Source organism: Henckelia pumila, chromosome 3 (assembly GCF_033568475.1).
Source record: "Henckelia pumila isolate YLH828 chromosome 3, ASM3356847v2, whole genome shotgun sequence".
Lineage (NCBI taxonomy): Eukaryota > Viridiplantae > Streptophyta > Magnoliopsida > Lamiales > Gesneriaceae > Henckelia > Henckelia pumila.
Window position 1 is genome coordinate 43,383,967 of NC_133122.1, and position 285,960 is coordinate 43,669,926.

The following is a 285,960-nucleotide window of genomic DNA, read 5'->3' on the forward strand; positions in this document are numbered from 1 at the left end:
ATACCAATTCAAATATCATCTTCTTATGTCATGCATTCCAAATAATGCATTCAATAACGAGTCTCGAATTTATTTTTTTAAAAAAAAATTGAATGTGAGTATTGTTGAGGCCAAATAAATTACTATTTGATAATATTAGGTACTCTTTATATCAATTCATATATACCTTCTTATTTCATTAATATCAAATAAATTCATTCAATATTGAGTCCCGGATTTTAATTTTTGACAAAAAAATATTCAAATATGAGTATTTCGGGAGCCAAATCTAGTACTATTTGAATAATATTAAGAACTCTTTATACCATTTCAAGTACCTTCTTCTTATTTCATGACTGCTAAATAAATTCATTCAATATTGAGTCTAGAATTTATTTTTTGACAAAAAAATAATCGAATGTGAGTATTTTGGGAGTCAAATAAAGTATTATTTGAATAATATTATGTATTTTTTGTACCAATTCAAACATCCTCTTCTTATTTCATGAATTTCAAATAAATTCATTTATTAATCATGAGTCCCGATTTTATTTTTTGACCAAAAAAACGAATGTGTGTTTTGGGAGCCCAATCAAGTACTATTTGCATAATATTATGTAATCTTTGGTATCAATTCAATTATCATCTTCTCATTTCATGAATTCTAAATAAATTCATTCAATATTAAGTCCCGATTTTCAAAAAAATAAATCGAATGTGAGTATTTTGGAGGCCAAATACTTATTGATAATCATCCGTTGTAGTTAAAAAAACAAAAAACAAAAACAAAAGAATAGGTTTCCAACGAATTTCTTGGAATGTTTCGGCGAATCACTTGAGCCCTGATAAATTTTTGTTTTTTAAGTACTTAGTGTTAGCTTCAAACTACCTAATTTGTGTTTTCAATACTTGATTTAGTCTCTTAGATACTTATCATATATAATAAAATACTAGCCCAAGGCTTGTTAGCCTAGTGGCACCAATCTCCCACAATTGGGAGAGGTCTTTTGTTCAAGACCTTGTAAACCCCCAACCCACATTATCAAAAAAAATAAAAAATACTAGATCTTTGAATGGACACCTTAAATTTATCAAGTGTCGGAGTTTTTATATAAGATGCATTTGGATGACTTATTCATGTCATTTATTTTTCTTTAAGAAAAATAATAAGTTCCCAGCTAATCATGAAACCTTCAAAGTATTTGAGTTTTTAAATTCTTGCTTTTGTCTTTTAGATACTCAACGTAATATAATATTAGCTTTTCGAGTTGTTTCAATGAAACAATAAGATGATACGTAATTTGATATCATGCATACTTAATTGTGTTCATTTATAATATTTATTGGTAATCATTCATTAGTTAATAATATTCATTCACAATATTTATTGTTATTAAAGAAACAACAACTGTTTCCAAAAGGATTTCATTAGAAGAATTTGATATTTTACACTACATCTTGTACAAATTCGATCCGATCAACCCTTGAATGTAACTCCTAGTAACAACTTCTTCAAATCAGATCAATATTTGAATGAGTTATATTACAACTTGAATTCTATAAGTGATATGCTTCAAGAAGATAATCTAAATATCACATAATGATCCCAATCAATCGATCTGATAAAGCAAAAAGCTTAAATTTTGAGTCTGATATTTGATCTGCTTTCTTGTATGATCTCGGATTTTTCTTATGAAGGCTAGATGATCTTTTGATTCTAAATTATGAAAGCAAGAGTTATGAGTCTCTGAATGTCAACATAAAACAACCAATATTCCAATAGAAATCTATCTTCAATCGATGAGAGCCGCAAACTGGAAAAAAGAACGGAGCAATGTATATTTATTTCAAAATGTGAGAAATGCGCAGGTAAATTTGTTATCCTAAAAAATTTAGTTGCTTCTTTCTCAAACCAACCCTAAACAAAGATCGGTTTCATGTTAAGGTTTAATTTGGATGCCGAGAGATTGGCGTCAAAAGAAGAGTTGTCAAGGTTTAATTTGGATGCACAATAACAAGAACACTAGTCTTGCCAAGAAATACAATCATCCCATATATGTCCAATTCTTACCCAAAACCATGCTTATAGAACACACGTACAAATCCCAAAAATTTAAAAATGTTTTTAAATCCTTAACTACATTAATATATATTTGGGATATATCATATATATTTGTCTTAGATTTGAGATGCATGTTGTATCATTCGATTTACATGTACGTTTGAGTTTTTCTTTTACAAAAATTGAAAATACTGTGAATGAAAAACTCAAAAAATGCTTCCTAAGGAGCAGACATTAGGTTAATTTTGGTTGAGTGGGGGTGATCGCTAGAGGTCATGAACGTTTGATGGATTTTATTTTACGAGAACATGTTGTGGATATTATTTTATCATGTATTATATGATTACGTGAGTAATATTGTTACTAGTCTTATATCATTACAAGAATTTTTCAATTTTAGCCACGGCCAAAACCGTGGCTAATATAATAAACTGTAGAGAGTTTCATTTTCGATTATAATATTTCTCTAATTATTTCATACTTGTATAAGTGACATATATTTATTTAAATTTAAATTGTCTTGCATGATAAGCTACGAGAAGTATATATTTGTTGTGAGTTTGCGGTCATCAATTTAGTTTAATATTTGCTCATAAATGCCGAGGCCAAGTGTGGTAATATTATTGAATAATGCTAAAGGTTTCATAAATATGTTTCGTACATCGATATTTACAATAATTATATTATGATATTTTGCTATTATATCGTAAAATTATATATTGAATTTATCATGAGATTTTTTATTAATATATTTTTTTATTAGATTTTTTTGAGTTGTAATAACTGTTGTACCAATATCAATATTATTTGAAGGCTTTCTTCCTTAATGCTAAAACCTGAAGTGCCGGTGTTTCAATCGGGCACTTGAGGTTCTGACCCAACCCATTTGGTCTAGGCAATTTGGGTTGGGTTTTTATATCGGATACGGAAATCCAAGGATTTGAATCGGGTCCAAGGTTACGTTGCGAAGATTTCATACCAGTTGGGCCTATTTTCACTTTACATGGTATGGTATGATGATATATAAATTGATGGAATAATAATGTGTTTCAACTTCCAAAAAACATTTCAAAGAAATTATAAAAATAAAAACAAAAGTCGAGATCTTTGTAAATAAATGATTTAGATATTGAAATATAAAATTCAATTAGGTTGTTATATTAATAAATTATTGTTATAACATTTAAGTATATTAAATATAAATATTATCTAAATTCATAATTTTCAAATTATTTGTACGTCCAATTAAATATATACTCTCATAAATCAGATCACTTACCCAAAAGATACGGGAAGTGTCACAATTATCTTCTTGTTGGAATTATTATGCAAAATCCCAATTGATGCAAGAAAATAAAATAATGGAAGATGCATGGTCGCGACCCTGTTCAAATCGAAGGATATTGTTCTATTTAGAATTAAAAATAAAATTAAATGTAGAAAGTATGAACACATGCATGATTACTACCATTTTGATGTAAGAAGTTGTGTTTAGGTCACAATTTTATCAAAACTAATCGGTATTGATTACATAATTTAAATAAGGAAACTTGAATCGCTACCCTGTTCAAATCGAAGGATATGGTTCTATTTAGAATTAAAAATAAAATTAAATGTAGAAATTAAGTATGAATACATGCATGATTACTATCATTTTGATGTAAGTTGGTGTGTTTAGGTAATGTAGAAATTAAGTATGAATACATGCATGATTACTATCATTTTGATGTAAGTTGGTGTGTTTGGGTCACAATTTTATCAAAACTAATCGGTATTGATTACATAATCTATACTAGGGTGGGTCGGTAAATCGGATACCGTATACCGTACCGTATATCGAATATACCGAATTTTCGATATACCGAACTTTCGATATGGCGAAAATCTATACCGTGTACCAATACCGAATTCAAAAAAAATTCGGTATACCGAAAAATTGTCGGCATATCGAAAAAAATTCGGTATACCGAAAATTTTCACATATATATTTTTAAAAAAAAATTATTTTTCGGTATTTCGGTATATACCGGTATAATGGGAAAAAAAATTTACCATACCGATACCGAAAATTATTTTTTTTCTTTAGTGAAAAAGTGTTTTAATTTGTTCCGCCACAATTATAAATAATTCAACATTATATAATCAAATTTTTTTATTAAAAAAATCGTTCATCTTTTATATTTTGTGTACACGCATCGCATGTGTCATAGTTGCTAGTTTAAATAATGAAACTCGACTGGTAAAATTATTGGAGTTGCCAAATATGTATTTATCTATTTAAAATTAAAATAAAATTAAATGTAGAAAGTATGAACACATGCATGATTAATATATGTCATGTGTAATAAAAAAAATAAAAGAAATAATTAATTTATTAAATTATCAATTTTCTTTATAAATTACTAATATTCCTACTTGATCGATATATACCACGAAGATTACCGTCTGTCGAATCAATAGACTCCTTAATTAGTCAGGATATCTTAGTAACTTAGTTATTAATCCGCTGTTTTTTTAAAAAAATGTTAATTTTTATATCGGAAATCAAAAGGTTTCTCACGTTTTAATTGTTATGCAAGTTATTATATAAATTAATAAATTATAAATATATAGCTATGGGCGGGGATATTGAATTGAGGTAGCAGTTATGCTTGCCGAACAAATTATTAAAAGATATTATAAAAATGGAAAATACAAAAATCATAAAATATATACAACTTTCAACTTCTATTTTTTATCTTTAAAATATTTTAATTTAAAAAATAATTCAGCCCAGATATCCGGAAAGTGTCCCAATCTATTTGGAGATTTCATCCCAAAAAAGAATACTAGTATAATTATAATACTCGACAAATTAAGTACATGACCTATAAATAGCACATCCCCCGAACCATAAAGCCACATTTTCCCATATATAATATAATTAACCCCAACAAATTAATTTCACACTCGCACATTCGAAGATGATGTATTTTCAGCAAGGAGACCGTGTGGAAGTCGCAAGCAAAGAGGATGGGTTCGTGGGTTCCTACTACAAGGCCACCGTCGTCGCGCCGATTTCGAGACACAACCAATACGTGGTGGAGTACAAAACCCTCGTTGAAGATCATGATATGTCCACGCCATTTCGAGAGGTTGCCGACGCCACCGAAGTCCGGCCACGGCCCTCCGTGTTGTACAAGGCCAAATTCAGGCTCGGCGACCGTGTCGACGCTTTCGATAACGACGGATGGTGGGTCGGGACCGTGAGCAGAGCGGATCTCAATGAAGAAAAGTATTATGTTTACTTTGAGATTTTCGGGGTGGAGATTGGCTACGATGCGAAGAAATTGAGAGTTCATCAAGATTGGAACAATGGAAGATGAAAGAATATGTCTGCCCTTTCAACTTGAAGCTGAATTCCACTTTTTTACTTCTAAATTTGTTTAAACTTTTTTTCTTTATAATGTCAATCGGTGTGTTTAGTATGTACTTTTATGTTACATATCTTTTGTTATTAATAATAATAATTTCATTGTTGTTATGAATTTAATTTGTCGTATATATATAATATTGATCATTCCATTAAAAATAGTATATTCAGTACTCCAATATGGGTTCCTCAAAATTTTCTCTCGACGAATGTATTTAATTAGATTTGACCAATTATTTTGTTAAGGAATGATGACGAATTTTTTCCTAGCTTATTCTAAAACTATTGTTCTTATATCATGAATTTTCATTAATCATAATCACAGGAAAAGTATAATTTGTATCGCTTAAATATTATTACGATATAAAGATTGCTATATTTTCCAAAACTTCCATAAATACTCAAACAAAAACCGTAAAAAGTTCCCATAAACCCAAACAATTATATCCTCCCACAATCGAGGGAAAAAAGAAAAAAGAAAGAAAGAAAATTCAAATCCAAAAAAGTCGTCATGTATTTTCAACAAGGAGACCGAGTAGAAATCGCAAGCAAAGAGGAGGGATTCTTGGGTTCCTACTACGAAGCAACAGTACGTTGTGGAGTACAAATCCCTAGTGGAAGATCACGATTATTTTGGATTTTGTACTTGCATGTTCTTGGAGGTTTGTTTAAACTTTTTCTCGTACGTGCAGATTGTTGCATGGGTTAAGAATTTTATTCAAATTACTGATATTCCTGCCAATTATCTTTCCGTTATTTGATCATTGTTTGTGGATTTTTTTCATACAATTTTGTTGCGTCGAAATAATATGTTCTTGAAGCCATATCCATGATTTAATTGTGTTGGTATAATCTATGGCGTTTCGAAGTTCGTCGAACAATCTCGATTTTTTTGCAGGAGATTAGCGTGAAAATAAGAGTGCGAACTCAAGATCTTGACAAGAAATATAATATAAGTACATCATGCCCAATTTATTTGAAGAAAAAACAAGTTTAGGGAATTAATATAAATTTTTTTTAAAAATAATATTGTTTTTTTCCCCATTAATTAGCATATATATTTGGGATCTATTAGATAATTTGAAATATTATTGTATGATTAATGGATCTACCTTTTGAACTAGGTTTTTAATTAGAAGCTGATGTTAGATTTCGGTTGAGGGACGTGGAATGAGTTGGGTTTGTATCATTCAGTGAATATTAATAATTATGAGAGTAAAACATAATATAATGGTTGCATAAATAATTATAAACCAGTGACCGTAAATGAATATAATTCCTTGTTGTGAATTAATTCATGGGGTCAATCAAAGACAGTTGATGTACATGGAAGAAATTGTGTTGAACATATATTTAGCAATTGATCAATTGGATATATATATATATATATATAGAGCAATTGAGAGATAAAAATTAAATATTGAATTTGTGGAAAGGAATATTTAGTAGAAACGTGAATCAATTTGTTGAGAATTAGATAGCAACATTACATTATAGTTTTAAATTGTATTTCTCCGTTTTATTTATATATACGGGTTATATATAATATTTGGATCGAAGCTCACATCAAAATACAACATTCAGTTTCTCTAGCACCTTCTTGCATCATTAATCAATTAAGTAAATAAATATATAAATAGTAATACATATATACATAAAACTCTCTCTCTCTATATATATATATATAGACATATATACACACATATATAACTATATTTATCCTTTGTCACACGATATTGTTTGTATAAAACAAAATTTTCTTGTGCACAATATTTAAAAGTTATATGGATTATCTTATATGATCTTGGTGTTTACCAAGTGGTGCTCTCTTTAATATAGCTAGTTATAAGATATATATAGCTTTTCAAATTGTATTTTCATTATATTTGAAAAATATTTTTAAAAGTTAGTTTATCCACATATCCAATAGATCCGGGAAGTGTGAGTCCGTGTGCCAATAGATATGTTGTTGGGGGGGGGGGGTGGTTGAAGAATGACAATAGAATACAAACTTTCCATAATATATCAAACACTCACCAAAACCTATAAAAAGCACAACCTTTAAGCCACATCCCATTAACCACGACAATTTTTTTTTTACTCTCCCATATTCAAGAACAAATCAAGAAACTCGAAGATGATGTACTTTCAACAAGGAGACCGTGTAGAAGTCGCAAGCAAAGAGGTTGGCTTCGTGGGTTCCTACTACGAAGCCACCGTCGTCGGCACGATCCCGAGACGCAACAAGTACGTCGTGGAGCACAAAATTACCTTCGTGAAAGATGAATATATGTCGTCCACGGCGCCATTGCGAGAGGTTGTCCACGCCATCGAAGTCAGGCCACGGCCCCCCGAGATGTACATGACCGAATTCAGGCTCGGCGACCGTGTTGACGTTTTCGATGACGACGGATGGTGGGTCGGGACCGTGAAGGGAGCAGATTTCGACGAGGGCAAGTATTATGTGTACTTGAAGATTTTGGGGTTCGAGATTTGCTATCATGTGGAGAGACTCAGAGTTCATCAAGATTGGAAGAATGGAACATGGAGTATGCCTCCCTATTCAAATTAATTGAAAGATTAATTATACTTTTAGAATTTTTTTTTTTCGTTTCAACTTGTTATTTATTTATTTATGCTATATATGTTAAATTGGTGTGTTTAGTTTTATGTTACAAACTTTTAGCTAGTTATTAATTTGATGCTGTTATGGATTTTGTCTTATATTGATGATCATTGCATCGAAAGGAGGTGAAATTCATTTTAATTAATATGAAAATTTATGTAAGATGTGAATTTAAACTTTGAAACTCATCATAAGTGCACATGAAATACTATATATATTAGCCTGTAAAAAGTGAATGTAGGAAGTGAATTTGAAGTTTATAGTCTTATTTCTCGTAAAAAGTAACAAATTTAAAATCTATCAATCTAAACACAACACCAATTTTTAAATTATGTTACATTAATCACCTTGATTTCATGGAATGTTGAGTTTATGTTTTGTTGGTTAAACTTGTATTAATTGAAAGTTTTTCAGTAAAGTTACAAGTTTTTACCTAAAAAAAATTTAAACGAAAATTATGGACAAAATTATAGGATATTTGGTAAATTTTTATTTCCCAAAATTCATTCGATTTAATTTTAGTTATTATAATTAATTAATATGTGAATAATAAATAAATCTGAAAATAATTGCATTGAAACTAATGTTTCAGCAGTAAAATACAAGAATTCAAAGTGAAGCATAAAATATAAGCAGTGGAGTATAAAATTCTAGAGAGAGAAATTCCAAAGTATTGTCGGCTTCGACCAGGCAAAGACCATCGTCTCGCTCTCTCTCTAGCTTTCCCACTTCTCCTTTTCGCCATATTTTTATGCTTAAAATTACTGCAAAGTTCATTCATTTCAGCTGAAAAAGCTTCTGATTCGGAGCTGAGATTCGGTTTGGAGCTCACAAGTTATGTGGAAGGGAAGCTTGTGGTGATGGTCGGGGGGATGATTGTGGAAACCGCGTAATTTTTTTTAGGTTTGCGGGCTGCGCATCGAAAGCTTGGTAGAAACGCATAGCTCCAATACTGGCACGTGTTTCAGTTTTTCATTTGTTTGGTTTTGTTTTTGCTTAGATATTTAATTTTGTCCATGCTGTAGTTTCGGTCATAGATAGAGCATTCAGAGATTTATGTGAATTTGTTGAGAATATTATGTGGATGTAAGTTTGGGTTGTATCGATACTCAGGGACATGAAGGTCTGGACAGTTTGTTTATTGTATGGGTGTGTGTATCATGTTTTTTTGTGTTTGATATAAGAATCTTTTGAATTGTAGGTTGTATCGTTGTAATATTTGTCTTCTTCAAGCTCGATTCATGAAATTGCGGCTGAGATTGCGTTGTTTTTGTCTCGAAATGTTTTTTATTTTGTGGCTTAATAAACTCCAATTGTCTATTCATCTCTAAACTCTCCATTCCGTCATGGTGGCAAATATTTTTAATAATTGTCTTACATCTTTAAGCTCTGCACTCTTGTCTATGTTGACAAAATTGATATTAATTCGCTTAATTTGGAGGAAAAGTTTTTCCTGTAGCATTACAAACTCAATCTGCCCCCGTCCTTTGTTCTTTTCATGCATATGCAGTTTCTGGTTGTGGAGTTTCTTCTCCTCGATATGTGATAGTTATGATTAAGTTTATTGGTTTTATGATAGAATGAGTGGCTAATTGGCTAATTGAGTCATGAACTCAATATAGAGCAGTTCCTCGACGTTCGACCTATTTAACTTGGGAATTTGACTTAAAGGTTATTCCAGAACATATATAGGTCATAAAGATAATATCTTTATAACAAACTCGAAGGGTTCATACCCTTTTTGTGATTTGCGTGTGAGAACTTGAGGATAAAGGCAAACTTTTTACTGATTTTCAGGTAAAAAAAAGCAGAGCTTGAGCGCGATTAAGGGATTTGTCGTTCTGGCATATGGATTACTCGTAAATTTAGCTAGTATTTATTACAATCGGATATAATGGTGGGATTTGTTCAGATCAAAATTTGAGGTTATTCGTTGAAGCGAGTTGTGCATCAATTTTTCGGGCTAATCGCCAATCAAAAAAATAATCGGAGTTCTTGAGCTGGTTTTCTCATGGAAAATCTCTCTGCAAATCATTTTGCTGGGGGCCCTCCACCAGGTTTGTGTTATTCCACTTTGTGCACGTTTGGAAATGTATTATTTTGTGAGGTGCTTGGTCATTTCTTTACCTGCTGACCCTCAATGTCTCTCTATGTTTGTTGTGGTTCAGATGGCATAACTATTATCTGTGCCATGTAAATTTATTTGGTGCATTTTTTTTTATTATTTCTTTCTGAAAATTATCTGGTGAATCATGATCCTTTGGGTCGATAGATATGATGTGAATCTGATTGGAGAATCTTGGTGATTTTCAGTTGTCTTCCTGCATTGTTTGAGCACTCTCTGACAATATTTGCTTTTCCAATTGTCGACAAGCAATAAGTGATTGCTCTTAGTAAAGATCTGTTGCTTGTCCAAGGTCATTAAAACCAATAAGGTGTGCTCTGGGCGCCTAGGCTCAGACTCAGTACGCATTGCCCTTGTGTGTTGATACATCTCTTTTCTTCCATTAAGCATGCGGTTTAACCATGATCCCCCAACTTTGGTGCATTTTAAAGGCACGAGACTCTTTAAAAGTGTCTAAAGTATGGGGAAATTAATATTTTAAGGTCAAAAGCAAGATGTTGATGATTCATTTTCGCTAGTAAATAATCATATATCTGTTCTATTGTCATTTCAATAGTTTGTAAATATATTTGATTATATTTATGAAATGTTCTTTGGATAGGATGCCTTGCTGTAATGAGGCTCGTGCCTTGCCGTGTGTTTTGCACTTAGCTTGTAGTAGAGATGCTAAAATAGGCTAGGCCTGACCATCATATAAAATATGTGGGTTGAGTTGATAATTTCCCAATTTGGTGGTGCAGCATGTCAATTCCCCAAATTACACGTAAAATTGGCTAGGCCCGCGGGACTGCCCGCCCACCACCGAAAATTGGTGGGTTGGTAATTTCCCACCCAGCAGAAAGATGGATGGCCCCTCCCCAGCAGCACGTTTTGACATTTCTAGCTCTAGACGTGCTTGTAATAACCAATGTTCTGAATGGCGGCTGTCGAGTGCATCGCCTTTGCTTTAGGCGGTACAAAATGAGCAGGGGAAGGCGGGGCCGTCAAAGTTAACTAGAATTTATTATAGCTTCTTCTTAGATTCCACATGTTATTTGTGTAAATGCAGGTTTTCCTGGTATTATGATCGAATTTTCCTTAGTTCTCCTTGAAAATAAAATATATCCTATACATGTCTCCTATACGGGGATGTTGTTTAATGCGTTACTTTTTGCTTTTTCAATTTTTTCCCGTAATTTTATTATGACCTTGTGTTCTATTGCAGGAAGCCCAACTGATGCTTTATACAAAGAATTATGGCATGCCTGTGCCGGACCCCTTGTTACCCTTCCATGTAAAGGGGAACGAGTTTATTACTTTCCTCAAGGTCACATGGAACAGGTTGGACTGTTTCTGTTTATCCATCGCCAGATCTGTTCTTTAAATTGTTAATGTAGTTTCCTGCTATGTTGTAATGGTCAAGATTCCAATTGATCCTTTCCTTTCTTGACAGTATTGTTTCATACCTTTTTTAGCTTAGATGCGGTATGACTTCTCAGATCCTGTTTGATATTTCTTTTTCTCGCTTGTCAAGTTTCTTAAAGAGCTGACACATGTTTCTTTCTTTCACTTCTCTCTCAATCGATAGAAATTTCACTCTAGTTTTGGTATTTACCATGTATTCCTGGAGTTTTTGCTCGGCCATTTACTGATACTGCTTTATCATCTAGCTTGAAGCATCAACACATCAGGGTTTGGACCAGCAACTTCCTATATTCAACTTACCCAGTAAAATCCTTTGCAAAGTGATGAATGTCACACTGCAGGTAAGTTCATGACATCTTTTGTATGAGACTATGGAGTTTGTTTCACAAAGTGGCTTCTGGTGCTAAATATTTCAGAATAATCTCCCTCGTTGAATTTTTGGTGTTAACTTGTTCATCTTGAATTTGTAGGCTGAACAAGAGACGGACGAGGTGTATGCACAAATAACGCTGATGCCCGAGCAAGATGTATATTCTGTCTCTCTTACTTAATATTCTTTCGATCTTAAGAGTTATGAAGTTTTATAAGTGGAGCTAGTTACTGGTAACTCTAGTTTTAGATTGAGTTGAATCATTTGGAGTTGGCACCAATGGGAATTTTCTCTTTTCAAAAAATAATAAATTAATATTAGTTCGCCCCTGTTCAGTGTTCACACCTATTTTAATTTTCTGGTGTGATTTTATGTAAGGTTCCTGTTTTCTTAAGAGGCCAACAGAAACATATCAGAGTCTGTTTCACAATTTTAGTTTGGTTTTATTATGATTAAGGCAAATTAAATCCTTCCAACACTACCATGTCTCTTTCAATTTAGGCATGCCAAGCAGGGCTTCCTGCACAACCCAACCTCGCGCTTTAGCTTTTATACACGTATCTTATGCTTATTATTTTGTTCTGTAAATGGATCAGGAAAATGAGATAACAAGTCCTGATCCTCCTCTGCCAGAACCTCAACGGTGCACTGTCCATTCATTTTGCAAGACTCTCACTGCTTCTGATACCAGTACTCATGGAGGATTTTCAGTTTTGCGTAGGCATGCAGACGATTGCTTACCTCCATTGGTAATAATCTGTCATCTATAGCTTCAACCGGCCTTTGGTACACTGTTTTCTCTCCTGGAAAGGTTTTGAAGTTGCACTTTCTAATTGTAGGATATGTCTCAGCAACCACCCTGGCAGGAGTTGGTCGCTTCTGACCTTCATGGAAATGAGTGGCATTTTCGTCACATTTTCAGAGGTTAGAAATTTACTGGTTTAAAGCTGAATGTAATCTTAGTCTCGCTAATTTGTTGCAAAAGTCACCCTGTTACATCATATTTCATGTGTGCAACCAACATGTTGACCAGGCGTCCGTGCATGCTGCCCAAGGAGTATTCGGTGTACTCATCTATTGTTTATTTCTTGGAGAGTGAATGTTAAGTGAAGTACTGCAACTTAAACCTACTTCTGAAAATCAGCCTGTTCAGTATTAGTTCCCTTACCATCGTTCTGTTACATTGTGCGGCCTTGGTGATCTGTGGTATAAGAAACATGGACAGCTCGTATTTTATTCCCTGGCATCTAGAATCAAACCGTAGCTTATTTTGGAGCTTTAGATAAATGTTAAATACAGGGCTGCTTATTGTGTTGTCTTCTAAATATACAGTTATTAAGAAGTGGGAACAAAATATTGATCTAAAATGAGGGAGAGTATGGAAGTTAAATCTGATAATCTAGGAAATGTTGCATTGTTCGAGAGCATTAGAAGGGAAATAAAGGCGATTCAATTCTTGATGATATAGTTTCAAATTTGATCTTTCTTTTGGATTGGCATTTTTCTCAGGTCAACCTAGGCGTCACTTACTGACCACTGGGTGGAGTGTCTTTGTTAGTGCAAAAAAGTTGGTTGCTGGAGATGCTTTCATTTTCCTAAGGTATGATATGAAAACTAATTGATCTATAGAACAGAATTGTGTCGCTTAAATTACAATTGTTCCTTAAACTTTGCAGAGGAGAAAATGGGGAGCTTCGAGTTGGAGTTCGTAGGCTCATGAGACAGCTAAATAAGATGCCATCGTCCGTTATATCAAGTCATAGTATGCATCTGGGGGTTCTTGCTACTGCATCACATGCCATCTCCACAGGGACACGTTTTTCAGTTTTTTATAAACCAAGGTTCTTTTCCTACTCTTTTCTGTTCGGATCTTGATTCTTGCATCAATCAATATCAATTAGATTTTCCCTCTATAGCCATTATAGTTGCATAAAGTGTTATGTTGTATCAACCATTCTTGTGAACTATCAAGTTCAGTTATAAAATCTGTGACAGCATTGTGATAATTTCTGTCAAACCATTCTTTTACCGGGCATGAATTGGGGTGTTTAGCATGCATTACACTTTCTATATAATTGTATGTTTCAGGCTTTTAAACCTTATTCAGGAGAAGATTTTGGTTATTCATACCTCATTTTGCGCATCCTTGCAAAATTTCAAATGCGATCTGTTTTCTTTTGATGAGCCATTTTTTCCCAGGTCTATTTTCTAGTTTCTATGTAGTTCTTAGGTTTCTAGTTTTCATCCTTGTGAACTCTCAAGTCTAATTTAGTTATAAATCTATGAACTTGGTCTATTCTCCTGTTGAGCCATTCTTTCCCTGGGCATGTGTTTATCATGCTTTGCACTTTTTACGTATTTCAAGCCTATAAACCTTATCCTTGTGAGTTAGTTATGCGGAGATTTTGTTGTATTTGTAACTAATGATGTTGTGCTTTTTGATCATCAGTTGTTATAAATTATCTAGGCAACTCCTTGTTATGGCTGTCTGGTTTGTTTTATAGCATCCAATGTCTCATTGTTCCGATGATGGTTTGGAAGAATTAACTGTATTGAATTCAACCATTTGTGTCCAGAACTAGTCGATCGGAATTCATTGTAAGTTTAAACAAGTATCTTGAAGCTCGAAGTCACAAGCTGCCTGTGGGGATGAGGTTTAAGATGAAATTTGAGGGCGAAGAGGTTCCAGAAAGAAGGTAGATATATTTTGTTATAAATTGTGTTTTGGTTGTGGATCAGTTCTAAACTAGACTCTTTCTTCATTATCATTTTAGAATAATCTCTATAAATGCATGTTCATACAGGTTCAGTGGGACGATTGTTGGTGTTGGGGATTATCCTTCATCCAGGTGGCCTGATTCAGAATGGAGATCATTAAAGGTAAACTATATTCATGTGGTATACCTTTTTTTGAGGGGGCGGATCTTTTCCACTCAGGTTGTTGTCCTCCCATGCAGAGAAAGCTACAGCTTTTTTATATTTCATCTTTTCTGTAACAATTTTTTTCCCCTTTACATATAAATTGATCCTCTTACTAAAAGAAAGTTGAGAATTTGGATTATAATCACTATGTTAGTTACACAATGATTTGTTTCATACATCCAGGTACAGTGGGATGAACCCTCCCCAATCTTGCGTCCAGACAGAGTTTCACCGTGGGAAATAGAGCCACTTGTTGCAGCGACTCTTCCAAACTCACCTGCTCAGCAAAGAAACAAGCGTGCCCGACCACCTGCCCTACCTTCACCTATGCAAGATCTTTCTTCACTTGGTATTGTTTATTTCTATGATGATGCTAATAGTTCTTTTCTCTTTCCTTTTTTTTTTGGGCCGCGTGTCTTAAAACAATATATTTCTGATAGGTATGTGGAAATCACCATCGGACTCTCCTTCAGCATTTACTTTCCATGATCCATTGCGTGGACCAGATCTCTATCAATCACCTAAACTTAGCTCTGTCACCAAAACCAGCACTTCAAGCTACAATGGAAATATGCTGCCCCTTTCAAGCAATTCAATGTACCAATCCAATGTAGAAACTGCAGCCGAGTCAGTCACTCCTGCGAGTGACAGAAGACATGGTAATGGCTACAGGCTGTTTGGAATTGAATTGGTCGACCATTCAACAGTTCAAGCCAATCCATTAGCAGTCCTGAATGGAGCAGCTGTTGAGGATTCTCATGTTCCCTTGGATACTGAATCTGAACAACACTCAGAGCCATTAGATCATAATCATTCCAATTTTCCCTCATTGATTTATGATCCTGACAAGTCATTTCTGTTATCTCCCCTTGAGCCCCAGAACAGGCAAATTAGAAGCTGCACCAAGGTACCTCCATTTGGAGTGCATGTTGCTTTCTTTGAAATAACACTTAAATCAGAAAATTGGAAATGAAACTTGACCAACTAATGGGAATATTCCCTCCTATCCTGTGTATTATAGAACTGAATTGGGATATTTTGGGCGTTTAACATTCCATATTACCACTGATTTCTTGTTATATTTCTCATCCTATTGCACTATTCTTCTGATTGACATTTTATTGCTACCACATCTAATCTGATATCTGTCAATCTACTAACGTGGAACGTATGCAATGTCATGTTGGATTTCCTTCTGGTTATTGAAAAGTTTGTTGTTTTTATTTTTTCCTTTTAAATGTTCATATATGGACAAAAGGTAATTAATTTGCATTTATGATTCATGTAGGTTCACATGCAAGGCATTGCAGTTGGACGGGCTGTGGATTTGACCAGATTTGATAGCTACGAGGATCTACTTGAAAAGTTTGAAGAGATGTTTGAAATCGTAGGGGAACTCACTGGTGCAGAAAAAAAATGGCAAGTGGTATATACAGATGATGAGGATGACATGATGATGGTTGGAGACGATCCATGGCAGTTGAGTAAAATTTACTGTTCCCATCACATTTAACTGCATATTAGAGATCATTATTCCTGATTGTACAGTCTCCACTTTATGAGTTAGCCACCCATGATTAATGTGTTGGTATTGTTGGGATAGTCTTTAACATTCTAGGAGGTCAGCAGTCAATACACAGCTTCACTGATATTCACCATTGCATTTCAAGCGTATTTTATTATTATACTGGGGATGCTAGGAGCGTCCGAATGAACATATTAGAAGTATGCTTCTTGAAATGCTAATATCACACTTACTTTTTGCATTGGCCCAGTGAATTCTGCACCATGGTGAAGAAAATATATATATATACAGCCGAGGAAGCCAAAAGGCTATCGCCCAAGATAAAACATCCTCTCACTGAGGTTAAATCTTCCAAGCTCCTTTCAGATGTGTCTGTCGGTGCTGAAGCACAGTCATCAACGATGGGGTCGGCATACTGATGAATTCCTTGCTAACTTTAAGCTTCAAGAATGTTGAAAAATGCACTAGTGAAGATGAAGTCATCAAATGACTTTCAAAGACTTGTATTCCATCTGCCGAATGAAGCTATACATGATAGATGGACAATTCTCATGTGGTTGGCGATGGCAGGATATGCTAGTGAGGCAAAATTTTCTGTTATTAAGTTAAGGGTTCAGATCTTGTATTATTGTATTATTATTGTGTTTGTTTTGGGGAATCTTGTGGTTCATGCTTGTTTGGGGATCCCGTTAAGGTTCATCTTTGGACAGGATTAGTTCTTGACTTTCGTAATTTTTTTTTTTTGTTTTTTGGCAATGAGATTATTTTTATGTCAAACGACTTCTTTTGTATATAAATAAATACAGGATCAGTTATTGTCTTCTCCCTTTTTTTTCAGTCTTTAACCTCGTGGGATTTGTTGATCTTCACAGATTTTGATGAAAATTTCGTCTTGCATTTTCTGGGCTTATGGAAATTATTACAAAATTTAAACTGCCTTCGGTTTTCTTTAAATCGAGTTTATGGCATTGATTATTATATATTGGAAAATTTGAGAGCTTGAGATTTTGTGAATAATGGTGACTGAAGCTTGTAGTTCCAAAATCTTCATGTGGTATTGATCTTTTTCAAAAAAAGAAACACTTAAAAAAAACGTGAGAAATTATGCATCAATTTTTAAACATTTTCATCTGAAAGAATGCGTATCGTTGCTTGCTTCTAGCTCGGCAAATGTGGCTCCCTATTTCAAGCAAGAAGATTCCATATTCTTTGTATTGGTGCCATGGTTAACTCATAAATCTATTTTGGGCTTATTAATTTTTAAGTTATTTATGTAAAATAAATTAGTGTTTATAGGAAAAAAAATTCTCTCACCCTTTTAGGCAAACTAGAAAATTGCTATCAATTTCAAACTTTGGTTATAATGATTTGATCTCTAATTAGTTATTGAAGTGAGAACATTATGTTTTTAATTTTTTCTCTTTACGATCGATTTGTGGTATCTAATCGATGCTTTTATGTTTTACACCTTGGATTTAATTTATTTTTTTAATTAATGACTTTAAAACAATAACATATGTTATATATTTGTCGAGAAATGTAAAAAAATACATTGATTTTTTATAAACCGTAAGACTGAGCGTTTGCATTTTATTAAAAGCTATATATAGTTGATATATAATTGTGCAATTCAAATATTTTAATATGTGTAACAGTTCAAACACTACATTTTGATTGTTTTACATAGCAAAGAGATAATTATTGTACCCAATAATCTCCTTCCCAATAATTATGCTTGCAATCAATGTGAATCGAAGTCATGACCTTCACTTTGATACATATTGTATGGTCGAATGCTTATTGCATTTTCAATAATTATAGTCATTGGTAACAATACTAATCCAATATTTTAAACTATGTTGTATCTCAAACATCATGTTTCGATTGTTCTTCTCAGTATGAATAGTTATTGTACTTCAACAAAAGTAATATCTGTTAAATAATAATTTTATTTCTATTGATTTGTAAGTTAAAACAGTAATTTATTTGAAAGTTAAAACAATAATTTATTTGAAAGAAAATAATTTTTTTAGTTTCATTAACACATCACATTTTACTTTTTAGTCAATTGATTTGTCAAATTTAAGTTTTAATACACTAACTTTTAATTTTGAATATTTTTAATCCAATTGTTGACGTGACATCTAATAAGTCAATTTTTTTTTAAGTTGCATCATTATTATAATGCCCATGTCAGTATTTTTCGATGTAAAATAAAGCATTTTCCCGTGTCACCACAACAATTAGGTATAAATAGATTAAAATAAAATTTAGTATACAAAAAACAAATTTTGAAAACTTAGTGACCAAAACCTAAAATTTAAGAAGTTAGTGAAAAATAATAATAATTTTTTAATTTAAAAGTTTTAGTTGAAGATAAAATTTGATCTTCTATGAATAAAGTGTATATAAATCATATATATTTTTTACGTCTGATAAAACATGATGTCTATATGACTTGCTTTGATTTTCAAGTTTTTTGCTCATGCATAATACATTCACAAGTTTGTGTATATTTTCTAGCGTATTGAATAACTTTGTTTCGTTAGCTTTGAAAATCAAATTTAATATACATTGAATAATATTTAGCATATAAAATAATTAATGTCCTAACAAAAATACAATACAAAATAAATTTTTCTAACATAAACTCTTATGTTAAAGTATTAACAAATTTATGCCAAAAAATTAATTTAGTCGTACAATTATTTATTTAATTAATGATAAACATAATTGTTTCATAATTTTGTCATAATCTTATTTTAAAATAAAAAATATTAATATGTAAATGTCTCTTTTTTTTACCTTTTTCTGAAAAATCATATACATATAATATGCAATAATCAAGGTAAACTTTTTTTATTTCTTCAAATTTTGTAATATTTTTTTTCAGTTAACTATCATAGTTAGATTACATAGTCATCACCATTAGTTTTATAACATTAGTCCTACAATCTAGAATAACAAAATTTTAGTTAGATTACTAAATTAAAAAAAAAATAAACGAATTAAAACAAATTGATTGAATAAAATATGATAATATCTTTCATTTATATGTGAAATATAGTCTCAATTATTTATGATCTGATTTACTTGTCTTGAACCAGATGACTAAATTAATGATTCTATTCATTTTTTTCGCGAAACTATAATGACCGAAATATTATGTTAAAAAGTTTAGAAGACTAAAATATAGCGATGGTGATAAAGGTTGAAAGTAAGTTTTAAAATTAATATATATTTTTTAGATTAAAATAGCTTTCAATTAATAAAACTTTAACTTTAGAACATGATTTAAATATTAATAATTAATTCACATAAATAAATAAATAGACATAAATTAAATACTCATTTAAAAAGCTACAAAATAACATAAAATAACCTTGAAAATGACAAAAAGTTAGTCATTAAATGAAATAAAATAAATACAAAACTGTAAATTCATAACTAAATAACCACTTTTATATAAATAAATATTATATTATAATGTAGTTCAAACATCAACAAGAAAGTTGGTTATAATTATATATTTTTTAATTTGGACAAAAAAATATCAGTGTTGATTACACTTTTAGTTCAACACTAAAATATTTTTAATCCCAAATTTTTTTTAAAGGATTACATAGTTAGTTATCACCATTATTTTTGTAGTCCCCCTTCTTAAAAAAATGGAATTCCAAATATTTTTGTTAGCTTATCAAATGCAAAAAATAAACTAATTAATTGAATAAAAGAGGATAATACATTTTTAATACAAGTGAAATAAAATCTCGATTTATGATATGATTTTATTTATTTTTAACAAGTCGATAAAAGTTAATAACTCGATTGAAATTTTTTGTTTTCTAAAAGTTTAATACTAAATTATGTTAAAAATTTAAAAGACTAAAAACATAGCAATGAAGATAAAACTTGAAAGTTATGGTAAAAAAATTAATAAATTTTTTAGATTTATAGACAAATTAAAAATATTGCTTTCAATTGATAAATTTTTTTTTTCGAACATGAATTAAATATTAGAAATTAATTTTATCTACAATAAATATATAGATATATACAAATTAAATACTCATTGAACAAAACTATACAATGAATAAAAAACTTCAAAAACCTTAAAAATGACAAAACTAATTATTAAATTCATAAATAAAGTGCTACTTTTACCTTCGATTCGATAAAAAGTATAAATGTTGTTGATTACACTTTTAGTTTATCACTGAAATATTTTTGGTACTTAAAGTTTTCTAAGATATTACTTAGTTAGGCATCATTGTTAATTTTATAGTTATTCTTCCTAAAAACAGGAATACAAGAAATTTTAGTTAAATTATCAAATTCCAAAAAAATAAACGAATTGATTGAATAAAATATGAGATATGTTTTCTATATAAGTAGAATACAATATCGATTTATGATTATGATATGATTCTACTTGTTTTGAATCAGATGATTAAAATTAATAATTTGATTTAATTTGTTATTTGTTTAAAAGTTTAATAATCAAAATATTATGTTAGAAGAATGAAGACTAAAAGCATAGCGTTGAAGATAAATGTTGAAAATAATTTCACAAAATAAATAAATTTCTTTGATGTAGAGAAAAAAAAAATTAATATAGTTTTCAAGTAATAAAACTTTAATTTTAGGACATAGTTTTTAGGACATGAATTAGAATAAATAAATAGTGACATGCAAATTAAATACGCATTGAATAAATTTATAAAATGACCTCAAAAACCTCAAAAAGATTTGGAAATGACAAAAAAATTAACTATTAAATGAATTAAAATGATGATAAAAATGTAAATTAACAACTAAACTTTAATTTTAGGACATGAATTAAATATTAACAATTAATTTTACCTAGAATAAATAAATAGTGACAAATTAAATATGCATTGAATAAATCTATAGAATGACATAAAAAACCTCAAAAAGTCTTGGAAATAACAAAAAATTAATCATTAAATGAATTGTAATGAGGATAAAAATTTAAATTCACAACTAAAGTGACACTTATATATATATAATAGATAGATTAAAATGATGATAAAAATGTAAATTAACAACTAAACTTTAATTTTAGGACATGAATTAAATATTAACAATCAATTTTACCTAGAATAAATAAATTGTGACAAATTAAATATGCATTGAATAAATCTATAGAATGACATAAAAAACCTCAAAAAGTCTTGGAAATAAAAAAAAATTAATCATTAAATGAATTGTAATGAAGATAAAAATGTAAATTCACAACTAAAGTGACACTTTTATATATATATAATATAATAGAGTAGATAATAGATATATAATAGATTAAAATGATGATAAAAATGTAAATTAACAACTAAACTTTAATTTTAGGACATGAATTAAATATTAACAATTAATTTTATCTAGAATAAATAAATAGTGACAAATTAAATATGCATTGAATAAATTTATAAAATGACATAAAAAACCACAAAAAGTCTTGGAAATAACAAAAAATTAATCATTAAATGAATTATAATGAGGATAAAAATGTAAATTCATAACTAAAGTGACATTTTTATATAGATAATACGAGTGAATGCTCGCATCTGTTTTTTGTATGTTACTGTTATACTGTATGACTCAGTAAGGGCACTACTATTAATTAAGCTATAAAAATTAAAATCCTAATCATCTGTAAAAAAAAAAAAATATTAAATCATTTTCGATTTTTTTTAAAAAATAAAATTTAAATCTTAATTATTAAAAAAAAAAATTAATGTGACTGCGTAATTTCTCTGCTTAAAAGTTCCGCTGTAATAATATGGCTCACAAAAACTAAGACAGAAGAAAAGAAAAGCCTCATCTAGCAATGGCAGTTGCAGTGGCAGCTCCTTCTCCATTCCTAGGAGGCCACGCCCAACAACGCGCTGTAAGCAGCTCCGATTTCTCCTTTTTAATTTTTCTTGGATTATCAATTGTGTTAGCGTTAATTAATTTATTTCAATCCTGAAGTTTTGAGGGATATGATTGTGTGATTATGGGTCTCAAGAATCTTGATTTTGTCAGCGTAGAGCTAAAAAGTACTTCAAAATGATTATTAATATGCATAATTCTTCTTTTCTTGTCATCTTGATGTGCTCTTACTGAAGGTCTGTCTAGTGGGAAAAAAAAGTTTTTATCTTTACTTCTTCTTCTTCTTCTTCTTCTTCTTCTTCTTCCTTTTTTTTTTTCATGTGTATTTTCATGTTATGTAATGATTATGTTAAATTGTTGATTGTTGGAGATAAATATCGCTATATTTGGATGCTTATCTACAAATACTCATTTTTTTATAAACTGTTTTGCAATAAAAATATATGTTTAGCATTGAGTAATGTGTGTATTCACACATTCATTGGAGCACCTGATTCGATGAACGTAATGTGTTTTTCATCAATCCGTATTGCACTACTATGTTTGGAACCGTACCACTTAATTATTTAGATGTATAGAAAGAAGAGACCCTGCCATTTGTTTCATTATGAGAGAGATTGAATTTCCCAGCGTGGTATCTCTGCCATGTACAAATCACATTTTACAGAGAAAATCATTGTCTAAAAGATACACCCAGAACTCAGTTACTGGGTTTGGCATCAAAGCACTATTTTGGGGACAAAGAAAGGCTTCCGAGACCGCCAAATCAGAGCTGTCTCTTGGAGACTTCGATTTGATAGAGTTGGAGTCAGAGGTGGTTACTTGTATTACTCTAATTTTTTTGGTTCTTATGACCTTATGTCGTTAAATAATCACAGTGTTGATGTTAGTCCGTTCTACTCTTATATGCTCAAGGGTCAGGCAACAAATATCGACAAAGACAAAAAGGTAACAGTTTCGGTGGTTTCGTCTATCTCAGAGATTTCATCAGATGATTGGGATGCTTGCAGTCTTGATGCATCAGGTCCTGAGAACTTTAATCCATTTCTCAGCCATGGTTTTCTTTCAGCCCTGGAGGAGACCGGCTGTGCTGTTAAGGTTAGGAATATCAACTTGTTTGCCTGGCTCTTGTATGGGGTTTTTTCTTCATATGTACTTAGGGAAACAATATGTACGTGCCATCCATGCTCTGTATGCTACATAAAAAGGATCCTCCAACTAGTCTTTTTCATTTAGCTTGTATACGTAAGTATAGGTCTTTAATCTTGCACTTGCAGGTCCTTTTTTTTCTTCGAGATTTTTTTTTTTTTTGAAAAAGTGTAATATGTAGAATCAGAAACATAAATATGCTGCAATCTAATAAGATTCTGAAGCTATTAACTCGTCCTTTTGAGAGCCAAGAAAGTTAAAGCAACCAGATTTCAGTTGTGTTTGATAGCATCATTGGCTGATGAAAGCTCACGTCCATTGATTTATTCCACTATCATCATTAGTGTTTGCCCGGATGATTGGCATAGTAATTTTCTCTCCAAAACTTCAGGAAACAGGATGGGTTCCACAGCATATCATTGCTAGGGATGCCGGCAAAAACATTTTGGGAGTGATTCCTCTCTACCTGAAAAGGTTTTATTTATTCTCAAAGACTGTTTTGCAATCGATTACTACAAAGTAGCACTTGTTTTATTTGATATATTTGCAAATTTTGATACATACTGCAAGCACCCTTTCATTACATGGATTTGTAATTGGATAAGACTGCCTCCGTCATGTTTTTACCTAGCCCTCTTTGAATTGAATTTTGCAGCCATTCTTATGGTGAATATGTATTCGATCATTCATGGGCGGACGCCTATTACAGTTATGGGGCAAGATATTATCCAAAATTGCAATGCTGTGTGCCTTTCACTCCAGTTACCGGCCCAAGGATATTAGTTCGTAATACAATGTTCCGAGATCAAGTGTTTGATAGTTTAGTCTCTGCATTGTTGGAACTGACAGCTAAGGTAGTTACCTGCCCTAACCATCTCTTTCCAAATTTTTTAGTTGCTTCATAATAAACGTTTCAGCTTTCGTTGTTTCTAGATTTTTTTATCCCTTTCCTGTGGCATCTATTTTTCTTGTTTTCTCTGTACAGAATACACGTTATTCGAATATAGTTTTGTATAGGTTTCTGCTGTTTTGGGAACAAAAAATCGTACTTATTGAAATTTAATTTTACCCAAGTGTTTTCTTGTGTTTACTTTAGTACTCATCATTTTGTTAGAGCTCAATGACCACTATAATTCGATACTGGTAAACTGTTAACTTTTGTAGATGAAATTTTGACTATGATCAGATCTAAGTGAAGGGAAAAACCATTACTCTCATTTTTTGAAAGTTTTTGGTTTAACCTCAAGCTATGTCACAGTTTTGCTCTAGATATTTAGGTTTCATAATTTTTATCTTGTTTGTATACTTCTCTTTCCAATGAGTGAAATCAAATCATTTCTTATTTCTCAGTGTTGAATGTAACAAGATTCATGTCCTTCCAGTTTCAAGTTTCATCGCTGCACATTACTTTTCCCTCTTCAAGTGATTGTGGGAAATTAAAAGAGAGAGGTTTTCTGCAGAGGATCGGAATGCAGTATCACTGGAAAAATCGTAACTACCGAAGGTAGGGTGCAACATGCATGTAGCTGCTTTGCTAATTGCAATTGATGTGCTTATTATGCTTTTAAAAAAAAATTTGCTGTGCTTATTGGAAATCAACAGGAAAAGGACATTTTAAGGTTTCATTCACTTGAAAATATCTATTTGTATTAGATGGAGTAGCAGTGTCGTTCTCTTTTTCTTGTGAATGGGCAAAACTTAGAGAGAGATTAATTTGCTTATTGGACATTTTTTCTCGAAAAAGAAAAAAATAGTATTGTCAAAACCAAAAGGTCTTCTTCATCTTCCAGTCCGACCATGAGATCTTGAAAGTATAAATCATATTAACCACAAATATATGAGGCGAAGTGATGTCAACTCACCACAAAACTATTGGTCCTGTTGTGGTAAATAATTCTTACAAATTAGGTTCATCGGCACCGAAGGAAATGTGTTTCTTATCTCTTTCATATGACCCATATGAGTGTTGCCAATTTCCTTATCACGGTGAAATGGTGAATCAAAAATTAACATGCATAAATTCCTGATTTTTTAAAGATCTATGCATTGCATAAAAATAGGCGATTTAAAGATGTTTGTGGGTGAAAAGTTATATGATTTTCAAATGCTACAACATCTATAAATGTTTAGAAGCTAAACCATCAAACCATTTATTTCTCAAGACAAATATCGAAAGTTGATTTATGCTACTTTTGAGATGATCCCTTGTTCTAGGCATTGAATCACAGGGATGTCATCCTGATCTCAGCACCTCTTTCTCGTAGCATAGCACTTATATCAACAGAATAATTTTGTGAAAATGGATATTATGTTATGATTTTGTGATGTACTTCACAGTTTTGATGATTTCTTAATGGACATGAAGCAAAGTAAGAGGAAAAATATTCGTCAAGAGCGAAAGAAGGTGTGCTTAGGCTTAATTTTTAGTATCTTCCTATAAATTTTTAATCCTGTCTTCAGTTCTTGACCATAACAATTCAATTTTCAGTTGTTGATCTAAAAATTGACGTCTTGAAATGTAGTCAGTTGCCGCATATGCATTTATGATGCTGGTATATATGGCAAGGTAAAATGGCATTTAGATGGGTGCCAGACACGGTTGGGACTTGTAAACATTTATGGCAGCTGAATGATAAATTCATTGCAGGTTAACGCAACTAAAAGACTTATTCAGGGAGAAAAAGAATAAAAGTATAATCTGATTTGACCCTGAACTCATTTTAAGAGCCTTAGCAACTGTCATTTTGCTTCATAAACTCTTAATGCAATAAAACAAGATACTTCCAAGGCATTTATTGACATCGCTTTATTGTGATTCCCTATTATAACCTTTTTCCTTGATCTTCAGTTCTTCCATCTGATTTAAGCTACTTCAATTTGAGGCATTAAAAAGATTACCTGTACATGCCTACACGATGCATTTAAATTTCAGTAACCTATCTAGAAATCAAAACTTTAAATGAAATATCAAAAAATATTACCAGAGGATTTGAATAATGAACGATTACTTTCGCAGAATCTAAAATGCTGTTTGCTAAACTGCTACTTTAGAAGCTAGGTACCATTTGTGTAAAAAAATTTCTGAAGTAAGGTGTTAATAACTCATGGTCCCATGAATTGCTAATTTCACCAGCAAAGTTGCTAGTAATGTGCATGTTTTCCGTCTTGCAGATTTCTGCCCAAAATTTGAGTATGAAACGACTAAGAGGATATGAAATTAAGGTATGAAGTCAATTGGCTCCTTTCAAATTCAGTACTGAAGATATCTGTACGGACTTGGAGGATTCTATTTTCCATAAATTGAAATTCTGTGAATCCTGCTAGAATATAATGTAGAAGAATTGCTATAAACATTCATTCAATAAACTAATAACCAAATTTTCCATGTAAATATCTTGTTTAGATTCTCACTTGTGTTTGTTGTTTATATTTACAGGCTAAGCACTGGGATACCTTCTATAAGTTCTACAGGAATACCACAGATAATAAGTTGATTTTTTCAGCCATCTTTGCATAAAGTATTATAGTTTCTGGTTCAAGATGTTGATTACGCTTGAAATTCTATTTGCAATAAAAAAAACCTTATGCCTTCAGGTGGGGTAGTGCTTATCTGACAAGAGATTTCTTCCACAATATGGCTTCAAAGATGGGTGATCATGTGCTGCTTGTTACTGCGGAAGAAGGAGATGAACTTATAGCAGGAGCCCTCAATCTCATCGGAGGAGATACCTTATACGGACGCTTGTGGGGATGTCTTCCTCGTGCATACTATCCAAATTTGCATTTTGAAGCATGTTACTATCAGGTTTTCCTTTTTCTCCTCCTTTCTTGTTATCATGCTACTTTGTGGCATTGTTTCACTTTTTCGATTTTTATCTTTTAATGTTTAATTAGGATAATAGAAATTTATTTTTTCTTCTAGAAATATAGTAATGTCATTGAAAAACCATGGAACAAACAGTGTTTTGTGGAAGACTGCTGTATTTTTGAGATGACAGATGGCTTCAGATTTTATACTGAACACGATCAGTTTTCTTTTTGGCGGAAGTAGGGGGAGAGAAGGGGTTTCAAATTTAAATATGCATCAGAGGATGAATTATAGAAACCTTTCACTCGTGTTCGTTCGCGCAGGCTATAGATGCAGCTATCGAACTTAATCTTAACAAGGTAGAGGCTGGAGCACAAGGTGAGCATAAAATTCAGAGGGGTTATCTGCCAGTGAAAACCTACAGCTTGCACTATATTCTGGATGAGGACTTTAGGAAAGTCATTTCGAATTTCTTGGTACGAGAAAGTGCTCAGGTAATTGCACACATTATCTAGAAACTCAAGGAGCAATATTCGTTACTTGTTACTGGATCCTACATAAACTTGGCTGTCCTCCATATTTTTGTTTGCACCCGCATATAAATCTTTTGTGTAAATATGGCGAAAAATATTTTGTTGTGTCCTTTTTCTATATCTTTCGTTCTTCATATTTCAAAGAAGGAATTGAGATCACATATACACAGAGAACATTGATACCACTAGGTCACATGGTGGACCCTTTCATAGAAAGTGATTGAGTGGTCGATGACACATAATAAGTGTAGTTTAAAGTGAATTTCGACTTGTGAGCATCAAGTTTAATCTTGTTATGGATTTTTACGAATTTGTTTCCCCCGGTAACAACTCTTGTCGATTAATTTTTACGCAGATGGAAAATGTTATGAAGTTGTTATGCGATTCCGGTCCATTCAAGGAGGATAATGTTTCTTGAAAAGATGGAATATCAAGCCGAAGGAATGACAATGTTTTTTTCGGGGTATGAAACATCTTTTTCCTACCAGATTGATCAAAACTTTCAGAAATGGAATGGAAAGTTGATCAAGAAAAGGTACTTTGTGCATATAAACTAGGAAGTGCAATCCATTCAAGAATTTGTATATATTATTTTATTGGGGATATGCATATCCAATAAGCATATCATGAATAAGATTATTCAACACATTTAGCTTGTAAAAGATGCTAAAATTATAACGAACCTTGCACAAGAAATTCCTACCTTGGCTCTCTTGATCTACTACTTGAGTTTCAAGACAACCATTCTAAGTGGGGTCTTTTCTAAACACTGTTACTTTCCCCCTCCGTTTTTTAAAAAAAATAAAAAAATAAAAATTAAGTGAGGAATATGGTACAATTGAGTCTATGAATTAAAGTCAATGATTAAGGTATACATTATTCAATATATTACAAAATATATAAATAGAATACTTAAAATATATACATATAAATATATACTAGTCACCATTGTACATGTGATGTGTGTGTATAAAATGCAGAAGATGAACTATTTTTATTAACAAAGAAAGACGATTATATAAAATTGAATGATTTATGTATTGTGGTACATTGGAATGAATTTACACGTTCTTGCATTGACAAAAAAAAAAGTAAATTAAAGTTAAGAAAAAATAAAAGTAAATCAAAGTTTTTTAAAACGATCAATTAATGAGTATTAAAAAAAATCTCAACAAAAGCAGTTATTATTAATCTCTTTTTTCATTTCACTTGGTTCATGCATTGGATGATAATGGATGAATAACGTAAGGATGATAAATCAATATATTTTGATTAGATAATAGTACATGATATTAATCTTTAAAAAAACTTGAGTCGAACATGAAACAAAATAAAAATAATGAATCAATCAAAGTGTTATTGTGCTAATAGTGAGATGAGTATGAAAAAAATTTATTAAATACCAAGACTTGCTTCAGACTCGGGAACCCACTCAAATGGGACCGGACTTCAACTTGGCCTATTGTCACCCTTTCAACTTGGCATGTTGTCATCCTACTCCGCTGTGGCATATGACGTGTGAGAGTTCAATTTTTTTTAAATAATATTGTGTTGAATTGTTCGTATGGGCTAGATTAATAATTCTATGAATAAATAGATAACATAAATAATTGGGTAAATTCACTTTAAATCCCTAAATTCAAACTCAAATTTATGTCCAGTCTCTGTTATAAAAAATTTGTGTTTAAATTCCCTGACACAAATTTTTTTTCTGCACTTCCTGAGCTCACGTGTCTTTTTACGGGTGAAAGTTAATATAAAACATTGAAAATATGGTACTAACTATTAATATATGATATTCGCGCACTTAATGATGCAGATCTGGTACAAAAAATAACATTCTGAGGATAAAATATGAACAGTTTTACTAATATCAACACTTGCAGCATTTGTTTGAGTATTCAAAAATCATATATTGTACTAAAACTAACACATTTGGTACTCAAATATCATATATTAGTACCATATTTTTAATATTTTGTACTCATTTTCATCCAAAAAATACAAATGTGTCATTATATCAATACTTGCATACATGTTTGAGTACTCAAAAATAATTTATTAGTACCAGATTTGAAACCGTTGATACTCAAATATCATATATTTGTACCATATTTTCAATGTTTTGTATCGACTTTCATCCGAGAAAAATATGTGGGTCCAGGGAGTACAAAAAAAGTTTTATGTGGATCAGAGAGTTTAAACACCTATTTTTTTCAGAGACTGAACACAAATTTAATTTTGGGTTTAGGAATTTAAAGTAAATTTACCATAAATAATTTGGGTTGCAAATTTTTATTACAAAAAAGGTAAAATAAAATGTCCTTATCTTGTTATAGTGATTCCATATGATGTAAGAATAAATTTGATTTTTTCAAGCACAAAAACTATTATGAAATAGTTTATGAGTTAATTTTGTGACATAAATATCTTATTAGAACAATCCAAAAAAAAAAATATTAAGGTTAAAAATATTATTTTTTATTATAAATATATAATAAAAAACGGCGCAATAGACCTGCGTAGTCTTTTTTAAGAATAAAGTCACCATGATGCTTTGAGATTGTCGCCCCTCTCACAATTCACAAAGGTAATTTGGCTGCCGCTTTCCTCATACCTTTAACAATGTCAACAAATGCATCCAATCTCTTACGACAAATTCAAAATCTCTGCGTGGGGCTCTTTCTACAGCGCACACCCAGTTCCGACCCATTCAAGATATTCGCATACCCACGTTCCTTCTCCTTTCTCTTGCGCTCTCTTGCCTTCCATATTTATATTCATCGTTTTTTTTATCCCTCTTTCCAATCAATTTTATGTTTTCTTTTCTTCTGAATTCTCTCTTGTGGGTATTTTGATGATCCACTTTTTCGGCTAGTCGAGGTTGGTTGCTGAAGATCCGATTCGAATTTGGAGTGGTGGCACGATTAAAGATTTGATTTTTTTTTTTTTGGGTGGGATCCTCTTTTGTACAATTTTGAGTCTCTCTTTGATCATAGTCTGATTTTGCCTTGCCCACTTTTGAGCTGGGATGTATTACTGAAGCGGGTTTTGAATTTTGTTTATTGGGTTTTGAAAATTCAATATAAAGATTCAATCTTGGGTTTGTTGGTTGGCAAAAAGTTTGCATAAACAAGTGGGGCGATTTGAAATAGAAGCGAAAGGTAGTAAAACTCATCGGTGATGGCGAAAAGCAGGGAGAAAGATGACCCGGAGAAAGGTTTCAATTCATCGGTGATGACTGCGGTGGACTCATCAATCAGTTTGTTGAAGCTCATTTCGACTTTGATAGTTTTTGTAGTGGGAGTAGTTATAGGTCTAGTTTCTAGTTCTCACATTAATCGTTATTTAACCATCCAGGATGATCGGTTTACTTTTAGCCATAGTTACATAGATTCCATGCAATTTAGTGTTGAGACTCCGCAGATAGAGGCTCAATACGAAAGGGAGGATTGCCTTAGCATAGATAGTTTCATCAGACCGAGGAATTTGAGCCATGGGATGACGGATAGGGAGTTGTTTTGGAGGGCATCGATGGTGCCTCAAAAGGAAGAGTTTCCTTTCAAGAAAGTTCCGAGGGTGGCATTCATGTTCTTGACTAGAGGCCCGTTACCGATGTTACCACTGTGGGAGAGGTTCTTTAAGGGCCAAGATGTGGAAAAGTATTCGATTTATATGCACACACATCCGAGGTTTGATCTGAATGTTAGCGAGGACTCTGTCTTCTACAATCGACATATCCCTAGTCAGGTACAATTTATTGAGAAATGATGCATTCTTTAGTAGATTGATGTGGCATGAAATCATTTTGGTTTGATACCAGTGGAGAATGCTTAACTGTTTTGTTTGTTTAGTATTTGTGATTATTCCATTTTAGTCATGTGTAAGATATCATGTTCATATAGGAAACTAGCTTGCACTGAGATTGGAAGTATGCAGTGGCTTTACTTTTTCGTTGAGCGCTAGAAAGATAGACGAAGGGCTTTTATAGTTACATGCAGTCATAAACATATAATCTAGAAGTCACACCATATCTTGCAGAGTTTTCTTATATTGGTAACGACATGCGAACATTTGATGAATTTTGGAGGTAACTGGATGAATTTTTGTGCTGATACATGTTGACGTCAACATATTTCCAAATTTAGATTATCATTTTGTGGTTTTGCCATTTTAAGATACTATCTATTATGCTGGTGCGGGGAGGACAACTCCTAAAGTTTACCACACTCTTTTCTTGGTATTAACCTCATCGAATTCATCTATTTGCAGGGTGTCGAATGGGGATCAGTATCCCTAGTTGATGCAGAGAAACGACTTTTAGCAAATGCCCTTCTCGACTTCTCGAACGAGCGGTTCATCCTCCTGTCAGAGAGTTGTATTCCAGTTTACAACTTCCCAGTTATCTACAGTTATCTCATTGAATCAACCCATAGTTTTGTGGAGTCCTACGACGACCCTTCTCGTTATGGCCGTGGCCGGTACAGCCGCAGCATGAGACCGGACGTTAAGCTTGCCGACTGGAGAAAAGGGTCTCAATGGTTCGAACTTCATCGAACTCTAGCAATCAAGGTTATTTCTGACACCAAATATTACAGAATCTTCAAGAAGTATTGTACACCTTCTTGCTATCCTGATGAGCATTACATTCCAACCTTTTTACACATGTTCCATGGTTCCCTTACCGCGAACCGAACCATTACCTATGTTGATTGGTCGCAGATTGCCCCCCATCCTGCGTCTTTCTCAGCCGTTAACATAACAGAGAGCTTCTTACAGTCGATCAGGAACAACGGCACATTGTGTTCATACAACTCCGAGAAGACGCGTATTTGTTACCTCTTTGCAAGAAAATTTGATGACAGTGCTTTGGAACCTTTATTGAATCTAACATCAAAGGTTATGGGATTTTAGATATTCTTATGTTACAGGGATTAGGGTCCTATTTTTTCACCCTTTTTCTTACAATCTTTTGTAGACCTCTTGAATTGCGATATTTTTTAATGTAAATGCACAGAGCCGATATTTTTATACTCATGCCTGGACTGCAACACAATGGCTGAAAAAAGAGACCTTTGCCTGTTTTATTAGCTGTATGTAAATGTCTATAACATGTTAATGATTGTTCAAACAAATCCAATCGAACCTAATGTTAGCATTTTTCTTGTTTTCATATTTTTCGGTTTGGATCTGGGTTTGAGTTTGGCTCGATCGATTCAAAGTTCGAATTGTGGCATAATTATATTTAGATAGTATTTGAGAGAGCTTTTAGGAAGCACTTCTCGGTTTTTCCTTCACAAAATTTTAAAATTTTGAAAAAGAAAAGCTGAGAAGTATTTTTTAAAAATTCTACCATACACTGTTTTGGTTCGACTTAGTCGAATATCGGCGCTCGCGACGGCTTGCGAACTTTGGAATCAAAAAAACAATTGAGGATTCAAATAATATATATTTCAATATAATGGAACATGCTATTACTGGAAAATGTGTTTGAAGATATTGCGCATATTCGAAAACAAGTAAATTCTGCAGTTCAAGCTCTAGCCGAGTTTGCTTGCTCCAGCGTTAATTGTGTGAATTGGAGTGATGCGTGTTTTGTGCCTTTGTGGGTTCATAAAATTGTATCTAAGAATATTAAAGATTAATGTTATGGTTGTTTTACTTTTATATATATATATATATATATATATTTTCAATATAATGGAGTTTCATAACTTGAAAGAGATGTTTTAATTTGTTTATGGGAGGGTCTAGACAAATTGGGAGGTGTGATTTAAATAGGAGTTCCGAGTTTGTCATATTATAATTAGGTATGAACTTGTGACATACTTACCAAGAAATGTCAATTATATCATGCAAGTTCTTCCAGCTTTTTCGGGGCCCTACATTCGATTACATCATTAACAACTGTATTATTTAATTTTTAGCCAATAACAATGAGTTGGACCACAGCCGAATTACATCTCAATTTTATGAGACAAATCTTTTATTTAAGTACTCATTTTTATTTCAAAAATATTAATTGTCATTATAAATATGAATCGGTTCAACCCATCTCATAAATAAGCCTATTTTTTTTATTAAAAAAAGTTCATGCAAATTTAAACCCAATATAATTTAACTAACGATATTGGTAGGATTGAAGTAAAAGCAAAAGCATTTGCTCATTGACCTAAATACAAAATCAGTTTGGTAAGAAATATTAACAATATTTTTTTTAATTTAAATATTGCATTCCGTTGTTTTTGGGTTTTAATTTAACAGTCTTTTGCATAGCACGATCCGATACTTTTAGGAACAATCTTACAAAATAATCCAAATTTTATTGGCATTTTCACCTTCTTCTTTTTTACATTTATTTTTTTTAAAAAAAAAAAACAAATCAAGCAGACCCAATTGGCATTTAAGTGGTTAAATGCGAGTCTCGGGGTCGGTTACCTTGTACAATTATGAATTCTTAATTAGCTATGATGACTCATTGTTTATAGACATTTATAAGATTACCCATTTATTAAGATAAGATTTTTGAGTATAATTTTTTTTAAAAATAAGGTTGTGTTTACTTTAAGAGATGAGATTGTGAAAAGATATATTAAAATGTGATTATTATGATAAGGATATGAAATGGCTATGAAAAAAAAATATATGTTTAGTTTGATGGATTAATTTGAAATTGATTTTTTTTTCATCTTTTCACCATGTACAAATTTATAATTCATTCTAAAATTTAGGATTAAGAATCATTTCTAAATTCTATTATTAACGGGCTTAAGGATTTATAATGATTTTTAATTTTGCAACTAAACATAAGATTAGCCCGTATTAATAATGTTATCCCTCGTTTATCAAGTCAAGTAAACGCAGCCTAAAAAAAGATATTATTTTATCCATTTACTTATTATGATATGATAATGACCAAAAAAAAAAAAACACCCCATGGTAATATTATTTTATCCATTTACTTATTATGATATGATAATGACCAAAAAAAAAAAAAAACACCCCATGGTATTGATTAATTATTAAGGCTGCGTTTACTTGGCTTGATAAACGAGGGATAACATTATTAATACGGACTAATCCTATGTTTAGTTGCAAAATTAAAAATCATTATAAATCCTTAAGCCCGTTAATAATAGGATTTAGAAATGATTCTTAATCCTAAATTTTAGAATGAATTATAAATTTGTACATGGTGAAAAGATGAAAAAAAATCAATCCCAAATTAATCCATCAAACTAAACATATTATTTTTTTTTCGTAACCATTTCATATCCTATCAAATTATAATAATAATCACATTTTAATCTATCCTTTCACAATCTCATCTCTTAAAGTAAACGCAGCCTAATATAATATAGGTAGAATGGTTAATGATGATTGATAGAATTCCTTAATTACTATACGGTGTGGTAAGCATTAATCGTGCAACGTTTCAACGATTGATTTAAGTCTTAACAGCGTTGAGGAGCAGGTAATTTATTTATTTACTATTATAAATGTCTAAACATTATCATAAGAGACACGAAAATAAATAAGAATGCAAATATATTATATTACATCATAAGAAAATAAAAATATGAAAGTTCATAGACTAGTTCCAGATAGGGGTGGTTGGGTATGATATGTACCGAAATTTTTGGTATATACGATTTTTTTTTTTTTTGGTATGATAAAGACAATATGACGATATTTCGATATTTTTCGTCAGCCCTAATCTTAGATGATCGAATTAGATGGCCTCTAATGAACTTAAACAATCAACGATACAATTAGTTACGACGACTTTTTTTTTATCAATGAATGACAACCATCTAAAATCGAAGTTCACAAAAACTCTTTGAAACTATATCAAAACTCTCTTTACTCTACAATTTGTGTATGTTGACCACGATACACATGTAAAAAGATCCATATGACTATAGAATATACCAATCTCTAGCATATATTCGATTGACCTTTCAATCCTCGAAGCTTTGAAATATGTCTCAAAAATATATTTCATGAAATTTTTTGACATGGTTCGTTTTTTCTGTAATGATATGCATAAAGCCTCGTTAAAAACTTAGTCATTCATAAAAAAAATAATATTTCTTGGATTTTAAAACATTAGAAATACCAAGATTAGTTTTGATGACCCAAACAATTATTATTGCTATTTTAAATTATATTATAATAATACAAAGTAACATGACAAATATATATGCTGAAAAAGAAATATATAATAAGATATATAAGCAGATAAAATATTAAATTCACCAGCTAACAAAAATCCAGCTGGAATGGCATGAGTGGCATGCTTTCTTTAATTCAAGAAATCAAAGTTCATTTATATATGTATCTCTATATATATACATTTATCTATTTATTATTATTTCCCACTTTTTGTATTTATCTCCCTGTACGCAAGGCAAAAAGTAGTCCAACTTTCAGCGCCAACGATGTAAAATATTGCTTAAATCTGCCTTTTTAGATTAACTATTTCATATTAACCTACCTTTTAACGGCCATTTTCAACCACAAATTTTGACGAGTTCAAGAAAAATATATTCCAGTTCTTTCATGGCAAATGCAGCTACCAAATCTCACTGCCCTTTACTTTCTTTGACAGAGTTGATAATGATTTTTTTAGTAAAAAAACAGTGCAAGTCATATATATACGTTTCTAGTAAAAAAAACAGTAATTTTCAGAAGGTAATGTTATTTATTTTTATTGTTATAGTGGAAGGATGATGCTTTATCTTCCGTTCTACTGCCGTTTGTGTAATTGTTATAAGCCATTTTCTAATGGCCTACCACTGACAACTCCACTCTTTATCTTCCATATAATATAATGTATACATATACATATACATTCATTCCTCACCACTAACAACAATTATCAAATCATTAATGGCACATTTAATTTATCTGTGACATTTAGCATTCTATGCACCTGTACATTCTTTGCAAACGCAGCGGTTTTGTTTTTGTCAACTGGGTCAGGGGCTTTAGGGAGTGGTGATGTTGTAAAGCTGTAATCTTTGGTGATTCTTTGTTACTTACAAGCAGAATGTGTGTATGTTTTCCATTTGAGAGGTCTTGAGCAAAGATTTGATTTTTGGGGAATTCTTGAATGTGGGCTTTGTCACTGTGGATTTTTGAGCTTTCTTGGATATAGATCTGTTCTGAAGCCATTTTTTCTCTTGTTCGTGGTGATGATATAGAGATGGGTTTTTCCAGATCTGGGATTTGAAAGTTTCTCTTGTGCATCCTGTTCTAAGGTAGGTAACATCATGAAAAGATTTTCGAGATGGGATATTTTCTCCAAGTTCAAGTTCTTTTTTTTTTTTGTTTTTTTTTTTTCCGTTTGAGTTGGGTAAATTCGATTAATGGGAACATCTTTCTCATCTTAATTCTGTGTTGGTACGATGTTGCAATTGGCAAGCAGTGATATAGGACATGATATATAATCTTGGGTCTTGTTTACATAGCGCTGGTAGTGTACTTACTTGTTTTTGACTGTTTCTGTATGGTTATGTTTACCTTTTCTCCCCATCAATACTGTTTAATTCTTTATTTTTTTTTATCGGTCTGTTAAATTCTTTAGTAGTTTGTTATGTGTTGGATTTAGCTGGTTAATAACTACCTTTGGTATAATAGTTCTTCAAAGAACTCAGAGAGAGTAAAATTGTTCAAGACGGGATTGAGTATTGTTACAGTCTTATGTTATGGTCTCAATTTAATACTCGTTTGTGCTTACCAAATTTGAACTAAATTCTGGTGTCCTTTGTGCCGATTCTACAGGTGGTTTGTGCATCCTAAAGAATGTCTAATCTTGATACACAACTCTCTAAGAGTTCCGGCATCTTCGGTCTCAAGGTCTGGGAAATTATAGGAATTATTGTTGGGTTCTTGATTGTGGTAATCCTGTTTGCGTTAACATTTTATCTTACCTCACGTAAGAAATCAAGAAAAGCTCAAGAAAAGCTTCCCCTCAGCCAAATACCCGCTGTTTCAAAGGAAATTAAAGAAGTGAGAGTAGAGCAAATATCAAGCGATGGATTTGTTCCACATGATGGAATTCTTCTCACAATTCATGACAAATCAAGCGACAAAGAATCAGACAAGGTTTTGGTCCATTTAGGAATTCCTAAAGTAAAGAATTCAGATAACAGTAGTCAAACAGGTTCTTTCCACAATGTTGATAAAGACTATTGTGGATCACAATCCGGAGATGAAGGGAGTTCTGGGACTTTTACAGTATATAAGCCTTCTTCGTCACATCCAATAACTGCACCATCTCCTCTAAGCGGCCTCCCTGAATTTTCTCATCTGGGCTGGGGTCATTGGTTTACTTTACGAGATCTCGAGCTTGCAACAAATAGATTTTCAAAGGAAAATGTTATAGGAGAGGGTGGATATGGAATTGTTTACCGAGGACAGCTCGCTAATGGTGCTCCCGTGGCCATTAAAAAGCTCCTCAACAACCTGTAAGTTTAGAATTTTTTTGTGATATTTTATCTTCTTTATATATGTTTACTTTCTACAAAGATAACTTTCTAATCTCTCTCTGTATATATGTGTGTGTTTATATCTATCAAATCCAGAGGTCAAGCGGAAAAAGAATTTGGGGTGGAAGTTGAAGCTATTGGCCATGTGCGTCACAAAAACTTAGTTCGGCTTCTGGGATATTGTATCGAAGGAACTCTTAGGTATTTCGCTTAACTCATAGCTATTGGCCATGTATCGAAGGAACCCATACACATGCATAAAATCATGTCTAGTTTTTGTAGTTGTAAGTTGGCTTGTTAATCCACGATAGAGTTTCTTTATTTGCTGTTTCGCGTAACTCTTTTGAATTTGTTCGTCGCCCTTCAATTCACACAGATAGATTATATAATGTTTTTTTTTTTTTTGCCTTTAGCAGGTTACATTGTGATTGCATTTAGAAGATTGTTTAAAATGAAAATTCCATCGTAGTCTAACGAACCTATGATGTAGAGCCGGAGCAGACATCAAAACGAAATATTAGTTTCTATATTTGTTGCTTGTGATAATCACTCTTTCTTAACATCTTAAATTGCTCTTGCTGAACTTAATTTTATTGTTTTAGGATGCTAGTTTACGAGTATGTAAACAATGGCAATTTAGAACAGTGGCTACATGGAGCTATGCGGCACCATGGATTTCTTACTTGGGAGGCTAGGATAAAGGTTCTCCTTGGCACAGCTAAAGCGTAAGTTGGGTGAACTTCGTTGTTACTTTTTTTGGTTTATTTTTTTTCTTCACTCATAACATGAGTATGCATCTTGCAGTCTTGCCTACTTGCATGAGGCAATTGAACCCAAAGTGGTTCACCGAGATATAAAGTCGAGCAACATTCTGATAGATGAAGAATTCAATGCCAAGGTCTCCGATTTTGGTCTGGCTAAGCTGCTTGGTGCAGGGAAAAGTTACATTGCCACCCGAGTGATGGGTACCTTTGGGTTAGTTCTTTTATAACTTTAATTAATGTTTTTCTCCGTGGCGATTGAGCTATCGATCTGTTACAATTTGTCAAGCATTGTATCAAAATTGTTGGAGTGCAATGACTACCTTCTTTTATTATGTCACTGTTTGCGTGGCATTATAATCTAAGATAGCGTTTGGGTTGCTATACGATATAGAGGATTTGAGTTGTATTATTACTATTGGTCACGATGTTTAGGTAGTGTTTGGGTGAGCTTTTGGAAAGCACTTCTCAACTTTTTGTTCACAAAATTTTGAATTTGTGAAACTTTGTGAAAGAAAAATTGAGAAGTGTTTCCTAAAAGCTATCCCAAACACTACCTTAGTACTATAGCATGTCCTGGGTCCTGTAGGTCGTTTAGATGAATCAAGAAACCAGATAAGGCAAGCAGGTAGTCCCACAAGTGGGAAAAAAATTCAAATATCACATTTAGTTTATTCTAAAATCGAAATTAATCTCTTATAATTAATAAATTTGTCTTCCCTGCTAAATTCTTGAGTCAATCTCCATTTATCAAACATTCTTCATGCCCAATGTTAACTGTGTTTATATTCAAATATTTCTCAGGTACGTGGCTCCAGAATATGCAAATACCGGACTTTTAAATGAAAAGAGTGATGTGTATAGTTTTGGGGTTGTGCTGTTGGAAGCGATTACTGGAAGGGATCCGGTAGACTATGGACGGCCTTCATCAGAGGTATCAATCAGTTGTTTGCTCTTGCGTATTATTTATTGCCTAGGGGTCTAGTTGCATTTTATGTAAAGCTTTCAACTGCAGGTTAATCTGGTTGACTGGTTGAAAATGATGGTTGGAAGTAGGCGTTCAGAGGAAGTGGTAGATCCAAACATAGAGACAAGGCCATCGACCCGCGCCCTTAAAAAGGCCCTTTTGACTGCTTTGAGATGCGTTGACCCGGATTCTGACAAGAGACCCAAGATGAGCCAGGTTGTCCGAATGCTTGAATCAGAAGAATATCCCATACCAAGAGAGGTCAGTTCTCCAATTCTTTAAGCAAAAATTTCAAGTGATCTTTTTGCCATCTCAGCTTAAACTTTTGTGTTTCTATTTGGACAAAGCTTATATTCCTTCGAAAGATGCTTCTTTCATGTTTTTCAAGTGATCTCGTTTTATCAAACTTGCCATATATAGTTATGAAATTGTCACTGCTTCTAGCTTTCGAAAAACATGTGTCAAGGTCTCAAAAGTCAAAATAGTCTTTGCTGCGTCGTTCCCCGTGTTTGTGCAGATAAATAGTTAATGAATTGGATTAATTTCATTGTTCACTTATTTAAGGCATTGTGTTAATGTATCTTGTTATTCTTCTGTGTGTTTGTGTTCATATCTCACAATAAATAAACTCTCAACGGGATGTTTTATCCCTTGTGCTATATCACTTTGAAGTTATGGTTGTTCTTGGATTCTATAGGATCGAAGGCACAAAAGAAATCGAGCAACAAGTAGCCAAGAGAGTGAGCATCAGCAAGATAATTACGACACAGATAAAAGTGACAACCAAGACCTGAGGACAGAGAGCTCAAGGATTTCTTGAACATAACCAAAGACTCACTTGCATTCCACCAACATCAATCTTTCGAACCGAAGAGGACTCGTTCTGACAAAACAATTTCGATCTGGGACGCATTGTCTGCTCAAGAAGATGCTGTGTAAAGGCACTGGTCGGTGAAATCAGTGAACTATATGTATGTATAGGTGAGAAGAGGATTTCGTATCCCGTTCTTTCTTCGTTTTTATTTTCCATTTTTAAATGTGTTTCCTCTTCTCCCAGCATTCATGTTCTTGTATTTAAATAGTCAGTGATGAGGATTGACTTCCAATGGCTATCAGGATGTGAGGAACATGAGAAAAACAGAGGTTTTGTATACATCTATGCTGATTCTTTCTTTAGCTATTTAACATTGTAATCCTGTATGTTTTGTTTCATTGCCAATCAAATTTATTTGGATTTTTTAATGATGAATATTATTAACTTCTTCGCTAATGCTAACATGAACTCAACCATCAAAACACTCGGTGTTCTAAAATTACAATGCAAAAACCTGTTTTCTACAGTATGTATATCCAGTAAAGGTTAATTTTTTTTAAAAAAATAAAAATAAAAATTAGATGTTCTCTCATGATGCTAAAAACCAATATGCATAGGATTCGAAATGGCTCAACATATTCAACAAATCTGCTCAACATATTCAACAAATCTGATATGTACAATAACAGTAGAATTCGGGTTGACACTGAAGCAGTTACACAACACTACCTCCCCGTGATAGTAATCCAAGTTCTCACATCTATAGAAAGTTAGACACTTGAATCCATTTGCTACACAACTTGAACGACAATGAAAGATAGCATGTAGTAGTAACCACACAGGTATCCTGCCGTGACTTAAAAGAGCAGCGCTGGATGAACAAGAAGTTTCTTGAAAATTTGGACACATCCCGGAAAGAAGAAAGAATACTTTGTTACACGTGCCGAGTCACCTAGGCAATTCGAGGTCCGGTCTTTGGTCAAGGGCATCCATTGCTGAATCATCAGGAAATGCATCTGGATAGGCAGCTAATAACTTCGTCTTCAGGCTCCTAAGAATTGAAAACAAATTACAAGGGTAAACTATTTTGACAAGCATGTAGGCTTTACTTGTTTCTGGAAAAGATGAGTCATGCAGTTCAACATAGCTAAGCAAAATAACATTAGGCAATGGGCAGTGATAATAATTAATTAACGTAGGAGGAGGGTACCACTCCTTTGCATACATGTTTACCCAATTAAAATATTTTGACAGAAACTAATACATAAATTTCAAATTTTGTTTATTAGTTACAAAAACTAGAAGATTCACTATTTTCCAATAAACCGTCATATATAAACTTCATATCACCATTTATTTTGGTCCAGTAATCATTTAATTGTATAACGAAATTAATTTTTAGTCATTCTTACCTTACATTGAAAATTTTTGGTGGAAACATCGGAACATTATGTGGAAAGGACTGGGATTGATTGTTGGAAATTAATTCAATGACTAAAATGAAGGTTGCAGACAAAAAACTAAAAATGCCACACACCATACAACAGTTTCACCCCATTTCAGAAACAAACAAGTCCTTTGATCGAATTATAGATTTCCTTCCATATATTCTAACCATTAGCAACACCGAAACTAGATGCGTCGAGCTGCCGAAGGTAGGTTGCACATAACAAGATAAAATATTAATAAGAATATGCTGAGATTATCATAAAAGAATTACTCAGAAAATTGTTTTGAGAAAATTACTTACAATAAATTACACAGAACCACTTACAATGGTGTTAAAATTTCTCAAATAAAAAACAAGGATTTAAGTCTTATGTTAGATTTTAGAATGGGATTCAGATGGATGATTGCCATATATTTGCTGCAGTTTTCTTTATCAAACGTAGCATAATTTCTTTCTCAAAGCAAATCTTCAGAAAATCCATACATTAAGAACCATTTAGGTATATGCCCAAATGGATTGAAAATGCGTAAAGAATCTTGACGACACAAGTGACCAAAAGGGTAACAAGCAAAACATGAAGGCTAAAACGCGTATCCATCCCAACACAAACATGTAAAGAAGTCATTATATATGAATTCAAACAGAACAAGATGAAGAACAGATATCCAAGCAACCAATCGCAACCAATATGGACAGGGCCGAATGTGAAAAAAGGCAGTCCCACCCACAAATTTGCATCTACAAATATCATGCAAAAATTTTCGCAATAATACATATGTTGGCTCTATCAAAATTTCCGAGTCCGCCTGAATATGATCTGGTTGACTGTTGACATGATAACTGTGGAATTTCTAACAAGCTACTCACAAGTAAGAGATGATGTAGAAATTTCACATCCCAACAAGAAACCATCTTTCTTTCTTAATTCTAGAAAATGCCCATTCTGGAAACCATTGAATATAAAGAAAGATAATCATCGGGGATCACAAAACACATTAATAAATACAAAGAATCAGCTCAAATCACACATACCGCGTGAATTTCAAACAAATTTACCAGAAAAAATTACTGCAGGAAATGAAAGATTGCGCACCTAAGCTTTTGAAAGATGTAATCGAGATCAGATTTCATGGATCGTAAGAGGCGGGTGTTCCTGGAAAAATCGGCAGACACATCTGCAAAACAATTTTCGGAATATTCATTGAAGTGCGACAATACAGCGTTGCTGTCCTGCAATCTCCCCAATCTGCAACATTTTTTTCCCAAGGTTAAACCATGAATTAACTTCAAAATACAGAAACAAGAATGCAAAATGGTGCACGATCATAAACGTACATGAGGTGCTGGGATTGCTTCAGGGAATCCAAATCCCGGGAATCAATTAGGGTTTTGAACCGTCTCGAAATTTCTTCGGATGCGGTCCTAATCGATTCGCCTTCGGCATTCGCCATTTTCAATCTCACTGACCCAGCGGTGAGCTGAAGAACTTCCAGCAGAATTGAACAGGGTAAACTACAGTACCTTGGGCCAACTTTGGGCTTCTAAATATTGGGTCTGGGCTGTTTTATTGGGCCTGTGCATCTTTTACCAATTGTTTTACGATTTTACTGATTGGGTTAGAGTTGAGACAAAAATAATAAACAAAACAGTAATTACGAAACTTTTCTGTTATTTTTAAATAAACAAAACAGTACTTACAAAACAGTTGCATTTTCTCTATCAATATTTTTTCGATCCACTCTAACTCTATCATACAAGATTTATTGAGTGTAGTTTACATGGTACTCCGTTAAGCCGAGAGTTTATCAAATACATAAGTGATGGACAAAGATCGCGGTTTTCCGTTAAAAAACATACTATTGATCGTGACATAGATTAGATGAATTGTATGTTATAGTTTTGTATGGTATTATATATTTGTGTATATAATTAATTTTTTATTTTTGACCAATAATTTTAATTTGGTAAAAATATGATACATTTGAATTTTTTTTAAATTTTTTTTTAAAAAAATAAGTCTGAAAAACTTTTTAAAATGTTTATAATATTGTATTAATAGTATTAGTAACAGTTGTAACTTTTTATCATAGGTTATTGGGTATGAAATTTTACACACATAAATATCACTGGATGATGACTTTTTTTAATTATGGAAATCTTCGGAAGAAAATTATATATATTTGAAAATTTAAAAATAATTAAAAATAATCGTAAGAACTAATTACAGTAAAAGTTTAAAATTAGACCTTTCTGTCACACAGCACACAAACATGTGCCAAACGCTAGGTAATATATTTGGTTATGTTACAAAATTAATGTTGAATTTAGATTGGGTCATGAAATTTATAATTTATTATTTTAAATAATTTTCATTGTTCAATAAGTTAAATACCGGTAAATAACTTAATAAGAAACTCAAATCCATCAATTATTTTTTTACACTATAATCACAATGAATTTCAAACACCATTGATATTATAAGTAGAACTGTCAGACGGACCAACTTATGATGAAGTGGACCGACCCACCAAAACTCCATATTTTGGCGGGTCGAGGGTGGGCTGGCCCACCATCTTGGCGGGCTAGAAATCTTCAACCCAACCCAACTCAATGTGGGTTGTGGGTTGTGGGTTAGGCGGGCCGATCCACGGGCTGGCTTACTACAAATAAAAATAAATAAAAATTATTATAATTAATTATAAATTTCATTTCATAAATAAATATTAATAGAAACATATGAATAAAAATTTTAATTATTGATTTCATACGTGTAAATTTTATATAAAATAATTAATACAAAAAAATTCACAATTTTCATTAAAAAATACATATATTACAATAAAAATATAATTTTTCAGGCCCGCGGCGGGCCAACCCGCGCGGGTCGTGGTTATAGGCGGGTTGGCCCACCTAGGCCCAATTTTAGTTGGGTTGAAAAAATTTCAATCCAACCCACTTAAATTGTGTGGCAGGGCGGAACGACCCGGCGGACCTAACCCAAATTAACGACTCTAATTATAAGGATTTGAAATATATTGTGATTACTAGAGTTTCAATTGATTGATGAATCTTGATCTGAAATTATCACTATATCTTAATTTAATTTTTAATAAAACCAAAATTATTAGGCAAATTAGTCATTTTACATGGCTTCATATTTTTTTAGCAATTAGATGTTTTATTATTTATAAAAATGACACTCATTTTGTGTCCTTGGATGTTTTTTTATTTACGAAAATATCACTCGCTTTGTAATTGATATATTAATTGCATTTTTTTGACTATTTGTTTAGAAAAAAACGGTTCTTGTTTATTTTTTATTTTACACTTTTTTTTAATTTTTTCTATTCCGTTGCACGAGTTGTGTGTTCTGTCTTAAGGTCAATTTTTTTCGTTAAAAAATTAACCGTACGAGCGCACAACGCGTGCAACGAAATACTAGTATATATTTAAATATTAAGACACTACACCAAAAACGGCAAACGACAACGGATCCGTTGTACTTTTACGTGTTGTGAAAAGTATACCCAACGACAACAGATATCCGTTGTTGTTGCCTTGAAAAAACAACGGTTTTTATCTGTTGTCATATATCAAACTTTTCACAACACCGAAAATTACAACAGTTTTAAAATGACAAAGACAATGGATTTTATCCGTTGTCGTTGCTCAAATATAAAACAAAAAAAAAATTATATACAAATTTTCAATATTATAAATAAATCAAAATTTAAAATTTCTAAAATAAAATTTAATATACAATTTCAATATTACAAATCAATCAAAATTCTAATTCTAAATCAATCTACACTAGAAAATATATATATCGAGTTATGAACTAATATATATAAATTAACTTGGAACACTCCTTCCAGCATAGATTAAAATCTACCATTATCCCCTGCAACAATTCAAAACAAGATTACAGCAGCAAATGAAAATTATTGAGAAATGACACAAACATAGAATAAATGCGAATTTTAGTTTTCACTTGGTACACTGTAAATGAAAATCAAATTACATTGTAAATTGTATCAACGAGTTTCATAATACATAAGCCACGACATACAAAATCAACCCCTATTGATTTTTAATTTGTTTATTAAAAACTAAATTTAAAGAAAAAATACATTTTTAGTCCTCATACTTTCATATCAAAACTCTTTTGGTCCCTAAACATTTCAACACAACACTTTTAGTTCTTAAACTTTAAAAATTATAACAAAATTAGTCCTTGTCATTTATATTATAGTTAAATATATTTGTGAGGACTAATTTATGATGTTATTAAATTTTAGGGACTAAAAATGAATAAAGTTAATAATAAAATATTGTGAAAAGATAAAACATAAAAATAGTAAATGAAACTCTATTTTTTAAGAAATATTTTATGTTTTATCTTATATTCAAATTGAAAAAAAAGTAAAAACTAAAATTAAAATTATATTTTCAAGATTAATTTTTATACCATATGTATTTTTTATTTTTTGTAATTTATTATTAATGTTTAATATTTGCAAACATAATTATATATTACATATTTATATTTGATATTTTAAGAAAATTTATCTAGTTTGTATCTTATTATTAAATAAAATTAAATAATTAATCAGATTTGATGTCAAATCAATTATTTAGTATCAAAGATATTGAATAAATTTTATTTTAAAAAATTATTAGAAAACACATTAAGAAATGTGCTTATTAAAATATTTATAGGATATTATAATTTTAAAAATATATTCGATGATTTTTATGCAAAAACTCCATATTATAAAGTAAATATTTTTTGTTTAAATAAAAAAACCGTAATAAATTTTATTTACATAAAATAACATTAATATAAAAAAGAATAAAAATGTTACTAAAAAAATATTTATGTTGTAGATATGTGATTATTTATGATCTTTATTTTTCATGTTTATTTTATTTAGGAACCTATAATTTAAAAATATAATAAATTAGTCCCCAAAAATATATTTAATCATAAAAAATTATAAGGACTAATTGTGTTGCAATTTGTAAAGTTTAAGGACTAAAAGTGTTACTTTGAAATGTTTAAGGACAAAAAATCGTTTTGATGTGAAAGTATAAAGACTAAAAGTGTACTTTTCCCAAATTTAAATTAAATATTATCTTTCTATATTTATGCGTATGTACGTGTATAAATTTTGTGCACTGAATTAAAGATTTATGGTTACGCGCGTCCCTACACACGACTCTAAGTGAGACAACAAGTCAATCAAAATCTGTATAGGTGTTTAAGGGTTAGTCTATGCTACACCGAGAGTGTTTCACCCCCTAATTCAACACCATTAGATCATGTGAGTCCCTTGTATTTTTATGAAAATTGACATGTGTGTGGATGATCCAAGAACTAATATTTGACCACATTATGGAGAAGAAATACTCCAAATGTAGCATAGAATAATCGTGAATCTAATTCATAAACCTGACGTTTTTGAAGGGATTTTGAGCTTATCAAGAGATTATTTGACACTCTTTCTTGGGGTGCAAACGAAGACTTGTCATTAAAAAAGAGAGAGAACAATTTTTTTTTTTTTTTGATTTGCATTGCGTGGGGTACTTTAATAATCAGAAATCAACAGAGTTTGTGTTGGGAAACGAATTCACGAAGTTTCTGAACAATTACTCCTACAATTGCATTTACTGTACACATGGCATCATAAAAAAGTTAATTTAAAATTTTTTACAGTTTCAGTTTTCTATATTGTTAGATTTCAATTTCAATCTGTTGGTTTTATTTTTCGTTTTTTTTTTTGCAATTTAGTCATTTTTTCGATATGACGTTGACGTGACATCAAATATGACTAAAATTGAAATCTAAAAACTTAAAATATTTAAATCACAAAATAACAAAATTACCGGACCAACGTTACAATTTTAATGGCACAAAGATTTTGTGTTGTTGGTGTCATATTGTTTTTCAAGAGAAAAAAAAAAAGAAGAAGAAAAGTTATAATAGTTATAAGAATTATATTCTACACATTTTAAAATATTCTATTCCACTTATTTTAACAAAAATATCATATTCTAAATTAGCCTAAACTAGAAAAAAGAATATAAAAACTTTTTTTGAAGCAAGACATGCATTCGTCACAATTGAGTCTCGAATATTGAGTTATATGAATTAATTATTATCACTGAATATGTAATTTTTTTTTAATCCGAAGGCGCATGAACAATAAAGACCGTAAATCGTCCGCACTCCGATCCACATATCTCAAAAGTTAAATTTTCTATAAAAAAAATAGTCAAATCCCCCGATTATTTATTTAAAAGGCGTAAATTCCAAGAAGTCAACCCTTCTAATTTGATTCACCAAATTTCCTGTGATTTGAGGATTGTGGATCAAGCGAAAGGGTGCATCATGCATGATGTAAGCTCTTACATCATAATTTTAATCTAGACTATATAATTAATAAAACACCGTTCTGTTTATCATATTACTAATATATGTATAATTTATCTCATCTCATTCCACGTTCTTCTCATCATATTATTTTTCTATATATTAACAATTTATTTTACATCAATCAAATTATTAATTATTTATCTCACATCAATCAAATCATTGAATTCAAATTACTATATTACCCCTTATAAATTATATAATTTTTATTTTATTTATTGTTAAAAGGACAAAAAAGTCATTTAACATTTTTATATAAAATTTAATCAATCAAATCAAATAAATCATAATCTATCAATCAAATCCAATAATATTTTAACTATCATTTCTTATTTATTTTTATTACATTATACTACTTATCTATATATTACTTATACCATACATCAAACCAAACAGTGCCTAAGAGTATATTTGTTATGTTAGACTGATTTTTCAGATCAATATATAAAGTGAAATTAATATTTTTTTCATATAGATCAAGTCGAGAATGCAATCAATTTCACAAAATTAACTCTTAAGATTGTCTCATGTGAGTTTTTATGATATATATTAATAATAATGAATGCATTAACTGGAATTATCGCTTTGTATTTCAATGAAAATTATTTAAATCTAATGCTCATTTATTTTCAAGTAATTCAGTAGTTATTAATTTTTTTTTCCTAATATTGACTTTGTCTTGATGATCCTTTCTTCTACGCCAGTTTCAAATTCAATTTTTATTTTTAATTTTTTTTAGAATAACTCAATTTTTATTTTTATTTTTATTTTGTTAAATTCTCCAAAAGCAATTTAATGATGGTTGTAATTTCATGAGAAACCATTAATTATATTGGTCCTTGTGGCAAAGTCTTAAGCGTTGAAACAATGCAAGTGTAGCTTTCATTTTTGTGTAGAAGTACTCTTGTGCAATGTCATGTACAATGTTTAAAAATTCATTGTGCTGATGTATTTTTTTTATTAAAAAAACGAAGAAATCGATGACTGCTCTCTTTCGATATAAATATATATATATAGATAGATAAATAAATATTGGTATGACTAATTAAAAAGTTGTTTGCAAACTACACTAGTCAAATAACTCACGCTCGACAAATTATGTGTCATGCATGCTCATGCTCGCCCCAAAAAAGTTGCTTTTATATCTAATTAGATTATACAACCTTTGAACATTGACTGTGCTAGCTTATGTAATTAGACCAATTAAAACTCGGTAATATCAACAAGCTAGCTTAGCAGGAAAGTCAAATTTCCAATTTATCAACTCAGAACAACAATTAATGAAACCACATATAGGGGTAGGATGTTGATTTAGTGGGACAAGTTGAAATATTATATTGGCAGCCAACAATCACCTTTTACAACATCGTGAATCGAACATTGGCTAGCTAGTTACGTATATATCTATAGTTCTTTTTAAGCCAGCAGTCAACTCTAGGTTTTAAGGTCTATATTTTGAATATGATTAACTTCGATTTGAAGAATGGATCGATGTTATATAACGTTCAAGAAGGGACATGCAAAGCTAACGATGATGATATTTTAATTACATAAAATCACGTATATACTCCATCATTCTATCGATCAAAATATATATTATTAAATTTTTTAAAATGTACAAATATTCTGAACATATCTAGACACGAATACAAACATCAATTATCAGTTATGCAAAAAATGTAATATTATATGACAAAAAAATCATTACATTTATACTATTAAAAATGCTGGGATTTTTTTTTTTTTTTGTCTTATATGTCCGTCTCTTTGCAATTTTGATCATCTATATTGTCATATTTCAATTTTAGTCTGCTAGATTTTTTTTATTTTTTTTTATTTTTTTCAAATTTAGTCCTTTTCCGACTTTGCGATGACATGAAAACAATCTGGTGTTGTGTATAGTGTTACATCGGCATTTTTCATAAAAAAAAAAATAAAATTGCCAAAAATTAAAAAAAATGGAGGAAAAAGTGAAATTTGATAACATAAAGAACCGAAATCGTATGTGCGCTAGAATTAAGGAGATGCGCTAGACTTTGGGTGTGGAAATTAAATGGTGAGTTTTAGTGGATTTAGTAAATAAGATACACAATTAATAACAAAATTTTGGGGTGAGCTATGTAAATGAATCATAACTACGTGCAACAGAAATACATAATACATGCATTTTAATTTAAACCATATAGTATTTATTACTCGATCGATCGAGTTCGTAATCCAATAAATGATTCATTAAATCATATTTAATTTAAGTGTATTAAATTCAACTCTTCGATTTAATTAATTAACTTGTAAGTTTAATAATTTCGTTCTAGAAGGATGATAAATACTCTTCGAGATTTTAAAGTCCAACACGGTTTTTCCTCTGGGAACATGGCATTGTATGCATGTTCAAGTACACTCCTTCAACTAATTAAATAATTAAAAATAGTCGAAATTTCTTTATGATTACATTTATTGATCGCAAGGGTTGGCATTGCATTGTGGTTGTGGAGTCCTTAGACATAAATTTAATATTCTCTCCGTTCCGAGCCCATTCTCCGTCCCGAACCGATTACATAGATCTATTTTTTTCAAATTAAGAAAATTATTGAAAAACAAATTAAATTATATGCATATTTTCTACTTTATTTCTATTAATTCATTCAAAAATTAGTTGTACGTTTTTCAAGACGTGATTAAGAGGTATATATTAGTACGTAAATTATGAGTATAAAAATATATCTAAATATAATACGCTGTATATTTGGGATAAAAAATAATTAAATATTGTTTATATAATTGAGACGAAAATAATAGTTAATTATGTACGTGTAATTGATGCATCACACATGCTTAACTGAATGAGCTCTTTTTCCGTAACCATCTCATCAAGGAGGGAGTCAAAAATGATCAATCTAGGTGCAAAAATAAATGTTCAAAATATTAAATCATCAAAAATTATAAATACTATTATTCCTTGACATGCGATGTGTGAATACATAGTAAAATATAATTTTTGTGTTTAATAATTTGTGTGTAAAAATATATGTTATTTTATTAATTATTGATATTTATAGATTTGATACGATTATATTGGGATAGTTTGAATTTTGAGAGACATTAAAGAGAAATTTGAAAACAAAAAAAAAAAAAAAGAAAAAGATTGAGAGATGCACGAAAATGACTAGCTAATAAACTCACACTAGCAAAGTCAAATAACAAATATGAGTGATGCTACATGTACAACGAAATTTGAATATCAAATTTTGCCACACAGAAAATTCAATATAAAAATTTAATTTATCAAAATCTCACGATAAATTAATATAAAATTTCGCGATAAAATAACAAAATCTCATGATATTATTATTGTAAATATCGTTTTACATGATATTTGTTATACCTCTAGCATTTTCCAACAAATATTATGAAAAGTAAAATTATAAACAAACTTTGATATCACAATGATATATATACCAAAATTAGTTTATATAAAGTGCTAAGTTTAACAAGTATAGATAGCAATTTCCCGAGCACATATTAATAACATTTATTATTATTATTATTATTATTATTATTATTATTATTATTATTATTATTTATGACATGGAAACCCGCAGCTCTACCTTTCGGTGCGCACTGAGTAAACTCTCGAACTAACGCAATAATCTAAAAACTACGCTAGATAGGTAAATCACACTAGGAAAACCCTATGTTGATAGGGGGAATTCAACTTCTGACTTCTGACCAAGAGTTTACCTACTCTACCAACTTGAACACAGAGCAATAACATTTATTATTTTGGCACATAAATTCATTCATCTATCATCAGACCATAACACAGAAGTCGAGTTCCTGAAAAATATCCTATATGAATTTTTTTGCTCTAATAACAACCAACCAATATAAATATTTATTATTAATAAGAAACGCAACAACAATTAAATATATTAAATTTTAAAAATATATATATATACAATATATTTGTATCAAAATCTAAAAAAAAATATTGTGCTTTGAATGAATGAACTCACCAAGATATCTATCTCGAGATTATTATAAATAAGAAACTTACATGGATCAAAGCAAAATTGAAAATTTTAGAATATAAGCAATATATATATAGATGGTAGACGAATTTTGAGATTGATTTAAGGGATAATAGCCAAAATAGTTATGTAAGTTTGCTTGTTTTGTGATTTGGTCCGGTAAGTTTGCTTGTTTTTGGGTTTTGGTCATGTAAGTTTAGTTATATTTTGATTTTTAGTTCTTTTTTATTTTAGCAATTTTTTTTAATTTATAACCGGACCGGTGATTAAACTGATCTAACTTAAAAAACGATCCAACTGGTTAGAATGTTTTAACCGGAAAGTCGGATTGGAAAATCGTTTATATAATATAATTAATAATATATTTTAAATTATAAAAACCTAAATTTTTTTATATAAATATAAAAAATATATATATTTATCGTAGTTTGAAAACTAATTAACTATATGAATATTCAAAAAATATTATAAACTCTAATTTTTCAAAAAAAATCGAAAAACCAATTTTTTGGTTCTTAATCAGTTCTGTCTATTCAACCGTTAAAACGATTTTTGGGAGTGTTTCGGATCAAATCAGTGACCGATTTCGGATCGAACCGGTTGAACCAGTCGGTACAGTCCGATTTTGAAAACATAACATTTAATTGTTGATGCCACAACAGACAAATCATCATTTCTCAATGTCACTTAAGCATTTTAGCTGTTACGCCAGCATTTTCTGATGTCACGTCAACACTTTATGAAGAAAGAACTAAAAACCAATTATAATTTAACTTATAGGATCAAAATCCAAAATTAAATACTTACAAGACCAAAACACAAAATGGACAAACTTACATGATCATTTTGACTATATTCCCTTGATTTAATGTTGTTATTGTCTTTCTTGTTTTAAGGATTTTTCACTTTTAACTATTCCTTTTTATTCTATTTATAATACCTTTTTTTAAAAAAATTACATTTAACAAAAAGAATAAATAATTTAAAAAAAAAACAAAAAGAATAAATTATTAATTGCCCCTATCCTATCCTATTTAACAATTAAAAAGAATAAATTATTAATTGCCCCTATCCTATATATTAATCATGCTTAGTTTTTCGTTTAGGGGCCTAGTTTTCTAACTTCAACTCAAACCTAAATATTATCGGGTATGATCCTGGTTAAACTTGGGTATATAATTTTTTTGTAAGACAGGTAATGACTTCTTGTAGGAAGTCTTGCGGCAAAAACATAGCAAAGTATTAGATCATATTTACACTATCTTGTATATTATTATTTAGTTGAATTATTCTAGGCAGTTTTGGTTGCAATATTATGTTAGTCACACGGACGTGAAGATTACTATGCTAAATTTATATAACGTTCTAACGCTTTTTTTTTTTTTCACGGTAGAGTTCATGAACCTAGAAAAGTCTATTCTAAGAATGAAAGACATGAAAATAGAAATATAATTATTAATTTCATCATTACATGATTCAAAGTGAAAATGTAATTAAAAGTTTCCTTTTGAATTAAGTTGGTGCATGTGCACTCAAATATCTAGCTACTATAAGAATGGATCGAAGGGACCGTCAAAAAAAAAAGGAATGGATCGAAGGGCGGAGCATGCACTTTTTATAGCATCCACACATGAAATTGCATAATTATCCAATATATTGTATTTGAAATTACATAATTAACCTACATGTATTTGTAAAAGAGTTTATCCAAATAAAATGCAGAGATAATTCTGTAATTTCAAAGTGAATGGGTAACCTAGTGCATAACACTCTGTGTACATATATCATTTTTGAAATATATGACCTTCTCAATTTTTATATTTTATTTAGCCTTTGTATTTTCTTTGTGTTTGAAGATCATTTTGCAAAATTTTTTGGAAGAAAGGTCATTAATCGAAAAAATTGTTCGACCAAAATCATTTTCAAACTATCTCGAATCTAAAGGTTTCAAATTTAATAATATAGAATAGGTATTATCTGGGAATGCTATCTTCCACCCCAAAATTCTTCAACCTTCCAATGATAGGGAGGAATAGTTGGGGGGGGGTGGACAAAATTTGTATCACATCATTTAGAACTTAAAAAAAAATTTGACTTCGAAAAATATAAAGATTTTATTCATATAATTTAGTTTGACACGTACACTTCTATAATATATAATATAGTTGTGGTTGTGTTGGTTTACGCAAATGTGTTCACATGCATTTCTCCAAAATAAGCTTTATATGTTAAAGATGGAAAGTCAATCAATGGTTTAGTCAACTGTTTCTTCCAAAATATTCCCACTTCACCCCCTCCCTGTGGGGAAGAGGAGCCCCACTCCTTATAAAACTTGCATGCTAATCAAGAATCATATCCTATATTTGTTTAAATTTTGCCTGTTTTCATTCTCTAGCTTTGTTCATTTGTTATTTTTCCCAAAAAAATGCATGTCAAAAGTTGATAGAAAATATAAAATTACATCGAAACATAATCAATGGCTGACTTGGTTGGCACAGATGAGATAGAGTCATTTAGGCATGAGTTATCAGAGATTGGAAGGAGCTTAAGATCATCGTTCCGGCGCCGCGTCTCGAGTTTTCGAAGCAACTCAGAGTTGAGTAATGCATCAGATGTTCATGACCTTGATGATGAGACTCTAGCACATTGGGCTGCCATAGACAGGCTGCCAACTTTTGACCGGTTGAGATCTTCTCTGTTCGATGAGATCGACGGTGGGAACGGACCCGAAAATGGCGGCGGCAAAAGGGTTGTTGATGTCACCAAGCTTGGTGCTCCTGAAAGGCATATGTTCATTGAGAAGCTCATTAAACATATTGAACATGACAACCTTAGGTTACTGCGTAAAATCAGGAAAAGGATAGATAAGTAAGAATATTTCGTCTTTTTTTGGATGCAAAGGATTTGTTTTCTATTTTGTTGTGTGACTTTGAGGATTGGTTCTTTTTTTTTTTATTTTTTGGAATGTAGAGTTGGTGTTAAACTGCCCACAATTGAGGTTAGATACAAGGACTTACGAGTCGAAGACGAATGCGAAGTTGTCTATGGAAAGCCACTTCCAACGCTTTGGAACACTGTGAAAAGTGCTCTTTCGGTAAGTTTTAAGGTTGTGTTTGGATCGAAGAATGTCGTTCATTTCTGGCATAATGGTCTTCCAATATAGGTAGTTGTTTGAGAGTACTTCCCTTGATTTTATTTGCATATTTCGAATAATAGCTCCATTTTGGTGACAGGGCATTACCAAGCTTCCTTGTTTACCATCACAAGAAGCCAACATAACCATCATCAATGGTGTTAGTGGCATCATTAAGCCTGGAAGGTACATTGAATATATACTTTAGCTGCTATTTTCTACTCTTTTTCGAAAAAACACAAGAGACTTGTAATTTGTTTGCTTCGGTTCATCGGCGTATGGTATATGATAAGGAGTTCTTTGTTGCAGAATGACTCTATTACTTGGTCCTCCAGGTTGTGGCAAGACAACATTCTTGAAAGCCCTTTCAGGCAACCTGAAAAAGTCACTTGAGGTGCCTCATTTTTTCGGCTTCAAGGCCAATTATTTTGGTTTTCAGTCACATAATTTTGCAATATGCCAAGAAAGTTCCACCTGAGAAGTGTTGGTGGTTATCCTTCGCAACAGGTTACAGGTGAGATTTCATACAACGGGTACAAACTAGACGAGTTTGTAGCACAGAAAACTTCAGCTTATATAAGCCAATATGATCAGCACATCCCTGAAATGACTGTCAGAGAAACATTAGATTTTTCGTCACGTTGTCAAGGAATAGGAAGTCGAGCAGGTAACTAGTTTAAAATCTTAAACTTAAATCGATTTACAGCGAAAACTTATTTTTTTCATGATGATGATTGATGACACCACCTCATCCTCAACAGAAATTATGACTCAACTTACTAAAAGGGAGAAAGAAGCAAAAATTGTTCCTGATCCTGATATAGATACTTATATGAAGGTACTTAAATGCCAAATACTTGTAGTTCTCATTCAAGCCAAACTTATGCATACTTTGTCTTATTTCGGGATAATTTTGTTCAGGCAATTGCTGTAGAAGGACAAAAGACAACACTTCAGACAGATTACATATTAAAAGTATTTTCTTTCTTGACTTATCTATTATTCCTCAGCTAGCACACTCTGTATACCCGTTACCGAGCACTTTACTATTGATATTTTTCAGATTCTTGGACTAGATATCTGCGCTGACACGCTCTATGGAGACGCTATGAGGAGAGGAGTCTCAGGTGGACAGAAGAAAAGACTCACAACAGGTAGTCTCATTGTTAACATATAGTTCGTTTTCTTGCAACATGGTAACTCCAAATAAAAACTTGTGATTTCAAGTATTTAATCTTTGATCGGCTTTATGAAGGTGAGATGATTGTTGGACCAACAAAAGCTTTATTCATGGACGAAATATCCAACGGCTTAGACAGCTCGACTACATATCAGATCGTCTGTTTTCTTCAACAACTAGCGCATATCACAGACGCAACTATACTTATTTCACTTCTCCAACCAGCACCAGAAACATTCGATTTATTTGATGATATTATCTTAATGGGAGAGGGAAAGATCATCTATCATGGACCTCGAACTGATGTTCTAGAATTTTTCAAGTCCTGTGGATTCAAATGCCCTGAAAGAAAAGGAGTTGCGGATTTTCTTCAGGAGGCAAGTTCATTAAACTTTTTGGCTATTTTTTTGTTCGTGTATTCCAATATCACATGACATTTTGATTGTCAGGTTATTTCAAGGAATGATCAAGAACAATACTGGTACGAAACGGACCGACCTTACAGTTATGTTTCTGTTGATGCATTCTCAAGAAAATACAATGAGTCGTCCCACATGAAGAAATATAGCAAAGATCTCTCCGTTCCTTTCGATAAGTCCAAAAGCCACGAAAATGCTATAAGTTTTAGCAAGTATTCTCTTTCTAAATGGACGTTGTTTCGAGCATGTTTGTCAAGGGAATACCTGCTCATGAAAAGAAACTCTTTCATATATGTATTCAAAGCTGTTCAGGTTTGCTTACTCCCTTATTTTTTCCATAAGTTACATTGAGTTTTATATGTATTTCGTCAAAACAATTAGATCTTTTGCAGCTTATCGTCATTGCATCAGTCACAATGACTGTATTCTTGAGGACACAAATGAGAGTTGATCTTGTACATGCTAACAGTTACTTGGGAGCTCTATTTTATTCACTCATTATTCTTCTTATCGATGGAATGCCCGAGCTTTCGATGACCATAGCGAGACTTGAAATTTTCTATAAACAGAGAGACTCCTACTTTTACCCTGCTTGGGCATATGCTATTCCGGCTTCCATTCTCAAGATTCCACTTTCGATTTTTGAAGCTGTTGTATGGACGTCCTTCACTTACTACGTCATCGGGTTTAGCCCCGAGGCCGGGAGGTTGCTACCATTCAACATTTTACCGTTTTCATATTCTGTGAATTAGCACTTAACTGACTCTTCTTTTCCCTAGGTTTTTTCGACAAATGTTGCTGTTGTTTGCGGTACATATAACCTCGATATCTATGTTCCGTTTCATGGCATCAGTCTTTAGGAGCATCGTAGCATCTACAACGGCTGGCAGCATGTGCATATTGTTTGTAATGCTATTCAGTGGATTCTTGATCCCAAGACGTGAGTCGTTTTAATTTACATTTGCTTGGGTTCGCCACATATGATAACTTCCGGCACTCAAGAGTTTACTGTTTCTTGCAGCATCCATGCCAGAGTGGCTAAAATGGGCATTTTGGGTTTCTCCACTATCATATGGAGAGATAGGCCTTGCAGTAAATGAATTTCTAGCTCCAAGATGGCAAAAGGTGAGTATGTATCTTAATTTTACTTCCATTTTTTTTTTTTGGAAATTTCGATACATGTTCATGCACCGACAACCAACAGAATCAACAAAATGATTGCCTTTGTTCTTTTTTTTGGCCAAATTTTGTGTAGGAGCTGCAAGGAAATACAACAATAGGACATGAAGCACTTCGAACCCGTGGTTTAAGCTTTGGAGGAAATCTTTATTGGGTATCTGTTGGTGCCCTCTTAGCATATACATTGCTCCTCAACGTTGGATTTACATTGGCCTTAAGTTTCTTGAAATGTAAGAGCATAATTAAATCATGGTCTAGATTCCAACTCAAGATGATTCAAGTAATGAAATACATATTTGAAACAATGCACCAGCTTCAAGTTCTCGCGCTATTATTTCAAGCGAAAAGCTTTCTCAACTAAAAGGAAATACAGAACCCGATATCCGAACCCATGCAGAAGAGCAATCCAAAGTTTCTCCACCAAGAAACACCGCAAAAGCTCGCAAAGGTCAGCTTCTTTCCATTCTTACAAAAATATGATGTATTTTCACTGCATGTGTACTTGAAATTTTCTGTCACATTCTTGCAGATAGGATGGTGTTACCTTTTGAACCCTTAAGTATAACATTTCAAGATGTGCAGTACTATGTTGAAACCCCTTTGGTAAGTACATTAGTCAAGTTACATTTTATTCATATATGTTGATATTTTATTGTATCATCAAGAAACATCAGAAATGAAATTAAACGGCATGTCTTGTTACATGATTTCCTTTTTTAGGCAATGAAAGAGCGTGGATTCGCCGAGAAAAGGCTTCAGCTTCTTAGTGACATCACTGGTGCATTTAGGCCAGGTGTTCTTACGGCACTGATGGGCGTGAGTGGAGCAGGGAAAACCACCCTTCTAGATGTTCTTGCTGGAAGAAAAACTAGTGGAACCATAGACGGAGAAATAAGAATAGGAGGGTATCTTAAAGTCCAATCGACGTTTGCTCGAGTTTCAGGCTATTGTGAACAAGTAGACATACACTCTCCTCAGATTACTGTCGAAGAATCGCTCATTTTTTCTGCTTGGCTTCGTCTCCAACCTAGTATCGACCCTAAAACGAAATACGTACTACACTATTTTCCTTATAGTTAGCATTTTTTTAATAGCTGCAGACTGCAGTACATGATTTCAAGGTGTTTTCGCAGGAGTTTGTGAATGAAGTTCTTGAAACCATCGAGCTTGATGGGATCAAGGATGCATTGGTTGGCATGCCTGGTGTTACTGGTCTTTCAACCGAGCAAAGAAAACGCTTGACAATTGCGGTGGAACTTGTTGCTAACCCTTCGATCATCTTTATGGACGAGCCTACAACTGGACTAGATGCAAGAGCAGCTGCAATAGTTATGCGGGCAGTAAAGAATGTGGCAAATACAGGCAGAACGATAGTTTGTACCATTCACCAACCGAGTATCGACATATTTGAGGCATTTGATGAGGTAATTTCTTACAGTTGGATCCATTCATGTATTCACTTACCAGAAAAGACACAGTAACATATCGTTTTTTTTCTGCAGTTGGTACTCTTGAAAACTGGAGGTCAAATGATATATTGTGGACCTTTAGGTCAGCACTCTTCGAAAGTTATCGAATATTTTGAGGTGAATCTTCATATTCCGAAATATACTGTGGTTTTTCTTGCTCAACTTGCTTGAAGATTATTCATGGATCTTTACTTTTGCGAACCATTAATAGGGTGTCTCTGGTGTACCAAAAATTAGAGACAACTACAATCCTGCAACATGGATGTTGGAGGTTACTTCAACTTCATCTGAAGCTGAACTCCGCGTAGACTTTGCTGACATTTACAAGAGTTCTTCTTTATATGAGTGAGTTTCTTTAGGCTACACTTTTAAGCGAGATTCCATGTGATAGATTTTGATGGCAGCGACTTCGCGTCTCTTCTCCTTGGGATGTATCAAGCTGTAAAAGTTCAATTCTACAAAAACAATTCCGCATCCGTGTTTCCTCTAGAAAATGATTAGTCTAAACTGCTATATATATAGTCCAATCTATTGACAACTAATTAATGTAACTTTTAACATGATATAGCATCTGGTTTTAGCTCATCATATTTCTTGGCTGTGTGTGATGGATGATTCTGTTTTCTGTTCCTTTATTTGTAGGACTAACAAAGAGCTCGTGGATCGCCTTGGTAAACCACCCGCTGGTTCGAAAGATCTTCATTTTCCCACTCTTTACTCACAAAATTGGTGGGGGCAATTCAAATCTTGCCTATGGAAGCAATACTGGTCTTATTGGAGAAGCCCTTCTTACAACGTGACGCGATCACTTCATATGCTTTTTGCTTCTTTTCTTTTTGGATTATTGTTCCATGATCGAGCCAAGGAAATGTAAGTCATACAGATTTGTGCATGTTTTTTATTTGCTCTCATGCTACAGCTTCCACATTGGTGTATGCTAACTCTGTTTTGTGGTTTTATATTTGATGCTATGTTCCATAGAAACGATCAGCAGAGCCTATTCACTTTACTTGGTTCAATGTATGGGTCAGCTCTCTTCTGTGGCATAAACAATTCCTCCTCGATTCTTCCGTATGTTAGCACGGAACGGATGGTTTTCTACAGAGAACGATTTGCTGGAATGTACACTTCGTGGGCATTTTCAGCAGCACAGGTATGCGTTCGCCTTAACTCGTCTGTCCCACGGATACCAAAAGGGCCATTGCGAGCCAAGATCGATAGAATGAGTTCTGCTAACAACTATATCTGTCATCTTTTTATACATGAAAATGATTTGCCAAATCAGTATAGCACTCTATTGCATACTCTTACAAAAACTCACAAGAGTCCTAAGAATGAGTTTCGTTTTCACGTTGGAATCAATCGCCTTTTTCTTCAATTTGGCAGGTGATAATAGAGATTCCATATCTCTTAGCACAAGCTGTTGCATACACAGTGATAACATATCCATTGATTGGATATCAATGGACAGCACATAAGGTGTTTTGGTACTTCTACTCCATGTTCACTACATTGCTCTACTTCACATATCTTGGGATGATGATGGTCTCAATAACACCAAGTTTCCCAGTGGCTGCCATTTTGCAGTCAACTTTCTACACCATGTTTAATCTGTTCGCCGGATTCTTGATTCCTCGCCCGGTAACCATTTCTTCCAAATATTCATCATTCCCACTTCAGTAGAAAGGTGTTTCTAAAATATATTGTGATTGGTGATGTTGAATTTTGTTATTGAATCTGCAGCAAATTCCCAAGTGGTGGCTCTGGCTTTATTATGTTATTCCAACTTCTTGGTCATTAAATGGGATGCTCACTTCACAATTTGGAGATATAGAAAAGCCAATCACAGTGTTTGGAGAAACCAAAACAGTTGCTGCTTTCTTGAGGGATTACTTTGGATTTCACCATAATCAATTACCTTTAGTGGGTGTTGTTTTATTCCTTTACCCTATATTTTTTGCTGCTTTATTTGCAATTTGTATAGGCAAACTCAACTTCCAGAGGAGGTAATCATTTGTAAGAAGGATGAATTTTTTTTTCCTTTACATGTATCATATAAATTTTGAAATTAATATTTTCTTATGCTACCCTTTGTATATCAGCAAATGTTGAAAGGGCTCCGGTGCCAAATTAAATACTATTTGAATAATTATGTACTCTTGGTAAAAATTTAAGTATTATCTTTTTATTTCAACAATGCAACATAAATTCATTCAATATCGAGTCTCGAATTTATTGTTTTTTGTAATTTTTTTTAAACTGTTAATTCGATTGAATTTACGTTTTTCAAACGAAATAAAATCGCCGAAAGAGCCCGATAAAATATGTAAAGACCCAATAAATAAATATCGAAAATAGACATGTACAAAATTTTATTTTAACATATATGTACCAAGTACTATCTTTACTATGCATTAAACTATAACAAAATCATGGGTGAACATTCGACTAAATCGAATTAACTAAACCCGATGTAACTAAATATTTTTTAGGATAATCGAATTGAACCGAATTTCTTTCCAAATCGAATTAACCGGATTACAATAAAATAAGTTATATTACTTTTTAGATCTCAGATCTCATGTACCTGGTAAGTAATCTATAACATAAATTTTTAGATCCTAAGTACTTGGTAAGTGATCTAAGATCTCAGTACCATAAATATTACTTTTCAGATTTCAGGTACCAGGTAAGTGAGAACTGTAATATAATTTAATTGAAGATAAAACTAATTTTAAAAACTAAGTGCATGATTGGTACGTTGGAAATGAATAAGGTAGAAATGGAATCGATTTTGGAATGGAATGAGATTGGGAATGGAATTGTTACTTTATTTCATTCCAACGATTGATACTATTGAAATGAAAAAGGAATGAAATGAAATAACTTTTAATAAATAAATCATATTTTTACTACATATATCAAAATAATAGTAATTCATAAAAATTTTATTATTAATATTGAAGATGTAGCAATTATTATAAAATTATCATTATATAGTTTCAATAATTAAAAATTTTATTTTATAATAATAATTTTTATTTTATTATAATAATAAGATAAAATTATAATATTATTTTTTAATTTTAATAATTATAGATAAATAATATTAATTATTATTTTCAAAATAATATTAAATAATAATATTTTTTTGTAATAAATAAATAAAAATATTTTTTATTAATACTTTCATAAATAATAGTAATAAATAAATCATAATACTAATAATTAATATTACAAAAATATCATTATTAATATAATAATAACATAATAACATAATTATTTTTATATATATTATAATATATTGTTATAATTATATAAGTAAATATTAATTTAAATAATTTAAATATGGAAAAGATTACACATAAATATAAAAATGAAAAGTGGGAATGGTCATTCCATCCAAAAAATGTTATGGAAATAGTCATTCCAAATTTTAAGCATATCCAGCCCATTACTAACGCCAATTGGGACAGATTCTTAATTGAGATGAGCTTGTAATTTGTTTTTTTTAACTGTTAATACGATTTGAATCTACGTTTCACAAACGAACCGAATGTCTCTCCAAAATCGAATTAACCCAATCGGATTACAATAAAATAAGTTATATTACTTTTTAGATCTCAGATATCATAAATATTACTTTTCAGATCTCAGGTATAAGGTAAGTGAACTATACCATAAATATTACTTTTCAGATCTTAGATACCATGTAAGTGAACTGTATTCTGTAATATAATTTAAATGAAGATGAAAAAACTAATTTTAAAAACTATATCCTTTGCGCGTGCATTATGTATAATTTTTTGTTAATTAATTTTCTTGTTAATTTCATAATGAAAGTGCCCAAGTAAATTCTGCAACAAATTTTATTCACGAAACACATATGCATATCAAATATAAAAAATACTTAAGGATAGATAAGCAAATATATATAATATAACTTTTGTTTGGACTCGTCCTTATAAAACGTTTTTATCAAAATGCTTTTTAAATGTTTTTTATAAAATGTTCTAAAAATTATTTTAAAAATAAATATTTATCTGAACAACTATTCCATTATAAATATTTTTTAACATTTACAAGTAATGTTCATATTTGTCTTGCATAATTCCATTTTAAAAATATATTTCCATCGTTATTCAAAAATTATACTTAGATAACATTTTTAAAAAAATATTTTTCAAAAATATTTTACAAAAGTTTTATCAAAATACTTTAAATTTTTCACGTATAAATCACTATAAAAATTTTTAAAACACATGTCCAAAAAAAACCTTAATTTTTATACCATAAAATTTAATTTAATGTTAATGTTGATAAAAACATGGATACATATAGGAATACATGTCTCAACGCTTCAGAATTTGTGATTTTTGAAAATCATATCAAAATTTTATACATAAAAAATAAATAAATAAAATAAAGAAATAGAACATCATTATACTGTATGAAATATCGGAAAAATATGCGAGGAACTCGAAATTATAACAAATCCAATAACTCGAAACAATTCATTCATATGTGATGCTTTCCCTGACTAGCATCACTATTCTTACATGCAACTGTTTACTACCTGACTCAAACTGTAATTTAAGTAGATACCACACACACACACATTTCCTTATACGGCATCGCACAAAGCAAACTGTGATGCAAGAACACAAACAAAATGCTAAGAAAAATATTAATAACGCAGGCTTACAAGAAAACCATGTAGCATATGTCTCGAGTTTAGACTTGGGATTTCTCCCATTTGAGGGGCTTAACCACCTCCCATGTGAAGTCGGGTTCGTCTCTTCCAAAGTGCCCATAGGCGGCGGTTTTCAAGAACCTTCCGCCACCGCCCCTCTTCAAATCCAAGTTAATCGAGATCATTCCAGGTCGGAAATCAAAATTTTCTTTCACAATTTGCAGGATTTCCTTGTCAGGTATCTTCCCCGTGCCATAAGTGTCAACAAAAACGGATAACGGTTCAGGCACACCAATAGCGTATGAGACTTGTACAATGCACCTGCGAGCAAGGCCATTAGCAACAATGCTCTTGGCAGCCTGCCTCACAATATATGCACCACTTCTGTCGACCTTAGTGGGGTCCTTTCCAGAGAAGGCACCACCCCCATGGGCACCCCAACCACCGTAGGTGTCGATGATGATTTTTCGGCCCGTGAGACCTGCGTCGCCATGAGGGCCACCGATAACGAACCGGCCAGATGGATTGAGGTGGAAAATCGTCTTCTCATCAAGGTACTTCTCCGGGATGACTGGCTTGATGACATGCTCCTTGAGATCCTTGGCAATCTCGTCATTAGTAACCGTCTCATCATGCTGAGTCGAGATGAGAACCGTGTGTACCCTTATTGGAACCATTGCACCATTTTCGTTGTAGTACTCCACGGTAACTTGAGTCTTGCCGTCAGGTCTCAACCAGGGACATGTACCATCCTTGCGAACTTCTGTCAGGCGAGCACCTAATTTAGTAGCAAGCACGTGGCTGAGAGGCATGTACTCGGGAGTCTCATCTGTGGCATAGCCGAACATGTGTCCCTGGTCACCAGCACCAATCTCTTCAGGGCGTTTGGTCAGGTGACCGTGAACTCCTTGAGCAATATCGGGGCTTTGCTGCTCAATGTTAACTAGGACCTTGCACTTGTCAGCATCGAGACCAACATCATCGGATATGAATCCAATATTGCGGCATGTGGTGCGCACGATCTTCTCATAGTCTATGTCACCCTTTGTTGTGATTTCACCGAAGACCATTACCATGTTGGTCTTGGTACAAGTCTCACAAGCCACTTTGCTGTCAGGATCTTGTTCCAGGCAGGCGTCGAGTACTGCATCAGATATCTGGTCGCAGAGCTTGTCGGGGTGGCCTTCGTTCACAGATTCAGAGGTAAACAGGAAGGTCTCCATTTCCATTTCTCAACCTGGGTGGAATAAATTCCAAATCCATCATTTTAGTCCACAAAACAAGAAAAGTGACAGTAAAAATCCAAATCGACACAAGAAAACCCGAGTCACTGACTCGCTAGAGCCATAAAACATTGGCTTAAGATACCGGAGTGAATATCTAAAGACTCCAAAAAGACAGATTCTACACTCCAACTGAGGTTTTCTTCATTTAGCACCAAAAAACCAAGATATGCTGCACAACAGTTCATCGAATAGAGGGTATAGCCTTATTTTGAAGTATTTAAAGCTATTTTAACATGTCTTTAAACCAGAAAGTCCCCGATAATCTTTTCTTTTTTCACTATCAGAAGCATGCTGAACAGTCAACTTACTGCAAGTTAGAATAGAATCCAGTGAAAAAAGCAAATGATAATGATAACAAGAACAATGAAAAATCCTTTAATGAAGGGCAATCAAAGCCTATTGCACGCTAACCAAGCATATCATGCATAGATCTGAGTTGAAGGGATGAAAATAGCCCCTTCTAAGTTCTAAGAATCATAATCAAATAATCAATAGCGATATGAAACCCATCAGTCACCATCACTGACCAAACCTGCCAACCTTAAAAGCAAAAACAAGTTCAGATCTTTCATATCTCGCACTACCTACTTCACATCTCGTTACAACTGCTAAACCTTAACCCAAAAGCTTGAGAAAACAACCCAAGATCCATGAGTAGATCCCCTTTTTAGCATCAAAAGTTGGGATAAAAAGATCTATTAAATCTACTCGGAAACAAACATGTTTGCTCAAATAATTAATTACACCGTGAACTTAATTATCATGCCAAAAAGAACATTTTTTTAGGACCAAAACCATCAACACAATCAAGAAATTCTTGACACAGAAGAAAACACTAAAATCGAAGCACATCAGCAAGAACAACACTAGCCCAGACAAAACCCACGAATAGAATCCTCCAAAGAGGCTAAAACTAGCACACAAAAAAAAACCAAAGATTCACCAAACTTCCGTACCTTGGAACCAAGGACCGACAGAAGGGCGTTGCTAACTTTATCGCAATTGGGTAGATTTTACTTAGGTACACCAAACGCCTGCAAGTCTCCGTAGAGGAAATGGGAAGCCTATTTATAGATAAGATCACAAGTCATTCCACTAGTGCGTTCGGGACAAAGGGTGGTGCGTTTCAGCCGTGTTTTGACCGTCGGATGTGGTTTGGGAATTTGGGATCTTACGGTCCAGATCAATGGGAGTCGGTAAATGGATGACGTTTTTGATTAATTATTATAATTATAATAATAAGGTGAGATTCGGATTTCGGTCTATATAAATGAGTATATTATTAAAACCTTTGCATATATAGATTTTTAAATCAAAGTCATAAAGTTTCAAAGTTTTCAAGATAATAAATTCAAGTTCATATGCATATATAAACCATAATATATACCGATACCATAAATAAAAAGGATAAAATTCATGAGAAAAGACGATAAAAAGATGTCAATATTTAATATGAATGGTAAAACATTTGATAGATATGACAAACTTATGAAGTGTACCTGCTAATGATCTTTGATGTGTTAATTAGTTCATTGATTGTTTCATAATTGGTATTATCTTATCGATTATGTCAAACTAATATAATTTTATTTTGACCATGAAAAAAATTATATACTATGATTCGAATGCGTAGACCACAACATCAAACAATTGGAGGTTGGAACAACCTTTTACCAACTCTATGTGATTCATGTTTCTTTTTATGTTTAATAAGTGATCCGAGGAATTCAATGGTAGGTGAGGTGTAATGTAGATTTGACCTTTGAATTGCGTGTATGCTACAAGAATTTTTTTTGAATAAATGTATACTGATTATAGAATAATATTTTCTCAAAATAATTATAGAATAATTTAAGTAATCGGATGGAAGTTGTGCAATAAATGTTTGGGAGTATATAGAATAATTTCAATAAATTGAGCCGTCGGTGTGTTTTTGTGTTTGGATCCCATGTTGATATTTATAATTTTATACCATTGGAGAGAGGATCTAAATTAAATGTTATGGCTCTATTTGATGGGATGGGTGTGACAAAAATTATAACAAAGAATATCGTTTCATTTTCAAAATCATCTTTATAATCAATATTTCCCAAAAAAAATTTATCTTTATAAAAAAATTTTCCATTTATAGTGTTTAAGAAATTGATATTGATACTCCTTATTTTTAATTATTTTTATTTTTTGAAATAACCATGACATTGACGACAAATATATATTATATAAAATAAAGCACAAAAGGCTGACCTAACTTCTCTAAATAAAATATATAATTTACGCCTGATGAATTAATACAATTTCAAGTTAATAACTTCAATTCTTACGTAGTGTGGAACGTAGTGGCATTTTTTAAATGCCAATAAATAAATCAATTATTTGTAGTGGATTGTGTAGCAGGAGATCCAACACAAGAAAATAATCTAAAGTTTTTATATTAATTTACTTGTTAAGTTTCACTCGCGCCAAGAATTTCATTTGTGTAATCTATTATCATGTTTTGTTCTATTAACATCGGTGGGTAATGGTTTAGAATATACAAAAATATTTCATCTTCATGTAATTAAAAAATATCGAAAGAATGTAATCCAGTAAAATTATATATCATTTATAAGTATCGTATCTCAATAAAATATTTCTTTACTTTTATATCCATATTTTTTAATTTTTAAATAATCATATAAATTCTGATCATCACATAAATAACTATCATAAAAGAATCAACGAAACATCTATATGTATGCACACTTAATAAATCAGCATATTACATTAATCATGATTAGAAATTTCTTTGCTAAGTATTTAAAATAATTTACATGATTTCAGAAAATATTTTATAACATTTTCTTTTTTTGAGCATACAATATTTTCAAAAATACTAATAAAATATATAATGTTGAAAAATAATCTACCAACATTTCACGAAGTTTTTCTTTTTTAAAAAAAAAGGGAAAAAAATTCATATCATACCAATTTTTTAATTTTAAAATTCGTATAAGTTTTTATTCAAAATCATCTCAATATGATAGATACAAAGTGCATTTTTCATTATTTATCACAATTTCTTGATGAATTTATTTATTTCCAAATTCTCTCTACTTCTTTTGTTTTTGTTTTTTGGGTTTCCAAAGTATCATTTATTAAGATCGGGCCGCTACCAATTGGGCCACACAGCTACTAGGCTCAAAATATTTATTGGACTAATTGTATGGTAGATAAATGTAGCGTCGGCGGTGAGCGGCCTTTAATTTGGGCCCTTTTTATATCTAATGTTTGTTTACTCTTTGTTTTAATAAATATTGGGACCTTAATATTGAATTCTTATTCTGAAGATAATTAAATTATATAATTACAAAATTTACATTTCTTGAATTGCTGAGGTTTGATCTTGGATCCTGCAACGTTAGGTTGTTGAATTACAAGAGCAATGGATGGAACTGTTAACTCGTTCAATCTGTTGAGCCAACTGGAGGCTATTCTAGATTCTCATCCTTGCCTGTAAGCTGTATGATATTGTGTTATGATTTTAGGGTGTAATATCCATTAAATGAAGCATCTTTTCACTGCGTCATTCTTTGCAAATGATGCTGAGCTGCTGGGTTTTTTTAGGAGGATTAGATTCAGTTTATGACCTTATGGGTGGGGTGATTTAAAAGGGAGAAGTTGGAAAAAAGTGAGACATCTTTTTTTTAAAAAAAATTGTAATAAAAATGGTGAATGGTCGTTTTTCAGCTCCAATGAGTCTTTTGAAAAACCTACTTGGACGCGGATTGATCATAATGATCTGAAGTGTTTATGTGTTGGACAAACTCCTGGAGGTAGATTTTTGTGATTTACCCTTTTGCAGGATAACCCATATTTTCTTCTGCTATTGACACACATTAATCAATCAGAAGATACAATAAATTTTTCGATTTTAAGACTGATGGGAGCTGTCGCCGTGTTTATTGGTGCGAGTTTACGAAGCACACATCTTTGAATAAGTTTTTCTGAACAAATAGATTACTGATTCAGATTTTGTATGTTTATTGGGTTTTTTGTTTTTTATCTGAAGTCACTTAGTTAGAATCTCTAGTGCCAATGCACGTTATGTACTGTCTTCAGTTATCTTCATTAAGGATTCTTTATTTTGTAATCATGTTAGTGGATCATGTAGTTAAATATTGTTATACTGTTTGTGATATGAATGATATTGTATGCTTTCAGTGATGAATTGGGGTTTATTCATCCATCCCAGTTTGCTGCACTGGATGAAGAAGCCAATGGTTCACCTATATCAAAACCATCACATTCTAGTAATGCTGATACATATTTTTGGAGTAATGAACATAAGTTGGGTATATCAACACTTGCTCTATTTCCACTATATGGTGCTGCCAAAGATGCCTTCATGGATTCTTTTAGGCGATATAAAATGTTATTAGACTCTCACGGACAGATCAACGAATCTACCAATGTTAACACATTGAAGTTCTCACAGTCTCACCTAGACATTGTGGAAAGTGAAGTGATGAGACACAGCAGGGTTCTTGTTCTGTTGAGCAGTGATTTTGGCACAGCGTGGAATTCCAGGTCTGTTTTTTTCTGTATATGTCATTGGTTCCTCTTGGTGATAGATATGCTGAATGTGACCTGTTTATATCTCTTAAACTTTGTTGGATCTTTTGTAACCTGATGAAGCATGAGTTTCTTTCCCGGAAAATGGCATTAAAATTTTGAGACTCCTGTTCGGTCAACTGAGTTTTACTGATTTCTTTCCCTCAATTTTCTAATACTTTTCTCTCAGAGATAAGTTCCAGAAGTGAGATGATCACTCCAAAGTTCTGTGTATTGTACTCTTACGATTGCTGTTGGTTATTTTTTTTTTTTTTAGAAAAAAAAAAAAAAAAAAGAAACTGGCTTATTTAGTTTTTCAACTTCATTGTTCACAATTGGGATTGAAAGTTATTGTGATTGCAAGTAATTCAGTTTATATTGAAGGATTAATTAGCAAAAACAGAGGAATGCCTATCGTATCCTCTTTATTGAATAATTCATAAACCCAGTTGTGATGCTGGTGGTTACTTTTGAACCTTACATGTTGAACACATCTTCTGAAGTTTACTTGAATTTTGGAAAATTCCAAGAGAGTTCCTTTTGAATTTTTTCTGCCAAGAGAGTTCCTTTTGAATTTTTTCTCCCTCTTTATGTGTTGTGAGGGAACTCCAAGTGAATCTTCTGGTGACCTAAACTCTTTGAATAATTATTTTGTAAAATAAAGTATTCAGAGAATCGATTGAATGTGTGTGTGATCTTAATTGACCTTTACTTCCATTATGTACCTTTATGCTGGTGTTCTAGTCTGAAGAGAGCAGTTGGCTTGTGTCGTTTGTGTTTGCAGCATTCCACCCTCACTCAATTCTGTCATAGACAATATAATTTGTGTGCTTATCTACTAGTAGGAAGTTAGTTATATTAAGAAAGCAGCAGTTTCCATTGTTCATGGATGAACTACTGTTATCAACGTTGGTTCTCTCCTGTGCATCGAAGAGTGAACGTGCTTGGAGCCACAGGTAGAATACATACTTAGCCATCCATATATATCTCTTCTCTGAGCGTGTGTACATTTTGTATGCTTTTATCTGCAGCCATAAATATGCATCTGCATTTAGATGATAAGATTATTTTGCGCCTTCATTTTTCGAGCCTACCTTGTAATGATGTTCACACTGGTAGGAGGTGGGTGATCAAGATGATAGCAGACAAGTGTGCAAACCTGCAAGAGATTGTGGAAAGAGAATCTGGATTTGTGAAAACTATAGCCGAGGTTTATTGCTTTCCAATTTGTGATTTACTACATCGAATATTTATATGCGTGATATCTAATGATTTGTTTTCGTGCATCCTCTGCATTAGGCTACTTATAACATTTTATTTACGTTTTTTGTGAGAAAAATGGTTAATTCTCACTGTTCACTTGTTTTCTTATGTTTGTGCACTTGTTTCATCACTCCATCTGACATGAAGATTTATGTCAGCTGCTAATTTGTGGTGACACCTAAAATAACGTAGAATAATCGCTGTGTTATTTTCCTTGGTTGATTTGGCATAGAAATCAAGGACTTACCCTCTCTGGTCAAAATAGAATCCACCTTTGATGATTGTCTATGACTTGGCATTATCTAATTCTTATTCAAGGGCTTGTGTTGCTTTATCCTGATTGACACTGACAGATTATACTTTCTACCTGATATGTTCATTTTTGTTCTAGAATTCAAAAATGAACTATCGTGCTTGGAATCACCGTTGCTGGTTAGTTTCCTACATGTCACATGCACAGGTTAGAATATTGCTAAGATGCCTTAATGGCAATGGTTTTTTTTTTAATCTCATGGCATTGTGCAGAGCGCACACACTCAGATTTTAATTTTTATATGTAAACTATAATTTGTGTACCGCATAATACACAATCTTCCTCTATGACAAGAAGAGACGAGTTTGTAGTGTATAAGGCTTTGGTGGTTTCCATGTCTGGATAATGCCACAGCACTTCGGGCTCAACCATTTCTTCTTTTCTCTTCCAAACTGAATCATGCCCCCCTATCTACCACGCTCCTCTATTTATGCACCTTAAAAATGATTTTCATGTCCCAAAATTTGTTTCTTCTGAATTATTGTAGTTTCCATCAGGTGATACTCGAGCTGCAAAATTCTCGAGAATGGACAGTGCTTCATGTTGCTGATAATTCTTGTTTGCATTACCGGACTGTAAGTTTCACACTCTTTGGTATATATTCATAACGTTTTGGATGAACTCCTTTTGAAATGTAAATAATTTTGTGTGCTTGTCTCATTTTGGAAAAGTTATTTGATCTGGTCTCATTTCCTGGCTGTGTTTAAGCTGGAAAAATTAATCATCGTGTTCTTTTCTTGTGACATTTTTAAATTTTTATTGAAATTGTAGTGCCGGCTCACATCAAACAATACCTTTTAGTCCCTCCCGCTCAAGAATATCAGTGGAAGAAAAACTACATTATTAAAACCTTGTGCTGTTTAAATTACCGAAAAATGTTGTGTGATACAGCGATTACTACTCCAAATGGTAGAGAATTTAAAAGATAACCATGGACCAGATGCTTTTTCAGGTGCAGAATTTCATCAAATGTGGAAGGTTTGGCGTTGCCTTTTATCTATTGCGAAGATTTTTTTTTCCATGAAACGTTATATCTTAATAGCAATTATTTAGCACTGATCATTTGAAAAACACTGAAACGACCCTAAATCTATAATTATTAAATAAATAAATATGCGGAAATTTTTTTTTTTTTATATATACTTACTAAATAAAATATGCACATATATGCCCATACATACATGCACAGAATAAAAAGATTTAAATAAATACATAAATAAATAAATAAATAACTTAAATAATAATTGCATTCTTTAAATAAAATAAATATCTGAGTCAAACATTTAATAAAAAATACTGCATAAGAAAAATGATGTAAAATTTGCATGCACTGAAAATATTCAAATAAAATATTCAAAACCCCAACCACTGAAAAAAATATTTAAAAAGTGTAACATGCTGACATAATTAAAACATGCAATGTGACTCAGACATCTATCACGGTCACGGGGTCACTGCATGTCCGCTCATATGTCCTCGCCGCCGGTAGGAGCTACATCCTCCTCTACGAACTCACCTGCACCATACCAGTGTAGTGAGCCTAGAGGCCCAACATGCTAACATAACAAGGGTTTAAAATAATTTAAAACAATTAAATATTAATACATAACATATACATGAATGAGCATGCTTAAAAATATTATGGCATAAACATAACTTAAATTAACTTAAATAACATAATACATACATATTGTTGAGCAAATAAATTTCTAACATCGCATGGTTGTATCCGTAGTGTAACCTCAAATCATACATTAAATACTGATCAGCGTGGAAACCAACGTACGTGGCGGTGACGAATCACCTCTTAAATTGGCAGTAAACTGCCCTTCAATAGTTCACATATGGGGACGAATCCCCCTTAAATTGTCACACTACTTCAACTTCCAACATAAAATATTTTATTATTGCTCAACCTTAAACATTTAATTATGCATAAAATTATTTCATGAATGCATGTACTTAATTAAAATGTGTGTCCTTCATATATATTTAATTTAATTTCTTACTAACATATAAATATTAAAATAACTTCAATGCATAAAAATAATTAAATATATAATTAGGACACATGCAAATTTCTCATGGATTGTCCTGGACTGCTGGCCCTAACACTCAAGCCCAATTACTTAAATCTGGCCCAATAACATACTTAAGCCCAATAAAATTGTTCTAAGCCCAATAAAATAATTTAAAGCCCATAAAACATTCTAGGCCCAATAACAACTTAAACTGGCCCAATGGGCCCAAAAGCCCAAAGACTGGCCCAATAACTTTTATGGGCTCAAAATCCCATAAAATTAATGGACTAACTTAATTAAAATTTTAAAAGCCCAAATAAAATTATTTGGGAGTCCAAATAATTTTATTTCTAATTAATTGGCCCAAAAACCAATTAATTCGTAAAATACTTTAAAAATAAAAAGACTCGAGCCCGGCCCACCGAACCCGGACCCGGACCAACTTAACCCGACCCACTAACCTACTGACCCGACCCGGACCACCGACCCGACCCGGACCACCCCCTAACCCTAAACCCGAAACTCCCCCTTCCCTCCCCTTCTCGGCCGAGGGCTGCTGCCGCCCTGCTCCGGTCACCCCTGGCCGGAGCCCCGCCGCCCAGACGTAGCCCACGTCTGGGCGGTTTGAACCTAGCCCATGACCCCGGCCCATGCACCCCACAGGCCAACAGCCGAACCCCCTTCCTCGAAACCCTAGCTGTGCCTCCATCTGCCCTTCCAGCCCTCACCTGTTCGGCCGAGCCCAATCCAGACCCTAGCCCAGCCATGGCTCGACTCTAAGGACCCTACCAGACCTAAGAACCATCAGCCAACAGCCCTTGACCGATCCATGTCAAAAGAACGTGAACATGCATCAAGAATGGGAAAATATGAACTCCTCAAACCATAACACACTTGTTTTTCTGAAAATTCTTGAAAGAATCCAATGCATACACACACACACCGTTATACACTGATATAATACAAAGAAATAAAGAAGGGATCATGCCTTTCACCGTAAAAACGAAGAGAAAACGAGCGTGAGACGATTCCGGGACGACGGGGGCGATGACAACCGACTTGGACCTTCAAAAACCGAGGCTATGGTGTTCTTGGAGGTGTCTCGGTCGAAGGAAGATGATGAACAGTGGGGGTGGCGGCTGATGGAGGTGAGTGATCGGGTGAAGGGAAGGTTTTGGGTAGATTAGGTTAAGTTTTTAATTAAAAATAGGTTTTAGGATAATTAAAATATATAAATGAGGGTTTTTAAATTCAAAATATATAACTTAAAACTCTAACTAACAATTAAAATCTGATAATAAATTTAACAATCCCAAAATACATAATTAAGGGAATTTTAAAAATACTAAAAAGTCATTATTTTGGCTTATTTTGAATAAAAATGAACTCCTAAAATTATATAAAATTAAATACTAAAAATTTTGGGATAATAAAACTCAAAATAATATTTTGGGGCTCTAAAAAGGCTCATGAAATTAATTGGCTAGAAAGTTGTCATCTCGTCCGTCCACGGTCCCGTCTACGCGATAATATAATTAAAATACTAAAAATCATAAAAATCACTAATTATGGGTTAAATGCTTAAAAAATAAATTAAATCATGCACAAATAATTCACATAATTATTTAACCCATAAATCTAAAATTTAAATAATTAAATATCCTAATTATGCATGCGGATTACGTATTTAAAATACCGGGTGTTACAAACACCCAATCTTTATGATCTGGCGAAAGTTGAGAAGTTTGCTGTGCCAATCTTCCTTCCAATAGAAATAATGTCTTCAAATTAGTTTATGATCCTCCACAATGCCTCATACTTAACTTAATGATTTGCATAGCAGTATGACTACATGGACTTGATGATTTCCATTGCAGCTAGATAATTGTTTGGGGCACTCTGAACAATACGATATACTGTTGATCTGATATACATGTTTGGTTTAAGAAAGTGGTGGCTTAAGCTTTATAGAATTCATCATCATTGGCTTGCTTGATGATAATGTGATTGTTCATGTTATAGTATTGCATTGCTTGGATCAACAGGATGGGTTTCTCTATATTTTGAAGTTGTCTATCTTTTTTCTCATGAATTTCTTAAATCTAATTCTCCGGTTCGTTTGGCATACTATGTTATAGGAGGAGCTGCACTGGAATGAGTTGTTGATAAGACGTTACTTCGGAAGAGAGGTATGCCTGTCAGTAATGTTTTTTTTTTTTAAACTCAAATGGCTGACATAACTTACAGAAACAATGAACCGGATTTATATTGTTTCAATCCAGATGAGCTCGTGTGTTGATTCTTTCCTCAATTTCTCTGACTCGTGTATCAGGGCTGTTATGGTTTTGTACTTTGTAGCATACAATATTAAGATAGTAGAACCATGTAGACATTAGATTTCCTTTTAAAGGTAAATCCATCTTCATTGAAAACTGAAAAACAAAGTACATAGGAGGAAGACAAGGCCAAAACCTCGCAATAACTAAAATACAAATCCTACAAGATTATTAACAGACTAGGAGGTTACTACAAGATATCACTAAGTTGTCCTGGAAGAAGCAAGTATGGACACCATATCCAAAGCCTGTAAAACTATTTGATGTGGCCTGAAAGCCAATTCTCTGGGTATAAATGAAAGCATCTTTCATCGAAAGCTGACTCCAATGAATCTGAAATGTTGTAACTGGATTCCCGTGATCTAGAAGAACACCACCTACAGAAGATTCGCCTGGACTCCCATGAGGCAACCAACCATCCATGTTAAGTTTAAACAAGGCAGAATGTGGTTTTGCTCATCTAGTCATTGTAACCATGTAACCCTTTCAATAGCAAGCATGATTCCCGGAACCCAAGGTGTCTCCTTGACATTTGAATCTGTCTGAAGAGGAAAAGACTACCTAATTTGTTAGCCACCTTTTACCTGGATAAGGTCGTTAATGTTTGTTTTCTATTATTTTTTTTTTCCCAAGGCTTTATGGCTTCACCGTCGCTTCCTCTCGCTGTTTCTGATGAAACATTTGGCATCCAGCAATCAAGATATAAATGGCCGTTCTTTGTGCAAAAGTTCTGAGATTGATGACATCTTCATGTTTATAAATGCTGAATTAAAGCTACTCGATCATTGCACAATCATCCCTGACAAGGCGTTTGAGGATTATGAGGCGCAGGCAGTTCATTCTGCCTCCTATGCTATGTGGCTTGCAAAGGTAAATTGATTTTTACTATTGTCTGGTATCTGATACACATGTTTTTACTCATCACCATAATCATTCTCTCTTTTCTGCCGATGGTTTTTCAAGCAAATGCCCATGCCTTTTGGAATCGAACTTAGAAACAGTTCACTATATGGGACACTCGAGACATCGATCAAGAAAACAGGGAAGAGTTTCCTTTTGGATTCTCTAGCAGAAAATTGCATCAGCATACAATCGTTGAACTGAAGAACCTGTTACATGTTAATAGTTATCGGTTTACCGGTGTACGATTATTTAAGATGGCATTGTTTGGAAGATATGGATATGTATAGGTTCAAAGAAATTCACATGCTATTCAGTTCAGTTGATGGGAAATTTTCAGTTCTAGCCTATGGCGGCGGCGCTATTTTCGTGTTGTCTACACAAAAATAAGTTGTTGTATAGGTTGCTTTTAAGTGGGTTACAAAATTAGAGAGCGCTGATTTTTTGTTATAAATTCAACAGAAAAACTATGCAAGTATGCCAAATTTAATGATACTTGCCTAGATATTGATCAAACTATAACTGATCATGAATAGTTATGTACGTACTTCGTTATTCTTTTACATCAAGTAATTATATCAATAATTTTGAAATTATTGTATACATCTATTTTAATTAATCCATTTCTCGAGTGTTTTCCTTTCATTTATACTTCAGAATTAACTCGCACGGGCACGGCACAACAAATGAACTAGTAAAATTATAATTATACTATGAAATGTTGATTTTGAAAACCTTTTAAATTATTAACCAAATCGTTAAATTTTCGTGTTTAATTTAATTTTGAAAAATATGATTGAGAGCAGTGATGGATCTAGAAATTTTTTGAGTGAGAAGAAAGATATATAATAATAAAATATAAATATTTTTATTTGAAATTTAACTTACAATATCTCATATGCTTGAAATTTTTTTAAAACAGTTAATAATAATCACATTTGACAAACTCTAAAATATATCATAAACTGTCATTCAAATATTAATATTTTATTCGATTAATTGGTGAAAGACTTTTGTTGGACTATTAACAAAGAGCAACATAAATGAATTATAATAACAGGGAAGAAAAGAAATTCTCTCTTCAAACGCGTGTTGTTGGTTGATGGATATAATGGTGGAGAAGTTTAGAGAATATTTTATTGTTTTATTATTCTATTATTATGTATACAATTTTAAAAACTTTAATGCATTTCTACCCATCAAAATTTAAGGGAGGGTAGTTGTCCTCTTTTGTCTCAATATAACGTTGCTCCTGATTGAGAGGTAGACTTATAATAACGATCGAATCAATAAAAAATAACTCATTTAATTTACACATAATGGCAATATTTCTATTAAATTAATTTTTATGAAAAAAAATAATTTATTGACCTTGGTCGTGGCGGTGCCAACTAGGTTGGCCTCAGTGAAAAGAATATTTAGAGATTGAGATTGGAAATTAGAAGCACTTTGTTAATTATTTAGTTGAATTGACTAACAGTGTCTTTAAAAAATATCCTAATATGAGATTTTATTTAATTTTTAGTTTTAAAAATTATTATTATTTAATTAATTCTCAATAAGTATACAAAGCTTACAATACTTTTTCACAAGTTCACTTGAAAGAACTTCAGTAAATGTCCTTTATTTTTTAGGGAAATCTGCATTTTTGTCATTGAATTGTCACTTTGTAATTTTAGCTATTTGTCAACATTTCACTTTTATTTCTGTTAGATATTTTTTAAAAAAATATATTTTTAGTCATTTTTTCATTCAGAGTGTTGATGTAGCACAATAAACATCAGCATGACATCATCGCTGCATTGGTTTCAAGTTAAGGTCGAAATAAAAAACATGACTAAAATTGGAAGGAAAAAGAAAAAACAAAAATAAAAATAGTGGAATACAAAATAAATTTGATAACATAGAAAATCAAAATCGCAAAATGACAAACATATTAAAAAAAAAAAAATACAGTGCATTGTGCATGTACAATGAAACTAGGCATCGGGCATATGTTTTTAAGTGCCCTTTTGTAAATTTTTCAAGTTTTTTTTGCAGCATAATTTGATTAGTTTGATTCACTTTATAATATTTTTTAATAATAAATATGAATTATATGGATAATTTATAAACATTTGTTAGAGATTAACTATTACGTTTGATATTTTAATCTTTTTTCTTAGAAAAATATTATATTTTTATCGGATTATTTAACTTGTTATTTTTTTTATATATAAATATGTGTTTTATTATATGTATTTATTTGATTCATATCATTTCACATCAAATTTACAAATAAATAAATTCTGACAAAAAATTAACTTATCTATGATATGTAATTCTAAAAAACAAATAGAGAAAGGTAGACATCCACAAGAGGCTTTAAATTTTCTCATAATTGTTGTTGAATTTAATAACATTTTAGTGTTTTTATTTTTATTTTTTGAAAATGTTTAGTGTTTTTATTTTTAAGTATGAACATTCGTGTTTTCATCCAATGTCACCCACGTGCTCTACCTTCCTGGTTAATACAAAACTAGGAAATTTAAAAGCATATACTTGATAGTAGTAGGTGCTAAAAACTTGCAAAATGGTGCCGTAAACTACTACTATACCTTGAAGCTTGATTCGATATCCCCTGCCACACATTATACATCGAGGAAGCCAAAACTTCCCCTGATATTGAAATGGTGTATTTCCACAATCGCTTAAGAAAAATCTCAGCGAAACAACACATACAATCTCTAAAACATGCAGTCAAGCCAAATTTCACATGTAACGGACATCTACGAAGTTAAACAAACTCTAGGTGTTGTTACCATCGAGTGCAAGTGCCAACAGGAAGAATAAAGTATCCAAAAGCAAAAGTTCCGAGTCACAAGCCTCTTAATCTGAAATATAGAGTGAATTAAGTTTGTGGATTGAATAAAAAACCATTCCCTACTTAATCGACCACTTAAAATACATCCCAAAATGTCAAACAAATAGCAGAAAGAAGATACAGCATCCATTCACTGCAAAGCAATTGAACTTCATCACTTGTTACCTAAACCTGGCCTTCTTGGGAAGGCTGGAGCCCGGTCCTCTTTCCGGAGCACGAGATTTTCCAAAAGCCTTCATTTTCCTTCTTTTTCTTTCCTCCTCACTGTCTGATTCATTTCCCTTCTCTCTGTCTGCATTACTAGCTTCCCTTTCCAACTCCTCCCATGTTTTCCCTTCATCTTCCTCATCCTCCTCGTTTGAATCATCTTCCTCATCATCTTCAGACTCCACTAAAGATTCACTATCTTCATCCTCCTCCTCCGACCCAGAGTCAGATTGTACATCTGAAGGTTCATATCCTTGATCTGACTCCTGTGAATTATCAGAATCTGAATCACTAGCCTCCAAGTTCAAAAATTCCCATCCACCATTCTCTATAAACTCTTCTGGGTCATCAGTGATTGCTTTTAATATCTGCCTCCAGTTAAGATTTAGCCTACTCTCATAGTACTTAAGGTCTGTAGTGTCAAGCCACTCTTTAATGCCATCCAGCGATGATGTAGGGATTGAATCAATTCGCATTACATCCCGTTTGAAGTCCTTGAATACAATGGTCATGTCAAAATTCTTCTGACCTAGACCAACCCTCTCCAAATTAACTATCTCAATCTCATTAAGGGTAATAACCACAAATGGTGTCTCTATGAGCTCAACAAGGCATGTTGATGTTGGTACTATGAATGCAGATGATTTATGTGGCACACCATGAAAACCAAGTTCTCTCAGTGGCTGATCAAACTCCAGATCCAGTGATTTGAATTGAGGCTGCGCCCATAGATCATTGACCCTATTCACAAAGTTTTGAAAGTCCATGCTGATTTTGTTCTTTCTCTCTCTCTCCCGCTGCTCCTCCTCAATCTCATCAGGGTCGTAGGCAGATCTTTTTCCACCTCCAATAGTCTGTACTACATCCATGACTTCAACATAAAACTGAACATCCTTGGTTTTCTTGTTCCCCACCATAATGTGGTTGTGTAGGTGAAAGTGCAGGAGGGTTATCATTTCCTTCTCTGCTGGCTGGAAGAATGCGTGTTTGATGTTTCCAAACATGATGTCCACCCGCTCATCTGATCTTGAAGTTGCATAACGAAGTCCATTTGTATGCACTTCCAGGGTGCCACTAAGCTTTCTTCCCCGACCACCAAAAACTGGGCGTATCCAAAGGTCAGACAACCTAATTGGCTTAAATTTCGCCCCAGCAAGTTGCAGTTTTTCTTGGGTCACTAAAGTTGCCCGCTCAGCTTTCTCTGATTCACGGGAGGCCACCTGTCTACGGAGAGTTTTAATTAATTGAACAACTTCACTAATATGTCTCGGATCCTTGGAGTGAAATGAAACTTCTTTAACATAAATAGAATCTTGAAACTTCTGCAAGTTTGCATCATGTTGGGAGAAAGGAGCACCGGGTATATTAAACATTATTCGAATATAACATGTTCGACTTGTGTCCTGCTGACTAGATACACTCTTTACGGTAGCAATGTGGAAAGGCACCATCCTTCCATAAAGAGGCAGTAAGATGGCCTCGTTTTTCTGATCAATCTGAATCATAAATTCTCTCGGAGTAGGAATATCATTGATGTTCTTGTATGCAATCAGATCTCCAGAGGGTTTCATAGGACCATTGATGATCCCTTCAGTACCACCACCCGCAAGTCTTCTTGCAGTTTCTTCATTCTTCCGAAGAGCCAGAGTTGCTTGATGCTGTTTCCTTAACTCTTCTTTGGACACCTCATGGTTGACTGATCTAAGTGTTGCCTTAGACGAGACTGTATCAGCAACATTAGGTACAGCTGCAGTTTTGGGCAACTGTTCTTCATCCTCATTGAAAGAGTATGCCACATCTTTCACAGCCTTAGAACACGTGGAAGTCACCACTTCTGGAACACGATCACCAACAATAACCGTGTCGGCTAGCAAAATAGCAAATCTTTGGGTTTTTCGATTCTTTCCCACCATTTGCAAATTCTGAAACCCAAGAGACACATTGAAGACCATGCCAGTCTTCAGAATCCGATCATTTTTGCTATTTAGATTAAGCCCTGACTCACGAAATTCAAGACCTATTCCAGTTCCTGCAGATTTTGTCAGATTGGGAACCATTTCAGGTGCTTCCTTTTCAACTACCTTAAGAGCTGTCAGATATACATCCCCAACTTTACTTCCAGGTTTCAGAGCAGCAATTGCTGCTTCATGAGCCTTTAGGAGGACTTCATAGGCTTTGCTCTGCACAGGATTGGCATCAATAAGAAAAGTCCGAGCCACATTTGAGCAATAGCTGTTGTAGCGAGATCCTATTGCACAAATAATCACACTCGTAGAATCGTAGAACAGATTTTCATCATTGCTTGATGCACTAGGTCTGAGATCAAATTCTCCTCCGCTTTGAAAAATTGGTGGGTAGCATATATCAACATTGTCAGATTTCAGCTTCACCTTTATCTTTTTAGGATCAAGTATGACTTTTTCAGTGTCATCCATCAAGGAAGAATGCTTTACCTTCTTCTCTTCGTCAATTACCTTCTCCACCTTTGGGACCACAAAGGATTTCATCACTGAGGCAGTCAGATAAGCAGCCTTTTTCAAGTTTGTAATCTCAGTAGGGTCTTTCACCGCAAACAGATCCGAGAATCCATTTGTAACATCGGTGAGCTGAAATTTTGCAGTCTTCAACTTCTCATCCCACAGCTCCAGAAGCCTACCTTCAGGGCCCTCTCTAGCAATGTGCCCAAAAACAGGGACATCTAATCCATCCATCCTCGACTCAGCACGAACTGCACGGAATATGTTATCCATTAATGCAGTCCCATCATCACTCTTGGCCTTCACATGCATTACAACTTCCACACCTACAGCATCTTTTGCAGATTTTTTCACTACTTCAAGTAATGACACCTTCTTCTGGCTGCACAGAAAATGGACCTGTTTCTTCATGAACACCATAATAGTGTCCGGAAATTCATAACCGATCAACCATATATTCAAAGCCGAAGACTTCAAATATCGCAAATCGTCAGATGGAGGGGGAGTTGCTACTGCAAAAACCTCGGCACCTCCCCATAGATCACTCTTAAACTCATTCCAATGAGAATATAACATTTTTAACCGTTTGCTGAAGATTTCAAGATTAATTGTGTAAGAATTCGCCACATTTCCAGACGCCTTGACATTATTATCATTCCGTTCTGCAACCATTTTTATAACTCTGCTTATAAGGAGCAACTACAAGGATGAATAGCCAGACAAACGGGAGAAACAAGAAAAATTATAACTCCCCTCCTCTTTCTAATCCCAATATGATACGCATTTGCCTGGATAAAACTTCTTCGGGTCAGAAAACGCCACAAGTTTTATCGTCTTTAAACGGAAATCTGCAACCGGAAAAAAAAAAAAAAAGCAACAGTTTATCCCCATGAATACCATTGAAATTGAAAAAACAAATCAAGGATGCAAAATAAAAATGCCGCGTTTCTACGCTTATTTTGGGACAAGTTAGTGCGAACAAACAATTATTCATAACATAAACCAAAAGAAGTCGAAAAAAATAAGAAACCTAGTACCACAAGCCTCAAATTTCAATGCTGAAAGTTTCCATTAACAATAATTCGTGATCCGAAATTGAATTCAGACTTTCGTCGCAGAGACTAAAGTCGGAAACAAACGAAGCAAGGAGGATGAAAAGAAAACATACATCATCGAGTCTTCGAGCAGATCGATTATCCGAACGCCAATACAGAGGGCGCGATTGCACACATATCAAAAAATCAATGGGAGAGGAGATTGGATACGGTGGGAGTAAGATTGAGAGAGAATTTAGGGTTTAGGTCGCCGTTTAAATACGAATCAGTAATTACCAATATATGCCCTCTCTCTTGGATCAATTTACAGGAATACACGTGGAGAGTAATGAGTATTGGGCTTTTAATAATTTACCCAATAAATAAAATAAAATAAAATATACGCGGCAAAACATGAGTGTTTCTTGTTAAAATTTCCCTTTATTTCAAAATCAAATTGTCGATTTTATTTTGCGAAATAATAAAAACTATATCTTTTCTATGTTGAATTGTATTATTATTACTATTAGTAAAAAAGCACATGCATAAGCGTGTAAAATAAAAGTAAAAGTTATTTTTATATGTAATTTTTTTGTGGGTAGATTGAGTGGGAGGTTTAATGAGATAGTGGATAGAAATGAGATGAGAGGATAAAATCGAAAACAAAAGTTGGTGTCCTCGTGTTAATAGTTAATATGTGTCTCTCAACTATTATAAAATAGAATAGATTATAATGATATATTGTGCTACTAAACAAAATAATTACCTGAATTAGAGAAATTCGAAGAGGTATGCAGTTATCGTCCTTGCAAACTCCCAACATGAAGTAATTGATCATCACCTATGTCACGAATCGCCAGCGGACGAAAGCTTTCCAATGCTCAAATCAGTACTACCCCGAATAAAACAGAGCAAATGAAAAAAAAGGTGATGTGCGGAAAGAAAGGTAATGTGCGAAAGTGAGATCCTCACTTTAGAATTGCCCTATTTATAGATGTTTTGTGGGCCTAAGATTACATGGGCCCGTTAGTGGGCTAAATACCAATTTTGGATATAATTCATCATATGCCATTATTATTAATTTAATTTCAATAAATATATTAGTATTAGTGTATTTTAAAACCATTTTTATTATTATTATTAGGATAAAAATTAATAAGTAGCGTTTATACCATTATGAAGAGAAAAATTAATAATTAGCGTGCATTATCACTAAGATTATACCATAATAATAAATTTTTTCCGGAAAACAAGTAGATGATAGTTTTTTAAAAAATAATTGAAAGATTCTTTTTTTTAAAATGATGGGTCACATTTAAAAAAAAAAAAAAAAGGATTATGAGAAATTGAGAATCCTAGGACCAATCCCTCGGATTCTACTAGATATGCAAGTTTGCCACTTGTGATTAATTAGTATTATTTTTATAATAATATTTTATTTAAAAAATTCGTGAGCGCTGGAATCATCATCCCTTTCTCTTACCCGCTATATTTTTTTTGATCTTACCAACTACTAGTCAAACTGTCGGAGCATATTCATTATTCACATTATGAAACATCCTAGACTTATAAATTTCTAAAATGCGAAAAATTTAAAAATTTTTCTTTTTCTTTTAATTTTAAAATAAATACTAAGTAAAATATTTATATATATATATATATACATATATGCCCATACATATATGTACAACCATAAAAGAGATTTAAAATTTTAATAAATAATCATGCAACATAAAAATAATTACTAAAGCGTCTGAATCATGCAATACTTAAAATAATTCAAAACAATTTAATCAACAGTGCATACCCTAAAAAGTTGCATAAAAATAATACTTAAATCTCAACACTGGAATAAAATCTTCAAATAAAATAGTGTTTAAAATATTCATGCATAGACCACTAGCACGATGCAGACTACGGTCACGGGGCCACTGCAGCTCCGCTCATACGTCCTCACTACCGGTAGGGGTAACCTGCTCCTCTACGTACTCCCCTGCACCATATCAGTGTAGTGAGCCTAGAGGCCCAACATGCATACTAACAAGGGTTTAAAATAATTTAATACACTTTCATACATAATACTTAACCTATAAATGCATGAGCATGCCTCCAAAAATAATAACATAATTGTTGCTTAAAGAAATCACTGAATTATACGTAACATACATAATATCATACATACTTGAGTTGTTGAGCACTTATTTTCTTAACATCGAATGGTCCTATCCGTAAGTGTGACCCATACTTATAGTGCGACTGATCAGTCTAAGAAACCATCGTACGAGACTGGTGGCGAACCACCCATACATAAATGGCAGAAACTGCCCATACATAAATGGCCACACTACTTCAATTTCCACCTAAAATATTTTATTTGCTCAACCATAGAACTTCAATCATAGCATAAAAATTGATTTCATGAATGCATGTACTTTAAATAAATTGTGTGTCCTTCATATATATTAAATTTAAAGTTCTTACTAACATATAAATATTAAATTACTTCAATGCATAAAAATAATTAAATATATATTCAGGACACATGCAATTTTCTCATGGATGGTCTTGGACTGCTGGCCCTAACACTCAAGCCCATTTACTTCAATCTGGCCCATTAACACTGAAACTGGCCCAATAACATACTTAAGCCCAATAAAATTTATTTTAAGCCCAATTAAATAATTAAAGCCATTAAAACACTCTAGGCCCAATAACAACTTAAATTGGCCCAATGGGCCCAAAAAGCCCAAAGACTGGCCCAATAACTTTCATGGGTCCTAAAGCCCATAAAGATTAGTGGGCCCACTTAATTAAATTAATTAAGCCCACATAAAATTAAACATAACCCAAAATAATATTTAAAAGTGGCCCATACATTAATTAAATCTAGTAGTCCACATAAAAACTCATTAACTTATTAATTCATTTAAAATTAAAATACCCGAGCCCGGCCCACCGAACCCGGACCCGGACCACCCGACCCGACCCTAGACCTACCAGACCCGACCCTGACCCCAAGCCCCGACCCAGCACCCCAGCCCAACCCAAAACCCGAACCCCCCCCCCCCCCTAGCCCTTCTACCCGCTGCGCGAGCAGCAGCCCTTTAAGGGCTGCTGCCGCCTTGCTCCGGCCATGGCCGGCCGGAGCGCCGCCGGCAGGACCTTCCCAGGGTTCTGCCGGTCCTAACCCAGGTCACACCCCGCTGGTCCATGGCCCTACGTGGACCAGCCGAGCCCTCTTCCCCATAACCCTAATCTGCAACCACCTAGGACCAACACATGAACCCCTTCGAACCTAGCCCATTCCAGCCTGAACCGTCTGACCCCAACCGATCCTAAGGCACCCTAGGACACCTCTGGACCGAGCCATCAGCCTTAGACCAGTCCATATCCAAAAAAAACGTGAACATGAACCAAACATGGAAAAATTCGAACCCTTCAAACCATTTTCTGAAAAAAAAATTGAAAGTTTTAATGCATACACAAATCACACAATTATAAAACTGATAGGCACGAAAAAGTTGAAAGAAATTCATGCCTTTCACCGAAAATGGAGAGAAAAACGGGCGTGAGACGACTCCGGGACGACGGGACGATGAACGACCAAGTTTGAAGCTTGAAGAACCGCGGCTATGGCTTCCTAAGGGTTTCTGTCAATGGAGTAGAGGAAGAGAGGTTGAGGTAGACGCTCGGTTGAGAGAAAAGGGGAATGAGGCGTGGAAAGGGGGTTTGGGCGCTTAGTTTGGTAGATTAGGATTATAATTTAGGTAGATAATATGTTAATAACTAATTAGGAGATATTAACAACCTAAAAAGATCTCCTAACTAATTTAAATACTAGCTAACTTAATAAAATATTTAAATCCCGAAATAAATAATAAAGGGAATTTTAAAGATAATAAAAAGTCATTAAAATGGCTTAATTTGGATAAAAATGGACTCCTAAAATTATATAAAATTAAATACTTAAAATTTTGAGATAATAAAACTCAAAATAATATTTTAGGGCTCTAAAAAGGCTCATGAAATAAATTGGATAGAAAGTTGTCATCTCGTCCGTCCCTGGTCCCGTCTACGCGATCAAATAATTAAAATATTGAAAATCATAAAAATTACTAATTATGGGTTAAATGCTTAAAAATAAATTAAATCATGCACAAATAATTCACATAATTATTTAACCATAAATCTAAAATTTAAATAATTAAATATCCTAATTATGCATGCGGATTTACGTATTTAAAATACCGGGTGTTACAATTCTCCCCCCCTAAATTGAATTTCGTCCTCGAAATTAAAGTACTTACCCGAACAACTCCGGGTAGCGAGTCCTCATGTCTGCCTCGGTCTCCCAAGTAGCTTCCTCCTCTAAGTGATTCAGCCATTGGACTCTGACCATCGGTATGACCCGCGTCCTAAGCCTCCGCTCCTCCCTAGCCAAGATCCGCACTGGCCTTTCCTCATACACTAGATCTGGTGGCAACTGTAAGGGCTCGAAATCCAATACATGCGACGGGTTGGAGACATATCTCCGAAGCATGGATACATGGAAAACGTTGTGCACTGCCGCTAACCCTGGTGGTAGAGCTAAACGGTAGGCCAACGTGCCAACTCTCTCCAAGATCTCGAATGGCCCTATAAATCTCGGATTAAGCTTGCCTCTCCGTCCAAAACGCACTACTCCCTTCATCGGTGACACCTTCAGGAATACGTGATCACCTACAGCGAACTCCAAATCTCGTCGTCTGGCATCTGTATAACTCTTCTGACGACTCTGAGCAGTCCTCATCCGGTCTCGAATCTGAGTCACTATGTCAGCTGTCTGCTGCACAATCTCAGGACCCAGCAAAATGCGCTCACCAACCTCATCCCAATGCACAGGGGATCTGCATCTCCTCCCATACAATGTTGCATAAGGAGCCATACCTATAGACGACTGAAAACTGTTGTTATAGGTGAACTCCACTAATGGCAGTCTAGTCTCCCAAGAGCCCCGAAAATCAATGACACAAGCTCTCAGAAGATCCTCGAGAACCTGGATCACTCTCTCAGACTGACCATCTGTCTGGGGATGAAATGCTGTACTGAACAGAAGCCTAGTCCCCATGGCCGTGTGCAGACTCTTCCAAAACGCAGATGTGAATCTCGGATCTCTGTCTGACACAATAGACACTGGTATGCCATGCAGTCTAACAATCTCTCTGATGTAAAGCTCTGCATACTGTGTCAAGGTATAAGTAGTCCTCACCGGCAAGAAATGAGCTGACTTGGTGAGTCTATCCACAATCACCCAAATCGTTGTACAACCTCTGGCACTCCTCGGTAAGCCAACTACAAAATCCATCGTAATATTCTCCCATTTCCATTCCGGAATAGGAAGAGGTCTAAGAAGTCCTGCTGGACGCTGATGCTCTGCCTTGACTTGCTGACAAGTCAAGCACTCTGACACCACTCTCCCGATGTCACTCTTCATCCCGGGCCACCAATACAATAGCTGCAAGTCTTTGTACATCTTCGTACTTCCGGGGTGAATGGAGTACGGAGATGTATGAGCCTCTGCTAAAATCTCAGCTCTCAACTGATCGACGTTCGGTACCCACATCCTACCACGGTACTGAACGATACCATCCTCCACTGTATACAAGAGATTCCCTCTAGCCTCATCTCTCTGTCTCCATCGCTGTAACTCCTCATCAGTAGACTGTCCCTCTCTAATCCGATCTCGCAGAACTGGCTGCACCGTCAACACTGACAAGCTCGGTGCCTGGCCACTCGGATAACACTCCAAGCCAAAACTCTGAATCTCGCTCTGTAGTGATAACTGTACGGTCAAACATGATACCACTGACGACTTCCGACTCAAAGCATCGGCCACTACATTAGCTTTACCCGGATGGTAGCTAATGTCACAATCATAGTCCTTCACCAACTCCAACCATCTGCGCTGTCTCATGTTCAACTCCTTCTGTGTGAAGAAGTACTTGAGACTCTTGTGGTCTGTGAAAATCTTGCACTTCTCGCCATACAGATAGTGCCTCCAAATTTTCAAAGCGAATACCACTGCTGCAAGCTCCAAATCATGCGTCGGATAGTTCTGCTCATGAATCTTCAACTGTCGCGACGCATATGCGATAACTCTGCCACTCTGCATAAGTACTGCGCCCAAACCAAGCTTGGACGCGTCGGTGTACACCACTAACTCCTCATGTGGCACTGTCATAGCTAACACAGGTGCTGAAGTAAGTGCACCCTTCAGTTGATCAAAGCTCCTCTGACAATCTGGACTCCAAATATACTTCGTGTTCTTCTTGGTTAAGGAAGTCAAGGGTACTGCAATAGAGGAAAAACCCTTGATGAACTTCCTATAGTATCCTGCTAAACCCAAGAAGCTGCGAATCTCCGAAGCATTCTTTGGAATCCCCCAATCCCTCACTGCCTGCACCTTGGACTGATCAACTGCAATCCCATCTCTCGAAATAATGTGGCCAAGAAATGCCACCTGCTCAAGCCAAAACTCGCACTTGCTGAACTTGGCATACAACCGATGCTCCCTCAAAGTCTGCAAGGCTATCTGAAGATGCTGTCTATGCTCCTCGATGCTCCTAGAGTAGATCAAAATATCATCAATAAAGACTATGATGAACTGATCTAGATACGGCTGAAAGACTCGGTTCATGAGATCCATGAAAACCGCTGGAGCATTGGTCAACCCAAAGGGCATCACCAAGAACTCATAGTGTCCATATCGTGTCCTAAAGGTCGTCTTAGACACGTCTAAATCTCTGACTCTCAGCTGATGGTAACCAGATCGCAGATCGATCTTGGAGAATACCGAAGCTCCCTGCAACTGATCGAATAAATCCTCTATCCTCGGTAGTGGATACTTATTCTTCACTGTGACTCTGTTGAGCTCTCGGTAGTCGATGCACAATCTCATGCTGCCGTCGTTCTTCTTCACAAACAATACTGGAGCTCCCCATGGAGAAACGCTAGGACGAACAAAGCCCTTCTCCAACAGCTCCTGAATCTGCTCCTTCAACTCTCTCATCTCTGTAGGAGCAAGTCGATACGGTGCCTTAGAGATAGGCACAGTATCCGGCAACAACTCAATACTGAACTCCACCTCTCTCACTGGTGGAACTCCTGCAACATCGTCAGGAAAAACATCTGGATAGTCACGTACCACCTCTATATCTGATAAAGATCTGCTAGAAACATCTGAGGTAGTGACCACACTAGCAAGAAAGCCCTGACATCCATGGCGCAATAATTTCCTCGCACGAACAAGTGATATCATCTGAGGAATACTGCTAGACTGAGATGCAAAGAAAGTAAACATCTCACCTCCCGCTGGCTTCACTGACACTGTCCTACGTCGGAAATCAATCGAAGCTCCATTAACTGACAGCCAGTCCATACCCAAAATCAAGTCAAACCCGGTCAATGGAAGAACCACTAGATCTGCTCGAATGGAGTGTCCCTGCAACTCCAATTCCAGGTCCCTGATAACACTAGTGGTAGTGATAGTCTGTCCGGATGGCATGGTAACATCGTAACCACAGTCGACAACCTCCGGTGTAATGCCTATCCGTCTGATAAAATCTCGGGAGATAAACGAATGCGTGGCTCCTGAATCTAGCAACGCAAACGTGGAGTTGCCTCCAACTAGAATTCTCCCTGCACGCAGAAGATTCCCAATAATTCATACCACTACGCTCCCAAGGTTAAAACACTACAATCCTTAATTCTAATCACAAAGAAACAAAATTCTTATTCTAGCATGCTGATAGTTAAACTCAAGTAACAGGCATTCAGATATAATCGCAATAAACAAAAGCAAAGAATTGAAAAAGTTCTAAGGGTTAGGTATACCGGTGATCAAGGAGGTATCTGGGTCTGCCTCCTCTGCCTGCATCACATATACTCGCCCACTGACGTTCTGCCTCTGCGGGCAGTTGGCAATCTGATGCCCCGGCTCTTTGCAACGATAGCAGACTCCTGCTCCCATAAGACACTGCCCGGAATGCATCTTCTGACACTTCGGACATACTGGATATCTCCCTGGAGTAGGGGCCCCGCCCCTAGTCTGCTGCTGTGGCTTCCCCTGAGGCCTCTGCTGATTCGGGCCCTTAGATGGCCCTGCAAACTGCTTCTTCGCAGGAGGCTGCGAAGATGGTCGCTGATACCCCGTCTGCTGAAACTGCCTCTTACCCTGCTGCTCTCTCTGGATCTCTCTCCGACCCTCCTCGGAACGTAAGGCCCTACTGACTGCAGACTCATAAGTAAGTACGTCTGCCATGCGAACATCATGCTTGATATCCGCCTTCAAACCTTCCACAAACTGCCTCAACTTCTCTGGTGGACTATCAGAAATCATAGGCACAAAGCGACAGCCCCTCTCGAACTGTCTCACATACTCGACCACTGTCTTGTCCCCCTGACGGAGACTCATAAACTCCCAGATCATGCGACTGCGCACATCCTCAGTGAAGTACTTGGCGTAGAAGATACGCCTGAACTCGGTCCACGTCAGTGTAGGTAGATGGACTCCTCTAACTGCACCCTCCCACCAAAGGGCTGCATCTCCTCTCATCATGTACGTCGCACAGCTCACCCTTTCGGTGTCTGTGATCCCCATATAATCAAAGATGGACTCAAGAGAGCGAATCCATCCCTCAGCCACCAAAGGATCGGTGGTACCAACAAACTCCTTGGGCCCCTTCTTCTGGAACCTCTCAGCAACGTCCTCCTCATGGGACAGTCTGGGACGTGCAGCCTGCTGCTCCAACAGAGCAGTAATACCCGCCATCATATTAGCATTGGCCTGCTCCAATGCTGATAAAGGATTATGCGGAGGTGGCGGTGGAGGCGGAGGTAGAGGTCCCCCACGTCGGTTCACTGGTCTGGGAGGCATTCTGCACCACCACATATTACTTTACGTAAATCGCCATGCATAACTAAGTGGTTTAAAAGTAATGCTAACTTAAATTCAAAGAATTAAATCATGCTATAAACACTTAAAACTTACAGACCGGTAGCGTGGATTTCTGAGCTAGCATAGCAGTAATGACCCCTCCAAGGACCGTGCTCTGATACCAACTGAAACATCCTAGACTTATAAATTTCTAAAATGCGGAAAATTTAAAAAAAATTTTTTTCTTTTAATTTTAAAATAAATACTAAGTAAAATATTTATATATATATATATATATATATACATATATGCCCATACATATATGTACAACCATAAAAGAGATTTAAAAATTTAATAAATAATCATGCAACATAAAAATAATTACTAAAGCGTCTGAATCATGCAATACTTAAAATAATTCAAAACAATTTAATCAACAGTGCATACCCTAAAAAGTTGCATAAAAATAATACTTAAATCTCAACACTGGAATAAAATCTTCAAATAAAATAGTGTTTAAAATATTCATGCATAGACCACTAGCACGATGCAGACTACGGTCACGGGGCCACTGCAGCTCCGCTCATACGTCCTCACCACCGGTAGGGGTAACCTGCTCCTCTACGTACTCCCCTGCACCATATCAGTGTAGTGAGCATAGAGGCCCAACATGCATACTAACAAGGGTTTAAAATAATTTAATACACTTTCATACATAATACTTAACCTATAAATGCATGAGCATGCCTCCAAAAATAATAACATAATTGTTGCTTAAAGAAATCACTGAATTATACGTAACATACATAATATCATACATACTTGAGTTGTTGAGCACTTATTTTCTTAACATCGAATGGTCCTATCCGTAAGTGTGACCCATACTTATAGTGCGACTGATCAGTCTAAGAAACCATCGTACGAGGCTGGTGGCGAACCACCCATACATAAATGGCAGAAACTGCCCATACATAAATGGCCACACTACTTCAATTTCCACCTAAAATATTTTATTTGCTCAACCATAGAACTTCAATCATAGCATAAAAATTGATTTCATGAATGCATGTACTTTAAATAAATTGTGTGTCCTTCATATATATTAAATTTAAAGTTCTTACTAACATATAAATATTAAATTACTTCAATGCATAAAAATAATTAAATATATATTCAGGACACATGCAATTTTCTCATTGATGGTCTTGGACTGCTGGCCCTAACACTCAAGCCCATTTACTTCAATCTGGCCCATTAACACTGAAACTAGCCCAATAACATACTTAAGCCCAATAAAATTTATTCTAAGCCCAATTAAATAATTAAAGCCCATTAAAACACTCTAGGCCCAATAACAACTTAAATTGGCTCAATGGGCCCAAAAAGCCCAAAGACTGGCCCAATAACTTTCATGGGTCCTAAAGCCCATAAAGATTAGTGGGCCCACTTAATTAAATTAATTAAGCCCACATAAAATTAAACATAACCCAAAATAATATTTAAAAGTGGCCCATACATTAATTAAATCTAGTAGTCCACATAAAAACCCATTAACTTATTAATTCATTTAAAATTAAAATACCCGAGCCCGGCCCACCGAACCCGGACCCGGACCACCCGACCCGACCCTAGACCTACCAGACCCGACCCTGACCCCAAGCCCCGACCCAGCACCCCAGCCCAACCCAAAACCCGAACCCCCCCCCCTAGCCCTTCTACCCGCTGCTCGAGCAGCAGCCCTTTAAGGGCTGCTGCCGCCTTGCTCCGGCCATGGCCGGCCGGAGCGCCGCCGGCAGGACCTTCCCAGGGTCCTGCCGGTCCTAACCCAGGTCACACCCCGCTGGTCCATGGCCCTACGTGGACCAGCCGAGCCCTCTTCCCCATAACCCTAATCTGCAACCACCTAGGACCAACACATGAACCCCTTCGAACCTAGCCCATTCCAGCCTGAACCGTCTGACCCCAACCGACCCTAAGGCACCCTAGGACACCTCTGGACCGAGCCATCAGCCTTAGACCAGTCCATATCCAAAAAAAACGTGAACATGAACCAAACATGGAAAAATTCGAACCCTTCAAACCATTTTCTGAAAAAATTTGAAAGTTTTAATGCATACACAAATCACACAATTATAAAACTGATAGGCACGAAAAAGTTGAAAGAAATTCATGCCTTTCACCGAAAATGGAGAGAAAAACGGGCGTGAGACGACTCCGGGACGACGGGACGATGAACGACCAAGTTTGAAGCTTGAAGAACCGCGGCTATGGCTTCCTAAGGGTTTCTGTCAATGGAGTAGAGGAAGAGAGGTTGAGGTAGACGCTCGGTTGAGAGAAAAGGGGAATGAGGCGTGGAAAGGGGTTTGGGCGCTTAGTTTGGTAGATTAGGATTATAATTTAGGTAGATAATATGTTAATAACTAATTAGGAGATATTAACAACCTAAAAAGATCTCCTAACTAATTTAAATACTAGCTAACTTAATAAAATATTTAAATCCCGAAATAAAGAATTAAGGGAATTTTAAAGATAATAAAAAGTCATTAAAATGGCTTAATTTGGATAAAAATGGACTCCTAAAATTATATAAAATTAAATACTTAAAATTTTGAGATAATAAAACTCAAAATAATATTTTAGGGCTCTAAAAAGGCTCATGAAATAAATTGGATAGAAAGTTGTCATCTCGTCCGTCCCTGGTCCCGTCTATGCGATCAAATAAGTAAAATATTGAAAATCATAAAAATTACTAATTATGGGTTAAATGCTTAAAAATAAATTAAATCATGCACAAATAATTCACATAATTATTTAACCCATAAATCTAAAATTTAAATAATTAAATATCTTAATTATGCATGCGGATTTACGTATTTAAAATACCGGGTGTTACACATTATGTTTTGCTTTTGGTTGTAAAAGTAAAAAGTATGCATGTATATGTATGATCAAACAGTGTCTCAAGAATTGATGAACCAAGGGAACTTAGTTATTAAAATAAGATAAATTATCAACGATTTATATGTAGTAGCAAATTAGGCATCGCATTCTGAACGTATAATACCTCTTGGGTTTTATTCGAGTCTAGAACTTGAGTGTAAATTAAAAATAATAATATTAAAATTACAATTAATATATCGTACAATGATATATACAATAATTATATCGTGAATTTTGTTATTATATCATAAAATGTTGATATTATATCATGAGATTTTTTATTCAATATATCATGAGATTTGATTAATAAATTTGTCTGAAATTTTTCTATGTAAGATTAGTCCATGTAAGATTAGTCGTACGAGTGTGAGTGTGGTTGCACCTGGAACACTGTTCAATAAAAAATTATCCATGTAATGATTTGGGAATAATTTCTAATAAGTTTGACATCTACAATCATAAATTCAATGTGAATTTGACGAATATGTCCTGGTAGCTTCGTAAGTATTGCGACTACAGATGCTCAAATCCTAGGAAAACACAAAATTCACTGCTTTCTGAGGAAGATCATGCAAATCCGGGACAGAAATGGTGATGATTGAGCAGCTATGATCTGGTTTTTGAGAGCCTTGTTCTCCTTCTCCAAAGCCTCCTTGCCATTCTTGAGCTGTGACAATGTCAATAGAGTTTATCCCAAGCCGATTAAAAAAGGGTACATATATGGACAATTTAAAGAAAAATAAAGTGAATCCTGGTATGCAAGTAAATGCACTCGTATTTTTGGTTCACACCATCTCTTGCAGCGAATGCTTGTTGTTACCTCTTCTACTTTGATAGTAAGTACTTTGACAGCATCTTGTAGAGATGAAATAGTGGTTGATATAACATCTTCATAAGCTGCTTCCGTTTCTTCAGTCGAGTTGGGGTCGAAGAAAATTCCTTCCAAAATTAATAGCTGCTCTAGCAGTTGGACATCTTCGATCTTCATTCTCAGTCTCATCTATATTTGGGACACAAAACTGATTAGATACAGAAAGACACGCAAACCATTTACTGGTCAAAATTTGTGGAGAATGAGGGTAACCTTTTCCAAAATCCTCTCACATGACTCATCTTTGATCATTGAGACTGATTCAGGACTTTTGGTGTCTTCATCTCCTTTGAAATTTACTAGTGTTGATGCCTTTATATGTCTTGCTCTATTCGGAGATCGAAAAAATCAACTCTACCAGCACAGTCTCGGCAAAAAAATAAGCATACAAAAAAGTTTGAATCTATATGTCCTATTCCTGTTCCATCCCATCTAAATATATAGAACTCGAGATCATAGGAGATCCAGACTTGTTGATCATCATAGCCAACCAAAAGTAAATTTGCATACCTTGAACCAAATCGAAGAGTGGACAAGGTCTCTGGCGCATTTGATGGGCTTGGTGAGCAGCAGCAGAGCAATGTAGTATGGGAGTCTCCTCCCTGTGAAGTGCAAGGTAATTTCATATTTATGAAGAGTTAAAACGGTGACAATCAGATGGAGTTTATGCAAACAGACTTACAATAGCATCCTGCAAAATCCGTGTAAGCTTAGAGTCACGATAGGGGATATGATTCCCCCTCACTGTTGAAGCACAAGTTAAAGCATTTATCACGTTTCCAAGTGCGGACAGTGATTTGTTGATAGTTTTTGCTTCTTCGAGAACTCTGCCTCCAGCTCCAGTCTTCTCTGCTTTCTCAGATCCGGCTAAGTCTACGAGGATTAACTTTCCAAACCTGACGCAGTTTCTACGCACATAAAGAGTTGATTCCAATTATTTGAAAATTTTGAAGTTGAGTATACCTTTTCTCCTTCCTTAGTTTCAGCTGGATTGAAAATATGTATATGCAGTGACTTCTACTGCTGACCACATTCATTTCTGTACAGGTTAAATTTTACATGCTTCCAAAACAGACAGCGATGAACTCAAATATTCGATGGAAAGGTGCTAGCCTGCTCCTTGGGCAATTTGGAAGGAAGTAATCTATACAAGTTGGAAAAAAAAAAAGATTAAAAAAAAAAAGAATACGGGTGTCTCCAACGGCTCTGTTTGCTATTCCACTCTGCAAAATGAAGAACGAGTTAAGTTACAGAACACAACAATGAACAGCAAGGAACATAAGGAACCTATATCTTACCGAAAGGCAATGTAATGCCTCTGCAGAATCTGATACAAGGATCTGGAAAAACAAAATCAAAGCTTGTAAAAGCTAGAATGCATGATGAGAGTTAATTTTAAAAGGGGGCCATTGCAGGAATAAGAAAATTAGGTATAGAAAGTCATGAAATCTAAAATAGTAACTGCATATTCAATACTGAAGGACACGGGAATATAATCTGTCCTATGACTCATCCAGTTGCCATGTGCCCATGCAATAGCATTCTGTCACTCAATCTGCTACAGTTTCATTTTCTTCGTGCAAATGTGATATAACCTATCTGAATACCAGAAAACTTCTATATATACATCTTCAGCCACTTGATCAGAGACATAAAGTTTCATCCATAACTATCCTATTATTCATGCATTCCAAGTGGAAAGTAGCTGTCATCAAGAGTTGGTGTGCAAAAATATTTGATAACAGGCAAGAAAAATAGTAGCAAAGACGAATTCCAATTCCAGGCCAAAACCAAATGAACCAGTTTTTCTTATGGATTCTCCATCAGCAGAGGCTAACAACACTCTGTCATAGTGACACGTGTACATATGTATCTTTCCCTATGTCAGAATGATGTCTCAAGCAGAAGTATTCGGGGTTAGCAGGGTGGAAGGATCCTCACCTCCGTCACTCCAGACACAAATATTCCTTGCTCCCTGCTCTCCTTAATCTGCAAATTGTCCTTGGATAGATCAAAAAGGTCCCTGAGGAGTGAAAAGTACTCATTAGCACAGAATATGTGCCAATTTTCCAACATAATATCAACTTCCAATTTCGAGACGGAAGATCAGGCAACCGCTGATACTTTCAGGTGATGCAAACCTTACTCTCTCCATGTATATTTCTACCTGAAAGCGTCACGAAAAGAGAGTCCCTTTGAGAGCTAATAATTAATAATATATAAACTGCTAAGGAGAGTTTATCCTCTTAAGGATCTCATACCATTGACAGTTTAATCGTGTACTTGGCCGTGTCGTTTGAATGTTTATTTATGTCAAAAATGCCATCCACCACTCTTGGTAGCAAGCCTTTCTCTTTTTCCTCACAATCTATTAATTTTGGTCCCTGAAACAAAATAGACTGAATAAGATCTTTGTCAAATAATATTGAGTGCATATTTCATTGCAATTACATTACCTCCATGGTGTAAGTCTTTCCTGCTCCTGTCTGATTAAAGATGCAAGTGAAAGGATTCATACTTGGGTATAATAACTTTGAGAACTTAGTAACAGGTAAAAAAGGAAGAAAAAACTTCAAACGTTATGTTATCCGTCTTGACAATTGATACAAAGGGAATAATGTGTTCACAAGACAAAGACGAGTAACGCAAATTATTATTCATTTTACGTTTAACACAAAACTGGAATCTTTTTTCATTGAGTATTATGATCCTCAACAAAGGAAGAACGGAGAGACAGAGAGGGCAGGAAAGAAACAGTAGAACAAATATGCTCTCAATTTTTTCCCCACTCCCCAGTAACTATACATCAACCAGAACTTGTGAATCAGAACTTCTCTGCGTACTTTGTGGTTGCTGATTAAGGGTACTCATGTACAATCATCAAAATTCCATCACAACAGATTATGCAAAACGTCTGAATCTTGAACTAACAGCAACAGATATGCATAAAGCTACATCTTGTAACTATGCACTACAGAATTCCCTCAAAGGCTTTATGCCTTTATCCAATGGGTGAGCAAAAATAACACAAATATGCTAAAGAAAGAGCTACATTCAAGTAAAGACTAGATTTCTACAGGGTATCTATCATACTCTGCAACAGCGCAGCAAAGAATTCTGAACAAGTTACCAAACAACTTTTAATGAATTGACATCAAACAAAGATTAATAGTTGAACATGGTAGGTACATTGTGCAGTTTGGTATTTCTCATTATGCACCAAAACATGTGATGGATTCCGAACATTGACAAGTACAGAGGGTTGATAGTTCAGTATCCTTTTTCATGTACCTATTGACACAAACAATAAAAATCAGATTTGTGTCATATATCCAACATTGGTTCCACAACAAAATGTCGTTAGCTAATAAGCTCGAGGGTTCTTCGGTCACAATGTAAAAACCTATTTTTTTTAGTTTGGCTATCCTCTTGGACTTATTGCATAACCTTGGCAGTCCCAATCGGAGGCTACATAGGGGCAAAAGACAATATGGGAAAGGACTGCAATAAAGTCAGCGTCAGAAGTGTGGTTCATGTTCACATTGCAGGCCGGATGAAAGTGCATGCACCAAATATTAGTGAGTAAGTAAAAGCTGTTCCAGTGAGCCGCTGTGAATGTAAGCTTCTCATGGGGTGAGCAATGGCAATTGATGCATAACATTGAAAACTCTCTCTTTGAGCTTATGGCCTAATATTTGATATACTGATTGATGTAATTTTCAGAACCAAACCAAGAATTTCACCTGTCCGTACGTAATGATGGCACCATTCACTCCATCAAAAATACCTACAGTTTTTTTACAGTTAAAAACATGAAGTTAGATTGAACCATTATCTTGACTAAGCATAAAAAATAAAGAAATCAAAAATATTAGAGAAGATGGAAAACAGAACAGATTTTCACCCCTGACAACGGGTAATGCAATGAATTCATATATGTCAGCCTGCTCTGATCCTTGATAAAACACTCTATCAAAACAAAACTCCAATTCCTCTTGCTTCTCATCCTGCCATGGGACAAATTCAAGCAAGCTTAATCCCCTAATTATCCATTTCTTGCTTCCCTGTCCTCTTTTAAGTCAATTATATGCTATATTCATATACAGATGAACTCATGATTATCAGATACAGAGACACCAATTAAGTTGTAACCTCCAAAGGAACAATAGAAATGCTTTTAACCTCAGAGTAGATAAGTTCACATTAATTTAAACTCAAACGCATATTTAAATTTTGAAGCATGTTCACTTGTTTATACTAATTGTTAAAAAAAAGGATATTAACATGACAACATCAAGATCCAACTTGTTTATAATTTTTTTACATGAACATTGAACAAGAAATCAAATCTAATCTCCATGTGACAGACAACTACCAAAGTTATCTGGGTGTATGCGCCCCTTAAATCTACGAAATCCACAAAGTTTCAAGAAAAGTGTAAGAACTTATGAGGGTTTTGGAAGATATTATTTCATCACGAAATTAGGATAGGTATCTAAATTGTAATATTTACAGAAAAAAGGCAGTCCCTTTCAGCTTCTGTATTTGAACTAATCCATATCAATTTTGGAACATTTATGTTGGAATTTGGACTATTAATGTTTTATGACTTTACCCGTTTGTAGTTTCTAGGCTCCGCTCAACATTGTCAGCATCATTCAAGATCATCCACCCATATATATTTGACTCAATTTCACATCTCTCATCGTCCATTTCATACACACAAATAATGAGGTGCACAATCAAGCGAGAGAAATAGAGAGAGAAGTGTCGGACCAACTCATCACAAACCTATATGACACTATAATTTGATGTATACCTCAAATTGCCCTGTCCCACCATCACACCACGTCAAGAATCTTTAATTACTCCACAAGGAGATATTAAGAAAAAGTCGCTTGACTCTCTCGAGTGTGTATCAAGCTCGTGACAATTGAGAGTAAAGTGAAAATTTGGTCGACCGATTGGGACTAAAACGCAAGTGTAATATTATTTTAGGTATTTCATGACCCCCACTCTCAACGTAACCCACAGCAACTAACACACGTGATTATAAGTCCGTTCCACCATAGCATTTCCAAACACACATTCACTGATTGGAATAAACTTATAATATACATATTATTGTGCACTCAAACAATATATGAATCGTAAAAACACCCAAATGGCTTTTATTACACCCTGAATAAACTACGTAAAGGCGCAGAATCGCATTCATACAACTTACAAAGGAACACCGAGTCAGAGTGATAGGTGCGATCTTCTACCTTGATTATGAAGGATTCAGAATCAACACCGGTAATGCAGACGGAATCACCGTGATCGGACCTTTCTCTCCCATTCAGAGGTCTGAACAGAGCGCAAACTCTTATGTTCCGCATCCTTTTCAGCATGCAAACTCAAGCAAAACCTATGCTCGATCAATCAAAACAGTCTCATTCATGAATTTATGTCGAATTTCATTCAATAGAAGAAATAATTGCATGAGATTAACGCAAATCAAATGTGTGTAACATGAATGCTCGAAATGCAGTGGGTATACAGAAGAGCGAGAGAGGGGACCTGAAAAGGCGGGGAGAGAAATTACTTCGAGCGAGTGAAAAAATCCTGATTGTAAATGACTTTATTATCCTCCCAGAATCCAGATGCCCAATATATCATTTATTTCTTTCGATTATCTAGATTTTAATTAATACTACATTATCAAATGGTGTATTTACTTATATTATTATAATTATAATATAATTGTTGTTGTTGTCGTCACATTTTGAATGTTTTGTATCCAAATTTTTTTATCTTGTTATAATATGATTGCTAAAAAAATTATATGAAATTAATAGAAATCGAAGAAAAACAAATGATAAAATTCGTATAAGTGCATAAAATACTTATGTGTGTGTGTCTATATATATATGTGTGTGTAGAAATGAAAATATAAAAAATGCAAATTTTCAAAAACTAAATGCTTGTATTAAAATATAAATGAAATTTTATGAATTCCATTCAAAACTACTAAATACTCATATATAAATAAAACTTATGATTTTAAAAAATCTCCAAAAATATTTGTAAAAAAAACAGGCCATGATTAAGATAGTATTTTGAAATGCTTCCTACCTGAATCTGATAGATAATTATTATAAAAAAATATTTATGGAGGTAATATATACAAACATAATATATTTTATATAAAAATAAAATCAATTATATTAACTTGATGAACATGTCCATATCGTATGAAAACTTAAGGTTATAATGTTTCTAGATTTGTATAAGTGATTTTGAGTGTTTGTTAACGTAAAATTATAGTGTTTTTTTGTTGTAGCTTCTAGATATTTTGTACCAGGCCTCTCACGAAAGAAGTTAAGTGATCTTGTGATTGATCTCAAGGCAATGGAGTTTATAAATTTTGATGGTTATTGGAATGCTGAGAAACTTCGATCAGTGTTTCCCACTTTCGAAGTTGAAGAGATACTCAATATCCCGATTAATCGTAACGACGGTTGCGATTCCAGGTTTTGGAGGTAGGAGGAAAAATGAAACTACGCTGCGAAGTCGGGTTATCAGATGGAGATGGGGAACTTTGATCCCCCTCTAGATAGATCATCGTACACACTTAAATCTTGGTGGAAATCTATATGAAATTTGAAATTTTTCTCTTAAATTGAAGATTTGATTTTCATCTGAAGAACTGTTTTTAATCACATACCTACAGAAATTTAATTTGCGTGTCACCATGTTTCCACTTCAGGTATGTGTAGGGTTGTTCATTGGTCGGTTCGATTTTAATTTGTCTAATTTCGGTTTGATTTTTCGGTTTTCGGTTTATAAAAAATATAATCCAAAGTCAAACTGTTCTACTTCGGTTCGGTTCGATTTTTGTACTATAATGGACCGGTTTATACGGTTCGGTTTGATCATTAATAATACATAACACAATAAAAAAACATAAATTTCATCCAACATATAATTTAAATACTCCAAATCACAACTTAAAGTTATAGTCATATAGTGAAGAAACAAAAAAATAACAAACAATACAGAGATAAACACCCAACCAAAGTCTTATAATATTTTCAAAAAAATAAAACAAATTTTGATACAGTTATTCCGATTTTGATACAATTATTAAAATTAATAATAAAAATACATTATAAAATATAATATGTTTTTTTACATAATTTCTTAGTAAAAACTTTAAAAATAAAGTCTAATTGAGTTACATAAACAATAATTAACTAAAAAATACATAAAGAACAATCAATTAATCAACAATAAATTACATAAACAACAACAATGAATTAAGTAAAGAACAATCAACAAAAAAATATTCAAAATGATTATTCATTCACTAAATATCATCTCCTAACATATAATATAAATAAAATTATTAATTTAATTTAATTTCGGTTTTTCAGTCGGTTCGGTTTTGAAATATATAATCCAAAATCGAACCAAATAAACTTCGTTTTAATATTTATATCCGAATTACAAAATACGATTTTCGGTTCGATTCAGTCTTTGATTTTTCCGGTTTGAATTTTCGGTTTTTTCGATTTTATCCGAAATATGAACACCCCTAGGTATGTGTTTATGGGGGAAAATCATCTTTGGCTAGCTGCTACGTGTCATTCGTTTTTCTTTTGCTCGCAGTTTCGTCATATTTGAAAAGGAGACCCATTTTGGAAAAAATTTTGATTTCGTTTGGATTTTGTAGTGATTTTTTAAAATAAATGTTTTTTTAAGCTATAATTTTTTGCTTTTGAAAAGCTTTTTTTTTACTTAAAAAGTGATTTTTTTTAAGCACTTATTTGGTCATTCAAACGCCTTATTAGCTGAAAAAACACTTTTTTAAAAAAAAATTGTTTTTTTGGCCTGCCTTTTGATACCAAACGGAGCCAAATCGTATGGGTGAAAGTGCTTTCTTGGAAATTTTGTATGGATTATCGAAATTGATTTTAGAGGATGAACTGTGTCTGTTTTGCATCCAAGCTTGGGATGTGTGGGCTAAATTGTGTCATAATAAACATGGGGTAAGTCCAAATACCAAGCCTATATGTGTAGATTGGGCATCTTCGATGCTTGCAGAACTCAAGAATGTGTCTCTAGCATCTTCAACACACTTCAGAAGTGCAAAATCTGATGTGAAGGATAAATGGATAAAACCTCATAATGGTCAATTTAGATCAGATGTAGATGCAAGATTTGATGATCGTAAGGGATACTTTTCGATATGGGAAATTGTGTGGGATTATCGTGGGCATGTTATAGTTGCTTTGGCTAATAAGATTCGTAATCCTGGATCGGTTCTCAGGGCGAACTTTCAGCAATTTTAATTGGGTTGAATTTCTGTATTCAAAATGATATTATTAATTTTTGGATATTCTCAGACTCTTTGGAGGCGGTTAGTGAGGTGATTGCGTCGATAAATTATCTTAGACTGAGTTTTCAATGATTGCACAAATTCAAGATCTTTTGTCAACTCCGGGCATTCTTGGAATAAAGCATATGCGCGGTGCGCCAAAAGGTAAGCGGATTGCTCATAAACTCGCCAAATTTGCTTTATATCGTTCTTATAATATATCTTGGTTATTTGATGAATTTCCTTCTTGGCTTCAAGAAGTTGTACTTGATGAAATTTGGGTTTAATGTGTTAGTATTTCTCCTAAAGAAACATATTTTTAAATTATAATTAACATTTGAATCTTTAAAAAATCATGTTTATAACCAAATACTACAAAATTTTTAAAAACAACAAATATTGGAGTGATTTTTAGAAACAGTGTTTGTAACCAAAAACTAAAAATTGTTTAAAAAATGTTTTAAATTGCTTAGCTTCTCCAGCCAAACAAACTATGCAATATTTAAACAAATATTATCTCTTAGGCAAAACAGAAAATTGTATTACGTTTACTTTACAAATGGAGAGTATAATACACTCATCATATTTAGGTCATAATATAATGATCGGTATAAAATACTCGTATAATTATATCTCTTATAACTAATTTGGACCGGAATAAACTATTTTATAAACAAGAAGATATGTGTTTTCATCATGTTCAAGTTTACAAGCGAGTGCTATAAAATATTAGCTTTCATGACTATTGTTCTACGTAAGCATGTATTCCTAAACTCACAATCGTAAAATAATAACATGCTAGACATGCGTTTTCATCATGTTCAAGTTTACAAGCGAGTCCTATAAAATATTAGCTTTCATGGCTATTGTTCTACGTAAGCATGTATTTCTAAACTCACAATCGTAAAATAATAACATGCTTTAGTATTATACATATATATATATATGTATATATATATATATATATGTATAACGGAACACACAAAAAACCAAGAGTTCCAGATAAATTATCAGTAGAGGCTATAGATACGATAAATAACGACAAATGAAATAAAGAGGGTACGATCATAAAGTTTTTATGTCTCATTAAACATGACACGACAAGTTGATGAACCGTTGTGCATACGTAAGTATTACCATAAATAAATGAAACAAATATAAAATTTGTTATTTTCAAACTGATGAATTATCCATAAATTAGTCGTTCATAACTATATATTGCTCACGTTAGATCGTTTGAACCAATACTTAATACCGACTTGACGACTTTACGTATCTTCAACTCAACCAAATCTGTTCCAAACGGCCGGGTGGTCATCATCCCGAACATATTATAACTCGATGTCGAATTTGAAAATCTAAATCCAATGGAATTGATTTATGTACCTCACCAGTGGCCTAATTAAATAGTTAGTTATATACAATAATAACTTTATTTTAGTGGCCTGATTAAATAATTAGTTATGTGTAATAATAAATAAAATGAAATAAAGCTCAGTGTCGACAAAGTTGAACCATCATACTTACGTAAATATTACCTACAAATTAATGAAACAAATGTAGAATTTGTTATTTCTAAACTGAATTATGCATAAATTACGTCGCTCTTAATTAAACATGTGCCATGTCAAATGTTTGAACCATAACTTAGGTAATGTTTGAGATTTTACTTATATGAAACACACTTTTGATATTTTCTTCCACAAAATACTTAGGCCATCTCCAACCCTGCGCACCATTTTGGTGCAAGTTTTGCACTAAAATAGTGCAATTTCTGCACCAAACACAACATTCATCTCCAACCCCATTTACACCAAATCTTACACCAAAAAAAATATTCTCATAATATTCCTTTTATTTCACATATATTAATTAATTTTATTCAACATATTTTTACAAATTATATAATTAATATTTTTTAAAAAATATATATTTTAACGTTAATAAATATTTTTACAAATTATATATTTAATAGTTTTATTAATTAAAATTTATTTTATTGTTAATACATATAAATATTATTTTTAATTTTATGATTTAACTATTATTATATAAATTAATTACAAATAATACAAATTAATATATGAAATGATTAAAATTGATAAATATGTGTACGATTTCAAACCTAAAATGACCACAAAATGGATACAACTTCAAACATACGACGAATACAAAACGAATACAACATCAAACATAACACATACAAATTATAAGCATAATACAAATATAATTTCAAATATAAATGCTTAAACCGTTCGAGTACAACTGTCAAACATTTGAACTACTATATTCATCCCACAAATGCTCAATTAAAGCATTTCGCAGTGCGTAGTGAGTATCTTTGTCTTTTATTTTTTTATATCGACTGAGAAATTCTTGGAACTTCATATTCTCATCGACAATCATTTCTACTTCTGGAGCAGGTGTTTTTCTCGCATCTTGAATGGGTGCACTGAGGTCGCGTTCATCTTCGATAATCATGTTGTGCATTATGATACATGATGACATTATGTCATGTAAATTACATTTTTTCCAACCACGTGTTGGGGATGCCACAATAGCAAATCGTGATTGAAGAACTCCAAATGCACGCTCAACGTCTTTTCTACAAGATTCTTGCTTCATTGCGAAATATTTCTTTTTTGGTCCGCGTGGATCATGAATGCTTTGCACAATAGTTGACCATTTCGGATAAATACCATCAGCTAAGTAATATCTCATATCATATTTTTTTCCTCCAATTTTGTAATAAGCAGTAGGAGCAATACCTTGTGCAAGTTTGGAGAATAAACTAGACGCCTCAAAAACATTTATATCATTATTTGTTCCGGGCATTCCAAAATATGCATGTCATATCCAAATATCGTAATCAGCTACTGCTTCTAAAATGATTGTCGGAGAACCACTATGACCTGCATATTGGTCTGCCCAAGCCGTTGGGCAATTTTTCCACTTCCAGTGCATACAGTCAAAACTTCCCAACATCGCTGGAAATCCTCGTTGTTCACCTATGTAGAGTAGGTGATCTCAAGTATCGTTCTGCAAAAACTTCCACTACAGCACGACAAAACCGTTGCATAAACACAATTGCAGTAGATTCTCCAATTTTGATATATTCATCAGTAGCATCCGCGGGTAAAGCATATGCTAGCATTCGTAATGCGGCTGTTATTTTTTGCAGAGTTGATAGACCAAGCCGCCCCACACTATCTGCTCGTTGAACGAAATAAGAATCGTGATTCTTTACCTCATCTACGATACGAATGAACAAGTTTCGAGACATTCGAAATCGTCTTCGAAACATTGCTTCATTATATCTTGGAATTTCAGCAAAGTAATCATTGAATAGATTACGATCGGCGACTTTTCGATCACGATGGATGACTACATGACCTGGAATCGAACCTCTGTGTGTGGATTCTTCATCATTTTGAATCACGTACGCAACAACCAACTCTTGCTCTTGAGTTATCACTTCTATGACTGCTTTTCTTTTATTTTTAACACTCTCAACAACATTCAACCACTCATTCTGTGTTTCATCTTCTTTGCCCAACAACGAAGATGAGTTAGTGGAAGATAATTGTAATTCGGAGAATTCATTTTCTAGATAATGAGAATGTAAAATGAGTGTTGTGAGAAAATAGGATTATTACATCACACTATATAATAGTTGTGAAGAATGTAACCGTTGGAGAGATCTAAACCACAACCGTTGGATGGATTCTACACGAATCAAAATCCTGACCGTTGGATGTGTGTTTTCAGATCTAAATCACAACCGTTGGATGTATTTTACACGGATCAATATCCTGACCGTTGGATGTGTGTTTTCAGAGCTAAATCACAACCGTTGGATGGATTCTACACGGATCAAGATCCTGACCGTTGGATGTGTGCTTTCAGAGCTAAATCACAACCGTTGGATGGATTCTACACGGATCAAGATCCTGACCGTTGGATGTGTGTTTTCAGAGCTAAATCACAATCGTTGGATGAATTTTACACGGATCAAGATCCTGACCGTTAGATGTGTGTTTTTAGAGCTAAATCATAACCGTTGGATGAATTCTACACGGATCAAGATTCTGACCGTTGGATGTGTGTTTCCATGGCTATTGGATTTCAGTATAAATTGGGTACATTAGTCTTATACAAACTCAATCTTATCATCCTTTTCAAGCAACACAATGACATCCAATGCTAGAAATGCTTCTTACACCATTGAAGAAGATAAAATTCTATGTCATATGTACCTTGACATAACACAGAATCTTATTATCGGTATCATTCAATCCAAAGATCAGTTCTGGGCTCGTGTTGAAGAAGCTTACAATAGTAGCAAACCAAACACCCTACAAGTACGTAACAAAATATCACTGCAGTGCCGCGTGAAAACTATACTCCGTCAAGTTGGAAGATTAAGAGGATGCATTAACCAAATCGAAATTCTCAAACCAAGTGGTGCATCTGACGAGGACATTGTGAGTATTATTTATATATATCTATAGTTTGCTATAAAGACTCTAATATGATTTGGTTTTTTCGCAGTTACACAGAGCAAAAGATATGTTCATGCAAGATCCTAATTACAACAAAGAATTCAAGTTTGATCATGTATGGCCAATTTTGAAAGGTCTTGAAAAATTTTATAGTAACATCCATCCATCGAGCTTCGCACCTCAAACCAATGTCACAAACTTGGATTCATCACAGTCAGAAACTCAGACACCAAAATCAGGTTCTCAAGGAATAAATTCTTTTACTATTAATTTAAGTAGTGATGAAAATGTAGGTGACACTTCATCCGGCCGACCTCTTGGAGTTAAAAAGGCAAAATTGAAGAAAAAAAAGGATGACAACATTGCGGAATTGTTATCGACGATTAAACAAGGGCATCACGAAATTATTGATGTCCTACAAAAGGGATCTACTGAACTCCAACAAACTTATGATATTAAAATGCTTGAGCAGCACAATATCACATTAAAATTAGAAAATCAGAAAAATAAAATCGAAGCTCGAAAACAACAATTGGCGTTGGCTGAACTTCAAGAGGAAAATAGAGTTATGTTCATGGATTTGAGCACAATTGGCGATCCAAAAATGCGTGAAATTGTGCGAATTGAACGGGCAAAAATTAACGAAAAAAAAAACAAGCATCTGAACAACAAGGTCGTGACATGTATGGCCAATATTTGGGTAATATTGGAGGATCTGGATCTAATTTACCACCGTATTGATTATTTGTTTCAATGATTCGTTCTAATTGTATTTTGAATTATGTGTTCTAATTTGCATGTGTGTTTCCATCATGTATTTCAATTACGTATTTCTAGATTGATTATGTATTTCAGTTTGTATTTGTATTTCAATTTTCAACTAGTAGATTCCTTTATGTATTTGAATTTGATATTTGTAGTCCAATTTATACTTGTAGTTTAATTATTTGAACTTGTATTACAAAATAAATTAATTATAAAATAATTATTTAATAATTATTTAAATGTTAAAAATTAAATTAAATATAATTAAAAATACTTTTTTTATTATATTAAATTATATATTATTTTTTTCTCTAATATTTAGTTATTAAAATAATACCAAAAATATTTAATTAATATTGAACAAGGTGGGGGCCCCAAAATGATGCAGAATTTGGCGCCCCCGTCCTGGGTTGAAGATTGCCTTAGGTAATATTTGGAATTGCTTATACGAAGCATTTTTTAGCTTTTATTTCACACAAATTTCAAATTATATGAAAGAAAAACTCAAAAATATTTCCTAAAACCATTCCAAACGTGCTTTAGTACTGACTTTAATTTACATCTCTCCAACTCAACCAAATCTATTCCAAACGGGCCGGCGGTCATTATTCCGAACATATTATAACTTTATAAGGTGATATTGAATTTGAAAATCTCAATTCAACGGAATTGAAATCTGCACCTCACTATTGCCTAATTAAATAGTTAGTTATATATAATAACTTTATTTTAATGGCCTAATTAAATAACTAGTTATATATAAAAATAAAATAAAGCTGAGTGTCAACAAAGCAGCTATCTTTACTGGTCAATAGATCTAAAATAATATTATAATATCTCAATTCCTGGGAACTTAGCTCATATGTTTGGAAAGTTCAAACTTTGCAGACCACCACCGGCCCGCAAACTAATATATATCTGTGTTTGCCCTTAAAAGGTAGTTCAAGTTGATGAAGTAGGTGAACTCTTGACCATAGGTCAGGAGTTCGATTTCTCCTACCAACACCTTCTTAGACTAGTCTGTCACACAAGGCTTACCTAGTGTGGTTTACCTGACTAGCGTAGTTTGCAGACTATTGCGTAGCACACCAAAAAGTAGCGGCCGCGGGTTCCCACGTCACAAATATATATATATATATATATGTGTGTGTGTATTTTGGTGTACGTATTACTTATAGAATATTTTTTATAATCAATTTGATTCATATTAAAATAAAAATAAAAATATCATAATTATAAAAATTATATAATCAATTTGATTTATATTAAAATAAAAATAATATCATAATTATAAAAATGAAAGGAGGACTATGTTTCTGACAGTTTCTATTCCGCGACTTGTAAAAATAATAGATGATAACGAAGCAAATGATTTTTTTATAATCAAGCAGCCATCAAAGACGCTACTTTTAAAAAAAAAAATCAAATGATATCTCACTCATTTTATCATAAAATATATATCTCATTTATCACAAAATACTCAAACAATAAGTAATTTATTAAATAATATATTCACCATTACACGGTATAATTAATTACATAAACAACTATACTTTTATTTTTGTTCTTAAAAAAACCGAATCCTATTTGTAACCTTCATAGCAAAGTTTTATTTATATTATTTACTTTTTTTTTGACTTCCTATTTTTGCCTTTTGTTTCGAAGAAGTTGGTAAATTTCTAACAAATTTACACTAGTACATTACTCTTCATGTCTGACTAGGATACTCATGTAAATAGGCATTGATGAAACCTGTAAGAAATTCATATCAAGACATATCTATACTATAAACAAGTGCGATTTATAATTTTTTTCCACTGAACTCCAAACATAACACATAATTTCAAATATATGGAGCATATACATTACACGAGTCTTTCTATGATTAAACGAAGTCAGCTATATGATGTCTCATGCCATTTCACACACAAAAACTCTTTTGAGAACTATTTATGAATTGATATAGTGAAAAAGATTTTCTATTCAACCTAATACACGAATAAAATACTATTTTTCATTATGTATATGAATCAGGTCGATCTATCGCACAGATAAATATTTATAAAAAAATAGTCTGACATATTAATATTATATATATTATTTATCATCATTATACTATAATAAATAATAAATAAAATAAAATAAAAGGCAATGAATGAGCTTTGACCGTCAAGCAAAACTAATGCTATTTGCACTGCTCTGTGGCTGTCATGTGCGAGGACAGATAAAATAAAATAAAAAATAATAATTAAACTAAACTTTCTTATCTTATACTAAAATGAAATAATAATAATACTAATAATAAGATTTAAAGTGTCTCTCTTGTGTATGTATATGCTTGTATATATTTGTCGCTTTTTCTCTCGCTCTAAATTTGTGCTCCTCTCTCTAAAGGTGATGGTGTCATATAATATTGGCCACAAACTAATCGTCAGAGTCAGTCACCGATGATCATCGGTACGTTCTTAGCAGCCTTCTTAATATTCTGATCACCTTGATGATGGTGTTGTGTGTTTTTTTTTTTTTGGGATGATTTGGTCTTAATTTTCAGCTGGTTTTCCCATTTTTTTTTAGCTTTTTTTTGGGGGTGGGAGCAGACGCTGTTCGTGGATTTGACACGATTTTATTTGTTCCACGACGTGGATCCGTTTATGGTTTCGTTTAACTTGTTTATCAGATTTTGTTTGCTGTTCTCGTTGATTGTTTCCTGAATCTAGGGCTGGCTACTTTTTTTGTTCTTTTCAATGTTAGATCTATTTCGTGTTTTTTTGGTGTTTTATTTTCTTTAACTTTGGTTATTCACAATAGATATCTGACTGTTTTGTTTGGAAATCTGTAAGATGTTCCATGTGACGAGATTGTGCAGGTTTATTGTTGTTTAATATCCTTATGTTTTCATGTGGATTAACTCCTTAGCTTTTTCATGGATTTTTCAGCGCCAGGAGTTTTGGTATTATTGACCTTTAAGTAGTTAAATGATTTTTTGGTTAAATAGTTGAAGATAAAGTTATTAATTATCAAAAAGTTAATATGGGCATTATTTCTGTCAAACTATGTTCAATAAATGCATGAAAAATTTCTTTACGTGTTTAATACTTGGAGATAATACTTGGAGATATTATCGTGCAACTTTATTGTGAAAGAGTTGTCGTGGGCGGGCGACAAAAGTTGAAGTGACAAAGGATGCCTCGGATATAGCTTTGCAGATGAAAAGGATAAACAGATGGATTTGAGAGAATTATTATGTGGTTAGAGTTTCATGTATTGGAGCGAACACACTGAGTTGTTATCTATGTGCTCCATGGTGATGCAAGTGCGTCCTGTAATATATGCGGTTTGGTGTTGTAGGTGAAGGGTTTGGTTGAAGATTGCACTGCCTTGGGAAGATTAATTTTTTATTTTATAAAATGTAGGACATTTAGTTTTATTTATTTATTATTATTATCATCATCATTTTTTTGGCATTTGGGATTAAAACATGTCTTTAAGGGCCCGTTTGATAAGCTTGATTACCCATGGATTGTTTTGTAATCTCTCGTTTGACTCAATTTGGTAGCCCAGATAAGGAGATGGATTGATAAAATTCTACTGTAGCACCTTGAGAATGAATCTTTCACTTCTACCGTGGAATCTTTCACTTCTACCGTGGATTATTATAACCAGTTTGCAAGACGTTAAGTTGCTGTACATATGCTGTTAAAATTATGCATATTCTCCGGTTACCATATAAGGGTCCAATATCTTGTAAACGTTACCATCTAAGATAGTCTAATTTTTGCTATGTTCTTCGAGTGATAACTTTTCGAATGGTAGATTTATTTTACGGTTTGGTGGATACACATATTATGCACCCACTGAAGTCTGAACTTATTCTCTGTATGAAATGTCTTACCCTAGATTCTTGATTTTTCTTGGATTCGATGACACTGATTATTTCACAAACAAGTTATGCTAGTCTGATTTTGGAAATGTGTTGGGAAGCCACGCCAGGAAATTTTGTTGACACAGGATTTTTTTAAATATATTATATCTATATTTATTTGTAAATCTCAATAATTTTATTTAGCTACTCGAAATTTTATTGTCACGGAAAGACTAATTAATAACAGTTGCTATATTTTAATTGTAAATCTCAATAATTTTTATTTATCGAAACTGTGAAATTGAATTGGAGGTTATTGGATTTATTGATGCTTATTCACCCAAGTTGAAATGGTTGTGAATTCTTGAGATATTGTGCCTATTATGATTAAATTAAAGAATTTGTTTGAATATTTAAATTAATGAAAATTTATGCTATAAAATGGATTTTGTTTTATTTTTCTCTTTTCAAATCCTCTTTTGTGGTCGTGTATGGTTTACTGATTTTTTTGGAGGACTTTCATCATAGATATGAAATGGACAATGGTGATATAATATCTGTAATGGCATGGGCTACAAAGATTAAGAAATCTTATTTTGTATTTGGATTGATGTATTTGAAATAATGGATATTATGGATTTCAAATTCCTTGATTTGTTCGATTTGACAAAACTTAATTAAATTTTAAATCCACCCTATATCAATTATCTAGGTAAGAAACTTCAATAGTAATTGTGATCGATTTCAAAAACACACAAAATGAGAGTCACCTTAAATCCATTTCTCAAATAAAGTCCCTTCCTCCAAATCGACCATCACATCAAGCGCTACCTTAGTTATTTTTCGCTTGTTTCGTGTTGAATAGTGTGTTTTTTGTGGTAGGACAGACTGATGTTTGTAAATCGAGTGGTGGTCAACATACTGGCCTTTTTCTCACGAAGAAATCCATGCTAATGTATGTACCATATATTTTTTTAGTCGAGCAAATGGGATAGTAAAAATCTATCAATGGAGATAAAGATTTTAAATATTCATAATCACATTCCTTTTTGACTCACTTTTTGCTGGATTATGAAATCATCAAGAACTCGAGTCCAATATCTTATTTTGGTCTTGTGTACTTAATGAAAATATTGAAAAAGAACAGATTGCCTTTCCTTTTATTGTAGGAAAGTAATTGTGGTCAACATATGTGTTAGTGTGTGCCAACTGGTTGAGTCCGTCTTAAACGCGCATGCAGTGTAATTTTCAATCTCCTTTTCGATAAAATTTTAGCGATTCCATCAAAGATTTCTTGGCTCGTGTAAATTTTTATAAATTTTTGTCACCTTGGATTAGATTTGCATAATTCACTCAACCACCGGCCTTTTTGTGTTTGCTAGGATAATCACATGTACTCAATTCTTTTGACCAGATATTATTCATTAAATGAAGGATGGAAGAAAAAATAGTTTAAATACAGATCTGTTTGGTCAGAAGTTTACATTGTCTTGTTTGTTTCTATAGGTGAATGACTTGCTGAGGTTATACAATTAGCTGTTTTTTTTTTTCTCAATTAAATGGCATCAGTGGGTGTAGCTCCCACTTCTGGTTTAAGGGAGTCTGGCAGTCATGAAATGGGGGTTGATAGGTTGCCCGAGGAAATGAATGAGATGAAAATCCGGGATGATAAGGTACGTCTCTAGAGTCTTAAAACTTTTGTTTTTATTAAAACATCTGTTGGGAAGTGTTCTTTCCTCTTTCCTGGAGTGCGGTTGGGCCTAGCTTAACATGGTTATGATATTCTAGGAAATGGAAGCAACAGTTGTAGATGGTAATGGGACTGAAACTGGCCACATAATTGTGACAACTATTGGTGGTCGAAATGGTCAACCAAAGCAGGTGATGCACCATATTTGTGATTGATTTTTTGTTCCTTTCTCTATGTAATAGCCTTATGCTAATGTCTATTCTTCTAAATACAAAAACATCCTTCCCAATCAAGAAATATCCCTCTCCATCAGATAAAAGAACGAACATGGAACACTTAAATTATCTAATAACCCAATGAAAAAGATTGTCGTATCCCATTTCTTAGTATCTCTGAATACCCTCAAAAGAGCCAGTCTCCCATCCCCCTTAACAAATGGAAAAAGAAAAAGAAAAAGAATGAAACCCTTAATGGTTAGAAAAGGATCCAAGGAGTTGGAAGTGGGTAAGAGGTTGATTCTCTCGATTTACTGATAGAATCTAATTGTTTTGCTCATAAAGCGGGAGGGCTTCTTAAGAAAATCTAACTGGCTTTATTGATCTCCCGCTTCATTGGGAATTAATTGAGGAGAGATCGTTCTCTCAGATGCTGATTAGACTTGCAAGAGCGATCAAAGTTGATGTTTTTTGTTTGAATTTTTAATTGAGGAAAAACCCAAGGAACCTTTCACCTGTTGGTTTTGCAAATGCAACATTTTTGTCTGAATGATCAACGATAAGAGGTGATGACTGCTAAATATTATATTTTATAAATTGTCTTAGCCAGAGGATTGGGGTTGCAAGTCATGGAAATGTGATTTGTGATCCCTGGTGATGTTGGCATTCTGACTTGATCTTTTTTTGGGGGGGTTGTTTTCAGACAATTAGCTACATGGCTGAACGAGTTGTTGGACATGGATCATTTGGAGTAGTGTTCCAGGTGCGATTTCTTTATTATTTTTGACTTGTAACTGATGGTTACAACTGTATTATGTGTTTTACTATGAAGGATGATCATGGATGTTATTGTTTGTTAACCTTATTGATTATCCAGGCAAAATGCTTGGAGACTGGCGAATCTGTTGCCATAAAGAAAGTTCTTCAGGACAAGAGGTACAAGAACCGCGAGCTGCAAACAATGCGCCTACTTGACCATCCAAATGTTGTGGCATTCAAACACTGTTTCTTCTCAACAACTGAAAAGGATGAATTGTATCTTAATCTGGTTCTTGAGTATGTTCCTGAAACTGTCCATCGAGTTATCAAACATTATAATAAATTGAACCAGCGGATGCCTCTGATATATGTGAAGCTGTATAGCTACCAGGTATGTGGTTTGCTTTTGGTGCTGCTTTCAGATATATATGATCTCTTTGTCTGGTGGCACTCCACTTGGATACTGTTTTCTTCTGTATGTATTCTATTTGCATATACAATCTTGATCGCTCCGCCTGGATGCCAAATGTATTGTTGCTACTAGTATTGCAAGACATGGACTTACCTATTTTGACCTGCGGTTGCTCCCATTTAGCATGCTGCTTGTAGGGGTATCTGGGTGAGTGAGATGCTATTTTTATGGGCACTACCCCAAAGTGCATCTAAGGGTGGATATTTATCAATACACGTGGGGTACAATGAAAAAATAGTGGACCCATATGTATTGATAAATGTCCACCTTTAGATGCACCTTTGGGGTAGTGACCTTAAAGGCAGCATGAAAATTTCTGGGTATCTGGACCAGGATCTATGTTTTATAGTGTTTTATGGGCTATTTGGGCTCTTCTGAACGTAATGACTTCAAGCTAGAGTGCATGATAGCTTTTGTTTTATTATCACAACTACTGCCTGGAATTGTTCTGTCTGTTCTACTACATGTTAACTTAATGTAATTCATGATATCTAATATGTGAATCGGGGAAGGTACTGTTATTATTTTGCTATTTGGCAGATCTTTAGAGCATTGTGCTACATCCATCGAGGTATTGGAGTATGTCACAGAGATATAAAGCCTCAAAATTTGTTGGTACGTAAATTTTCGATTATATTATTACTCTGTTTATCTGTTACCCTTCACATACCGAAGCTTGTGTATTTTTACTGCCAAGACAAATTGACTTTGGAGTACATCCGTTTTGAATATTTGATTCTAACCAGATTTAACGTCATCCGAGTCATCTATCTTGTGATATTTTTAATCCACAAGTTGATTCTTTTCGTGGTAATAATTGGCAAATTCAAAGTATTGTCTCATAGAGCTCTATGAAGTTTGATTCCCCCCCTTTTTCTTGTGAATGGGATATGATTTTTATACCCTTTTAATCATTCATAGACGTACGAGCTGTATTCAAATTTCCGGGGTGGGGGGTAGTATGTCAAGAAGAAAGACCGTAGCGGCGTAGCCCTCCCATTTACTTGGGTACAATATGGCGAGTATAGATACATATTCTCTCACTTAAGGAAACCACATTGCCTTTAAGGAAACAACATTTTTTTAAAAGAGCATTTATTTGAATGTGTTCCCATTTAAATGCAACTAAGGCCTGCCTTATGATGACGAATATGTGCTCAAAGAAACCAACATCTTGCCCAATACCACGAATTTATTCATACCTTCTGGAAAATACTTGGAAAGTTTGCTGTTACTAAGCCACAATAAATGGCTGTATAAATTGGCTTACATTAAGGAAATCAGCTATCAGGTCCTCGTTATAATTTGTGGATGTGTAATTAAACATGTATGTATTGGTTTCATTTGGAAAAAAATATCGCGCTAACAATATACTGGTTAGACGACGCATATCTGACCTTAATGGTCACTTTTAACTGTTAACCCATGTGTTACTTTCAAAGCTAATAAAATAGATTGTGCAGGTGAATCCACACACCCACCAGGTTAAATTATGCGATTTTGGAAGTGCAAAAGTGTTGGTATGTGTAATGTCTATATATTGGAGGTCACATTTTTGCAACGGGCAATATGTATGATCTAATTTGCAATGTTTTGGCAGGTCAAAGGGGAACCCAATATCTCTTACATTTGCTCTAGGTATTATAGAGCACCTGAGCTCATTTTTGGAGCGACCGAGTATACTACAGCAATTGATATCTGGTCTACTGGGTGTGTGCTTGCTGAGCTACTTCTTGGACAGGTACTTTTTTGACCATTTTTCTTAGTGTTGTATAATAGATCTTTGATAACAGTACTAAGATTATCATCCCCTCGTATTATGTGTGTTGTTGATGGGCTTTGCCTCTTCAGCCCCTTTTCCCTGGTGAGAGTGGAGTGGACCAGCTTGTTGAGATTATCAAGGTTCTCTCTCTCTCTCTCTCTCTCTCTCTCTCTCTCTCTCTCTCTCTCTAACACAACACACAAGCTTCTTGATTTGTATTTCTTCCTTAGTTGCTGGTGTGGAGCTGGGGGTGGTTGGATTGGTGTAGTTTGAGTTTGGAACCGTTCCGTGTTTGTTAATCTTGTTCTTCTAACATCCTGAGAAATTCATTCATTCATAGACAAAAATGTGGGGAGATATTTGGAGTTTTTTGTGGATTTGCAGTTTATATAATTCTGAATGTCACGATTTGTTGCTTTTGTTTTGATTTAATGTATGTACTTTAAGTAATTACTGGCTTGTGTTGTTCAATGGTTGAAAGCTCGTTTCCCCAGAAAAAATGGTTGAAAGCTTATATTTTTGTGGAGCGATAAAGTTCCTCTCCCTGTTGTCTTTGGCCTAGTTCAGCAATTTTCTGTTTCTCAACCTATTAAATAACTGAGTTTTTTTTTCAGGTTTTAGGCACTCCAACAAGAGAGGAAATTAAATGCATGAATCCGAACTATACTGAGTTCAAGTTTCCTCAAATTAAAGCTCATCCATGGCACAAGGTACTTGTTGGCTATGTAAATTATGCTGATATTGAATGTCTCCTATCTGTTTTTGTTTCATAAATTTTCACTTCAGGTATTCCACAAACGCATGCCCCCAGAAGCGGTTGATCTGGTGTCGAGACTTCTGCAATATTCTCCTAACCTGCGTTGCTCTGCTGTGAGTATTTTTTTCTCAGTCTGGAAGAGAGGGAGGGGGGCTGGGAAAATTTCTGCGGACATTTATTTTTTCCTTCAGTTGAGTTAGCGACCATGAAACATGAGCATATCAGAGTGTAGGATTACCTAATTCTTTACAGGAGAAACTCACTTGTTATCATTGTGGTTTATATATTTCATCTCTTCATGGAGTACTGTCTTAATAGAGCTGGCGTATAGATGTCCTAGTGATGAATAGAAACCTGTGTAATGTGTCATAAATTTCTTAATCCTTTGATGCTTTCCTTTATCCGTAGCTACATCATTTGCTGATGGCAAATTGTTCCTTCCCTGGTTTTGTTCTGGAATTTGATGCGTTTAATTACTCTACAGCTGGATGCCATGACCCACACCTTTTTTGACGAGCTTCGTGATCCAAACACCCGTCTGCCCAATGGGCGTTTTCTTCCCCCATTGTTCAACTTCAAGCCTCATGGTACGCTTTCTCATGAACTAAAACATTTACGCTCTATTTGTCTTTTCTTGTTTATCGAAGTTTGAAATGGATGTTACATCTGAGTTTCAGAGTTGAAAGGTGTTCCTGAGGAAATCCTGATAAAGTTGGTACCCGAGCATGCTCGAAAGCAGTGTCCCTTCCTTGGGTTATAAAATCCGTCAAGTGCCGTACATGCACACCTCTCAGGCTCTCACCATGTTTCTTCTTGCCCTCATCTGCTGTCCCTTGGTTCATTTTGTATTGTTTTGTACTAGATACACCTCGTTTCCGCAAAAGAAGATTTGGGTTAAGTGCTGTATGCTATTCATTGTCAATGGATATAAATATGTTGTGTGTAATTTAACCTCGTCTATGAGGATGACTAATTATTTTATCTAAATGAAAGTTATTGTGTTGGATTTACATGTTTGTTGCATCATATCAAGGTAGTGCTTTCAAGCTTGTTTCGAGTGTTTTCGAGCTTCTACATACAATTTCCAAATATTTTCTCAGTTAGAAGTTTTGGATGCACACTTATGAGTAAGTTCTTGCAAACGCTACCTAAATATATTATTAGGATTCGTTTTCTGGCTTGTGGATTGGTATCGTATACATCTAAATCATCAATCTTTTGGCTTTACCTAACTGAGAAGCACGAGGCCATGAATGAAAAGTAAAATCCCAGTTCATTTTTTCCCTAACGCCATTGGTATAGACTAGAGTGGTCGAGAATAGGTAGATCCCTCCCTCATTGTTAGAAAAACAAGAAAGTAATACGTAACGAGGTATGACAGTATAGGCGATGGCTCTTCTTTAACCCCTAGGAGTCGTCGATGTGAACGTCGAATGTCCGATTTGTTAGAAGATTGGATCATTTCATGTTCTTAAAACCAAATTCTTCAATATGTGCACCTGTCCTTACATTACAATCCCGATTAATATGCATGATAGTCTAGATAATGGACTAGGATCCTATGCAGTGACCTAAACACAGCATTCGGTGGTGTGGTTTCAAAACCATACCGTTTGGCTAAGTGCTGTTATTATTATATTTTTGGCGTTTTTTTTTTTTCCTGTTTTGACTCCATTTGTCTTTCACTCAAATTTTTTTTAATTATCTTCAAAAAAATCATTTTAAATTTTCTTTTATCCGCTTTTCTATTTTTCTCATTCATTCAACTTTTTTTTATAGGAAATACTCGAGTATACAAGTTCGATTATTTTATTATTTACATATCTATTTTTCTAATTGTTTGCTAAATTAATTAATTACAACAGTCAATGGAAATAATAATTAATATTATTTTTAAAACAATCAATTAATTCATGCAAAGTATATTACAATTAAAAATTAGAAAAAAAACATATAGAGAAATTAAATTAAACCAAAATATCTGCATAGAATAATTCAATGATAGATCTTGACTTAAAAAAGTAAATCTAAAAATAATATTTAAAGGAAACATATTTTTAGATGCGATTGTTCCAGTAGCATTATCGTTATTAAAAATAAAAATAATTATTATAAGCATCCTTTGATTGTGGCCTAATTACATCACTTAGCAAAACAGTACCATATCCGATCTTTCATCAGGATATCTGTTAGTGAATCATCATCAGACAAGTTGAGTTCGAGATTGATCCAAAAATAATAAAGAAACGACTATTGAATCTACCTCAAAGGTAATATGAAAAGCTAAAAACCGAATATAATAGAAAAAATGAACAGATATAATGTGTAAATGTTGTTAATTTTAAACTTGACTTGTTCAAGTGACATATATGATGGACGTAGGACAAGTACTTTTGTCTCTAATTTTGCACAACAATGCTATAAGCATCGTGCTTGGCTTGTTCTCATAGAATACGAATATCTCGTGTTGATTTCATGCATGTGTCTCTTATTTTCGTGTTAGGTGGACATATTTGTCATTTCTATTGACTAATTTTTTAAAATTGGGCAAGAGTTTACAGTTAGATTTTGAACCTAAGTTTTTATTTCAAACTTGAGATCTTGGTGTCAGATGTGATATAGGTTATCGGTGAGATATATTTGTTATCAAGTGAAAATGGATCAATTATAAAAACCAAGATTAGGTTTCAAGTCTTCGTATAAATATAACTTATTCATTTTATTAATCAGTACTTGTTTCTATCACCTTAAAAAAAACGACCTTTTAATTATATACGTTTGATTGATTAGCTATTTAAATGAAGTTCACTTGTGCAGTTGTGCCTGATAAATGCGAATTTTTGGATTTCAATTTCATTCACTACCGTTTTAAATTTCTGTCTTATTCATTTTAAGGGATTTTAGAATTTTATTTATAGATTGAAGTAATTTGATTTGAAAGCCACTTTAAATCCAAATCTAATTATGGAAAGAAAATCAAGCAATAGCATGAAACTGTTGAATTCATATTAGCATAAGTATTATCTTAATGTTCAAAGTAAGTCCAAAATTAATTTTTGAAAATTGATTTGGACATGTGAGGTTCATATAAATATATGAACTTTATTTGATCAAATTGAAAGTGAACCGCTGAATGTAGTGTAATAATATCTTTCATTAACCGCATAAAAATCCTTGTGCAACGTGGATATGTAGAAATTTTAAATATTGTTCAGGTACTGGTTTTTGAAGAAAATTAAACACAAATTTTGATATTTTTTTAGAGTTGAAAAGAAAGCTCTCTATCATTTAGCAATTTGTTTCCTTGGTATACGGACAAGTTCTGCTATTGCAATATCTTCTTCCCTTGTATATGTCAATTCGATGATACAATCACTTGTTAGTTGTTTCCTGTCCGCTGACGTAAGATCTTAATTAGTCAGTAATTAAGTGTAATTATGTCTATGTGAATTGCGAGGTAACACAAAAGTTGTATTTACATGGTTTCTTTATTGAATGTGACGTCATCAGTACACCTTTTTAATATGAAGATTGAGATTTGAAAAAACAAGAAAAATGTTAAAAAATCATGGGGCAAGTTAACTAATACACACAAAAGAAATTGTCCCTACAATGCTATAATGGGACATTTTATTACTTGATTGATGAAGAAAATTTCAACTTGTATTGGGAGTGGGGATCTCATATTCAGTCATGCAACCACCTTATATAAAGCAATATATGAGGAAAAGTCAGTAGTCCCAACCAAAGGGGATGGAAGGAATCAACACAATGGGTCGCCAAGTGCATCCCCCAAAACAAGATCAAGAAGATGACGACGACGATAAAAATATGGAAGCGTTTTTCACGATTCTAAGAAGGATAAAATTCGCGCGGGCTTATGATACGAACACTTCTAGTATTTGCAACAACGCTAATCGGGTGTCTAAGAAGGCGAAGATCACCCAACCCTCGGTTTGCTTGTCTCCGTTCGGAGGGGGAGAGCCGGGGAAACATGTGTTTATGATGCATTCCGAAGAAACCAAATCAAAAGAGAAGGAAGAAGGATGGAGTGGATTAGATCTCAACCTAAAGTTGTAATGAAGTTCAAAAGTTGGTCTTCAAATTTGTATTGTAAGATGTTAGTCTACTCTATGCTATTATTGGTATAGTCGAGAATAATCAATAATCACCTCAGTATTATGAGGAATGTTATCAGAATGACAAATTTGAAAAAATCAATTCTTGTAATGAAAGAATGCTACTAAATATAATTGTCATGATATTATGTAACAGTTAATTATAACATCATGATTAAGTATAACAAATCGGTCATTAAACTAAACTAAAGTCTAAATTATTAATTGTTCATAGGGTTAGATACATTAATTATGACAAAATTAGACCAAGCATGTGCACGTTGGGACAATTGTGTGTGCATGTTCCAGTTGAATCATTACTTCCTCTCTACCATTTGAACATGCAAAAATCAAAACACAGACGACACAGTTTGCTTTCACCTCAACAAGTGTGTACAAGAGAAGAGTGTCTCTAAGTTTGATAAAAATTTTGAAGAAGAATTGACATTTAAACATACTCTACACTCATTTAAGTTGGAAATTAAATACCTCTCATCAAGCAATTATGGTCCAACAAATTTAGGCTGTAGTAGGCAGATGGATGAATGGCTATAATGACACGAAATCTTGTCCATCCACCGAAAACATCACGCTAAAACTCTTAGTCGGTATCATGATCATTGACAAAAGAACTCAAAGTTCAAGTTTGGCGTAGAATAATCGGTGGAAAGTATCTTTGAGGCTATAAGGGCGTTAGCTGCTTCAGTGTAGTGGACTCCATCCCAGCTCACAAACCGGGATTGTTGATCGCAGACCTGATACCCTGTAAAGCCACATGAAACCCTTTTGTCATAGTTGTACGGTGGTCCTCCAGAACCGCAACATGTCATCAATGGACTTGAGAAGCCTATTAAATCAAGGAAAAAATGAAACAGCATAATGGGCTAGAGTTAGTAACCTTGGGGGTTGATGAAATTAGAAAGTATGTTCCAAATACGATTCCCTAGAAAACTTATAATGTTGCCTCTTAATGAAAAGGACGAAACTATATTTCTTACCATATGCGCTGGAGTTGGCAATGATATCAAGCTTGATAGAATATATATCGACATACACTACGGACACATCCTTCATATCAGATCTTAATTCTTGACATAGCTTGCGTAGTCCTTCATTGAACAGTTGTGCTACTTCATTATAACTTGAAATGCATCCAAATGAATCGAGTGAATCATTTTGAACTAGAGCAAGTTTTTGGGGTAGACAGCCTAATGGCCCTGTGTTATGGACCCAAAATTTTCTGCCTCCTTGATCGTATAATTCCTACAATATTTATCAAGGATGACAAAGACTAAAAGTCACAAGAGATCAACAGTTTGGAATATATTTTTTAATATCAATGGATTCCAATATTCTCATCAATCAAATACGAAGTTTTGCATCTGACTTGCTGCACATGTTTGCTAATAATCTAAATCAGAAATCCAAATTGAAAGAAGTTCAAATGTTAGGAAAACAGTGAGATATTTGCCATGGATTCACAATTCTTCCTCACTGTTAGAGAGACGAATAATTAACTGACCTTAACAGAATTCTCGATTTCTGCCAATACAGATGGAATCTTGTTGAAAACTTGCACATAGGATAAGCCCTTAGTAAATGAATCGGCAAGGTCATTTTGTCCGATATCAATGATGTAAAGAGCATCACTGAACCTATCATTGCCAAGAACACTGTTGATTCCTAAGTATAACATGAACATGAGTCGAGTTATTTAGTTAGCACTTTTCTCATTTTCAAGAAAAGAATCAAGTAAAGAGAACCTAAGGGAGGAAATCGCGCTGCACAAATAGAGTTTGTTGGTTTCCATGTATTTTCATGGCTCTCCACCTCCAGAGAGACAAAATGGCTTTTATAGGCCTCTATTATAGTGTAGAAAGTAGAAACCAAAGACTGGCATATGAATATCGTGTTATCTATTTATTCAAAAGTCGAATAAAAACAACAATGAAAGATCAAGAGAGACATGTGAACTACACTAGCTTCAAGCATTCAAATTATCTCATCGGTTAAAATTGCCATTAATCTCCGTTGTCCATTCTTCCATTCTGTTATGCTTTGTAGCTACATACGGTGCATCCAACCACATAAGAGAAGCTATAAATTATAATTTTCACAGAAAATTGCAAAATTCCAGAAAATTTTTTGTTCTTGGAACTCTAAAACTTATCTTGCCATCTGTCCACCCCAAGAAAAGTAACAAAATTCTTTCTCCTTAGATGTCGCAGCTTAAGTAAAGCTACAAACCATAGGCGGGGAAATCACCTGCATCAAGAAGTTCGGCAGAACGAGCCTTAAAATGTGTAAACTGCTTGACCTGAATATTCAGTGCAAAGGGTACATTTTTAGGCAGCGTGCAAGACCCTGCTATAGCAAAGTTCGCACCATTTGAAAAGTTGGAACCTAATGAGTCCAGATATGGGCTTAGAAGACTTGTGTTTAGACTCTGACCTGAAAAACAATAAGGCATCGTCTTCTCAGCAATAAAAAGAAAAAAACTACACATGATAAATCAAAACCTCACGAGTTTGATCTAATCACAAAAACAACACATGACATTTAAACAGTAACTACGACACCCAATGAAAATGTCTTGAAGAGGTTACTCTGGGGAGTATCCATGTAGGACTATAACATTTAATAAGGCCATCATAAGATAACCGAAAAAACGCCAACCTCAAGGATATCACGATTATTCAAACATAAAACAATGCCGATGTATTCAGATCAAAACTTTAAGTAAATCCAACTAGCAGGAACTACCTCTAACACCTTATCAAAATCTCATAAGGAACAAAATAAAAGAATCACAGATAGATTGTTCCCACGAAAATTCATCTTATATTTGTCATATTCCCAATACTTTTGCAGAATGTATGGCGCAAATAAGAAATATCAAGAAAAAAAAATGTTTCCAGTTCCTTAAATGCACAACCACCACATGCACGAAGAATCACTCGAAATAATTACTCTTTGGACCACATTTTCTGCACCAATCGGTCCTGCATCACAGACCATCCCACCCCTTCTAGCCATATCGAAATGAAAAACTTTTGTAAACAATATTTTGTTTTCAGAATACTAAACTAACATAATCAAAAATGTTTATACATTACAATACAAATAAAAAAAAAAAACTTAAATTTGATCAGACACCACACTCTCTGCTTGTCAAGCTACAGTTGGATTGGATCATCTTTAGTTTTACGGCATCAAAAGACGCAAACAAACAATAATTAATCCTGAAACCCAACCCATGCTTTTCGGGGAAAAATATATAAGACTAGTGCGAACCAGCTGCATGAGGCGAAAAGAGCGCAAAAGATAGACACTTTACTCAACTACTACAGAAAACAGAGTGTCCCACGTAATTGTCTTTTCCCACCAAGAAAGAAAACAAAAGACACGGTAGAAAAATTAAAAAATGGAACCCAAACACTAAAAATAGTAACGAACTGCAATTATATCAAAATTAACACGTAATTGTTGAGAAACATACATAGGAAATCGATAATGAGGCGTCCATCGGAAAGCCTGCCGGTAGATTTAGCAAAGAAAGCTCTGCCATTGGGCAAATTGACTGGGAAACCGAGGGCGGCGACGAGTCCGCCGGTGTCGGAGTTGGAATCGCCGAAATTGAAGATGATGGGAGGTCTGGTGCAGTGAGAAAGAAGAGAAATGGGGAGGAGAAGGAAGAAGAAGTAGAAAATGGCGATGCAGCAGTGATTCATGCTGACAAAGGAACAAGAAGAGTGGCTATTGATTACTCCCACCGACGTCTGTCTTTCCATTGCATGCTTCCAAACAATCTCCTCTTCTTATAATCTCTCTCTCACACACACACACGTACTATACATACACGGCTGATTTTCCATTAAGAATGGGTTTGTAACAAACTCATATTTATAATAAAAAAAATTATATTTTTGACTTGAAAAATAATGCATTATCTTATGAGATCGTCTTACGTAAACTCGATGTATTTTGTGTGTAAAATATCTTGCTTCATTACAAGCATGTAGGGCTTTTGCAGTTTTGCTTAAGTAGAACGTTTTTCTGAACTTAACATAAAAAATCATCTTATATACATTTGTATGTGGCGTGTGTATGATTATTAAACGATATTGATGGTATTGATATATGAACATCTATAAATTTCTAATCAAGTAACATATTTATTTATTTTTGAACGATCATATTATAAGTCAATTCATAATATTGAGCATATATTTTTTTATTTTCAAATTTCAAACACACAATCTCTTGTACGTACGTATATTTTCAAGGATATTTGTACATAAAATTTGAAAACACGATGGATTTATAATCACAGAGAGTTTTCAGCGTTATTGTAATTTCATAAGGGTTTATCCATGGATTCATTGAAAAGAAACAGTTGTAACAAAAATGGTTCAAAATGCACTTAACCTAAAACTTCGGGGGTGTCAATGTATTATCTTAAAACCTCAGTTACATGTTTTGAAAGACAAGACGGCTTGCAAACAGCACTTTGATATTTGTAGAGTGGCGAAAAGCCGCAAGCGCACATAAATAACAATTAACTAGCATTTCTGCGAGGGTTCAAAGAGGATACTTGCATTGATATCGAAAATTTGCCTGCTGCAATCTTCTTTCAACTAGGTTTGATCCATGAAATCTTTGGCTCTTATCTTTTATCATCGCACAGATGTGTGTGTGTTTTTTTTTTGTTTTTTTTCTTGAGTTTTATCGAGCAAAATTTTGAATTTCAGCTGCTATTGTGAAGAATTTCTGCTGCCATCCAGGTGATTGTATTCTCTTTTCAGTTCAATTGTATTTTCGTTTTTTTTTTTGGTTTCCCCATTGATGGTCTCTGTTTTCTTGGCTTTCTTTTCCCTGCCTATTTGTGCGTGCTTTCTGGATTGTTAGCTACTTCGTTTTCGGTTTCGTATGTTTTTCATTGTCTCTTTCTCTCTGGTTTGTAGCTTTTGGGCATTTAAAAATTCTTGGATTAGAAATTACATGTTAATTTGTGACTCCACCCCGCTTTGACATTTTGGCATCTTGTTTAACCAGAAGAACCCAGGAAAAAAAAAGGTTCTTTTTTAAACAACAAATTTATTATTTTTGTAATAAAAATATAATCGAGGTGTTTACGATGTTTGCAAAAACCTTCGATTATTAGAACCGTGATTCTTGTGTCTTGTGGATTGTGGTAGCAGTCAGGTAGCTCCATGAAGCCCCACCTTCTTTTTCTCTTGTAGACGGATAGTGGAGATGACAGTTCGATTTTTATCTTCTGTTTCTCATCTTTTCAACACTTTATTTGAATAATACTATGATTTACTACTCAATTAAGATTCTGTTATGTCTCTTTTGTGTTTAAAACTTCCATCGAGGTTGGAGACGTCACTGTATCAAACCAATAGAAGATTTTCCGAACCTGTAGTCATCTTTAAGGTCTTTGTCTTGTCGTGGGTTGGGTGCGTTACTAGTCCCGCATATCTACTTTCCTAGGGCTTAAGCTAAATACGCGGAGTTCCACAATTATGTAAGATTTGTAGTTGCTGATCACTTTATGAAACACATGGGCGTATTCACCAGGAAAAGTGATTTTCATAACTTAAAACTATAATATATGAGTCTCTGGGTTGGTGATTAACTGGTCTGTTTGTTTACATTAAGTTAACTGTAATGATGCACATATTTCATAACTATGTCCGTGGTCATAGTGGGAACGTAATTTTTTTTTTTTGAATTTTAATCGGGGTCGACATCTTGGTGTAGTTTTTTGACCGTCCATTGTATTTCTTCCCTTAACAGTTCCATAAATGCTGATTTATTCAAGCCAAACGTTGTTTCCGTCAACCAATTTTGTTACAAAACTTTGATTTGTAGAAGCCAACAACGATGATCAGATTTTATCTTGGATGTTCTGTTCACTTAGTTTAGCATGATGTCTCAGTAGTTTGATTTAGTTTCATTTTGCTCGTTGTCTTTAACTTGCATCGATTTTGCAGCTATCTTGCAGTCATCTTACAACCATGTTAACTTGCATCGATTTTGCAGCTATCTTGCAGTCATCTTACAACCATGTTAACTTGCATCGATTTTGCAGCTATCTTGCAGTCATCTTACAACCATGTCGAGATCAACTTCTATTGTAGTGCTGTCTAGACGAGTTTGTTGGCTTATAACAGAAAAAGCTCAGCCTCTCTCTTCCAAGTACAGTACAATGATGCATTCTCCTAACCAAATCCAAACCAATCCTTTTTCGCTTGAATCACCAAAGGACAGGATCAATTATAATGCCGCTCAATTTCAGCAAAATGATTCTGCAACTTCAATCCCACATCAAATAGGAGAAAACGTTCCAAGAAAAGATAAGATCACCTTTCTCGTGAAGACGCTTGTGGACCTCAACGATAGTAAAGAAGCAGTGTACAGCACCCTAGATGCTTGGGTTGCATGGGAGAGGAATTTTCCAATCGGGGCTATGAAGAACGTATTGTTGATTCTTGAGAAAGATCAGCAATGGCACAGGATGGTTCAAGTTATTAAGTGGATGCTGAGCAAGGGACAGGGGAACACTAGAGGGACATACGGGCAGCTCATTCAAGCTTTAGACATGGATAACAGAGCAGAAGAAGCGTACGACATTTGGAAGAAAAAACTTGCTTTTGACTTGCACTCTGTTCCATGGAAGCTCTGCAAACTCATGATATCAATTTATTATAGAAACCACAGGCTTGAGGATCTTGTGAAGCTGTTCAATGGTTTGGAAGATTTTGATCGTAAACCCCCGGAGAAATCAATTGTGCGGAAAGTTGCTGATGCGTATGAAATTCTGGGTAAGCCTGAAGAGAAGGAACGGATACTAGAGAAGTACAAGGATCTGTTTGCTGAGACCCCAAATGCAAAGGCCAAGAAACACGGCCCTTCACATAAGAGGAAATCGGGCAAAAAAGGGTGACATTGGCTTATATGAGAAGTTTGTTTGCACTTCAATTTTCTTCCGAAGATACCACAGATTTCAGTTCTCGTCCTCCAGCCATTTATTCCAGTTAAATTCCCCGTCCCACTCACACGGTCGGGGCGGAGATAGATGCTTTTTTGGGCTGCAGAATGTTCCCCCCACCTTGTCTCAACCAAACCAAAACAAGTCATGGGGTCTCCATATATTACGTGAGGACCTCACACCAATTCATTTATAACACCAGCTCGGGTGACAATTACTCGGTGCAGGATAGATTCTCCCCGAAGAACTCCGCCTCAATCAACTTGAGAACAAGACCGATATTATGGTGTCCGGAGACATTTTTATGTGCTCCGGGTGTGAAAGTTTGCTTTATACAATCTATTTTAACAGTTGATGAAAATTAATTGTGATAAAAAGTAGCTTTTTTTCAAACATGTTTTCTCGCCGATGAAATTGCAAGCACTTGTTTTGGTTGGAGCTCAACTTAGATATATTTTTTAAATGATCTAAAATTTCTTTGGTCGAGTTTAACCCAATAAAATTGTTTATATTCTTGATTAAAAAAAACAAAGTGTTTATGCGGATTCACAAAAGTTTGCTATTTATTTTTCAAAATAAAATTATTAAGAAAAAGAATTTGACGCTAGGATAAATTTCAAGTCCACAATAATCGAACAAATTATAGGAAATCTCGCGGGAAGTCACGCCCTACACAAACCAGAAGCTCTTTCACGTCCAAAAAAAAAATGGAAGCACAAAAGTATACATGCGTGAAGCTGGAATTACCGACTGATGGAAGCAAACCCGAACCTGTATTCGTAAAGGGTACGTGGAGCCCGACCTGCTTTGACCTTTCCATTTCCAATGGACTCGAAGCTTGGACTTGCCACGGTACGGTGCTCAGATTTGTGGAACGCAATTCAGTCATATCAGTACAATCCGAGTGATTTGATTTGGTGTTTTGTTTTTTGTTTTTTGGGTTTTAAGCTACGGAGGAAGAAGTGCAAGAAAGAGCATCGCAATGGGATCAAACGGTGTCAGATTACGTGGACTTGGCCGAGAGGTTTCTTGGGTTTCAGCAACCTGGCTCAGTTTACGGGTTCTCAGATGCTGGAAATGGATGCAGAAGGGTTTGTTATTGCCTTTTGAATTTGGGAATTGTTTGTTCTACCAGTGTTAGAATTAAATTTAAAGCCCTGGTTTTTGAATTTCTGGTTTTTCGTTGGAAAAATAGAAGCTTTTTGCCAAAATAAGGGGAAAATTCCAAAGAACACCTGCGCGTATGATCATTTGTTTGCTTGTGGTTGAAGAAGAATAATGAAATGAATATGAAGCAAATTGTGTGTATTACGTGAGTAAACTTCAAATTTCTGAATAAGTGCATGATATGGCTGTAAAATACAACGATTCATTCTTAATCAAAATCCCTAGGTAACCAAGAATTGTCTGAGATGTATGAGAAGGCTCTTTATTGGGGTAAATTGCATGACACCTTCTGTATCTAATTGGCTACATGCCTCAAAAAAATTTAATGAGCGTTGAATCCCACTTGTGAACTAAAGTTTTTGTGATAAACATGTTTTTTATGCATTTATGCATATTATAACTGTGACAATGCCATTTTCAATTTCGAGTGCAGTAATTTAAATCTCTCTCTCTTCTTCCTCGGTTTCAGCATGATCTCTTTATGAAGTTTTTGTTTGGCTTGCACTAAAACAGAAGGAAAACACGTATACTCATGTTTTTGTTATGTTTAAAATGGTATTTTCTACTTTGAACATTCTAATTTCTAGGCAATTTCATACAAAAATACCTTTGCCACAAAAAAACTTTCAGCAATGGGGGCCTCGGCTGTCAATTTAAACTTTTAGCAGGATTCTAAGTTGTGATTTAAACCCTAAGTAATCCTTGGTTTGTATTTTACATCCATTTACTGTTGTTATCTCCATATGAACAAAGAACTCTATTTTCCAAAACAGGAAGTCTGGATTAGCCAGCTCCGGAAAAATATGTATATAGCACCTAGGCGAATTTTCTTTTGTTTCACTGTCAGGTCAATGGCTGATTTCTTCAATTATGCTATTGATTATCAGATGGCTGACCATTTGGTCTATGTATTTGAACGATCCACTTGCTCTCATGCAGAGTATATAATTGAGTTAAATGGATATTTATTTCTTTGTCAGATTGAGGCTATGTTGTTGTTTCAAGTTCCATCAAACAATACTTTCGTAATGTGTAGAATTTTGTCCCAAGCCTGCCAAGCTAGAGATCGGCAGAATCCGTTAATTTTCCTGAAAACTTTTAACCAAGTTGGTTGATGTTTACTGCTGCTACACATAATTCAAACTGTGAAGACTTGCATTGAGTGCATATAAACATTTGTCAGATATTTGCAAGTCTTGTGCTGTGTTGGCATGAAATTTGATATATATATAGCTATAAAAGTAGCAGCAGGCCTTTTTGGGATTTGAACAAATTAACCTTTTGAGTAGTTGTAGAAATGTTCTGATACTTAGTAGGCGGGAATAACAATTTTGGTCGGAAGTAATTTAACATGTGGCTGCACAAAATAAGAGGAGATTTAGATTCTGGTTGTTAACCATATATAATAACTATGTAGACTGCATGGCAGTTCGTGAGTTAAACACGAGGTATGTAGGAAGAATGTGCAGTTCGGCCATTTTACTGTTTTAACTTCTAGCTGACCAGCACCAACATTAAGAAAAAATGGTTTGCTAAGCTGATACATGTTCTCAGGATCCACATATTAACAACACATTTTTGTCTAAATATAATTTAATATGGAAGGAAGAATGTGTAGTTCATAGGAAAAAGTAGACACGTTACCCTCAGTCTTTCTTTTGATTTATGTAGCTATCCTGGACATTCGAAAAGAATGGGACGAAACTGGAATGGCGATGGAAGTGCCAACCTTCACCTGATAGCAAGAAAATTACAGCCGAAGTCTTGGACTTTCTAATGGATGCCAATATAAGATTGAGTGTAATACAACATGATTGATTGCATTTGTTTGTACTTAATTTCTTGTTTCAAGTTTAATAATTTTCCTGAAATGTGTATTCTCCATGACTTGGTTACTCGATATGAATAGGAGGAAGTAGTATGGAAAACCCAATCCTTTGACAGGCTTAAAGTGGAGGGCGAAAAATGTTTAGCACAAAGTGAGAAATTAAGCAATGAAAGATTGGAGTTTGAATCAGAAATCTATGGAAAGGTTTGTTTGCAATCTTGGGAACCCTCTCTCTTGGTCACTGAAAATTCTACTTGGACATGCATCGATGATGGGCTTTATTACTGTTGGATCATGTTCGATCACTTGAAACCAACATCTTCAAATGCAGTAGAATTTTTTGTTTTGAATCTTTTGATCATGATAATCAGAATTTTATGCATCTACACTGATCTATATGTAGCAGATGCATTTTTATCTTCCTTTCTTTAGACAGTAAGTATAATCTAGTTAGATACTGGCCCGCCCTAATTCAGTATGTTACTATTTTCCAGTTTGTTCAAGTCTTAAACTCAAAGAAGGCAAAACTCAGAGAGCTTCGTGGTCAACTCTCGAAGCAGGCTACACCTCGTCAACAGCTAGAAGAGGAAGAAGAATCCACGGACAAGACCGAAACTTTTGATGAAGGAAGTGATGAAGAACCAGAGAAGGATGAGGTGAGCTCTTCTAAAGATGTCCGAACGACTAGCTCACGTGGTCGTAAGAGGAAACAGTAAGCTATTATATGTTTGTTACGCTAGCTCATGAATTTCTATTGCTCTGTCAACGAGACCATTTTTTTCGTGATGAAGAACCAGAGAGTAATGAGGTTATAGAAGCGTCAAAAAATAAGAAAATTTATCTTTTAGTGAGTGTGTTTTTTTTTTTTTTGGAAAATGCTTTTATTGAGTGTTTGTCATGCACATTTGAAGATTTTCAAGAAACACTTTTCTCCCTCGTATTTCCATCATCTGTCTACTGCTGAATAAATTTACCACTCTCAAATATATATACTTTTCGGTAAACTATCGTTTGACTTGTGATATGAGATGATAAATGATGAAATAATGAATTGAATCTCTGATCATGTCCATGGGGTAGGATCGAACTTTTTCATTGGTTTAAATTATAGAGGCCCCACATCAATCATGTGAGCTCCGCATAATTTGACCAATCATGTGTTTTCACCTATCACGTGGGGGTAAAACCTATGGGCTATGATGAAATTTTCCATCTGATCCTCGTAAAACTTGAATCAAAAGCGAAAACAAGTCCGTACGTCATGACCCAAATAAGCTAAAAAGATAAAGAATACAAATCGATCAATTAATGGGATCGGTGATCATTACATTAAATGAAGAAATTATGGGAAATGATACATTTCTACCAACCGCTTCTAATTATAGGGATGTGATCTCAGCATCATCGGATAACAAAAAAACACCATATGCTATTTTGTCGCGATGGAATAAGATATGACGTTTGATGACTCGAAACCTTGCATTGTTGTCACTTCTAGGTAGTGATAAAATAATTTATTTATTTTTTTTCAAAGTCTCATAAATCTTATTTAGTTTCGTATGTGAAAGTTGAAACGGATGCATTTTCATTAATTCGAATATGTGGATATATAATCATGCGAATCTCCTTAAAAAAATTGTACTCAAATATTAATGAACATGTTTGTTCCGACGGTTTCATAGATTTATATATATATATTTTTATGATTCCAATCAGATCGAATATACATCTCACAAAATTCACTCATATAACCGTTTCGTATAAATTTTCATGAATACTAAAATTTTTATAACAAACGAGTAACTCGATTCAATTTCTTTTCTTTTTCTGAGTCCACTTTTATAAACCTTATCTGTGGATTTCGGCTCCACCATCCATAAAATGTATCACTATATACATACATATTATATACACATACGTATTACATATAATATTAATATATATTATGATTTCTTAGTGCGCATCCTAAAAAAAATCCATGTACTTGACATGAATTGCACGCATAGTTTCACTCTCAACTAACGATAACACATGTTGTCAAGTATTTTCAAATTCTCCCTCCGAGAAAGCAAATGTATTTAATGTGATATATATATATATATATATATATATATATATATATATATATATTGCCTCTATCGCTTCTATTTTATGTCTTCCGTTAATAAATTATTATACCAACATTATGCACAAAAAATATTAATATTAAAAACAAAAATGTAAGACAAAAAAAGTCCCTTTTGGTCATTGCTAACTTTACTCTATAAGACACACTCAAAAAAAAAAACTTTACTATATATATATATATATATATGTGTGTGTTAATTGAGAAGGATTATATTCTAATTTCTGTTAAATAAATAGAATAATGACAAGTTCATAAAGCCCGAATGCTTTGATTGTGTGGCTTATTGTCAAAAAAGGGTATTTTGTTAAGTCACCTTATTGTTTTCTCCAGGACCCACAACATTCATTCACCACCCTCCTATACTTTTTCCCTTTATACACCCTAATTATACGTCTCATGAAATCTCTCTCCAATAGAGATAATACCATTATATATATATATATATATATATATATATATATTATTCATGATGTCATGTTTAGTATATAGCTAGAAGGGAACATCTATAAAATAGAAAAAGAAAAAGAAAAAGAAAAAGTGCCGAATAGATAAAAAATAAAAAAAAATTAATACATATATTACTACTATAACTCCACAAGTTCCGTTGTCACTATATTTTTTAGGTACGTAAAAATGAAAAATTAATCGAAGCATAATATTGCATATGATTCAAATTTAACTCGATTTTTTTTTTAAAAAAAATAATTTGATCAATCTATAATTATATATCAATTAATGCGTGAGTGAAATTGTTAAGGTATATATATATATATATATATATATATATATATATATATATATATATATATATATATATATATATATCATAACGTAGATCATGATGTTTCAAGTAATTATAGTCGTGCGGCAAAGAATATATATTGGTGACTAGCTAGAGAGATCATTTTTGTTTCCGCAATTTCCTTTTACAAAATCGCGTTGTATAACTCGTGAAAATTCAAACATATATATATAGAGTATTTTTATCTTTTATATACCTTATTCAGTGACAAAGATTATAATGAGCACATAAAATTAATATAGCTAATTAATTGATAAAACCAATACAAATTAAAAGTATCCTAGCTAGCTAGGCAGCATTAATTAAATAATATTATCGAGAAATAGCACCGCTAGCTAATTAATGATTAATAAATAAAACGGGGAGTTATGGAACTATTCAATTTGGTTACTCCAAGTTCTTTGCCAAATGCAGCCAAAGCTGGCAAACAATAAGTTTAACTGAAAGCAGCTTTAATTTATTAATTTTCGAGAATGGCTATGCGTGAACCCCATGCATAACAATATAACCCCGGCCCCCTTCTTTTCTTTCACATTTTCGTCATTTTTCACCTCAAAATATTATAAATTAACAAAACCATATATCACTCTTACACTATATATATATAGAGAGTTTTTGATCATTTCTAGCTCCAAATTAAGAAGAAAATGGGCATGGGAGCAGCTGGTTTGTTTCCTTTCTTGAACATGGTTATTGTTCAATTGGGGTATGCGGGAATGAACATTATTTCCAAGCTTGCTATGGATTCTGGGATGAACCCTTTTGTCCATGTTGCTTACAGGCAAATCTTTGCCACCATTTCCATTGCCCCTTTCGCTTTTTTTATGGAGAGGTACGTACGTTTCTAATTGTGTTTCTGTATACAAATGCTAGCTACATTTTTTTTCTAAGGGTTATTTTTTAAAATCAGACAATTTGGTTTTGAAATTGTCTTCTTGAAATTATGGTTTGTGGTACGTATTTGCCAGTGTTTTTGTTTGAGAAATATGAAATTATATTCTCATTTTGTATAAAGTATACGTAAACTAAAGGTAATGCGCGCCGTATAATTTTTTTACCATTATTATTAAAACAAATTTCCAGTTCAATACTTATTTTATTACGTGTAAAATCATATATTATTATATTTAGAAAAATGTAGTGATTGATATATTTATGTATGTATATTATATATATTTAGAGGGAAAAATTAATAGAGAAGATGAATCTCAAACGTCATGAAACTTGATGAAGTTAGGGTTACGCGTTACACATGTTTGTCATGCACATTTTTGGGTTTTTTTCGTGCTGCGTACCTAGCTGGCCTCTTCATTAATTTTCGTCATGTTGTCTGTTTATCATAAATATTCATTCATTTTTAATTCAAAAAATTATACATTGTCCACTAATGCAAATTCATTGCTAATGGAAAACTAATTTTCGCCCCTCAATTCATTTTGCTATTTTGGGTCCTATTACAGTGTTACATTTTTTAATCATATTATTTTTCAATGCCACATCAACACACGTTCAAAATATGGCTAAAATTAAACCCAACAAAATTATTCCATGAAAACCAAATTAATTTTTTTATTTATTTTTTAAAAAAAACAAATTAATTTTAAATATTCAGTGACCAATTAATCTTTTTCTTTTTATTTCCAACCGCAAAATTAATACTAGTGATCACACCCTTGGTTTCTCTCATTGTCAGCTTCGACACCTGTCTTCGCAAAATTAATAGTAGTACGCTTTTTGAATTACTTATAATATATATATTATATGAATAAATTAATATCTTCATCTTATCTTATATATTGGACAATAATTTATTTTTCCTAGTATAGATTATTCTCATTATCATTGTCATATAATATATATGTACAGGAAAACGAGGCCAAAATTGACAAAATCAATCTTATTCCAGATTTTCTTGTGTTCCATCTTCGGGTAAGTGAGTTGTTAATAAATATATAACAATAATCATTTCACAAATTAATTAATTATATATACACCTAAATGATATATATACATGAATATATATGCAGGGTTACCGTGAATCAGATCACATATTTTGTGGGACTCAAGTATTCCACCCCAACAATCGCATGCGCCTTGAGCAACATAAACCCCGCTCTCACTTTCCTCTTGGCTGTTCCTTTGGGGTACGGTAATTAATATTTCATCCGTCCTATATATATTGTCTTGTTTTAATTTTTACACGAATTAAGAAAAATTTATTGGAAAAGTAAATTTTATATAAGCTTCCTATTTTATCCCTACTTAATATATTAAAAAATGATTGTACAATTTTTAATGTATAGTTAATAGGGGTATATTAGTAAAGAAGTGTAAAAAAATATTACTAAATATGGTGTATGACTATATATTTGGAACAAATAAAAAAAAACATGGACAATATAATTGGGACGGAGGGAGTATAAACTAACTACTACATATACATATAAATCCTTTTTCTTTTCCGGGAAAATAAGTTTTTTAGTCCAGTAACTTTATCTTTTTTGAGTTTTGGTCCATTAATTTTTTGGATGTAGGTTTTGGTACAGTAACTTTGCATTTTCAGTTTTTTTGGTTCAAATACATACGTGTCAGCTTCTGATTGGCCCACGTCATCATTTTGAATCATTCAAAAATTGACACGTATGCAGTTGGACCAAAAAACACTGAAAATGCAAAGTAAATATACCAAAAACCACGTCCGAAAAGTTAATGGACCAAAACCAAAATATGAACAAGTTAATTGAACAAAAAACTTATTTTCCCTACTTTTCCTAATGAATATTAATTATAATTTAAATACAAAATTTCTCTCATATAAAATTTTCAAACTTTAACTTTTTTTTAATTAATAGTTGCACGTTTGACTTTTGTCACGACGAGTTTGTTAATCATTTTGTATGTATACAGATTAGAGAAACTGGGAGTGAGAAGCAAGGCGGGGCAGGCGAAGATATGGGGAACCATAATATGCGTAGGCGGCGCGCTGCTTCTGTCTTTCTACCACGGGAAAGTGGTGAACATCGGGGAATCTGGAATTCATTGGAAGTACGCAGAGAAGATTACTACAACCAACAATTCAATCGACCATCTAAATTCCTCTGGCCCTTTGCTTCTCGTTGCCAGCGCTCTTTCTTGGGCTGTGTGGCTCATCATCCAAGTAATCATTAATTGATTTCATTTTCATGTATCAAAAACCAATCAATGCATATATATATATATATATTGCCTGATGATATTTAATTTATATATATATGTTCAGACAAGACTGAGCAAGCAGTACGCGGCTCCATACTCCAGCTCGGCTTTGATGTGTTTCATGTCCACTTTCCAGTGTGTCTTTATAGCCTTCTGCTTCAACCATCGTTTGTCGGCTTGGTCACTCCACCAACCCATCAGGATCGTGTCCACTGTCTACGCGGTACGTACGTACGTACTATTTTAGTCATTTTTCGCCGAGAGTTTAAAAAAAAGAAGAGGCTAATATATATATATGATCTGTATGTGTTTCTGCAGGGAATAGTGTGTTCAGCGTTGGCATTTTGTTTGATGACATGGTGCATAGAAAGAAAAGGGCCTCTGTATGTGTCCGTTTTCAGCCCTTTGCTTCTGGTCATCGTGGCTATTCTCAGTTGGGCTCTACTTCAAGAGAAATTATACATTGGGACGTAAGTATAGTCTAGCTATTTTATTAATATATATAGTTTGTGTAAAAAGCATTATTAATGCCCTCAATGAGGTGTCCAAGTTGGTGGAGCAGTTGAACTCTTGACCAGAGGTCAGGAGTTCGATTTCCCATGCCAACACTTTTTTGGGCTAGCCTGTCACACAGTGTTTGCCCAGTGTGGTTTACTTGACTAGCGTAGTTTGCAGGCTATTGCGTTAGTTCGGGGGTTTACCCAGAGCGCACCTAAGGTTAGCGGCTACGGGTTCCCACGTAAAAAAAAAAAAAAAAAAAACATTGTTGTATAATATTTAAGGGTTTTTTATTTGTGTAATATATGCATGCATGAGCAGAGTTGCAGGATCAGCATTGATTGTATTGGGACTGTATGGAGTCTTATGGGGAAAGAACAAAGAGATGAGCTCTCTTCTCCATGCTTATCACCATCATAATTTCCAGGAAGGAGATCATCAAGAATTAGATCAACAAAAGTCGAGGCCTAATAATTTTGACCTGGAATCAAATGTGGCCCGCGTCGTCACAGCTAGCTCGTTCCACGATTAATTAGTTATTCATGGGTTCGTTCGAATAAGATTAGATTGTTAACGGGTTCTCCTAATTAAATTTATAAAGAGAAATGTACTTGTTTGGATTTCACGTACGTGGACGGAAACATGCATGTGTTCGATTTAATTAATGTTTGATTTTATGTTTATTTGTTCAGATCCCGTTACAAAGTATTTTTTTAAGCAAAATTTACATTAATAACTGAAGAATTCATGTGATGTACATGTGCTGATTATGTGCTATGTATTTTTTTTTTAACCTACATTAGACCAAATATATTAAACATAAAGTAACATTCCAGATGTAACATAAAATGATCCAATTACGAATGCATAAGTCTATAGTCCAGACCACGGTTCAATCCAATTATTAATTAGAATTAGAATTATTATTTTTTTCCAAAACTCATTTCCATTTGATTCCAGAAACAAGAATTCACGATTTGGTTTTGATTCATGGAAATAGGAAATTATAACGAAAATCTATGCAAAACCTTGAATACGTCTCAAGTTCTCGAAGTGCAGTCAGTGTATAAGAAAAACTGATTTTTTGGTTTATTTTTTATTTTTATTTTTTTAAAAAAGATACAATCTTGTCAAATTTTATTACTACTGTGATATTTTTATATTATTATTATTTGTACACGATTTGATCTTAATGTATATCATGCTGATATAACATCAATACGATTGATAATAAAATATATATATATATATATATATATATATATATATATATATATATATATATATATATAACAAAATCACGCACAAAAATACAGCAGATTATATAAAAAAAAAAAAAAATAACAAAATCACTTTGTTAAAAATTTTAAAAAATAAAAATACAAAACCAAAATTAGGCAAGCGTGTTTTCTTATAACAAAAGGTAGCGAGATAAAATAGCGGCGTCTTCCCAATCTTACCCTTTTCCTCCCGAATCATTCCTCTTTCCCCAAATTTGCATCACGTAAGCTTTTGCTTTCCTTTCGATCTTTCTTTACGTGTTTCATCAACGTTATTGTTAATCGTAATCGAGTAAATTGCAGATGTGAGCTTAGAATTAGATCTCTTTTTTTTTTTTGTTTTTAAATGTCTGCTTACCTTGGTATGTTACATGAAATGAGACGATTTGATCTGGTTTTTATGGTTTCTTATGTTAATCGTTCGAATTTACGGCATAAATTATCTTTTACTGTGATTTGGATGGAATTATTTCGTCGATGTTAATCTTTCCCAAAATTTTGACCCAGGGGTGCGATTTCTCCGGATTATCCCAAAATTTTCTGAATTCGGAGACCTCTGGTATCTTTCTCCTTACATCTTCGTGTTTATATATTCAATGTATTAGTTTTTGCCGTTTAGTGATTTCGATTGCGGCTAATCTATTTGATTTAAATTGAATAATGGAATCTGGGTTTGCTTTTGTATGTTCGTTAGCTGGAATGTTGTTTCTGGAAAAAGGTGGCCTAAATTTTCATAGTATTTTTGCTGCATTTATCGCGCAACAGCTAGTACTTAATCGAATTTTGTGGTGGATTTTTGACAGAAGTTTTGTGGTTGTGATGGTGAACTATATGAAAACCTTAACATTCACATTTTCATTTTTGTTCAGCAAAAGTGCGAGCGATCCTTGTGGAGTTTACACCTTAGATTTGGAAATTGAACCTCGATTGGAGTATCTCATAGTCGATGGCAGCGGTTTACAGCCTCTATATTATCAACAAATCAGGTGGTCTTATTTTCTACAAGGTTAGCACAGGACATGTAAAAACTCCGTGATCTATTGATTGAACATTGTAATTGATATAAGAGAGGGATTAAAAATTGCATCTTTATGCCTTTTAAGGATTATGGGTCAGCTGGAAGAATGGACACAAATGATAGTTTGAGACTGGCAAGTTTGTGGCATTCAATGCATGCCATATCTCAGCAGTTGTCCCCTGTTTCCGGTTGCTTCGGAATCGAGCTTCTCCAAGCTGATACTTTTGATCTCCATTGCTTTCAATCTCTCACTGGTGTGAAAACAATCTCTCCCTTGCTTCTGCTTTTTGCCTCCTTTATTATCTTTTGTAAGGTTGATCAGTGTCTCTTTTTGTGGTTTATGTTGTTATTTGATTTCTGGGATCTGTTTTTCTCTTGTGTGAGTTTTAGATTATGGCAGATTTATGGTATTGGAAATTGCTTGGTCAAGCAAGTGCATATATAACTCTGAATTGTTCGTGTTGATTCGAATTGTCTGAATGATGATGACACATTGACGCCCTGATACATCTGAAGTTTAGTTCAAACAGCCGATTAGGATGAAGCTCCAGACTAAGCATCAAATAGCACCTCATGGATTGAAAAAGTGATTGATCACAGGTGGTCGCACTCGCACATGATCCCAGCACAAAAATAGCTACATGTTCCTTGTTAATTGTTATCCTCATTGTGAACTGTTGACTCTAAACAGAAGCTGAACAGAAGATTGAAGGCATTATCAGTTCACTGACTTGATTCTCTTTTTTTTTTTTTCTTGTAATATTTATCTTTTCATTCTGATTGATAGTAAATTTCGGGGATGTAGCTAAACCTTGAAAACTTTCTTGATTCAAACCTGCTTCTTAATAGTTGCCGATTGTCAAAACCACCATCCTCTCGCCTCACGAATGCAACTATGCTAATATAACATCTTTTCTTTCAGGTACCAAATTCTTTGTGGTCTGCGAACCTGGAGTTCAACATATGGAGGGTCTCTTGAAATGTATTTATGAGCTATATACAGATTATGTTCTGAAGAACCCGTTTTATGAGATGGAAATGCCAATTCGCTGTGAGCTCTTTGACATAAATTTATCGCAAGCTGTACAGAAGGATCGAGTTGCTTTATTGGGAAGATGATTTGACACCCTCTTTGTTTCCATGCTTTGTTAAGCTTTCTTTCGTTCATGTTTTTAGCCGGCCGGGTGTTGCCAGTTCACCGCTATTGCCATTAATATGCTATAGTATGTCTTGAATTCAATACTGGATTAAGACCAAAACTTGTTGAATGATTTTTTTTTAATAACCGTGGTCATATATTAACGTTTTTTAGTGGTGTTGATCTTTACTTAACCATTCATATGAACATAAAACTTATCCCATTTTGAGAAGGCTAAGCTGTTAACTTGTAAACTACCTAGACAATAATTTTGTGGGAAACAATCATGGAGTAAAAAGACGTATATACGATGATATCAATATTTTTCGATGCAGTATATACAGTGACCACGGAAGAAAGCAAAGACGTGTGAACTCGGACTTGTAACAAAATTATATATTCATTTTAATGTGGTTTTTCATCCCTCGTTGATAGGAAATTGTTCCCGCTGATTGAGAAGTTTCAAGTTTTGAGAATAAAACTGTTCCCGTTGATTGAGAAGTCTTCAGTTTCGATTGTGTCGGCCAAAGCCCGAAAGTGTGATAAATGGAATATGCAGTTTTAGGTTTGGAAAAGAAAAATCGTTCCCACTCCCTTCATTTTCTCAACAATTTTTTTTGGATTTGTTTTGAAATTTGATTATTGTCATACCAACGCACTAAAAATTAGTAAGAGGTCCATATCTTTAATAAAATATTAGTATCTCGACGCAGGCGTTGCGTGCTTTTTACTGTCTAATTTTTAACTATAAATAATAAATAATAAATAGTGAAATTAAAAAAAATTAAAATAAATATCCATAAAGAACAAAAAAATATTATGAGAATAACATTCTAATAAATAAGTAGTTATTAATAGACAAAATAAAATGACTCTATTGTAATTAAATATATATTAAAAGGCTAATTAAAAAAGGGATTGACCATATCAATATACCAACTCCTCAACTCTAATAAAAGATAATAAATATAATGGATATTAAGAGATATAATTAATCTTCCTAAATACACACAAGCTATTATATGCATATGTTGTATGTTTTTATAATCGTTGAAAGTGGAAAACTCAAATAAAAAACAATAATAAAAAATTGTGTTGTCAGTGTTGGGCTTTAAACAAAAGCCCAATCTGAGTATAAGTCCAACTTCATCTCCATCGTCTCTCTTCTGCTGAGCCTGATCGGTAGATACAAGATCATCCCAAAATTTTTTGAATTCGGAGACCTCTGGTATCTTTCTCCTTACATCTTCGTGTTTATATATTCAATGTATTAGTTTTTGTCGTTTAGTGATTTCGATTGCGGCTAATCTATTTGATTTAAATTGAATAATGGAATCTGGGTTTGCTTTTGTATGTTCGTTAGCTGGAATGTTGTTTCTGGAAAAAGGTGGCCTAAATTTTCATAGTATTTTTGCAGCATTTATCGCGCAACAGCTAGTACTTGATCGAATTTTGTGGTGGATTTTTGACAGAGGTTTTGTGGATGTGATGGTGAACTATATGAAAACCTTAACATTCACATTTTCATTTTTGTTCAGCAAAAGTGCGAGCGATCCTTGTGGAGTTTACACCTTAGATTTGGAAATTGAACCTCGATTGGAGTATCTCATAGTCGATGGCAGCGGTTTACAGCCTCTATATTATCAACAAATCAGGTGGTCTTATTTTCTACAAGGTTAGCACAGGACATGTAAAAACTCCGTGATCTATTGATTGAACATTGTAATTGATATAAGAGAGGGATTAAAAATTGCATCTTTATGCTTTTTAAGGATTATGGGTCAGCTGGAAGAATGGACACAAATGATAGTTTGAGACTGGCAAGTTTGTGGCATTCAATGCATGCCATATCTCAGCAGTTGTCCCCTGTTTCCGGTTGCTCCGGAATCGAGCTTCTCCAAGCTGATACTTTTGATCTCCATTGCTTTCAATCTCTCACTGGTGTGTAAACAATCTCTCCCTTGCTTCTGCTTTTTGCCTCCTTTATTATATTTTGTAAGGTCGATCAGTGTCTCTTTTTGTGGTTTATGTTGTTATTTGGTTTCTGGGATCTGTTTTTCTCTTGTGTGAGTTTTAGATTATGGCAGATTTATGGTATTGGAAATTGCTTGGTCAAGCAAGTGCTCTCCAACAACATCGCTAGCAAGGTACAATTCCTCATTTTGCCCCTGATTCCTGATCTTAATGGTTTAATTTTTCTCGTCCTAATTGCCGACTCTAATTATTCTCTCGTGCTTTCTTTATTTGTATTTTTATGACAGTCTTAAGAAGAGATGTTGGATGAATTATGGACTCTTTGGTATCTTAATCCTCGTCAAGATATTTTTGTACTCTCTTACTTCTGTTGAAATGATTCTCGTGTTTGATCATTTCCTTTTTTTGAACGGATACACATCTCTGTTGTGTAGGTTAAGATTTCACTTTTGTTGTTTAAGCTATTATGCAGCTATTTTCCAGAACTACCAATACATACAAGTTCATTTCATCATTTTGGTTATTGAAATTGATGCTTGATATGTTTAGGGAGTTTTTAGTGACTGCACAAAATGTTTAAAATTTGAACAAAAATATTATCAGTCAGATTACTTGGCTGGCTGTCGTTAAAAGAGCTTATTGAATAAGAAATCGAAATTTTAGACCAAAGGTTGCGTTTGAAGATGAGAGTGGGCCAAAATTTTAAGATGATTTGCAATCATTCACATTAAGTAAATGTTTTCGCCGAATCTTTTGAGATTTCTCCTCCTAAGAGTAAATATATTGAGTTCACATAAAAGTCCTTGCAAATTTACAAATCCAAGATGAAAACTATCGGGTAATTCTTCAAATTCCATTTTGAGAAAATCTGCGACTCTGCTAAACTACTCATCCTTGAACGACTTTCCATCCGTCAAATAACATGCGAGTTGCACGAAAATACAGAACAACGAAAAATCCGATGCCCCCAAACAATCATGGACCCAATTGTTTGGCCAAACATGGATCATTGGATGCACTATGGCTTCGAATTTCCCATGAAAACATAATTTTGCTGCATAAAATTGAAACTTTTGAGTTTTGACAACAAGAATCGAAAGATTGTTATGTCCATTCAAAGAACACTCTCAAGGAATGGATTATATATTGATGTCCACTGGACGACAACTGAAATGTAGATCACAAAAAATGATATATTAAAACATAAGAAATTAACGATGTCCGTATACTGTAGTATTCCAATTTATAAGCATTGGGACAAGATGAAAGAAAGCCAGGAAAATCGGCCGTACAGTGGATGATGATAGTTTGCAGCCAGGTCAGGTATAGACGTGTGTGAAAGTCTTTGGTTTCTTATCTGAGGACCCTGTTAGAGCTCAAGGAGAAGCTTTCTTCACCAGCTACAGTTGAATTCAGCCTCCCAGCAGCCCACCCGTTATTTAGCACGCGGACAGCAGCGCGTGCTGGATCACCAGCTACACGGCTGCCTTCGACTTTTTTATCATATTCCGGAGTACCACTAGCTTTTCTCTCTTTCCTTCGCTGCCGCTCATCGTCTCTCTCTTTTCTCAGCCAACTCTCCACAGTTCTCTGTAAATTCATAAACACAAGGTAGCAATTAAAGGTTTGTCAATGGATAAACGTTATTGTCTCAAGTCGGAGTAATAACACGCTTTCATGAAACATATGATATTTTCCACTTCTGGAGACAATATGAAGAGAATCAGTAGAGGGTGCAAGATTCTTGATTGTGTCATAATCATTGTTTATTTTAGTTGATAAATTAATCAAGAACATAATTTTATTCTTGACATTTTTTCTTGTTATAATGCGGATGCTGACTTGTTATGTATTACAAGTAAAGAGCAAATTTTTCACAAGTTTGTTGTGGTGTTTCTGAAATGATTTTCAGCTCTGAAATGCTTATTTCTCAAAATAAAACTTCACTTCAAACCACTACACAGGAAAAACAAGCAACTACACAAAGGACACGTCTAACATGAAGATTAAATTAAAAATAGACCCCATGATTATTTGCAAGACAGTACAAAGTAACATAAAGGAAATTCAGATGTCAGAGTTATTTTGTTACCGCAAGAACACAGGTACCCAATATGACTTAGGAGCTGCTCCGCCCCTAATCTAATTGAACGACCAAAAAACTTAAGTCGAAGTGCTTTATTTTAAAAGTGAAGCAACTAACCATCAGTGACAACTTGCTAATTTCTTTGATTTTATTCATTGGCATCACTAGCTGCAACTTTCCACGAGCCACGTAAGCCTGATAAAAATTCAAAATGATGCCCAACACTTGGCGTATACCGCTTATAATGCAATCAACATTGAGGAGATAAAATGAAACTTACGATATGCGATGGCCAGTCATCGAGACCATCAAAAATATGTGTTGCGTAAATTATTGTGGCACCCCGTTCTTCACATTCTTTCTTTAGAAATCCTAAAAGGTCAGACCGTGCAAGCACATCTAAGTCAACTGTTATTTCATCGAGCAATAGTACCTAACCACAAGAAGCATAACCACACTGGCTTCAAGTAAAGGTAAATAGACTAAGAGAAGTTTGGAAACCTGGGACTTTTTCCTACAAAATATAATAAGTAAATACCTTGAATGGCTTTAGAAGGCCCATACATATTTGAACCCTTCTTCTTTGACCATCAGATACTTTATGCATTCTCCACGACAAGTCAACACCCAAGACCTACACCAAACGAACCAACCAGCTCACTTAAGACTGTACAAAATTTACTCAATGCGATATCTAAACACAGAGCAGATGGTTACAAAGGTGCATATATGAAAATTCGCTAATACTGCAATCCATAGAGTGCAGGTTAGTGTCCTGAAATATAATCAATCTTTCAAATCGTTAGATCTTAGGGCTAGTTAAATTGATCAACTAGAACCTTGTATAAAAATTAATACACGTGTTGATTATGTTGAATTTGAATGATAAATAATAAGACTCGCTCTGTCCCAAGACTCCGATCAATATAGGTCTGATGCATGATTAACATTTATTAAAATAAGAAGGAAATTGATCACAATTATTTGGGTGTGATTGTGTTATCCTAGTTACCCCACTATTTCACATTATTTTAAATTCTCTAATGTTCTTTCACATAGATATATAGCGCTGATGATCCGATTCAAGAATGGCATGTCGTAATTAACATCAAACCCCAATATATTAACATGGTCCACAATTAGGAGATAAGGATAGATTATGTGAATATTAAGTCAATGTAAAAGAACAATTTAAAGCCTTCTGTGATGCATTAGTAATCATTCAAGAAAGTGAGTTCTAAACAAGTGTAATGAAAAGCATTTTATGAAACAGTGGTATCTAACATGACCATGGATGACAAAATTAATATCAATATTTAAGGTCGTCATTATGAGTAAAAAGGGAGCAAAACCATAAAATCAAGAAAAGTCTCATACCTTGATCAATTCTTCTCGTCTTTGGGGATGGATTCCTGCAACCCCAAATATCATTTTCTCAGCCGAAATATCCATCTGAATTGGAACATCAAAACCAGCAAAAGCAACTTCTCGTCTCCACTAATTAAGAAATAGATTCACGATCAAACCACTTCAGAGTCACATCCAAACAATAAATACTTAAAACATTATAATCAAATAGCACATTAATCACTTCATGTTAGGAACATTTAATATCCTTCAAATTAAGCCACTGTCAACATTGAGAAGTGATTTCATCACAAAAGATGCACAAAAAATTATTACCCTTACACGTGGGATGATATGGAAGAACTGCAATTTAACCAGAAAAAAACAGTGCTGATAGCCAATATATAAATTGAGATGGCTTAATTTCTATTAAATTAAAGAAAACACAAATAATCAGCAAAAAGACACTCTAAATTGTGAAGCTGAAAGTAAGTTTCCATGATAGTGAGACTAGCCCATCCTTCACTGTGTTTTAATACTCCAGTTCTTGTTTAATGCTAACAGCATTTACTACCCGAAAATTGCATTTCTATAAGCAGCTGAGAATACAGATCATCTTGACTTATTTAATCGCTAACACGATAGTGGAAGAGAAAAATAAGATTAAAAAACCAACCTCGCCACCAAGATAAGAGAGGACTCCTGAAGACGTCAATGCTGTGTCATGAAATGTGGATCTTCCGAAAACCCTTACCATCTCTTGATCCACCATATGCTTCCCACCGATTATTTTCAGTAAAGTTGTTTTCCCTGATTAAATTCCATACGATAAGAATCAATTGTTTGCAAGATTATACAATGACGGAATGATCACAAGTGGAAAAATGCGACAAACATGAAAGAAGAAAGTGGAAACATAAAAGGTCTCCAAAAAAATAACTTTTCCCAAAAAAGCACAATTACATCAGCATTCACAACATTATCGCAATCTTGTTTCTGTGTTGGCTGACAAACACTAGATCCTAAAATGAAATATGCATTTCATGATTCAATGATGATAAACCAACAGTTAGAACAATAAATATTTTGTAACAGGACACAAAAGAACTAAAGAGAAAAAAGAGAATTGACCCCTGAATTGATAGAGCACGCATATAAATGAATTTATGATTAATTACTAATTGGTTGTATTACTTTTTCACGTGTTATTGTAATTAGATTAGTACAATTTAGTAGTTTGATAGTATGTCAAATAATGGAACATCAGTGAGGACCAGAGAGAATCATTATCCTATGATGCCAGTATATCATGTGTTAAGGAAAGGAAACTTTAATAAGAAAGTATTCGATCGAGAGCAACAAATCAACAGTTTGGCGATTAGTTTATACACGACATTATGACTATCATGTGCATTTGACGCTAACAGGCGTGTCAGGCGCTGCTGCTCAATTTCCCATTTGCCAATTGGTTCATTGCAAACTCTAGATACGTATCAAGAAACTAAAGCTAGTTAATTGTGATTGCGTATCATAATGATAACCAAACAATCAAGAATCGATTTTTTAACTGAATTATTATCCGAACTAAAAGAAAGAGTTCCGAAAATACAAAATACCCGCGCCATTTGAACCAACAAGAAGACAACGATCGCCGGAGTGGAGAGTGAGTGAAAATTCATCGATCAAAGGGGCGGAACCCGGCGGAGGATGGCCGTCGATTCCTGGGTAAGTGAAGCTGAGGTTGTTGATCTCCACCGTGGGCCGCCAGTTCTCCTCCTGCACCGCCATTTCTCACCTCGATCCAGCAATCCCTATTTCTTCTTTGGAATTTATTGGGGAAGTTTTGTAGCGCTCATGGCTACCATTTGGACACCCTTCAATCATCAATTTCACCCATTGCAAGTTTGGTAGCCGCTGCCCTGCCCTGCATTCATGTAAACCCATTTTTTGTCAACCAATTTAATTGAAATTAAAAATAATATGTTTCAACCAATTAATTGAAATTAAAAATAATATTTTTATCTTTTTGAAAAAAATAATAATATGTTTATCAATTTATTCTGGGGTAGTTCCAAATTACTTGTAAAATATTTGTATATTTTTAATTTTTTTTTAAATATGTGTTTAGACATTATTTTTAAAGTTAAAAAGCAATCTGTATTGATTTTTTCATAGTTGTTTCGTTTAAAATAAATAAATAAATATCCGTTTATACTTTATATTTTATAGTTTAAAAATTTGTCCACACATATTTAAATTTTTCACTAATAAAATAAAATATTTTTAAAATACTTATTCGAAGATATGATGTTGGCATATGCGTATGATGTTGGTGAAGCCTTGCAATTATGATTTGGTATTAAAATTTACTTAAAAGTATAGTTTTAAAAGATGTGTCATGTTTTTATTTAATCAATTTGATAATTTAATATATGTTTCAGTTGCTCATAACTTGAATTGATCAGTAGTAGAAATGCTAATAATATATTTATCACTTGATTATGATTATTTTAAAGGGTTTAGTCAATTTAAAAAACAATCACCCAATTACTTTCATATCTTATTATATTATAGTTTTTTTTTTTGAAAAGATCTTATTATATTATAGTTATTAAATTGTAGAGCTCGTTTTCTATATGCATACTGCATACACGTCACTTCGTGCCCCTTGAAAACCATGATTTGAGTATGGTAGTTATTTTAATATAAATACTTGAGCACATTTCAAATTGGAACATTAAAATTTAAAATGTTTGTCTAGTGTGGTTTACCTGACTAGCGTAGTTTGCAAATAATTGTGTTAATCAGACGGTTTACCCAAAGCGCACCGAAAGGTAGCGGTTGCGAGTTCTCACGTCACAAAAAAAAAATGATTTGGGATTTCAATTCTTAGGGCTTGAAGATATGATTATTGTATTTTGTAAGCTTAAATTGATTATATTTCAGGTAGAACTTATATTGGGAGATTTATATTCTGAAATTAGGTTGCATTAATTAGAAATAAAATTAAATATTTAGACATTTTGATGAATGATTTGGTATTACACAAAGGCTAGGGTCTCTTTAACCCTGATAAATAAAACTAGATTTTTTTTTAGCCCCATTTCTCACCTCGATCCAGCAATCCCTATTTCTTCTTTGGAATTTGTTGGGGAAGTTTTGTAGCGCTCATGGCTACCGTTTGATACGCGTGATGGGATAATTCAATTATTAATAACAAGAATGATTAGGTGTTGGATAGAGTAAGATGTATAAAAAAATATGATAAATTATATTCTGTTTGGTGTAATTTTAAAAAGTGAAATAAATTTATTGTTAAAAAATTGTTGACCAATATACCCTCACTTACAATTCAGTTTTCTTTTTTCACCGGTAAACTCAGATTCCTTAAATTTTTTTTCTCGAAAGAAGGCTGCAAAGCGGGTGTGAGATCCGTATTTGTGATTGAAACGATTACAGATTCAAATCCACCTGGAAGTAGCGACACAAATTGGAGAAGAAAGGGTTTGGTTTATATGTTATATTTCTGTTGTTTACTGCTAAAATTAATATTTGCAAAATATTGATTCCATGCTTCCGGAAAAGCAGCAAGAAATAATTTTGATTCTATGCCTACGGGAAAGGATGTTTACATATGCCTTGTTCTTCTTCGCAAGCACATGTCACTGTATTTTTTTCCTTGGAATTAGAATATGGAATAATCTTTTGTATGTTAAAGATTCTTTTCGTTTTGCAGAGCGAAGAGGTTGCTAAACGAATGGGATGAAAATCGATTTTCAAGATAAAAACCCACACAGCAAACTTCCTTCTATTTCTGAATTTTTACCTCATTTCTGCAGTTAACCATGAAACGATAAATGGGTTTTCTTCGATTTTTGACGAGAATGAGAATTGAGGCGGCCAGATTTTAGGTTGTTTTTTTTTGTCGGGGGAAAGGGCATTCTTGGAATAAGTGGGTAGGATAGAGAAAGGGATTGTTAATAGTTGGGTGAAAGGTGAGTTTACTAATCATTCTCTAATATGAGTTTGTCCTTTGCAGAAGACATTAGCCTAGTTTATTAAAAATCACACCAAACAAATGATTATGTTGTATAAAACCCCACAATCCCACTTTGTCATAGCTACCAAACACTCTGTATTGTGTGTGATTGCTTCTAAAAGGTACTTTCGTTTACAAATTTTGAAAATTTTATGAGAGAAGAGGCGAAAAATGCTTCCAAACAATTCGAAGACTACCTTAGTGGGCCCATTTGTCCAGTTGTCCTTGAGGCCTGGAACAAAGTTATAAGCATGTCTAGCCCAGTATTCAGGCCAAGTTGGACCAGGTTCCTAATTGAAAAAAGCTTTTAAATATCGAAAATGGCCTGAAGAGCCCAATAAAATATGTAAAAGCCCAAAAAATAGGTCTGGACAAAATACACGTATTTGTTTTATATACCCTGCATTAAATTTAGCAACCATGGGTTCGACAAAGTCGAATTAACCGATACCTAATTTAACTAAATTTGTTTTGTAGATTAATCGAGTTGAACCGAATTCAAAAAAATCATAAACTAATTATTAATAACTAGTAATTGAAGCACACGCGTTGCATAGGTGATATAATATATAAATATTTTATGAGTTTTATTCTTGAAATAATGTAATATTTAGTAATTGACAATTAACTTCAAGAAACTTAAAAGTATTTTGTTGATTATATTAGCATAATATGAAGTTGATTATTATTATGTTAAAATATATTGGAGATATATGAAGTTGATTATATCCTAATTGTAGCATAAAACTTAATTTTGCACACGCGTAAATATTATCAATCAAATATTACATTATTAAAGAACCTATAATATACTTCTATAAATATAAATTTTTTAAATTTTATATGTTGCGTGTGTAAAAACACGTGTGATATAATATATGAATATTTTATGAGTTTTTATTTTTGAAATAATATAATATTTAGTAGTTGATAATTAATTATTGGGAGAATATAAAACTAATATTATGCTGATATAATCAATTTGATATTAAGATATAGCTAGAACAAAATGACAAAGTGAAATATCCATTCATAAATATATAAAGAATATATAAATGGATGAAGGAGATTAAAATGAAACAAATATTTAATTAGAGCATACAATAACTCCAATAAACAATGTTGTCTTCTTGCAATATACAAATTTAAGTCCTAGCATATATTAAAAAAGTAAAGTAAAAAAATAATTAAAAACCAAACTGATTTAATTCATAATGAACTAAAAGCAAATCAACAAAATCGAATCTAAAGAGGATGAAGTTATTGGTTTATAAGTAAATCCGTCAACATACATAAATCAAAATTGTGTAACGAATCCATATATTAAAATAAAATTTTAAGGATGCGATCATACCAGCACTAATGCACCGGATTTCATCATAATTCCGAAGTTAAGTGTGATTGGACGAGAGCAGTACTAGGATGGGTAACCCTGGGAAGTCCTCGTGTTGCATCCCTTCTTTTATAAATTTCTTTTTTACCTCTAAGGGGTGTCCAAGTTGGTGGAGTAAGTAAACTCTTGACCAGAGGTCAGGAGTTCGATTCCCCCTATCAACGTTTTCTTGGACTAGTCTGTCACACATGGCTTACCTAATGTGGTTTAACTGGCTAACGTAGTTTGCAGGCTATTGCGTTAATTCGGAGGTTTACCCAGTGTACACCGAAGGTAACAACGGCATGTTTCCACGTCGCACACAAAAAAAAATAACAATGACACAACAAAGTAATCGAAGTGGTCATCGACTCGTCGTTGAAAAAATCTTGAATTCTATTTTTTTTAAATTACGATGAAAAAAATCAATTAAAGAACAAAGTTTAAAAGGAACTTAATAATCTTATTGAAAAAAGATAAACATAATGCTTTAAAATCTGTAATAAATAAAATTCCCACAATAAGATAATTTACCAAATATTCGATCATGTTACTGACAAAAATGAATGGGTAAAAACACCAATGCACCCAAAATCTGAAAACATACCAAAAGTTTGGAAACAAATAAAATAAAAAAATACAACTTGTACAAAATTTCCTCTTTGTATAAAAAACAAAAGTCAAATTTTTGGATAAATAAAAAAACTTACCTCAAGTCCTCAACAATAATTTTGTGGGAAACAATCATGGAGTAAGAAGACGTATATATAATAATATCAATATTTTTCGATGCAGTATATATAGTGACCACGGAAGAAAGCAGAGATGTGTGAACTCAGACTTGTAACGAAATTATATATTCATTTTACCATAGTTTTTCATCCCTAGTTGATAGGAAACTGTTCCCGCTGATTGAGAAGTCTCAAGTTTTGAGAATAAAACTGTTCCCGCTGATTGAGAAGTCTTCAGTTTCGATTGTGTTCGCCAAAGCCCGAAAGTGTGATAAATGGAATATGCGGTTTTAGGATTGGAAAAGAAAAACCGTTCCCATTCCCTTCATTTTCTCAACAAATTTTTTTGGATTTGTTTTGAAATTTGATTCTTGTCATACCAACGCATCAAAAAATTAGTAAGAGGTATCTTTAATAAAATATTAGCAACCGTGGCACACGCGTTGCGCGTGTAACGAAAAAATATATATAAGTTAATTTTTAGGCACCTGTGATTTTTATAAATCTGAAGTGAAGTATAAGTCATATGAGGGGTTTAATTTCCACAACCTATAAATGATACTGAATTGACAACTCATACCGAACCTATATTTTCTTAAATAATTGTACTCTATGAGTTATCTTAATTAAATTTCGAAGAATAATCTCTTAAGGTTTTTAATTTTCATACATCTATATTTACGTAATGCTTTAATACTATGTTTATGGTGTATATGTAAAATTTTAAACTTAAAAAATTATTCTAAAACGTATTGTTTACGAATGTTATTCTAGAACATAGAACATTTTAGAATAACTATTGTTCAAAAAAAAATATGGATGATTTAATTAACATTTTAGAATAACTATTGTTCAAAAAAAAATATATGGATGATTTAATTAATATCAGTTCCTTCGTGGTTTGAAACATCAGTAGAAAAGTTCTCATCTGTTGAATTTTCATTTGTTTGTATATCTTTATCAGTCATTTGTCTTTGATAAGTTGATCGACGTTGATTTAGGTAATTTTGTCTCTGCTTTTTTTTGTGTGTCATTAAGTGTCTTATTTCACATTCATGCATCATACGACATTAACGTTTTTCAACATTGTTTTGATTGTAGTGAGAAGTAAAGTGATGCATTATCTTTTGCTGCATAGAACAATGGTTAATGTAGTTAGTAATTAACGTTAAATTTTTCTAAAAAGTACATTAAATAACGTGAACAAATTCGGAAAGCAAAATAAGAACATTAATTGGATCAAAATTTTTATTAAAAACTATTAACATGAAAAGCCTGTAGAAATTCGACGGGAATTCCTAAACCAGCTTATAAAAAGATTTGAAACATGTGATCCTTACGAATCTTTCTCATAAGGCGTGATGACTGTTGGACCCAGTCCAACATAGAATGAATATGAAAATTAATCAGAAATCTATCCCTGTATGCTTAATTACAAACCAATCTACAGCTAATCCCTATACTCCTCAATTGAAAATCATTCGAACAAATAAATCGTAAAGAGCTGAAAGAAATTAAAAATTATAGATCACTCTATAGGCCTCCTTTCTACAGCAAACCGTTGAACCAAACTAAACCATCCACAAAATCATATAGGAAATTAAAACAATGAAAACAACAACTCATATTAGTAAGTGTAAAATCTCAGTTTGCTGACATGAGTCTGACTAAATCCTTCAACAAAGTTTATAGGATGTTTTTGCAGTGGGTAAAAGGAGATCATAGTGTTGAAAAGTAGATGAGACTAAAGTAACTGGAAAAATATTGGATTTCTATGACTTTATTAACAGACGATTTTAAGATCACCAATCTGTATGATTAGCACGTCTCTAGACCATATATTCATCACAAAGCATGCATTCAAAAAATCAAATATCTCTCTTTCTAAAAAGATACACGGAGCATGTCAGCAAATATTGAATTTGTAGATTATAAAATTTTAATAACTATAAGTGCAACAACAAACAATATAGCTTAAAATAGCCCAATACGTAATAATCAGAAGGCAAACCAACTAAACAAAGAACTTGGTTTGGAAAATCAATTGTCAGGCAAAGCTATTAATTAATATTCGTCATTAAATCTCAGAGAACATGAACTTTCCTCCTTAAATCAATTATCAAGGTAAATAGACTCTTGAGAGATAATCACTTCATCAGATTAAAATAACAGGATGATGAAACTGAAACCTATTACATGCGCTGATTGAGGTGATATTACAACGGGAATCAAATAAAATCTAACATATTAGGGCTTTCCCAAAAGGAATAAAATGACAGCAACTTACCTCCTTAAATCAATCTTTTAACATTCTGAATCTCCTATGTCATGGTACGTGTCAAGCATACTGTAAAGATAAAACAAACAGAAAAAAAAATAAAATGCTGAACTTGGACAGAAAAATAGGACATGAGGATAAAGTGTAGCAATGACGACCTTCAAGTACTGGTAAAGTACATCCAAACCAGTTGATCGAAAATTCTTTGGTGGCAAATGGAGATTATATTCCGGAAGATCTTTAAGGCACCTATGTAACTCCTCAAAATGTCAAAAATATATGATCATAAAATCAGATATGAAAAACGAAAAATGTACCTTGCTTTGTACGCAGGGCTTTGACTCTGTTGGGGAGTCAAATTTTTTTTTTTTGTTATTTTGATCTCTCAATTCCCACTAAAACCTCTAACCTCACATATCTTAACGGGTGCATTGTCGTTTCCAATTAAAATATCAGAAAGCATTCCACAATCTTAGTAATGAACATTTAGACACAGCAGTGTCGCATTTTATCGAACAATTACAGGTTGATTTCTTGGTACCAGGGAATGAGCATGAGATAAAGCACATTTTTGTATCTGAAAGCAGTAGAAGTCGAAGAGAAGAGGAGAAATGTAACTAACCCGATATCCGCAATTATCGCTAAAGATGAATCAATGGATTCAGAGGTCTTCGAACTCCAATTATTTTGTTTATTTTTATGTGAATGAGGAATCAGTTTTGTGAATGAGGAATCAGTATTTTCTGCAGTAGAAGCCGAAGAGAAGAGCAGAAATGTAGAAAACCGATTGTTACTAATGGTTGGTTTCTCCATGATGGGCACGATCGTTTGAGACGTGGTAGTTTTGGGCCATACCAACGTACGAAAAATTAGAAGTAGAGTCTCATCTTTAAAAGATAATTAGCAATCGTGGCACACGCGTTGTAATAAAAAAAATGTGAAAAATACTTTCGTGTATATTTAACACATGTTTCCAAAATAAATTTAATTTAATACAGTAAAATAAGATAATTAAAATATTATCTAGCCAATTTGCGTGTGTAACTTAATATATTGATATCGTGTGTTGCAAACTTGCATATGTATAATCTATTTTTATTTTTAAGTCTATATGTTTTTTTAAAAATATATATACAAAATGAATGAAAATTTAATTTAGTGATCTGGTTTATAAAAATTATGAAACACTTGTTCTATAAAGTACAATTTTTTCTATCGGAAAGAAAATATGAAATCACATTCAAGTATTTTATCATCACATCACTTGAAAAAGATAGCCAAAAATTTATGTAGAGAACATTACATTAATAATAATAATAAAATGTAATGACAATTCATTTACAGGTTTCTACAATTTGACTGGTGACTAAAATTTAAAGACTAAATACGAAAAAATGGAACATTCCCATGAATCCATGAATAAGAAAACAAAAAAAAAAACAGTCAAATATCATACGGAAACTAAATTGATAAACTATGAACCTAGACTATGAGCAATGGAATATTGTTTTAAGAGATGTCATTTGAATAATTTATGCTTGATTACAATTTACGGTAACCTCCTACTCACACAAAATCTTAAATTAACAATAAAAACATAGCAATTGGAAATTGAATCAAGTAAGAGAGTAAAATAAAATAAGTAAACCTTGAGATTTGGTGAGGGTGGATTTGAAGTTCATCTTGTAACAATCTGCAAGAAATTATAAGAAAAATCAATACACATATTGCTCGCTATGCAGACCAAAGAGAGAAAACATATAAACGATCGAGGTAAAAATTGATTTACATATTCCAACATAAAAAAACACAATAGATTTGCATGCATATGAACCACATATTCATTTATTGCACGTGATTTATTAAATAACCCGATGATATATAATAATACGAATTATTTCAAAAAAATGGAAATACAAATTACCGTAGGGCTCTTTAATCTTTGTATTGAATCTATTAAGAAATAAGAAGGATAACCAAAACTAACCAATATGTATATGGATTTAAACTAAAAATTGAATACCAAAAAAATAAGCAAAGACCAAAGATAAACATATGTTTAATGTGCATTGGCCTATCCTAGGAATGGGAACACGTTTCATCCATGGAGTCTCGGAGCATGGGAGAATACCTGACCTCCAATCCTGTTCTCAGTCTCTCGGCCTCATTATTTTATGCAGTTCTATATCCTATCCTCTTTTGGTATCTACACACAAAAAAAAAAAAAAGAAAAAGAAAAAAAATCAAAATCAAAATGAAGCCAATTAAACACATGGAAAATTGCATATAGATCGACTCAATTTATTTCTAGCAATAAGAAAATTCACTCGAATTCCAACACTCATAGACGGAAATTACTACAAAACAGAAAATATGTACTTCAAAATTTTGAAACACACCGAGAGAGTAAAAAAAATTGAACTTTTTGAAAATTATCTCCACATACTCTTTTTTCTTTCTTTCCCCTTCCATGATTGCTTGTTTTTATCCTTCAGTTTTTCCCCTGCTGCACTTGTGAACAGAAAAGATATTTTGGTTCAAACAGATTTTATTAAATAAGTTATCACCTCAGATTACCAATTGATACCCGAGCAAGTTTGGTCACGTGAAGTGGACGAAAGCTAGATATTATCCGATATGCTAACCAACCGAAAACTACGTTTGCGAAATGATGTTAATTCTCTGTTTATACAGAACATTAACTAAGCTCCCAAACAAAGAAAAACCCATAAATAATCGACACAGATTGATTACTAAAAAGTGTGAGAAGTAAGCACGTCATATTAACAATTGATACCTGAGGAAGTTCGGTCACGTCGACGGGACGAAAGCTAGATGTTCTCCGACATGCTAACCAAACTAAAACGACGTTTGAGAGAATTTAAAATGTGGGGTATTGGCTCAAGTATTCAAGCAAAAGGGATAAGGGCCAGAAAGTGATACGAAATTTATCTTTGGCAATTCGTCAAGCAGGTAGCGTTCTTCATCCAAATAAACATTTGCTTGATGTGCAAAAACGGTTTAGAAAACCAACTGAAATAAAAAAGCAGGGAGGTAAAGAAAATAGAAACTGAACACAAATCCTAGGATCAAACAACAAACATATTATCAGAGAAAACAATACATGAAGTTGACCACATGCGTAATGTTTTTTCGGAGCAGAAGAAGCAACAGCCACCATGCTTGCTTTGCGAGCTTTTTGTTTCAAAGAATCTGATTCTGTTCGATTTTGCGGGCGTTCGATTTTAGAGAAACGATGTTTTGACGTGGGAAGATGAGAAGAAGAGAAGAACAACGTGGGATGAATTCAAAATGAAAATGGGTGTGGAGGTATTTTGGGATAATGATAAAACAGACCAAGACACCACGATTTTTATAAGGAGTTTAGACTTAATAAATAGTAAAAGATAAAAGATATAGTAAAAGATAATATAGCAAAAGATTAAAAGGTATAATTAATTTCTCTAACTAAACACAAGCTATTATATGCATATGTTGTATGTTTTTATAATCGTTGAAAGTGGAAAACCCAAATAAAAAAATAAAATAAAAAATTGTGTTGTCAGAGTTGGGCTTTAAACAAAAGCCCAATCTGAGTATAAGTCCAACCTCATCTCCATCGTCTCTCTTCTGCTCATCGGTAGATACAAGATCATCCCAAAATTTTCTGAATTCGGAGACCACTGGTATCTTTCTCCTTACATCTTCGTGTTTAGATATTTTAATGTATTAGTTTTTGCCGTTTGGAGATTTCGATTGCGGCTAATCTATTTGATTTAAATTGAATGATGGAATCTGGGTTTGCTTTTGTATGTTCGTTAGCTGGAATGTTGTTTCTGGAAAAAGGTGGCCTAAATTTTCATAGTATTTTTGCTGCATTTATCGCGCAACCGCTAGTACTTGATCGAATTTTGTGGTGGATTTTTGACAGAGGTTTTGTGGATGTGATGGTGAACTATATGAAAACCTTAACATTCACATTTTCATTTTTGTTAAGCAAAAAAGCGAGCGCTCCTTGTGGAGTTTACACCTTAGATTTGGAAATTGAACCTCGATTGGAGTATCTCATAGTCGATGGCAGCGGTTTACAGCCTCTATATTATCAACAAATCAGGTGGTCTTATTTTCTACAAGGTTAGCACAGGACATGTAAAAACTCCGTGATCTATTGATCGAACATTGTAATAGATATAAGAGAGGGATTAAAAATTGCATCTTTATGTCTTTTAAGGATTATGGGTCAGCTGGAAGAATGGACACAAATGATAGTTTGAGACTGGCAAGCTTGTGGCATTCAATGCATGCCATATCTCAGCAGCTGTCCCCTGTTTTCGGGTGCTCCGGAATCGAGCTTCTCCAAGCTGATACTTTTGATCTCCATTGCTTTCAATCTCTCACTGGTGTGAAAACAATCTCTCCCTTGCTTCTGCTTTTTGCCTCCTTTATTATCTTTTGTAAGGTCAATCAGTGTCTCTTTTTGTGGTTTATGTTGTTATTTGGTTTCTGGGATCTGTTTTTTTCTTGTGTAAGTTTTAGATTATGGCAGATTCATGGTATTGGAAATTGCTTGGTCAAGCAAGTGCATATATAACTCTGAATTGTTCGTGTTGATTCGAATTGTCTGAATGATGATGACACATTGACGCCCTGATAAATCTGAAGTTTAGTTCAAACAGTCGATTAGAATGAAGCTCCAGACTAAGCATCAAATGACAACTCATGGATTGAAAAAGTGATTGATCACGGGTGGTTGCACTCGCACATGATCCCAGCACAAAAATAGCTACATATTCCTTGTTAATTGTTATCATCTTTGTGAACTGTTGACTCTAAACAGAGGCTGAACAGAAGATTGAAGGCATTATCAGTTACACTGATTTGATTCTCTATTATTTTTTTTTCTTGCAATATTTGTCTTTTCATTCTGATTGATAATAAATTTCGGGGATGTAGCTAAACCTTGAAAGCTTTCTTGATTCAAACCTGCTTCTTAATAGTTGCCGATTGTCAAAACCACCATCCTCTCGCCTTACGAATGCAACTATGCTAATATAACATATTTTCTTTCAGGTACCAAATTCTTTGTGGTCTGCGAACCTGGAGTCCAACATATGGAGGGTCTCTTGAAATGTATTTATGAGCTATATACAGATTATGTTCTGAAGAACCCGTTTTATGAGATGGAAATGCCAATTCGCTTTGAGCTCTTCGACATAAATTTATCGCAAGCTGTACAGAAGGATCGAGTTGCTTTATTGGGAAGATGATTTGACACCCTGTTTGTTTCAATGCTTTGTTAAGCTTTCTTTCGTTCATGTTTTTAGCCGGCCGGGTGTTGCCAGTTCACCGCTATTGCCATTAATATTATAGTATGTCTTGAATTCAATATTGGATTATAACCAAACTTGTTGAATGATTTTTTTTTTTTTTGATAACCGTGGTCATATATTAACGTTTTCTAGTGGTGTTGATCTTTACTTAGCCATTCATATGAACGTAAAACTTATCCCACTTTGAGAAGGCTAAGGTGTTAACTTGATAGTTTGATAGTTCGATGTTACCACGTAGATAATATTCACGAGTAATTTGAAAGGGCAGATTTAACATCATTTGGGGTTGGAATGTTCGAGCATGTGACTCCACGTTTGGAAGACAATGGACCATCAAATCAACTCTTAACCAATTTCACGTCAACAAAAAGGTAAGATAATACGACTGCTGAACTATTTTCCGTCTCCTTAAAATAATAATATCAAATATTTATGTATTCCTAAAAATTTTCCAAAATCTCATTCATAAAAGTCTGGAAATGAGACCAAAATCGAATATTCCTCACTGAATAAGCCTGATGATAGTTACATGTTGAAGTACATTTATATTTCCATACATCAAATTCTGCAATTCCAAAAATTTATCTGCATCAGGCAAAATGAGGTAAAAGCAACGAGAAAAAAAGATCAGACAATTAGATTCCTAGCAAGGTCTCAAGTTGAAATGATACAAGATCCTCTCCCACTTACTGAATATATATAATGACAATATACCATTAAGTACGAAAAGTGTGCAAGTCATAGACCACCAATTTTTTAAGACCTCGTATTTCTCTTCATCACGTCGATTCTGTATAAACCATTCAAACAACACTAAATGCAGATTGAATGGTCGATGAGAATCGAGACGCGATGGTCTGCGTAGCGAATGCTTGGAGCTGCTTCTTAGCATCTGGGAGATGAAAGACAAGTATTATTTATCAATTAATCAAAATAAAAACCATCACTGAGCTATGTCGATGAAATTTACTTTCTTCATTGTGTGAGGATATGAATGAGTGCTCATAAGAATTAGCTCCAAACTAATGCGAAGTAACTAACAAGAAGACTTGCATCGATGGCAACATCATGTAAACAAGGAGCACTTTGATAATAAGTTTCAAAATGAAAGATCCCTACGAAAACCGAGTGTCTTTTATGTGCATCCAATGAAAATTTTCAAATCTCTTTGTAGAAATGGAACAGAACTAATAGATGACAGCTTGATGTTACAGGGGTACCATGAGCTACAAGCATGTTCCTTCCCACAAATTTAGAATTCAGATAGAACACCACAAATCATTACATTAAATAATGAAAGATGGAGTATTTTTTATGACTAGCTAGTGAGCAAGGCATTTGAAACGAAGTCATCTCCATAAATAACCTTTAAACGAGTTCAAATCCAAAATTGGTTTGGAATATCATAGTTTATTGTCTCAAGTGAGGTGATGGAATTCTGTTCCCTCAAATTAAGGACGTTATAGTTAAGTCACTTTGAGAACCATACAATGCATTATGCAACAACCAAACTAAAACAAGAACCAAAACATGAGATGGGTGCCAGATAGTCCACATACCTTTACGGCATTTGGTAAATCCAACAATATTCGCAATGCTCAGTGTCATGCATACACCAACAACGAGAAGATAATCAGCTTGAAACCTAATGATAGAGAATATAGCAAAGAAGATCCATGCAACCGCCTACAAGGAAAAGGCAATGCTTTAGGTGTATTTCAAAATACCCAACGGAAATAGCTTCTCAAAGGCTGTCAGTATGACAAATGATTGAGACCAAATAGCAAGTAAAAAATAGAAGCAACCTTGAAGTTGGCATGATGGCAAATAAGATTAAATTCCTTAGTTTTTAAAGAAAGTGAATGATTATACCAAGTGTTGGCAGAATAATTTTGTTTATACTTTATGCTTCACAATGTTCCAACGACCTCATGATATTTCAACGCTTAAGAATTTTTAATTAAAATGATTTGCTTACTGTGAGGTATAAGGTCCACCAGAACAGCCATGAATCCTTCTTGTTCATCCGAGCAAGCGACTGAAAATGAGAGGATATACAGGGTGCAAAACATTTATTATGTACTGTAATACAACTTCTAAATAATGGAGCAAAGATCAACTGTAAAGCCGCATGTAAGATGACTCACCTCTTGGTCGAGACATTCGAATTTCCAAACGCTTTCACCATCGTCATTTATTTCATTCCACCACCTAAGACCCACCAAGATGCGTCCACTTACATTCTTGACTACCCAGAAATCAAGAGCAGATAGTAGTACAGTCACCACAAAAATGATGACAAAACTATCAAAAAAGAGAGCAGAAAGAATATAAAAAGCCAAAGCAGCCGCCTGTCAAAACAGATAAATTTTTTATCATCAGGAAGTCAACAAACAAAATTAAAATAATAAATGACAAAAAAGTGACAGAAGGAAACTATTTTCGACCTTGAAAAGCACATGGAAGAAGCATATCTTCGGATGAGCATAATTCTCTCCTGGCGGCTGGCAAAAAAAAAAAAAAAAACAGGTTAGCACTTCATCACTGTTTATTTATCTTCATTGAGCCCGGCAGAAAGAAGTAATTATTTTGTTTTTATCTATGTTATCTTGAAATATTCAAAATAAATAACATAAGAAAAATTCAATCACCAGCCGGCGCACAGATGCAACAAAAATTTACTGTTTTTCTCGTACAAAATGGATAAACATATGAGCATTTGCCACCATATACTAAAATTCGACACAGAGTACATAGCTAGTTTTCTTTTAATTAATTGGTTAGAACTGAGAAGGGATATTGAAGGCTTAGATGGACAAGAAATCTACAACAAAAATGGAATACATTTTGATAGAATGCCATCTTAAAAAATAAATGAAAATATTGTTGGAAAAACCAGAACTTAACAGCAACTCTAGAACTTGCAGCTTCAAATGCCATCATATGCACTTGTGTGACCACTCCATCGAGCAGAATTATTTTTAATAATAATTAACTCAGAAAAGCATAAATTACGGGAATTTTATCTGGTAAAGCAGCTGAGACAAATTTTTTAAAAAAAATCACCAAATCAAATCACTAAGTCAAGATTTTCCATCCGTTCTCGACATCATTTGCCCCAGCATAAATCTCAACTTCGAAAGTCATCCCAAAACAAATTAAACAAGCTCAAGCCATATCAGCAGCAACTAACAAAGCGTTAAGAATTCACAAATTATTCGGTCCAAACATTACATTTAATCGAATTTTAGAATTCTTAATCAGCAACCCTAAATACCCTATTTGTTATAATACCAGCCTGATCAAAAGAAATCAGACCCCTTAAGGTTTGGTACAACAAATGCAGTCAAATTGATTACCGGATCACAAAATACAATAGAATTAGTTACAAAATCATCTGCAACATTCACAAATCAATTAATAGTTGTGTGGTCAAGATATTCGCTTCGAAAGTAAACCAGATTACGAAAACTTACAGGATTTAGATCCATTATCGGGCTGATTGTAGATTTGACGGAGATCTTTGATTCAGTTTCCAATTAGCTCGCTTCTCTTCGAGTCTAATTTACGAATTCGCCGAAGATCCTAGCTGATTAAACGTGAAGATTTGTAATTACAATGTAATCCCTGTACAATAAAATATTTGCGAAATACTCCTTCGAAAACTTTCATATCTATTGATATCATTGCTATATCAAAATATCGATATATCGAAAATTCAATAGGATATAAATTTCATATTACTTTTATAGAAAATTTTCGGTATACCAAAATTCGGTATATTTTAAAATTCTTACAAACATTTTTACATATAATTAAAATATATTTTATGATAATTTTTTTTTCGATATATTTTGCAAATCTCATACCGATATTGAAAAATTTTGATATGCCAATTTTAACGATATGTATAGTATATTGCGGTACGGTAAGTGCGATATACCAAAAATTTTGGTATATTTTCTCACCCGTGGTTGTAAGTCATATATGTCTTAAGAATTGAGATTTATTGGTAAAATTAATCATTTAGGTGATGTATTCATTATAAAGATTTACTGATTTTTTAAAAAAAAATTACAGACTTTTGTGGAATTGATATACTACTTTTGTAGATCTCACATACAATTTTTATAGAATTTTGTACATTTGTTTGTTATGATTTTTACAAACATATGTAAACTTTTTCTAAAAGCCTTTTAATTTTGTAACTTGTGCTTGTGATTTTTAAACTTATTATTTCTTTAAATTAGTAGTTGAGTTTCAAAACTTCTATTTATATTTTTTAAATAATTATATTTATTTAAAATATTTTTTATTTATAAATATAAATAAATTTTTACTTATCGATTTGATTTATAAAAATTGATAAATAATATTAAATTTATTGCAATTAAACCATTAATATAACTCTGTAAAATTTTAATATATTTAATTAAAATAAAAATTTTATAAAATCTCACATAATGATGTTATTAATTTTTAATTTATTGTAGATTTTAAATAGAAAAAAAAATGTTTGTATAGAAATTATTTTTAATCTAAAGTAGTATGTATGAGAATAGTTTTTGTATAGATTTTATTTTTAATAAAATAAAAGTATGTAGACATAAATTAAATGTCCACCCAAATTTTTAGAACGGACCAAAGATAATTATTAACATTTTATTTTTGTATCTTATGTTTTAATTCTTGTACTTATTAATAGAATTCCACGGATTCTTTAAAAAACTATTGACATTTTGAATACCTTTAGACATTTTTTGAGTTTTTAAAGTTAAGTTTGAATACCACATGATTTTTTAAAGTTCATTTTGAATATCACCAAACTTTTATGGAGTATATAAAAGTTTAAATTGAATATCTCTGACTTTTAAACTTCACAAAAGCCATTAAAAATCTAAAATCAATGCACTCTTATTGTAGGTGTATAATCTCAGTCGAATTAGAATTTGTGATGTTTAAATGGAAATATAATCTATTTTTTTCTTTGATAAAAACAAATCTATATATTTTCTAAGTTTTGGGAAACCTCGGTCGCCCTTGTACAATAAGAGTGTGTACTCAGTATGCACGAATTTATACGATTATCCAAAAGAAAGAGTCATGTAGAATAAGAGTGCGAACGAATTTATATGATGATCCAAAACAAAGAATCGTGTAAAACTTAAAAAATAAAGAGATGTTCAATTCAGATTTTTATGACTTCTATGGAAATTTTGTGGCATTCAAATTAAACTTACGTGTTTAAAAATTCCATGTAATACTCAACATTGACATATAAAAATTTCAAAAAAAAGTTTAGATATATTCAAATACATACCTATTATTAAATAAGAAGATATTAGAGAAACTAACACGGTCTCTTGGTAATACATTATCTTTTAACTACTATTTATGTTAATATTTTAATCCAAAAAACATTCACTTTTTGTTCCCATAAATTTACTAATTTTTTTTTCGAAATTAATTTTAATAAAAAATCAACTTCTTTGTCACACACAACGAGTGTGTGCAAATACTCTAATTTTTAATAAAACTTTTGTGACTCCATAAAGTACTAACATAAAATGATATATAACAATAATAAAATGTCAAAAATGATCTTTTACTTGAACTCAAATATTTGGATGTACTTCGAATTAATGATTTTTCCTTTTTTTTTTCTCTCCTTTTAAATCATGTTTCTACACGATCTTTATTCCCCTTCAAATCACATTTTCACGCTACAAAAAAATGGAGATTCTGTTACGATTTTTAAAAACGACTGGAATCTTAGTTGATTATTTAAATGTTTAAATATTTCTACAGTTTGTAAAAAACCGTTGCAAAAATTTTCTATGATTATATAACATCGTTGCAAATTGCGACGGTTATAACGTACATTACAACAGTTTTTTTATTGTGACAATTTATAAAAAACCGCAGCTTCAAATCACATTTTTACACTAATTAGTTTTGTCTGTTTTTTCTCAAAAAATTGTTGCTAGCATTTGTTAATTAAAAAGAGGACTATACAAACGTGCAACGTATATATAATCCAATAGAATAGTGCCACAATATTGGTGGGCATGATAGTGGACATGATAGGTGGGCACTTGAAAAAAAATATATATATATATATATATAAATGAAACGAGTGAATCTGAAATTTACTTCACATGAATTCATTCAAACAATCAAATGATTTAATTTGAAATTCATGACCACAATATCTTTGTTATTTTTTTTATAATTATTATCGTGGTATAATATAACATGCATAAGATAGATGGAAAAACCACATTTTCCCCCTCAAGGTGTCATCACTTTTTAATACCCTCATAATTTATTTATTTATTTTATATAAAAAAGCATAAACTTAAACAAAATTAAAACCATTTAAACCAATCAAAATAAAAAGAAAATCTAGTATATGAATAAAATTATATATACACCCAAAATTTAATTATAGATAAGGCCACAATTGATAGAGAAGAATCAAGTTCTTCTATATATACGAGCAAGGGCGGATCCAGGATTAGATGTTTGGGGGGGTCGATCCGTCCAAACACACCAAATCAAAAAATAATTATTATACGTTGGAGATGTTGGACATCACAACTCCCGAGTAAACATAAAACTAAATCCGATATACAGATGTCAACAAATAAAAATAAAAACAAACACAAAATTCAAAAGCCACCTAAAAGAAGAACAATCCAACCAAATTTCAATAAATTTAATCATGAAACTTGATTATTGATTAACTATTTTTACCCTATAAGCTCCAATTTTGTGATATGAAATTAGAACAAAAAAAAAGACGAGCAAGTTCTCCCCCAATTTTCTTCTCCTCCAGTTTTTTGGACAAAGCCGATGATGATTGCTGTTTTTTAAATTTTAATTAATATCAAGTTTTAAGTTTTTTTTTTAAAAATTTCATATCTTCAAATTGGCCTTTTGTAAAGGCCCAATTTTGAAAAAAAAAAGGAAAAGAAAAAGACAGAGAGAATATTTTTTTTAAATAAAAGTGCCGTGGAGTGGGGGAATCGAACTCGGGCAATGTGGTGAAAGTTTGAGTCTTTAGCCATCAACTTATACATATATATTCTATCTTGAGGGGACTAAATAGTATATATATTAAATACAAAATATATATCATATATAGTAATAATTTTTTTTAAAATTGTCGCCCCCGGTCCTACAGTAAATCTGCCCCTGTATACGGTATTACATGCATGTAAAAAAAAAGGTCTCTTTATGGCATTTAAATCAACACTTATTTATGGAAGAATTAAATGTTTGAGGCTTTTTTTTATGATTGTAAACATTGTTCTTTCTCTGATATCATTTTTAGGTCACTACATAAGTTTAATTTTGGGGAGAAATTTGTTCTAGAAAGCATGATTAATCAAGTTTAATGAAATCATTTCATGTGCAATGAGTTTCTTGTTTTCATGCGGAATTTCGCAATGCTCAAACAGTAATTCTTGGATTAACGATCTTCTCATGATATCGGTCCAGAGGAGTCTAAGTCTTGTTTGGAGAAGCCAATGATTGGTCATGTTCGTTTGGATGTAGACACGAGTTTTAATATTGTTAAAAGGTATTATTCGATAGGTGTCATCGTGAAAGATGATGCTGAAAGTTTGATGGTTGTTATTGCTTTTAAAATATGTTGCCCGGACCGGCCAGGATACTCTATTCTTGCGAGGGTCTAGCTAATTGATCAAGTTAAAGAGTTATTACTGGACAATGCGTTTGAAGGGATAACTCATATATATTCGAAGATGGACAAATTATGCAACTCACACTCTAACAAAGTTTGTATGTTCCCATGTTAATAATGTAATTTGGAGTAATGCATGCTCTGTGCCATCGTGACTTTAAAAAATTGTATCCACGGATATTGATATTTAATGTTATGATTGTTTTTACTAAAATAATTAAATAAATTATTAACACTTGCGACACTTCTCGTAACTCGCGCATGTAGCATGAACAAATCTAGGACAACCATATATCATGATATATATGGTCACGAAAACCTATTGTACATCGTTGAAAAAAAAATCTGAAAATTTTACAGATAGTCATAAATTTTAAAAATAATAAATAATCATCCTATTTTAATATTGTTATTGTCAAGTAGTCTCATAAGTTTCTGGATTATTAAATTTTAATCTAAACTTTAATATTTTTACGTTAAAAAAAAACATAGGCATGTAACATGTGCCGAGAATTATTAGCAAGTATATGGGCTTTGCGAAAAGTACAAGACTTATATTGTTTAAAAAATGATAAAAAGATTTTAATATATTTTAAAATAAGGAACCGCGAGCCTACTATTAATTTCACATTTATCTCACATGGACCATATTCTTTTGTCTTTTATTTCAATTCCAACTTTATATAATCGATAAAATATAATGTGAAATATTAAAAATGCATATGTTTTTTTATGAAATTTTAATAAAAATTTTCAATCCTGAATTTTTTAAAATTAGCATACGTGTCCGGTTCTTTATATAAGCGATTGTTGTGCACGCGCCTCTCACGTGACTGGTTCAATATTTTGATTTTTTGTCATCAAATATCCCTGTAAAATATTAAAATTATATATTTGACCATTTGAGAGTATAATTTTTAAATATATTCAACCCATAAGATCTAATTATAAAATAATTATAAAAAATTTACATTTTATGAATTTTTATTTTTATTTTAAATTTATTATTATTAATTAATTTATTTCTAAAAAAAATATTATTACTTTATCTTGATATCATTATTTTATTAAATCACTTCGTGTTTCCAATTTATCCATTAAACATGCATTCATAAACAAGGATTTAAATACCTAAACGTACCAAAATATTGAACCAACATGATAAGTTTATGCATATTACTTTTTTAATTTAATATTATATGTTTGAACCAAAATCTAAATTTTTCGAAAATATGTATTTTACAATTTGTAGTAAATAATAAAAAAATTAAAGTGTTTATATAATGATAAAATTTACTATTAAATATATATTTTATTTATGTAGTGACCCTTACCCGGATCACCTACTAAATAGAACTTAGGCATGCAATTGGCTTAATCAAAACAGAAATCAGAATTCAACTGCGGAAACCATAAACATTATACAATTTCAAGGCAAGGAATCTGTAATTACCCAAATATAATACAGCCAAATCGAACAGCTGTATCAATCCAATAACAACAGAATAAAACCTAAGCGAAGCTCCAGCTGGCCAACCACTGCCTAGCCCCTCTTGGATCCACCCGCCTCATCCAATCGCAAACCTGTCCCATGGAATAGGGTGTCCAGAAACACAGAGTACGAGACATGAGCATAAAACGCTCAGCACGAGAGTATGAGTATACATGCATGCAAAGTGAACTCCCTATAAACTCGAGGTCAAGGATCAGATATCAGAGACAGACCGGGCCCTGGTATGTAGCACGCTGTGCCGTCGCTTCAGGAGGTGGCTCCCATACCATGATACCAGTGGATTTACGGGACCCAAAGCCATGAAAGTTCATCCACTAACAGGATAGGGTACAACCCTACTAATAGACATCTCGAAGGAGATAGCTCAATATGCAAATGAATGCAGCATAAATCATGACATATAAATCATGCAGTCACATAATACATGCATACTCAGTCAGGATATCTCGAACAGTACTTTCGTACCTCAAATAAGTGCAAGCTCTACCAACTCTAGGTCCACGCATATAGTCTGCTCTACACTGCCAAATGATACTACTATCATTATAGCGCTCTAAAAGCCTTAGCTAAGCTATTGCATACTCCTAAATATTTATAAAAAGCAAAAGCTATACCTTCGTCCATCGTTAGCCCTTTGATGTCGAGTGCCTCAAAACTAGGCCACAGCTCCGCTACGACGCCTGGATCGCTATGCCACTTCCGGATTCCCCACGGGACGCCTAAAATTCCCTAGATCTGAGTTAGAAGGCTAAGGAATTGAGAGAGAAGAGAGGAATTGGTGCACTCAAATGTGAGCTCGGCACCCCCTATTTATAGACGACGATCGGAACCTCCGTTCCTCGATCGGAACGTTCGATCCCGACATCGGAGCTTTCGATCTCACTTATCTGCCACGTGTCAAAATTTCACTGGTTGACTTCGGATAGAGGTGATCGGAACTTCCGATCCTGATCGGAGCTTCCGATCCTGCCACACGTCATGCCTGACGTAATTCGATCGGAGCTTTCGATTGCTCCTTCGGAGCTTCCGATCCTGTTCGGAGCTTCCGAACTCACCTTCGGAGCTTCCGATCTTGTTCTGAGCTTCCGAACCCTTCCCAAGTAATTATGATTAATTCCTAAATCACTGATTTTAGTTACGGGCTACTATATTCTCCCCCACTTAAGATATTTCGTCCTCGAAATCAAATCTTAAGTATTGAATGTAATACAAAAATCAGAAACATTCTTTATTCAAATCAAACGTTTACAGAGTTCGCAACTGAATACAATTTTAAGAATGAAATCAAAACAACTCAGAATGGTCTTCACGCATCTTGTCCTCAAGCTCCCAAGTAGCTTCCTCTGTGCCTCGGTGCTGCCACTGAACTAAAACCAGAGGAATGACTTTGTTCCGCAAAACCTTTTCCTTATAATCTAGGATACGAAAAGGTTTCTCAACATATGTCAAATCCTTGCTCACCTGAACCTCAGACCACTGCAGAATATGAGACTCATCCGCCACATATCGTCGCAACAGAGATACGTGGAACACGTCGTGAATACTGGAAAGATGCGGTGGCAAAGCTAGTCGATAAGCCAAATCGCCAATGCTCTCCAAGATCTCAAACGGACCGATAAACCTGGGAGACAACTTGCCCTTAAGGCCAAATCTGAGAATTTTGCAAAAAGGTGACACTCTCAGAAGCACTTTCTCCCCGACATCGAACTGCAAAGGCCTACGTTTAGTGTTAGCATAGCTGACCTGACGATCCTGTGCAATCTTAATCCGTTTCTTGATCTGATCAACAATGTCTACCGCCTGCTGAATAAACTCCGGTCCCTCAGCCTGTCTCTCCCCCACTTCTTCCCAGAAGAGTGGAGTACGACAACGTCACCTGTACAACGCCTCAAAAGGTGTCATCCCAATACTAGTATGATAGCTGTTGTTGTACGCGAACTCGATCAATGACAAATGATCCTGCCAGGCTGAACCAAAATCCATGACGCACGCTCTAAGCATATACTCCAAAGTACGGATAGTGCGCTCTGACTGACCATCAGTCTCCGGATGATAGGCAGTACTCAAACTGAGAGTAGTACCCATCGCACGCTGAACACTCCCCCAAAATCTAGAAGTAAACCTGGGGTCCCGATCGCTGACAATGCTCACAGGCACTCCATGAAGTCGAACGATCTCTTGAATGTACAACCGAGCCATACGATCCACATTGTACTCCCGGCTATAGGCAATGAAATGCGCTGACTTGGTGAGTCGGTCCACCACAACCCAGATAGCATCACAGTTCCTCGAGGATACCGGCAAATGGGTCACAAAGTCCATCGTGATAAACTCCCATTTTCATTCAGGAATAGGCAAACTGTGAAGCAATCCTCCAGGTCGTCGGTGCTCTGCCTTGACCTGTTGACACACCAAACATCTCGAAACAAACTGATAAACACTGCGTTTCATTCCTTTCCACCAGAAATTAGTACGTAGATCCTTGTACATCTTGTTGCTCCCAGGATGAATACTCAACTTAGTGCGATGCGCCCGAGACAAAATCTCCTCTCGCAACTCTACATCCTGAGGAATCACAAGCCTACCAGACAAACACAGAAAACCATCTGACTGATAGTGAAATCCAGACGAGCTACCCTCGTTAGCTAGATGAGCTAAACGCTGGATCTTCGAATCAGACATCTGAGCATCTCGAATCCGCGAATACAACGCTGGCTCAGATAATATCGCAAACATTTGGATACCCTGCATACCTTTCTTATTCTTGAAAGTATATCCTGAAGTACAACAGTCACTGATCGCACTAGACATCGAACAAGTCTGAAGTGCGGATAGTCGCACCTTGCGACTCAATGCATCAGCGGTGAGATTAGCAGCTCCCGGATGATACTTAATCTCGCAATCATAGTCCTTAAGCAAGTCCATCCAACATCTCTGTCTCATGTTCAACTCCGCCTGAGTGAAAAGATACTTGAAACTCTTATGGTCGGTGAAGATCTCAAATTTCTTGCCATACAGATGATGACGCCAGATCTTCAAAGCGAACACAATGGCTGCTAACTCCAAATCATGGACTGGGTAGTTGTCCTCGTGAAGCTTCAGCTGTCTAGAAGGGTATGCAATCACATGCCCATTCTGAGTCAGGACACAACCTAACCCCTGAAGAGAAGCATCAGTGTATACCACATACCCTCCAGATCCTGACGGTAATGCCAACACTAGCGCAGAATTCAACCGCCGTCGAAGCTCACATAAATTCTTCTCACACTCGGAGGACCACACGAAATCCACACCCTTGCGGGTAAGCTGCGTCAAAGGTCGAGCTAGTTGAGAGAAGTTCAGAATGAAGCGATGATAATACCCTGCTAGATCCAAAAAACTACGGATCTCAGCAACTGTCGTCGGACGCGACCAATTAAGCACCGCCTCAATCTTGCTTGGATCAACAGAAATCCCCTCCCTGGATATGATATGGCCAAGAAAGACCACTCGATCCATCCAAAACTCACACTTGCTCAGCTTGGCGTATAACTGCTCATCTCGAAGAGTCTGCAGTACCAACCGCAAGTGAGAAACATGCTCTTTCGTATTACGCAAATACACCAAGATATCTTCAATGAAGATCACGACAAACTTGTCCAAATACTCCCTGAAGACACGGTTCATCAGATCCATGAATATAGCCGGCGCATTAGTCAAACCAAATGGCATCACTAAAAACTCGTAATGCCCATAGCGAGTACGGAATGCAGTCTTGGCTACGTCCTGATCTCGGACTCTCAACTGATGATACCCAGATCTCAAGTCAATCTTGGAATAAACTGAAGTGCCCTGCAGCTGATCAAACAAGTCATCAATACAGGGCAAAGGATACTTGTTCTTCACAGTAACTCGATTCAGCTGCCGATAGTCAATGCACAGCCGCATAGACCCATCCTTCTTCTTCACAAAAAGAACAGGAGCTCCCCAAGGAGATACACTAGGACGAATGTACCCCTTGTCCAAAATATCATGTAGCTGATTCTTCAACTCACGCATTTCTGACGAAGCCAGACGATACGGTGCTAGAGAAACAGGCGAAGTACTCGGCATCAACTCTATGCCAAACTCGACTTCCCTAACAGGAGGAAAACCCGGAATCTCATCAAGAAATACATCTGAAAATTCATCCACAACAGGAATACTCTCTATCCCAATACTCTCAGCGGACAAATCAATTGCATAGATAAGGTAGTCTTCCCCGCCAGACTCTAGAGCTCGACAGGCTCTCAAAGCTGATACCAAAGGCATCGGGGGTCCGCTCCCTCACCATAGAAAAACCAGCTATCACTCCCCTCCGGATGAAAGCGTACTAATCTCTGATAGCAGTCCACTGAAGCTCGATAGGTAGTCAACATATCTATTACCAGAATGCAATCAAAGTCGTCCATCGCAAGAACCATGAGATTCGCTAACAGAATGTTCCCCTCGAACTCTAAAGGGCAACCCATCACTAGACGCTTAGCCAAAGCAGATTGGCCCATCGGAGTAGAAACAGACATCACTACGTCTAGTGCAATGCATGGTAACTTATGTCTCTTAACAAAACGTGCAGAAATGAAGGAATGAGATGCACCAATGTCAATAAGTACAAGAGCAGGTATACCATAAAGCAGAAATGTACCTGCGATAACTTTCTCATTCTCCTCCACTGCCTGATCATGTCTCAGGGCAAACACCTGGCCAGAAGCTCGTGGCCTCAAATGAGAACTCCCAGCAGGCTGTCCCTGCGACCTCTGCTGAACGGTGGCCTGAGAACCAGATCCTGAACCAGAACCAGAATCGTCTCCCCCAGATAGTGGACAATCCCTCCGGATATGACCAGTCTATCCACAACGGAAATAAGCTCCAGAAACTCTACGGCACTTGTCGGATGGATGGTTCTTCCACAGTGATCACACTTGTCCTTCTTTCCGAAACGGACAACACCAGCAGAGCCAGAGGAAGAAGAAGTAGATCCAGAATTCTTGAAAGATTGGGCACGGGGACCCAAAGAACTAGCAGGTCTCGACTGAGAGAAATACCTGTTCCGTCGAATGTTGTCCTCCGCCTGGTGACAACGGCTCACCAAACCCTCGTAGGACATATCGTCACCAACCGCCACACGGTCATGGATCTCAAGGTTAAGGCCCTGAAGGAATATATTATACTTCATTTCAGAGCTGTCGGCAATCTCGGGGCAATAGGATAGCAGATCAAAGAATTTCTGCTGATACTCATCAATATACATGGATCCCTGTCGCAAACTCAGTAGCTCGCCCGCCTTCGACTGACGGAGTGCGGGAGGAAAATACAGCTTCTGAAAAGCTGTGCGGAACTCGGCCCAGGTGGCCACTCCTCTCGCCGCAACAAAAGGTGTAGAAGTAAACCTTCACCACCTGCGCGCACGTCCATCCAGAAGATAACCAAGGGTCTCCATCTTCTGCTCCTCGGTGCATTGGAAAATCTGAAAAGTCGTCTCCATGCGGTCTAACCAGTTCTCCGCATCCTCCGGAGACTCACCTCCAACCAAGGGCTTAGGCCCCATCTGCAAGAATCGACGTACACTGAAACTGTCATCATCTCGATGACGATGGCGGCGTTCCCGACGAGGCTCCCGGTCGGCATCACCCCAACGCCCACCAATACTGCCATGAGAACTCTGGTCGTCATGATCTGCCATCTACAAAATTAACCTAACGGTTATCTTATGTAGAATCTAAATCCCAATAATACTTTGCATGCTCTGATACCATAAATGTAGTGACCCTTACCCGGATCACCTACTAAACAGAACTTAGGCATGCAATTGACTTAATCAAAACAGAAATCAGAATTCAACTGCGGAAACCATTAACATTATACAATTTCAAGGCAAGGAATCTGTAATTACCCAAATATAATACAACCAAATCGAACAGCTGTATCAATCCAATAACAACCGAATAAAACCTAGGCGAAGCTCCAGCTGGCCAACCACTGCCTAGCCCCTCTTGGATCCACCCGTCTCATCCAATCGCAAACCTGCCCCATGGAATAGGGTGTCCAGAAACACAGAGTACGAGACGTGAGCATAAAACGCTCAGCACGAGAGTATGAGTATACATGCATGCAAAGTGAACTCCCTATAAACTCGAGGTCAAGGATCAGATAGCAGAGACAGACCGGGCCCTGGTATGTAGCACGCTGTGCCGTCGCTTCAGGAGGTGACTCCCATTCCATGATACCAATGGATTTACCGGACCCAAAGCCATGGAAGTCCATCCACTAACAGGATAGGGTACAACCCTACTAATAGACATCTCGAAGGAGATAGTTCAATATGCAAATGAATGCAGCATAAATCATGACATATAAATCATGCAGTCACATAATACATGCATACTCAGTCAGGATATCTCGAACAGTACTTTCGTACCTCAAATCAGTGCAAGCTCTACCAACTCTAGGTCCACGCCTATAGTCTGCTTTACACTGCCAAATGATACTACTATCATTATAGCGCTCTAAAAGCCTTAACTAAACTATTGCATACTCCTAAATATTTATAGGAAACAAAAGCTATACCTTTGTCCGTCGTTAGCCCTTTGATGTCGAGTGCCTCAAAACTAAGCCAGAGCTCCGCTACGACGCCTGGATCACTATGCCACTTCCGGATTCCCCACGGGACGCTTAGAATTTCTTAGATCTGAGTTAGAAGGCTAAGGAATTGAGAGAGAAGAGAGGAATTGGTGCACTTAAATGTGAGCTCGCCACCCCCTATTTATAGACGATCGGAACCTCCGTTCCTCGATCGGAACGTCCGATCTCGACATCGGAGCTTCCGATCTCACTTATCTGCCATGTGTCAAAATTTCACTGGTTGACTTCGGATAGAGGTGATCGGAACTTCCGATCCTGATCGGAGTTTCCGATGCTGCCACACGTCATGCCTGACGTAATTCGATCGGAGCTTTCGATCCTGTTCGGAGCTTCCGAACTCACCTTCGGAGCTTCCGATCTTGTTCTGAGCTTCCGAACCCTTCCCAAGTAATTATGATTAATTCTTAAATCACTGATTTTGGTTACGGGATACTACAATTTAAATACTACTAAGATAAAATAACTAATATTTTTCATAGTTATTTAATAAAAAATATTATTTTATTCAACTAAATATAAAATTAATAGGTAATTTTATTGTTATATAATCATTTTATTTTTTTATTATTTATTGTAAATTGTGCAATGCATCTTTTCAAAAATTTAGATTTTTGTTCAATACTATATAGTCCTAAATCGAAAACATAATATGCTTGAACTTATCATTGTAATTAGTTTAATATTTTGATAATTTTACGCATTTAAATCCTTGTTTATGAAGCATATTTAATGAAAAATTTGAAAGCACGAAGTAAGTTTAATAAAATAATGACATCAAGATAAAGTAATATTTTTTTTAAAAAACAAATTAATGAATAATAATAAATTTAAAATAAAAATAAAAATTCATAAAATGTAAATGTTTGATAAATATTTTATAATTGGATCTTATGTGTTAAATAAATTTAAAAATTATACTTTTTAAGGGTCAAATATGTAATTTTAATATTTAACAGGGATATTTGATGCCAAAAAATCAAAATATTGACCTAATTGCATGAGGGGCGTATGCGCAACAATAAAATTGTACATTTTTAATATTTTACAAGGATATTTAATACAAATAACTATATTTTAATATAAGGAACCGTGGGCCTGCTATTAATTCCACATTTATCTCACATGGACCATATTCTTTTGTCTTTTATTTCAATTCCAACTTTATATAATTGCCAAAATATATCCAATGAATGATACGTATTTCAATTCTCCTATAACATTTGTTAGGCGAGTTTATTGCACAATATTATATGATTTATTTGATTAATTGTGATTTTTAGCTTATTACATTAATCCTATGATTATCAGTGCATATCAAATAAAATTAATTTTTAGTGAAACGGTCTAATCGATTTTATTCTTTTAATTTGAGTTATTTATAAATTTTTTTTTTTTTGACACTTTTCTCAAAAAAAAAAAATAATTTTTGACACTAGAAATATTACTATGATTTGAAGGGGAAAAAAAAATAAAAATAAAAAAATTCCAATATGCGTCAGCAGAGCTATCCAAATTCAGGGGAAGGGTTTTTTCACACGCGCAAGAAATGCAATACGAGCCGCCATTGCTCGTATAACAATAGGGGATTGCTTGCACCACAACCCACAATCGGCCACTGCCCATTTTTCAAGAACACCCATCATTTCTTTCCCACAAAATCCGATATTGTTTCCTCGAATTTTTGCCTTCCACATTTCTTATATCCGTTTGTCATGGATATATATTGGCCACCAAGAACTAGATTTTAGTTGAATAGTCTCTGATTCTTGTACATATTATACGATCTGTTACAGATTTTTTCTTGGTTTCGTCTCCGGTTCTTGGTAATAGACCAGTTTTAGAATGAAATCGGTCAGATTTTTTAACATGAAGCCCGGTAGTAGAATCTTTTTGCCTTGCAAGAACGCGCCTTTATTGGTTGTTTCTTTTCCGCAAGCCTCCAAGTTTTCGGCTTGTTCCAATTTTCAATTTAGAACCCACAAGTTTCACACATGTTCCTCTCGGTTTCCCGGGTTTAAGACCATATTCAGCAATGCTCGGAGATCATGTTCTTCCCAAAATAGGAATTGGGGTCAGTCGGGTATTTTGTCAAGCATCCGCTGCCGTGATTCTTGCCCGAGAAGCCATTTTGTGATTGCTTGTGCTGCATCAAATATCAGGGATTTGTCAACTTCTGTTGAAACCCGCGTGAATGACAAGAATTTCGAGAAAATTTATGTGCATGGCGGGCTTAATGCCAAGCCATTGTCGGTGGAAAAGATTGATTTGGATTCAAATGCAAAGATTCATGGAGATGAGATGGAGTCTGAAAATCTTGAAAATGATGTAAAAAGTGAGAGATTAGATGAAACTAAGAGTGTGAGAGCAGGTAAAGAAGAGTCTGAGATGGAAAAGGAGGCGTGGAGGCTGCTGAGGAACGCCATCGTGACGTATTGTGGGAGTCCTGTGGGGACTCTGGCTGCCAATGATCCTAACGACAAGTTGCCTCTGAACTATGATCAGGTGTTTATAAGAGATTTTGTGCCGTCGGCCTTTGCGTTTTTGCTGAAGGGGGAAGGGGAGATTGTGAGGAATTTTCTGCTTCACACCTTGCAACTACAGGTATTTTGATTTTCAATTATGCCCATTTACATAATTACATGCACAGATACTGATGATGTATCCGTTATTTATATTTATTTTGTTTTTAAATTTGTTCTATGATGAATTCCACTTTCTACTTTGTTGGTTGTTTAGATTTAAAGAAGCTGAATTTTCCCCCATGTATTGGTCATTACATTAAAGTGCATTTTCGATGGATTGAGATTATGGAAAGTAAAGGGTTTGAGTGGATTATTTTGCATGTTTTAGAGGTATCAAATGATTGCATACTGCAAATGACAGAAAGTTAACGAAGAGTAGAAGAACTAATTGGGTATTGGGATCTATCAAATAGGGTAGAGGAATCGGATCTTGGTGTCTGATGGCATTACATAGGAATATAATTATGAAACCTCTGGTGAAACTGTTTGGGGATATTGTTTAGAAATTTATTTACTTGTCCATTTTTAAAGTGTTGAGGCTTAATCAGTTTTCTGGGAATTCCATTGTGGTGGTGATTGGGAGGTTGGATGAATTTAATCATGAGAAGATCTACAATTTAAAATGTTTTTCCTTATTTATTGTAACAGAGAAGACCTTTTACTCTATATTTTACTTTGAAATGACGTATGGGTGTATGCTGCAGGTTTCAGTTGATGAGAACTAGAATACATTTTAAACTTTACATAAATGCATGTTGGATTAGAAATGCAATGCTAGTTTTCTTTGTTGCCATTACAATTTATGTTTCAGTCTACATTCTACAATATGCTATTCATTTTCTTAGATGATAACATGAAACGAAAATGATTTGTTGAAAACTTGGGGTGTGATTTGGTTACTTAATTCTTTTCATTTATATTTCTTGTTCCTCATGTTTTCTTATTTATTACTAGAGTTGGGAGAAAACAGTGGACTGCTACAGCCCTGGACAAGGATTGATGCCAGCAAGTTTTAAAGTTAGATCTGTAGCTTTAGATGATAACAAGTTTGAAGAAGTTTTAGATCCCGATTTTGGAGAGTCAGCTATTGGCCGTGTAGCACCTGTGGACTCTGGTACGTGTTTCTACTTAATGCTAGTGATTAGTAGCTGTGTATTTGAGTTTGTGTAAATATGTGGCTTTATTTGATCTCTTTTCTTATTTCATTTTAATGTTCCTTTTCTAATGAAATTAGCTTTGTTTAATTCAACTGCATATGAATTAGAACAGTCATTTCCCATTTTTGTCAACACGACACACTGGTTATTTAGAATTAAAATTTGAAGTTTTTGTGTAGGACTATGGTGGATCATCTTATTGAGAGCTTATGGGAAGCTTACTGGTGACTATGCATTACAGGAAAGAGTGGATGTTCAGACAGGGATAAAACTGATTCTAAACCTTTGCTTGTCTGATGGTTTCGATATGTTTCCTTCATTGCTTGTCACTGATGGCTCTTGTATGATAGATCGGCGAATGGGTATTCATGGGCATCCCTTAGAGATTCAAGTAAGTCATTCCTTCAGTTCTTGTGTGTTTATGTATAAATATCTTAGCTGCTTTTATTTTGGGCTTTTCTCCCAGACTGTTTTGTTTACTTTGTTGTTCACTCGAAAATCTCGTGGACTTCCTTTTCTGTGACATCACTAACTATTTGAATTTTGAGAAATTGATATTAATTCTCATAATTTAGCTGTTAAAGTTGGTGAGGGAAAGCTCAATTCATCTTCGGATATCAACTAAAAATTGCATATTTGGCTCACTATCATATACGGCATGATTTACTTCCCTATTAATGGGAGAGTATGTGTATGATTAAGCTATAAAAAATTTCCAAGCAAATGCATACACAGGATGATTTTGAGATGGAGACCTTGGAAGAACAATTCAAAGGTTTGCTCTTAACATGTTTCATCTTGCAGGCTTTGTTTTACTCAGCCCTTCGGTGTTCGCGTGAGATGCTTACATTAGATGATGGATCCAAAAATTTGGTCAGGGCTGTCAGTAATAGGCTCAGTGCGCTGTCATTTCATATTCGTGAATATTACTGGGTTGATCTGAAGAAAATTAATGAAATCTACAGATATAAGACTGAGGAGTATTCCATGGAAGCCACTAACAAGTTTAATATATACCCGGAACAAATTCCTCACTGGTTGATGCATTGGATTCCTGAGACGGGTGGTTATCTTATTGGCAATCTGCAGCCAGCTCACATGGACTTCAGGTTCTTCACACTTGGAAATCTCTGGTCCATAGTGTCGTCCTTGTGTACTCCAAAACAAAACGAGGCTATACTCAATCTCATAGAAGCTAAATGGGATGATCTTATTGGTCAAATGCCTTTGAAGATATGTTACCCTGCTCTGGAGTCAGAAGAATGGCGAATAATCACTGGCAGTGACCCAAAGAATACGTAAGTCCCCACAACTTGGTGATGCGTCGTTTTCAACTTCCAATGTGGTTGAAATTTTTAGATATCTAAAGTATAATGTCCTGAACGTTATTTATTGGAATTTTTGCAGACCATGGTCGTACCATAATGGTGGATCTTGGCCGACTCTTCTATGGCAGGTAAATATAGCATGGAAATTAACTTTTTCTCGTGCTAGAGATTTGTTCGAATGGTGTTAAATAATTAACTCATTCTGATGAAAATGAAGGAAAAGAACCATAAGAATCAGCTTAATGTTGGTAGAAACTTCAGAGGGTGATTTCTTGTATGTTTGGTCCACAACTAGAAAACATATACTCCCAAGTATGTTATGTTGATATCAGATTCTTATGAATCTATATCGATCAACCAGGGATAATCAGAGAGAAGTAAAAGACGGGTATTATACATTGTCAGCTAATCAATAACAACCTTTCTTGAATTCTTGTCTTATGTTCTCTCAGTTCACATTGGCATGCATGAAGATGGGTCGGACAGAACTGGCCAAGGAAGCAATCACTTTAGCGGAAAAAAGGCTTCAAACAGATCAATGGCCTGAATACTACGACACAAGGAATGGAAAGTTCATAGGAAAACAAGCTAGACTGTACCAAACATGGTCAATCGCTGGATATCTGACATCTAAAATGCTGCTAGATAATCCCAAAATGGCATCCGTTTTGTTTTGGGAAGAAGACTACGATCTTCTCGAAACCTGTGTATGTGCCTTGAGCAACTCTAGCCGTAAGAAGTGCTCCCGTAGGCTTGCCAAGTCACAGATTCTAGTCTGATGAAAACCAGATTCTCCAATAGCGAAGGTCCGGTCTCTGCTGTACATAGGGTAGTTTTATGGGTTGTTCAATGATGCTATTTTTATACAAAACAACTTACACGAGTTTGTTTCAGGCATATTGTTGCTTCGAGCAACTCTTAGATGGAGGCGCCCTCATATTTATACGAGTGGCCTCGTAATTTATGTTAGCTATAGCCCAAATCGAAGTTTATACTGATATTATTTCATTTACAAGACGTTGAATTTGAGAATTTTATTATGTTATAAATTTCATAGAGCATTGAGAGAAGAACTGTAAATGTAATATGTTTGACGTACTTTTATATCCATATCAAATATCTACTGTTATATTTGTTTTCTACTTTTCTTTGTCACATTTGAATGAGCACTGACTAGAGTGTGACTCAAAATAAATACAATATAATAAATAAAATGTATATTTACATGCAATTATTGAATGACGCTCATGTAGTTTTTGAAATCACTGTGTTTATTGGATTTGAACATAAAAAAAATCATTTTTATATGTTGATTTTGTGTAATTCAAATGAAATCTAGAAATTGGTGGGATGGTGATTATGCTTGTACAAAAATAATTATGTTGGCATAATTAGTGCTAAAATATCTTATTTATCTGACATTATTATTATTATTATTATTATTATTATTATTATTATTATTATATTGGGGTGGGAGTTTTAAATGGTCTTGAACCCAATACTTCTCCCAATCGTAACAGATTGGCGTCATACTCACTTCTGATTTTCAGGTTTCACTTTTATTTTCAAAAGTTATCTAACTTCTTATTTTCCCATCTTTTCATATTTTATAAATTTAATTAATTACTTCTCCAAAGACATAATATTTACCACCCCCTTAATATCTTAAGTTGTGTTTGTTGTTAAATCTTCTCTTAACACTTAACATTAGTAATGGGCCACATTATGATGAATTATGTGTCCATTCTTCCACACAAAATAATGTAGTAGAAGGAATATAAAAAAGAAACATAAAAAACAATTAAATTATGTCCATTTAACAGAAATATTATATATTGGACGAGGATAGTTGGTCTCAATCTTGGATAGATTTGGATCTAGTACGATTACCAGGCATTAATGTAGTTTTCGCATGCTAACAAAATCACTTATATTTTAATTTGTTAAGCTGAATTTTAAAAATTATTTTATGAATACACCAATTTTATATTTGAATTTGGCATTTTATGTAATCTATAGTTTAAAAAAAATTTTGTATTTAATTTTTTTTTAAAAAAATATTTACCTAAATATTTGGAAAAATGTTAACTGATTGGATTAACAAATCTGCACCGTCACCATATAACTTGCATGAGCCTCACAGTCAGATAAATTCCAAATTCAAATCCAGATAAGAGCATGTTGCATGGAAAATTTGTTCTATAATAATCTGTTTGCTAGAACAAAGTCAATTAAGAACAAGAGTATCAATATTAACTACATCAAATCGATCCACTCAACTCCAACCACTCCCACAAAATTAAAGGGATTCATGCTAAGAGCTGGTAATCGAGGGGAAAGCTTTTTAAAGAAAATAACGCAGAGATGACCAATTCTGAAGTACCTTCCTCGTTGTTTTCTTTTTCCTATGGACTTTCTTGAACTTAGGGGGCTTCATTTATTGAAAGTACTCTTAATCTTTGAATTCGTTGGATCCATCGATCAACTAACAGCCGCTGTCATAAGGTTTTGCGTCTCCATTCCATTTCCGTTACACAAATTGTTAATCAAAGATTCCACGTGCTTAATAGTTTTTGGCATTGAACCAGTAAGCACCTACATAGAATGGTATACGTCAAAATCACACCAACATATACTTTTGGCCAAGTGTCCTCTGGTATGGCCAAATAACAAACCTATGAAAAAACCATATGGAAGATTCCCCCCTCTATGTTTGCGAAGAGTTTTTGTGATAGAATCTATGCTGTCTGATTATCATTACACTATAACTCTCATGGATTTTACCATTATACCTTTCTGTAACAATTAAGTAGTTTCTTGGCATTTTCTTCCCTAATACTTTTTATTTTTTATCGTTCACAAACGGGATATCAGTCAATTTTTTAAGGACAAAAAACTGGTGGGGATGTTCTACTTGATTCTTCTAAACAAGCAATTTTTTCCCAACATTTCCAGAAAAACATTAGGAATACTTGACCTGACACTCATAGATCTTTGCCAATAATAAGGATCCGGAAAACATGTTGTGCTGCTCAAATGTTATCATCTATAAATGAAAAAATTATTGGCGTCGAGGGTAGCCTACTATTTCACAAAAGCTTAAGTTGTCATCGGGCTTAATTTGCATTTATTCAACAAACACCAAGGGTGTTTCCACCACTTCATTTTCAGATGTGACACTTGCTCTTTTAACATACCACAGAGTAGATACACCATCCAGCCATAAATGATAAACATAATAGACTCCCGAATGATGGAGCAATAATCCACAAAGATTTACCTCATATCCTGATTCTGTGATGAGAACTTCGTCTTCTATCCTTATACCAATTCCTTGATACCTGCATATTATGCCCAACCTCATGAATAATTTGAAGTGATTACTGATAGCTTGGTTAAAAACTTAAAATGCAAGCAAACAATCCTGTTTGCAGCTTTGGCAATTGCTTTGCTGTTTCAGTTTTATTGGACGGGGAGATATTCTGAGGTGAACTCAGTGATTTAGAGAACTTAACCAGTACAACATGGTTAAAGAAGTAAGCATTTTCTACCAACACGAGAAAATATCAGGTGAGCGATATTTGACCACATAACGAGTGCCCTTTAGGTAGAAATTATTGGGATCATGTTGTGATAGCATCAAAACTTTCATGGTTTCTTTTAATTAACTTGCTGAGACGTCTACTTAGATAATACAGGCAAAAGTAAGTTTATTTTTCTGGAGCATTTTCATGTTATCAGGCTCTAACATGTAGGTTTATCATTGAGCAAACCAAACAATTTCCTCAAAAAGGCTAACACAGCATAAGTACGACTCTGGTTTAGAATTTTGCAAAGGAACAGAGATTAATTAGGTAAAGTGACAAAAGTACCTCCCAGGACAATCAAAATTAGAAGGAATATAAACTCCTGGTTCAATTGTGATTACCTGTCAAAGGCAAAAGTAGAATAAGAGTTACAAAAAAAAGAAAAGAAAAAGGCAAAAGACAGAATACAAATTTTCAAAGCAAGTGGAGGTCTCTTTGTTACTTGACCATTTGTATACGACTACAAAGAACGGCAAGTCAGAGCTTCAATTTGGGTGCATCAAATTCACATTCCTTTCTCGATGGATAAATGTTAAAAATCGATCCTTCTTCCAATCACTACTCCTAATCAGTTTATAACAAAAAAGTTAAAACGCCAATTCACAATAAAACTTACAACACCAGGTTTCAAGGGGCGGTCATAGCTAATTTTTGAGCAATCATGAACATCCATTCCGAGATAGTGACCTAGGATACAATTAATGAATGCAAAATCAGGACAAATATCAAGGCACGATATATACATCGCTAATTTATCCAGAGAACAAAATTTCTAATACATAAAATTTAAGTACAAAAGTGGGTGAAATAGTTGAAATAACCTATATTGGTAGGGTTCAGCGAATGGTAAATTTGAGGATTATCTTTTTTCAGTATTCCAATTTCTTTAAATCCTCTCCGCAATTTATTGCCCTAACCGAAAAGTACAAATCTTTTTAGTCAGTAAGCTGCTGCTCAATTGATGATTAGAGATAGCAAAATAAGCAAATTAGAGTCCGTGGTACACAGGTAAAACAGTAGCAGAAAATAAAATGAGAGGAACACATTGAAAACACAAAAGAATGCAATGGTAATTTCTCAAAAGAATAAAACCAATGTCCAAATGATTCCCAATATAAGTGCATGTAAACATGAATATAAATAAATAAAGGTAGAGGTACCTAGATATCAGTTGTTTGACTACATCAAGTTTAAAACAAGGGAAGACTAAACTTGAGAAACTAATTTCTATCCAAGGGTTTAATATAATTTAAGCAATACGAACATAAGAAAAGACATGTTGGGTCCATTCAAGCTTTACCGAATAGTTGTGTATTTCTCGAATGCTTGTGCCTGGTCTACAGAGCTTTACACATTCTTCATTTGTCTCCAATAAAAGGTCATAAAGTTCTTCCTGAATAATTACAACAAAACATTACTCTAGATTAACATCAAAGAGCAAAGCATTTAAAGCTTTAAAGATGAAATTGTTTGACCCTTTGATTGGAGGACAATTAAAAGCCTCAAGCAACTTATCACAGCAGAAAAAATACAAAATTACTCACACAAGAACTGCAATTAATTGCCACCACATACATCTAAACCATTCTTTCCAATAGCCCATGTGGGACATCGCAATCACTCGTTTGATGGATATTTGGTATCCTTGTTATGCTCTTTCACAATCTAGAATCAACACGAATGCTTACCCAATTGCCTTTCTGCATTATTATTACTTTTGGGATCTGCTCTTACACCTTTCACAATCTGATGGTTAGGTGATTGCAAGGACTTGTTTAAATGTGATCAACCAAAAAGCTTCGCATTTGTCGGCTTTTTATTCATTCATTTCATATCCATGCGGGATTGAGGCTCAAAATACCTACTTAAGAACATGACATCCTTACCGTGAACTGTGAAGTAACAAAATCCAAGATCATTCCACTAGTTGTTCGGATTTCAGAGATTGCTCCTGCCTATCTTACTCGTGAATTTAACACTTAACCCATGGATTAAGATATTATAGGTCTCACACACACCAGTGGTTCCAAATTGATAGCCAAAAGAGTAAATATTTTTGTTTGCACAACATGGTTGGTTAGATTCATTTAATATTTAATTGTTTATTCTTAAACAATAAAATTTTCCGACCATATATCTTTTACATGATCAAAATCTACATTCAAAATAAATAATCAACCAAGGAACCTAACATGGTAGTATAATGGCTGCCACAAATATAATGGTGGCTACCGACAAAACACAAACACAAACCAGCAAGAAACATTCAAATGGAGACTTCAAATTCCATTTCTACATCCTTCGGTACATGCACTATGAGTGAGCTCTTACTAGTGGGGGGTAAAGCCGTCTTCAAAATTCTTACCAAGAATTAAAATGTCTTTAGGTGAAAATTCTGTAACATGTACAGTTATAAGACAGGTGAAGAAAGGCTGACTAATTAGTTATAGTAAGCTATAACAATACAAAGATACCTGAGATGATGAGAATCCTCCACAAGGTGGCCACGTACGAGTAAGATCACTAACATAGCCATGGAGCTCACATCCAACATCCATGAGGACAAGGTCGCCTTCTCGTATCTGTACATAAGTTACACGAGTTAATTATAAAATTTAAATTGAATGGAAATATGAGAGGCGTCAAACTCACTCTCTGATCATTCCTTGCATAATGTATGATACTTCCATTGGGCCCTCCACCAACTACAGGATTGAATCTGTGAAAAACAAAAATTGAATACGACATGAAAAATCATCAGCTTGCAACACAATAGGAAATCTCACAGTTTATATCCTCGCTAACAAGTGCAAGTAATGGATATAAAGATAAATTTTCAAAATAGAGAAACTTTTCAATCTACATCATCATGGAAGTTTAAATTTCTCCACTCTAACTTCTTGCGTCAAGGCAATATTTTCATGTTGTAGAAAGGGACTTGGAAGCAAATTTGTGATTATCACTTTGCTCTGTCAGTTACCAATTTCTATAAGTAAAAAAGAAAACACTTACGCCATTCTTTGCGCGCCTCTCATTCTGCATTCATATTCAAACTTTGCCGACAACATTCCTTCATTAGGAAATAATTTTGAATGCATCATCGTTTGGAGAAGAGCCTATCCAATATGAAATATGTAAAAAGGAAAATAGGATAACATTTGCAGGCAAATAACCATGTCAGAAAGTGGAGAGTGGGTTTAACATTTTTATCAACGCAAATGACCCACAATGCACTCTATCAGTTTAATGAGTACTGCAATGCCGTTTAGTTACATTATCCAAGCACACATCTAATTTAGAATGGCAAATCACAAAGTCTGAAAAAAAAGGCAGCAGCAAGTCTGAAGAAACAAATGGTGAGCTTGTTTTTGTAGAAATTTAGAAGTTCCTACATTGGAAGATTTGATGGCTAGAGAAGAAACAAAAAAATATATACTAAAACTATTAATCTCACTGATTCCAAAGATGAGTGTGTAATAAGATACTGCAATAAAATAAAATTTTAAAATAAATCAGTAGCATCATATAAGAAATTGCATTTAAAACGCCAGTAGCATCCATATAAGAATTGCATGATAAATCAGAATAATATTCTCGTGCTAGTGTTTTGATCTCTTATTAAGTGTATTACTTTCAAATGGTAAAAGCGTGTGCCCGAAAATTACACGACGTCTATTCAAATTGTAAGCTCATAAAAATAGCCACAAGGTGTAGTTTGGTTCGAAAACTATGTCTGGACAGAAAAATTGCATCCAAAAGAATAAGCTTGCTTAGCTACAACCCTTACATGGACTCGATACCTGACAAGCTATGGATGCAGAATGCCTCATCAAGTTGAGCTCTGCTTGTGATTTAACCCATCGTGCTTCATGAGTATAGACTGAAAAATCTTTAACTTTGCCATTGTAAGTTGCTCTTTGAAATGCCTCCAAGTTTGTATAAATAGATTTAGATGTATTCACATTATGAAACAACTGGGATGATCTTTCTATCATCCTTGAGAGAATCTGAAAAAAGAAAGTTAAGAGAATTGGAGGAAAACGTAAATAGAGCATCTAAAGCCAGAGAAGCAGTAGATAGTCATAAGTCTAACACTCTAACCTAAACAATGAACTTAGATCTATGCACAAAAAGTTGGCATGGAGGCAGGTAAACTAGTTTTCAATTTTTTTACTTTTGATTTTCAAAAGGATTGAGAACAACCAAAACTGAAACCGGAAACAATATTCATATTCCAGATCCAGACTCTGTCATTGTATTATCTTATTACAAAGTTAACCTTTATTACATATTCATCAACACTACCTAAACTTTTTAAAACACCAGGTTTGATGTTGTCCTTTAGCACAACTTATGAAATACAAATAAAAAAGTTATCTGGAATAAACAATTTTCTTTATGTTGGCCAAAACATATTATTTGTTTGTTTGTTTACAGGCGGTGCTGCAGAGGTACTGATGAATTGTGATCTACATGTTGCACAAAAAGTAAAATTTGTCTTTGGATAGTTGAAATTACAAACAGTTAAAGACATCAGAAGTATAGATAAATAATCTGTTGTTTTCCAACAAAGCACGAACGAGAGGTAGTCCTTGATGATAAGATGAGGTGAATACATTAGTACAACAGCAATGGACAGAGCCGTTTCTAATCTTCACCTCATAAAACAAACCTCAATCTGGAGAAAAATTCAGGTAGATACAACAATTATTTGAAGTATTTACACTTTAGTAGGAAATATTATTAGGTTTGCAGGTGTATCTCACTGATGCACATTTGAAATATGCTGAAAGTTTATGAAATATGCTATAAGGAAGATGATCAATACCTTATCAAGCATGCTTAGTGGGTACGCTTTGTCAGCCTTGAATGTTCCAAGAGCTACATCAGCTCCAGCAATCTCTCCTTGCCACATGATGTCCTGAAACATGATAAATGGTTACAACTAGAACTTGATAGCTTCTTTCTCAAAGTTTGTGGTATTCTGTCATTTCCATGGTTCAGACAAGTCATATTTAAAAGGGAGTTATTACTTGTATCTTGGATTACATGCACACTGATATTTTCTTAGAAGAGTGTTGATTAACAAGTTACTTAAGAAAAATAATTTAAAAAGGAATGGGAAACTTTTGGCTTACATCAGGCTTTGCTTCCGGCATGAACATGCATAAACCACAGTCATGGCCTAAAACTGCAATGCCGCCTGGCTGTTGGCAGCCGGTGATGTATTGATAATCAGCATCTTGTCGAAATGTATATGGCACAACATCATTCATCATCTTTACTGGGGCAGATGCAACAATCGCTAAACTATCATGTGGAAGAAGTTCCAACAATTTCTTCCTTCTCGATATATATTCTTCAATGCTGATGCCAGGCGTAATCTCTCCTTCCTTTATTATCTACGATAACATTGATTACAAAAGCTTAACTTTCCCTGCCCATAGTAAAAGCTCAATTGCTATGATGATATACATCAGCATTGTAAGTGACGAAATAACTTGTAGCAGATTGCAAAGAAACACCTGAGGGTGAGTGGCAGCCGATGGTTGTCCCACATCGCGAACTGCCCGACTAGAATATGCACTGGCCTTGACTACCTTTTAATCAATGGCTCATATAATCAATGGCTCAATAACATGAGTTTAAAAGAAAATGCATGTCATGTAAATTCGATCATACTAGGAAAAAAATGTGAATCTCTCTACAACCTTCTAAACAATACACCATGAATGTAATCCAAAAAATGATTCCTTCCACAACTAACAACTAATAGGTACAATGAACTCATACAGAAATAACTGATTAACCCAATGACTCTTAACATGGTAGCAAAATGACTTGAAATGAGCAGGAAGTGAATTACAAGCACAGTTACCAGTTCTTGCAGAAATAAAAGTGAATTACACACACACACACACACACATATTTAAAAATAGTTTACTGTATACACAACCGCTTCACTTTCAACTGTAAACTATTCTGAACTCGGATCAACGCCCCAAAATTTCTCAACCAGCTCGGGCAGAATTCCCAGGAACAAACTCAATCACTTAATCCAATTCTAAATTACACAGAACAAGAAAAAATTATGAAACGACGCAACCACTTCAAAAAAAGAAAAAGGAAAAAAAATCAACTTAGAACATGGAAATGAGTTTCAACATAAAAAAAATAGTGGATGTCAAGGAAAAATACAAACTTGATTCAAGATATTGGATGGGTGTATGTGCAATAGATTTCTCCGAGCAATATGCATAACTGTTCCCTTTTAGTTTCCTCTCTTTATGCGATTGAATGAATTGGGTATTTTTTGTTTCTTTTTGTGACAGTAGGAGAAATAACTGAGATAAAGTTTGCATTTTTAATTCAGTTTTAGGGTTTTTAGCTTAGCTAAATGCATTGCTTGGTCATATGTTTCACAAGTTTTGGGATAACCCATAAATATTATAACCTTACCCGGACACCCCATTATAATTTATGAACGTTCTAAAAAAGTCTTAGGCTGGCTGAGGCGGCATCGTAAGCGGGTCTAGACGGTTTTTTTCTTTTTAACATAAATATCTAATTATTTTAGTCTGATTTATTTTAATATTTTTCAATAATTCCTCTTTATCTAATTAAAATGTAAGTTGTGTTTTTTCAAGTCTAAGTATCTAATTATTCTCGTTTATCTTAATATTTATCCAATAATTTTTCGTTATCAAATTCAACTCAAAATACATAACGTATTTGTCGTTTTTATCACAAATTGATGAACAAATATGTCAAATAATCTTTTTTAAAAAATATTAAAATTAAAAAATATAATATCTTATAAGTTGATTTAGGCAGCCGTCTAGGTGGATTTTGAGGCGTCTAGGCGGCGATTATAAGATGGTCTAAACGACCAATTAATGTAATAACACTCAGAAACTTCAACTGTTTAAAATCGAGACGATGAATAATCTCCTATTGCCTAGGAGATCGTAGGCGCTGCCTTTTATAACACTGTAATTTATACATGATGGGAATGTTTAGATCTCGGTTCGGTTTGATTTTGATAAATCTATTTCGGTCTTTTTGTTTTTCGTTTAGAAATATATAACTCGATGTCCGAATCCATTTTCTTTTGTTCGATTTATTCGTTTTGAGAACTATTTTAATAGTGATTGAAATATTTTTTTAAAAATAATATATATATATATATATATATTTCTAGTGTAAAATTTAAATATAAAATCTAAATCTAAATGAATTAAATAAATAACAATCAACTACATTATTCAAAAAAAATTCTTAATTCACTAAATATCATCTCATAATATATAATATATATTTTATCTAAAGATTGATAAATTTTTTAGTTTTTTTCGGGTTTGATTTTGACGTAAATAAAAGAAATCGAACTCTATTAGCTTTGATTTTAACATTTATATCCGAATATAAAATATTCGATTTTCACATTGGTATTTGATTTCTTCGATTGGAATTTACGATTTTTTAAATTTTCAAACTGAAGTTTGAACATCCCTGATTAAAATTATGATATCTCCCGAATCGAACTCGATCCAATCATTTTTCATGATGGACAATTTTAGCTTAAAATTATATGCTTCAATCGGATGTCCAATATTTATGCTCTATATTTGGATCCACCATAAGGAATAGGATTATAGGAAGCGCGTTTGTTATGTGATAACGATTTAATTGTAATATATATATATATATATATATATTTAAAAGTATTTAATGGTAAAAAATTCATTCCACGTAATGTGCTAAAATCACAACTATTTTTTTTAAGCCAGTTAAAATCACAACTATTCATTTCTCGTGCAATGGTATGAACTCAAAGGGTAATGCTACATGTGATTATCCTGTATTTTATTTGAAAAAAATCTTTGAAAAATGCATGTAACGTGTAATCATCCATGTACATGTAGCATTACCCGGACTCAAAAATACGAAAAGCTCCAAAATATGGGTTCATATATATGTTTTAATTAATTAATAATATCATCGGACAAAGGTATGATCTCCTTCACTCGGAATAGTATAAAAGGTCCTTTCGATTTTATTTTATTTTTTTTATGTCTGAATGTCCTTTTATTTATTTAACCATGAATAAAGCACAAGTTGTTTTACAAATTCATCCTTGGAAAGAAGTATCCCAAATAAAAATTTGATTAACATTCCCTCTATTTATTATATATTGTGTTTAATAAATTGCTTATATAAGTATTTTCTAATGTATGCAATTTTCAAATAATACAAACAATATATAATTCCAAAAACCTAATTACCATCACATAAAGTTCAATTTATCACCAATACTAATTTATTGAACATCTTTTCTTACATACCAAATGAAGCCTTTAATGGATGAATTAGCTAGGCTGGCTCTATAATGAGCTTGTGACCAATCTTGTAAGAAGCATAAGCATCAAGGCATGCATACTCAACCTGATATTTACTAAGCTCTCTTGCTTCCCAATTACTCATGCACACATGCTTAGGCTTCCTCAAATTCATCCCACACACTTCCAAAGCAAGATCCTTCAATCCCGGCCGTCGGAACCGCCCCGGCCACCGCTCTTTCGCCGCCTCCCTCACGTCCCTGCTGCTGACGCACTCCAGCCCATATTCGTTCTTCAACTTGGAGATATCGTCTCCCACTTCGATCCCCACGAACGTGAAGTTGGGGTCCATGAGAAAGTTCTTGAGAGATTCCGGGATTTCGTCCATGTAGAAGAGCTGAAGGATCAAGCATTTCCCATCGATGCACAGTTGAAGGGTGGCTGATTTGTTGCTCATCGATTGGACTGGATGTGGCCGCCATTCGACGTCGAGACCAACCACCGTGGGCCTTCCGGCGTAAAGGGTGGTGATCTCGGCCACCCATTCGGCGGCGGTGGCGGCGGTGGAGGTGACGGTGGTTTCGATGGTGGCTCCGCCGAAGGTTATGTAGTATTTGGAGAGTGTGGGGTTGAATGTTATGGTGGAAGGGTTAGGGGTTTGAAATCGATGCATGTTTGCGTATATCAAAGGGGATTTGGTTCTTTACATGCACTTATTAAAAAATGAAGGATGTTTGTGTGTGTATATATATATATATATTGTGAGGGATGAGAATTGAAGTTGAGGCGTCAACTCTAGGGGAGCTTTATCGGATGATTTGGAATTAATAGACTTCGATAAACGTGATACATTTCTCTTAATTAAATTAAATTAAATTAAATTAAATAATATATTTTTTATTGATTAGATCGAATTTTACAAAATTTATGTTTAAAAACTTATAGATCATGATCAAAAAAATCGGAATATGTTACATGGATATGTGTAAAGATGAAACAATGTAGTTTTTAAAATAAAGTTTGTATAAGTCGATTATTTTATTAAAGAGAAAAAAGAAAGGTGAATTTTAGTGTAAATGCTTTTGCTTTATTTTTGTGGAATGAGTGATAATGCTTTTGGTTGGAAAGGTGAATAATGATGTTAAAGAAAAGACGACTTTTCAAGTCTACTTCCGCACAACTTCCCACTCATAATATATCGTCTAAAAATTGTTACTCGGATTATGGTTAAAGTCATTTATAAGATGAAATTATATTTTCGGTCGGCTAAATCTTATTGGGAGAAATGATTTTTTGGTTTATATATTAACTTGTTCATTTATTTTGTTTTGGTTTCTTAATTAATTTTTCAAAGTTTGATTTTGATACGTGAACTTTTAATTTTTATTTTTTTGGTCCAATTGTTGACTTGGCAGCTTGACATGTCAACATTTTTCGTGTATGTAAAACCAACATTTGTCTATACCTATTTTTCCACATTTTTTGGGCTTTTACATATTTTATTGGGCTCTTTTGGCGATTTTTCATAATTAAAAGCTGAGCTCAATTGGTAATCTGGCCCAACTTGGCCTCAGTTTTGGGCTGGACATGATTATAACTTTGTTCTGGGCCTCGAGGACAAATAGGCCCACTGACAAGATTCAACGCTGCACTAAGGTGAAAATTATACTATAGGGCACCGTTTGGTTTGAGTGATAGGATAAGTAATCTATAGATAAGTAATATAATATAAATTAAAAATAAATAAGAAAAAATAGTTAATACATTATTTGATTTGATGGATAGATTATAATTTATTTGATTTAATTGATGTAAAATTATTAATTAATAAATAGATAAATAAATAATATGAAAAAAATAAGGCGAAATTAATTGGGATAAGTTATACATAGATTAATAATACATCAAACCAAACAATGCCTAGAAGAATGATAATATCCGTTTGGTAGCCTATATTATTAATCTATGTATAATTTATCTTATACAATTATGTGTTCTTCTCGTCATGTTATTTATCCATTTATTAATTATTTATTTTACATCAATCAAATTATTAATTATTAATTATTTATCTTAAATCAATCAAATCATTGAATTTAAATTACTATATTACCCCTTATAAATAATATTATTCATATTTTATTTATTATTAAAATTACAAAATGGTAATTTATCATTTTTATATAAAATTTAATCAATCAAATTAAATAAACTATAATCTATCAATCAAAGCAAATATTATATTAACTATCATTTTTTATTTATTTTTTATTATATTATAATACTTATCTATGTATTAATTATCATATCAGTCAAATCAAATGGAGCATAGTGTATAAGGATAACATAATGATTTGAAAATATGATGTTTTATAAAAATCGAGTCAAACTTCGTATGAAACAAATATATTTTTAAATAATTCGTTATCCGCAAACAAAGTTTAAATAAATCGTTATAGCTTCTTCCGGTGATTTTCCATAGTTTCTATATGTATCATAATGTAAGTTGTAGTCACATGCATCATCCCAAAATTACATCAGAGAACATTTGAGTTAGAAACATGAATCAGAGATTCAGAACAAAGGAAGCATTAATTAAAGGGTTATTTCATTTTACTCGAACGATTTCTTTAGGCAGTTTCCATATCAATTAACAAATATGAGATATGAATTCTTGAAAACAAAAATTAAATTTCAGAGCACAATGATAGCCTCCTAAAGGGTATCAAATTTAAACCAGACAGATTACAACTTCATAAAATTCTTATGTGAAACATAAAGAAATCAACCTTAGAAAAGATGCGTAAACTAACCAAATACAAGTTTATATATTACTAATTTTCAAAAAAAAAAAAAAGTATATTACTAAAAATGGCATGTCTAGTATGTTTTCATCCCGAAAACGCAAAGAGGGCTGCGGTGATTTCTCCTCAACCATGTTTTGATGCACTTCCCGTGGAAATAATGACCACATGGCATCTCAAGAGCAAGTCGCACAACTCTGTCTTTTGTTCTTCAAAGATTTGATCCATATGTTCATATATAATAGGAAGCATCTCGTCCTGAAAACGGTCTCGCGGGTAATTCCAACTCTTCCGACCATCAATGACTCCTTCAACTAACATTTTTCTTCGAAGATTTAGGTAGTGTTTGAGAGAGCTTCACTTCTCAAATTTTTGTTAACAACCTTATATGATTCGGAACATTGGGCAAGTAAATTAAGTTAAATGTTACTCGAAATCGACCCCGGCCGAGGCTCCGGACTCTGTATTAAACATCGGAGGTGACATGAATAATTTTTGTTGGCACCAAGAGTAATATTCAGCCATCTTCTTCGATATTAGCTAGATTTACGCAGCAATATGTATTTTATGAATCTTTGTTCTTCACGTTTGGAAATAATTAGAATGATCACTGACTAGACCTTGTTAAAAATATATTATTATTGAAGATAAGTATCTTATTAAAATATGTTATCAAAAATAAATATGTCAAGATAAGATTTGTAAAGATTTGTATCTTGTAATCGATGATTTTCCTACCTAGCAGTAATTAATTTATTTATAATTTATCTATAATTATAATATATAATCTATTTTAAAAATTGTTAAAATAATATTTTATATATATCTAAAGGTTTGTTTATATATATATATATATATATATATATATATATATATATATAAATTTTCAGCTGCCCAACCATGTTTCCCCACTTGGTCCGCAACTGGGTTTTAGTGATGGAAAAAAAAAACACTAAAACCAACTACCGGGTTTTAGTGGTCGCGGACCAAGTGGGAAAACATGGTTAAGCAGCTGAGCATTCCTCTATATATATACACCAAAATTTTTAATATTTAATCATTTAATTATGATCGTAACACGAAAATTATTAATTAACAGAAAATTTATATGTGCGTGCGAAATACCCTAGTTTCTAAATTTAGTTTTTACTTTCAATTAAATTATAATACAGGTTATTTACCAGGTGCCTGAGATATGAAAAGTAATAATATAATAAAGGAGTAAAGATAAATAATTATTTTTAAAAGTATTCAACATAATATTTAACTTATAACTTTATTTAGTAAAACTAACCGAATTATTAAATAATTATATTTTTGAATTTTTTGTTAGGATTTAAATATTGTTTATAAAATGTTTATTGTTTTTATATTTAATTATTAATTAATAATATTGTAGGTCATTTTTGTTATTTTAATGTTGTTTAGACATAATGTGTTTTATTATAAAAATCTCAGATTTACTTTATTAATTTTTAATTTTTTAAAAAATAGGTTAACTCAATTACTGAGCGAAGTAATGGATTTTAATCCAATTCGGTTTTGGAGAAAAATTCGGTTGAATACAATCGGACAAAAAACATATTTAGTTAAATTGGGTTTCGATTAATTCGATTTGGTCGAATGTTCACCCATGGTTTTGCTAAAGTTTGATGCGCAGTAAATATAACGAGTACGTGTATATCAAAATCAACTTTTTTTGCCAATGAGTCCTTAGCCCAATGGCCAAGGGTGAGGCCCTGAGAGGCTGAGACCAATTGGTCTCACGTTCGATTCCCGCTGATTGTGAGTATTTTCTTAATTTATTTAGGTAGATTTAAGTAGTTTTTTTGTCCGAGATAAACAAGTCTCGGGTCAATGCTCAAGTCCCGTCGGTTGTGCGGATAGTTTCGTTACATTTATTGTAATTGATTACTCGTGCTTGTATTTAAAAAAAATCAACTTTTTCCATATTTATTTTTTCATATTTATTGGGCCTATACGTATTTTATTGGGTTCTTTTTGGCGATTTTATTGCCTCTAAAGTACTGGGGTTTTTTATATTTAATTTTAAAAAAAATTCATTTCAAAAATAAGTCAGCGGACGCTCGAATTTTAAATTCCGCTCCTAATGCAGCGGCCGCTGCTTAATGCATGGGACTCCCAAAAATGGGAGTCCCCATGTGCATTTCTTTTTTTTTAAAAAAAATTTTATGAAATTAATAATATTTTATAAATTATTATTTCTTTAATATTAACATGAAATCTAAACTTTAATTTTAATGTTCGAATACTCTCAAAAAAAATAATTTTTGAATTTGTTAACCATGTTGAAAAGTTATTAAAAAAACAAAACAAAAAATTACAGTTAAAAAAATTAGATTGATTAAATAAATTTATTTTCATAAGATATATTTATAAAACATTAGTTAACCTAAATAATATATTTTCAATAAATTTATTTAATATTATATTTTTAAATTTAAATTTTATTTTTAACTTAAATTTTAGTTAGCATATTCATATATCTATTTTAATTAATTTTGATTCGTGTAAGTTCTTCGATTTTGTGGCTAAACCTAAAATTTAAGTTAAAAATAAAATTTAAATTTAAAATTTTAATATTAAATAAATTTATTGAAAATATATTATTTAGATTAACTAATGTTTTATAAATATATCTTATCAAAATAAATTTATCTAATCAATTTAATTTATTTAACTGTAAATTTTTTGTTTTGTTTTTTGAAAAATATTCAAATAATATTTTTTTTAGAGTATTCAAACATTAAAATTAAAGTTTAGATTTCATATTAATACTAAAGAAATAATAATTTATAAAATATTATTAATTTCATAATTTATTTAAAAAATAAAAACAAAAAAAAAAAAAGAAATGCACATAGGGACTCCCATTTCCGGAGTCCCCATGCATTAAGCAGCGTCCGCTGCATTGAGTAGTAGACGCTGCCTATCATTCAAGTTTGCTGCTCATTCAAGCGGATGCCGGAATTTAAAATTCCAGCGTCCGCTGTTAGCATTGGTGTTTTGCGGTATATGTGCAACCGTTTTCAATTCAACTTATTTTTGAAATTTATTTTTTTAAAATTAAATATAAAAAAAAACCCAAAGTAGTGAGATGGGTTATGCTTTGAAATTTATTCCGATCTCAGAGATTATCGGGCCTACTAAATATCTTTGAAGTTCGAAAGATTAATGGCTAAATCCAATACACTACTGTTGCCAGTTGCTTTAATTTCAATGGCTGTATAAATATATATATATATATTTACATTAATACTTTGTGAAAATTAAAGTTACCATTTGGATTGTGTGATAAAATAGTAAATGATATATAATTTAAAGATTATAAAATAATAAATAATTTGATATGATCGGTTGAGGGTGAGTCACTATAGCAATTTACTCTAATAACTTTTACAAGTTGAGATTAGTCAACTAAGCTTTTTTTTTTCTCGTGTGTCGATGTTGATTTACAAACAAAGTATGTGCGAAAAATGTCAATCAACATATTAGAACAAGATTCAAATGGTTAATCAGTTTCGTGAGTGTGTGGAAATGATAGACTGAAAGTTAAGTAACATAAGAGATGTTTATGGATGTTCGGAGATTTCAATCTCTCCTACATCACCCATTTTTTCACCTCAAAATGATTCACTTTAGAAGACTTTGACAGTTACAAGAAATTTGTAAAAGCCCGATCTAAGACTAGGACTTACACAAATAACTTATCCCAGAACTCCTAGAATCAAGAACACGTACAACCCTAAACTGCTTCTTATTACAATGATAGTGTTTTCACAAAACACTCAAATGATCTATACAGGAGTTTATAACTTGATAGATCTTAACACAGATTGATCCTACACTTGATCAGAATAATCTTTTATGTGTGTGCTCGATCAGTTGGCTACAATCGTTCTTGAGAGTATTTTGAATGTTCTTGCACTTTGTGTTTTTTCTTCTCAATTATTCCTCAATGGTTCACACAGTTATTAATCTCGCATTGTATGTTTCTTCTCTTAATCTTGTATATATATCAGTGTTTTATCCAACGACTCCATTTGAATTCAAATCATTTACAGTTGGCTTGTATTTTCTCCAACATTCTCTGACAATAGTATGCTGGCTTTCTCTCTGTAACTTGGCGTTGTCAGTTTTGAATGGGAAGCCTTATCCAATTCTGGTTGCGATAGTAAACTAATGCCATGAGTAAGATGCTTGCGATTAATCAGTTAGGTAGCTCAGTTTGATATCAGTTTAGCACATGTCTTCATGTGATCAGTTTACACATTTTTTTTTGAAAACTCGTTTTAACGCTTTCTTTAATAAAGCGTTCTTATTCTCTTGAAGACTTAATTCTTTCCCTCCGAAGTGTTTTCAGTTTGGGTCAAAGGTCAACTCAGTTTAGCTCATATCAGTTTTGCTTTTCCTGCTAATTAGTTGACTTCCATCGGATTAGTTTGACAAGCACCGAAACCTGGATATTTCAGTATCGAACATAATTAACACGATAATTTGTAAATCTGATGTATTTAGAAATAATATCGAGTCATTCGTGGGATGAAACAAAGATGTGTGATCAATTAATGAATAATATTATGTGTGCACAAAGTGTATATAAAGGATTACACACTCTATTAAATTTGATAATTATCACAAAACTCTTCTAAAAATTGTTTCTTTTTCAAACTATACAATTGTTTAACTTGTTAAAAAATACATATATACTTTAAATTTGAAAATTAATTGTACAAATATTAAATATACTTATTACATAAAATTAAATTAAACAACATGTGTGTGGATGAATGATATATCTTTTACATATTGCTTAATTTTCATTTTTATTTTTTTTTTAAAAAACTTTATTTCCTTGAAAATGAGAAAAACAAAAGATAAAGAAGCCGGCCGACGGACATTTATTTTAGAAATGCTAATGGATGTGATTCATTTTATAGTTTAATTCCTACTGGATTGTAGAAATCTTATGTGGGGTTATATTAATTTTTATATGAATTGTGCTCATATTTAATGATTCGATATAACTAATGCATATATTTCGATATATATATAATTGGAAAAATTGCAAATTTAGTCCGTTATTTTTGTCACTTTGCGATTTTGGTCCTTTATGTTTTCACATTTCAGTTTTAGTCCTGCATGTTCTGATTTTTTGCAATTTTGGTCATTTTTATTCGAAAATGCTTACGTGACATTTTACACGTCAGCTCCTCATCAGCATTGACTTGGTGCCACGTCAGAGCCACGTCGGAAAAAGGACTAAAATTGCCAAAAAAATAAAGATAGCGGACTAAAACTGAAATATGAAAATATAAAGGACTAAAATCACAAATTGACAAACATACAAGACCAAAAAAGCAATTTTTTCTATATAATTTATCGGAATTCATGCGTACACACACACACACACACACACAGATATATATATATATATATATATATATATATATATATATATATATATATACGGAGTCAGGATTTATGTTCAGTGTAGGTAACAATATACTATTAATAAAGCAAAAAAAAAACACCGGTTAATCGATCGACAACTTGAGAACACAACCTACACACAACCAATAACAACTGTTAATTGATGTTTAGATGCCGAAAAAATGACAAAAAATAACGTGTACAGAACCCAATTTTTTTTTTTTTTGATAGAAAATATACTTTACATTCGAAAATTAAGCATTAATTCATTCTCAATTGCAAAAAAAAAAAACACATTTTTTTTAAAAAAATGAATGATTAATTGACTAACAAATTGTTACGCCTTAAACGCATACAAATCTCGTGTAATGAGATTAATATTTTTAATGCATTAACAATTCTCATAATTAAATTGTTTTGATGATTACAAAACTCGGTTAAACGTTACTAACAGTTTAAAGTGAGAATTTGCAGGTAATAATATTTTTGAGTATAGACAATATTGGAAGCAAGAACCGATAATCAAAAAATTGGGAATAAAAATTCAAAAGTTCAAATCTGTCCAGGTTCGGACGACCCGAAGACAACTTCGGATGCTCCGAAGTATTTCCAGAATTTAATAAAGATCGAAGGACAAGTTCGGAGACTTCAAAGACTACTTCGGAAGATCCGAAATGAGTTCGGACGACCCGAAGATTTTCCAGAAATTAAATAAAGATCGAAGGCACTCTCGGAGGCCACGAAAAGACTACTTCGGACGATCAGAAGTGAGTTCGGACGACCCGAAGATTTTCCAAAAATTAAATAAAGATCGGAGGCACTCTCGGAGGCCATGAAATGACTACTTCGGACGACCCGAACTCCTTTACGGCCATGAAAATTTTGTCGAAAGAAAATTTGCCAGAATGAATTTATTGCCGCCGTTCGGACGACCCGAAGATGACTTCGGACCACCCGAACAGTTCACCAGCCGTAAGAATTTGAATTTCAATCAGACAAGGTTCGAACGACCCGAAGGCCCGTTCGGACGACCCAAACCCGTTCAGATTGGCACCTATAAATATATGCCATTTGAAGCCTTCTCAACTCACCAATTCACTCTCAACTCTCTTTGCAAGCAAGTTCCTCTCCTACAAGAGTTAAAAGAAATATTTGTGAAATATATATTCAAAATCGAGGGTTGTTTGTATAAGTTCATTCGTGTGTTGGTTGCTCGGTTATTGTAAACACTTGTGTGTGAAGCCAAGTGTATTTACGAGTGTTGTGGCTATCCTTGGAGCCCTTAAGGCCAAGTGTTGAGTTGTATCGGCGCGGTGATCGTCTCAAGTTGTAAGGCTATCCTTGGAGCCATCAAAGCCAAGTCGTTTGAAGTGCTAGTGGATCCTTGGTTAATCGATCTTAACCAAGAAAGGGAGACGTAGACGATTTATCGTCGAACTTCCATTAACATCTCTTATCCCTTTTACTGTTTTATTTACATTACGCATTTATTTACTGCACTTATTATTAATTGCTTTAAGTCTTCCGCTTGCGTATATGCATAATCACTTTAAATTGCTAAAATTTCCAATAGAACCTAAATCCCCCCCCCCCATTAGGTTCTAACAAGTGGTATCAGAGCCACCTTTTTCAAAATATTTTCAAAAAGGTTCTTATGGAAAATCTAGCGAGCGACTATGCTCAAGGACAATCAACAAATCATCCTCCTCTTTTCAATGGCATAAACTACGGATATTGGAAAAACTGAATGTCCCTATATATCCAATCCGTAGATTATGACCTTTGGAAGGTTACTGTGAAAGGTCCCTACATACCTATTAAAGAGGTTGAGGATGTCAAAATTTCTAAGGGAATGGACGACTTTTCTAAGGAGGATATGAAACTTATATCTCAAAATGCTAAAGCCATGAATATTCTTCATTGTTCCTTAGATATGAACGAGTACAACCGGATCTCAATGTGCTCATCCGCTAAAGAGATATGGGACAAGTTGGAGATATGCCATGAATGGACTAATCAAGTCAAAGAAACGAAGATCGATCTACTCCAACTCAAATACGAAACATTCGAGATGGAATCAAATGAAGATGTAGATACTATGTTCCGAAGGCTTACTCAAATTATCAATGAGCTAGCCCAACTCGGGGAACAATATCCAACCAAACAAGTGTGTAGGAGAGCTCTACGCGCCTTACCCAAGGAGTGGGATGCCAAGAGGACGGCTATCATAGAATCCAACAAAGGCGACACCACTTCCTATGACCTTGATCAACTTCATGGGACTCTAAAAACCCATGAGTTGGAACTGTCAACAAGGAAGGAAATAAAAAAAGAAGATATCAAGGCAAAGGGGATTGCTCTATCTAGCCAATCCAAAGAAGATGAAGATGAAGATGATGATATGGCACTCTTTGCAAGAAAATTCAAAAGATTTATGCGAGGAAACAACTTCAAAAAGAAGACGGACAAAGAAGTTACCTGCTACAACTGTCAACAACAAGGCCACTATGCAAATGAGTGTCCTTTCAAGAAAAAAGTTGACAAGGAAAAGAAGAAAACACTCATAGCCACTTGGAGTGATAGCGACGATGACGAGGAGGAAGCAAACATCTGCTTCATGGCTAAAAGTGATGACATCGTCTCCGACGACGATGACAAGGTACCTTCCTATGACGAACTACTACATGCATATAAACAAATGTTTGATATGGCTAAGTCACTTAGAAAGGAAAATAAAAACCTTAAAAATGAATTAGAAACTAAGGGGCATGAAAATGTAAGATTAAAGGATGACATAGCCCACTTAGAAAAATCTTTTAATAAGTTCAATGTCAGTAGTAATAAATTGAATAGTCTACTTAGCATGCAGAAATATAGTTTTGATAAGGGTGGAATAGGGTACGGTAAGAAATCAATAGATTTTACTAGTCTAATTGCTAAAGCAAAAATGAGATCACCCCCTACATGCTCTTATTGTTGTAAAATTGGTCATGCTAGATATAAATGTAGATCCTTGAGATTTCAATATGATCAAAAGAGTTATATGAAATGGAGGCCTAAGAGTACTTAAAAACTCATCAGTTGGCATTATGAGATCATGATCTAAGGGAGTTCATCATAGACCGGTTTAAACTGCCTTGACTTGCGACTGGTCTTCCTGATGAACGCTGCTCTGTCCAAGAAAATAGGTTTTTAAAGAGGCCATAGCCCTATATACTACTGGAAGCACTCTTAGAAAGTGGCGATGATGTTTCTATGAGAGACTGAACTCTTAGAAGTCTATTTTATATCTCTCTTTTCTAACATTGTGGACCCAAAAGAACTAAAGGATACCAAAACCAATTTTTGCAGGGAAATAGGAAAACTGTTCTCCCTAGCATATGGTATCTAGAAAGTGGATGTTCTAGACATATGACGGGAAACAAAGAGCTACTCCAATCCATCAAACCAAAGGAGAAGGGATCTGTCACCTTTGGAGACAACAGCAAAGGAGTTATCGAAGGAATCAGCTCAATAGGTATTTCTAAATCCTGCTTGATTGATGATGTACTCCTAGTGAAAGGGCTTAAACATAATCTACTAAGCATAAGTCAATTGTGCGATAGAGGTTAGGAAGTCAAATTCACTCCCCAACACTGCACTATATCACTCATGACTGACAAATCCATAAATTTCAAAGGATATAGAAGTGAAAATGTATACAAGGTTTCTTTAAACAATTTATCTTTATCAAATATTAAAAGTTTTGTATCCTTGAATGTTGATGACAACATTCTTTGGCATAGACGACTAGGTCATGTTGGTCCTAGTACCATAGAAAAACTTTTTAAACTTGATTTAGTTGTTGGTATGCCAAAACTCAATTTAAAATTAGATTCTGTTTGTGATGCATGTCAACTTGGCAAACATACAAGAAAATCTTTTAAAAGCAAAAATTTTGTATCAACTTCTATGCCCCTTGAACTTCTTCACCTAGATCTATATGGTCCCTCGAGGAACGCTAGCCTAGGAGGGAAGCTTTATGCATTTGTCATTGTGGATTATTTTTCACGTTACACGTGGACATTGTTTTTAGCCCACAAAAATGATGTCTTTGATTATTTTAAAACTTTTGTCAAACGAGTTGAGAATAAGAAAAATCTTTCTATAAAACAGATCCGTAGTGACCACGGAACTGAATTTCAAAATGAGAGTTTTACAATTTTTTGTGAAGAGAAAGGCATCGGTCACAATTTTTCTTGTCCTAGAAATCCTCAACAAAACGGGGTCGCTGAGAGGAAAAATAGGACACTTGTGGAGATTGCGAGGACCATGATATGTGAGCATTCTCTACCAAAATATTTTTGGGCTGAAGCAATGAACACTGCTTGTTACATCATTAATCGTGTATCAATAAGGCCAATTCTCAAGAAAACTCCATATGAATTATGGAGAGGGAGAAAGCCTAACATTTCATACTTTCGAGCTTTCGGTTCCAAATGCTATATTCATAATAATGGTAAGGACAACCTTGGCAAATTTGATGCCAAATCCGACAAAGGTATTTTTCTCGGATATTCTACCACAAGTAAGGCTTTTCGAGTATTTAATAAACGCACTTTACTTGTTGAAAAATCAATGCATGTAATATTTGATGAATCTATGTCTATAGTTCCTCGTACTACTAACGATGATGTAGAATTACTCGAAGAAGAGATGACTTCATCAAGTCTAAATGATTTAGATATTTCTGTTGAGGAAACACCACTTCCAAAGGATTGGACACTTCACAAAGATCATCCTATAGATCTTATCATTGGTAGTCCTTCGAAGGGAGTAACCACTCGTTCTTCTCTTAATAATATTTGCAATCATCTTGCTTTTGTTTCACATGTTGAACCTAAGTGCATTAATGATGCTTTATTAGATGATTCTTGGATTATTGCTATGCAAGATGAATTGAATGAGTTTAAACGTAATGATGTTTGGAATCTTGTTCCTAGGCCGCATGATAGATCTATTATTGGCACTAAATGGGTTTATAGGAATAAACTTGATGAGCATGACACTATTACTAGAAATAAAGCTAGACTTGTAGCAAAAGGATATAGTCAAGAAGAAGGCATAGATTATGATGAAACTTATGCGCCTGTTGCTAGACTATAATCCATTCGCATGCTACTTGCTTTTGCTTGCTCTAGAAATTTTAAGTTATTTCAAATGGATGTTAAGAGTGCTTTCCTGAATGGTGAATTGAAAGAAGAAGTTTATATTGAACAACCTGATGGCTTTCTTGATGCTTTACTGCCTGATCATGTGTATAGATTAAACAAAGCTTTGTATGGATTGAAACAAGCTCCTAGAGCTTTGTATGATAAACTGTCTACTTTCTTGCTTTCAAATGGTTTTTCAAGAGGAAAGATCAACATTACTTTATTCACCAAGAATGTCAAAAATGATCTTTTGATTGTGCAAATTTATGTTGATAATATAATATTTGGTTCTACTGACGAATCTCTTTGTCAAGATTTCTCCAAGCTTATGCAGGAACACTTTGAGATGAGCATGATGGGGGAACTTAACTATTTTCTCGGATTGCAAATCAAACAATGCAAGGATGGGTTCTTTGTGAACCAAAGCAAATACATCAAGGAGAATCTAAAAAAGTTTGGGATGGAGAATACAATTCATCCACACCGATGAGCACAACAATCAGACTCGACAAGAATGAAAATGATAAATCTGTAGATCAATCTTCCTTTCGCAGTATGATTGACTCCTTACTTTATGCTACTGCTAGTAGACCGGACATTATGTTTAGTGTTTGCTTGTGTGCACGATTTCAATCATATCCAAAGAAATCACATTTGTTCGCCTTAAAACGCATTTTCAAATATCTTTCAAATACTCCAAATCTTGGCTTGTGGTATTCGAAAAATTCTTTCTTTGATTTAAAAGCATATTGTGATGCCGAGTTTGGTGGATATAAGGTGGACAGAAAAAGCACTAGTGGAACTTGTTTCTTTTTAGGAAACTTTTTAGTTTCTTGGTTTTCGAAAAAGCAAAATTGTGTTGCGTTATCAACAACCGAAGCCGAATATATGGCTGCTAGTAGTTGTTGTGCGCAAATTCTTTGGATGAAGCATCAATTGCTCGACTATGGCGTCTCTTTTTCAAAAATCCCTATTTTTTGTGATAACACTAGCGCCATATGTCTTACAAAAAATCCGATTCAACATTCGCGCACCAAACATATTGACATTCGTCATCATTTTATTCTTGACCACATCGAACGAAATGAAGTTAAACTTCAATATGTTGACACGTCAAATCAAATTCCTGATATTTTTACAAAACCACTAGATGAAAATACTTTTATTCGTTTGCGTGGTGAACTTGACATGATTGAGTTGTAAACACTTACGAACATAAATAAATTTAATGTCATATTAAGGGGAGCTTAATATTAAAATCGAGCAAATTAATTTTGGATAATATAAATCAATTATATTTATTCAAAATTAAAAAGCTCACATTTTATGTGAATTATTTGATTTAATACTTAAAATTGCAAAATTTAATTTAAGGGTCATTTTTCGAATTTTTAAAACTTCGGCAGGTTCGGACCACCCGAACCATAGTTCGGATCGTCCGAACTGCCTCGCACCCATTCAATTCAAGACTTTCAAAATTCCCTCCTAATTAGCCAGTTCGGGCCCTCCGAACCAAGTTTCGGATCGTCCGAACTATGGGCGGTAAAACTTTGAATTTTTGACCGCCTCAGCTTCGGGCCCTCCGAAACACTTCGGACCACCCGAACTTAAAAATGAACTGTTCGGACCATCCGAATGAACTTCGGGTCCTCCGAACTTGAATTACAGACTGTCAATCTTATCCCCTCGGTAATCAGGTTCGGACCGTCCGAACCCAGTTCGGATCGTCCGAACCCTCTGCTATATATACCCCCTCGGGCCATCCGATTTCTTCACCCCTAAAAACTTACTTTTCTCCTCTTTCATCCGAAATATAGCCTAAAAATGCCTACCAAACGCCGTCATGATCAAGCCAGCTCTAGCCGCCCAATTCCTATCCATGATCCAAATTTACCGGCTATTTCTCGTCCTATCCCTGAGGATTATCCCACTCGACCGATTTTACCCTGTCGTATTTTCGATGTCACATATCTTGCGACATCACATCTGCTTTTATTGCCTCTCATTGCTGCCCAACATTGGGAATCCTTTTTCCAGCCTTCTATTCCGGATGCCATCTTTCCAGAGTTACTTTACGAGTTCTACGCCAACCTGAAACTCGAACTTGGCGAGGAGCTTCATATCGCCACGATTGTCCAGGGTCGGCATGTTCGCTTTTCTGTCTCCAACTTTGCCGAGTGGTTTGACCTTCCTTTGCTGGGACCCAGCAACTATTTCGGTCAGGGATGGCCCACTGATGATCCTACTTTTGATCGAGATGAGGTTCTTTCTACCATTCTTGGTCGTCCAGCCACTGTTGCCGACGATCGTCTTTCTTTGAAACAACTCCGTCCTGACTACCAAATCATTCAAAAATTGATCACTACTTCCATCATTCCGCGCAGTGGAGACTCATCCACCTGCAAATATTTTGATCTTTATGTTCTCTACCATATTGTCTCTTCCCGTCCTTTCAACCTTTCTCGATTCATTATGCAGGCTATGCATAATGCGACTAAAGCCACGAGGAAAGTTTCTCTACCTTTTGCTCGTGTCATCAACCGCATTTTGACTTATTTTGAAATCTCTTTTGATAACCCAAATGCTCTTCCCATCTTCGATTTCCACACTTTCAACCATTTTTCGATTACCAAGATGGAACTATCTTGGAATCCTGTCCTTTCTTGTTGGGTTAATGACCCAACTCGTGCCTTTAAAAAATATCTTCCGAATAAACATTTTTCACTTCCTTATTCGAGTCTTTCACCCACTTCTCAAGCTAAGGGTTTTCCCAATGGGCCGCCTGCCGAAGAAAGAGGACCTTCTTCTTCTGGTTTTCATACTTTTGCAAATCTTGGCGAGCTTCCATTTGAGTTACCCGAAGTTCCTGCGACCCCCGCTCCTCAGACTGATAGTCTTTTCGAAACTCTTCAGCGCATTGAAGGGAATCTAGCCAACCACTTTGCATCTTCTACTGCCTCTATGGATGCATTGACTATGAGAGTTGCCTCGCTGGAGACTCGCTTCGATGACTTTTTCTCTCGCTATCCTCCGCCGCAGCACGATGATGACTCTTAGATTTTATTTTTGCATTTTAAGTTGTACTTGTTTATGCTTTTAATGTAAAAATTTCTAAATTAGTTTAATGAAATTATTGTGTAATTTAATTTTCTCGTCTTTTAATTGCTTTTTGATTATCGCAAAAAGGAGAAGAATTAATTTGGTTAAATAATTATTCATCAAATTTAGGGGAAGTTTTATTCATGCAATTATATTGTGCAAATTTAAATTGTTTATTTAATATTGTAAATTTATTTCTCATATTTAACCAAGTTTTGTGATCATCAAAAAGGGAGAGATTGTTACGCCTTAAACGAATACAAATCTCGTGTAATGAGATTAATATTTTTAATGCATTAACAATTCTCATAATTAAATTGTTTTGATGATTACAAAACTCGGTTAAACGTTACTAACAGTTTAAAGTGAGAAATTTACAGGTAATAATATTTTTGAGTATAGACAATATTGGAAGCAAGAACCGATAATCAAAAAATTAGGAATAAAAATTCAAAAGTTCAAATCTGTCCAGGTTCGGACGACCCGAAGACAACTTCGGATGCTCCGAAGTATTTCCAGAATTTAATAAAGATCGGAGGACAAGTTCGGAGACTTCGAAGACTACTTCGGACGATCCAAAGTGAGTTCGGACGACCCAAAGATTTTCCAGAAATTAAATAAAGATCGGAGGCACTCTCGGAGGCCATGAAAAGACTACTTCGGACGACCCGAAGATTTTCCAAAAATTAAATAAAGATCGGAGGCACTCTCGGAGGCCACGAAATGACTATTTCGGACGACCCGAAGACAGGTTCGGACGACCCGAACTCCTTTACGGCCATGAAGATTTTGTCGGAAGAAAATTTGCCGGAATGAATTTAATGCCGCCGTTCGGACGACCCGAAGATGACTTCGGACCACCCGAACAGTTCACCAGCCGTAAGAATTTGAATTTCAATCAGACAAGGTTCGGACGACCCAAAGGCCCGTTCGGACGACCCGAACCCGTTCGGATTGGCACCTATAAATACATGCCATTTGAAGCCTTCTCAACTCACCAATTCACTCTCAACTCTCTTTGCAAGCAAGTTCCTCTCCTACAAGAGTTAAAAAAAATTTGTGAAATATATATTCAAAATCGAGGGTTGTTTGTATAAGTTCATTCGTGTGTTGGTTGCTCGGTTATTGTAAACACTTGTGTGTGAAGCCAAGTGTATTTACGAGTGTTGTGGCTATCCTTGGAGCCCTTAAGACCAAGTGTTGAGTTGTATCGGCGCGGTGATCGTGTCAAGTTGTAAGGCTATCCTTGGAGCCATCAAAGCCAAGTCGTTCGAAGTGCTAGTGGATCCTTGGTTAATCGATATTAACCAAGAAGGGGAGACGTAGATGATTTATCGTCGAACTTCCATAAACATCTCTTATCCCTTTTACTGCTTTATTTACATTACGCATTTATTTACTGCACTTATTATTAATTGCTTTAAGTCTTCCGCTTGCGTATTTGCATAATCGCTTTAAATTGCTAAAGTTACCAATAGAACCTAAATCCCCCCCCCCCCCATTAGGTTCTAACACAAATGAAAGAAAAACAAAACTTAAATTTTGGTAATGATATGATTTGCGCAAGCAACTGAGGGTGACCTGCGTAATTTCTTTGGTGCTGATGGAGGAGCGGTGGATATTCGAATACTTATTGACAAATTCACAAAAAAATCAAGGGCATGTCTCAGTAGTAATCATCTGCTTGACAGTTGTTATATCATTTATCTGGTCTAGTAGAGAATATAATTTTTTCTCTCCACGTTCTTACTGTGATCTTATGAAGGGATTGGCGTATATTGATTTCACTGACGGAAAAGAACAAGAGAAGTTTGCTCGGCAAGAGGTTAAGCATTTTGAAATCAGATCCACATCAAGGCCGAAAGAAAAGAGCAGTTGGTGTGCATCTTGTCCTAGTGTGGCTCTTGGGCACTTTTCACATTATAAAATCTGTTATGTTATATCATCTTTTATGCATCAATCTGTTGTGCCTGCCTTTATATGGGTAGATTCAAAATTATCGATTTTCCGAACTAAAATTTAAGTAGAACTTTTGGTCAAACAAAATCTAGTCCAGATATTATTATGTTATTTCCGCTTCAGAATTCTTTTGCGGACGAAATGGGACACCATTTTTTTGGGGGTTCGAATACTCCTTTTTCACATATTGTCTATTTCTGACAACGTTTCTAATGAGAAGTTGAGAAAATTTTTCTGTGACTTCATCAAATGCTCGATCGTGAATTATTCTGGCTCATGCTAGAAATTATGTCTTACTAATTTTCTCTTAAAATGACAAAATATGCCAACAAACAAAAAAACATGGGCGAAGTGGAATCGCCAGAGGCTTCCAAAGGGGATTGTGCACTTTTGGCCAAACAAAATCTAGTCCAGATATTATTATGTTATTTCTGCTTCATAATTCTTTTGCGGACGAAATGGGACACCATTTTTTTGGGGGTTCGAATACTCTTTTTTCACATATTGTCTAATTCTGACAACGTTTCTAATGAGTAGTTGAAAAAAGTTTTCTGGGACTTCGTCTAATGCTCGATCGTGAATTATTCTGGCTCCTGCTGGAAATTATGTCTTACTAATTTTCTCTTAAAATGACAGAACATGCCAACAAACAAAAAAACATGGGAGAAGTGAAATCGCCAGAGGCTTCCAAAGAGAGAATAAAAGGATTGTGCACTTTTGGCCAAACAAAATCTAGTCCAGATATTATTATGTTATTTCTGCTTCAGAATTCTTTTGCGGACGAAATGGGATACCATTTTTTTGGGTGTTCGAATACTCCTTTTTCACATATTGTCTATTTCTGACAACGTTTCTATTGAGTAGTTGAGAAAATTTTTCTGTGACTTCGTCTAATGCTCGATCGTGAATTATTTTGGCTAATGCTGGAAATTATGTGTGGGGACCTCGGGTTGCTAATCTCATCTTAAGATAATTAATGATTAATAAAATAATTAATCAAACAATAAATTAATATTAAAACCAAGAGCTAAATTTTTTTTAAAAATGCAGCACCTCCCTCGATCGGACAAACTCACCCGATCGAGCGAGCTTGAAAATCAATTTCTTGGGTCTGCATCAATTTTGGCCTCGCTCGATCAGATGAACTCACCCGATCGAGCGAGCCCAAAAGCTCGATTCTCTGTTTTGAAAATTTAAAGGCCTCGCTCGATCGGTGGAGTTCACCCGATCGAGCGGGCTCCTCTGCTTCAGAATTCTGCAGAATCATTTTGGCTGTCAACTTTGGAAACTCAATCTCAATCCTCAAAAACCAACTCAAATCATGGTTTATAAAATCTCAAACATGCATTTATACATGTAACAAGGCTCGAGCATCAATTCATGCATTTCTTACATCAAATTAATAGCTCAAAAAGTACAAAACTACAAGTTATTCAACATATCATAAACAAACTTCAAATCTCAAGTTTCTTGCTAAGTTTGATGTTATCTATCTACCATTCTTCAGCTTAAACCCAAGTCCACACTTGCTACATCTCTCTCCCGAGCTATCAATGTCGTCTTTGATTAGCTCATGCCCCATCTGTTGCCATGCACACATACAAAACAAAGCAACATCCGGATAAACTCCGGTAAGAATATAATTCCCAGTATAATCAACATATAAAGCGTTAAATAAATCATATCAACTCTAATCATAATCGACTCAATAGTAGAGTAAATAACGCATATATCGATCAAGAATTGATTCATAAAACGTCGTTGCCATCAAGATTCGTAACCGATCTTGATATGAATATCCATCTATCGTAGTCATCCTTGACTAAAAAATAAGGTCGTCTCAGACCTCGGCATAGAATAAATTCAATATCATATCATCATCGTATCGACTCAAACTCAAAGATCCACTACCTGAGATGGATCGACAACATCAAAATCAAATCAAAACAATAAACAAGTATGTGGTTTTGGCGGGACAACTCAAGAAGCTTCATTCTCGAGTTTCAAATCCCTGACTTGCGATGTCGTCATATACCTTCGTATTTTCTCTGTTTTGAACGCTTCAAATCTGAAACATAACATCAAAACATTCATGTCAAACTTCATTCAATCTTATCATTTCATAACCAATTCAAAATCATCATTCATCTTCAACCAAATTCACTTCAAACCTCAACTTCTTCTTCTTCGGTTCGAATTCAAAGCTCTTGATTCGTTAGCCTTCAAAACTAATCTGAAATTGAAGAATAAAATTGCTACAACATCAATAACATCTCAAAGAAGATCTCAGCTCAGTCATAGCCTATCAAAACGGTCTCAAAACATGAATTGACGACGTAGCGATTGAAAATCGGTAACCGACGAAATATCAAAACCATTTCCAACTTCAATACAATTCATACGCATATTCAAATCAGCAAAACATCATCATACTCCTCATATCAGCATCTATAATCATCTAATATAAGCTGGAATTCATGATTAAGTACAAATAAGATAAACTCTTGGATTCGGTTTCGATATCGGAATGTATAAACGTTGAAGAACACATACATAACATAAATTTCTGATATCTACCAGATTTTGATCTTCAAAACATGCCGAAATAAATCAAGACTTACATCAAATCGAACTCATCTTCGCAAGTATTCCGGAACTTTTTTCGGAATCAAAATCGGGCGAGCGGATCAAAGTTACGATGATTTGAACGGAAATCAAAAGAAAAGGGAAGGTTCGGCTTCTTTCTGCTCAAAATTTCTGAATTCCAAAGGAAATCTGATAGTTACACGTATTCAAGCTAATAAATCAATTAAAATCGGATATGTATTGACATAATTGCAAATTAGTCCCTGAAACTTCGTAAATTGCAATTCAGTCATCGGCCTTCTTTTTAATTAAAATTTCAATCCTAAATAATTTAAAAATATTAGAATTTAAATCCAAACTCTAAATATTCCCAAATTAAATATCTTCAGATTAAAATTAAAAAGATACTTTGCACTTTAGCCCTTGAAACTTCAATACTTACAAATCAGTCCCTGATCAGGTTGCATTTTCGAATTAAATCCTATTTAATTCCCGAAACTTGGAATTTAAATGTTAAATCCCATAAATATTCAAAGAAAATATTTAATCTTTTAATTTAAAAATTCCCGTAATTTAAATCTCAAAATTCATAAATTCTCAAATTAAATATTTTCGGCTCGGAAATTAAATCTATAATTTCCATAAATTCTCAAATCACTATTTGCCCAAACTATGGAATTTAAATCTCAAATTTCATAATTAATAACTTAATATTTTATGGGTCTTACATTATGTCTTAATAATTTTCTCTTAAAATGACAGAATATGCCAAGAAACAAAAAAACATGGGCGAAGTGGAATCGCCAGAGGCTTCCAAAGGGAGAAAAAAAGGATTGTGCACTTTTGGCCAAACAAAATCTAGTCTAGATACGATTATGTTATTTGTGCTTCAGAATTCTTTTGCGGACGAAATGGGACACCATTTTTTTGGGGGTTCGAATACTCCTTTTTCACATATTGTCTATTTCTGACAACGTTTCTAATGAGTAGTTGAGAAAATTTTTCTGTGACTTCGTCTAATGCTCGATCGTGAATTATTCTGGCTCCTGCTGGAAATTATGTCTTACTAATTTTCTCTTAAAATGACAGAACATGCCAACAAACAAAAAAACAAGGGCGAAGTGAAATCGCCAGAGGCTTCCAAAGAGAGAATAAAAGGATTGTGCACTTTTGGCCAACCAAAATCTAGTCCAAATATTATTATGTTATTTCAGCTTCAGAATTCTTTGGCGGACGAAATGGGACACCAATTTATTGGGGGTTCGAATACTCCTTTTTCACATATTGTCTATTTCTGACAACGTTTCTAATGAGTAGTTGAGAAAATTTTTCTGTGACTTCGTCTAATGCTCGATCATGAACTATTCTGGCTCCTGCTGGAAATTATGTCTTACTAATTTTCTCTTAAAATGACAGAATATGCCAAGAAACAAAAAAACATGGACGAAGTGGAATCGCCAGAGGCTTCCAAAGGGAGAAGAAAAGGATTGTGCACTTTTGGCCAAACAAAATCTAGTCCAGATATTATTATGTTATTTCTGCTTCAGAATTATTTTGCGGACGAAATGGGACACCATTTTTTTCGAATACTTCTTTTTCACATATTGTCTATTTCTGACAACGTTTCTAATGAGTAGTTGAGAAAATTTTTCTGTTACTTCGTCTAATGCTCGATCGTGAATTATTCTGGCTCCTGTTGGAAATTATGTGTAAGGTCCAAAAATCCACTAAATCGCTCATGATGATTTTAAGATGATTTTTGTGATGTTGTGAGTTTAAATTATTTCTAAGTTATGAATTATTAATATGATTTCATGTCTACATATATTTTATTTTAACAATTTTGAGTAAGTTTAAGGTTTCAGGTTGAGTTTGATTCTGGACTCACGGAACGAGGCTAACCAATGAACGATGTGATATAGTATATTTTTATGAGAGTTTTAAGTATAATATTGATATGCTTATTATGTATGAGTCGGGGGATAGTACTTTTATCAGGCGAGTCGGGACGGGTGACTAACTACAATTTAGAGATGAACACACATTACATATTTAATGATCATTATCATATCTATCTACCCGTTTCCCCACCCCATTACTTCCCATGTTCCCTTGTCCCTTGACTCTCACTTCTTCACTATCCTCTACTGATTCCTTCCCCCTTCTCTTCATTCTATCATCTTCTCTTCTTGTTTCTTTATTGAACCTTCACGATTCTTCAAGATAGTCACAAGCCAAAATTCCAAATTTCGTTCTTGGTCTGGTTAGCTCGTTGCCAAGAATCCGAATCAACTCCGTCTTCATTTCAAGGCAAGTACAAATTTAAAATATTTTGAAACCCATTCAAGATATTATATATTTTGATATGAATTTATGTATGTTGAGATATGTATGCATGATTTTCATGAATTTCAAGAGCATGAAGTTATGATTTTACGATATCGTGAAGCGTAGTTGTTCTTGTCAAGTTCTTGAGTTTGATTCAAGAGTCTCATATTTCTTTTAAGTTTTGAAGAGTTATTGTAGTTTTGATGAAGGTTATTTCAAGTATTGTAGTGTGAAAAATATGATTTTTATGATTTAGAAGTATTGGAGTTAACTTTTAAGTAAAAACTTTGAAATGAGACATGTGTTCGGTAGCACCAGATTAGAGGCACTTGTTACCATTTTGATGATTAAGACTAGTTTACTAATCCAAATGATATGAGGCCAATTTTATTTGAAAGATACCTCATTTATCTAAAACTTTCATGTTTTTTGTTTTTACAAAATCATTTTGGAAAATTGGCCAAAATTGCCCCGAAGTGTGTCAAGTGGTTTGAATTTTCGGTAGTGACATATCTCGGGAGAATGAGCATAACTTTTTCTGAAAACTTCAATTGAAGTGAGGTTTTCGGCATTAGAAATTCAAGATCAAGAGCTACAACTTTTATGTTTACCACCTTTTCAAATTCTGACTGAAAAATAGAGTTTCAGAGCGAGCAAGAAGACCCATTTTCACAGGTCATGCGCGCCCGCGCCGAGAAGTGGAGCGGCCGCGCCGGGCCTTCGAAATTCAAGTTTTTTTATGTTATTTTAGGGTCCTAATTTCATGGTTATGATCTTTTAAGACTTATAAAATATTTTTAAGAGTTCCTATGCAAAAATTTCAAGTTTAAAGGTCAAGAACGGAGAGAACGACTTATGTGGACCAATTACGTTATGTGATGCATGTACATGTTTAAGTTTCATTCATGAAACCTATGTTCAGTATGAAAGTATGATTTTTAATCATCTATGACCTGTATAAATTTATTGAGTAAAGTTTTATGTTCATGAAGTTATAGTTATGACTGAAATTATGATGTTTCAATTATGTTTCACAATGAATGACATGTTATGATAACACAATGAAAAGATAATGGAATGATGTGATGAATGATGTATGATGAAGCATAAAGGAATTTGATGTCTTATGTGTTTTTGTGGTGGCAAATACGGGATTGGTACTTCAGGATGGGCGCCGGAGGAACCTTTCCAAATCAACGGGACTGACACTTCGGGATAAGCTCCGGAGGGGTCTTTCCAATTATGAGTTAAGCTATGGAAAGACACGGGACTGACACTTCGGGATAAGCTCCGAAGGGGCCTTTCCAATTACTTGTTGATCAACATGAATGATGAGATCAGGACTATCAGACGGTTGCCACAAATTTCACATAATTCATCAATTAAGAATGAGTTTATGTTTATCTTCATGTTTATATTACGTCATATTATATTCAAAAGAAATTTTAAAACTCATGATTTGTGTTGCATATTCTTGCTGAGTCTTTAGACTCACTATGCTTGAATGGTGCAGGTAATGAGGATGACAACTATGGATACTTCGATGAGTTTGATATCGGACATGAGAAGGAGCCAAGAGTCGAGCCGGCGAAAGATGCATGAGTGTGTTTGTGTTGAATTTAAGGAAACTGAATATTATTATGTTTGAGTGAAGAAAACAAATTTTTATATTTGGAATTATTGTGACTTGGTTTGTAAACTATTCGAAATGTTTTAAGTAAGGTTTGATGTATGCATGCATCTTTAAAAAATGCTCTTTTTCGCGTTTATATTAAGGTCATATTAGAGGAGTAATGTCCTCATTGTTTGAGGGTGTTACATTATGTCTTACTAATTTTCTCTTAAAATGACAGAATATGCCAACAAAAAATAAGAATATGGGCGAAGTGGAATCGCCAGAGACTTCCAAAGGGAGAAGAAAAGGATTGTGCATTTTTGGCCAAACAAAATCTGGTCTAGATATTATTATGTTATTTCTGCTTCAGAATTCTTTTGCGGACGAAATGGGACACCATTTTTTTTGGGGGTTCGAATACTCCTTTTTCACATATTGTCTATTTCTGACAACGTTTCTAATGAGTAGTTGAGAAAATTTTTCTGTGACTTCGTCTAATGCTCGATCGTGAATTATTCTGGCTCCTGCTGGAAATTATGTCTTACTAATTTTCTCTTAAAATGACAGAACATGCCAACAAACAAAAAAACAAGGGCGAAGTGAAATCGCCAGAGGCTTCCAAAGAGAGAATAAAAGGATTGTGCACTTTTGGCCAAACAAAATCTATTCCAGATATTATTATGTTATTTCAGCTTCAGAATTCTTTTGCGGACGAAATGGGACACCAATTTATTGGGGGTTCGAATACTCATTTTTCATATATTGTCTATTTCTGACAACGTTTCTAATGAGTAGTTGAGAAAATTTTTCTGTGACTTCGTCTAATGCTCGATCATGAATTATTCTCGCTCCTGCTGGAAATTATGTCTTACTAATTTTCTCTTAAAATGACAGAATATGCCAAGAAACAAAAAAACATGGGCGAAGTGGAATCGTCAGAGGCTTCCAAAGGGAGAAGAAAAGGATTGTGCACTTTTGGCCCAAAAAAATCTAGTCTAGATATTATTATGTTATTTCTGCTTCAGAATTCTTTTGCGGACGAAATGGGACACCATTTTTTTGGGGTTCGAATACTTCTTTTTCACATATTGTCTATTTCTGACAACGTTTCTAATGAGTAGTTGAGAAAATTTTTATGTTACTTCGTCTAATGCTCGATCGTGAATTATTCTGGCTCCTGCTGAAAATTATGTCTTACTAATTTTCTCTTAAAATGACAGAATATGCCAACAAACAAAAAAACATGGGCGAAGTGGAATCGCCAGAGGCTTCCAAAGGGAGAAGAAAAGGATTGTGCACTTTTGGCCAAACAAAATCTAGTCCAGATATTATTATGTTATTTCTGCTTCAGAATTCTTTTGCGGACGAAATGAGACACCATTTTTTTGGAAGTTCGAATACTCCTTTTTCACATATTGTCTATTTCTGACAATGTTTCTAATGTGTAGTTGAGAAATTTTTTCAATTACTTCGTCTAATGCTCGATCTTGAATTATTTTGGCTCTTGCTGGAAATTATGTCTTACTAATTTTCTCCTAAAATGACAGAATATGCCAAGAAACAAAAAAACATGAGCGAAGTGGAATCGCCAGAGGCTTCCAAAGAGAGAATAAAAAGAATTTGCACTTTTGGCCAAACAAAATCTAGTCCAGATATTATTATGTTATTTCTGGTTCAGAATTCTTTTGCGGACGAAATGGGACACCATTTTTTTTGGGGTTCGAATACTCTTTTTTCACATATTGTCTATTTCTGACAACGTTTCTAATGAGTAGTTGATAAAAATTTTCTGTGACTTCGTCTAATGCTCTTTCGTGAATTATAATGGCTCATGCTGGAAATTATGTCTTACTAATTTCTCTTAAAATTGCATAATATGCCAAGAAACAAAAAAAACATGGGCGAAGTGGAATCGCGAGAGGCTTCCAAAAGGAGAAGAAAATGATTGTGCACTTTTGGCCAAACAAAATCTAGTCCAGATATTATTATGTTATTTCTGGTTCAGAATTCTTTTGCGGACGAATCCAAATACATGATGAATGAAAATTACAAGTATATTTGATAATTATAAATCTAACTTACGTGATTCTAATTGGCATGTAAATATAAATCTATATGTTGCACACAAAATATGTATGTGAAAAAATTTATTGTGATTGTTAATGGAGAAAACTATGAAGTTAAATAGAAGAGAAAAAAAACAGCAAATTAAATCAAAATAGTATAAAAAAAATAAAAAAAGAAGTGACAAAGTTACAACATACAGATGGCTGCGTTCGGCGGTTGAAGAATTTGGATTCTTGGAAGAGATGACGATTACAGAAGTAAGGTTAAAAAATAAAGAAAAATTGGCTATAAGAAAGAAACTTTAATTGTTCTATTTATTTTTAAAAAATAAAGGTGATGTGGCAGCCACATGGGCTGGTTGCCCATTTGTTGCCCATACATAGTTGTCCATAACATCAAAAAAAAAATATATATATATATACACACGTCATGCGCACACACATGTTGTAGTAAAATTTGATATTACTTGATTGAAAAGATATTGTAATTCATGGAGATTTGAGTGATCGGATTAGCGTCGAATAAGTCCACCAAGCTAACTCCGTGACCCTAATCTTGCTTGGACCCAGTAAATATTTTTCGGGCGATAACCCATCAATATATATATATATATACACACACACAAACAAATCAACAAACACATAATGTTAGAATCCATTAAAACTGAAAATGACAAGATGGGTACACGAGTTTTCTTGGTGGTCTAAGAAGTAAAAGTTGGGAGATTTAATTGAAAGTCACATGGATGCATGTGTAATTGTTGGAGAATAGGAGTAATATGTATTATGTTCCCACCTTGGTGGGGTTTTTTTTTTTTTTTTTTCGAGAAAACAAGATTAATTAAAGCCATTAAATTAAATCCCAAAAATTCGAAATAGGCTGTCCGGGGACCAAATCTCTCTTTCTTTAATCGACTCCCATCTCAATACAATTATACACCCTTATTCGGTTAGATAATTTATCAAATCTCGGCGCACCAACATATATTTATTAAAACCAACATTTAATTAGAGAGTGCATTAAAATAAGATCGTAAAAACTCCTATTAGACCGTTTCATTGGTAACTTTTTTTTATGAGATGCGCATCCGACACTGATCACCGCTTCACAAAAGACATAATCAAACAAGAAATGCGTAAATAACATATATTTCCAATCCCAAGTTACATATATACGATGCATGTATGATCACCTCAAGTCTGTCTATGCTAGCACGAAGACACTTTTCATATGATGTATCCAACGACTCTTGTTTTTTTTGTATTTGAGATGTTCATGTACATCTAAAATGAAAAAAAAAATACCTTTAAATCCACATTCGGGCACTGCTCGAATGGGACAACATAGACAAAATCGATGACCTCGTGCAAGAGATCAGATAAGGGACAGTTGCTAAATACATTGAATATACGAATGGTCAACGCAGAAATCCCGTTTTAAAACCGTGTCAAATATATAATATTATACGTGTATAAAATATATGGTGTATATTATATATTGATGAAGAAAATCCTACCGACAATATATACTAGAAGTGGTCCTCGATTGAACACCATTACAACATTGAATTGAGGATAGATCTCTCAAATCCAGACAAGAGGCAAAGGTGGTAAAAAGATTGGTTCAAAAAATATATATATTAAGGAAACGCACGTGTTATCTCGTGGGCTACACCGGAGATTTGTTGTGTGCTCGGCCCCATTTCATGTGTGTACGTAGGCACATCTTTTTATTGTACATTTTCCCATTCAATGCGATTGCAATTGTGAATGCATCTCTCTTTTTCAAAACAGCAAACACTTCGCGTTGGAATTGGAGAGTGGGGCTACCAGGGTTGGCTAGCTAGCTAGTATATACGTTTGCCACTCCAATTATATTTCTAGTATCCGTTATACAAAAATGTCTATGTGATTGTCTCACTATTTAATTTTATAAAAATGAGTTTCTTATCTGATTCGACACATGAAAAAATTAGCAAGTATTATGTCAAAAAATATCATTTTTACTTCAGGTATGGACCGGGTCGATCTATGAGTTCGTTTCATGACCTAATCTATTTGTTATGCATGATTTTTTATCTGTTTTGAGAACTCTAGCCGCATATTTTTTGGATCTTTGTTGTGATTTAAGAAATCACACAAAGTTTATATATGAATCGAATATGTGATCTTAGCTCTGATTACATATATACTATAAGTGTTGAGAATGGTCGAAGGAAAGTCATAAAAATACACCAATTTACATTGATTGGTAAAATAACTCATCGATTAACATTTTTCATATTTATATTCTCATATTACTGTTTTCTATTACCCCATCTAGACCAGCATAACCATGGTATTTTTTCCCTCATGTTTCATTACATAATATGTGTGGCACAATTTAGTGGCTAAACCCGGCTAAAAACAAGTTTGGATTGCAAAATAATGGTATCACCTCCAATTGGCATAAAAACTCCTCCAACATTGGAGATGTGGTTTCAAAAATCAAAAGACTAAATTTATTTTATCTATCAATTCACAATGAATTTGACTTTCCCAAGAATTAACATTATGATGAAGAGATAATATATTATGTGCATGCAATAGTTATATGTATCCACTAGTACTATAAGCTTCGACAAACATAACATTAGGAATAGGATTTAGGAGCGTGGACATACTAGACTTGATAATTCGATACTAGACCGGTCCAATTAGTACAAAAAACCCTTGTACGGATTGGGAAAATTTAACCCGAATCTCAACTCATTAGGCCTTTAATTTTGATTTGTGCCAACGTAGATTACATTTTAAAAAATAAAATAATAAATATTTTTGTTACATATATAAACATATGAAAGAATAATAAGTTGGATCGCATCTAGCTTTCTAGCTATTTAAAAGCAAGAAACTATATCTCTTTGATGTACATTATGTAAGCCGCGGCCTTTTTACCGTGACGGCATCACATTTTCCTAAAACTGAGATAATTCTAGAGTTGGAAACCCATTTAACTCATGTCCCTAGGATATATATTATGTAAGACATGGTCTTTTTGCCCTATAATGGCTCCACAAATCCCTGAAAATGGGATAACTCTAGAGTTCGAGATAGTTAAAAGCATATATTTATAATATAATATAATATATATAATATAAAATATAATATAATATAAAATATAATATAATATAATATATACACACACTTCCCACAACATATATTCAATTAATTTTATTAAAGATAAATTAAAGTTGTCGTTAGATTGATAGATTTGAGATAATGGATTTCAAATTCATTCATTTTATCGTACCGAAAATTTCGTTATCGAAAAAAATCAAAATTGATACTGTACCGACATTTTCGGTCTATCGAAATGTCGATATACCGAATTTCGGTATAACATAAATCCATATTGTTCTTATCAAAAAATTTCGGTACACCAAAATTCGGTACGGTATCGATATGATACCGTATATACCGACATTTTTTTAAAAAAAAAACTCTATAATTAAAATATATTTTATTATAATTTTTTCTTGTATATAATTAAAATATGTTTTATTATAATATTTTTTTCCGTATTTCGGTATAAAAAAATACAAAAAATTTTCAAATTTTATACCGAAATTTTCAAGGTATATAAGATTTTTTTTCGATACGATATATGCATATGACGGCATTTCGTTATTTTTCATCAGCCCTAGATAGTCCACATCATAATTCTATTGAACGAGGATTCTAATGGGTTTCAAATCCATATATTATGCGTGTCATTTAAAAAATGCATCCCTAAATTCTTTTTTCAGACCAAATATTTCTATCCAAATGCATCCTAACAGTAAACTCATGCAAGGAAAAAATCAAATTATTTCTTATAGAACAAACAAATCAAATAATGTAAGAGGGTAAATTTAAAAATCCATAAATTTTGTCGTTAGTTGTAGACATTAATTATGAAGGGCCACAAAATGGTCTAAGAATTGCAATAATTGGCAAAAGATGAAGAAGACAATGAGTGAAGATGAGATTTGCTTTTGTGTGTTTCTATGATTTTGTGTGTGTGTGTGTGTGTGTTTTTTTTATATTTTGGGTGTCATAAGCTGCAAAATATAAAACGTGGCCTCATCGCCCTACACACAAACCATGGGGAAACTCTATTTATTTATTTTTTTTTAAAAAAAACTTTGGGCTCTTGTTTTTCAAATAGTCCCACTTCCTTCGTATTAAGAGAGGCCCACCAATTCTTTCTTAACACGTGGGTTATATGGAGGTTTCGAAAAAGACATGAATTCTAAAGGATCCAAAAATTAACTATTGAGGGCTTTGATTTTGTTTAGAAAATTATTTAAGAAAGAAAGAAGAAATTTCTTGTGGAAAGATAAAAAATAAAAAATAAAAAAAACCTAGTTGTGTTCGAGTTTAATATGGAATGGATTATTTCGGATATTGATTCGAGCTACCGTTTATAATCCGACAAATAATACGTTACATAACCTAATAAATTGACGTAGAGGGTAAGCCCCGATGATAAACCAAGTCGATCCGTCGTTAATAACCTTTGCCGAAAAGGCCAAAACAATAAAATGCTATTGAATAGGTAAAGAATGTTTAGATTTACTTGTTATATAATATATATAGTAATATGGAGAGAGATATTATTAAAGCAAAATGTTTGAATATTTTGGCACCATACCACATGTGCTCCCTTAGTGTGTGGGGTAGTCCTGAATATGTAGCACATGACCAGCGGTTGCTATCCATTAGGCTGTTCTTTTGGCGGATTTTGCCTACTTTCAAAGTTGAGGGCTTTGGCCATATTCACCCCCCATCTTGGCAATCATGCGTATTCGAGAACAAACTCGAGGGATCGGAGGTCCAGAGCGAGATGGGTCGAGTGAGACGCCTCGATCGTTACGTGAGATATAATACGAAGCATTTGACCACACCTCTCCACGGCTAGCCATAGTGGTTCTTAATTATCACTTGTATACGCGTTGTTTAGAAGTTGAAAATACCCGAGTGAGTTTGGAAAGCGTAGAAAACCCATTAATCAAATGAATTATTCGGATGCAAAGATGTACAAGATACATCGAGAAAACGCAATATTGTTCATATGAAACCAAACAAACTATTTGTGGTAATGGATGTGAATGACTTAGGATGTGCCAAAATCCGGCATGATTTTATTAAGAGTTAAGTAAGGGTGGGATACCAAAATTTGTAGGCACATGACGAGAATGACAATGATGGATGCTTTAAAAGTGATTATGAAAGACAAAATATATTTAGACCACAATAAAATAAATAAACAAATAACAAAGCCAAGTTATCACCATCATGCACCTCAGTCTCCAGCCACTACACATGGATTGAGTACACGAGTGATGTTAAAGCTTGCCCCCACCCCATTAAATGCGATTGTTCCAACTCAAACGTAAAATTAACATCTCCCAACCAAAAAGGAAATAACAAAATGATAATTTTATATTCCAAAAAAAAAAATGATGCGAAGGTGAGATGGTTTTACGGATCAATTTTTTTAGATGAATATTATATTTGGATCACAAATGAAAATTATTATTTTTTTATTGTGACAAATTGACCCGTTTCACGAATAAACATTCTCGTAAAATTAACTCTGTTATATTTCATAAGTAGTTTTGCATTTACATTATCTGTTTTACAATAGATTTGCCCCAAGCCTTCTCACGATAAATTTCAAAAGCTATCGCTTTGACAGATTATAGCAGTATATCTAATCTAGCACCCAAATTTAGATTAGAAACGAGGTCAGTTCGTTTCAATACAATTACTCTGTCTCATTGTCATTCTTAGACGGATCAGTTTGAGAATTCAAACATAAAATATCTCGTGGTCAGTCTCTATACTAAAAGGCGTTGAATTAATTAATGTGGATTTCAAAATTTACATTGTATATATCATCCAAGTTTCAAGTTACATTATATATATCATCCAAGTTTAATTTAACTAAGTCAATACTATATTAGAACATCATTGTAACTTGTAAGTAGTATATATGACTAGCTGGGTAGAGTTCAACCTACCTTATGAGTATTACCCTAATTATTAATATAATGTATCATGATTTGTCACGTCAATAATATATCATTAATTATGTCCATGTGTAGAGATATGAATCATTGGATGCATGATTTAAGTACTACCTTTAGTGTAGAAACTCATTAACCGGCTGACTGATAGCTTGTGAATATATATATATATATATATATATATATATATATATATATATATATAATGAGAAATGATATGGTGAGCAACCACCGTGAGCACCTACTGACGTGACATCATGCACATCTAATAGGTGAGTGACATGTCAGTAAGTGCTCTCATGGATGCTCACGGTGATTGCTCACGGTGATGCTCACCATATCATTTATATATATATATATATATATATATATATATATATATATTACCCAAATTGAGGTACAAATCTCATTATTTCAAAATTAATCCATCACTTGGGACAAACCATGATTTATATGGATTTTAATCGGGAACTAAGCTATTATATGACTTCGATTAGTTCGACTCTACACTTCGATTATTATTCGAAAGTTGATCCAATGACTAAAGAGTCTATATCATTTTTCATATGTTAGAAATATATTGAGCCACAGGAAAAAAACACGCACGAGTATCTTGTGTAATGTCATATGGATATGGTCGAATAAATACATAAAAGAAGTTAATTAAATTTTAGTTTGTGGGAAGTAAAACCTGAATCAATCAAATCTACACAATATAATACAAATTATATTAATCTTCCTCGATTATTAACATGGTAGATTACAAAAAAAAATAATAGGACAATAAAAAAAGTTTTAAAAAAACATTATACCGTAGAAAAATAAAAGACAATCTTAATAAAATATTAAGTATAGACCGAGTCGAACCGAGAAGACGTCCCTAAAACGTCGCCGTTCAGCAGGCCGGTTATGAGAGCCATGGCTTTGACTTGCATTTCCAAGGCCGCTATATAGTCCGTGGTCTCTTCTAGAAGGTTCGGCAGCGACAGCTTCCGGCAGCCGGGGACCAGCCGGCTCAAAACCTTCACTTTCCTCTGCAGCGGCGGAAGATTCCTACGAGCCGCCGGTTTCTTCGACGCGGCGACCGGTTTAGCCGCCCTCTTATGCCTCCGGTTGATTTGCGAGAGCCTGAAGCTGAGCCGTCCGGTAAGCATGGCGCGGCTCCATCGGGTCCTGCCCTTGGCGGAGACGGCGAGCACCTTGTCCGCCGCGTGTCGGACGGCGGAGGAATCGGGACGGCGGAGGGTGCGCAGGGCGTCGATGAGGTTGGAGGAGTAGATCCGGTGCTGGGTTTCGGTTCTCCACCTGGCCCGAGACGATTCCCTGGAAATCCCAACTGCTAATTTCTTTCCTTTCTTACGAGGGAGATTAATGGAGTTTGTTGTATTGAGACTCGATACCGATCCTGTCTCCTCCTCCTCCGCCATATATAACAGATTCCTCCTCCTCCTTTTTTTGTTTTTGTGTGTTTTTTTAACAATACTCGATGCCCTCCTCCAAACAAAGTCAACTCCGAATCAACTGCAAAAAAAACAAAACAAAACAAAACAAACCCAATTCAGCGATCGAAAATAAAGAAAACCCAGATGACGCAATTGATCGAACAGAAAAAGATCATGTACAGTAGGTACCTTGATGAACTAAGTACAGAGAATGGATGGAGAGGTGGGTATGGGAATCAATGATATATATAACGTGAGAAAAAGAATGGGGGAATGAATGAATTAATAGTGGAAGGAAGGGAAACGACAACGCAACGCACGCTATCTATGTGTGGCTCGCTCGCTCGCTCGCTCCTTTGGTTCTTTTGGTTGGTTCATTCATTCATTATTCATATATTTATTGCATTCGCTGCACACATGCCTTTTTCCCCCCCTCTCGTTTTCGTTTGCCGAGGTAACCATTTTCATTTCTTTATTTTACCCGCAGTTTCTTGGGACTTAAATGAATAGAACCACTTTCTAAACTTTTTAATTTGTATTCCAATTTAAGAAATTCGAGCCAAATCCAAACTTTTTTCTCGAGTATAGAGTTTTAATATTTTATTAATATAATATAATAATATAATAAATATATATATATATATATATCTTTCGGATTTTTTTCGAACATTTCAATCATTTGAATGAAGTTTTGGAACCTTAATATCCGAGCAATAGTTCAAATAGATTCGAATATTTCGAGCTGAACTCGAGCCAAAATATTTGAAATTTTGAGTTTCGAATCGAGTTTGGACTCGAATATACTTAATTCAAGTCGAACTCGAACCTTGATTTTTTTAATATTATTCGGCTCGATTCGGTTAATTTATACCTCTAGCTTCTCGTGTTATTTCGCTTCATTGAATAATTTTGTTAAATTTAACAAAGTTTGTGATGGTTACTCTGTTATGAGTATTTGAGTCATAGATGAAAGCGATTCGAGCTATTTGTAAATAGCTCGATTGAAACTTGATTAAAGTTTGATTTGATCGAACTCGAGTTATTTTTTTTTTTGAGTAGTTCATTCTTCGTTCGAGTTGAGTTTGAATTTAAATTGTTTATATGTTAATTTTATAGATGACAGATGATTTAAGAGTATTTTTGCCAATACAAATACTTCTCCGTTGCTATAAATTGCATTTCTTTTTCCAGTTTTTCAAAATAAATAGTCTAATATTTAGGTTGCATTTTCTCTTGGTTTTACTAATGTAAGCTAATTAGCTAAGTATTAAAAAACGTGAGGCTATGTTCTCGTGTGCAAATTTTTACATTTGTATCAACTTCTTATTTTTCTCTATTTTTTAAAAATAATAACCATCATCATATCAAGAGTACATGATATGATTTAAAATATTTGACAGGAAGTTACCACCTAGATATATCTTTATGTATTATGTAACTAAAATAATATAAGGTCAAATTTCAATTAATTCGAAATTAGTGACACCTTGAATTTGCAAAGCAACCAACCAAAATATATACACCACCTCTTTGTATTTTTTCGCTTTGAGAAATATAAATAATATGCCGACGGAAAATAAATGAACAAAAAAAGAAACGTGCCAGTCACATATTGTCTCCTTATCATGTCTCGGAAGGCTAATTTTGTTTCACCAAAATAACTTATATATTTTATTTATTATTTATTATTATTATTATTAGTGGTGAAACGATATTTTATTGTTGCACAAAGTTGGAACAAAGAAGGTTTGACGTTCCTCAACCAACCAAACAAATGATAAGATATTAAAAACTTTATTGTATAAAATCCCTCGCTCGTCAAATAACAAATTACACAATTATTATTTTAAACATTGATTATATCATTTTTTGACAAAAATTAGTGTGGAACAATTAATATTATTGGCTTTTCATTGTTTAAATATGTACACATGCTACGTGCTGGGTCCGTCGAATATTTTTTATTCGCACCAATGATTATTGGGTGAGACCTTTTATATATACTGCTAATATAATATGTATACACAAAATATAAAAGATGAACAATATTTTTTAATAAAAAAATTATGAATATTGTATGAAGTCGAATGATTTATAAATCACGACCCAATAAAATGAATTCACATGGTCGGAAAAAAAATAAATTAAAGTTTAAACGTTTCTTTTTTAAAAAAAAAAACGTTATAAAATCAAAGTTTTTTTTTTTAAAAAAAGAAGACATTTTTGAACTATTAAAAGTTAACTTTTATTTTCTTTTATTAATAGTAATTAGTATAGATATATAGCTCACAAGTGATAAGAAGCGTCATAATTATTAAGTGGTTTTACGAGGGCTGTCATATCGAACCAAAATACCGAATTTCCAAGATATTATATCGAAATTTTTTCTATATACAAACATTTTTTCAGCATACGGATCGAATTTTTTTTCGGTATCTATACGATATCAATATGGATTTTTTCTATATCAAAATTTCGGAATTTCAGTATCGATATCGTATCGGTATGAATTTTTTTCGTGCCGATATTTTTAATACGGTATACAAAAAACCCACCCCTATCTTTTATCCGTCAATATTACATAAACTAAATTTAACGCTAACCATAAAGATGCTTGATCAAAAAAACTTATCCCACGAATTATTTTTGAAAACCCGATGTATAATATTTTAGAGGTGCAATGTGAAGTATATCAATTAGGCTATAATTAATTACATGTCATGAGTACCCCATTATCATTAATCAAAACCTCCTAATTAAATAATTCTTCATTGCATGTTCTGATGATTGTCCTCTTACACCTATCGTCGGCGACACAATATGGAAGATCTTTAGATTCATGTGAGCATGCCTTTGTCTTGTCTTTAAAACAATTAAATTTTCAACAAATTTTACGTGTACTTTTATGATGTTCTAAATAGCTAATCGAAACTCCGACACAAGTATTTGAATCCCAACACATTTATTATGATTATACGGCCTAGAGACATCACAATTTTTTATGTTAATTTTGTGAATAATATTATAATTATCGATCCAATTTCCAGACTCAAATAAAAAAAAAAGTTTTTGAAGACCTTGTTTAATTTTTCATCCATTTCAAATACATAGTTTATGTTCCGTGTTTAGTATTCATAATTTTTATCTATTTTAATTTTTTTGTTATTTATATACTGTCATCATTAAATATAGGTGAAATTGCATGTATCACCCTCTGAAATCTCGAGTTTGCTAATAACTTCCTATGAAATTTTTTTAAGCTAATAACCCCATGTGATTCAAAATTTGTAGCATACACACCCTTTACAGTTAAAAATTGACAAAAATACCCTTACTTAAATAAATAATTAAATTAATTTTGTTTTATAATTCTATATTTAATTGATTAAAATAATAAAATTTATTTTAAATAACTATAAAAATTATATATAATTATTTTTATCATTATATTTGTCATACACGAAATATATTTTAATATTAAATTTTATTATAACATTAAGGGCATTTTAGTTATTTTTTTAGCCAGAAGGGGGTATATGCTACAGATTTATAATCATAAGGGGCTTCTAACTACATACACGCGATTTCACAGGGGTGATATATGCAATTTCTCATTAAATATATTAACTACTTGTACATTTTTTATCTTATTAAAATTTTCATTTAGTAAGAATGAAATTGGATTTTTGTTTTCTTAAAATTATTTTTTCAATAAATTTCTTAATTTGTGGGAAGATTAACCTAAATAAATGAAAAGGGAAGGAATATCATAACGTATTTCTTTCCATTAATAAGACTCTAACTTAAACAATTGTTTGTGAATTGTGATGGATATATGAGAAACATTTCTGTGAGACGGTCTTATCTGTGAGACGGATTAATCCTACCCATATTTATAATGATAAGTAATAATTTTGGCATAAAATGTAATACTTTTTAACGAATAATCCATATAAAAGACTCGTCTCAAAAAAATGATCTTTGAGACCGTTTTATAGGAGTTTTTGAAACACCCTAGTACTACTAAATGCGGAAAAACTTTTTTTTTTTTTATATATACTAAAGATAATATTATACATATACGCCCATACATATATGTATATACTTTAAAACTGATATTACAAATAATAACTCGCTTAATAAAATAATAAACATTTATTTGATAAAATCTTGAGTCATGCAATAAATAAAATAATGTCTATCGTGAAAATTCATAACTTATGTCTACTAAAATCATAAAAATTCAATAATTAATCATAACCAATAAAAACATAAAAATATCCTAAATATATAACTCATGCATAAATAAAATTCTAGCGAGACGGTCACGGGGCCACTGCCATGCTCGCTCATACGTCCTCGCCACCGGTAGGAGCTACATCATACTCACCTGCACCATATAAGCGTAGTGAGCCTAGAGGCTCAACATGTCTAATCCTTTATAACAAGGTTACAAATAATGCATCACGTAAATACTAATACATATACATGTACATGAGCATGCATGGAAACATTTTTCATAACATAAATGCTTAATCATAAATCTTATACATAACATAACTTTCTTCATCATACATAACATAATTGAGCATGTCATAAACATAAAAACTGTGTATGGTCATATCCATGAATGTGACTAATAACTGTGCCGACTGATCAGTCTAAAGAACCATCGTACGTGGCGGTGGATAAATCCACCTCTATGCTGGTAGTAAACTACCTCTGTGCCAGTGGTAAAACCCACTTCTATGCCGGTAGTAGAACTACCTCTGTGTCAGTGGTAAAACCCACTTCTATGCTGTCACATCACTTCAATTTCCATAAAAATATTTTCATGCTCAATTCTTAATCATAAACACATCATAAAATATTTCATGTATGCATGCACTTAAAATATGTCCGTAATATATATTTAATTAATTTTAATAATAAATATACTTTTACTTAAAATAGACTTCATGCATAAAAATAATTAAATATATATTCCGGACTTAGTTTATTTTCATGGATTGGTCCAGACTGCTGGTCTCTCTACTAAACCCCTTAACTGACTTAAAGCCTGTTAACTAACTTAAAGCCCATAATTAAATAACTAATTTTAAAAATTATAATTTTTACTAAAATAAAATACTTAAATGTTATTGGGCTTAAATAAAAATATTTAGGCCCAATAACTAATTAATTCATAAAAATTCCTAGACTGACCCAATAAAATCACTGACTAGCCCAAAAATTCCGATGGGCCCACGGGCCCATAAAATTATTGGGTTAACTTAAAAATAATTTAAAAAGCCTAAATAAAATTATTTGGAAGCCCAAATAATTTTATTTCAAATTAAATGGCCTAAAAACCAATTAAAACATTAAACACTTTAAAATTAAAAATACTCAAGCCCGGCCCACCTAGCCCGGACCCGGACCTACCTGACCCGACCCTAGACCCTAATGACCCGACCCACTACCCTGACCCGACCCGGAACCACCCAGAACCCCAAACCCGATCCCCCCTCCTCTCCTTTCCTTCGGCCGTGCGAGCAGCCCCCTTTTCCGGCATTCGGCCGGCCAACTCCGACCACCAATGGCCGGAGCACCACCACCCTCAACAAGCCAACTCCCAGGCGGTTCTTTCACGACAAGAACCAGCCCAAACCATTGCCTAGAGACAGAGAACGAAGCCCTGCAAGTTGGCCCTTCCTCAGCTCGCGCGCAGCCGGAGCAGTCCCAGCGTTTTGCTTCGTGCCGATGACTCAGACCACCAAAGGCCACGAAACCAGTCCTCAATCTTAGCCAACATCCTAAGCTTTCAAACCCAACAAACCTCACCCAAAATAATGGCCTGAGGAAGGAGAACGAAGTCTTCTTCCTCAGGACCCTAATCTGCGCGAGCTGTGCAACAGAAATGGAAGGCTTCGACTTGGACCCCTCCATCCTCAAACCGACCACACTACTCGACCCTAGGGACCCTAGGACACCCCTTGACCAAGCCCTTAGCCCTGGACCGAACCATGCTAGGCAAAAACATGAGTTATGATCATGAATTCTCATATACATGCATCAAACATCAAAAGTTTGCATAAATTCGAAATACTTATGAAAAATTCTGAACAAGAACAATCATGCATGAATAATAGCTCATATGGTGGCCAAAGAAAAGTTTTAGACATGCCTTGATAATTATTGGACGGAAATTGATGCGTTTACGGGCTTCCGGGACGACGAACGGACCAAAATAATCCAAGAAAATGATGGATCGGCTATGGAGGTTGAAGTTTTCTGTCAACACTATGGTGGAGGCTGATGAAACGTGAGGAAGATGATGAAAAAATATGGGGGAGGCGGCTAAAGATTTTTAATCGGTATAGGGATTTATTTTTAGGTTTAATTTGAGTAGATATTGGTTTAAATAAATAATAATAATCAACATAAAGATAATATACCAACAAAACTTTATTTAAAACTCCTAATAATAATAAAAAAATCTGATAACACAACCAAAATCCCGAAATATAAAATTAGGGAATTTTTAAATATTAATAAAAGTCATTAAAATGACTTATTTTGACTAAAAATCAACTATTAAATAAATATATAACTAAATACTAAATTTTTCTTGACAAAATATCTTAAAATAATATTTTAAGGCTTAAAAACTCATAAAATATTTTTGGCTAAATATTTTGGCATCTCGTCCGTCCACGGTCCCGTCTACGCGATCAAAACCAATTAATTTCCATAAATCACAAAAATCACTAATTTTGGGTTAAATGCTAAAATAACTTAAATCATTCATATAAATCACATAATAACACATAAATTCATTTAACCCTTATTTTAAAATTAATTTCTCCTAATTATGCATGCGAATTTACGTATTAAAATTTCCGGGTGTTACAATTCTCCCCCCCTTAAATTGAATTTCGTCCTCGAAATTCGACGGAATCTGTCTGGGAGGCATTCTGTACCACCACATATTTCCTTACGTAAATCGCAATGCATAACTAAGGGTTTCAAAAGTCTTACTGAACATGAAATACTTAAAATTAATACATATGCTCCTTCTAAATCTTATTAAAACATTTAAAACTTACAAACCAGTAGCAGGATTTCTGAGCTTCACGTGGCAGATGGACACCCTCCGAGGACCGTGCTCTGATACCAATTGAAACACCCTAGTACTACTAAATGCGGAAAAACTTTTTTTTTTTATATATACTAAAGATAATATTATACATATACGCCCATACATATATGTATATACTTTAAAACTGATATTACAAATAATAACTCGCTTAATAAAATAATAAACATTTATTTGATAAAATCTTGAGTCATGCAATAAATAAAATAATGTCTATCGTGAAAATTCATAACTTATGTCTACTAAAATCATAAAAATTCAATAATTAATCATAACCAATAAAAACATAAAAATATCCTAAATATATAACTCATGCATAAATAAAATTCTAGCGAGACGGTCACGGGGCCACTGCCATGCTCGCTCATACGTCCTCGCCACCGGTAGGAGCTACATCATACTCACCTGCACCATATAAGCGTAGTGAGCCTAGAGGCTCAACATGTCTAATCCTTTATAACAAGGTTACAAATAATGCATCACGTAAATACTAATACATATACATGTACATGAGCATGCATGGAAACATTTTTCATAACATAAATGCTTAATCATAAATCTTATACATAACATAACTTTCTTCATCATACATAACATAATTGAGCATGTCATAAACATAAAAACTGTGTATGGTCATATCCATGAATGTGACTAATAACTGTGCCGACTGATCAGTCTAAAGAACCATCGTACGTGGCGGTGGATAAATCCACCTCTATGCTGGTAGTAAACTACCTCTGTGCCAGTGGTAAAACCCACTTCTATGCCGGTAGTAGAACTACCTCTGTGTCAGTGGTAAAACCCACTTCTATGCTGTCACATCACTTCAATTTCCATAAAAATATTTTCATGCTCAATTCTTAATCATAAACACATCATAAAATATTTCATGTATGCATGCACTTAAAATATGTCCGTAATATATATTTAATTAATTTTAATAATAAATATACTTTTACTTAAAATAGACTTCATGCATAAAAATAATTAAATATATATTCCGGACTTAGTTTATTTTCATGGATTGGTCCAGACTGCTGGTCTCTCTACTAAACCCCTTAACTGACTTAAAGCCTGTTAACTAACTTAAAGCCCATAATTAAATAACTAATTTTAAAAATTATAATTTTTACTAAAATAAAATACTTAAATGTTATTGGGCTTAAATAAAAATATTTAGGCCCAATAACTAATTAATTCATAAAAATTCCTAGACTGACCCAATAAAATCACTGACTAGCCCAAAAATTCCGATGGGCCCACGGGCCCATAAAATTATTGGGTTAACTTAAAAATAATTTAAAAAGCCTAAATAAAATTATTTGGAAGCCCAAATAATTTTATTTCAAATTAAATGGCCTAAAAACCAATTAAAACATTAAACACTTTAAAATTAAAAATACTCAAGCCCGGCCCACCTAGCCCGGACCCGGACCTACCTGATCCGACCCTAGACCCTAATGACCCGACCCACTACCCTGACCCGACCCGGAACCACCCAGAACCCCAAACCCGATCCCCCCTCCTCTCCTTTCCTTCGGCCGTGCGAGCAGCCCCCTTTTCCGGCATTCGGCCGGCCAACTCCGACCACCAATGGCCGGAGCACCACCACCCTCAACAAGCCAACTCCCAGGCGGTTCTTTCACGACAAGAACCAGCCCAAACCATTGCCTAGAGACAGAGAACGAAGCCCTGCAAGTTGGCCCTTCCTCAGCTCGCGCGCAGCCGGAGCAGTCCCAGCGTTTTGCTTCGTGCCGATGAATCAGACCACCAAAGGCCACGAAACCAGTCCTCAATCTTAGCCAACATCCTAAGCTTTCAAACCCAACAAACCTCACCCAAAATAATGGCCTGAGGAAGGAGAACGAAGTCTTCTTCCTCAGGACCCTAATCTGCGCGAGCTGTGCAACAGAAATGGAAGGCTTCGACTTGGACCCCTCCATCCTCAAACCGACCACACTACTCGACCCTAGGGACCCTAGGACACCCCTTGACCAAGCCCTTAGCCCTGGACCGAACCATGCTAGGCAAAAACATGAGTTATGATCATAAATTCTCATATACATGCATCAAACATCAAAAGTTTGCATAAATTCGAAATACTTATGAAAAATTCTGAACAAGAACAATCATGCATGAATAATAGCTCATATGGTGGCCAAAGAAAAGTTTTAGACATGCCTTGATAATTATTGGACGGAAATTGATGCGTTTACGGGCTTCCGGGACGACGAACGGACCAAAATAATCCAAGAAAATGATGGATCGGCTATGGAGGTTGAAGTTTTCTGTCAACACTATGGTGGAGGCTGATGAAACGTGAGGAAGATGATGAAAAAATATGGGGGAGGCGGCTAAAGATTTTTAATCGGTATAGGGATTTATTTTTAGGTTTAATTTGAGTAGATATTGGTTTAAATAAATAATAATAATCAACATAAAGATAATATATCAACAAAACTTTATTTAAAACTCCTAATAATAATAAAAAAATCTGATAACACAACCAAAATCCCGAAATATAAAATTAGGGAATTTTTAAATATTAATAAAAGTCATTAAAATGACTTATTTTGACTAAAAATCAACTATTAAATAAATATATAACTAAATACTAAATTTTTCTTGACAAAATATCTTAAAATAATATTTTAAGGCTTAAAAACTCATAAAATATTTTTGGCTAAATATTTTGGCATCTCGTCCGTCCACGGTCCCGTCTACGCGATCAAAACCAATTAATTTCCATAAATCACAAAAATCACTAATTTTGGGTTAAATGCTAAAATAACTTAAATCATTCATATAAATCACATAATAACACATAAATTCATTTAACCCTTATTTTAAAATTAATTTCTCCTAATTATGCATGCGAATTTACGTATTAAAATTTCCGGGTGTTACAGTTTTTGCCTGGATATATGAAGGAATGAACATATGGAGGCAATTAATTGAAAGGCCAGAGTGGCTTTGCCCCCTTGAGTGAGACATGCTCCAATGTCATTAAAAACAATATCAACTTTATTATATGATTTTATCATTATAGAAACTTCTTCCACTAAGATTATATATTTTACGAAATTTAGTAAAATTAAATATGCAATATACAGCTAGCAAGCACATGCTCCCTCATAATTTGTGATTAATTTATAAAATCTTCCAATTATTGCTGATTTGTTTAATTACTATATCCATACTTAACTTGAGCTCTTGTCTTTTCTATCGAGTGGATAAAGTGTACGTAGCTGTGGGCACGCCTCATATATGCCTTTGCATAACATGATCATCACGATAGTAAAAAATAAATATTAAAATTAATTTATTGGTATATATATATATATATATATATATACATCTATATAAACCATATATAATTAATTAGTTGTTCAAGATTATGTTTCGATCGATATATATAGAAGATGACTGTCATGTAGCATATGTTTTTTTAAAAAGAATTATTATGTTTGCATGTACTAAGTTGAGAACATTTCGATTTGTAAAAAGAGAAATTAACAATGATACAATTTTAAATATTTTAAACGGTATAACAGTTCAAACACTATATTTAGAACGTTCTTTTAAAAGATGATTATTATCTCAAGACTAATAAAGTGTTTTTCTTCTCACCTCTTCTTTTCTTTTCTTTACTGTTTTTTTAGGAACCCTCTTCATTTTTATATGTATTCAAAGTGGGCATAAGTGGTTTTAAAATGATTAAAATATTGGAGATTAATGTTCAGCAAGAGGCATTTTTTTTTCCCGAGTGTAAGCAAGAGGTATTATTTATACAACGTTGTTTAGCTCTAATTCTCGAACAAAGTACTTGATTTTGAGTACTCAAAGAAGTCTAATGATAATACTAAGGAAGATTAGATTCCGATTTGATGCTCGTGTGGTTGCTCAAATACAAAAAAAGTCTTGTCTTATCCTAACTTTTTTCTTCAATTTTCCTCGAATTTGACAGCCAAACCACCCCGTTACATCACGTCATATACAACATATTTTTTTATGTAAATACCATTCGAAAAATGGATTTGGATTGTAGATATAACCCGTTGATTAAAACGCCGATATAATAATTTAATAACAAAATGATTATATATATGAACTGTATGATACATATATATCAAATAAATTATTAGGTTCGTTTATAAAAAAAATATCATAGTCGAATTTTGTGTAATTTATTGTCTCGATTCTCGAACATAAATTTAAAGTAGTCTCGCCACTGCCCATAATAATTATCACAAAACTGTTGGGCTGAAAAAAGGCCCACGAGCCTAGTAAGACTTCAATACACAAAATTTGACATTTTTGTTGGTAAAGTTGCAAACTACAGATAATTTTTTGAACTCGTCCACGTACAAATGTATTGAAAAATTACAATTTTGATCTTGCATGTTTATCACTCTGTAATTTCAATTCTTTTATGTTTTTGCATTTTAATTTTTAGTCTTGTATGTTTCGATTTTTTTGACAATCTTAGTCATTGTTCTTCCAAAAATATTACGTGACACTATTCACGTCAACACTTGCATTGTTATCACATCAGCGTCACATCAGAAAAAAAAAACTAAAATTGTAACAACAAAAAACAAAATAACGGATTAAAACTGAAATCTGAAAATATGAAAGATTAAAATCACAAAATATCAAACATAAAAGACCAACAAAACAATTTCTCCACAAATGTATACATACAAGAAATCTACATATGATGGCGAAAACCATCTATTGGTAGATTATGATGTTGTAGACCATCATGCATGTCATCATTTGGAAGATGACTTATTTTAATACAATTTAGAGTTGTTTCTTTCGTCGAATTGTTTTTTTAATTATTTAATTTAATGGTAGTTTTGTTTAAATTAAAGGTAATGGTCGATTTATTATCATAACATAACCATACAATTTACCTTAAAGTTTGAAGTCTGAGGAAGTATATATAACTTCCACTTTACATGACATATATGATGCAAGCTATTTGGTGTGACGTAGGCGATGATGATGAGTCCAATGATGCATAAGAGTGAAATTTGAGGGAGGATAAACTCCAGAAAGATACATCCCTTTATATCGTACTTCCCAATAGCATGTTTTACCGGGACATGAAAGCTCTCCCATTTTGGACGTAAAAACATCGAACGCCGCATCATTCATTCCCCAGAAGAAATGGCAGAAGTAGAGAATATTGTCGAAGAGGGAATCGCAAAAATGCCATTGCACATCTTGATACGTAGATATCGTGTCGTTCCATATCAACTTATTTTTAGAAGCGCAATGGGCTCTCAATGGTGCAGTATCTGCGGGAAGCAAATTCACTATATGAATGGTGTATTCTGCCACGAACGCACAAAATTTTTTCTTCTCGAATGCCGTTGCAGCTTGCAAGCAGCAAATGGCAATCAGTAACAAGATGCAAATTAGTAATTTGTGCTTCATCGCACGTACGCTCGTAAGTAACTATATATTATATGATATTTTGGGTCTAAGATGCATCGTGTATATATATATATATATATATATATATATATATATGTTTTTAGGTTGCTTTTATAAAGTGATTGAAATTTATTGAGAAAGTGAAATTATCACGTTTTGCCAATATATGAGCTATGAAATCCTCTAAAGTACTTTCCGCGTGACTTTCTTTTAACATTTAGTTTGGTCAACCATTATAACAATTTTGACTTTTTAGAGGATTGATTATATTGAATTATATTTGACTTATCAAAATTGGTCAAAATTGGTAAAGTATATGCATATTGGATAAAAATTCAGTTTTCAAAACGAATGAAATATCAAAATACTTTGGCTTTATTTTTTTATAGATAAAGTTAACAGTTTTTTTCCAATAAAATTTTTAAAAAAAATTCCACAAAATCTTAATTAAATAATTATCCAGTTTCCTAAAATATTGAAACATTAAAATAATTTGGTTTTTATTTTTTTGTAGATGGAATGAACAGATTTTTCCAAAAAAATATATTTTAATATGTGTAAGGACCTATTAAGTTAAATAATTATATAATAAGTTAAAATATATATAAAAATATCAGATTTGTAAACTTTATTAAAAAATATATATTAATTAAATTACACACTGATATTGAAATAAATTAATTCAAATTGAGTCAAGTTTTAATCCAAAATAATAAACAAAGAACACATCAACACACACATATTATATATGTACGTAAATTAAAAGTTGAAATTAAAAGGTTAACTATTTTTTCTCTTTATGAAAGCTAAAAATTATAACAGTATTTTATGAGATGATCTTGCAATTAACGAGAGAATTTTTTTTATAAGAGTTGAAGATGGATAAATCCGTTATAGCTTTATGTAACTTCAAGGTACATATTTTAAGGTAAATTTTTATAAATAAATTTACAAAATATTTATTAGCATTATTTCAATAATAAAAAATAGCTAATCAACACATAAGATAAGAAATTAAAAATTAATGTTAATTTTATTTCATCAAGGTATCTCACTTATTAACAAAGAAAAAATACACCATATTGCTTGCATACATATATGAAATAGAAAATAAGATGAATTTAATCAACAAACAAATGAAAAACCCGAGCTGTAATAATTGTACAAGTTTCAATATCAATATTGTCTCAAGGTAAAATCACATTAAACACTAATTTAAAGTTTACATGAGCTATTGATAATATATCTTATTCTAAACAGTTAATGTAGATATAGAATAATGATTACAGTAAATGATAAAATCATTGAAACTGTTAGACTCGGTATATGGAGAGTCACTGTAGCAGTTTACCCTACTATCTTTTACAAGTTGAGTTCAGTTGAGACTTGAGATTAGTCAACTAAGCTCTTTCTTTTTCGTATGTCGATGTTGATTAACAGACAAAGTTTGTGCGGAAAAATGTCAATCAACATATTAGAACATGATTAAAATGGTTAATCAATTTCGTGAGTTTGTAGAAATGATAAACTGAAAGTTAAGTAACACAAAGAGATGTTTATGGATATTCAAAAATTTCAATTACTCCTACGTGACCCCTTATTCCACATCAAAAATATTTACTCTAAAAACTTTGACAGTTACAAACAATTTGTAAAAGACCGATCTAAGACTAGAGCTTAAAAGCTGTTTTACAATCTTATAAGTTGTTAGAACATATTTTAAAAATAAGCTGTTAAAATTTTTGGGTAAACTTATTTTAAACAACTTAAATATATTGATATGTTTGATATTATAAGATCTTTTTATTGTCAAAATTACCAAAAAAAAGTATAATTATATGAAAATAATATTTTGAGTTATACATATACAAAAATGGTTTTATAATAAACCTATATTAAAATATAAAATTGCTTTAGTATTTTGTTTTAAAAAAATTTATGTGATTTGTAATTTTTTTAAAAAATAATATTTAATATTTAATGGGTGGAGGATTTGATGGTGATTTATGAAAATATTGAAGGATATTTTAGAGAGATACAATATCAAAATAAGATTTTTTTTTAAAAAAGTACTCCTCTTACTTTTTTAAAAAACAACTTATAAGTTATCAAAATACTTATGCTGTTTGAAAGAGCTTTTAAGCTCTGCCAAACACCTTCTTAGTAGACATAATTCTATCGGATTAGTTTGACAAGAACCGAAATCTGGATATTTTAGTTTCTAACAGAAACTGCAAGGGTTACATATATTGTTCAAAAATATTTCAAATATACGTTTTTATCATTTGCAATGGTCAAGATTATGTCGATCGATTCCATCACTATGACATGTAATTGTTTTTTCTTTCAAATGTATATATTATTACTAATTATTAATAAATCTACTTTATCTAAGAACGACAACACTTAAATAAAAAGAGTACAATGGACCGGGTTTAAATCGGGTCTCTATTAAACCCTCCTCCGTGGGGTGGGTTTAGACCTGCCCAAATAGGTCCAAAAGCGGGTCTAGGGTGGATCTCATGTTTGGAAAAATCTACCACAATAATTGCTATTAAAAATGATGAGAATAATGATTCTTTCATAGAATAGAAACAATGCATGATAAACGAAAAAAATCGCGAAATACAGAAAATTTCAAAATATAAGGAAAAAAATATTTAATAATAATTTAAAGTAAAATTTAGAATGCATTATATATATATATATATATATATATATATATATATTGGCATCAATACTCGTAAAATAAATAATCAACACATAAAAACAGAAATTACAAAATTAATATTTAATCGAATTTAATTTGATTAACGTATTTCATTTACTAACAAATACAAAATAAATTATATCAATTCAAAGTATACAATACTGAGATAAAAAAAATAATCAAGACAAATTTATGTAACGAATCATTTTATAATTACTCAAGATTAATGAAAAAAATTATGGAAACCCGAGATATAATAATTGCAAGATTCAATATAAATATTGGGACAAAGAAAAAATTATACTAAATATTATATCTATAAGCTTACATGATTTATATATTGACAATGTATTGTTTTAAATAATTGATATATATATATATATAATGATCATAAATTATGGACATTAAAACTGTAAGAATTATATTGTTTGAAAATATTACAAATATTTTTATTAGTTGCAACGTTGAAAATTATATTAATTAATTTTATCACTAAGAGATATAAATAGTTTTTCCTTTCAAATGAAGAGTATATATTATTATTAATTATTAATATTAATAAAATCTATTTTATTCATAGGACAACAACACTTCAATATACTACAACTTTATAAGCTTTTATAACACCAAATAAAGAAAAATATAAATTTCTTCTCAGGACTAGACCGTTGAAATAAAAGATAGAATGTTAGCCTTTTTAATCGAAAATATTCAAAAATAATAAAAAATTTAAGAAACAAAATCATTGCAATAGTAAAATTTTGAACAACTTTAAATGAAATAAAAAATAAAAAATCATGTCCAATAACATTATTGATCATTAACAATTTAAACTTACAAGTATTTGATTTAAGACAATAACACAAGAATGAAGATTAAAAACAATGCAATTAATTTTGATCTTGCAAAAAACTATTTTCAGCATTAAATTAAAAATTAAAAATTAAAAAATGAGTGTCCAAAAAAAAATAATAAAGATATAAAAATGCAAATAATTTATGAAGATAACAACATAAGAATTGTTACGAAGATGATGAGAAAATTAACTTTTTATAAAAATAAAAAATGGATGATAAACGAAAATATCGTGAAAGAAAACAAATTGGTTATATAAAGGAATAAATGGTGCCGTAATTTCATTTAAAGTTTAGAATATTTTATCTATATTATTTTTTCCCTCATAATCATTAGTGATAAAATAATTTTTAAACACTATGTATTATTATTATTTCATAAATTTTATTTTATTAAATATGTCATGACATTTCAAATTCTATATTTTTATCAATTTCTAGTTTATACAAAACTATCATATTTATTACAATCATGGTTTTTGACAACTATAGATTCAATTAGATTCTTTAACACTTAAAATCTTGCAACAAATATTGTTCGTTTTTATTTATAATACATGTTGTACATATTATCTTCTATTGAATTTTATTATTGATTAAAATACCATGAAAATTATTAATTAATTACACGTTAGTTTTATCTCATCTCATCTCATCTTATTTATTTAGCAATGTTTATATATAATAAAGTATGTTTCTGCGTGCATAGCTCGTGACTTTTACTAGTATAATATATTTTAAGATTATTAATTTTTTTCTATCAATAATGTAATAGAATTTTGTGTATATATATAAGATTTTTAAAATTGCATGTGTGGTTTTAAAATTTGACAGCCAAACCACCTAGTTACTTCACGCAGGGGCAGAGCTACCCTGGAGTTAGGGTGGGCTCCAGCCCCACCTGAATTTTTTTTTAAAAAAATAGTATGGACATTTTTATTTATTTTTGTTTCGTAGTCCTAAGTTTAAAAATAAAATTTGCTTCTTGCCCCTCCATAATTTGTAAAATTAACATAAAGTCCATTAAATTGAATTAATAAGCTAATATGACCATTTTTCAAATTTCAAGTTAAATACATTTGTTTTGAAACATTTTTTTGTTAGTTTTTTTTATCAATTTATTCACATAATTGGACAGAAACCCCCTAAAATTTAATTTATTAGGCTTTATTTTTTCTTTATCAATATAATATTTTAAGCTACCAAACTATTAAAAATTGTTTTAAATAAAAAAGATTTTAAAATTTTTAAATGATTTAAATATATATTTAATTCATTATTTATATCTTTAGGAATACAATGTGTTGTTTTTTTTAAAAAAAAATACACAATGTGGTGTATTTATAATTTTTCGAGTTTGAATTTTTAGCCTAAAAATCTATTGTTGTGAATTTTGAGAAAATAATATTTTGGTTACGATATTTGAGAATATTGATATACAATTATTATTGACTTGTATTGTGATTTTTTAATTAAAAATATCCAAAATTTGAATAATTGTAAAATTTGAAAAATAATTATTTTTTTAAAATTTTAGAAATTATTGAAATTTACAGTTGCGTAAATCTTAGAATTAAGAAAAGAAAAACCATCAACTCAATTTCTAAATCAAAAGAGCATATATTGATTTTTTTTATTTAATTTATTATATTAAATTATAGTTGAACGTTGGACGAAACCAGCTCCAAGTAATTTTAAATTCTGGCTCCACCCCTGACTTCACGTCATATACAACCTATATTTTTGTGTAAATACCATTCAAAAAAATGGATTTGGATTGTACATGTAACCCGTTGATTGGAACCCCGATATAATAATTTAATAATAAAATGATTATATAAACTGTATGATACATATATATATATATATATCAAATTGTTGGGATCGGTTCAGAGGGTAGAGGGGGGGTGAATACACTCTGAAACTTTTCTTCTTCTTCTTTAAAATGATCAAGTGAGGTTTAGTTCACTTAATCAGTTTTCTCAACTTCTAAAACGTTTTGAACAACTTAAATAGTGCGAAAATAGTTCAGAGGTTTTAGTGATGCAAAGTTTATAATGCAGTGTATGAGCAGGATGTAAGATAAATGGCAGTAAATGCTAAAGCACGATTTTATGGAAGTTCGAAGGCTTAATCCTTCTACGTCTCCCCTTCTTCCACTTAGGAAGGAATTCACTAGAAGACTTTGGTTATTACAACGTCTTGTAATACACCCACTTCAGACTTAGGACTTATCCAATGCCTAATCCGAAACTCCTAGATTTACACAGATAAGATTCTCAGTTCTTATCAGACTGGTGGAAGCTTTCAGAGCAGCTTCAAGTCTCTTCAACACTGAGTATAGTTGAGTTGAGCTTCTCAGACTGCAGAGCGGTCGAGAGGCTTGAAAACCCTAGGATGATCCTTGACGATCAGATATGTGAACTGTAGGCGAGGGTTTATTTGAGCAGCAGATGAATGATCTTGTAAGTGTGCTCAAGTATATCAGATGAGGACTTTTGATATTAGTCAAGTGATTGAAATTTTTCTGAGTTGCTTGTCTCTCTTCGTTGTCTCGTATCACTTGTTGTTGTTCTTGTTGTTGTTCTCTTTTTGAGCAATCTTCCCTTTATATAGGTCAATCATCAACGTCTTTATTTTGAACGTTCTGATGCTGCATTGAATGCACATTTAATGCTCATAAATGCATTGATGATTCTGCATGAGGATCGTACACTGCAGACAACTTCCAGGGTCCAAAACTGGAATAAACGGTCGAATGCTTTATCTGCAGTCATTCTGTGTTTTTGCCATTTTGGTACAACCTGTTGTCTTGATTTGCAGGAGTCAACAAATCTTCTGAAACGCCGGTTCTGCTTTTAATAAAGGATCCTGCAAAGAACATCTTGTCACAGGTACTTGTCTCGAGATATCTAGATAGGCAGTTGGCATTCTACCGGTAGAGATATTTGTCCTCTGCTGGTTTGAATAACCAGTCGATAAGCTTGTGACTTCAACCGGTCGAGAGATAAAGGCGGTTGACAAGCTTCCGGTAGATAGATTTATCCTCTGCTGGTTTTGATAGCCAGTCGATAGGCTTGTGACTTCAGCCGGTCGAGGGCAAAGGCGGTTGACAAGCTTCCGGTAGAAGTTGTAGTAGATTCCTGAAATACAATGGTTGGCAGCACATTCCTATACAATGAGTTGTTGTTTGTTATCACCAAAATATCGGATTCAACACAAATAAATTATTAGGTTTATGCCCTAAAAAAGAAATATCATAGTTGAATTTTGTGTAATTTATTGTCTCGATTCTCGAACATAAATTTAAAGTTCGCTCGCCACTGCCCATAATAAATTATCACAAAGCCCACGAGCCTAGTAAGACTTCAATGCACAAAATTTGAGATTTTTGTTGGTAAAGTTGCAAACGACAGACAATTTTTTGAACTTTTTCATGTACAAATGTATTGAATAATTGCAATTTTGATTTTATATGTTTATCATTTTGTAATTTTAATTTTTTTATGTTTTAATATTTCAATTTTTAGTCGTGTTTGTCTTGATTTTTGACAATCTTAATAATTGTTATTCATAAAATCTTACGTGACACTATACACGTCAAATTCATGACAGTACTGCATTATTATCACATCAGCACTACAATAAAAAAAAGATTGAAATTGTAAAAAAAACAAAACAAACAAAACAAAACAAAATAACGGATTAAATCTGAAATCTGAAAATACAACATATTAAAACTTAAATATAAAAATTTAAAATATCGAAATCGCAAGTTGACATGACAAAACAATTTTCCCACAAATTATATATACAAGAAATCTATGATGGCCAAAACCATCTATTGAATTATAGTCTTTCAACCCCATATAAAACCTCACTACCAAAAATCCCGGCATGAACATTGGCCGCCTACAAAATGGTGATATCGAGCTCGATCTCGCACAATAATTTCCCTCTCATATATCAGAGAAATGATCTTAAAAGCACTGTGACAATCTTCACAGATCCTTAGATTCTTCAAGATTCGAACAGTTGATCCTAACTTCGTATTCATTATCCCGAAAGCTACAGCTATCTTCTCGCTATGATAAACAAGTGATGTTTCCTTCTCTTCTTCGCTGATATCGAGCAATACCTCGGATGTGTGAGGCACATATCCGTGCAACTTAATCCTTTGGATAATCTTGTCGAGCATCAAGTTGATATCTTTCATGCGAAGGTTCGAATAATCGCCCACTTTAAACATGTGAACATCGCCCTTTATGTCGGTAATCATGCTCATCCCAGGCACGGTTCTAACCCCTCGTTCTTTCATAAGTCCTCGCAATCTCTCGACCTTGTCCCATTTCCCAGCCTTCGCGTAGATATTTGACAGCAACGTGTAACGACCACTGGACTCTGGTTCCAATTCTAGCAAGATTTCGCCGACACTCTCTCCCAACTCGACGTTTCCGTGTACCTTACAAGCACCCAAAAGTGCTCCCCAAACTGCACCATTAGCCTTCATAGGCATAGTCTTTATGAAATCCTCGGCTTCAACCAAGAATCCTGCTTTTCCAAGAATATTAACGACACAACCATAATGCTCCATCATGGGTTCGACGTGGTATATTTGTTTCATTGTCTTGAAATAGTTCAAGCCCTCGTCTACCAAACCCGAATTAGCACAAGCATTCAATAATGCCACAAATGTAACCTCGTTTGCCTTAATATCCCGTTTAGTCATCTCCGAAAAAAGCTCAATTGCCTCTTGTGATCGACCATGCATTGCAAGGCCACCAATCATTGCATTCCAAGGAAACACTTCTTTCCACTCCATCTTCTCAAACACGTCCCAAGCCAAGTCGATACACCCCCCTTTCGAGTACATATCAATCAAAGAAGTTCCCAAAGCTTCATCCAACAGAATATTATTGCTTCTAACGTAAGCATGGATCCATTTTCCTTGATCAAGGGCACAAACATTAGCACAAGAAGCCAACACACTCGGTAAAACAAATCTATTAAGCTCGACTCCCGCCTCCTGCATTTGAGTAAAAACTTCCATGGCCTCCCTAAAGCGGTCTCCTTTGTTAAAACCATCAATCATCCCACTCCAAGAAATGTCATCCCTGACCGGCATTTCATCAAAATACTTCTTAGCTTCATCAATCATGTCATTTTTTGCAAATCCACTGACCATTATATTCCAAGAACCTACATTCTTTTCCAACATTTTATCAAACAAGTCACGTGCAGCTTCCACCTTGCCAACCTTCATGTACCCATTTATCAGAGCATTGCAACACACGACATCCGAATCTTCATTCGAATGATACATGTTCCTGGCTTCCTCTATATGTCCCAAAGAAGCATACATCTGAATTGCAGCACTGATGACGTGCTTATCCCCATTAAGTCCAAATTTAACAACATGGCAATGGAGCTGCAGCCCTTCCGCAATACATTTTACCATTGTGCAAGCCTTCAAAAGCAGAGGATACGTGAATTTATTCGGCCTAGAACCCGAATTCACCATTTCAAGATACAACAAAATGGCATTAGCTGGCTCCTCATTATCCAAACACCCTTTAATGGCACAATTAAACACAAAAACATTTGGCGCCGAAACTTGTTGGAACACTTGTAACGAACTCGTTAGGCTGCGAAATTGAGGATTCGCGTAGCACTTCACTAAAGATCCCGCCACATAATGGTCTCGGAAACTTGCTGTTTTCAGGATTACGGCATGAACCTGCCTCAGATTTTGCAATGAATCGGTGCACTTTGAGTTTAAAAGGTTCAAGATTGATGGGCTTTGGTGCAAGAGATTTGGCGTCGAAAAATTTTCCTTGAAATTTACTTCTGGAGGAGGATTATGAACGAGTGTGCGTGTGCCCATGCTTCAAATTTCCTCCTTCGGTTAGCAAAAGAAACCTGCTAATGTTATCCATTTTTTCACTGGATTTGGATACAAATAGCAACTATTTTTTATGTTACAAATTTTATATTGAAATATTATTATTATTTTTTAAAAAAAAAAAAAGAAAAGAAAAGAAAATTTGAGGTGTATCCAAGCCCGAATTATTATGTTAAAGAGTTAGAATTCTTCTGTGCTTCTCACAAAATTAATATTCTAAATTCGAGCATCATTTTAGCAAAGCTCGATCAATCTGAATTTGAACATTTTCCGAGCAATCTTTGAGCTAGCTGCACAAAGATATATATTCTAGCTCGAATATGGAAAATTAATGCCTAGTATTTGGTTCGATTTCGTCTCCAAAAATTTATATATATTAGGACAAAAGTACTCAACAAAAGTCACTCAAAAATAGCTTTTTTTAAAGGCTTTCAATTAACATGGAATTAAAGCATTTGCCATTATACCAGTAATTTCAAAAAGATATTATGGTAGAACTGGAGAAAGAGTACTAGCTAGACTAAGACAGTGATCTCTCAAATGCATGGATGATGAGAAATCACATATCAAAAGAGGAAATTAGTAGCCAATTCTTGCTAAAAACTGTCTCGGTCCATTTTCAACTTAACAATAACAAGTAGCATCACAAGCAAAGAACATGTAATTAATTATTAGCCAATTATTGGGGGAAAAAAAAAGACAAAACCAAAACCAAACAGATAATGAGAAAAGATTCTGACCATTCTTGTAGTTAAGGAAATTAATTATTTCTATGTTGCGATTTGTTGATTTCTGGTTTTGTGTTCACGGTGTTCCTCGGACATGAAACGATACTGATATCGATTGTAGGAAAAATTCTATCAATCTCGAGCTAAAGATGAAGTTTTAATTTCAATATGGTTTTCACTTGCACGTGTTTGTTTCTTGTCATAATTAATATCTTTTACTCGTTTTAGGTTAGAATGTTGGCTAAACGGTTGACATGATATGAATTACTGTTCATGACTACTGTCAATGTTTTACATTTTTCATTATAAATTTTTTAGTGCTTCTTGATTATATATTATCGCTAAAATTATAAATATGTTGTGACTTTAAATCTTTTGGGATCTATGTTATATGACTTATAGGAAGCGTATTTTCTAGAAATTTGTTAAGAAAAAATCATAATTACAAACCAGACCCTAATTGATAAGAAAAATTAGGATTGGGATTTTGGGTTTGGGTCAAAATCGTCCAAAGAATCCGAAAAAATATGTAAAGACACAATAAAAAAATATCAAAAATAATTATGTAAAAATTTTGATTTTAACAGACATGTATATATGTATCTTTATTAATTATGCATTAATCTTTAACAAAATCATGAGTGTTCATTCGAATAAATCGAATTAATCGAAACCCCAATTTAACTAAAAAAAAGAATTTTTAGAATGATCGAATTGAACTGAATTTCTCCTCAATATTGAATCAACCAAATCGGATTAAAATCGATTGTTTCGGTTGATAACCGATTATTTTGACAAAAACTCCAAAATTAATAACCTAAATATTATTTTTTTTTATAATAAAACACATTATGTCTAAAAAAGTAAAAACAACAATACAAAAATTACCAACGATAATAAACGTAAAAACACTAAAAATAATTATAGATAATATTTAAATCCTAGTAAAAAAATCAAAATCTAATTATTTAATAATTCGGTTAATATTACTAAAAAATAAAATAAAATAATAAATTATAGATTATGTTGAACAATTAAAAATAAATATCAATCATTACCACTTTAAATTAAGTTATATTACTTTTTAGATCTCAAATGTACAAATACAATAAGTGATGTGCAATATAAATTTTCAGATGTTAGGTACTTGGTAAGTATTCTTAGATCTCAGGTATCAATACTATAACTTTACAAATCTCACTGACAGTCCGATTTGAAATACACTCAAAACCATTTTAACGATCAGACCGATCAGGATCGATCGGACTAATCAAGAACCAAAAAATCTATCAAATAAGCTTTTTGAATATTTTTATTTTATAATTTTAAAACCTTAAACTTAATATTTTATTATGTATATAAATAATTATATATTTGGAATTTTGAATTCGTTAAAAATATTATTAATAATACTAGAGTATATTTAATTAAATAGTGTAATTTGTTTAAAAAATGTAATAACATTCTTCACTACACGCGTAGGGATAACAATTTTTGTAGTGACCCTGCATGGTATCACCTACTAACTGGCAACTAATAGCATGCATTAAACTTAATACAGCAAAATAACTTAACAGAGTAAGACATGCGGAAACAAAACCATAATTTACATATCAGCTTAGTAACATAATCCAGCCTTAAATCTGTAGTGATACAACCAAATCGAAATCTTAAACAGTAAACATTATACAGCTATATCGAATCCTGCTGTATAATAAAATCCTCAAGGCTCCTGCTCCCTAGTCCTGCCTTGAACTACCAGCTCCGTCCATCCTGCGACCTGCCCCATGGAATAGGGTGTCCAAGATAACAACTAGGACGTGAGCGCTAACGTCCAGTACAGACATGAGTAAACATATGTATATAATGCATGCAACATGATGACAGGTACAGGGTCATCTGAAAAAAATCATGCTCAGAACCGGCGCCACATGAGTGCTGCCACCGCACGAATCAACCTCTGGGTGCAACCACACTCGTCTAGTACACCAGAGTAGACAAACATAAATACCCCCGTCGTCGCGGTACTCTCAGTGACAGACTATCGAGTATAGAGTTGAGCGGTTCTATAGTCAGGTATAACAAGGTATAGGCTCAACGTGTATATGCACATGACATATAAATATAGAAAGCGGTAAATCATATATCATGCCATATAATAATGCCAAATAAATGCAACATGTAAACATGTATACTCGCTGGCAATCTCAGTCAATGTGTACGTACCTCTAGGCTAGTTCAAGTATAATAGGATCCTAGGTTCCAAGCTTATATTCAAAAGTTCACCGTATCACTACATAAATTCTATAAGCCTTAACTAAGCTAATAAGTACTCCCAAAACTTAAATAGATTTCCGGACCATACCTTCGTCCGTAGTTAGCCCTTTGAAGTCGCTAGTCCCGGATGACTATAACCACACCTTGGTTATTCCAGAACCTCTATTATAACCGATAGGGCCCCCAAGTGTATATCTCACACTATATAACTGAAGAAAGAAACTCGGGAATTCGTAATTCAGAAATGAATCTGAGAAGCCCTATTTATAGGCAAAATTCCCAGCCAGGATCGGAACTTTCAATTTCAGGATCGGAGCTTCCGATCCAGCTCACTGCGTGCATGCTTGACACGCCAGGATCGAAACTTCCGATCCGACGATCGGAGCTTCCGATCTGCCCTCCGTTCGACACTTGTCAAAACTCGCGGCTGAGTCATCGCACATTGCTGGCAGCCGGAGATCGGAACTTCCGTTCCAGGATCGGAGCTTCCGATCTCGGTGCTTCCGCTGAGCTTCCGAAGTGGCTGGGATCGGAGCTTCCGATCTGGGTTCGGAGCTTCCGATCCGGCCCAAAGTCAAAAGCCCATATTCCCTTCCGAAGTCCAACAACATTCCGAAATTACTAACCCTTAATCATGTTTAACATATTATTATCTTAAAATGGAACCTGGATTACTACAATTTTCCTCACAGGTTCGGAGACTTGCGGGAAAAACCCAAAACGATACGAGTATGGAGAACTTTTTCGGGTATGGACGAAGATCTTTAAAAATCTGCAAAACATATTGGGGTAGGTATGTGGATGTTATCTCCATCCTCAAACCCACTCCGATAATAATAATAATAATAATAATAATAATAATAATAATAATAATAATAATAATAATAATAATAATAATTCTTATTTATAAAATTTTATTAAATTTTTGTATAATATATAAATTATACTAAATATTAAAATTAAAAACAATTGTATTTATTATTTTGTATTATTTTTATACATTATATATAATGTATGTATTTATGATAAAATAATTTATATAATAGTAATATTATTTGATTATGTAACATAAATAAACTATATTTATTAATTAATTATATATATTTATTATTTATTTGAAAAAAAATTGAAAAAAATATATTCTTACTAAAATTTTGATGTATAATATTCTATTTTAAAATAATAATTTTCATTCACTTAAAAAATAATCTTAATTGATAGAGATATTTTTATTCAAGATATTGTGATTATTTTTAAATTTTAATTTTACAATCAAAATTTTTACACCAAATTTTTTTATATATTTTACAATAAAATTGACTAATAATATGTGTAAGATAAAACTAAAATTATATATATATTCAAGAATGGGGATAGAGATGCAGATTAAGTTATCGTTGTATGAGGATGAGAATCCTCGATTAAAATTAACGATGTATTAATTCTTAGAACCCTAGACCAACTGATTGTGATGTGATACACAATGGGCCGTCACCAAGCCGGAGTTTTTTACTTGACATCACATAATTCAATATTTATTTATGAAAATTGAACTTTAATTGAAATATAACCCTATGAAATCCAAATTATCACAAGAGATAACTAAAAATCTAGTTATCCGTTTGGTAGTAGCCTATATTATTAATTTATATATAATTTATTTTATTCAGTTTCGCGTTTTTTTCGTCGTTTTATTTATCTATATATTAATTATTTATTTTAAATCAATCAAATCATAAATTATTTACTTAAATCAATAAATCATTGAATTTAAATTATTATATTAACCCTTATAAATAATAATATGCATATTTTATTTATTGTTAAAAGGATAAAATGTAATTTATCATTTTATATAAAATTTATTCAATCAAATCATATAAACTATAATCTATCAATCAAATCAAATGTTATAATATTAGCTATCATTATTTAATTTTTTTATTATATTACATTACTTATTTATGCATTATTTATCATATCACTCAAATACAACGAACCATAGTATACCAATATTATTGTTTATCATATCACTCAAATCAAACGAACTACAATACATCAATATTATTAATTAATTGTGTTTCAGTTATGTTCTTTTGCATAAAAGATGGGAAATAAAATCATTTCGAAATTTACATAGTTGTTATATGTTTATATTATTAAGTATGATATTTATTATTGTTATATATGTGTGCATATATATGTATATATGATATAATAAAAAATTGATATTACCTCGATTGGAGAAAATATGGATAATTTGTAGAGATTCGGGTGGCCGAATTAATAATCGAATAGTTCCAGAGAAAGAACTTTGTGGCTTGTTTCCTGCATCACAAAGCAATTAGAGTGAGTAGCGTCGAAGGTTTTTCGGCAAATACACTTCGGCGCTCAAGTCAGTATATACCAATAAAATTTTTAAATAACTAAATAATGTGATTATAGAGAGTGTGCCTTAAAATTGAGATAACTTGAGTTATTTATAGATAGTCGAAGAATTTAATAGGCTTGACTCTTTTATGGGCTTTTAGAAATTTTTAGGACTTGATAAAGTGTCCAAATAAATAACTAAATAATTTGAGATTGAGTCATTGAGCTTGAACCCAGAAAAAATTCAATTTGAGTCATAAGTCATAACACATAATAAGTCCCCCACCCACCCACCGCACTATCGGTCATGTTTTGTTAGCAGATATGGTCAAGAGTAGGAGTTTCCGGAGTAATATGTCAATAAACATGTTGCAGGAGTTGATAATATGCGTAGAGGAGATAATAGATTTAGGTCATAAACCATGATATATATATATGCATGTATGTATCTATATATATATATATTATGTATGTATATATATATGCATGTATATTATTAAAATTTAAGAATTTATAAATTAATATAAAGTAAAAATTTTATAACTCAATACTTGATAAATTAATATCTTATCAATAATTTTTTCTAGGTCCCTACTTGAGTCAATACTAAATTAATAATTTTGATAAGTTCAAAATGATAATAAATTTTTGGAAGATTTTTGTATAAATTATAGTATTTCATGAATATTATAAACTAATAATTCATAAATTCACAAAATAACTAGTAAACTTTAATAAAGTGTGATTTTATTGTTGTTTGTTATTAAATTAAATTTTATTATTATTTTTGTTTATATGAAGAAATTTGATTAGTTGGTGCAACAAAATATTATTTAATTATTAAAATAGAGTGAGTATCAATTGTTTATTTTACAAATACACAAAAACACGCATGTATAATCAATATTTGTACATATTAATTCAAATATATAATTCAAGTAACGGTGAAACACGATGACTTTTTATATGTGATTAAATTTAAAATAATATTAAAGATTCTATCAATATATAAAAAACGATTTTTCCAAAAATAATATCATGAAATTTTAAATATAATGTATGTAAGATTTGATAAATAAAATTTTCGCATCGATTTTTTTAATATAATAGTTGTTGTACAACTTTTGTTGGATTTGTAGTATTGAAAATTAATATTTAAAATAAATTTTTTTTATTTTTATGGATTAATTTAATACCTTGGGTATTGTTTGATTGAAGGATGTTATTAATAATACATAGACAAGTAATATAATTTAATAAAAATAAATAAATAATTGTAGTAAATATATAGGCCCTGTTTGATAGCCATGACAAGAGGATGATTGAAAAATAATCAGCCATAATCACATGTTTGGTACGAGTATTGGTATTCAAAATTATCCTTGCGTTTGTCACATGGTCCGCGCATGGATCGCACTGTACACATTAAATGGTGCATAACTTATCAGAGTTGGACTCGCGTGATTCTTTATACAACCAATAGATAATGTGAAAAATTCCTATTTTACCATTTCTAATTAGATATAAAATAAAACCCTCTATTTTCCAATTTTGTTACGCGCTGCTGATTAGATAGATATTGAAAAATTATGGTTATGGAATCAATAAATTAAATGCGACGTGAGCAATTTTGTTTATATCAATATTAAAATAATATTGTTTATTTGAGAAATATAATTATACACATTTATAAAAATATAAAGGGTTCTAATATTTATCGGCAATTATAAATCGTCACAGATTCGGTACTCAATATTTTAATTATTATTAATTAATTTCAAATAATATTATTAAGAATAATAATAGTAAGTAAAATTATATCAATGACACTAATAATAATATTATTAGTATGAGTAATAATAACAAGATTAAGAATAATAAATAAGAATAAGAATAATTAGTAAAATAAGAAGAAGAATATATTATTAATAATATTATTTGAAATTAATTAGTAAAATAAGAAGAAGAAGAAGAATTAATAATAAATATTTAGTAAAATAATTAATAATAAAAAGAATATTTAACTGTAATAAGAATAATTAATAAAATAAGAAAATTAATAATAAATAAGAAATACTATCAATATGACGAATAAGAAGAATAATTAGTAAAATAATTAATAATAAGAGTTCAATTAATAATGATATTAACTGTAAAATAGTAAGAAAATTAATTGACGCCGGTAAGAGTTAAATTAATAATAATAAATTTAATAATATTAAATGTAAAATTAAAAATAATGTATAGTACGAGACCAATTAATAACAATATATATTAAATTATATTAATTATAATTATAAAAATATAAGAAATAATAGGAATTAAATATTACCGATTATAAAGCATAATATAATCACTTATAATGAGAATAATAAATGTGTAATAAGTTTATTAGACTTATTATATATTATCATTATATTTAATATTAATTTATTATTTCTTCGTATTCTTATTGTACTTAATATTGATATTATCAATATTTTTTAAAAATTATTTATTATTTATTTTATAGATTATTTTATTTTCTATTATTTATTTATTGTTTTTGTTTATATATTAAGATTAGGTAATTATTTACACATAGTGGGGATATTTTGGTCATTACATGATAATACAAAAAATTAATTCATATTGTTAAAATCATACCAAATATCATATATTTTATCCCATCATTTTATTTGTCCCTATCTATCATTTTTTTTATCACTCTAATTACTAATCCTTTACTTATCATATCACACCTGCCAAGCGGAGCCATATAGTATTGAATTTGATTGATAGATTATAGTTTATTTGATTTGATTGATTAAATTTTATATAAAAATATTAAATGACTATTTTTAAATAAAATATAAATAATATTATTTATAAGGACCAACAGAGTAATTTCAATCCAATAATTTGATTGATGTAAGTTAAATTATTAATGATTTGATTGATTAAAATTAATTATTAATATATGGATAAAATAATATGATGAAAAAAACGTGAGATTGAATGAGATAAATTATACATGGATTAATAATACGGTGTACCAAACCGTACCTGGGCTCTAATTACCTCTGTAAATTAACATAATTTTACGATACTAATATTATTAATTTATGGATATTTAATATATATATATATATATATTTATATATAATAATAATAATATGATGTATCAAACGGTACCTAGATTCTAATTACATCTCTAAATTAACATAATTTTATGATACTTAATATTATTAATTTATAGAGATTTAATATATATATATACTTATTTTTATATATAATAATAATAAATTAAATTGGTAATGGAAGAAGAAAAGGCAAAAGGTTGACATATATTTATCAAAGGAGTTATTTGCACCAATCACCCCTGTGAAATTTTGAAAATGCACACTTCTTTCCTGTGAAATTTTAATAGGCATCTTAAACCCTAACCTTTTAAAAAATTAGCACACTCGCCCCTTCAGATGAGAGATTGTTGCGCACGCGCCCCTTATGCGACTGGGCAAAGATTTTGATATTTTTTTTGCACCAAATACCCCTGTGAAATATTAAAAATGCATATTTAACCCCTGTGAAAATAATTTTTAAATCTATTCAACTTATAATACACAATTTTTAATAAAATTCAATTATAAATATTTAGTAAAATAATGATAACAAGATAAAATAATAATATTTTTTAGAAAATAATTAATTAATGATAATACACAATTTTTAATAAAATTCAATTATAAATATTTAGCAAACATTTTTTGTTTTATTAATTTTTATTTTTTATTTTAAATGTATTATCATTAATTAATTATTTTCTAAAAAATATTATTATTTTATCTTGTTATCATTATTTTATTAAACTCACTTCGTATTTCCAACTTTTCCATTAAACATGCATTCATAAACAACTATTTAAATAATTTCAAGTACCAAAATATTGAAATAAACTGATAATTTCAAACATATTGCTTTTTCGATTTAGAACTATATATTATTGAAACAAAATTTAAATTTTTAGAGAATATGCATTGCACAATTTGTAATAAATAATAAAAAATAACATGATTATATAATTCTAAATCGAAAAAGTAACATTCATGAACTTATCATTTGGTTCAATATTTTGGTATTTTTAGTTATTTAAATCCTTATTTACGAATCATGTTTAATGGAGAAGTTAAAAACACGAATTGAATTGTTAAAATAATGATAACGAGATAAAGTAATAATTTTTTTAGAAATAAATAAATTATAAATTATAAAATTTAAATAAAAAATAAAATAAATAAAATTAAAAATTTTTGGTACTTATCATGAACTTATCATTTTGTTTTGATATTTTGGTACTTTTAGGTATTTAAATCTCGTTTATGAATGCATTTTTAACGGAGAAGTTGGAAACAAGAAGAAAGTTTAATAAAATAATGATAACAAGATAAAATAATAATATTTTTTTTAAAAAATTATATAATAATAATAAATTTAAAAATAAAAATAAAATTAATAAAACGAAAAATGTTTGCTAAATATTTTATAATTATATTTTAATAAAAATTGTGTATTATGGGTTGAATAGATTTAAAAATTATTTTCACAAGGGTCAAATTTGCATTTTTAATATTTCACAAGAGTATTTGGTGCAAAAAAAATATTAAAATCTTTGCCCATTCGCATGAGGGACGCGTGAGCAATAATCACTCATTTGAAGGGGCGAGTGTGCTAATTTTTTAAAAGGTATGAGTTGAAGATGCTTATTAAAATTTCACAGGGGAGAGGTGTGCATTTTTAATATTTCACAGGGGTGTTTGATGCAAATAACTCTTTATCAAAGTTCAGATGAGACAGGTGTCTTTCAATTTGAAATGAAATATAAAATAAATTAATAAATATATATATATATATATATATATATATATATATATATATTATGAGTTTTTTTCAAGTGTCAACCTATCATGCCCATTACCATGCCCACCAATGATATGATACTATTTTATTGGATGTGATAAAGATGTGATAAATTATAGGTCCAATAGAATAGTACCACATCATTGATGGGCATGGTAGTGAACATAATAGGTGGACACTCGAAAGAAACTTTATATATTATATAAGAATAAAATAAAAATTAAAGTTATGAAAATGAAAGTCACCGTCAGTCACGTTAACCTATACGGCAACGACTGCGAACCACCGTCATCTCTGTCTAATCAAAATATGAGAAACAAAAATAACCCCCCGTGTTTGTCGCGTGCACTTCACGTCCTTTTCATGCAAACACCATCAAATTCATTATTTCTTTTTTTTTTTGGTGGTTAAAATAATTTAAAGTAATTTAATATCAAAACCCTTCAGTGGAAGCGAATTTTAATAATAATTTTCGGATAATCATAATATCGAGTAGATTTAATTTTGTTCACAATTATTAAATAGAATTAAACTGAAAGGAACTAACAAGATAATTAATTTGATAAACAATGCTTTGGAAACCAATCTTTATACAAAATTTTATGTTATCGTGTTCGATCAAAGACACAATGGACAAAATATTCCAAAATTGTTATTTTTTTTACTCCATATATACTAAACAGCTTGAGAAATTATAATAAATAGCGGTTGAAAAACTCATTGAGCTAGACTCATAGATTGGACGTAAATCAATTTTATTTTATTTTATTTCTTTCCTACAAAAATTTATTGGGAACATTTATTTGGCACTTGTTTTTTTTTTTTCTATTGTTATGGAAAGAGTGCCCACTCCAATTCCCCAAACTGAGAGAAAGAATTAGCAACAACACAAAGTCCCGAGATTCATTCAAGCAAATTAGCTCCATCCACACACCACCTTGAAATTTGCGTTAGCTCCCATCAATCCCAAAATCATCGAAAAAAACACACAAGAAAATATTTATTATATATACATAAGTTATAGTAATATTATGTTTATTAATTTGTAAACTCTATTTATGAATATATTGTAAAAATATAAGAACCTTTAAATTGAAAAAATCAACAGGAAATACCAACATTCAACGTGCTCTCAACTCTCAAGAAACAAAATTTAAATATTTGGTGTTCGTTAGATCTCACACACAATAGAGAATATAAGTCATACGATATCAAAATCTCAGATTTAATTTGAAACACAATTTTAGACACGAGACTAGATTATAATAAACTTTCCATTTAAAAAATAAATAAATAAATCCCCTTGTACATACCAACTACCCTTGGTGGTCTCCATAATTTTCTGTTAGACAACTTGGGAAACTGAGCAAACAAATTTTTTTTAAAAATATATTAGTTCGTACTTAAAAAGACTCCCGTTATGATATAAAAAAGAATAATTTTTTTTTTAAAAAGAATAAATATTTAAATTTATAAATAAATAAAATGTGTGCATTTAACCAGGACTATTTATAAGATGGAGGGGTGGAAGATGTTGGTGCAACAGTGATGTAGACTTGAAAGCGCCCATCTTTTCATGTCCATTGACACTGATAGTTGATATGTCACCTTCTTCTTTATTTTTTTGAACCTCCATTTTCTATTCTCCAATCTCTCTCCCATTCAAATCAAACATATATAATTTATATATTTATCACAAAAAATATATTATATATACATATATATTAATTATCATACATGAAATACTGAAAAAAAGAAAAATGGGGTCTTTGGGAGGTGAAGTTGGAAGAAAGAAGGCAATGGTGGTGTATCCAAAGGCTATGGAAGCTCACCCTTCTGAGAGATGGGGCCATTCTGCTTGCTACTTCAATGGTTTGCTCTACGTTTTTGGAGTATGTGTGTTTCTTTTTAAACTTTATTTGTCAAATTAATATATATTATTTTGCATGATAATATATACACTTGTTCTGGATTACATTTGTTCAAGGTTTATGCTTTGAATTTTTTTTTATTTTTTCCCTTCTGAATAAGTTTCTTGGATGGTTGATTTTGGAAAGATGACAACTTCACTTTCTTGAAAGATTTTATTTATTCTGAATTATTTTTTCCTGCCCTTTTGCTGGCCTCTTGCTGGCATTTTGTCCCCAAATCTTGGATTTTCTCATTTATTTACAGTGGGAAGCATCTAAAATATATATTTGTTCTTTTTCTTTAATGAGATCTCCAATTATTTTCGGTACTCTTGTTTTCTCATCTGGAGTTCATGAACATGCTAAGCACTAGTACCACTACAACATAAATTGAACGTACAAAAGGGAAAATCCAAGCTGTCATGACTTGAACTTTTAACTAGTTGCGGTATCTATTCTAATAAAATGAGAATTCAATTTTACTTTGAGAAGTAAAATATTTTTTCACTTCTTGGATCAAGCCTTATTCCAAAAAAGGTTTTAATAAATAGTCACCATTTATCTCCAAGAGTAATGAGAAGCCAACGAATGTCAAATGAAAATTTCAGTCTTTATACATTTTCTTATTGGTTATCAAGAAAGTGTCTGCCTATGGAAAAATGATGCTTTGTGTATACTGTTAGTTTTATAGCTAATCTAGTCTTATGTTAGTTAATTTATCCTGGTCATGTGTTGTGTGCTTAATTGAGTCAACTTTTGCAAACAAAACCATTCAAAAATTGTAATTTGTGACATGGAGAACCAATGCTCTATCCGCGACGAGTTTCATTCATAACAGTGTTAATTATCTTAGAATAGAATGATCGCTTTGATTTTGGCTTGATTTTCTTGATATATAGAAAAGGAAAAAGTTAATGAATATACATATTTTGGTGGTTTGTTTAGGGATGTCGAGGGGGTGTGCATTTTAGTGATGTTCTCGTGTGCAGTCTCGAGACGATGACATGGAACATACTCGAGACTTCAGGATCGGGGCCGGGGCCCAGAGACAGTCATAGTGCTGTTCTTGTTGGGAGCAAAATGATAGTATTTGGAGGTACTAATGGTTCTAAGAAAGTAAATGATCTCCACATATTGGATCTCTTGACCAGGGTGTGGACTCATCCTGAATGCCGAGGAAATCCTCCATGTGCTCGAGAAAGCCACACCGCTAATGTCGTTGGTGATGAGAAAATGATCGTTTTCGGGGGAAGTGGTGAAGGTGAAGCAAACTACTTAAGTGACTTGCATATTTTGGACTTGATGAAAATGGAATGGACTTCACCTGAAGTAAGAGGGCACGTCCCCGCTCCTCGGGATAGCCATAGTTCTGTGGTTGTGGGTGACAGGTTATTTGTATGTGGTGGAGACTCTGGTGATCGATACCAATGTGATGTTTGTGTTCTGGACTTGAATAGAAGTATTTGGTCCACGGTATGAAATTCGAGTCTCTTTTGCTTCCTGGCACATATTATTTGCATACGAAATCTCTTTGTTGTACTAGGTACCACTGTGTTTTGAGAAACTGATTTGTTGTTTGTAATGTGTCTGATAACATAAAACGGTCTGTTGGAAATTTTGTAGCTCCATCAGTACAGAATAATCGTGACGATCAACTTGATATGTTTGTTTAGCTCAATGGATGAACACATGATTAAAATTTGTTATGTTAAATGATCAGAAGTTATATTAATCTTCTTGTCAGATGGACGGTCGGGGACCTTTGCCTAGCGCTCGTGCTGGCCATGCTTCCGTTAGTATAGGTACCAAGGCAAGTCTTTTTTGTCTCAAAACCAAGACTTCGATTTTCTTTGTTAGTTTGTCGAATAACAAAGCATGTGCCTTTGCAGATGTATGTACTAGGCGGAGTTGGGGACAAACATTACTACAATGACATATGGGTTCTAGATGTGATCACATCTTCATGGCATCAGCTTGACACAAGCTTTCAAAAGTCTCAAGGACGATTTTCTCACACAGCGACCGTCACAAACCTCGGCATAGCCGTCTTTGGAGGGTTAGACTCTTTTATGTTAGCATGCATTAAAACTTTGTTCTCTTTGTTTTTGTCAATGACTTGCATTGCATTGACACAATTTTACTTTCTTCCTCAATGTTCTAGGTGCGGAGAGGACGAACGGCCTCTTAGCGAGCTACTCATCTTGCAAATCGATTCCCCCGCAAGTAATTCTGTTGGAAACATGGACAACAAAGAAACAAAAATATTTTTAAGACAAGCTCCACGTGATTTGGTAATACATGTACTGAATTGAACAATTGTGCTTTTTACTGGGAAAAAAATAAATCAATGTTATGGTAGCTCACTGTAGTGATTATTGTTGATCCCTATATATGTTATACTAAGTCGATACCCAGTATGTACCTGAGCTAGTCTAATGCAGAATTAATTTGCCTTTCTGAAGACTGATATATTGATTCTTACCATTGTTTGCAGCCGAAAACAACATTTGTGGGAGACAGTGAAGATTTAGAAAGGAAGGATGTCCCCGGTGAGCTCGCCTCTAAACAGACTTTTCGTTTTGGCTCAGGTTCGCTTCCATCAGCATGATCCCTCGTCGATTCCACCCTCTTAAAACAATGTATTAATAGTTGTTCGTGTTTGAGCTCCGAGCATCTTGTAATTGTACACACCTATTTACTTAAAGTGAAAATATTTGTTGTTTGATGAAGATATGTTGCATCCTAAGCGGAGAAGAACAAGCAACTCAAAGATACTTGATACAAATCCGGAGTCCGTGGATCAATCTTTTCCACTTTCGCAGCATTCGTCCCCATCCAAATCTGGTTGTGAGAAGATGATTAGGACCAAAAGCAACCGCTCTTCCTCGTCTCCTAGAGTTCATCCATTGTTCAGGCAGAAAATTTCAACTCCGAGTCGTGCTCTTCTAAACCTGAGCAGCGACACTGCCAGGACTTGTGGGGATATTCGTTTATCTTCGGATCATTCAAATCAAAGAAAACAAGAACTCGCGAATGTTGTTTGTAATGATCATGCATGTGAAGTGCAATGCAAAGCAGTGGAATCATCGTCTCATGAGACACCAAAAGCCCGAAATATGGTAAGATAAGACATTTTACTAGCTAGCTCCAAATTACTTGACTACTCTTCAATTCATCATATGCAATTATCAGATTGGAGCTGAGGTTCGCGGCCAAGTTGACGGAGCATTTGATTCTGGCTACTTAATGACTGCCGTTGTCAATGGGACGGTTTATAGAGGAGTCCTGTTTCCTCCTGTAAGCTATAGATTCTATTCTTTTTTTCAGTAAACCTCTTCCTTTATATTTTATTATCTAAAAGCAAACTTTGTTATGAAATTTTTTGTCAAGGGCCCTGATCTTGTTTCAAGAGGTGCAGTTCTTGGCCGATGTCCCTCATCTTTCGTGCACCATACGACTGATACTCGTGGCGTTCCTGGGAAAAACCTTTCTAGTTTTTCACTCCCCAGGCATTCCCAGCAGCATGCGAAAGTGGTTGACACGAAGTCCGGTTCCTGCTTTGAAGGAGCCCTGTCGAGGAGATCGTCCCCCGAAAATCGAGCATCTGCATCTGCAAAACAAGGTCCTAGGATTAATAATAATGAACTTCAAGGTGTTGTTTTAACCCTGGGGGGTCCAGGGACTGATAATTCTAGGCTTTAAAACAAGCTAGAACATGGTCTCTTTCTTGTGATTTGTCCCCCTTTTTTGCCAATGATATTTGAGAGTTTATGATATGAAATATGAGTGTGATTTGATAAATTTAATTTAAACGTACATATATAAATTATTAAAACTAGACTTAACAAAGCAGCTTTTCTTGATCACATGCTGATTTGTGGTATATCTAATAGTTTGAAATAATGTTATTAATTTTGTTTATTCTTGATTTGATCAAAACATAGTATAAATGGGTAAATGGATGTAAAATTGGCATCTGCCCTCATGAAGAGCAGACTTCTTGAATTCAAGGTGAAAAAGAAAAAGATTGTTATTATTATTATTATTGCACATAGAAAATGGGACCGAATGCTCCCGTGCATTCCGCGGGGCTTTGGTACTATAATTATAATGAAAATCCAATCCAAGAAAGAAACAAAATGAATAGTAAAATATCTCTGAGTCCTGGGATTCTGTTATCATTTGTCCCATCAGAAAAGACAGCTCCACCTTCCTGTCACCTCACTCCTTCTAATCAATTTATTTACTATTATTTTTTAAAAAAATATTAATAAAACATAAGCTATAATTCCAGCAACATGCTTCCACAAGTAGTCTACAAAAGAAAAAAAAAAAAAAAAACTTGCCTTCAAAGGTTATCCAAGTTGGTTGAGCAGGTAAATTTTTGGTCATAAATTAGAAGTTTGATTTTCCTGCCAACACTTTTTTGGACTAACTTGTTACACCAGGTTTGCCCAGTGTGGTTTACCCGACTAGCGTAGTTTGCAGGCTATTGCGTTAATACGGGGCTTTATCCGAAGTGCATCAAAAAATAGCGGCCGCGGGTTTTCACGTAAAAAAAAAAAAAAAAGCTTCCATATTGTATATATTACACAAACTGGTGATTTTTTTGGACGCAATATAGTTTTTCTTACAACTAATTTGATATATATTCAAATAAAGATGATAACATAATGTGAACAAGGAGGTCATATGTAATTTAAAATAATTATATTTAAATGGCATTGTATTACAATTGTAAAAATTATTTTAATAATAAAAATAAAACCTAACTACAATTGAAACTTGAAAGTAATAAAATTAAAGAACTAAAAAACATAATGACTAAATTGTAATTTAAAAAGATGAAATTTTTTTATTATTGGGCTTATGCACGGATAAATTGGGCTAGAATACGTTTTTCAAATTAGTTTTTGAACGTGATTTCGAAAATATAAATAAATAAATAAAATAACGGTTATGTGGAAATCAAACTTAGCTAAAGTCTTAAGTTCAATCAATCTCAAGACAAAAGTATTGGATTTCAAATAAAAGCATAATGTAGAACACATTTCTACAGCTGATTCTTAAATAATCTAAAGCTCCCAAATAATCAAAGGGCAATTTGCTTACAAGCAGAGCAAATTGGTATTTCAGGTTCTGGTTCCAGATGCATATTAGTGAAAACTCTCAGCTATCAATGGCCCTATTGGATGCTTTGATCTTCAAAAGCAAGGAATCGCATACCGATTCGAGGCCATCGATCTTCCTCATGCTCTCTATAAACTTCTCAGCTCTATCTTCATCACAACGCTCCTCCAAATAATTCAGAAAAAGATTAATCGTTACCTCTGATATACAAAATCCCTTCTTCTTCTTTTTCGCCTGATCAAATCCCGTCTCCAAATGCTTCAGGGCCGAATCAATTTGACCCTTTTTTATGCATAGATCGGCAAGCAAGGAATATGTGCTCAAATTAGGATTCATCCCTTTGTTAACCAATTTTTCAAAGAGCGTTGCGGCCTCTTCAATCATGTCCCGTCTGAGGTAAAACTTTAGTAACACATTCGGTAACCGGAAATCATAAGAAGAACAACCTGTTTCCCACTCTTTAAAAATATCCTCGAGGGTTTCTTGATCCCCGAGTTTGGAAAGAGCTACAAGCATGAAAAGGTGGCTGGTGTTATTGGGGGTCTGATAAGTAGACTTAAAAGACTCCCACGCCCGTTTAACTCCAGATAGATTGTTCATATCAGAATACAACTTCAAACGGGTTCGTAAAGCTCCAAATCCAAACTTCTCCAGCGGATTCTCCATTTTCTCCATCGTTTCAAGCATATGATTGGCCTTTTCGAACAACCCACGGTTGACATATATGGTGGCTAGGTTTCCACATGTAAACAAACAACATTCCACATTATTACCTTTCATTTTCTCTAAAACTTCTTCAACAGCATCGAAATTTTCTAGAACAGCATAAGTGTTGAGCAATAAATTATAGGTATAGATGTCAAGAGCGATATGTTTCGCCTCCATTTCTTGTACCAACGAGACCACTTTCTCTGGCTGGTCCATCTTATAGTAGAGTGCAAGCATACTGTTGTAATTCACGGTGACCGCATAATTTAACTCCTTCATCTTCTCAAAGGTTTCCAAAGCCTTATCGCAGACTTTGGCATTGCAATAACAGTTAATAATCGCTCCAAAGGTTTTCTGAGTTTTGTCCGAGTCTTGAAGGCCATCGAAGTATTTTTCAGCTGAAGCTAAACCCTTCGTCTTGTGGAGGATGCCAATACATACAGCTTGATCAGAATTCTGCATCGCAACTTTACTTTTTTCCATCCAATCAAACAGCTGACATGATCATATATACATCTAAAATTTACAAGTTAAACAGAGAAACCCACACCGGCAAGATAATAAAACATGCCCATGGAGAATTATTTGGTTCGGAATCAATAGAACAAAGACCGAATCGATGTTAATTGAAAAGCACACAGGTTAAGTATAAGAAAGAAGCCTGCTCATAAAGTCCAAAACAGATTAGCTATGCTAAATTGTGAACCAGGTCAGGTTGTTCATCAATCAACGAGATTGGCTCACAGAAGTGAAAACCCATTTGTATAATCCATATTTCCAACACAAGCATCGAAGTTTCGGGAACAGAACAGAATAAAATACCTGGGAAGCGAGGTGATACTTGTTGCGATTTCGGTAATAAGCAATGAGGCTGATCAATTCGGAGCGCCGGACTACATTTCCTGCACAAACCCAGTTGTCAAGAAATTCTACAATGGCGCTTTTGGAGGATGGAGTGAGCCTCACAATTTTTTGGAACAGATGGCTTCTCTTCTTCGCCGTTTCCGATGGCTTCGCCGCCGTACACAACCAACGAGCAAATATTGACGACGATTTTGGGAGGATTCTACCAGTCGCCATTTTTCTTCCAAAGGTTCGGGCTTCGGAGTTGGACTGTGAAGTGGCCGAAGGGCTTTTTGGACTTTTTCACGGCACCGTGAAGACCCGCGGTTACCAACGACGGTTCATCTATATTTAAAAAAAAAACAAAAAATTACTGTAATATCCTTTTTTGTGTTTTTTTGTTTAACTTATATATATATATATATATTATTTTAATGATCTTAAGCTCATTCAAGTTATTAATTTTCATGTCAAATAAAAAGCTATTAATTTAAATATTTTGTAACTATTCAAATAAATATTTCGACAAGTTTATTTATTTATACTATATCTAATAGTTGAGCTCCTTATAGAGATGACCCAACATTTTTTACAAAATTGTCGTGCTCCTTATAGAGAGATGAAACCAACATTTTTCTACAAAATTATCTTTATATTAAATAAATATGTAAATTTGATTCTATTTGTACATATTGTCCATATTTTTGTCACTTAAAATTTATATATAAGATAAATAACTTTTAAATTACATTATATTAGAAATAAAAAAAATCATAATTAAACTAATTAATAAAAAAATAAAAAATATATTATTTACATGTAACATATAATGATAAATATATTATATTAATTTATACACGCATGTGCGAGATTACATTAGTTTTACTAATAATTAAAATAAGGGCAACTTGAAAATAGATATCCAAGCCAAACAAAAGTTTGAGTTTAGTACCTAGAGTTGCATTTTCCAAAAATGCCCTTGTCGTTATTTTAATCATTTTTATTTCTTGAATTATCAAATGTGGAATCAGATTCAAAATCTGATTCACTTGATTCATCAAGATAATAAATATTTTCATCGTCGGATGAAAATTCAATTGTTTCTACTGGATAGAATCCAATAGTATATATTTCATCAAGAAATTTAACTTTATTTTTCTTTTCGTTTCGTTTTGGACATTCATTCGCATAATGTCCTTCTTCGTTGCATAACCAACATGTGCAATTCTTTCCTTTACCCTTTGGGCAAGGTGATTTTTTGTTATCAAATTTTTTATAAAATTTTCTTTTATAAGGTTTTCTGAAGAAATTCCTTTTAAATTTCTTTTTCTTATAGGGAATAAATTTTCTATTAAAAGATTTATAAGGTTTATTAAATTTATTCTGTTTCTGTCGTTTTAAATGTTTGTGTGACATGTTTGTTTTGCAACCGTATTCCTTTACTGTGAATTCTATTTTGTCACAACAAAGTTTATTGTTTTGTTTGTAAGATCTGGATATTCTTTTATTTAATGTTACTTCATGACATTTCTTTGTTATAACATCTTTAATGAATTTAATAGCTCCTCCTAGTGTTTTGGCATAAGCGCTAGTTAAGAATTCATCTTTACTATTTATTGGTATATTAGGTATTTTATTAAAAATACTTAATTTATAATGTTCTTTTTTAATCAGCATCTATTAACTGATAATAGTTTGTTTCATAATCACATATAAATTCTTCTAAATAACATAAATTTTATAGTTTAATATTATCTAGAATAAAAATTGCTCTATTTTGTTCTATATTCTTAGCTACCAGATTAGCATCATTATTAGAAACTCCTAAAAATTCTTGGTACAAGGCATCAACAAATAGTTCGAAATATCGATGTCCTGTCATTTCTTGTGGTAGATTAGTAATTACTAGGTTTTCATCCCAAGTTCTTACTGCTCCTACCAATGTCATTTTTATCATCCCATGAGTTAAAACTTGAATATTCTCACTTTTGTCTAATAATGGTGTTAATTGAATTTGTACTGATAGTTCATTTGCCCAATGATCTATCTTTGATTTTCTTTCTTTAGTTGTTGAACAACCTAAATCTAAAATATTTTGTTTCACAAATCCTGATGTTTTTTATTCTCTAAGAATGTCTCTAACATCTTAATAAGATCCAGAGTATTGGTCTCTGTTGTATTTAAATTTTTCATCATCTCTTCCACCACTACCTTCTACATTTGTTCGTAGATTTAATTGTGGTCTAGAAATCATCTTCAGACTCTGATTCTGAAATATCCATATCTCTGTATTGTTCTGATTCTTGATGTGAATGATATAATTTTTCTGTATTTACTCCTATTTGTTCAGATTCAGATGAGTCTGTTTCACTAAACATCTTCATACTTATGTTTGCCATAACTAAGGGGATTTCTATACCATGATTCAATTTTGAATGGTGTTCTTCTTCCATTTTCCTTTTTCCTTTATCTATTGGAAGAACTTCCTTAAGATAGTTTAATATTTCATTATTATGTCTTTCTTGTTCAATTATTAATCTAGTCATTGCTAAATCAATATATTTTTTGAAATTCTTCACTAATTCTTGTATTGATAGATTGATCTTATTATATTATTTTCTAAATCTCCTAGATCTTTTTCTAATTTTATTAAGGACGTCATTGCGATGAGGTTGATTCATTAACAATATCTTGTTTAATTTTAAGAATATTTTGATTCATGGTTCCAATCTTTTCAAGAATATCTTCATCATTTCTAGCAAATGATAATGATCTTCTTGGTACAGACTGTTTTGTGATTTGGAGGTCATCTGAACTTCATCTTTTATAGGGATTTATTTCTTCAATAAATGCTTTTCGAGGGTGTTCAATTCTTGTAATATTTTCAAACATTCTTTCAATATAAATAGTTGGTTTTGTTAAAATTATTCCTGTTTAAGAATTATTACTTATTGCTAAACCGACAACATAGTTTATATTGATCGGATGGTTTCCTGTTAACATAAGATTATTTTTATAAAAGTAATAATCTAATGTTAAAACGTCATTTATGTTTTTATCAAAAAGAGATATATTGTATTGTCGATAAATACAAAATTTCATCTTTTTGTAACATAAGTTTCCTTCAATTTTTCCAAGGATAGAATCCTCAAAATTACGTATCCTTTTGTCACGAACTGTGATTTCAATTGGTGTATCTATTCCTTCTCGGTAGTGAGCTGATACTATTATTTCGATTCCTCCAATGTGAACATATTTCAGTTCAGATCGTTCTTTTTCACTGGCTTTTGCCATGATGGTATCAATATCTTGAGTTGTTAATAACTTCAGAGTATTAGACCTTGATTCGTTATTTATTTTACAAGATCGTTCTTTTGTACGAATCGAATAATAAATTAAATTTTTTCTGGGATTAATAAAATTTGAAATCTTGCTTAATATTCCTGGTTGGTCTATTAGATTTGTTTTTGAATTAGAAAACCATGTTTTTTGTATCTCAGCAAACTTATTCTGATTAAATATAATATTCAAATTATACTCTTGGTTCTCTTCAGATTCATCAATCTGAATTTTATGATTTGGAATTGTTACTTCTGTCATTTTAACAAATGATAGAACTTCTTAATTTTCTTAAGACTATTAAAAGTCTTTTTGTTGAATCTATCTGTTCTAATAAATTCTGAAAATCTTCGAAACTATTAATTGAAAATTGACAATTTTTAAGATGTTTCAAATTGTTTTCACAATTTTCTATATCAAAATTTATATTTTGAGAATATAAATTAAAGATATTTATTTTCGTATTTTCATACATTTTCCATTTAGTAAAAATTGTTACTTTTATTATTTTGTTTTTGTTGATCGGATTTCGATAACAAAGTTTGTTCTTATTCATAACATATTGTTATGTCTTCAATTTCATCGTTTTCAGAAATTTGAATTATCATTTTTCAATTGCTTGAAAAATGTTCTTTTTTTTATATTTTTGAAATAAAAGGTTTGGAGATCTTTTATTTTATTCTATAATTGATCTATTTGACGTAAATATTTTAGTAAGATTATTTTATCAAATAAATTTTTAATCTCAATATCTAAAGTTAATCCAGACATTAATAATCTGCTTTAATTAACCGCTTTGATACCAGGTTGCAGAATTCTTCAAATTCTTATGAATTTTCTCATTCATGGCTTTACAGATCTGATTCATTTATAACAGATAAATGTTTTCAGATTAGTTTGGTTCCATTCATGGGTTATAATTACAACTTTTATTTGATAAATTGATTCGAATATGGTTAAATCAGAAGTATTTAAATGATATTCATGAAATGTATCATATTCATGATCATCTTCTATTTCAAACCAGTTTTTTATTATCAATCTTCCATTTCTTATGAAGGATGATGACATGATTAACATATTTTGAATATTTCTTTGAATTAAGGGCTGCAAGAGATTTAGGAAGGTTACCTTGTTTGAATGAATCTTGGTTTTGAGCAGAGGCCAAATTCTTGCTTTTCCTTAACGATCACTTGATCAACTGGTACTTGCTCTATGGATCTCTAGGTTTACTCTAACCATAAATCTTCAATGGTTGGTTTTCAACCTTATCCTCCTTACGCCCTGCTTGTTTAGTTATTAGCCATAAGGCTTATTTTTGTTTCTGATTTTATGTTTTTTAGTTTCTGATAGTTTTCATACGTCTTGTATGAACCAGATTGTAAGAAACTTAAGAAGAGATAGATACTCAAACTTTGCTTCTTCTGTCTGAATGGTTTGGCAATGTCCACATTTGTGAGTGAAAATCATTGTTCTTAGTCTTTGACATAGCATTTGTTGGGTTTTTCGGGTCATGTCAACTCTTGCTTCATAGATTGGAGCTTCGAATTGAGCTAACATGGCTTGTTCTTTCTTTTGGATTGTCTCCTTGTGTCCAGTGGTTAATAAAATTTTACTGGTTGCAAAATTTATTTTAACCTTTGAGTTTCCATCAATCTTTCCTGTCTTTGAGATCATGTCAATCAATGTCTTTATTCTTATCTCAGGAAGTGTTGAGATATCCATTACTGGTTTCTCTTCATTTGATCCTTCGAATAAGAACTTGTCTTTTTGTTTTCGACATTGAATATATACCATTGGTTGATAGAATTTGTTATCATCCCAATCTGGAAGGGTTGAGTGAATACTCAATGTTAATACTGGATCGTCCTTAAAGACTGATTTCTTGAACTGGATGATACTATTTCTCAACTGATATGGAAATAGTTCTATTTCTTGATTGTTGGGACTAACTTCCAATCCACTTAATAATCCATTTGAAAAGAATCTTGCGACTTCATGCGCTGAAGCACCTTGCAGTGTTCTTGCTCTTGATATGCTCTGTGTGTCACAAGTTTGTAGCCAAGATTCTGCAGATGGTTTGGCTATTCTTAAATAGTTTAGTGTTTCAAAGAATTCAGTCTTGAGTTTTTCTGGAAAATTTGTTTTTTCAAAAATTGGTTTGTGTGGTCGCAGATTGACCATCTTTCTTTCTCTTGCTTCAAGGGCACTTTTAAACGTTCTTTCTTTTTTTTTTTTAATTTTTTTCGGTGTTGACTGTGACCACCAGTTCTTTCTTCTTTTCTTTTTCTTGGTTATCAGTGTTGGCTGTGACCACTGACTGTTTTTCATTCATCTCCATTATTTTGTCATCTTTTCTTTAATCCTCTGAATTTTTTCTTTTATATTCTTTTTTCTTTGTTGAAGAATCTGAATTTCTTCATCTATGTCAATCAATTGTTCTTCTAATTGATTTAATTATTCTATCCTGCATAATAAAACACATATATATATATATATATATATATATATATATATATATATATATATATATATAAATGGTTAGAAATTTAACTCTTTTTCGTGAGTAACTCGAATAGTTTTATTATGCGTATCATTGCATTTATGAAATTCTTTTGCAAGAATTGAATCAATCTTCATAAATGAGATTGATTGTCTTTACTCATAGAGTAATTCATGTTTCTGAATATAAATCTCATTTTCATCAATTTATATTTCTCATGCTTTCTGAGGCATGTTCGGATGACTGAAAGTCATAAAAAAATTCATGTATCTGAACATAAATCTCATTTCATCAATTTATATTCTCCATGCTTTTTAAAGCATGTTCGGATGACTCGTGGTCATTTTCTGGATCACTTAGGATCTCTTTTGTTATTCCGTTACTACGAATAGTATAATTTGGATGAAGTTCTCTGGTTAATGCGTCGGGTAATGAATTATCCGTTCCTTTGACATGTTGGATCTCGAACTGATAATGGTTCAATTTTAATTGCCATCTAATTATCTTTGCTGCATTTCTCCCTGCATTTCTTGATATTTTCCTTGTCTTGAAATATGTTAAATTCATATTATCTGTTCTTACTAAAAATGGTTTAGGAATAAGATAAATTTCATAAGTCTTAATTGTGAATATTAAAGCTAATAATTCTTTTTCATTTGAATGATAATTTAATTGTGCACCTTGAAAAGTTTCTGATGTATAATTGCATAATTCTTCATTATTTCTAGTAGCTGTTTTAGTAAGTTCTTCTAAATTTCTTTCTCCTGTATAAGCTTTTAAACATGCTCCCCAGTATTCATCTGAAGCGTCTATTTCAATTATTATTATATCTTTATTGGAAGAAAAATATAACTCAGGAAGATTACTAATTATTTTCTTTTTAATAGTATCTATATAATTAGTATCTTCTTTAGACCATTTCTACTTGTAGTCTTGTTTAAGTTTTACCTGAAGAGGTTTTCTGATTTCTGCAAGTTTCTTAATGTAATTTTCAGAATAAGTTAATAATCCTAAAAATCTTCTTAATTGATCTTGATCTTTGATTTCACTAGAAAAATCGTGAATTTTCTTAAGTATATGCTGTTGTAAACAATGTTTTCCATCTTCTATTTGTAATCCTTAATAATTTATTTTTGTTTTAAACAATTGTGCTTTCTTTTCAGAAAGTATAATTTCATCTTTATGACAAATATCTAATACTATCATGAGGTCTTTATAATGTTGATCTAGTGTTTTTGAATAAATTAATATGTCATCTATATAAACACAACAAAAATCTACATATGATTTAAAAGATTCATCCATATATCTTTGAAAGATACCTGGTTCTTGTTTAAGTCTGAAAGGTAATACAGTCCATTGATACTGTCCTTTTGGACAACTGAATGATGTAAGTAATTGTGTTTGCGATTTTAGCTGAATTTGTCAGAATCCTGATTTACAATCTAAACTAGAGAAATATTTCATTCCTCCTATATAAGATAGTAGATCATTCTTGTTTGGGATGTAATATCCATCCATAATTGTTGCATTATTCATTTTTCGATAATCAATTACCATTCTTTTCTTATCAGTGTCTTTCTTACTGACATAAAAGACTGGTGAAGAGTGTGGACTATTGCTTGGGATGATTATCTTAAGTTTTAGTAATTCTTGAACCTCTTTTCGAATATTTTTACATCATCCATGTTGCATCTTCTTGGTGCTTCACGGATTGTGATATTAGGGTCTTTAAGTTTTATTGAAGCAATGAATTGTTTTCTTTTCTTAATTTTGTCCTGAGGATTTTCAGAACAAATATCATGAAATTTCTTCATGATTTCTTTTTCATGATTAATTGTTAAAATATTCTCTATTTTTAGTTCTATTTGATTTGTATTTCGTTTATGAAAATTCTTTGTAAATCCTTCATTTTCTACACGAAATGCTGTTCGTATTTTAGGAATATAAATCATTGATGATCCTTTGTTTAAAGTTATGTAATTTTCAAATTGTGTAAAGGAAAGATATTCTCTTAAAAAGTTATTTCCTATTATAATGTCCATTCCTGATTCTATTTGATATATAATGGGTATTACAAATTTTGTTTCTTCTATTTCTATTTTTAATTTTTCTGCTACTGTATTAAGCATGATTATCGATCCATCTCCTATTCGAACTTTTAATCCTTTGTCGCATTTCTTCCAATAATGAGTTGGGAGTATGTGTTTACTTGCTAGACACATACTTGCTCCTGTATCAACATAAGCATGTATATGATATGGTTTATGTTCTTTGATTTTAATTTGAATTTTTATATAAATACTATTTGGATTTGTTTTGGTTTTAGTATCCATTATCTCACCTTTTTTTTTTACTGATTTATTAGGATTTTTAATAGATAAGGGTAGAATTGGTATTTTTAAACAAAATTTTCTCTCTCCAGGGAGTAGAAAATAATTTTTAATGGGTTAGGTATTAAAATGTAAGATAAAAATAGGTTTGGGTATGAATTTATAATTTACCCTTAAAATAACTGATATTAATAATTTATTATTTACTATAATTGTTAAAATATTGGCATGAAATTAATTTCCCAAGAACAGAAATCCAAACACTATTATAGTTTTTATTATATGTTTTTGTATATAAATCGATGAAACATAAAATGACAAAATAATAAACATCCGATTTCATTTTTCCCTTGATTAGTGAAGTTCTTGAAAATGTTTATGCAAAGCTATTGATAAAAAATTTTAATTTATTTTCTTCGCTTTGTTGGGTGAATTCTCTAATAGCTTTTGATGTACAACCACCAAAATTTATGTTAAAGACGTCTTTACAAGCATTAAAAAAAACACAAAACAATACAGTGCATTCTCTAAATAAATTTAAAGCTCCCTAGTAAAGGGCAAGTTGCATACAAGTAGAGCAAATGGTTCAAGTAGTACATAAGTGCATGGGTGAGACTATGCTGCTACCTGGAGAAGAAACTGCAAAACCACTTAGCTATCAATGGCCCTATTGGATGCTCTGATCTTTGAAAGCAAGGAATCACATACAGAGGATTCGACTCCGTGGATCTTCCTCATGCAGTGGACAAACTTCTCAGCTCTAGCTTCATCAAAATTCTCATCAAAATAATCCAGAAAAAGTTTAATTGTTTCCTCTGATAGAACAAATTCCTTCTCCTTCTGTTTCGCTTTATCCATGCCTGTTTCCAGATACTTAAGAGCCAAATCTATCTGTCCCTTTTTTATGCATAGAGTAGCAAACAAGACCACTGTGCTTAAATAACGTTCCATCCCTTTGCTAACCAAATTGTCGTAGAGTGTTGTGGCCTCCTCAATCATGTCCCGTCTGAGGTAAAACTTTAGTAACACATTCGGTAACCTGAAATCATAATGGGAACATCCCATTTCCCACTCCTTAAAAATATTCTCTAGGCTTTCTTGATCCCCGAGTTTGGAAAGAGCTACAAGCATGGAGAGATAACTAGTATTACTTGGGTGCCCATCAGTAGACTTCAAAGACTCCCATGCCCGTTTAACTCCTGATAAATCATTCATCTCACTGTACAACTTCATACGTGTTCGCGAAGCTTCAACTCCAAACCCTTTCACGTGATCATCCTTTTTCTCCATCATTTCAAGAAAATGGTTGGCCTTTTCTAACAACCCACAATTGACATATATGGTAGCTAGATTTCCAAATGTAAACAAACTTAACTCCACGTTATTACTTTTCATTTTCTCGACAACTTCTTCAACAGCATCAAAATTTTTCATAGCAGCATAACTATTAATCAATAAATTATAAGTATAAACGTCAATAGCGATATGTTTCTCCTCCATTTCTTCGACTAATGAGATTACCTTTTCGGATTGGTCCATGTTATGGTAGAGCGCAAGCATATTATTGTAATTTAGAGTGGTCGCATAATTCAACACCTTCATTTTCTCAAAGGTCTCTGAAGCCTTATCAAATGCTTTCTCGTTGCAATAACAGCTCAGAATCGCACCAAAGGTTTTCGCAGTTTTTTCTGAGTCTTGGAGGCTATCGAAGTATTTTTCTGCCGAAGCTAAATCTTTTGTCTTGTAGAGGAGGTCGATACGCACAGCTTGATCAGCATTGTTTATTTTGAAATTCGTTTTTTCCATCCAATCAGACAGCTGATGTGAACATAATAAAAAGAAAAATGCATGTCAGAGCACATCTATAAATTATAAGTCAAACAGTGAAATTGACTCCACAAAGGCAATAAAATTCACTTCAAAGGCACAAAATTTAGGTACAAAGAAGCCTGCTAAATATTTTCTTACGGATAAGTTATTTTGAGTAGTCACAGGGCTAACAGACTAAGTTGAGAAACAGGTCAGATTGTTGATCCATCAGTGAGAGCAACTGTAGAAGAACTAGAGATTGAATAGGGGTGGAAATTCAACCCCCAACAAGTCGGAAAATTTGAGTTCTCCAGAAGGAAAGGGGTACGAGCTCCAATTATTATAAGCTCAATCAGTGTGGTCTGTAAGGATTAATGAGTCTAAAATACTAGAATCCCAATCCATGACAAGGCAAAGTTTTGAGGAGCTATCATAAGTTTGGAGCGACACAAGTTCAGACTATTATGAGCACGGTTTTGAAATGGAACAAGGATGTGAAAGGAAGATAGTTTATCTAAATAAAAAAAATAAAAAAAAAGTAAAGAGAGAGAAAATGAATACTTATTTGATCCTTCCCTGATTTCAATATTATGATTGGTGATTCAAATAAATGGTACGAATTGAATACAATTACTTTTCAATGAAAGACCAAATCAACTTTTACAAAAATTAAAATAACAATTATTATAAACTTTATTATTATTGTTATTAACTTATTATCTTTATCATTATTACTAAAATCAAATATGAATATAATCAAGAACATGGGAATGAGTATTTTCATGTCTCAATCATACAAATCATATGTTTTGGTATAAGTTCGGGATGTTGCATTCTCAACCTATCTTCGCACACCAAGCTGAGAATGGCATGCTCATCTACAACAAGATTGGCATGCAGTTTGGGAACAGAATCAGCATTCCCGGAATTATTCCAAACTCATGATTGATATATATTAGACATGGGAGAACTCAATCTTATGGGAATGGTTGTTTCGGTTATTTTTATTTTTTTACTAAAAGGTGATTTGGCCATCAAAAATAAATTCATTTCATCAAAAGATTTATGTTGAATTACAAATCATAAGATTGGAAGTAAGGAATAAATATTTCATTTGTTTCTCATTCTTTGATAGTAGAAACTTATATGATAGATCATTCCTTTCCCGTCCTCGTTTCATTCCAAATTTGATTTCATGCCCATGCTGTTCCGTTCCAAGCCAAGAAGAAGACATGGCACGAGTCAGGTTGACAATAAGCTTATAGGCCTTGCAGAGAAGAATAATAAATGGCAACCAATAGTAAGACGAACTGACACATATTTCCAACATGAAACATTTATAAAAGCACACGAGTCATTCATAACACCATTTAGACGAACACTAATGCCACATCACTTTTAAGAAGACCTGCATGGAAGCTTTCGTTGTGTCATTTATTTATTAACGCCGCATATCTGGGGGAGCTTATTCTGATTATGGAAGTGAATGTTTATAGATTTAATGCTATATTTCTCTAACCAGTCCACTATCGACCTAAGTTCACCTAGTCCTAGAGAGAAATGTCTTATATAGACTGGATTAGGAACTGTCTCCATAAAGATACTTTGAGCTACGCGTAGATATTCTTGTCAAGGCTTCTTTTATTGTTATTCAAGGATATAAAGCGAGTCTAGGACCAAGGTGCGGTGCGGCAAAGCCTTTGAGCCTATAAACTTGCTAAGGTGCATTCCTTTGGTAAAGGCTGTGCCTTGGAAGTAAAGAATGCATCTTGCTGCACCTTATAGGTTTTTTAAGGTGCATTTTAATAGGGTTGCAAGGAAAGGATACATAAGCTAAAATTTTCGAGCTTTCTCTACCTCGACTTCTTTGATTCATTGTCAAAGTTCTGAGTCAACACAGCCCATACCTTAATGAAGTCAGCTACAAACATTTGGTTGGACCCAGAAATTTTTCACAGAGGTGAAACAAAATGCAAAATAAACAGACTACTCTCTATCCGCATCTTTTTTTTCTTCAAGAACTTGTCGATACTCACAGTTTCACACGCATTTGAAATTTGAAACCTTGAGAAATTCGGGATCAACCCTTGACAGAGAAGCGCGCATATAATCCCCATAGGCTAATGCCATCCATTTTTCTAATCATCTACTGGAAATGGGAAAGAAGTACCTGAAGAGCGAGGGGAAACTTTTTGCGATTCCGGCAATAACCGATGAGGTTGACCAAATCGAAGCGCTTGACGGGATTCCCTTCCGTCACCCATTTGTCAAGAACGTCATTGGCGGTGGTTTTGGAGGAAGGAGAGAGCCTGGAAACTCTGTTGAACAGAAGGTTCTTCATCTCCTTCACCGTCTTCGTTGATTCCTTCACCGTACACAACGATCGAGCAAATGCTGGGGATGATTCATGGAGGATTACACCGCTGATTCTACGAGTCGCCATCAAGACCAAGGGCTTTTGACTCCTACCCTACTATTTGCTAGTAACCAAATTATTCATCTCCACTTTAACATACATAATTAATACGTATATTGTATGTATATCATTTATTTTTCAAAGTGTGAATTTAATATGATATATGATCTTTTGTAATTTCTAGGTTAAGCATACCAATAGATTAATTAATAATTAAGGTGTTATTGCTTAATGTATATATATTATAGTATTGACTTGACAAATCATGATTTATTAGACCTTCTATTAATATTATACCTTGAACTAAACTAGTTTTGACAAACAAGATAAACTTGTCTCTAAAGTTTCACATATTTTTAGGGGATTTGTTTTCGACTTTGGTTACTTATAATAAAAATTTTTTTTCATTTTTTTAAAATACTTTTAGGTTCAATTTGAATACAGAAGCTGAAAGTTTAAAAAAATGGTTAAGTTCAACTTTTTTTTAAGTGTTTTTATTTTAAAAGGCTGAAGCAATTTTGGTGTTTTAATTGATGTTCAAAAAGTATTTTTATTCAAAATTTTAAATATAGTTAGAAGTAAAAGCCTAAAAACTAGAAATTCTAACTTTTAAAATAGTTTTTTAAATTTTTTTTTATAAAATGGTTTTGTAACCAAATAGAACAATTTTAAGAAAAGTGTTTTTTTTTTAAAAAAAAAAAAAATGTTTTCATCCTCCAGCTTCTCAATAACGGACTCTCAGTGTTTCATCTATTATTTTTATTAAGATTGTTGATGTAAGACCCAAAAATATTAAGTTATTAATGACGGAATTTACGATTTAAATTCCGAATAAGAAAAAATATGACTTTAAGAATTTATGGAAATTAGAGATTTCAATTTTGAGTCAAAAATATTTAATTTGAGGATTTTTCGGATTTTAAGATTTTAATATCCGGAATTCTTAAATTAAAAGATTAAAAATATTTGAATTGATATTTATGAAATTTAAGATGTAAATTTCAAGATTAGAAATATCAAGGACTTAATTTGAGTATGAAATCCGAGCAAGGACCAATTTGCAAATATTGAGAAATTCAAGGACTAAAATGCGATAAGGTCCGAAAAGATTTAATTTTAATCTAAGAATATTTAATTTGAGGATATTTAGAGTTTATAATTAAATTTTACTATTATTAAATTATTTAAAATTAAAATTGAATTAAATCGCTTTGTCCGGGGACTGATTTGGAATTAGACCAAAATGAAGGGGTCAAAGTGCAATTTTCCTTGAAACTTGCCATTTAAACGTGTGAATTGCATAGAATTATCAGAATGTTCAGACCAAACCCAGCAAGAAAACGAGAGAGAAGAAAAGAAAGGGTTCCAAGCCATTTTCAACCTTTTCAAGCTTCCGTAAAAATTGATCCGCCCGGTAGAATTTCCGATTGATCATATATTTGAGATCACAGCTCCGAGTGCTACGCTTTAACGTAAGTTTTATGAAATTTTACCATGTTTGAATTTTAAGATGTTGTTAGAATTACGATTTGATTGTATAAACATGTTATAGTATATACGACGATAACATATCTAAGACGGATGAGAAAAGATCGTCGTTTGAACATGTTTATGATTTTTGAACGATTTATCAGAAATCTGAAAATTAGGGGCTGATATTCACGTGTTATGCTGCTGAAATTGGTGATGTTATATTGTTAAGATGATGATAATATTGATGTTTAACCATTTGGAATTACCGACTTCGAACTGTTACGCCGCGAGTTTGCAATTTAATCCGATATCAGCTATAGATTGAACTTAGCACTAAATATCATATTTGAGAATGATATTAAGCATATGGTACACTTCATTTCAGTTGGGAATTGAAGTTATCGAAGTCGAATCGACGAGTTCGAGCCGTTTGAACAATTAAAGTTGA

The 285,960-nt window shown here is 33.1% G+C and overlaps 32 protein-coding genes, 1 long non-coding RNA gene and 1 pseudogene across 53 annotated transcripts; 19 read left to right on the plus strand and 15 right to left on the minus strand.

The window, feature by feature from the left end:
* Positions 1–5,004: 5,004 nt before the first annotated feature.
* LOC140888586 (protein AGENET DOMAIN (AGD)-CONTAINING P1-like) lies at positions 5,005–5,406 on the plus strand. Its single transcript, XM_073296278.1, has one exon. The coding sequence runs from the start codon at positions 5,005–5,007 to the stop codon at positions 5,404–5,406; it is 402 nt and encodes a 133-aa protein (XP_073152379.1).
* A 2,184-nt stretch (positions 5,407–7,590) lies between these two features.
* On the plus strand, positions 7,591–8,972 carry LOC140888587 (protein AGENET DOMAIN (AGD)-CONTAINING P1-like). Its single transcript, XM_073296279.1, has 2 exons — positions 7,591–8,002; positions 8,866–8,972. Exons 1-2 carry the CDS (start codon positions 7,591–7,593, stop codon positions 8,970–8,972), a joined length of 519 nt encoding a protein of 172 aa, XP_073152380.1.
* LOC140892647 (auxin response factor 1) lies at positions 8,729–17,248 on the plus strand. The gene is made up of 15 exons (XM_073301592.1): positions 8,729–9,034; positions 9,877–10,136; positions 11,409–11,524; positions 11,854–11,949; positions 12,079–12,135; positions 12,575–12,727; positions 12,818–12,902; positions 13,488–13,578; positions 13,655–13,819; positions 14,555–14,674; positions 14,783–14,858; positions 15,084–15,249; positions 15,341–15,807; positions 16,189–16,379; positions 16,676–17,248. Exons 2-15 carry the CDS (start codon positions 10,091–10,093, stop codon positions 16,842–16,844), a joined length of 1,998 nt encoding a protein of 665 aa, XP_073157693.1. The 5' UTR covers positions 8,729–9,034; positions 9,877–10,090; the 3' UTR covers positions 16,845–17,248.
* A 4,957-nt stretch (positions 17,249–22,205) lies between these two features.
* LOC140887571 (uncharacterized) lies at positions 22,206–28,524 on the plus strand. 2 transcript variants are annotated; one of them, XM_073294896.1, is made up of 12 exons: positions 22,206–22,333; positions 22,985–23,131; positions 23,233–23,415; positions 23,858–23,940; positions 24,122–24,320; positions 24,849–24,970; positions 25,804–25,870; positions 26,638–26,688; positions 26,903–26,955; positions 27,061–27,271; positions 27,598–27,768; positions 28,163–28,524. In XM_073294896.1, the coding sequence occupies exons 1-12, from the start codon at positions 22,274–22,276 to the stop codon at positions 28,223–28,225; spliced, it is 1,410 nt and encodes a 469-aa protein (XP_073150997.1). In that variant the 5' UTR covers positions 22,206–22,273; the 3' UTR covers positions 28,226–28,524. The 2 variants fall into 2 exon arrangements, with proteins under 2 accessions (XP_073150997.1, XP_073150998.1); XM_073294897.1 differs by having other exon boundaries at positions 23,239–23,415.
* A 1,877-nt stretch (positions 28,525–30,401) lies between these two features.
* Positions 30,402–32,840, plus strand: LOC140890865 (glycosyltransferase BC10). Its single transcript, XM_073298999.1, has 2 exons — positions 30,402–31,557; positions 32,080–32,840. The coding sequence occupies exons 1-2, from the start codon at positions 30,991–30,993 to the stop codon at positions 32,719–32,721; spliced, it is 1,209 nt and encodes a 402-aa protein (XP_073155100.1). The 5' UTR covers positions 30,402–30,990; the 3' UTR covers positions 32,722–32,840.
* A 3,742-nt stretch (positions 32,841–36,582) lies between these two features.
* Positions 36,583–41,242, plus strand: LOC140893470 (probable receptor-like protein kinase At5g18500). The gene is made up of 8 exons (XM_073302537.1): positions 36,583–37,070; positions 37,594–38,279; positions 38,397–38,501; positions 38,903–39,025; positions 39,105–39,275; positions 39,866–39,995; positions 40,077–40,289; positions 40,726–41,242. Exons 2-8 carry the CDS (start codon positions 37,615–37,617, stop codon positions 40,846–40,848), a joined length of 1,530 nt encoding a protein of 509 aa, XP_073158638.1. The 5' UTR covers positions 36,583–37,070; positions 37,594–37,614; the 3' UTR covers positions 40,849–41,242.
* A 201-nt stretch (positions 41,243–41,443) lies between these two features.
* Positions 41,444–43,766, minus strand: LOC140892608 (kxDL motif-containing protein LO9-177). The gene is made up of 3 exons (XM_073301551.1): positions 43,628–43,766; positions 43,386–43,538; positions 41,444–41,893 (listed from the first exon to the last, which is right to left on the minus strand). The coding sequence occupies exons 1-3, from the start codon at positions 43,741–43,743 to the stop codon at positions 41,791–41,793; spliced, it is 372 nt and encodes a 123-aa protein (XP_073157652.1). The 5' UTR covers positions 43,744–43,766; the 3' UTR covers positions 41,444–41,790.
* Positions 43,767–54,970: 11,204 nt separating this feature from the next.
* LOC140886805 (pleiotropic drug resistance protein 3-like) lies at positions 54,971–62,221 on the plus strand. The gene is made up of 24 exons (XM_073293661.1): positions 54,971–55,624; positions 55,727–55,850; positions 55,990–56,075; positions 56,199–56,283; positions 56,397–56,556; positions 56,651–56,727; positions 56,811–56,864; positions 56,953–57,043; positions 57,145–57,446; positions 57,519–57,800; positions 57,881–58,194; positions 58,268–58,428; positions 58,510–58,613; positions 58,744–58,897; positions 58,981–59,115; positions 59,197–59,270; positions 59,388–59,720; positions 59,801–60,091; positions 60,170–60,253; positions 60,348–60,481; positions 60,779–61,006; positions 61,118–61,289; positions 61,523–61,777; positions 61,880–62,221. Exons 1-24 carry the CDS (start codon positions 55,233–55,235, stop codon positions 62,144–62,146), a joined length of 4,359 nt encoding a protein of 1,452 aa, XP_073149762.1. The 5' UTR covers positions 54,971–55,232; the 3' UTR covers positions 62,147–62,221.
* Positions 62,222–64,631: 2,410 nt separating this feature from the next.
* Positions 64,632–67,199, minus strand: LOC140887501 (S-adenosylmethionine synthase 1). The gene is made up of 2 exons (XM_073294761.1): positions 67,072–67,199; positions 64,632–66,066 (listed from the first exon to the last, which is right to left on the minus strand). The coding sequence occupies exon 2, from the start codon at positions 66,056–66,058 to the stop codon at positions 64,871–64,873; it is 1,188 nt and encodes a 395-aa protein (XP_073150862.1). The 5' UTR covers positions 66,059–66,066; positions 67,072–67,199; the 3' UTR covers positions 64,632–64,870.
* Positions 67,200–69,452: 2,253 nt separating this feature from the next.
* On the plus strand, positions 69,453–78,117 carry LOC140886806 (uncharacterized). 7 transcript variants are annotated; one of them, XM_073293662.1, is made up of 10 exons: positions 69,453–69,607; positions 70,316–70,681; positions 71,548–71,661; positions 71,825–71,915; positions 72,360–72,428; positions 72,779–72,856; positions 73,173–73,259; positions 76,441–76,491; positions 77,272–77,508; positions 77,602–78,117. In XM_073293662.1, exons 1-10 carry the CDS (start codon positions 69,537–69,539, stop codon positions 77,740–77,742), a joined length of 1,305 nt encoding a protein of 434 aa, XP_073149763.1. In that variant the 5' UTR covers positions 69,453–69,536; the 3' UTR covers positions 77,743–78,117. The 7 variants fall into 7 exon arrangements, with proteins under 7 accessions (XP_073149763.1, XP_073149764.1, XP_073149765.1 ...); XM_073293663.1 differs by having other exon boundaries at positions 71,551–71,661; XM_073293667.1 differs by having other exon boundaries at positions 69,476–69,607; positions 70,347–70,681.
* Positions 78,118–80,346: 2,229 nt separating this feature from the next.
* On the minus strand, positions 80,347–85,036 carry LOC140886559 (FACT complex subunit SPT16). 3 transcript variants are annotated; one of them, XM_073293197.1, is made up of 2 exons: positions 84,886–85,036; positions 80,347–83,933 (listed from the first exon to the last, which is right to left on the minus strand). In XM_073293197.1, the coding sequence occupies exon 2, from the start codon at positions 83,755–83,757 to the stop codon at positions 80,563–80,565; it is 3,195 nt and encodes a 1,064-aa protein (XP_073149298.1). In that variant the 5' UTR covers positions 83,758–83,933; positions 84,886–85,036; the 3' UTR covers positions 80,347–80,562. The 3 variants fall into 3 exon arrangements, with proteins under 3 accessions (XP_073149298.1, XP_073149297.1, XP_073149300.1); XM_073293196.1 differs by lacking the exon at positions 84,886–85,036 and adding an exon at positions 84,254–84,421; XM_073293199.1 differs by lacking the exon at positions 84,886–85,036 and adding an exon at positions 84,123–84,202.
* Positions 85,037–96,388: 11,352 nt separating this feature from the next.
* LOC140891047 (kinesin-like protein KIN-1) lies at positions 96,389–102,441 on the minus strand. Of its 3 annotated transcripts, none has more exons than XM_073299286.1 (16): positions 102,407–102,441; positions 102,112–102,254; positions 100,749–100,851; positions 100,588–100,631; positions 99,301–99,330; positions 99,106–99,228; positions 98,986–99,011; positions 98,786–98,867; positions 98,143–98,184; positions 98,034–98,067; positions 97,808–97,883; positions 97,527–97,740; positions 97,355–97,446; positions 97,058–97,172; positions 96,794–96,973; positions 96,389–96,640 (listed from the first exon to the last, which is right to left on the minus strand). In XM_073299286.1, the coding sequence occupies exons 2-16, from the start codon at positions 102,235–102,237 to the stop codon at positions 96,521–96,523; spliced, it is 1,407 nt and encodes a 468-aa protein (XP_073155387.1). In that variant the 5' UTR covers positions 102,238–102,254; positions 102,407–102,441; the 3' UTR covers positions 96,389–96,520. The 3 variants fall into 3 exon arrangements, with proteins under 3 accessions (XP_073155387.1, XP_073155386.1, XP_073155388.1); XM_073299285.1 differs by having other exon boundaries at positions 97,527–97,752; XM_073299287.1 differs by lacking the exons at positions 100,588–100,631; positions 100,749–100,851; positions 102,112–102,254; positions 102,407–102,441 and adding an exon at positions 100,034–100,538 and having other exon boundaries at positions 97,527–97,752.
* Positions 102,442–107,474: 5,033 nt separating this feature from the next.
* On the minus strand, positions 107,475–108,041 carry LOC140888588 (uncharacterized). Its single transcript, XM_073296280.1, has one exon. The coding sequence runs from the start codon at positions 108,039–108,041 to the stop codon at positions 107,475–107,477; it is 567 nt and encodes a 188-aa protein (XP_073152381.1).
* Positions 108,042–109,396: 1,355 nt separating this feature from the next.
* LOC140888589 (uncharacterized) lies at positions 109,397–110,465 on the plus strand. Its single transcript, XM_073296282.1, has 2 exons — positions 109,397–109,690; positions 109,758–110,465. Exons 1-2 carry the CDS (start codon positions 109,397–109,399, stop codon positions 110,463–110,465), a joined length of 1,002 nt encoding a protein of 333 aa, XP_073152383.1.
* A 2,327-nt stretch (positions 110,466–112,792) lies between these two features.
* Positions 112,793–121,000, plus strand: LOC140886809 (shaggy-related protein kinase alpha). 2 transcript variants are annotated; one of them, XM_073293670.1, is made up of 14 exons: positions 113,630–113,721; positions 113,822–113,882; positions 115,842–116,008; positions 116,124–116,216; positions 116,944–117,003; positions 117,118–117,390; positions 118,012–118,086; positions 118,935–118,991; positions 119,072–119,212; positions 119,323–119,373; positions 119,848–119,943; positions 120,020–120,103; positions 120,475–120,577; positions 120,668–121,000. In XM_073293670.1, exons 3-14 carry the CDS (start codon positions 115,895–115,897, stop codon positions 120,748–120,750), a joined length of 1,230 nt encoding a protein of 409 aa, XP_073149771.1. In that variant the 5' UTR covers positions 113,630–113,721; positions 113,822–113,882; positions 115,842–115,894; the 3' UTR covers positions 120,751–121,000. The 2 variants fall into 2 exon arrangements, with proteins under 2 accessions (XP_073149770.1, XP_073149771.1); XM_073293669.1 differs by lacking the exons at positions 113,630–113,721; positions 113,822–113,882 and adding an exon at positions 112,793–112,930.
* Positions 121,001–124,385: 3,385 nt separating this feature from the next.
* Positions 124,386–127,905, minus strand: LOC140891704 (GDSL esterase/lipase LIP-4-like). Its single transcript, XM_073300313.1, has 5 exons — positions 127,608–127,905; positions 126,374–126,559; positions 125,631–125,791; positions 125,107–125,371; positions 124,386–124,955 (listed from the first exon to the last, which is right to left on the minus strand). Exons 1-5 carry the CDS (start codon positions 127,897–127,899, stop codon positions 124,726–124,728), a joined length of 1,134 nt encoding a protein of 377 aa, XP_073156414.1. The 5' UTR covers positions 127,900–127,905; the 3' UTR covers positions 124,386–124,725.
* A 686-nt stretch (positions 127,906–128,591) lies between these two features.
* LOC140891319 (pentatricopeptide repeat-containing protein At4g18975, chloroplastic-like) lies at positions 128,592–131,524 on the plus strand. 2 transcript variants are annotated; one of them, XM_073299758.1, is made up of 3 exons: positions 128,592–128,749; positions 128,860–128,892; positions 130,206–131,524. In XM_073299758.1, exon 3 carries the CDS (start codon positions 130,230–130,232, stop codon positions 131,058–131,060), a length of 831 nt encoding a protein of 276 aa, XP_073155859.1. In that variant the 5' UTR covers positions 128,592–128,749; positions 128,860–128,892; positions 130,206–130,229; the 3' UTR covers positions 131,061–131,524. The 2 variants fall into 2 exon arrangements, with proteins under 2 accessions (XP_073155859.1, XP_073155861.1); XM_073299760.1 differs by having other exon boundaries at positions 128,593–128,892.
* Positions 131,525–131,702: 178 nt separating this feature from the next.
* LOC140891321 (DNA repair protein XRCC4-like) lies at positions 131,703–135,051 on the plus strand. Of its 2 annotated transcripts, XM_073299761.1 has the most exons (5): positions 131,703–131,957; positions 132,054–132,196; positions 133,944–134,072; positions 134,182–134,304; positions 134,595–135,051. In XM_073299761.1, exons 1-5 carry the CDS (start codon positions 131,813–131,815, stop codon positions 134,814–134,816), a joined length of 762 nt encoding a protein of 253 aa, XP_073155862.1. In that variant the 5' UTR covers positions 131,703–131,812; the 3' UTR covers positions 134,817–135,051. The 2 variants fall into 2 exon arrangements, with proteins under 2 accessions (XP_073155862.1, XP_073155863.1); XM_073299762.1 differs by lacking the exon at positions 133,944–134,072.
* Positions 135,052–137,588: 2,537 nt separating this feature from the next.
* LOC140893113 (WAT1-related protein At1g09380-like) lies at positions 137,589–141,347 on the plus strand. The gene is made up of 7 exons (XM_073302178.1): positions 137,589–137,862; positions 138,897–138,959; positions 139,058–139,174; positions 139,938–140,187; positions 140,290–140,448; positions 140,544–140,695; positions 141,045–141,347. Exons 1-7 carry the CDS (start codon positions 137,678–137,680, stop codon positions 141,253–141,255), a joined length of 1,137 nt encoding a protein of 378 aa, XP_073158279.1. The 5' UTR covers positions 137,589–137,677; the 3' UTR covers positions 141,256–141,347.
* Positions 141,348–142,140: 793 nt separating this feature from the next.
* Positions 142,141–144,328, plus strand: LOC140891177 (uncharacterized). 2 transcript variants are annotated; one of them, XM_073299525.1, is made up of 5 exons: positions 142,141–142,227; positions 142,511–142,562; positions 142,873–143,009; positions 143,107–143,275; positions 143,944–144,328. In XM_073299525.1, the coding sequence occupies exons 3-5, from the start codon at positions 142,950–142,952 to the stop codon at positions 144,138–144,140; spliced, it is 426 nt and encodes a 141-aa protein (XP_073155626.1). In that variant the 5' UTR covers positions 142,141–142,227; positions 142,511–142,562; positions 142,873–142,949; the 3' UTR covers positions 144,141–144,328. The 2 variants fall into 2 exon arrangements, with proteins under 2 accessions (XP_073155626.1, XP_073155627.1); XM_073299526.1 differs by lacking the exon at positions 142,511–142,562 and having other exon boundaries at positions 142,149–142,227.
* Positions 144,329–145,257: 929 nt separating this feature from the next.
* LOC140892894 (uncharacterized) lies at positions 145,258–146,688 on the plus strand. Of its 2 annotated transcripts, none has more exons than XM_073301930.1 (5): positions 145,258–145,387; positions 145,698–145,834; positions 145,932–146,100; positions 146,237–146,306; positions 146,421–146,688. In XM_073301930.1, the coding sequence occupies exons 2-5, from the start codon at positions 145,775–145,777 to the stop codon at positions 146,671–146,673; spliced, it is 552 nt and encodes a 183-aa protein (XP_073158031.1). In that variant the 5' UTR covers positions 145,258–145,387; positions 145,698–145,774; the 3' UTR covers positions 146,674–146,688. The 2 variants fall into 2 exon arrangements, with proteins under 2 accessions (XP_073158031.1, XP_073158032.1); XM_073301931.1 differs by having other exon boundaries at positions 146,247–146,306; positions 146,421–146,644.
* Positions 146,689–147,177: 489 nt separating this feature from the next.
* On the minus strand, positions 147,178–151,488 carry LOC140890786 (ABC transporter I family member 20-like). Its single transcript, XM_073298836.1, has 7 exons — positions 151,183–151,488; positions 150,243–150,376; positions 149,597–149,716; positions 148,758–148,853; positions 148,500–148,652; positions 148,337–148,414; positions 147,178–147,723 (listed from the first exon to the last, which is right to left on the minus strand). The coding sequence occupies exons 1-7, from the start codon at positions 151,352–151,354 to the stop codon at positions 147,487–147,489; spliced, it is 990 nt and encodes a 329-aa protein (XP_073154937.1). The 5' UTR covers positions 151,355–151,488; the 3' UTR covers positions 147,178–147,486.
* Positions 151,489–154,945: 3,457 nt separating this feature from the next.
* LOC140893813 (5S ribosomal RNA) lies at positions 154,946–155,062 on the plus strand (annotated as a pseudogene).
* Positions 155,063–159,379: 4,317 nt separating this feature from the next.
* On the minus strand, positions 159,380–161,308 carry LOC140893333 (uncharacterized). Of its 2 annotated transcripts, none has more exons than XR_012153107.1 (4): positions 161,111–161,308; positions 160,784–161,019; positions 160,123–160,192; positions 159,380–159,679 (listed from the first exon to the last, which is right to left on the minus strand). It is a non-coding gene; the product is annotated as an uncharacterized lncRNA (long non-coding RNA). The 2 variants fall into 2 exon arrangements; XR_012153106.1 differs by having other exon boundaries at positions 160,118–160,192.
* A 264-nt stretch (positions 161,309–161,572) lies between these two features.
* LOC140893010 (uncharacterized) lies at positions 161,573–163,417 on the plus strand. Its single transcript, XM_073302080.1, has 4 exons — positions 161,573–161,672; positions 161,984–162,120; positions 162,218–162,386; positions 163,057–163,417. Exons 2-4 carry the CDS (start codon positions 162,061–162,063, stop codon positions 163,251–163,253), a joined length of 426 nt encoding a protein of 141 aa, XP_073158181.1. The 5' UTR covers positions 161,573–161,672; positions 161,984–162,060; the 3' UTR covers positions 163,254–163,417.
* Positions 163,418–163,796: 379 nt separating this feature from the next.
* Positions 163,797–166,930, minus strand: LOC140892381 (Golgi apparatus membrane protein-like protein ECHIDNA). Its single transcript, XM_073301242.1, has 6 exons — positions 166,793–166,930; positions 165,764–165,820; positions 165,464–165,667; positions 165,295–165,354; positions 164,876–165,002; positions 163,797–164,208 (listed from the first exon to the last, which is right to left on the minus strand). The coding sequence occupies exons 1-6, from the start codon at positions 166,805–166,807 to the stop codon at positions 164,120–164,122; spliced, it is 552 nt and encodes a 183-aa protein (XP_073157343.1). The 5' UTR covers positions 166,808–166,930; the 3' UTR covers positions 163,797–164,119.
* A 13,854-nt stretch (positions 166,931–180,784) lies between these two features.
* Positions 180,785–185,346, plus strand: LOC140893550 (alkaline/neutral invertase A, mitochondrial-like). The gene is made up of 6 exons (XM_073302630.1): positions 180,785–181,798; positions 182,674–182,833; positions 183,056–183,267; positions 183,681–184,174; positions 184,284–184,332; positions 184,657–185,346. Exons 1-6 carry the CDS (start codon positions 181,040–181,042, stop codon positions 184,981–184,983), a joined length of 2,001 nt encoding a protein of 666 aa, XP_073158731.1. The 5' UTR covers positions 180,785–181,039; the 3' UTR covers positions 184,984–185,346.
* A 1,045-nt stretch (positions 185,347–186,391) lies between these two features.
* LOC140890016 (intermediate cleaving peptidase 55, mitochondrial-like) lies at positions 186,392–194,130 on the minus strand. 3 transcript variants are annotated; one of them, XM_073297766.1, is made up of 14 exons: positions 193,994–194,130; positions 193,317–193,391; positions 192,930–193,193; positions 192,620–192,712; positions 191,592–191,798; positions 190,804–190,907; positions 190,444–190,510; positions 190,266–190,373; positions 189,092–189,184; positions 188,613–188,703; positions 188,408–188,478; positions 188,077–188,132; positions 187,485–187,545; positions 186,392–186,799 (listed from the first exon to the last, which is right to left on the minus strand). In XM_073297766.1, exons 1-14 carry the CDS (start codon positions 194,048–194,050, stop codon positions 186,686–186,688), a joined length of 1,461 nt encoding a protein of 486 aa, XP_073153867.1. In that variant the 5' UTR covers positions 194,051–194,130; the 3' UTR covers positions 186,392–186,685. The 3 variants fall into 3 exon arrangements, 2 of the variants coding, with proteins under 2 accessions (XP_073153867.1, XP_073153868.1); XM_073297767.1 differs by lacking the exon at positions 193,994–194,130 and adding an exon at positions 193,748–193,970; XR_012152170.1 differs by lacking the exon at positions 186,392–186,799 and having other exon boundaries at positions 188,239–188,478.
* Positions 194,131–196,164: 2,034 nt separating this feature from the next.
* LOC140888590 (3'-5' exonuclease-like) lies at positions 196,165–196,803 on the minus strand. Its single transcript, XM_073296283.1, has one exon. The coding sequence runs from the start codon at positions 196,801–196,803 to the stop codon at positions 196,165–196,167; it is 639 nt and encodes a 212-aa protein (XP_073152384.1).
* Positions 196,804–229,993: 33,190 nt separating this feature from the next.
* Positions 229,994–231,126, minus strand: LOC140892292 (transcription factor bHLH149-like). Its single transcript, XM_073301136.1, has 2 exons — positions 230,918–231,126; positions 229,994–230,807 (listed from the first exon to the last, which is right to left on the minus strand). Exon 2 carries the CDS (start codon positions 230,711–230,713, stop codon positions 230,132–230,134), a length of 582 nt encoding a protein of 193 aa, XP_073157237.1. The 5' UTR covers positions 230,714–230,807; positions 230,918–231,126; the 3' UTR covers positions 229,994–230,131.
* Positions 231,127–250,609: 19,483 nt separating this feature from the next.
* Positions 250,610–252,791, minus strand: LOC140892450 (pentatricopeptide repeat-containing protein At5g48910-like). The gene has a single exon (XM_073301327.1). It carries the CDS (start codon positions 252,757–252,759, stop codon positions 250,756–250,758), a length of 2,004 nt encoding a protein of 667 aa, XP_073157428.1. The 5' UTR covers positions 252,760–252,791; the 3' UTR covers positions 250,610–250,755.
* Positions 252,792–264,808: 12,017 nt separating this feature from the next.
* Positions 264,809–268,810, plus strand: LOC140893071 (uncharacterized). Its single transcript, XM_073302148.1, has 9 exons — positions 264,809–264,940; positions 265,904–266,431; positions 266,703–266,768; positions 266,848–267,014; positions 267,120–267,249; positions 267,453–267,546; positions 267,689–268,077; positions 268,151–268,255; positions 268,349–268,810. Exons 1-9 carry the CDS (start codon positions 264,809–264,811, stop codon positions 268,658–268,660), a joined length of 1,923 nt encoding a protein of 640 aa, XP_073158249.1. The 3' UTR covers positions 268,661–268,810.
* A 1,155-nt stretch (positions 268,811–269,965) lies between these two features.
* LOC140892503 (pentatricopeptide repeat-containing protein At1g02370, mitochondrial-like) lies at positions 269,966–271,937 on the minus strand. 2 transcript variants are annotated; one of them, XM_073301425.1, is made up of 2 exons: positions 271,619–271,937; positions 269,966–271,252 (listed from the first exon to the last, which is right to left on the minus strand). In XM_073301425.1, exons 1-2 carry the CDS (start codon positions 271,874–271,876, stop codon positions 270,128–270,130), a joined length of 1,383 nt encoding a protein of 460 aa, XP_073157526.1. In that variant the 5' UTR covers positions 271,877–271,937; the 3' UTR covers positions 269,966–270,127. The 2 variants fall into 2 exon arrangements, with proteins under 2 accessions (XP_073157526.1, XP_073157525.1); XM_073301424.1 differs by having other exon boundaries at positions 269,966–271,291.
* An 8,364-nt stretch (positions 271,938–280,301) lies between these two features.
* Positions 280,302–284,108, minus strand: LOC140892019 (pentatricopeptide repeat-containing protein At4g01990, mitochondrial-like). The gene is made up of 2 exons (XM_073300746.1): positions 283,794–284,108; positions 280,302–281,632 (listed from the first exon to the last, which is right to left on the minus strand). Exons 1-2 carry the CDS (start codon positions 284,064–284,066, stop codon positions 280,466–280,468), a joined length of 1,440 nt encoding a protein of 479 aa, XP_073156847.1. The 5' UTR covers positions 284,067–284,108; the 3' UTR covers positions 280,302–280,465.
* Between the last annotated feature and the right edge of the window lie 1,852 nt (positions 284,109–285,960).

What these genes read in the sequence shown, in the direction of transcription:
- LOC140888586 (XM_073296278.1), top strand. Translation starts at nt 5,005, where the DNA reads ATGATGTATTTTCAGCAAGGAGACCGTGTGGAAGTCGCAAGCAAAGAG.
- LOC140888587 (XM_073296279.1), top strand. Translation starts at nt 7,591, where the DNA reads ATGATGTACTTTCAACAAGGAGACCGTGTAGAAGTCGCAAGCAAAGAG. An exon ending in TTGGAAGAATGGAACATGGA is followed by an intron (nt 8,003 to 8,865) that starts GTATGCCTCCCT and finishes CATTCATTTCAG; the next exon opens with CTGAAAAAGCTTCTGATTCG.
- LOC140892647 (XM_073301592.1), top strand. Translation starts at nt 10,091, where the DNA reads ATGGAAAATCTCTCTGCAAATCATTTTGCTGGGGGCCCTCCACCAG. An exon ending in TGCTGGGGGCCCTCCACCAG is followed by an intron (nt 10,137 to 11,408) that starts GTTTGTGTTATT and finishes GTTCTATTGCAG; the next exon opens with GAAGCCCAACTGATGCTTTA. An exon ending in TCAGTTTTTTATAAACCAAG is followed by an intron (nt 13,820 to 14,554) that starts GTTCTTTTCCTA and finishes ATTTGTGTCCAG; the next exon opens with AACTAGTCGATCGGAATTCA.
- LOC140887571 (XM_073294896.1), top strand. Translation starts at nt 22,274, where the DNA reads ATGGCAGTTGCAGTGGCAGCTCCTTCTCCATTCCTAGGAGGCCACGCC. An exon ending in TAAGAGGATATGAAATTAAG is followed by an intron (nt 26,689 to 26,902) that starts GTATGAAGTCAA and finishes TTATATTTACAG; the next exon opens with GCTAAGCACTGGGATACCTT. An exon ending in AGGAATACCACAGATAATAA is followed by an intron (nt 26,956 to 27,060) that starts GTTGATTTTTTC and finishes TTATGCCTTCAG; the next exon opens with GTGGGGTAGTGCTTATCTGA.
- LOC140890865 (XM_073298999.1), top strand. Translation starts at nt 30,991, where the DNA reads ATGGCGAAAAGCAGGGAGAAAGATGACCCGGAGAAAGGTTTCAATTCA. An exon ending in ATCGACATATCCCTAGTCAG is followed by an intron (nt 31,558 to 32,079) that starts GTACAATTTATT and finishes ATCTATTTGCAG; the next exon opens with GGTGTCGAATGGGGATCAGT.
- LOC140893470 (XM_073302537.1), top strand. Translation starts at nt 37,615, where the DNA reads ATGTCTAATCTTGATACACAACTCTCTAAGAGTTCCGGCATCTTCGGT. An exon ending in AAAAAGCTCCTCAACAACCT is followed by an intron (nt 38,280 to 38,396) that starts GTAAGTTTAGAA and finishes TATCAAATCCAG; the next exon opens with AGGTCAAGCGGAAAAAGAAT. An exon ending in ATGGACGGCCTTCATCAGAG is followed by an intron (nt 39,996 to 40,076) that starts GTATCAATCAGT and finishes TTTCAACTGCAG; the next exon opens with GTTAATCTGGTTGACTGGTT.
- LOC140892608 (XM_073301551.1), bottom strand. Translation starts at nt 43,743, where the DNA reads ATGGCGAATGCCGAAGGCGAATCGATTAGGACCGCATCCGAAGAAATT. An exon ending in AAGCAATCCCAGCACCTCAT is followed by an intron (nt 43,539 to 43,627) that starts GTACGTTTATGA and finishes AAAATGTTGCAG; the next exon opens with ATTGGGGAGATTGCAGGACA. An exon ending in TACATCTTTCAAAAGCTTAG is followed by an intron (nt 41,894 to 43,385) that starts GTGCGCAATCTT and finishes TTCAATTCTTAG; the next exon opens with GAGCCTGAAGACGAAGTTAT.
- LOC140886805 (XM_073293661.1), top strand. Translation starts at nt 55,233, where the DNA reads ATGGCTGACTTGGTTGGCACAGATGAGATAGAGTCATTTAGGCATGAG. An exon ending in AGACAGATTACATATTAAAA is followed by an intron (nt 56,865 to 56,952) that starts GTATTTTCTTTC and finishes GATATTTTTCAG; the next exon opens with ATTCTTGGACTAGATATCTG. An exon ending in GGCCTTAAGTTTCTTGAAAT is followed by an intron (nt 58,898 to 58,980) that starts GTAAGAGCATAA and finishes ACAATGCACCAG; the next exon opens with CTTCAAGTTCTCGCGCTATT.
- LOC140887501 (XM_073294761.1), bottom strand. Translation starts at nt 66,058, where the DNA reads ATGGAAATGGAGACCTTCCTGTTTACCTCTGAATCTGTGAACGAAGGC.
- LOC140886806 (XM_073293662.1), top strand. Translation starts at nt 69,537, where the DNA reads ATGGATGGAACTGTTAACTCGTTCAATCTGTTGAGCCAACTGGAGGCT. An exon ending in GGCACAGCGTGGAATTCCAG is followed by an intron (nt 70,682 to 71,547) that starts GTCTGTTTTTTT and finishes CTTATCTACTAG; the next exon opens with TAGGAAGTTAGTTATATTAA. An exon ending in ATGCTATGTGGCTTGCAAAG is followed by an intron (nt 77,509 to 77,601) that starts GTAAATTGATTT and finishes TGGTTTTTCAAG; the next exon opens with CAAATGCCCATGCCTTTTGG.
- LOC140886559 (XM_073293197.1), bottom strand. Translation starts at nt 83,757, where the DNA reads ATGGTTGCAGAACGGAATGATAATAATGTCAAGGCGTCTGGAAATGTG.
- LOC140891047 (XM_073299285.1), bottom strand. Translation starts at nt 102,237, where the DNA reads ATGCTGAAAAGGATGCGGAACATAAGAGTTTGCGCTCTGTTCAGACCT. An exon ending in GAAAGACTTACACCATGGAG is followed by an intron (nt 99,229 to 99,300) that starts GTAATGTAATTG and finishes ATTTTGTTTCAG; the next exon opens with GGACCAAAATTAATAGATTG. An exon ending in ACACGATTAAACTGTCAATG is followed by an intron (nt 99,012 to 99,105) that starts GTATGAGATCCT and finishes TGACGCTTTCAG; the next exon opens with GTAGAAATATACATGGAGAG.
- LOC140888588 (XM_073296280.1), bottom strand. Translation starts at nt 108,041, where the DNA reads ATGCCCGGAACAAATAATGATATAAATGTTTTTGAGGCGTCTAGTTTA.
- LOC140888589 (XM_073296282.1), top strand. Translation starts at nt 109,397, where the DNA reads ATGACATCCAATGCTAGAAATGCTTCTTACACCATTGAAGAAGATAAA. An exon ending in GTGCATCTGACGAGGACATT is followed by an intron (nt 109,691 to 109,757) that starts GTGAGTATTATT and finishes GTTTTTTCGCAG; the next exon opens with TTACACAGAGCAAAAGATAT.
- LOC140886809 (XM_073293669.1), top strand. Translation starts at nt 115,895, where the DNA reads ATGGCATCAGTGGGTGTAGCTCCCACTTCTGGTTTAAGGGAGTCTGGC. An exon ending in TGAAAATCCGGGATGATAAG is followed by an intron (nt 116,009 to 116,123) that starts GTACGTCTCTAG and finishes ATGATATTCTAG; the next exon opens with GAAATGGAAGCAACAGTTGT. An exon ending in GTTCAACTTCAAGCCTCATG is followed by an intron (nt 120,578 to 120,667) that starts GTACGCTTTCTC and finishes TCTGAGTTTCAG; the next exon opens with AGTTGAAAGGTGTTCCTGAG.
- LOC140891704 (XM_073300313.1), bottom strand. Translation starts at nt 127,899, where the DNA reads ATGGAAAGACAGACGTCGGTGGGAGTAATCAATAGCCACTCTTCTTGT. An exon ending in AAATCGAGAATTCTGTTAAG is followed by an intron (nt 125,372 to 125,630) that starts GTCAGTTAATTA and finishes TAAATATTGTAG; the next exon opens with GAATTATACGATCAAGGAGG. An exon ending in TGCCAACTCCAGCGCATATG is followed by an intron (nt 124,956 to 125,106) that starts GTAAGAAATATA and finishes TTGATTTAATAG; the next exon opens with GCTTCTCAAGTCCATTGATG.
- LOC140891319 (XM_073299758.1), top strand. Translation starts at nt 130,230, where the DNA reads ATGTCGAGATCAACTTCTATTGTAGTGCTGTCTAGACGAGTTTGTTGG.
- LOC140891321 (XM_073299761.1), top strand. Translation starts at nt 131,813, where the DNA reads ATGGAAGCACAAAAGTATACATGCGTGAAGCTGGAATTACCGACTGAT. An exon ending in CTGGAAATGGATGCAGAAGG is followed by an intron (nt 132,197 to 133,943) that starts GTTTGTTATTGC and finishes TGATTTATGTAG; the next exon opens with CTATCCTGGACATTCGAAAA. An exon ending in ATGCCAATATAAGATTGAGT is followed by an intron (nt 134,073 to 134,181) that starts GTAATACAACAT and finishes CGATATGAATAG; the next exon opens with GAGGAAGTAGTATGGAAAAC.
- LOC140893113 (XM_073302178.1), top strand. Translation starts at nt 137,678, where the DNA reads ATGGGCATGGGAGCAGCTGGTTTGTTTCCTTTCTTGAACATGGTTATT. An exon ending in TTCTTGTGTTCCATCTTCGG is followed by an intron (nt 138,960 to 139,057) that starts GTAAGTGAGTTG and finishes ATATATATGCAG; the next exon opens with GGTTACCGTGAATCAGATCA. An exon ending in GAGAAATTATACATTGGGAC is followed by an intron (nt 140,696 to 141,044) that starts GTAAGTATAGTC and finishes ATGCATGAGCAG; the next exon opens with AGTTGCAGGATCAGCATTGA.
- LOC140891177 (XM_073299525.1), top strand. Translation starts at nt 142,950, where the DNA reads ATGGCAGCGGTTTACAGCCTCTATATTATCAACAAATCAGGTGGTCTT. An exon ending in GTGGTCTTATTTTCTACAAG is followed by an intron (nt 143,010 to 143,106) that starts GTTAGCACAGGA and finishes ATGCCTTTTAAG; the next exon opens with GATTATGGGTCAGCTGGAAG. An exon ending in TTGCTTTCAATCTCTCACTG is followed by an intron (nt 143,276 to 143,943) that starts GTGTGAAAACAA and finishes CTTTTCTTTCAG; the next exon opens with GTACCAAATTCTTTGTGGTC.
- LOC140892894 (XM_073301930.1), top strand. Translation starts at nt 145,775, where the DNA reads ATGGCAGCGGTTTACAGCCTCTATATTATCAACAAATCAGGTGGTCTT. An exon ending in GTGGTCTTATTTTCTACAAG is followed by an intron (nt 145,835 to 145,931) that starts GTTAGCACAGGA and finishes ATGCTTTTTAAG; the next exon opens with GATTATGGGTCAGCTGGAAG. An exon ending in CCAACAACATCGCTAGCAAG is followed by an intron (nt 146,307 to 146,420) that starts GTACAATTCCTC and finishes TTTTTATGACAG; the next exon opens with TCTTAAGAAGAGATGTTGGA.
- LOC140890786 (XM_073298836.1), bottom strand. Translation starts at nt 151,354, where the DNA reads ATGGCGGTGCAGGAGGAGAACTGGCGGCCCACGGTGGAGATCAACAAC. An exon ending in TCTCTTATCTTGGTGGCGAG is followed by an intron (nt 149,717 to 150,242) that starts GTTGGTTTTTTA and finishes TTTCTTAATTAG; the next exon opens with TGGAGACGAGAAGTTGCTTT. An exon ending in TTAGCAAGTTGTCACTGATG is followed by an intron (nt 147,724 to 148,336) that starts GTTAGTTGCTTC and finishes ATGAATTTACAG; the next exon opens with AGAACTGTGGAGAGTTGGCT.
- LOC140893010 (XM_073302080.1), top strand. Translation starts at nt 162,061, where the DNA reads ATGGCAGCGGTTTACAGCCTCTATATTATCAACAAATCAGGTGGTCTT. An exon ending in GTGGTCTTATTTTCTACAAG is followed by an intron (nt 162,121 to 162,217) that starts GTTAGCACAGGA and finishes ATGTCTTTTAAG; the next exon opens with GATTATGGGTCAGCTGGAAG. An exon ending in TTGCTTTCAATCTCTCACTG is followed by an intron (nt 162,387 to 163,056) that starts GTGTGAAAACAA and finishes ATTTTCTTTCAG; the next exon opens with GTACCAAATTCTTTGTGGTC.
- LOC140892381 (XM_073301242.1), bottom strand. An exon ending in TCTTCCATGTGCTTTTCAAG is followed by an intron (nt 165,668 to 165,763) that starts GTCGAAAATAGT and finishes CTGTTTTGACAG; the next exon opens with GCGGCTGCTTTGGCTTTTTA. An exon ending in TCGAATGTCTCGACCAAGAG is followed by an intron (nt 165,355 to 165,463) that starts GTGAGTCATCTT and finishes TCTCATTTTCAG; the next exon opens with TCGCTTGCTCGGATGAACAA.
- LOC140893550 (XM_073302630.1), top strand. Translation starts at nt 181,040, where the DNA reads ATGAAATCGGTCAGATTTTTTAACATGAAGCCCGGTAGTAGAATCTTT. An exon ending in GGCATCCCTTAGAGATTCAA is followed by an intron (nt 183,268 to 183,680) that starts GTAAGTCATTCC and finishes TTCATCTTGCAG; the next exon opens with GCTTTGTTTTACTCAGCCCT. An exon ending in GGCCGACTCTTCTATGGCAG is followed by an intron (nt 184,333 to 184,656) that starts GTAAATATAGCA and finishes ATGTTCTCTCAG; the next exon opens with TTCACATTGGCATGCATGAA.
- LOC140890016 (XM_073297766.1), bottom strand. Translation starts at nt 194,050, where the DNA reads ATGCATATTGCTCGGAGAAATCTATTGCACATACACCCATCCAATATC. An exon ending in GCTGAACCCTACCAATATAG is followed by an intron (nt 188,479 to 188,612) that starts GTTATTTCAACT and finishes ATTGTATCCTAG; the next exon opens with GTCACTATCTCGGAATGGAT. An exon ending in AATTTTGATTGTCCTGGGAG is followed by an intron (nt 187,546 to 188,076) that starts GTACTTTTGTCA and finishes CATAATATGCAG; the next exon opens with GTATCAAGGAATTGGTATAA.
- LOC140888590 (XM_073296283.1), bottom strand. Translation starts at nt 196,803, where the DNA reads ATGCATCGATTTCAAACCCCTAACCCTTCCACCATAACATTCAACCCC.
- LOC140892292 (XM_073301136.1), bottom strand. Translation starts at nt 230,713, where the DNA reads ATGGCGGAGGAGGAGGAGACAGGATCGGTATCGAGTCTCAATACAACA.
- LOC140892450 (XM_073301327.1), bottom strand. Translation starts at nt 252,759, where the DNA reads ATGGGCACACGCACACTCGTTCATAATCCTCCTCCAGAAGTAAATTTC.
- LOC140893071 (XM_073302148.1), top strand. Translation starts at nt 264,809, where the DNA reads ATGGGGTCTTTGGGAGGTGAAGTTGGAAGAAAGAAGGCAATGGTGGTG. An exon ending in CCGTTAGTATAGGTACCAAG is followed by an intron (nt 266,769 to 266,847) that starts GCAAGTCTTTTT and finishes GTGCCTTTGCAG; the next exon opens with ATGTATGTACTAGGCGGAGT. An exon ending in GACAAGCTCCACGTGATTTG is followed by an intron (nt 267,250 to 267,452) that starts GTAATACATGTA and finishes CATTGTTTGCAG; the next exon opens with CCGAAAACAACATTTGTGGG.
- LOC140892503 (XM_073301424.1), bottom strand. Translation starts at nt 271,876, where the DNA reads ATGGCGACTGGTAGAATCCTCCCAAAATCGTCGTCAATATTTGCTCGT. An exon ending in AGTATCACCTCGCTTCCCAG is followed by an intron (nt 271,292 to 271,618) that starts GTATTTTATTCT and finishes TGATCATGTCAG; the next exon opens with CTGTTTGATTGGATGGAAAA.
- LOC140892019 (XM_073300746.1), bottom strand. Translation starts at nt 284,066, where the DNA reads ATGGCGACTCGTAGAATCAGCGGTGTAATCCTCCATGAATCATCCCCA. An exon ending in AGTTTCCCCTCGCTCTTCAG is followed by an intron (nt 281,633 to 283,793) that starts GTACTTCTTTCC and finishes TGTTCACATCAG; the next exon opens with CTGTCTGATTGGATGGAAAA.